This window comes from Chelon labrosus, assembly GCF_963514085.1.
Source record: "Chelon labrosus genome assembly, chromosome: 14".
Lineage (NCBI taxonomy): Eukaryota > Metazoa > Chordata > Actinopteri > Mugiliformes > Mugilidae > Chelon > Chelon labrosus.
This window is the reverse complement of record NC_140347.1, coordinates 27,855,506-28,124,751: the sequence shown is the minus strand read 5'-3', so window position 1 is coordinate 28,124,751 and position 269,246 is coordinate 27,855,506. Positions and strand designations below refer to the sequence as shown.

General features: G+C 41.7%; 11 protein-coding genes across 17 annotated transcripts; 5 read left to right on the top strand and 6 right to left on the bottom strand.

Moving 5' to 3' along the window:
• Positions 1-7,869: 7,869 nt before the first annotated feature.
• On the bottom strand, positions 7,870-12,139 carry sox7 (SRY-box transcription factor 7). Its single transcript, XM_084559762.1, has 2 exons — positions 11,133-12,139; positions 7,870-10,111 (listed from the first exon to the last, which is right to left on the bottom strand). The coding sequence occupies exons 1-2, from the start codon at positions 11,362-11,364 to the stop codon at positions 9,117-9,119; spliced, it is 1,227 nt and encodes a 408-aa protein (XP_084415888.1). The 5' UTR covers positions 11,365-12,139; the 3' UTR covers positions 7,870-9,116.
• Positions 12,140-14,636: 2,497 nt separating this feature from the next.
• Positions 14,637-34,623, bottom strand: pinx1 (PIN2 (TERF1) interacting telomerase inhibitor 1). Its single transcript, XM_084560200.1, has 7 exons — positions 34,504-34,623; positions 33,686-33,795; positions 33,500-33,592; positions 33,209-33,290; positions 32,265-32,354; positions 28,352-28,434; positions 14,637-16,836 (listed from the first exon to the last, which is right to left on the bottom strand). Exons 1-7 carry the CDS (start codon positions 34,520-34,522, stop codon positions 16,162-16,164), a joined length of 1,152 nt encoding a protein of 383 aa, XP_084416326.1. The 5' UTR covers positions 34,523-34,623; the 3' UTR covers positions 14,637-16,161.
• Positions 34,624-41,638: 7,015 nt separating this feature from the next.
• On the bottom strand, positions 41,639-47,276 carry tdh (L-threonine dehydrogenase). Of its 2 annotated transcripts, none has more exons than XM_084560043.1 (9): positions 47,120-47,276; positions 45,256-45,450; positions 44,895-44,937; positions 44,721-44,791; positions 43,922-44,071; positions 43,664-43,836; positions 43,483-43,573; positions 42,901-43,170; positions 41,639-42,635 (listed from the first exon to the last, which is right to left on the bottom strand). In XM_084560043.1, exons 2-9 carry the CDS (start codon positions 45,440-45,442, stop codon positions 42,496-42,498), a joined length of 1,125 nt encoding a protein of 374 aa, XP_084416169.1. In that variant the 5' UTR covers positions 45,443-45,450; positions 47,120-47,276; the 3' UTR covers positions 41,639-42,495. The 2 variants fall into 2 exon arrangements, with proteins under 2 accessions (XP_084416169.1, XP_084416170.1); XM_084560044.1 differs by lacking the exon at positions 47,120-47,276 and adding an exon at positions 46,179-46,524.
• A 2,848-nt stretch (positions 47,277-50,124) lies between these two features.
• On the bottom strand, positions 50,125-60,350 carry mtmr9 (myotubularin related protein 9). Its single transcript, XM_084560435.1, has 11 exons — positions 60,292-60,350; positions 59,737-59,921; positions 58,641-58,749; positions 58,358-58,483; positions 57,368-57,541; positions 57,064-57,281; positions 56,783-56,944; positions 56,561-56,702; positions 56,114-56,334; positions 55,864-56,015; positions 50,125-53,034 (listed from the first exon to the last, which is right to left on the bottom strand). The coding sequence occupies exons 2-11, from the start codon at positions 59,916-59,918 to the stop codon at positions 52,871-52,873; spliced, it is 1,650 nt and encodes a 549-aa protein (XP_084416561.1). The 5' UTR covers positions 59,919-59,921; positions 60,292-60,350; the 3' UTR covers positions 50,125-52,870.
• Positions 60,351-74,290: 13,940 nt separating this feature from the next.
• xkr6b (XK, Kell blood group complex subunit-related family, member 6b) lies at positions 74,291-134,826 on the top strand (the record flags this gene model as incomplete). The annotated part of the gene is made up of 3 exons (XM_084560199.1): positions 74,291-74,868; positions 132,928-133,124; positions 133,856-134,826. The coding sequence occupies 3 exons, from the start codon at positions 74,291-74,293 to the stop codon at positions 134,824-134,826; spliced, it is 1,746 nt and encodes a 581-aa protein (XP_084416325.1).
• A 7,733-nt stretch (positions 134,827-142,559) lies between these two features.
• Positions 142,560-155,209, top strand: ccm2 (CCM2 scaffold protein). Of its 2 annotated transcripts, none has more exons than XM_084560781.1 (10): positions 142,560-143,249; positions 147,543-147,719; positions 147,876-147,959; positions 148,115-148,298; positions 149,022-149,158; positions 149,326-149,461; positions 149,680-149,737; positions 149,852-149,987; positions 150,113-150,251; positions 152,516-155,208. In XM_084560781.1, exons 1-10 carry the CDS (start codon positions 143,220-143,222, stop codon positions 152,818-152,820), a joined length of 1,386 nt encoding a protein of 461 aa, XP_084416907.1. In that variant the 5' UTR covers positions 142,560-143,219; the 3' UTR covers positions 152,821-155,208. The 2 variants fall into 2 exon arrangements, with proteins under 2 accessions (XP_084416907.1, XP_084416908.1); XM_084560782.1 differs by lacking the exon at positions 142,560-143,249 and adding an exon at positions 145,996-146,882 and having other exon boundaries at positions 152,516-155,209.
• A 3,267-nt stretch (positions 155,210-158,476) lies between these two features.
• fam167ab (family with sequence similarity 167 member Ab) lies at positions 158,477-164,348 on the bottom strand. Its single transcript, XM_084560569.1, has 3 exons — positions 164,222-164,348; positions 160,547-161,036; positions 158,477-159,851 (listed from the first exon to the last, which is right to left on the bottom strand). The coding sequence occupies exons 2-3, from the start codon at positions 160,904-160,906 to the stop codon at positions 159,588-159,590; spliced, it is 624 nt and encodes a 207-aa protein (XP_084416695.1). The 5' UTR covers positions 160,907-161,036; positions 164,222-164,348; the 3' UTR covers positions 158,477-159,587.
• A 125-nt stretch (positions 164,349-164,473) lies between these two features.
• Positions 164,474-171,335, bottom strand: lca5 (lebercilin LCA5). Of its 5 annotated transcripts, XM_084560564.1 has the most exons (10): positions 171,100-171,335; positions 170,370-170,615; positions 168,812-169,221; positions 168,348-168,577; positions 167,865-168,170; positions 167,596-167,733; positions 167,383-167,494; positions 166,860-166,996; positions 166,559-166,772; positions 164,474-166,444 (listed from the first exon to the last, which is right to left on the bottom strand). In XM_084560564.1, the coding sequence occupies exons 3-10, from the start codon at positions 169,197-169,199 to the stop codon at positions 165,564-165,566; spliced, it is 2,406 nt and encodes an 801-aa protein (XP_084416690.1). In that variant the 5' UTR covers positions 169,200-169,221; positions 170,370-170,615; positions 171,100-171,335; the 3' UTR covers positions 164,474-165,563. The 5 variants fall into 5 exon arrangements, with proteins under 5 accessions (XP_084416690.1, XP_084416693.1, XP_084416692.1 ...); XM_084560567.1 differs by having other exon boundaries at positions 166,580-166,772; positions 170,370-171,335; XM_084560566.1 differs by having other exon boundaries at positions 166,559-166,769; positions 170,370-171,335.
• Positions 171,336-172,255: 920 nt separating this feature from the next.
• sh3bgrl2 (SH3 domain binding glutamate-rich protein like 2) lies at positions 172,256-180,273 on the top strand. Its single transcript, XM_084560570.1, has 4 exons — positions 172,256-172,505; positions 175,904-176,089; positions 176,861-176,941; positions 178,723-180,273. Exons 1-4 carry the CDS (start codon positions 172,461-172,463, stop codon positions 178,735-178,737), a joined length of 327 nt encoding a protein of 108 aa, XP_084416696.1. The 5' UTR covers positions 172,256-172,460; the 3' UTR covers positions 178,738-180,273.
• Positions 180,274-192,440: 12,167 nt separating this feature from the next.
• LOC311499876 (scavenger receptor cysteine-rich domain-containing protein DMBT1-like) lies at positions 192,441-198,486 on the top strand (the record flags this gene model as incomplete). Its single annotated transcript, XM_084561012.1, has 5 exons — positions 192,441-192,832; positions 192,988-193,028; positions 195,149-195,442; positions 195,542-195,856; positions 197,746-198,486. The coding sequence occupies 5 exons, from the start codon at positions 192,441-192,443 to the stop codon at positions 198,147-198,149; spliced, it is 1,446 nt and encodes a 481-aa protein (XP_084417138.1). The 3' UTR covers positions 198,150-198,486.
• LOC311499875 (scavenger receptor cysteine-rich domain-containing protein DMBT1-like) lies at positions 198,307-209,932 on the top strand (the record flags this gene model as incomplete). The annotated part of the gene is made up of 8 exons (XM_084561011.1): positions 198,307-198,478; positions 199,155-199,292; positions 199,634-199,822; positions 200,757-201,496; positions 201,740-201,923; positions 201,997-202,052; positions 202,138-202,338; positions 208,623-209,932. 8 exons carry the CDS (start codon positions 198,307-198,309, stop codon positions 209,049-209,051), a joined length of 2,109 nt encoding a protein of 702 aa, XP_084417137.1. The 3' UTR covers positions 209,052-209,932.
• Positions 209,933-269,246: the final 59,314 nt, after the last annotated feature.

The following is a 269,246-nucleotide window of genomic DNA, read 5'->3' as shown; positions in this document are numbered from 1 at the left end:
TTTGGAGTACTGACTCTGTAATATGATAGTATGTATGTATTAATATATACAGTGAGAGGAATGGGGCAGCAGACCTCTTTCATAAGGCTAAATTACATATAACACATTGCATTTGCAGTTATTCTGGTAATGTTTACTAATGTTTACGAATGTAATAATATCTGAAAATTAAATTGTATTCCTGATATCAAAATGTGTCCCGCGACCCTTAACAGGAATAAGCGGGTACAGAAGATGAATGAGTGAATGAATATCAAAATGTGAATGAGTGAAATTTAGAAAGAATCAAGAGCATGGTCCAGATCCTCTCCTCTCTTATGTCAATTCTAGGCTTTTCACAGTTAAAAAAAAACACTGAATTGGAGGATGGTCTGACCTTTATGTTCATGCACTTATGTTGTTTTCATGTCTTTAAATAATGTCCATGTATATATGTCTTCAAAGTTCACACAGAGAAGTAACGTCGTCAAATCTCGCAAGAGAAATGTGCATCCAGGTTGGCCGATACCATACAGTCTAAAGTCCATACCATGGTCGATACAGTCTATGGTCGAAATGTTCGAACTCTTCTGGTGGGAAATGTGTATCCTATTATGTTGAAAGGCAGTTTTATAGTCTATGCCAAATGTTGACAAAATGTGACAAACAGTCTTCAGAAAGACAACACCCCTAAAAGTTGCATTTGTCATGTGATGCTAACTTTCTCTGTTTTGAAGCCACCCAGAACTGCCTGCTGATAATCTAGATAGATAGATATTTCCTGCTTTTGTACAGTGAGAGAAATTGTCATCATAATACATGCTACTAGCATGACGTCTAACCTGCATACTGCCACTGCCAATCTTGTTCTCTTTTTAGCTTTTTATTTGTTTATTTATCTATTTATTTTTGGTTCGCAAAGTAGTTTTGAGGCACATTATCACCACAGACTGCCATTGCACACCTGTGCAGGTAACGAGAGGGTAACATGGCGTTGTCTTAAAGAGGTACAGCGATCTGCATCTCTATTGAAGGAGAAGTTAGGCCTGCAGAATTATTATTACCCTGCTAAGCAGAAATCGGCAAGTTTATAAATGGCATTAGTTAGCCAATAAGGTCATGAGCTATTGTAATTAATGAGTTTTTACTTAGCTCCAAACACCTTGGGAAATCTGCTCTTTGAAAGTGCAAATGTTGTGATATTTTACTAAAGCAGAAACTTCTAAACTAAAGGGTCAAGCCTTAAAGTGTGTACAGTCTGCACGAAAGAGATGTGACTCTGGAAAATACCCTAACGTACTGGAATAATTACTAATATTATTAATAACACATAGTTCATTTTGGAGCCGTGGGTCTGCAGCATCCTATAATATATGTTTGCACTTTAAGGGTGTGTAATATAGTTGCTTTTGCATTGGAAAAATTAATACCACACACACACTGTAAGACTTTTGGTGTTAATGGTTTGGGAGTTCCAGAGAAGCCTTTGTGGGTACGTGACTGTAAGTGCTTGAGCTGCTTATCAGACCTTTCAGCTATCACTGCTCTTTAAGTATTCTGCCATCTGTAATAAACATAGACCTATCCTGCTCATATCCTGTTTTGAACCTGTCAACATAGTACTTTAGTTGAAGTGTCTGGACTCCTGGGACAACTGTGTGAGTCATTTCCATGTGTCTCATTTTTGATGTTGAGTCTTTAAGGAAACAGGGCCGAGCATCCAGCAGGAAGGGATTCCTCCAAGCTCAGACATCAACAACATCCCGAATATTAAACCCGTAACGTAAGGCCAGAGGAATGGGAGTAAGCATGGAAATGATGCCAGGGCTACCCGTTGCCAAGGTCAGTGAGGAGCATTTTTACCAGACATTCTGAGCGTAAACAGCACACATCAAGGCAAGGGAAATGCTGTGTGTCATAAATGACGTACTTTATCTCTGAATAAGCAGCTGCAAATGAGGTTTGTTGTTCCTGTGTGTAGGAACTTGCATCACTGATCAGTCATCTCCCTTCCCATAGGTGAGATCCAGCCATGCCTTCATGTCACTTAGTATTCATAGTATAAGTGTCCAAACTGCTTCATATAAAAATGAATAAAATCCACATTTTTCAGATTTTCTTGCATATGGTTACACATTGTGTAGCTTAAAATGTAAATATATGTAGGTGATTTTTGCAGATTTCCTGAAAAATAACAGACAGAGCACATGTCAGAGACATGTTTCAGAAGAATCACCCTTCCTTACTCACCAACAGCATTGTGGATAAACAGACTGTAATCTATAGAAATCTATAGATTAGGAGAGATTTTACACTAAACAACAACACACAACAGTTTGTACTGGTGTGTTCCACCCAGTTAAGATGGACCCAAAAAAAAAAAAAACGACAGAAATCATGTTGGGCTAAACATATTATTTGCAGCCAGTTGTAGAGACGAGCCTTTTGATCCTTCCCTGAAATACTGGGTTGCATTAACAATAACGCAAACAATGTTATTATTAGTAATCAGGTTGCAAGTGGCGCTCCCAACTTCATGTTAAAGGTGGGAATAAACATGCTTGTCAAATTTTGAGGACCCATTCCCACTTTTCCAAGAGGACATTTTTGATAAGGTCAGAGTTCATGAGCTGTGACATGTTTTCTGATGTATTCAGAAATTACAAAAGTAAATAATAATTTAATACATTTAGTTGGATAAGTATTTGTAGAACATGTATGATTAAAATACTGATATCTTTTATGCTTTTACATTTTTCTACATTGAGGTACCTGATCATAGGCTTGCTAACTGTTAGCTTCAGTGGCTTCTATATCTTCTTCACAAATTGCCTTGCAGTGCCGTTGTCATGACTTACGATGTTACCATTTGAATACTATGCATTTTGTGTACATGACTTCCCCTGTCGTAACCACAAATTCACCACATCCATTTGAACACAGCATATTTGGATAAAGAACATTGATGAGGATGATATTGTCCCAGAAGAAGTAGAGGTGGACCCACTACCTGAAGCAACCAGAGATAGTTTCACACAGCAGCAGCAGCAGCAGCAACAGCAGCAGCATGCTATACAGTAGTAGCACAGAACTGCATGACTAGTAACAGAGAGGAAATTAGATTAGAGGACAGTTTGTGCAAGAGAAGTATGGTGCGTAGGGAAGAAGAGATGAATTGGAGATGGAACTGGAGTATCAAAGAAGAGGGGAAAAAGAGAAAGATGACAATGAAAAAAAAACATGCGGACGCAATCATACAGTCATTTATAACAGACATTGCAGCGAATTTTAAATGTCCTCTGTTAAGCTTGCCATAGAACAGGGTTTATGTCTGCTCTATAATAAGATCTTGATGTAAAAAGAACAGTTAGCTATGGAAAAGTTTGAACCCATGTACAAATGAAATGATAAAAATTACAGAATGAAACAAACAAGAACATAAAGAATGTAACACTAACATTCACTTCACTAGTAATTTACGATAATTATTACATTCTGAATACACACATGCACGTACAACAATTTTATGAATGATATTTGCCGAAACAATAAAAGCTTAACGGCTCACGCTGTGTCGCACAGGCTGTCATCAGGCAGCCTACTGGTTTGCTTTGTCTACCCTGCACAGTAGCCGTTAAAAGGGGCTCTCTCACACTGCTGGTTTTATAACATCACTCATCTAAATCATTACTGCGTCTGCTTTTCAGGATACACGCTGAGTCTGTGGGAGGGCAGGACAACGGGGCCAGAGCCTCGATGGCAGTACGTTGGCTCAGTAAAAGGGAAAAGATAGTGAGTAACTTAGGTTCAATGTTGTGTCGCCCTTTCCCTTTAAAGAAATCTCATCCACTGAATGTGAGGATAGTTTATATTTTTAAACCATTCTTTCAGTTTTAAACTTTCACGTCAGCAGGAAATAGGCGTCATTTTTAGAACTGATCTCAACATCCCAGCTTTATTGCCCACTCTTGATTAAACACAGTTGTCAGAAAAAGAAATGTATTACATACTGTTCAGTTAAAACACGCATCAAAATGGCTCTTCCAGTCATTCCCACAATATGAGATCACACGCGGAACAGATAAGGTTGTTCTATCTCTTAAATGGAACAACCACATTGCAATTAGGAAGCACAATAGGAACATCCTCCTCCACATTGAGGTGAAGAGTTACACCACCCAAGGGAGAATCTGCAGCAGTCAAAAACAAGCCAGAAAGCGCTGCAGCATACACACTTTAAATCAGTATAACCCATGCTATTAAAGAGAGAGAGACCAATGGAGGCCAGGCTGTAAAAATAGGGCACGCTCTGAAAATTTGCTTTGCTCATTTAAAATAATACATTTGCAACTATTTTCTTACTTCCTTGATGCTGTTTCTGTTGTTAAACGCTTTAATTTACAACTTATTAAAGTGCGCAGTTAGCTGATGTTGCACATAGTTTTGGAAGAAGGCACAGTTCTTCTTTGTATGTTCTGCAGTAGAGAACAAGCTCTACCGCCTGTGCCGATTTTGGTAATCAGGCCGTGCTTACGGGTAAATGGAAATCTAGCCTTCTCCTTCCCTGGGTTGGCAGCAATGCGCTGGCCTCCCTCTGTGCTTTTGCTGGTCGCCTGTATCTGCTTAGAACAGGTGCCGGATCCCGTTCAGCTGCAGCATTCACAGCACAGGTACGGGTGGGAGGCCCTTGGCTGCTCGCGCGGTCCCCCAAGTTTTCCAGGGGTCCCCATCTGTGTCCCCGCACATCCTCTGCCACATGGCACCTGTCCCTCGACGAGTCTGGTCCATTCTTCGTCCGGCGACGTACACGCCTGCCTGCCACCCCACATTCTGCCTGTTGTTGAGCCACAATGAGATGAAGAATAGCTGCACCCATAATCCCTTGCTGTAAGATGTGTGTGTGTTTGTGTGTGTGTGTGTTTTTGCTTCTTTTCCTCATTTGGCCAGATTTAGGGCCAAGTACAAATTGTAAACAGGTTATTATGCTGCTGTAACACACTCCAACTGGAAATGCACTCCGACAACATGTGTGTTTACTGATGTAAGTGTGTCTTTATCCATCACATAGTTTAATTTGGTGTAAAGTTCATTGCATTTAGTGTGACGATGATGTGGTAATGGGTTTGTTGTGTTCTATTTGCCAGGCTTAGCAAGAAATGATATAACTGTTCCCTCAACATTTCTTGGAACAATAACTTTTCAGCATTCAGAAGAAAAAAAATACAATTTTTTTTGCAGTTACTCCAGTGGATTTTATGAATCACAAATCTTTTAGGAAGCAGTCTCCTGTAATCACACAACAATGAGAAGAAATACAGAAGACACACCAACTAAAACACAGCACAACATATATAGAGTATAGGTTTAAAGGGCATCTCAGTGTCAGTCAGTGATATGCATTAGTCACGTAGTTCAAATCAGCCACTTCCTCTTGACCTACAGTTAATACATTAAGAACGTCATATGGCAGAAATGGTATGCTTCCAAATGTGACGTGACTGGACGCTCCCTCACTAGCTACACAATGGACACTGGAGCAACCAGACAGTCAGCCTCCTCCGTTCCTCCCGAGAACACGATATTTAAAGTGATCACTGCTCACCTCAGTCCCAGCAGATGGATAATACTTTACGCAGCTGTGGAAGCCCTGGGCTCCGTGCACACACACCGAGCCTTCACGTTGTTACCTTGACAGTTGGTGTTGCGTTAGCCCAGCGAGTTGTTTGTTTGCCCAGGGAAGTGACATGACGGCAGAGGAGGAAATAGGAAACATAACAGACTACCTGACAGACTCATTCCACGGGCTTGACCTGAGACTGGAACGGGGCCAGCCGGCAATCAGAGAGAAATAACAAGAGGAGGCTCTTTTGTTTGTTCAGCCTATATCCTTACAATCACAAATATTGTAAATCTGGTGATCCTGCAAGTGTGTGAAAGATTCAATTAGTCAAAATTAAAGGTACTATGAACACTACTGTCATGGGGGGAAAAGGGCCACAGAGACCATTCTTGATTGCGTCTTTGTGTTCAAAGTGTAACATTTATGCAGTGCACAACGGTGGCACGGTTTGTTGACACGATATTTTCTCTTTCCGTTCTTGTTGATTTATTGCAGCCGAAGAAGCAGCGAAGCCTGTCTTTGGGCTCCTGACTAAAGGTTAGGACGATGATGAGTCAACTTCTAGGGAGGAAAAAAATTAAGGCTGACAAGTTAAGTGTTTTGCCCTCACTTCCCAAAAACACACTGGATCACAAGATGTAATCCTGTAGGGATTCTGGAGCAGCGATAAAAGATAGCTATTCATAGGAAATATGAATCAGTCAGTATTCGTCAATGGAAATGATTACAAGATATTAAATGGTGTTTTGTTTTTTGTTTTTTGTTTTTTGTCAGTGCTGGCATTAGATAAAAAAACACCTCCTTCTTAGATGCATTTTAAAGGAAATGCTTACGTATTTTAGATATTTTGTGTGTGTATGAATTTGTAGCTGTCCACTAACAATTTTGAATATTTCCTGTAAGCTGAAAGCTTCCTTTATGGTTTAACAAAATTTTCCTATTTTATGAGCGAAATAAAACATCAAGATTAGATTATGCATTTTTCCAAAGCTGATAGCAGTTTTTTTTATTAACTCATGAAAACAATTAGATTCACATGTTTTCATCGGATATTAATTGCATTTTATGACTTTTGCATTTATTATTGTATTCCATGTCACCATGATATCCATTCACATTTTGTGAGCTGTGTTGTATAAAATGTACATGCATAAAATGTGCAATATTTAATTTATACTCAAGTGTAGTATCTTACGTCATTCCCGACTTTAGGTTGTACCAGTCTCAGTCCAATGTGATGATGCTTTGTTGATGGTTGAGTCTTTGTCCTTGTCCGCGTTTCAATGTCCTACCCGGAGGTAGTTGATGTGATCGTTGGAGACATTGCAGGTCGTCTTTATCAAGGGAGTCTGCACCAGGACCCTGAGCTAACCCTGACAACTCTGGGGTCTATACCCCACTAAAGACTACTTTCTCACCCCGTATGCCTGGGGCACCACCCGTCCGGCTCCCACATCCAAAATATGGCTGCGATCAAATAGACCCTCTGCAGAGTTTTAAACCCTGCAGGCACCAAGGGTAATGGTCTAACCTCGAAGAAATGAGCACAACACATGATGAATGTTGTCATTCTCGTCAATTTAAACAAAGTGTGTCAAAAGCACACACAATCATGGTTGGATGCGGATACCAATAAAAGTCATATTTATGTGTTCTCCAAAAGTGTCGTTTACAGGATGAGGAACCTGGTTTTACCAGATTGTGGTGAACATTTGTTCAGTGTCTCGGTGTGTTTGTGGTCAAGGTACAATAGGCCAGGTTGACAAAGCCTCTCCTGAAAAATGGCGGATAAGTAAAGACGGGTAAGTAAGATGCTAATCAGCACGGCAGTGTTTCCTCCCGCTCGCTGAACAGCAGGTTCCCTTCCCTCACTCTGGCTCTTTAATGCAGGGCCCAGCCAGGCCCAAACATCCTGACGGAGAGAGGCTTTTCCCTTATCAGTCAGGAAACACCGCTCCTCCGCCACATCCTCTTTACAAGAAGCACGACTCAACCATTCCCAAAAAATGCAGGAAGACCAGCCAGACTCCAGGATTTGTCAAAAGCCCCCTGAATTCCTTTTATCAAAAAAGAAAAATTCAAGAGAACAGAGAGGGCGAGAAGGGGAGGAGTGGAAAGAGGGAGGGAAAAAAAGAGAAAAAATGAGGAGGGTTGTAAAATAGTCAACGAGGCCCTGGAATTTAATTTTTTTTATTTATTTTGCACAGATTACGAAAGGTCTGCATCAGCAAGATATAACATGAGGTGAGGGGGTGGGGGTGGAAGGGGGGTCCAGCGTGCGTAAGAATGGCACCCAGAATAAGACTCCAGGAAAACAAAGGACGGTTGAGATGGAGGCGGGTGGCGACGACTGTGCCTGTTTTACACTAATCCTCTGAACCGGGATGAAATGAAAGCGAGAGGAGATGGATGGAGAAAGATGACGGAGGGTGGAAAAAGCCAGCGGGGGAGTGGGTGTCAGAATGGGCCTCTCACAGATAGATGGAGCCCGAAATAGGAGAATACACGGTGTGACACAATTCAAAGATCTTTGTGCATGGAAAAGATCAAAAACTAGAACAAGTCCTACTTTCTTCTATTGTTTTTTTTTTTTATTTATTTAGGAATCTATTTTTTAATTGGGTGTTAGGTATATGTGTAATGTTCATATGCTACAGCTCAATGCCTTTAGAAATATCTCTTGTTCAGGTGTAACAGTGAAATAACAAAAACCGATGTGGTATGTTGTCTGTGGGCGCGTTATCCAAGTAGCAACTGTATTAATTAAAAAAATTGACCTTTATTTTAAATTATTGTCTTTCACAAACCTAAATCAGCATACAGGTATATTTACCATTATTATTTTTCATTGCAGTGATTGATTATATATTATTAAGTACTTGAGAAGAAGTATAAACGCCTTTCTTTCTTCATTATACACCATTTTGTTAAATTGCATAAGAAATGTCCAACTAAAACCTCATTCAATTACAACTACTGAGGTAAGACTCCCAAACTAATGAGAGCAAAAACATATAATACAAACATTCGAATGGAAAGCGTTGATAATAGCATTACAGGTAGCATTTATGCAAAACATCAAAGGACTTAAATAAGCTTCTAAAGAGCGTCTGTACATGCCTCAGTGGCAACAGTAACTGGTGACATTTACAAGTGGACAAACAAAGTCTTTTACGATTGTTCTACTGGCTTGGAAATTTCACGACAACTGGAGGTGGCATATTATAGTATTTAGTGTCTGCATCCCTGAGGTGTCCATCTCCTTTTTCTTCATATTCCTCCATTTGCTCTTTGTTCTTTTCTCGGCTCCGGACAATCATATTGCTCAGTAATCGATTCAGTTTTTCACTAGTGGGATGAAGTTGCTCACAGATGCTTGTAAGGGTGTTGAGATTGCAAACAGGTGTCTATTTTCTTTATCAGCACCCATGTGCAGCATCATCCCAAATTTCTTCAACCATTTCTTCAAACCCTGGTCTGAGATCAGTCACAAGTACAATAGCTGCTGTAACGACGCTTATGAGATGCTGTAGTTGTTGTAGTAGGCCGCCGTTGCGTCCGCAAGCACTGAAATGAGGCTGGTTTCTGTGGTGCTACTGGGACATGCAGCGGCAGATGCGGCAGATGCGGCTGATGCCACCTGAATGTGTCCTGTAACAGTCATGCCGCTTCCCTGCTCAAGGTGGAACCCGCCTCCAGTGGAGTTCAGGTACTGGTCAAACTCATTGCGGTCCACTTCACCCAGAAGCTCTGCCTGGCTCAGCTGGTCTAGAGTCTCCAGGTGTCCCTGTGTCTCTGGTGGAGGAGACAGCTGACCCAGGTGACCCTGGTGGATCCCGTGGTGAATTTGGGAGAAAGGTGAGGAGCTGTAGTAGGACAGGGTAGGGCCAGAGATCAGTCCACCACCGCCTCCAGTTTGGGACATGTGAGAGATGTGTGCTAAGTGTGTGCCCCCACAGTGGATTTGGGTCTGAGTGTAGTCAGTGTGGTAAGGGGGCGGGCTGCCCATGTGTGTCTGGTTCTGGTGATGCTCATCTGGACAGGAGGCTGAGGAAGAGCAGGAGACGGAGGAACTACCAGACGTTGAGTAATAAGAGGGGGGTACATGCTCGTGGTCCATGGCATCTAAGGGGGACATCTCAGGAGGAGTGGGCAGGCCATAGGGGTAGGTGTCGAAGCTGCTGTTGGAACCGGCAGGGTCCCGGAAGCTTCTGACGCTGGGCAGAGCAGGGCTGGAGCTGGAAAACCCGCTGCTGACTCCATTAGGGCCGCCATCGTCTTTGTCGAGGGGGTGACAGAGGGCTCGTTGATCAGACAGGGTGCTGTGATCAGGAGCCAGGCCGCTCAGGAGGAAGCCAGGGTCCACTCTCTTGCAAATGCGTTTGAGCTGTTTCTTCCGGCGAGGCCGGTACTTATAGTTGGGGTAGTCCTGCATGTGCTGCACCCGAAGCCTCTCTGCTTCCTCTACGTAGGGCCTCTTCTGAGGGGGAGTCAGGGCCTTCCATGACTTTCCTGCACAGGAAAAAGAAGAATGCTTCATTTGAACTGAAATTCTTAGATGTGTTTCAACAAATTGTAGAATGCAATTTATTCTTGCACTTTTAATTTCTTTAGTTTATGACAGCTTATTAAAATCATCTTTTCTCAAAAAAACAAAAACAAAAAACATTTGTATAACTCGAGAAATATCAGCAAAAATATTTAGAATTTTCTTTAATGGAGCTTTGAGATATAAAACTCATTACAATATTGGTGGAATTAAAGCCTTGAAAAGTTAAATAGGCTGGTTCTTTGAAAGAGACTATATAAAAATAGAAAGATAGTGTTATTTAACTTAGATTTTTTAGAAAAGAAAAAACATAGACCAGAAGGTCTTAATTAAAACTTTAATTGTTTTTAGTTGTGAGTTGTTTTGAATAAACTTAACTAAAGGATAATGATTGTCCACTTTAAAACTAAACACCATTTGTAAATATATTTAGGCTACTAATAATATTTTAGGTGTGGGTTGATGTTCTGGAATTGGCTCACAGATGATTTCCGAGAGTGCCAGATTTAGAGCTTAACACTAGGAATTAATCAGCCTAAAACTAAGACAAAATAACAAATGTGTCCAATTCTGTGTCTGTGTTTTACCAAATGTATGATTCTGTGACACTACAAATAATAATAAATAATAAATAAATTCGTGCGGATTTGTGCGACGCATTTTAAAGGCTTCTTTAACCCGCTGAGAAGTTGTGATCCATTAACTGCACTTGATGTATCCTGAACAGCTGGGACTGAAAACTGTTTTGCTGGCTATATATTCTATAACCGAATATAATATTATGTTACTCATTAGATTTAATTGTTCTTTTTGCGTTGCCAAATTAATAGTTTCTTAAAATAACTGAGGCCTGAAACAAATTCACAACAAAGTTTTAGGAGGCTTAGAAAGTGTAATAACAATAATAATAATAATAATAATAATAATAATAATAATAATAATAATACAACTTTTAATAGCTGTTTTTTTTGTTTTTTTTCTCACCCAACATCTTGCTGAGCTCGGCGTTGTGCAGGTCTGGATTTTGAACCGCCAGCCGTTTGCGCTCATCTTTGGCCCAGACCATGAACGCGTTCATGGGCCGTCTGATCCGCGGCTCCGGCGCCTTGTCCACGGGAGTCCTGTGCGGGCCATGTCCGTCCGTCCCGTCTCCGTCTCCTGGAGGACACTCGAAGGACTCTGGCCACGACGAGTACGCGCTGATGAGAGCAGCCATCTGCGCGCTCTCTCCTCTCCAAACTTAAGATGCGCGTCTGACTCTCTCTTGATGCAAGTTGGGTTCTCTGTCTCTGTGTGTAGGCTGAGAGACTACAACAAAAATGAGTTTTTAAAAAAAAATAAAAATAAAAAGTCCAGCGGCGCTTCTCTCACTGACTGAATCACTACAAACTACAGTCAGATGTCAGTTCAGGTTTTAGGAGAACCCACATGTGATGGCGCAGCGGCTCCTCCTAGTGAGTTATGATTCAGTCTTTCCTGCTAGATGGGGGAAGCGCTTTATATTTGAGGAGCAGGTTCCAGGAGAAACCCCGGAGGACTCACGGCTCCTCCTTGATTGCAAATTGAGCCCCGTGAAAGGGAAGAGAGAGAGGGCAACATTTCAACACTACTAACTCCTTCAACTGGTCTCAGTACAAAACAACACTTTCCTCTGACAGATAATCTAATATCTGTGTAACTAATGAGACAACTCATTACATTTAACAGTAGTTCCAGGTTACTTTGAACTATTGATCTCCATTTAGTTTTTTTTAAAGATCACTTGGGGTAATCCACATGGAAGCAAACAAGTACATGACCCACATTCAGTTATTTTATTAATGCTCTTGTGATGACAATTTTGCAACTTCTGTTTGTTTTTCTCTCTCTAGTCTCAAGGAAAATCTGGCCTGACAAACTTAGCCTACCTAACCTGTTCTGCAGTCAACGACATCAACAAACTGCACTGGTTTAGTGACGTTTTTAGATTTCCACCTCACTCCCAGATACCAGATAGTTAAGCTGTTTGCGTAGCTAGAAAAACACACCACTCTTAATTTTAGAAAAACAAGCTGTTCTTCATTTTTTGCTCTCTAAAACACAGCTCCATTATCTTTTTTCAAAATGTATCTCATATTAAAATGATGCTCCGACAAATCAGTGTGTCACTTTCCCAGCCGTTTGGGTGCTTCCATTCCTGGAATCTCTGAACACACTCATCTGGTTGACCGGAGAAATAAAAGCCCTGAGCACACACTACAAACAAATCAGTTTCCTTCTGTGGCCAGAAGCGGGTGCATATCAAATCCAGGAGTTCCTGTTGACAGGATACTCTCAGGCTCCTGCCATGGAGTAGCTCACACACTCTCTCTCTCTCTCATACACACACACTGCTCAAACACAGCTACTGATCACAGGTCAGATAGTGCTTTGGTGTGTACCATGGAGGAGGGAGCAACCTGACTGCAGATAGGAAGAACATGCAGCTCCTTTCCCCAATCTTGAGGTCTAACACACATCTTTTGGTGAGTCGTGCCTCCCACCATCAAACTGAAGTGTCAGCTTTAGCCTTGTGTGAAACTTACCCCGCACAGGAACAGGATACGGCACCTGAAGCCACAGATTGTGCATAGAGAAGGCACATCAGTGATATATAGGGCCGCATTTCCTCTGGCTGCTCTGACATGGGCCGCGCTGATGTGAAGTTGCTGTGATAGTGAAAGTCAGTGGGAGCTGATGGGGGCACACGAGTGATTGAGAACTCTAGCACAGTAGACAGCAGACTGGCTACGTGTGAGAACGAAGTTTCACATCATGTTCATTTAGAATGGAGTGCATGAAATCACAGAGCTGGGGGGGAGGGGGTCTGAAATGACTAATAGCTTTATCTGTTAACTACTGCGTGTGGGTGGGCACTGCATCAGCCGGCTGTTGTTCACCCTTTCAGTCCAATAGACATTTGGATAGTGGAAACTTGAAGAGGGGGTTTGACTCTTTATGTGGCATATAAAAGGGAAAATTCACTGTAAGATTTTATTATTTTTTCAGTATTCATTAGGTGAGCATACTTCCAAAACAGATGATGAATGGATTCAGGAGTAGAGGGATATATATCAGTTTTTTATCAATATTTTCTGACCTGCTCTTATAGATCCTTAAGAGTTCAATTTTAGTATTCAAAATACATGTCTGTGCAATCATACAGTATGTGCGCACTGTGAATTAAAAAATTTAACTTTTAGTTTTTGACCAATGTAATGATGAAGAATGATCCTACAAGTCATTATTAGGATGAGATATGAGGAAATATCTTGAAATAATGAGACTTTCTCAAAATAATCAGAATTTCATAATGACTTTATTGTGTGAGTAATGCCATGACTTACAAAGTTTCTTATTATTACCACTATAAAATACTGAGTAATTTTGATATCAAGTCATTATTTTAAGATACAGTCGTTATTGTGAGATACTTAATCCTCATTTTGAGATAGTCCTTAATGTAAGATACATACACTATATTGCCAAAAGTATTCGCTCATCTGCCTTTACACACATATGAATTTAAGTGACATCCCATAGGGTTTAATATGACGTCAGCCCACCCTTTGCAGCTATAACAGCTTCAACTCTTCTGGGAAGGCTTTCCACAAGGTTTAGGAGTGTGTTTATGGGAATTTTTGACCATTCTTCCAGAAGTGCATTTGTGAGGTCAGACACTGATGTTGTACAAGAAGGCCTGGCTCACAGTCTTCGCTCTAATTCATCCCAAAGGTGTCCTATCGGACCTTATGGAGCTCGCTTTATACACTGGTGAGCAGTCATGTTGAAACTGGAAGGGGCCATCCCCAAAATCTCTTGGTATGCTGAATCACTGGCCCCTTAGTTCTTTTAACTGGAACTAAGGGGCCAAGCCCAGCTCCTGAAAAACAACCCCACACCATAATCACCCCTCCACCAAACTTCACACTTGGCACAATGCAGTCAGACAAGTACCGTTCTCCTGGCAACCACCAAACCCAGATTCGTCCATCAGATGGAGAAGCGTGATTTGTCACTGCTCTAGAGTCCAGTGGTGGTGTGCTTTACACCACTGCATCCAGCGCATTGCATTGCACTTGGTGATGGATGGCTTGGATGCAGCTGCTCTGCTATGGAAACCCATTCCATGAAGCTCTATATGGACTGTTCTTGAGCTAATCTGAAGGCCACATGAAGTTTGGAGGTCTGTAGTGATTGACTCTGCAGCAAGTTGGCGACCTCTGTGCACCATGCGCCTCAGCATCCGCTGACCCCGCTCCGTCATTTTACATGGCCTGCCACTTAATGGCTGAGCTGCTGTCGTTCCGAGTCGCTTCCGCTTTGTTATAATACCACTGACAGTTGACTGTGAAATATTTAGTAGCGACTGGACTTGTTGCACAGGTGGCACCACATCACAGTACCACACTGGAATTCACTGAGCTCCTGAGAGCGACACATTCTGTCACAAATGTTTGTAGAAGCAGTCTGCATGCCTAGGTGCTTGATTTTATTCACCTGTGGCCATGGAAGTGACTGGAACACCTGAATTCAGTTATTTGGATGGGTGAGTGAATATACTTTTGGCAATATAGTGAAGTTATAATGAAAGATTATTATTTACTATGTCATTATTCTGAGACGCTAAGCGGTTCAAAGGTTAAAACAAATCATCTTTTGCTTAAACTGTGGTGCCAATACCCATCTGTTGGGTTGACAAAATATTTTGCAATGTTAACTCTCACTTCAATCTGTGAACTAAATATAAACTGGTGGGTCTGATAATAAACTCAGTTGCTTAACCTCCAGCTGATGGTGACAAGGAAAGAAAAACATAATACGCCCAGTAATAGTCAGACTGTGAGTCAAAGGATGATGAATGAACCAGAGTTTTGACTTAGAAAATCCAAATAGTGACAAGGCATGCTGTAGCACGTCCACGCGTAAGCCTGGAGAGTTGTAGTTTCCCATTTCCTCCTTTGACTCATACCACACAACTGCTGAACAGGACCGGCTAGTTTCTCTGTCGGCTTAAAGAACTGTTTTCCTAGCATCATATGTCATCATCTGAACGTGGAAAGGGTGACTTATTTGAAAGACGTGCATTTGAATAGGTTTGTCAGTGCGACTTTTATCAGAATTTCTTAAAATATACTAGAATACTAGAATTTCCCCGCGGGGATCTCCCAAAGGGATCAATAAAGTTGTCTATCTATCTATCTATCTATCTAGAAAGCCGATCACCTTACACAGATTGCTCAACAACAGACCTTTTATTCTTCTCACCGCTCATATTTCCTTTAGGAATTCACCTACATTTTACTCCACCAATGAAGAAAAAAGAAGGGACAATCAAACATGCATGACTTATATTAAAAAAAAAAAAAAAAAAAAAAAGTTGTTTCAGGTAAAGCACACAATTAGTTTGAATTCCTAGAGCTTTTTTATTTTTATTTTTCAAATTTCTACCAAAGCATCATCAAACATCTTTCACGACTTGCCTTAGTTTTCTTTCATTTGTTTGATAAAATTGCCTCAGTTACTTAAATTGACAATATGGAGGAGACATCCAGCATTTGAAGAACTGAGTAAAAAAACAGCCATTGAATAGATAGATTTACTTTAAGGAGAAAATCAATACCACCCTCATAACTGTACAATGACTATGAAGCTAGCTTAGTTTAGCATAACAGCTAAGCTAGCCCTGCTCTTCTTATATTTACAAATTAGCTAACACACATTATGCCCTGCTTGTTTAATGTCAATACAAACAAAGTGTAAAAGTGACAGCTACATACTGTCCCCTCACTCTGTGCAGGAAAGCTAAACCATCCAATCCTACAGTGGTGCGCTCCAGCAGCCAACAGTGAATGCTGGAGGCTTTATTAGGCACCTTCAAGGTTTGGTGTAATAAAATGTATAACTTATTTTCTCCTCACTATAAAAAGTGATCAGATTGTATGTACCAGGTCATATGAAGCCTAAATGACGTAAATTTGTTCTGAACTCCACCCTATTCTTGATGTTTCTTTTTCTTCTTCTTTTTGGATTTTTTCTCCACCGGCTCCTCCTCCTCCTCCTCTATTACTATACTGTCCACCCCTTCTCTGTGTTTCTTCTTTTTTTGTACAACCTCTGACTCCCCAGGATGATTCTCAGTTGGCTCGTGTCCATTTATTTGCTCTGTCTCCTTGTGTTTTTTGAGCTTTTTCTTCTTAGAGGGAGGTGGTTCCACACAGTTTAGCTCCACACCAGAAGAGGAGCTAGAGTTCTCATTCATAGCCACTTCGTTTTCTGGCGTTTTCCGCTTTTTCTTTTTTTTCTTTGAACGCTCTTGCACCTGGTCCTCCACGTCCTCTACTACGATGGGAGCGCTACACTCTTCCACCTCATCCGCATCCTTTTTCTTCTTCTTCTTCTTCTTCTTCTTTTTGTGCTCTTCTGCATCCTCCTTGCTGCTGTGGATGAGATCGAGATCCTCAGATGGACCTGATGCGTCGTTGGGCTCAGCCTCTGCTGTACTCTGGATCCCACGAGCCTTCTTCAACTGAGCCATTCGTTGCTTGAAATACTCCTGCATAGTGAGAGTACTCGTCACAGTATTGGCGATGGACTCTGTATCCAGTGCAGAAGCAGCAGGAGTCCCACTCTGCTCCGTCTCACCCTGAGAATCACTGCTGTTGCTCTCCTAGACCACAAAGAGACAAATGAGAAGATTAATGAAGCATTTAGAGGATCTACATAGATAAAGACAGCACACAATAGTAGACCGAGAAGCTTAAGTGAATCACCGCGCAAAGATTACCCAGGCAGACTTTGGCAAGTGAGAAGTGGGCACCCAGAATAGGATGTTGATCCAACAATAGATGTTAAAGTTTGAAAATAAGCACCGTCAATGTAACATTTCTGACATTTATCATCATCACACATGCAGTTGTGTGTCTTTGCACAGTCAGCTCCTTAACCGTCTGTAATGGTTCCTCACAAAGTAAATCAAGCTACAGATGAAGCTTGATTTACACATCAGAATAAAAGGAGCTCCTCATCAGTCTGATTACACACGTCATGATTGAAACCCCGAGCAGTGCGATATTGTCATTTATGTGTAGAGTCCAAGGCTACATTTTCCAGAATGAGCTTGAGAAATATTAAATCCAGCTTGTGTATTTCTGTGACCTGTAACATCCGAGAATTATTTAAGCTTGAAAGTCTTACACTATTGTTTTAATGTACTAATCTACTTCACTTTATATTTAACATGTTTACATGTATGGTAATATTCCACTATCACTCCATATATAACAACAGTCCAAATTTTAAATGGGTCATGTAAGTAGCATATTCTGAATTAAGCTTTTTCTGAATGGAGCATTTTCCAAATGAGAAAAACTAGTAAAAACTAATAGGAGAATGTTTTGGCCTTGTGTACAGTGTATATGGAACATGTGTCTCAGCTGGTCTCTTGCCTGTTCAGCCCTCTGCGCTGTGCAATATCCCAGTTTACAGTTTACTAGGGTATGCTAGAGGTGCATTACTAAAAATAAATACCTTTAAACATTAATAAAGACTTGGATATCGATATTTTGCATATGTGCAAATATACCAATATAGAAAGAAAAATGTGGAAAACCATTTTTTTAAAAATAAAAATCCTGCAGCATGTAAACATGGAAAAATATTCTTTTTTTTTTTTTTTTTAAATTATGGGCAAACAAATTAACATTTTGTCCATTAACCACAGTAATTCAGTCATTCCCTGGGAAGCTCAGTGTCACTCAATGTTAGTATTTTGACTAGCTGAGGTTTGAAAATGGATCAACAATTTAGGCAGATGTTTTCTATGGAATGCACCTGTTGTATGTTCTGTCAGCGTCAAAGTGAAAGGGGAAAAAAATCTGTGCTTTTAGAATGAAAGTGGAAGTGGCTCAGAATAAAAAGGCAGTGAGCCTTGCACTGATGGTTAAGGTTATAGTCTACACATCGCTCGTTCACATGAGTCAGTCTCACCAACTCATCTCTCCAGCCTTCAGGCTACAAACTAAACAAGGCCAACTTTACAACTGTGAGGCATAACACGGTCCAGATTTCAACTCCACAGCATGAACAATTTGTCACTTCACCCCTGCGACCCATTTGTCTTCATTTTCCTAATGGCCTACTCAATGCATAATGATTTGTCCAGAAGAATACAGAAGCTCCTCTAGAGAATCCCACTAAACAATACTGCCGCTCTGTGTATTACCTCAGAGACGGTGAAGTGGACAGCATTTTTCAAACCCTATACAGATTAGAGATAAATTGAAAACACTGTGCTGTGTCGTGTCACCTCGATGTTTGGCCTTTTAGCTTTTACATTCAGATTATACTACTTTGACCCTCAGCGCTGATTGAGACAGACAAGCAAACTGATGGCTGGGCAAAACAATGTGGATGTAGATCCAAACATGTCTTGAGGGAGCCACAGAGGATAAAATGTATGGTGATGTTACTACATATACATGGAGCGTCCTTCTAGGGTATGTAATATTTACAGTATGTTTTTTTGGCTGTTAATTTGGTTTCTTATGATAAATCAGCCACCAGGGATTCTTCTAACCCCACAAGCTATTAGTCTTAGCCTACTAAAAGGCCTTTCATAGTCGATATAATTTCATCAAGGGAACGACCATTGTCTTTGAGGCCTAATATATTGACTCAAATGGTAAGAAAAGATTGCTCTGTAAATTTACTGTGACTGACATGTTTGAGTATGACATAACGTGATAAGAGTCTGTTTGACTACAGCCATTATCCAAAAGATACCACAAACTATTCTGGCAACATTACATAACAGTCCTATGCCTTTCTGTCAGTATGTGCTGTATATGATTTGTGTTTAAACTCCAGCTTCTTGGCCAGGTCTTACATTGTTAAATCAAGTTTAAACTAAATCAGTTGGAGATGAGGTACATGACAGTGGTTTAATTAAAAAGCAAGTGTTTAAATGGACACAAAGTTCTCTACCATCTCAGGCCAGCTGGCTAGAAAGAGCCGCAACTTCTAACAAGGGTAAGGAAAAGGCCCTTCAGGTGAGGTGCCATTAAACAAAAACTTTCCAACTTCCCAGAGAAAATCTATACTCGCTGTTACTGCACAATGGCATCCTCTCTGCTTGGGAGAGTGGAGTTGGGGCTTAGAGCTGACAGCGCCAAACAACATGTAACTGGGATTTGGGAAGATGGCTGGGGGCCACTTTAGAACTGCCTGTGAAATTACTCTCAGGAGAGGGAGAGGGTGAATGAGCGAGGGAAGAAAGAGGGGAGAGTGACAGAGAGAGAAACATCTTCTTCATCATCAGGGAAAGGTGGCTTGAGCTTGGTCTGTGGCTCTTCCTCACTGCCTGGGGATCTCCATTAGACTCTGATCCGACAGGAGGAGAAGTGCTGTGCTGAGCACACGCTGGACACACACATACACTGTGGATATAAAGCTATAGACGCAGTCAGCATTACTGGCAGCCCTGGAGATTTTTCTTGCCGTAGAGTGTTGAGGGCAACATGTTACTAAGAAACTACTCGGCAGTAATGTTTGAGATCTTGTTTCTCTACATCCAGGTGTGTCGTCTTTCTCTGGTCTATTATCATCAGTCATTATTTCTGTGCAATGGCATGCAGTATAGTAGAAGAAAGCATGCATGAAACAAGAATTTCATGATTCCCAGAACTTCACAATAAAATATTAACATGAAAATAAAATATCTTTTTAAGAATCACTTTTATTTATATGTAATAAAACTATTGTCTTTAGAAAACAGGCATGTTTTCTGTGATGTATTAACATGTTTACTCATCGTTTATGTCAGTAATCACTGCAAATCAAACTGTACAAGACCGATTCACACATCTATCCAGTACACCTCCTGCAGCATGTGACACGGTAAAATCCTTCAGATGTAAACAATATGACAATATATGAGGTGAAGTATACCTAATTTTAAAATGAACGAGGTACACAAATTATTCTTAATGAAATCAACCTGTAAAAGAAACAATACTGCAATTTGCGCTTTCAAAAAGGTACAACTTACATTTAGTGTTAGGTTATTTGCAGCCAAGGTTTGAACAGTCTTAACAACTGGGTGTTTTTATCCCATGCTTGACAGAGATTTGTTTTACTCAGTGAAAATGTCAGCCAAAGAACTGATTACCACATATAAACCTCCAATTTCCGAAGTGAAGGGAATACTTTTCATGGGCCAAAATGTAAGAATGCTTTAAGAGAACGAATTATTTTTCTCTTCGTCCAAAAACAAATGTACTTGTTATGTGCATACTACATTTTAGCTTCCACTTAAATCTCCAGAAGAGATTTAACACATTTATAAATCAGTATGCATAACTGCTGAAACTAGAGAAGAATGACTCAAAAAGCCTGGGTTGAGGAGTGAAGGGTTGGAGAACACACCTATATCAAGCTGTGTCTACTCCTCCTCCTCTCCTCCTCTCCTCCTCCTCCTCCTCCTCCCAGACGCAGAACCCCAGGAAAAGGATGCGCTCAATGCACTGTGTGCAGTTCTGAGATAAGGCTCCTTCAGCAGAGGAGCGGCCTGGCTGGCTATCGGGCCCTTCCTGCTCCACTCTCTCCCCTGGCGGGGGCTGGGGCTGGGCAGGGAACATAGGGAGGGTCCGCAGAGGGTCCCAGAGAAAAGGAGAGGGTGGGAAGACATTCAACAGGCCGCCTCCTTCAAGACACTCCAGTTCTATCTTCCCCTGCTAATGTAGCCAATGGAAAGACACGTGCCAAGGTGCCAGGATACTGAGGCCAACATATTCAGTGGGAGAGTCAATCAAGCCAGAAACCAAATGATGGAAAAGGTTCACTGGAGTGCATGTGAACCCCACCCCACCCAAAAAATATCAACCAGAAAAGCACAGAAATTTACTTTGATCACTTAATTTATTACGGATAAGCTAACGGCAGAAAAAAGGGAAAGAATTCTTTATGTTTACCTACTTAAAATTTAATTAGATATCCTATTTTTTTATTTATTTTTTTGTTGCCTGTGATCCCAATTCAAGGCCTTCTAAACCGATTACGCATGTGAAGTGAGTAACACTGATTATCTTGGCCTATGAGGGCTGTGATATTAGAAGGTGTCACATTACGGTGAGTGATCACCAATAGTCACGACCCGGTGATAGAGTCTTGGGACTTAAATTGGACTTAAAAAGTCCAGTTACTAATGTCTTGGTGCCAGACAGGAGATTTCCAAAGCTCTTTTAGAACCCATAAAGCATGAAAGTACATAAGTAGTAACATAAAGACACCAGTTAAACACAGTTGTAACTTTAGAGTGAGGATTGGTTTAGTATCTCAAATGTAATTATTAATCAGCAGGAATATGTTCTCCTGATAAATTAAGAGACTTAACTGAATAAAGGATTAAACAACAATGAAAACTACGGTTAGCTACAATCTAATTTAAGGGACTGTAAAATTGTCCAGCAGACCACTGGACATGGCAGGACGGAGGCAGTGATAGACCCAGTGATTGAGGCTGCTCACAAAATGGTTGTAAATTGGCACAGACACATTATATAATACTTATTCGGTCAATCCTTTCAGAGAACAGAAATGATAATTAATTAACCATTTCAGTCAGCCATTCAAGATGTTACTTTAGAAAATAACAGAAATCACTAATTTGTTACTACTTAATAACTACTGAATATCTAAACCTTGTGCAATAAGGTTTAGACTTGGCTCAAAGACACAAATGCAAGGTTTGGAAGTTCACTTGTATTAGTTTTTAAAATAGGTAAACATGAATAGGTATATATAACTATCAGTTTCAGAGGTACACCCTCCGGCTTGTGTTAATTAGCTTCTGACAATGCTGCAGTCGCCCATTTATTTTTCTTAAAACTGCCTGTTTGCATTACTTGCAGTTTTTTTTCCAATAATTTCCAGCCAATATTGGTTGGGTGTGCATGAGTGTGCCCTCATTGTCCTGCCACAATAATAAATTTGGTGATACTCAAGGTCTATGGATCAGGCCCTGATTAGCCAGCTGTCTCTCCCTGATGAGCACACAAGTCCAGTAGCCCATCCTTCATGAGCCTGATGTGGGCGGACAGAAAAACAGGTGCATACCTTATTCCCTGGTACATAAGTAAATGCTTCAGTTGGCCATCAATATTTTTTAAGTAACATCACAGCCTCCAAAGTGAGTCTCATATTCATCTTCCCTTTCTGCTCAAAGAAGGTTTACACATATACACATAGTTAAAAACTATAAAACTATGTGCCCTAAGCACATTAATACCACACATGGTATGAAGCTTCCACAAAGCAATACTTTTGCTAAATGTGTACCTTCCGTGTGTAATTTAAATGAAACACAAAAAAAATGGGTTTTGAAAAATTGCGCTTTGTGCCCGGAGCAAGAACGTTTATCATAAGTAACAAATGAAGACAACATTATGCATGCAGCATGACTGCCCTGTGCTTGTTCAACACTGCAAACACTTGCCGACAATGCCCCCCTCAAGAACATTGGGGTCCCCCCACCCCAACCCCAGGGAGAGAAGATACTGTGATTATTCTCCCCCTGCTGTGATTTATTAGATTAAAGAGTCAGTGATTAAACGGTAGTCTGTGGCTGTAAACAGCCGAGAGGGCTGGAAATCTTTGGGCGGTTAGCTTTACCAGGCGGTAATTACCATGGTCTCATGTATTGTAGCTTAGGCCGTAACTAAGAGACAGAAACACTCTTTTTTTCTTTTTTGTCCAGCGCTAATCTGTAAGTGTCAGCGGGCTGGCATAGCCAGGAGGGAGGAGTCCACAGAACTGCCAGGGAGGTAAGTGGCAAATATGTGTGTCTTTACAGGCGGGGGGGTCACTTGGCGGGCCTTGATATTTTCGGCGGTAGAAGTAAAAGCGCCTGTCAACAAACATGCTCAAAAAAAGGGAGCGAGGCAATTAGATGTTATCTGAGAATGAATTAGGGCTCCCCAGCTTCACAATAAGCCCAGCGCACTGCATGAGAGCACCGGCCCATTCAAATGGCCGCAAGCACACTGCGACAACGCACGTTTACACCGGCATCCCCTTTCAACAGATCAACGCTGAAAGCTGATGGACAACTGAGGCAAAAAAAAGAAGAAAATCCTGGCTTTGGTGCCATGTTTCTATTTATATGGTCAATAATAGAGGTGGAGCTCATGCTACACAAAAAGCAACACAAAGCTTCTTGACACCAATGTCTGTCTGTCTTGTAGATACAGAGTATTAGTCGCATGTAATGCTGTCTGATCCAACATTTATAATTTTACCTAATAATAGCTTTAAAATTAAGAACAAGAAAAGACAAAGATGATAAAGCTGCTGCTCTTAGTTTGCTTAAAGTAAAGCTGAATAGAAAGACTTCATTTTAAATTGTTGATGGAGCCATATCTATGCTTTATTAACTAAAAACTGCCTAGTTTATTCATCATTTTGGCAGTTTACTGCTCACAGGCCTCAATATTAAGCATGTGAAACCTAGATTAGAGTTGCAGACAATTTCTGTACTGAAAAGACATTTTCCTCCTGCGCTGTCAGCAAAGTTTCACTGCTCGACTCCGCCCATCAGCTCCCCGGCGCCAAGGTGACGCATCTGCCAAATGCTCAAAGCCCCCATCCCGCGTCGCCCCTGCCCCATATTCCTTAACTTGGTAGTATCAGGGGAGCCCCTGCTGACACGCGATCCTTCATGTGGACGACGCGTGGGCAGCAAACACTTGCAACAGGTGCCACCCGATGAGGCCTGATCCTCGGCCCTTTGTGCCTGAGCAAGAGTGGGAGTGGGAGAGGCCGCAGGGTCATGCTGACCCGAGTACAGGGCGCACCATAGCTACTGTCTGATTGGAGGGTCAGACGTCAAAACAAGGCTTGTACCAAATTATTCTCAGTCATTTTTCTTTCCCAACTCGTTTAGGGAGTACCGAACTGATGAATGGATTAATGCTGGTCCAATTCTGATGTTCTGATGTGTTTGAAGAGCACAAAACCAAAACAAGACTGGGATTATTTTCGGTTGACTAAGAGGCAAATAAACTGAAAATTGAATTTAGTCAAAACAAAATAAACATAAATTACGATTCTTAAAATATCCAAAAGACTAAATGAAAATGTGTAAATGTTAGAATTTAAGGTTTTCTTTTAAATTGCAAAACCTGATCATCATCATCTGAGGTACTGCTATTTTACTGTCACTGCATCATATAAAATAACTGGTCAAAATAAAATAGACCTTAAAATTAGAAAGAACTTAACAGATAAAAGTGAATTTTTATTTTTTTTTTTTAAACCCTCCTCCCCAAAAACATAAAGGTAGAAGGAATTGTAGGTGGAAAAATAAAACTGTGGCTTGTTTCCACCTTTCATCTGAGCTGGCGGCTTTAAAAAATGACTAACTTTTGTTGATGTATGAATCGGCGGGGAGTCTATTTATCAGCAGGCCCTCTGCGGTCGCCCGCTTGGGTCCCTCAAGTCACAAGCCGCGTCGCTCCCCTTTGACTGATTAATTAGCCAATCAGAGGACATTTTTCACTGGGCGGCAGAATGGTTTATTTCAGCTAATGCCGGGCTTTCGAGTTGAGGCCCGTTGGAGCCTCGTCGGCTCTTTCGGCCTGCCGGAGTGGCTGGGCAGAGGGGCAAGGGAGATAAATCAAGCTGGGCTGGCCCTCCATGTGGCTCCCCTAACTAAACCCCCTGAGGAGGGCATGGAGAGCAGGGGTGGTGGAGAAGGAGGAGGAAGGAGAGCAGGACGCAGGACGGCCAGGGGCACTGCTCGCCCGCCGATAAGCACAGGGAGCACAGGGCTGCCAAAGTGCCTTCATTTAGAAGTGGCCGGGGCTTTTTGATATCTCGGCAGAGGGAGCCTGTCGTTTGTCATGCGGTGAGTAATTGTGTTGAGGGGCACAAGAGGAGGCAAGAGATGGAGGGGGGCTCGCAAGCGTGGGATGGGTGATGGATAACAGAGAGCAGAGTGGATGGACAGGTGCTACACCATAACCCTCAGTGGTCAGGTAGTGTAAATAATGGTTTAAGCATACATTTTCAGGTGGCTACGCAATAATAAAAAAACAAAACCCCAAAGGTTTCAGTTAGCGATTAATCTTTTCACTAAATAATCAGATAACAGGTACAGGTGCTGAACATCCAAGGTCTTTCCTACACTGTGTGGAGAGATGGAGCTCATATGTGTTTGGTACATGTTAAATACTTAAGTATTCAATCTTCCATCTGTAAATTTCATGTGTCTTAATCTTAGACTGTGTTTAAAGACGGATTAACCTTCTGTGACGGAGCACTTCTGAAGATCAATGTGATGACGCCATCTTGGCAATGCATGAAGATAAAGACGTGGAAAGTGAATGAAATAGATGTGGTAAGGCAATGGCTAGGTAGACAGCAAGCGACCTGTGATGGCAACCACCTGTCATGTCATTATCTACAACTTCAAGATTTAACTAAATTTATAAAAAAGTGAATTACACAAACATTCACACAATGTATAAAATTTGAAATGATTAGAAAGAAATCTTATTTGTAGCAGGCTGTAAACGGAGGAAGTATAATGCTTGGGCTCAATCTAACATTAAAAACTGTTAAGTATCCAAAGATGCCATAGACATGCTGGTGTGACTGTTTCTTATTATCAGACATCTTCTGACCTACATCTGGACAACTTTTCTCAATCACACCATTTTAAGTTTTAAACCTACATGAGGTTTTTTTATGTCACACAAGCTAATGTGTTATAAAATAATCTTTGTTTCTTAATGTTTCCAAGTGTTTCTGCAGTTGTAACAATATCAAAAGTACTCCATAGGCCAATTTAGATGCAACTTGAAAACACAAAAAACTGTCATGACAAGGTTTACATTTAAACATATTTTAAAGACACAATGTTGGCGGCTACCTGTCTACAACCAATTAATATATTCTTTGTTTTTCTTTCTATGTCCTCATATATTCATTTCAACACATCCTTTGATGAACAGAGGCATGTGGGACAGTTGAGTGTGTGTGTGTGTGTGTGTGTGTGTGTGTGTGTGTGTGTGTGTGTGTCTGTGTGTGTGTGCGCGCGCTTGTCTGCAATTCAGGGAGCGTTGTGAGCAGCGATAAGAGTCGAGCAGGAAGCACATCACTGCGGAGGAAGGAAAACACCAGCAGTGGGGGACTGGTGGAAAGGGAGGCTGGAGAGACAGCAGTGGGTGGTGGGTGAAAAGCTGGAAGATTCATGACGGGGAAGGAGGGCCGTTCTAGAGAGACCGATCCAGATTTGGTCGAGCCTCTTGGCCCCACCTTGTCAGGATGCAGATAATGCGACTAGTGGCAGCCTGTGCAAACCCCTACAAATCAAGTACACAAGTAAAGTTCCCAGTGTTTATAAAGTCACTACTTAGGAACTGTTTGGAGCAGTGAGATTACTGTAGGTGTGTACACTTTAGAGCATATTTAGGGCTACAATGGCAGCGTCGCAGGACTGTAAGATCAGTGAGAGCCGAGGGTCACTGGCAGTGTTATGAACACACTCACAGGAGATACGGCAAAATGCCTAGAGCCTGATTGGTCCATCAGCCTCTTTACCTCTTCCCAGTAACCTCAGATGTAACTGGGATTCAACACAAGGCCTCATGGGAAGCCATTGTAATTGTGTTGAGTGTTTTCGATATGGTCAATGGTGTCCCTCCTGGCTGAAAAATAACAACCCATAACCAAACGATTAGGGAGAAAATTATGGTGTGCATTGCTTCCTTTTCCAATGTTAATCAGCTAGGGAGCAGCTGCCATTGTGATGTTATGGCTCAGCACCTGCATGGGAATAGAAAAGGGTTTTCTTGTACATTTTATGGATTTTTAAGATGCCAATTTCTTCAAGCCCAATGCTTGAGATAAACATAGGAAGCCAGCAAGAGGCTTTTCTGCTCAGTCCAAAAGCTAGATATGTCGCTGTCCTTCTGGCTCTGTACTGGGTCAGTCAAACTTGGGTCCCGTTTTATCAAATGTATTCATTCTAAATTAAATAGAGCATCGTCTTGTATGTGCTTGTGTCATCGCTCGTGTCTTCCTGGCGATTGTGATTTCAAATAAGAAATTTAATCAAGAAGATATTGAGTCCTAAATTGCTCTCTATAAAATTTTCAATAGGTTCAGCTGTAATTGGGAGGCAGCACTTGTGATTGGAAGATGCAGCAGATACTGATATTTAATTCCTGGCAATAGTACTTCGAGCACAAAGGAGGCCATTCATACTTAAAAATCCATGCATAATCAAAAAGACTAAATGCAGGTTCATTAAATAATAAGTATGGTATTGTTTTTGCTAAAAGCCAAAGATTCATACTGGCCTTGAAATGTATCTTGACCTACCTAAGCCTGCAAGCTATGTTTCAAAAGCATGAGACCTATCATAACGCCAGAAAGTGACGTTTTGAAGTGACCAACCACCAATGCCAAGAGCAAAAGGAGAACTTTTTTGCAGGCATCATCATTTCATATTTCTGCACACCTCACCGCAATTTTGATTTTCCTTTAATAATGCCTGCTGGCACACTTAACCACCTGATGTGACGCTCCGGGACAGAAGCACAGCAAAGGCCGAGTGTGAAGGAGAGGAGTAGGGGGTAAGAGTGCAAATCCTTTAACTGGATTTGGGTGCTCTTGCCACCTTCAGTGGCCTGTTGGCAGTGTTAAAGCTGCATGATGTGACATGGCTAATCTAAGGCCACGGGCTGCTCAGGAGCTGGGCCCTGTAGAAGTGGGAGGATCACATGACACCAGAGCAGCCGATGAGGACATCAGCACCAATGGTCATTAGTAATTATCAAGACAGAGACAGATAAGCTTGAGCCACCTGGTTCGTGGTATGCCATCCCATCCTCTAGTGCACACTTGACTTTGAATGGGTTAGTTAGATCAGAGGTCTGCCTGCTCAGTGTAGATAGCAATTACTATTTCAGTTCTCATTGGATTAGGAATATCAACTAATCTTTGTAACTGCACTAATTGCACTTAACAAGACTGACTAAAGGTGATAAATAAAATTTCCTACTCATTTATTGAAATGGAACAATAAAAAAGCTGTTAAAATTAAAGCTGCAGCCTAATCCAATTTTTAAGGAAGAAAGGTTTTTTTCTTACTATAGTTAATTTAATGAAGTTTAATTTCTTACCTGTTCTTGGTCTTTGCCAGATCTTGCTCTCTTCCCAAAGATACAGTTAAGATCAGTTTCACTGCGAGAGGATAAGTCCTTTCCTGAAAGGGGGGGGGGGGGGGGAAGACTTATTAAAAATCAAACCAGAATTTAAAACAGAGTTGTTGTCCTTTTCATCCAACAATGACAAATCAGCACAGGGATATATTGGTAGGTATTTACTTTTCCAGATGTAGAAAAAAGGAAAGCAATTAAAATTCCTAGACACACATTCAAATTAAAATGTATTAAAAAATAGCTTTATTATTTTACCCAAGCAAGCTGTAATGGATGTAGCAGAAAGAAAGAGTGCATTTGTGTGCGTGTGTGTGTGTGCGCAAAAGAGGATCTTTGCGTGGTTTGCTTCTTTCTGCAGGGATAAAACGGCAAAGAAAAATAAACCGACGACAAGGTCTGCCACGACACGCCTCCGGATTCCCATTTTCAAGCCGGGCCTCAAAGACTCCTGAAGCACACAGTCGTCTGTCTCAAGCCTGGGTCCTGTTCGTACAGCTGCATCCTCTTCCTTCAGCGGGGCTCTGATAACATTTGGTTATTTATTGCTTTTAAACCTCTATCTCCCCTTCTCTTGGCTTTGAAAGCCACTGGACATGCAGGTCTAAGAAGTAAAACCAAGAAAAGTAAAATAAATGAGGAGGGAGGCCTGTGGCGTTTGTCATCTAGTGAACTTGGGTCAGACGTAAAATTATGCCCAATCTGACCTCTCTACTGTTTGGTAGAGGAAGTACCTGTCAAAATTCTTTAGGCTTTCAGGTGAAAGTGCAAATAACAATGTTCTGATAAAAGAGGCTTTTTCCCATAGACTTTCAAAGGCGGCTTATTGCCATTAAGAGGGATGAAGCATGGGCCCTGGTAGCATACGGTGGAAGGTGGTTTCCAAGGTCATGGTTGAAATGGCAACAATTATCACAGACAACCAGTCAAACCAGCCAAATCACTGAAACTCTAACTGAAATACAAAAACATTATTAGGGATATTAAATTGTAAATTATATACTCAGTCAAGTCATGGACATATAATAGCTGCAGTGGGGGGGGGGGGGGGGAATCTGTGTTTTTCAGCCCCAAGCTGCAATGAAGCCACCACACAGAACAGTGGGCCCTGGACCTAAGCAGTGGAGATTTTGGTGCCTTTCCCCACAAACAAAGGCCATCAATCCTTAGCGCTGGCAAGGAGGGAGCCGGCATGAACAGGATATCAATAAAAAAGCAGTAAGGAGGAGGCCTGCAGAGGTACATGTTTGGACAGTGATTACTGTGGCCAGTTTGGAAGTCCCTTAGAATATTTTTTTTTTTTTATCTGACTCAATATGAAAACCAGAATTTAATGGAGGATTCAACCATTGGGTCTACCATGAAATGTTTGACCTTCTTCTGCTCACAATCTACGAGAGAACTATGTGAGTATTACCAGGACCGTTTCAACCTCCCATGTAACAAGCTTAGCAACACTAAATCTATTACCAAGCCTTAACTTGGCAACGGCTTCAAAGGGAGGGGAGCCAACTTCGAAGCAGTCAGTGGAAGCATGCAAACAGGCATGGCAGGTTACACGTTGCCAGGTGACTCTTTGGTTGCCCATTCCGATCCACACCACAAACTGGACAACCTCAGCCAAAGGAGGCAATTAAAAATGATAACTGATAAACTAATAAATAAAAAAAACGGTACAACTTCCTTTAGATGTTGGCTACCACTTAGAGAGAACCATAAATATATGCATCATTTAAACTGACAGTTTAACAGTCAAAATGCACCGAAATATGATCCTTCAACACAAGAACTCAACTCTCAAGTTTCCAATTACGAGTCGCGTAGGAACAAACGAGGAGCCAGCGTCCCTTTTGTTGTATGACAACGGTTGCGATCTCTTTGATTACAGACAGGTCAAAGTAGTGTTATATTGCCAAAGACAGTTGGATTGACAGGACTACTGCCTACAGAGCCTTGAAGTGGCTTAAGATTGAATTCCAGTGAAACGCCTTCACCTGCAAAACTGCTTTATTCTTAGCTTTCTGTGGAAATAAGGATGAGAACGAAAGTGGATGCCATATAGGAGACAGAGCGGGATGATGTGGTGGCACTTGTCCTTTGACATTTAAAACAGCTGGCAGTGATAATAGAAGGATCACGTGTGAAGGATTAGAACTTAAATGTCCAGCAGGATCACACTTTAATAGTTCACAGCACATTGGGGTGCATCCTAATGCAAAGACGATAAAATAGGCACAAGATCTGTCCAGTGGTGAATGACAGACAAATGTGGCTGTAGAAATGACTGGTCAAAACTCTTGGGGGAGGTATTGTTTGAGGACCTTTACATGCAGTCATTAAGGCCATTCTGAAGATTGGTGAACACAAACGCCCATCAGCAGGGAGAAAATTCAGCAAGGTCATTGTTGAGGTGAACACTACCATTTATGAGGATTTCACTGAGGAAGCACCAGAATGAATGTAGAGGCACTGGATGACACTTCATTAAAGCAGAAAGACAGTCAAACAAATATCCACAAATGGCCAAATATATTACGTAATCTCAGCACCGATTCATTCCACCGGATGTGCATTAAAATGGAAACATCTCCCACACAGATCTTCCCGTGTTGATGAACACCTACTCAAATTTTAGCAGCACTTGGCACCTCAATGTAGCATCTATTGTTTCAGTTGAAACAGAATATACTGCAAAACAGAGCCAGTAGGAAAACATGTAACTGTCAAAATTATTACAATCTGAACTGATACCTTATGATATGTAAAAGCCAATTGGAATAAGATTTACCAGTCATATTAGTTTGCCAAAAGTTCCAAATGGAAAATGAGGCAACGGTAAAAACAAAGCGTCATTTAACATCCCAATGTCCACACTTTGTGTCTTAAGTGTCCCTTGAATAGGTGCATCTCATCCGTCAGGAAAAGAGGTCTTTTTCTGGCTCCTGCCAAATTAAGATCACAAAAACAGGGTGAGAGGGTCCGGAGGAGAGACCGAGACAACATTTTATCTGGCGGGGTCATCTAATAGGTCGTGGGGAGGTGTTGTTTTTGGGGGGGCCAGTAAATGGACATGCCAGATGCCCCAAACAGGAAACAGGAAGCAGCTATTGAATGACGTAAAATATAAAAGGCTCTTCCAGGTGAGGCAAAAGTTGAGATATTTTGTTTTGCCATGTATGTTAACCTGATGAGGCAGATTATTATTTAAAATTATTATTTTATAAATTTAAAACTTACAAATCAAAGTCCAACAAAGCAAGGTCACAAATGAATAAAAATTGTGAACGTAATCATAAAAGTAAACTGGAAACTAAAGTAAAGCAACCCAGCAGTAAGATGTGGGTTAGTGGTTATTCATTTTGGTCTTCAGTGGTCCTTAACGCTACATTCCTCCTTGTGTCTATGAGCGCACTGGCCTTGACCAACAAATCTTAACTTCCTGACGTGTAAAAGAGTAATGAAAGCAGAGAGTTATAAATAACCTCCCCTCAAACTCACCGGGCCAACTGACCCAGCACAGGCTGACAGAGATCCGATCAGCATCTGTGGTCAGAGGCAAGTGCACAGAGCTCAACTAAGGGTCAAGGAGGCTGTCTGTCCATGTGAGTAGATCATAGGTAAATGTGTACAGGCAGAAAAATGAGAAAGCACAGGCGACAATGTTGCCTGTTTCTGGAAAAGAAGTGCTGCTCCTGATATAGTCTTGAGAGTCTGGCTGAGTTTGTTACAGATCCAGCTTTACAGATAATCAATGTTGTGACTGCTGAGAGTGAGAAAACTCTGTGTGCACATTTAGCATCTTCCTGAGCTATTTTTCATCCCTCTTGTCTACGTCGACTTCTGCAAGTATCTGTCAGCTGCCAAAAAGTAAACCCACCTTTAGTGAACTTCATGTAATGGACCCGCTTTTTGGAAGTCTTGGATTTTTCTTCCAAGCTGAAGCCTTTCTGCTCATCTGGTGGAGTTTCTACACAAGACAAACATGTAGTTACACTCTTACAAATTTAAGGGGTTACATCTATTATTGCACCAAACCCCTACCAGCTAAAATATAATAGCATTTTCTGTCTTTAGTCTGCTAAATGTGGCACTATAGTGCCCTCTACTGTTCAGTGAGGTCCACAAGCCAACTAAGCTTCATTCACTTCTGTTTAGTTTTCATGTGAAGCTAGATGAAGGTCGTAACTGGTGCTGGAAAGGTTATTATTAAATGTTAATATTCTTCAAATGTGTCAACACGACAAGGTTAAAAGTATTTAAATCCATGCAGCATAATGTAGCATTATGAGTCATATCTGACTAGCATTTCCATACGACTACTCAAATGTGCTCCACATATAGTCTACCGTCCTGAGTAGGGAAGTCTCTTTACCTATTTCGGTGTGTTTATGTGCTTTTAAGTCAAACAAGATGTTAGTTTTTATTTTCTCCTGATAATTTCAAACATATGCATGATAATCATAAAATTCGCTCTAAATTATGGTGTCGAGAGCATGTGAGAGCTAGGTGTGCAGCTTGCAGGTGACATTTGCCAAGTCTGAGTTAAGGTTACTTCCGTATATGACGTCAGTACTTATGTATCCAAACTGTGTATCTGAATTTCTGCAGATTTCTGTGTGTTTGTTCCAGTTGAATCATTCACATTAAACAAATAACCTGAATTGGCACATGAATTGTCCCAGTTGGAAACACATTTTTCCAGTTATTCCAACATCAAATTATCAGCATAAAATAAGACCTTATAACACTGTGTTGTGTTGTACCCTGACACATGAAGTTGACAACCAGACTTCATATCTTAATCACGATTAGAATACATACCACTGCCATCGTTTTGACCATGGCAGTTGTTCAGTTGAGCAAGGAGGTCGTTGAAGTCATCTTGGTGAGCAATCCAGCTATCCTGTGGAAATATTAGAAAAGAATTGATTTGACAACATTTTCAGATGAGTATGAAACTGAAATAGATTAATTAGAGATCAATTCAGAGTCAATCAATTCAGTTCAGGTCAATTCAGGTTAAAACATTGAGGTGAAAGCATCAACAACAAAACACTAAGTGCCTCACTCTGATTCACATGTGAACCCATGTCCATTTTAAATGGTGCTCACCTCATGGCTGGCATTGGCTCCCAGCCCGTAGCTGTTGTTTTTCAGCTTCACTTTGATATGGTCAGTGGAGCCTTGCTCACTCCTCCCAAGTCCCTGAAGATAAGACGGAAGATATGTGACACAATTCAAGCCTCCTTTCACTGCTTATGCCACAGAACACGAACACAGACTGGTCTAAACACTCACCTTGCCCTTGGACCAGCCCATTCGCTCCAGCATCTTCTGGCCAAATTTGGAGTCATCCTTACTCCAGGCGCTGTTCCTGGGGTCGACAGACCACTTCTGTTTCCTCCGGGCTAAATACACGGGAGCAAGGGGTTATTACATAACTGTCAGTGATCATTAATGTGGCATAAAAGACCGAGACCAGCTACCCACACTGTAGGGTGACTCTATACGCAGCCGTAAACACACAGCACGGAAGGACTGACACCGACTGATTACATAACCCAACCCAACACAGCATGAATTAGTCAATTACAAATAACAAGTCAATCTAGAAGGATTCTAGACATTTCCGTTAGCACAGACTAAAATAAAGTCGATAAACACATCATGTCCATGTAAACACACAGACTGACAGCTGTCAACAAGACGAGTCAAAGCTGCAGGAACGTTAAAAAACACATCAACTTCCAAACAGTTGTGCACAAAACACCGTGTGACAGCTCACGCGTTTATTAGAAAGGCGACAGCGAATACAATAAAATATTCGCCTATTAAGAACAAAGTGTTTAACTAGAAATAAGCGGATAACGAGTTATTTTAGTTAGGACTCGGAGATACAAGACAAAACACGTGTTTACGGATCGCTGTGGAAAATGCTACTGCTAGCTACCGGATAACTTTAACAAGTAACCCCACTAAAATGGCTTCATTTTTGGGAGGAATGTTCAGACAGTACGTGTCAGTGGGGTTTCGCAAAGATAAAACACGAAAACAAACACTGTTACAATGAAAGAAAAACGAAATACACAACAAAATCGCTGAAGAGATAAACGTACGCTCAGCAAGCATGGACATCCTGGGGTCCTTAAACAGATTGACGAAAGCCGAGCAGGCTGCCCAGAAAATGCCTGAACGCAATATGTGGCAACCATAGGGTGGCTACCACCGGTTGCTGGACAGTGTCGACTCCACGAGGAGGCAGTAGTGCTCTGGTATGTTGTAATACTGACACTTTCCTCCTCAGAACATTTTGTCTTGGAAAAAAAAAATATGAATATAAATATGACCGGTTAAACTCTGAAATTTGAAGAATCAAAAATAAATAAATAACCAGAAACTTGACTTGAGCCCTTAGATTGATTTGTTCCAGTGGACTGATGGATACACAGCTTTTCACTGTTAAAGTCCACATCTGACCACGAAGTGTAATTTTAGATGGTATAGCTGAAAAAATGCAGCATTTATGTTCAGTCAGTTTTATTAATGAATGTAATTTTCTTAGTTTCATTGACTGAATTCTTGCTGTGATACTCTTCCTATGTAATATACAGAATGGGTGTTGTGTTTTATGCATTTTTTAGTATACTTTGTTGAATTGTCCTTTTGTTTTTGGTCATATTATTATCAGGAAAGTGACAGGAATGCATTATTTTTATAACTGATTATTTACCTTGTCTCCCGTGTAGCGCACTGCTAAAGGGTTTCTCTTACACGAACAAATAAGTGCTGGTGCCCCCGTCTAACCTGCATGCACCCTTTGGATACTTGTTCAAGAACTGACACTGCTGCTGTGCATGTGCATATCCTCATAAAACTGTTTTGCGTCATATGGATAAAATGTAGATGAAAATATATGAATGTGTATCACTGCATTGCAACAGAGTACGTGGCAGTCAAAACAACCAGTCTGGCTGGGGCTGACTTAGTCAGGTTTACTGAACCACCACAGCATTGTCAGACTGTTATATCAATACAACAATATAAAGAAAAAATAAAGTGAAAAATTGTTTTATTTATTGTTTCGTTGCTACAGAGTCACTTAGATTAGATCAGACTATAATGCACTGGGTGTTTTCATACAGCCTATACATACAAATGTGTAGGCTACAGCATGTTATATTAAAAATAGCTTTGTAAAATGATAATAATGAGGATTGTGATGCACAAAAACATTTAATTATCATTGTTGCATCTTTTCCGATACATGTTGAGACCAATTTTAGTATTTGCAATGAGCCAGTTTCAGCTGATATCAGCCCACTAAGCCTGACCCAAGCTAAACTATCAAATCAAACAAAGCATTGCCCAATGTGTGCAGCCAGCACATATATTTTAGACTGATTTCAGTGATGCACTAACCCTTCACTTTATGACAACACGAACAGGGCTGCTTTTCTCACTGACAAAATTATAAAACAATAGGAGATATCTCCAATTTTAGGGTCAGGCTTAAGACTTAAGAGCACCCAGCTCTTGTCCTCTAACTTCTTAAATACCTCCTGTATTTGTATCATCATCAGATTCTACATGTACGCTTTAGTCAGATGTATGTATCTATGACAGACGTATGTCTATCTCGTTTTTCCTGCTGTTCTCTTCTCTCTCTTTTCTGTCTCTACCTGACCAGCCTTAGGCAGATGGGTCCCTCCATATGAGCTGGGTTCTGCTCAAGGTTTAAAAGGGAGTTTTTCCTTGCCACCGTTGCCTGTTGTAAAGCGTCTTGAGGCAATTTGTATTGTTATTGATGCTATATATATATATATAAAATTGAATTGAAATTGTTAGCATCTCAATCTGATGAAGGCAGCTGAGAAGTTGTTTCAAAGGAGAAGAAAGAAAAAGAAAGACTTGCTCACCAAGTATTCTATTACAAGTCCTGGCTAAAACACTTGAACTCTGAAACAGAAGCTTACAAGCATCACTCAAATGCAGCAGCTTTAACCGCCACACAGTAAACAGCTGTAGCTGAAATGTGGACCAACTAGAATTCCACGTGAATACTGTAGTCACTCTTGCATAACTTGTACCCAGCATGACTAGGCAGCATATTAACCTAAATAAACAACCAGAAACAGGACATATAATGAAGCTACAGCCACAAGATAAGACACTGGATGTTACTGGTTTCACGTATAGTTGTTGTTTGAATGTTACAGGACTGAGCCTGGTTTAAATCTTAATGCATTAGCAGTATTATCACTCTGCCGTTTCCACAATGTGGCTTTGCAGTCACAATTGGCGGCTGGTTGAGTGCCCTTGGGTTATTAATCGGTTATGCAAGCTGTGTGGGAACGGTTATCAGAAGAAAAAACTTCTTGATATCAAGCAGATGTTGACAGTTCTTCTGTACCCAAAGTAAAGACTGACACAATATTTATTCATGCTAAATATTTCCCATGACGTGTACAGCTTAGTTCTTAGAAATCAAGCTCAGGATAAAAAAATAAAATGTGACTTGGGTCACCTTCATGAACAAACGTCTGATATATATGTATCAACCCTTGCCTCACAGCAAGAAGGTTCTGGGTTTGATTCCATGGCCTTTCTGTGTGGAGTTTGCATGTTCTCCCTATGTCTGCGTCGGTTCTCTCCAGGTACTCCAGGTTCCTCCCACTGTCCAAAGACATGCTCATTAGGTTCATTGGTGATTCTAAATTGGCCATAGGTGTACATGTGAGTGTGAATGGTTGTCTGTCTCTCTGTGTTAGCTCAGGGTGTACCCCTCCTCTTGCCCAATGACAGCTGGGAACTAATGTGAACAATGATGCTAAAGCAATAGCGGTAACTGCAAGAATTTTACGTATAATAACTTGTGATGACACCAAACTAGTCCTCTGATGTACAGTTGTTAGTGTTTTTTCAGCAGCTTAAAGCGAGTCTGATTACAGGATTTCACCTGAAAATGATAAATCTATAGTTATGTACAGTTTCCTAACCTTATATATTTATATGTTCAACTTAGTGTCATCCATTGAAGTGTGGATGCACCATACACCACATACTCTTGTCCTAGTTGTGCAGCTTGACTCCAGGGATTGAAGTGAACACGATTTGCTGTTCTGGGTTCAGAGATCACTTTGGGTTTCAAATAGTCAAAGGTGGACTGTGTGAGGCTCTAATCTGACCCCAGAACTGTGGTTAAAGTTATCGCCTCAAGCACGGGATTAAGGTAAGGTTGTGTAACAGACGCCTGCAAGCGATTGGAGTGAGAGAATATTGTCATCTTCATTCACTATGTCCTACAAAGAAGGAGACTTTAGAACGCATGGGATTCTGTGTGTCACTGCAACTAATCTTTCCAGTTCTGTTTGTTTTCACTTATCCAGCTCACCTTGAAAGAGTTGCAGCCATGAAGGCGCACATATCACATATTCAGGAGTGTGAAGGCCAGATTGGGTCAAAAACGTCATCCAAGAAGTATGGCTCATTATGCTGTCATAGGGCTCATTGAATCATGGAGCTCATATATAGGACCAGAGTCCGAATAGATTTTCTGACAGCTGTAAAATCAATCTGGTTCCAGACTACTGGAGCAATGAAATCTTTTAAATGATTTGTGACGATATCTGCAAACATTAAAAAGGAGTCTGGTGAATTCATCATCTCTCAAGATGAATTTCTATCATACTTAATGATCACATCTGTCAGTGTGTAACTGAGGAACATTGACAGCTATGAGGAACTGTCCTGAGTCACCAGTCTGAAAGCCTGGGACCGTGCAAAGCAGTGATATACATTACAGGGCAGGCTTCTACAGTTTCCTCTTGGGGAAAGAGGGTGGGACATGGATGTACGGGCTGTGAAGGAGGCGGTGGGGGCTTGGCCTCCATTGCCATAGCAACAGGTCTCCATGAAGAATAACAGCATAGAGTGTTTAGGCGTCTTTGGCTCAGTGCCCAGCACCTCCCTCCCCCAGTCCTCTTCATGTCTCGTCCTTCACTTTCTGCCCCGGTTCAGCATAATCTGCCGCACACTGGGCGAATCTTATTACACGATGACGAACAAAACACTGGGGGCCAGACGGCCGAGGAAGCCCTGTGATTGGCCAGTGTGAGGCTGGGCCACAAGGTTGTGCACACCCAGTGAGGTGTCTTACATAAGAGGCAAGATTTCCCTTACGAGAAAGGGCACATGAAGTAAAAAGTGAAGGTGCCTCTTTGTTTCCTCCAACATCCCCTGGGCCTCTTCTTGGAAAGCTGACAGATGCAAAACATGCAAAACCAAATTTTAATGTGTGGCTATCTTGCCTCTGGGCCTGCGAGCATTAAAAAGTTCTATATGCGTGGAGTGCAAGCTGGGACACGTGTCTATATGTGCTGTAAATCCTGAAAGATATGTGGAAAGTTTGAAGTCATATGCTTTACACTCGGTTATATAACACCATCTGACATTCGCAGATTAATGTAGATGTAAGTGTAAATGTCTAAGATCATCAAACATTTACTTTAATTTGCAATTCATGTTAAGTTTCTGAAAGGAACTGACTTCCAATCTTTTACAAGAGGAAAGAAATTACATGAACTTCTTTTTAAAATGCTTTTTGATAACTGAATTAATTCAATTACAAACAAAAGAACCTGTCACTCATTTGAAACAATATCTATTTTGTGTATTTAGTAGTGTTCCTCTCCGTGATTGGTTCACCTTACCTTGTCTTCTCTCTGCAAAATCTTACCAAATGTAAGATCATATTTGCACAGAGTCTGCTGGATGTGGGAACAGAGCGGAACAATGCAGTGTCAAATTAGTGGGAATGTGAGAAAATGTTGTTGCTGAGATTTGTCATTACAAAACCAATATGAGATTACAGAACCTTTTCAACTGGGGAGCACAAATGCAATTTTACTGACACACATTCAGAGAGGAGGGATTCTAATTAGCGGTGAAAGCTTTCACGAACGTTACATGAAGTGAATCTCTCGGTAGGATCAGCTTGTCCGTGTCCCCACTCTGTTCTTTCTCTTTCAGCCAAAAAAAAAAAAAAAAGGAAGGAGGATAAACAAGGTTGGTTGGAAGAGATGCAATCCCTGACACAGAGAAATTGAAGGAAGGCTATCAGGCGTGCAGTCATGGACACTGCTTGGGGTTACAGTTTATGATCCTGTTTGGTGAGACCAGGTTTGGTGCTTTTATTGATGTGCTGACGAAGACGCTTTTCTCCGGGATGTTCATCTGTCCCTTCGTCTTCTGAAGGAGTTTAAGTCAAATCAAACAAACAAGAGAAAATTAAGAATCCTATTTTCAACTAAATTAATTGCTTAAGAAAAAAAATGAACCACAAACTTCAGAGAAAGCTCAGTCTAAGATACTAGTACATTTCTAACTGACTGCCAGCTCACACCTTTTACACTGAATCTCAAATGTTAAGGTAGGTTTTGATAAAATGCACAATCTTCAGGATTTATTTCTGTTTCTGATAAGCCAAAATATTAAAAACAGATTTTATTTGTGTCAATGTGGCACACGGCCCTGGTGCTCACATTTGAAGTTGGTAAGACTAGCAGGCCTATTTTTAGTTAGGTTTCTAATCTAATTTGTACACGGTTATGTCACCAAACTGGCATTTTAACTTTAGTTACAACCCACAATCTTAGCAGAAGAGATTTATTAAAATCAAGTCAGCGGTTGCAAGCGCTACATAAAACAGCTGGATGTGTTTTCTCCACGTATGCACTTTCTACCTCTGGAATTCTTCTCAAGCTTCTTCTTTTTACCGTGGCCCTATCATTACGGACTCATCAGGCTGTTTTCAGGTTTCTGCTGCCGACTGCACGGGCGCTTTACATGTTCATGCAATTGGATAGAAAGGCAATCATTCTTTTTTTCCTGACAGTTCCAATAGTCAGATCAATGAAGGTCAGATCTGGGGTGAATCTGAAAATTTTATTTTTCAAGAAGATTCTGCACGTCACAGCATTTTAAGCTTCGAAGATCATCAGGATCACTAAATGCAAACTTTGACCTCAGTTGGTGAGGGTTATGCACTGATGGTAATGATGTTAATGCGCAGTAACTTGAGTAACTCATAGCCCAACAGAAGTGGAATGTAACTCACAGTTAGGTACATAGCCTGCATGCTTATCAAAACATGTGCATGTGAAAATATACATGGGATTAAAATGCAGACTCTCAGCTTTCATTTGAGGGTATTCACATCCAAAGGTGTGGCAGTTATAACAGTTCTTATACAGAGTCCTCTATTTTCAGGTCTTTCCTGTTTTATTTGTGGGTCTTGCCCCCTTTAGTTTTCTCACAAGTAAGTTAAATGTACGCTTCATGAGGTTGAGATCAGGTGACTTACTCAGATAATGAAGAATATTTCACATCTTTACCTTTATAAACTCCTAGGTTGTTCATTGTGCATCTCAGGTCAGTCTAATTACCTTTGCTTTATTTGGCTCAGTCTGAGCCGACAGTATATCCCGAATCAGTTCAGAATTCATTTGGCAGCTTCTGTCTTTTGCCACATAATCAATAATCACTGGCAACTCATTGCAATCGGAAGCCAAGCGTTGCTCATGCATCACGCTGCCTCTGCCGTATTTTTCAAACAATGAATTGTATGCTTTGTGTCATGAACAGCTCCAAACCTCCACCGTCCTTTTGGAGGTTGATGTGAGTTTCATCTGTCCAAAGAACCAGGGCTGATGGTTTATGGTTTGCACCTACTGGTGAATCCTCTGTATTTGCTCTAGTGTTCTATTTGCTGTAGATTAAACTACCTAATTGTGTGTTTAGTAGTTAAACGCAGCAAATAAATCCAAAAACATCACATACCTGTTTAGAAAAGGCACAACACTGACAGGGACCATTGGACTTAACAAATAGTAGTTACTTTTACTATAAGTTTATGAATTCAGAGGATATGTACCCAGTGTAGTATTTAAACGTACTGTAAGGAAATAATCTAAATTTCCTCCAGCATCTGTATTCTGCTTTAAAAGGTGGGGTTCATTCACTTAAGTTTAAGTGCAACACTCCACACATCCCTTCTCAGATTTAACTGTTATAATGTACTGACACCGCTGAGTGTCAGGACATTTTGTACTTGAATGCTTGGCACAGGCTCCTCTCAGAGCGGGTGAGAACTGAGCTAACATACCATACCAGCGGTTTGTTATTTTATGAGACTTGCTCATGAAATTCAATTAACTGCTGTGACCTAAGTGAACAGAAACAGGCAGGCGGGTATACGTTGGAAAAAACTTTTATTGGCAAACACATTTCCCTTCCGTGCCGAAACGATTCGAGAAATGATGAAAAAAATGAAATTAAATAAAAATAATAACATAAAAGTGGACAGGAACTAACGACAGTCTTAAGAAATCCTTTTACTCAAAGAACCCCCCCACATCTTTAACACCGACAAAATAAATAACGTGGAATAAACAGAAGAACAATTCTTAAGAATTACTGCGCCCCACTGCTCTAAATACAGACGCACTGTATCAGATAATCACCACGTGCAGGTGACAGGGCTCACTTATTTGTCAGATATTTTCAAATATAATTCCTTCTAAAGTGCACTGAAGGATACACCTCTTGGTTGATTTCAGCCCTCGGAGCTTTTGGCATACCTGGCTGTTGAGAATCCTTGGAAATTTAACAGAAAACAAACCCCTGTCCCATTTGGATTTTCAAAGTAAAACAGGCAGAAATACCTACAAATGCACAATGCAACGTTCCCAATTTGTCACTTAATTTTTCCCCAGAAACATTTTGCACAACATGCAAGTCATCTTGTTTATCACAGGCCACATGGCCAAGTGGATATCCCTGATACTGTTGACACCGTTCCACTGACAGACTGCTCTTCACCCAGACCTCCGAGCAGAAGAGGGGGAAAGAGGGGCAGACAGGCGGGGAGGATTGTCTAGCCCGCACTGATCTTTGCATTCTGGAGACACGGTTGCCTTGTGTCAAGAAAGAGGAGCCCTTCTGATTTTACAGAGAGAAGTGAGAGAACGACTATGTACAGGCCATGTTTCTCTATTCTCTTTGGTCAGTTTTTACTTTTACTATGTACAAAGAAACGCTGCAGAGCGCCCTCAGTTAGCACGAGCCAGGAGCGTTTCTGCACCAAAGAAGTTGAGCATCGTCTGGACGAGCTCCGGAAGATCGTAATCGTGCTTCCAGCCCCAGTCTTTCCGTGCATTGGAGTCATCAAAGTTCATTGGCCAGCTGTCAGCTGAAAAAGAACAGATGAGATGAAAGTTTTAAAATAATTTTAAAAGCATGTATCAGTTTATCTAATAAACTAAGCCCTCACACAGGTAGCAAAGGCTTTAAGACTATTTTAAAACTAGTTAACGTTCCATTCTTGGTCTGGTCCTACTACTAGCCTACCGTTGCTAATGGTAGCTAGCTTCAAATAGGTTTACACTTTTGATTCCCGTATTTACCATCTGTCACCACAGTCAAAAAAAGTCAGAACAAATCAAAGAGTGGCTCACCAATGGCCTGTCGTACTGGGTCCACGTCATACGTGACCTCCAGCTCGGGCATCTGCTTCTGCAGCTCCTGGGCCAGTTCCTCCGGGGTAAAGCTCATGGCGTTGATGTTGTAAGTCCTCATGCTGAGCGTGTCAACTGGCGCCTCCATCACCTCCAGCGTCGCACGCAAACAGTCGTCGATGTACATCATGGGCAGCCGTGTGTCGGGTCTCAAGTTGCATTCAAATTTGCCGGTTTTGATGGCGTCGTGGAAAATCTGGACAGCGTAGTCTGGGTCGGAGAGAGAGAGAATAGAAATGATCATTACAACAAATCTGATGTAAAAACTCTGTGATCAAATAGAGGGCGAGAGGGGAAACATGCAAGATTGCATTAGCCACCAAAAGAACTGTAGAGTAATGGTGGGTGTTCAGACACGTGAAAATATGAAGATCAAGTTGTCCGCTGGGCTAAAAATGCAACAAGTCATAACAGCCCTCTGGAATAAGGCAGTTACATAACGAACTTGTGACATGACATGAGGGGTACAGGAATAGACCCCATTAAAACCAAAACCGTATGGAGGTATTAACTTCATCTCACCTGTTGTGCCACCTCCTGGCATGGAATCAGCAGAGATGATTCCTGGGTAGCGGAGACAACGGAAGTCCAGCCCGTAGCGGTGGTGGTAGTACTGTTGAAGAACATAATTGGTATGAATTACTGGTCATATAAAATGCTTCCTAGGAAAAGGCCTGTGTCATAGTAAACTTTGGGCTCTCACCTCTCCCATCAGCTCAGCATGGACTTTGGAAACCCCATAAATGGTGCGAGGTCTCTGCACGCACAGATCTGGTGTTGGGTTGCGGGGGGAAGTGGGACCAAAGGCGCCGATGGTGCTGGGGACAAACAGGCGCAGGCCATGCTCTGCTGCAATGTCCAGGATGTTGTGGAGTCCTAAGAGACACACAAATAGCCATTCCATGAGTGCACTGCGAGGACATTTTATGGGATCTTTTCTTTATGTCGGAAGTTTACTCACCGGTGATGTTAACAGAGCGCGCCAAGGACACGTTAGCCTCCCCAACAGCGCTGAGGAGGGCGCTGTAGTGCACCAGCCAAGTGATGCGGTTGTTCACCACAATTTCCCGCAGGTTCTTGTAGTCCAGGATGTCTGAGTAGATGAAGGGGCCTGATAGTGACAGAGAGTTTTAGTTCATCTTGAGTAAAATGACAACATTTATAATTATAAATGAAAATATTCTAAATGGATACTTCTAACTGATTGCTAATATGTCCTTCCCTACTACTTTTTCTTATTCAGTAGCAATCATATGCATTTCCTGTTGCGAATTTCACTTGTATGGCGTCAGAGCTGAGAGATTTTACGTTCCGGCCATGGTCATAAACGTATTTACTGAACACTACCAGGGTCACCGAGTGTAACATATTGATTTGGAGTGATTGACCAACATCCTTTTTCGGGAAATAGCGACGTCCTGTGCAATCTAAACAAAGGAAAATCAATATGAAAGGAAGAGGCTTCGTTTGACGACACTAGTTCTCTTATTTAGATCTGAGGCAACATGGCAACACACTTTATTGCCAAATACCTGATTTTTTCTTAAAGAGTCATAGGCATGGAGCAACGTTGTGCTCAGCCATGTGATGAAACTAAAACTGTCTGAACACAAAGCAGACATTACATTATGAGGACATAAAATCCTTTAGATAACATCAAGGCCTTTGCATAATACGCCTGACCCGTTTTGACTCGTTTTCACATCGGGAGTATTGTCATCTTGTGTGTGCCTGAACTGAATGAATACCAGCTCACTCACCACTGTGGAAAACGTTGCTTGGAGGTTTCCTGATGTCAGACAGAATGACGTTGTTCTTTCCAAACCTTTTCCTGTGAGAGAGTTAATGTTTCACAGCATGAAATGCATTGCACACCACTGAACTGCTCTGACAAGCTATGTCTCATTTGCATTCAGACAAATTACAGTTCTCACCTGAGCAATTTGGCCAGTCCGACCCCGAGCTGTCCCAGACCACCTGCAATTAAAGGAGGGAAACAGAAATGCTGGGTGTCAACAGAGTTAATAATCATGCATGGTTTCCATGGAGACCGAAGTTACTAAGAGGGAGTAGATATGAAAAAGGTCGAAGCACTTGACGCCCACATTTAGTTTTTAAGCTGACATCCCTCTCCACTTTCATTGCTGCGGTGTTAAATTCCCTGCAGGGCACATTTGATACAAGCTAAGCATTTACCTTCAGAGTTCTCCTCTCATAACTCCTGTGCATTTTAAAAAAACAAGTCTCTCCTAAAAGCACTGTGCTCCAAGTGTGGTCACAAAATTCTTCGCTTACCTGTGATGAGCACCTTGGGGTGGTCTGTTTCAGAGAAGGACACGGAGTGGAAGCTGGCATCAGAGGTCACCTGCCTAGGGGAGAAGCTGATGTTGCGCACAGCCACCGTTAGGGGCTGGCAGCCACACCCAGGGGTGCTGAGGAGGGCCTGTTTGGCCACCTTGCTGAGGATTCTGATGACAGGCATGTTGTTACCTGCAGCGGAAAAAAGAAAAAAGAAAAAGAATAATTTTTGACGTTTTCATTTCTGCGTGACAAGGCGGATAAATTCCAAAGCCATTAGTGATATTTCCCGGAGGGAAGCTGTCCACCAAGTTCCTTTAAGCGGAAGATTCTGGTAATTTATTCTTACGAAATTTACGCCAATTTAAATCTATATATCTAAAAAATTGGCTCCAAGACATTCAGTATACGTTGGCCGCCATCATCTGGAAGCCTCTTTATGTGCATTTTTTTTGGCCGAAGCATAAAGTTCTGTCTGAAGCGGTGTGGGCTCCTTTCCAGATCTCAGGCGCCTGGAGACAAACATGACTCGACGGTAAAATTGACACTGAAGGAGACGATTCAATTTACCTTTTATTTCAAATGTATCCTCAAATGAAAAGCCAGTTTATCTAAACATGTTGCGTGAAAATGTGCCAGCAGGGAAGACACGTAGGCTATCCACAGGCGCAACGGAGCGGAGCGCTAGAGCGCATAGCAATGCCAAACAGTTCATCGGTCTTCACATTAATTTAACGTTATTATAAATATATAGATATAGATGATTTAATTGTTTAAAATGTTCAGGTCTACAGAACATTTGGAACTATATTTAAGCATATTGAAAGCCAAAGCCAGTATGATTTTGACCGTCTTTTAGTTTCTTCCTTTGTTCATCACTCCTACTTTTACACAAGGCATCATTTCAGAAATGAACTTACCGAGAGTTCTGGGCGCCGCAAAAAAAAAGGAAGGAAGGGGGTAACTTGAGAGTACTTATACAGCCCTGCCTTCACCGAGAGCCAATCAGGGAGAGAGGGCGTACAGCGCCGTACAGTAGCCTACCAGACAGACAGCCAAGATCACGGTGACAGGACTCGCACACATGCACTTCTGGAACGATTTAGAAATCTCGTTTGCCTTGAACTCCCAATGTCGAAGGCTGTGCAACTATTGGAGCAGAGATCCCAGAGCAGGAACCAACAATGAAACTTCACGCTGTAGACTGATTTTGGGGCACAAAGACCTTGCGCACTTGTTCCGTCTCGCCTCCACGCCTGCATGTGTCACTGTTATGCCAACGTCGCCTTTGCATCATTATGGCAGTTGTGTAACAGAGGGGTGTCACTCATGCCACCCCCTGCTGACTCAGCGCGTCATGGCTTTATCTAAAATCTGCGATTTGCTTCCATATGGTCGCTGCTTTTGATTTTGTTATTTTATATAATTTTTTTCGCGGATAAGAACAGTTATGGATTGCACCCTAAGTAAAGCGTTTTCTAAATGAATATTAACAACCGTCATTTCAGATGTAAAAGGTTTTTAAAGTATATGGATCTGTGAGAGGCAGCGAGCCACCCAGACACATGAAACAAGGCCAGGGCACCGGAGGGGAGCTGTCCACGGACTTGGCACACTGCCTGAGCTCACAGCAAGTCACTGTTACACCATCAGTTTAAAATGATTTAGAAGGTGGGGCTTTGCCTTGCGAAAAGAAAAAAAAAAAAAAAAAAGGTCTTAACAAAGCACACTGTGATCAATGAAGGACGCACGTGGCAGAGAGGAATAAATTAAAATACAGTTATGATTAAATTATTATTTATTTATTTTATCCGAGCGCTACAATAAAGGTAATAAAGTATAAAGGGAGCAGTTTACTCACCAGTTTATGTCTAAGAAGAGCAGCAACCAAAAATCCGGTCTGACTTAACGAGAATGAGATGCGGCTTCCTGCTCTGTGCTGATCCAGTCGCCTGCTGCGTTCTGACGCGATGCCTGTGTTATCTCCTTCCAGTGTTGCATCAGCTGCGTCTTAAGGCTATATATCAGCGGCCATCTGGTCTCGGGGCAAACCGGTTTCTTCTCGGATTGGCGGAGCCCCGGAGGTGCGGTCCTCCCTCACAGACCACTCCCTCCCAGCCTCACACAGCGCCGGTCAAACCTGAGACCTCAAAGAAGGGAGTCTACATCCAAGGTACCATGTGACAAACGTGTTTGGTACGGGATGTGGTCCCTGATGCAGCCTTATTGTGTAGACAATACTACAAGATTGTGACACTGAGGCAAAGACACTTTATTATAGCACAAATAACCCATATTATATGACATTACATTGTCTTATTTCAGGTTTTTCTCCTGAATGAATTACTTTTTCTATAAAAAATAATGTAGTAACAATCTAAACACAGTTTCCCAGAGGTCATGTTTTAAATTATTTGGTCTGACCAATAGTCCACCCCATAAACAAAACATTATCACTTTCCATTGAGTATAATATATTTTTATGTTGGTAATTCCACTAAAAATCTCTTAAAAAGTGAATAAACGGAGTTGAATTTATTGAATTATTACAAATCTCTCCTGATTTTTTTTTTTAAAATATACATTTCTGAATGGTCTTGTTTAACAATATTTAAACTAGTAGTTGTGTGTCTTTATGGCTGCACATCAAATAAGAAATGAGATATCACACTTAATTTTGAACATTTCAACAACAAACATGTTAATTGGAATCTTTTGGCTTTTGAATTGAGAATAAAGTTTGGTGTGTCTGCTTCTCTGGCTGCACAGTCACCATTTAAAAGGCTTTGTTTCCTTTAAACTTGTAATATTGTGATGGATCGCATGGAATCACTCAACTATGTTACTACCCAAGTGCAAGTACAACCCCCTGATCAGAGTAAGCTCACGTGTCTATAAAAGCCGTACACTGAGACGAGTCAAAATTAAAAAGTGCAAACCCCATGGAGTCTTGTAAGCCAACACTTTTTATAATTAGATTAGTAGCTTTTGTGGCTTGGAAGTAAGCGTGAGAGGTGAAGCTCTACAGCCTCTCAGATTCATGTTTATCAGTGAATGTCATGATGTGAGTATATGTACACACCCTCTGTTTGACTTTGAGGTTTGTTTGCGGTAGATAGAGGTTGGCCAGAGACTGACGATGTCTCTGAATGGAGCAAGTGGAGGGTGGGCTTGGGAGCTGTGGTGGCCTCTGAGTGGTGAACGTGTGCACACACCCACGTCTGTCATCACTGAGAGGGAAAGGAACAGGTCGAAAACAAGTTAATCTGTAAACTGACACAGTTTTCAAAAAACAAATCCTTGACATCTCTAAGGAAATCTTAGATTAAATGAAGCGGCAAAAAGCTAAGATTTATTTTGTCTTAGGTACGTGAACTTGCATAACCTCGATCCTCCACTCTTTGCTTCCAGGAAACATGAGAGGAAAATGATACCTGATAACTGTGAAAGGGTGCAGCTCAACACAGAAATATTTGTAATATAATTCAAACTTGGCTTCAGTTAGAAAGCATATTTTTCACATAAAAAAAGTAAGGTACACACTCTTGTTCCAAGAGGCCATCAAGGGGTCTTTTGTGATTAAGCAAAGCAAGGCTTTCAGCCATAAATTCAGTGCAGTGACACAGACAAGGCCACATTAACACGGCGAGAAGAGTGATGGATGAACGGTAGCACTGTAAACACTGCGGCTGCCATTACATGCCTCCATCTAGCAGCTGATCCCTGGCTATTTATTCCCAAGTCTCTTCGTCAGATGATTTGTTTCGTCACAGCAGTGGCAACATATTTCGTGAGGTGGCCTGTGTGCTGTTTACTAATCCCTGGACAAGATGGAGACAACCATAGGGGACAGTTGAATTCAAAGCCTCTATAGTATTTGGTTGTTTGTAGAAGCAAGAATAATTGAGTTTTTTGGTCACTGGAACAATGATTCTCACATAAGTCTTACAAAGCTGTCCTGTTGAATGTTTTAGTATATCTAGCTCATTGCCTGTGAAGGTTCTCAGTCATCCAGGTCAAGGTATATCCAAACAACGTTAAAGAAAGGCAACTGGACGTAGAATTTCTTGAAGATGTTTCGTCACTCATCTGAGTAGCTTTTTCGACCCTAATGAATGGTGATGTAGGTAAGGAGGACAAGGACAAACTGTTCCTCCCTCAATGACAGGTAAGTATCTATTATCTATTGACAGAAACTAGTAGTGCCAGTTTCTGGTCTTTAAGCTTGTAACATACAGACACTGTTTAAGCCAGTTTCTGATGGGCTACACCCACAGACGTTCCTATTTAAACCCCAACTCCCCCCGAGCCCCTTAAGCTTGTTACATACTCCACGAGAAGCGAGAAATTTGCTCTCGCTCCTAGGGTTGCGAGAACAAGAAAAATGTTTGTGAGACAGCAATCATCTTTAGAACCAAAGAAGCTACTCGCATGAGTGGCGAAACATCTTCAAGAAACTCTACAAGCCCAGTTGTCTTTCTTTAACATTTCTGGGTATGTAGTCTATCAGCTATAATGTGCTCTGGACGTAGAATGGGTGCAACACATGAAACTTTGTTGATGAGATTGACGAAACTGCATCAATCAGTTTAAGTGGCTACAAAACCAAAACAAAGAGCTGAAAGAAACGGGAAATATTTCAACTGATACAGGGGAGAAAATACAATTAGATAGTCCTACAATCAATCAGAGTAACGGAGTATGTGAAATTAAACTATTAAGGCATTCTCAATAAATGCCTGCATGAAGTTTCCACTGTTATTCTTTTGTCCATGGAGTTTACCCACTACCCAACGGAGCGACTTCAGACCAACTTTCCGCAACTAGTAAAAAAAATAAAATGAATAATCACAAACCATCATTTGTGCAACAATTTTTAATTGCTTAAACTTAAAAAAAAAATGTTAATAGATATTTTTTTTTACCAGCATGATCAGCAATGATAAAAGTACATACATCTGAATCAGAAATCTGATTTTACAGTAAGGCATTGCACAATTTAATAACATAAAAAGATTTATTTATCTACAGTGCGGTAATATTTTCTAGAGCTTAGCTGAAAGAAAAGTAACAATCATTTAAAGGATATTAATGCAAGCATAATAAATTTGTACGGTTATAAATCACGATATCAATCTGGTTTGTCACTGTTCCATTCATGCGCACACAAAGCATGGTGCAGTGTGTTTTTTTGTTTTTTTTGGCTGAAAGAAGCAATGTACATAGTGCACACCTGAAATCACATGTAAACGTTCCCTTTTGTAATGCAGCTTAAAGTAGTGGCTGGAATAAGCTCGGTTTAGTGTGATCATTACGTAATTCTTGAGGCAAATCAATGTACTGAGATGGCACTGGAACAAGCAGAGAAAATAATAATTGTAATAAGATAATTGTGTTACCGGCAAACAAACAAAACCATGCTTTTTCATATTTATAGTGCTGCATAAAGCTTTCTTAGTATTACCATGGATGGCAATTAAAGAGGAGCTTCAATGCCACTATGCATAGAGAATGTCTGTTAAGCTGTTGGACGATTCACTGCTGCCTTAATGACAGGTTTTGAAAGCAAGACATTGTTTATTATGTGGCCTTACTGAACAATGACTTGTTAGGGTGAGAAAATAACTATAGTAGTTGAAGTGAACTTTTGAACGACAGACTGAGAGTCATCTGTACAGACTCAGTTAAAAGTTATAAGCGCAGGACTTTTATACATGGGTGAGCGTCTCTTATATCCAAGCCTTTACCAAATGAGTTCACACAAATTTGATTAACTAGTCTCTCAGTGTTTCACAGTATACAAGAGTTTCATATACGTTGACTATGGTAACACGGTAACTGTTGCCCTGGTAGTTCTGTTTTATGGCAACCACTAACAGCTGTCTTTACCTGGACAAAATGTCTTCGACCCAAATGAAATCATTCTTTTAAGATTGTTTACATTGATGCTAAATATTATGACACAATAAGAAATGTAAGTATGCATGCCCCATTATCAACTTGTTACACGCTTTTCAATTACAAGTAACAATTCTTCTGATTGGGTCTTTCTGATCCAACTGAGGTGCTTACATGAGGCATTTTTGTTTTGATTGGACTATTTTTCAGATTAATATCTGAGTATTGAGAATGAAGAGAGTCCATGTAAACATAGCCAGTGATTGTTGCCAGAGGAGAAGATGGGAGAAACTATAGCGAAGCAAACAGAGTAGACTACAGCAGCTAGGAGTATAGGAATAGTTACTGAAGTAACCCCGGTTCTATGAATTCACCATCTCTCCTAACAGTCAGAAAGAATGAAACAGAAGCTAGGAAGCACCCAAGAAAAGTTTCTGTCTCTTCCTCGTCTGAGAGTGCTGAAAGAAGAGATAGCATTGGGGGTTGTAGACCGTAGGCATGTATGCCCTGCGTACGCATCAACCCTGTGTGACTACTCTCACCTCCAGAGGGAGGAGACAAAAGTTCCACACTGTAGCTTCAAAAGTCTGTGTCAAAATTAGTTGAATAAATTGGCAACAGCTGGTAAATACTAACAAGAATTATAAGACTATGTTTGTGGGACTGGAATATAGTATAATGGCTTCACACATACATACTGTATATACATAAAGGAATTGAAATCATTTTCACACTGTGCACCAGTTCTGAATGTTAAACTGTAAAACGGAGATATGCATTTTGCTCTATAACTTTTGTGAACACAACTATTATTATATAACTGTCTTTAAATAAACATATCAAATGTCTGTGTGACCAACTTTGTCATGTTTCACTGACAAAAAGGCCCTCAGTAACATCATTACACCTATTGCATTCTAAAGCATTTTAATAGCTATTATTATAATGCGGATAGAAGTTGGAGGGTCTTATTGTCTAGAGGCCAAATTAAATCAATCTTCGGTGTAATTCATTTGTGTATATTTGGACTATGCTACTGCTCAATAATGATCTGATAAATATACAGGACTGTGTTGATCAGATTATACAAACTTCCCTTTCCATTGTACAGTTGATGCTGACCCTACCTACGCTTATTATGTCATCCCAATGTGCACACGCTGCCTTGGAGTAACCTATATGTTGCCATGGTTACTCTGCAGCCCATGAGTGCCGTATAAATTAAAGCAGGATGGTTGGTGAAGATGTGAACCCTATAGAAATCTATACTCTGCCCTCGTATTTATCTTCAGGATAGTATAGAATCTAATATGTCATTTCTGGGAGAGTGTCTTGCTGAATGAAAAGTCTAACAGTATTAACCTGTGAAATCAAAACATAGTTCTGCATGATTATGAGATGAAGGATGTTTGTTTTTTTGGCAGCTAGTGATGTTATTTTTGTTTTTATCTTTTAGTTTGTAATGAGACATGGTATAATGAATGTATTTGTCTAAAAGATGAAATGTTCCAGTAAAGTTTAAATCCATTTAGTCATGGTTACGATGTGCCAACAGTGATTAGTTTTGCTGAAAATGTTCAGTAGTTTGTTTTGAAATGATCGAAAACACCTAAAACACAGACTGAGACTTTTCTCTTTGTGTGTCTGTTACCTCATCTACCTCCTCCTTCCATCTTGCTTCCTTTTGCAGGTGTCTCTCTCTCTGTCTGTCTCTCTATGGCGTATGAAGCAGAGGATCCTCAGTTTCAAGCTGGGCCAGCTGCCTGCGCAGGCTGTTTACTTTGTTCTGCAGTTCCTTGTTGTATTCGATAATATGCACCATTTCCTCGTAGGCCTCATCCAAACACTTGGAAGAGCGGTTCCAGCGAAGAAACACACCTTTAATTGAAGAAGGGGGATGAGAGTACACAAAGATCAAAACATATTGTGAGGAAGTGAATCCAAAAAAATTTAACAGAGGAGTGCACATTTACAGTACAACAATGTCAAAATGTGGAGGTTACATAATCACACGCACACACGTTTAAAAGAACATGTTAGCTTGACATGAATAAGTGTTGAAAAGGAGACCATCAGTTGTGTGAAAAGACTCAGAAAACCTACTCATAAACAGTTGGACCTTGACAGAGTGTGGAGGACGTTGAAAGAGGAACAAGTGTGACCACAGAGATGTGCTGCATGACAGGTATGTACAGCACTGCGTGTGCCAGTAATCTGAGCTTTTTTTAGTTCCGTCAAAAGGGATTCACTTCATTATAGAGATCGGAAGTACTTTATCATGTTATTTACTTTGGGTACGAAACAGTTCAAATCCATGATGGAATAAATAAGTCTGTAAATAAAAAAAAAAAAAAACACAAAATACACATCCAGTGGTTTAAGGAAAGTTAAAATATGAATGGTTGAGATTGTGACTGTAAACTACTGACAACTTGTCCAGCGTTAATAGTCAGTGCTATACAGCCGCGCCTGCAATTTAATAAACATATTTTTTATGCTTCCATGTCAGAAGGAACAAAATACTTCTCAGTCTCTGTCCACATATGAAACAAATTGCTTCATTTTTATTAAATACACTAAAACTCATTAAACACCAATTTAAATTCTAAACAAATGATCAAGCTACTCATTTATCACTCATGTATAGTATGTCTATTGTAATGTAGAAATTTTGCTCTCAAACCTGTCAGGATTATTATTATTATTTTTTGCATAACCTCAGTCCATACTAGTGGCCACGCCAGACTGGAAATCTGGATTTCTATTGGGTCTCTTAAATTGGCCAGGGACGGCGTGTGCGTCATGTTCTATGAAAGAGCTGCATAGGCAAGATGTAACGTGCACTCGTCAGTTCTCAAATGTCGTGTTCCACTTCATATAGAATGAGGGCGTGGGTCTACGGCTTTGGGTAGTAAGGGAGGCCCCTCAAACAGAATGCCTGAACCCAGTGACCCATTATCTGTCTAGACCACCCTCCCCCATCTTTTCTTTATGAATGGCCTCGTACAGATTCCCCGCGGCTATTTTCAGCTACTCCGAACCCAATTGAAATGAACTGAATCTGCAAGAAAAAAGAAAAAATGAAAAAAATACGTTTTCTTTCCAACATCATTAAGTTCTGGGGAAAAAAATCTCAATAACTTTGCCCCCAAACTAATCTGGGGACTTGTTATATAAAAGTTAGGTAAACAACAAATTCAGACTTATTGATCAGATTCATTGCTTTCAATTTAACCCATTCTCAATATTTCAAAAATTGTTGTGGTGTTCCCCAAGATTCGGTTCAGGGCCCAGTGCTTTCTACATTGCACCTGTTTTACTTTGGTTAAATAATGGTGACAATATTATAACCAGAACCATATAACCAGACAATATTCAATTATACATTTTGTTTAATTCTTGAAATGTTCCAAAACTGTCAGTTCTACATAATTGCCTCAAATCTATAGATCATTTTCTACAGTTAAATATTGAGAAAACCAGTTTGTATTTCTTCGGCATAAGGCATTTGACATGTCAACATTCAGAATTCAGAAAATTAAACTTAGTCTGTTAAAAATAAGAATCAAATAAAGATTTATGCAGCTGTTGTGATGTTTTAGCATTTCCAATGAAACCACTGTTGCTACAGTCTGAAAGTGTATTACTGAGATTAGCAAAGCTACGACTGCTAACTGGGAACAGGTAGTAAACTGTAAAACATCAGGGGCTCAGGTGTGAATGAAAATACCCATACTAAGACATGTAAGGCACTCACTGACATACCGAAGGAGCAATTTGTGAAATGCTGAAAATGAAAAGGCACATATGTGTTTTTGTTCTTTTTGTAACATGGTTATAAGACACATTATCGGTGGATGTTACTGAGGTTAAAGCATAGTAGAAGGTTAGTTCACATACCAAATGTGAAATTTCAGATCTATTCTTTCATTACGTTTGAAGAGTTACAGAATTTATATTTTTACACTTTTCTTGTCTTCATGTATGTGACCTTCAACATGAGAGCCAATGGATGGAGATGCAATTTTCATGCTGCAGTATACAATTTGCTCAGTGTCACTCAAGCTTTGGATAGGATCAAATTATGCAATCAATGTCGCCCCCTTGTGGTGAGATGAGCCAACGTTGAGATGTTGAATAACTTATGTTCGCATGCTAATGGTACTTTTCTCTGCTATTAATAATGGTATACTAATAGTAGTGGTTTTTAAGCATTAATTTAGCGCAAGTCAGTGCATGCATTAATTCAAATCAACAGTCGTCATCTGTTTGTGGCAATGTAAGTACACAGCAGGTAGTCTTACTGGTTGACACACAGGGTCAGACTTCCTCTGTCAGTCACTTACACACTTCAGAAAATGTGAGCATTCTCATGGAAAGGTGTAAAAGTTGAAAATGTGTAGAATATGGAGATATTAAAATCTTCTTTGTGATCGGTTTCATCCATTCAAACTTTACTTCCCTGAAACATGATTTCAAATTCACTTACTTACTTACTGTTGCCAATTTCTACTTCTTCTATCTGTGATGTAATGGTAATTATAATCAGCGTTGTACATTTTTTTAGTCTAAAGAGCATTTGAGTTCACTTGTGTTTTAGTGCATTCTGAGCAATATACTCTGACATTATCTTTTCCCCAACAGAGACAACCTCTAACATCTACTGTATAATCTCAGTCACTGAATGCTTTTTTAATTGCACCTTACCTTCCCACAGCAGCAGACTCTGAGGGGCCACAGAGGGCCAGATCACAAGACTGTTGGCCTCGTAGAGTGGGTTGGTAAAATGCTCCAGCTCTTGGGGCCGATTCACCCATGACCAGAGGGACACGGTCTTCTCGGGCAGAGACAGCCTGGCTCTGTGAAAGAGTTAGGTGAGGCAGGGGGCACTGTTTATCAAAAAGTCAAACACAGCTAAATCGAAAGCATAGGCCAGGTAGTTCAACTTCAGACTTACCTCTCGGCTGAACTGTTGCCCAAGAAAGTGCCAAACTGAGAGGCATAAGCATGTTCGAATAGCAGCACCAAGAAGCTTTCACTGAACTCAAAAGAACACGGAAACTGGCGAAGGATCTGCCACACGCAGTCCAAGAACAGCAGAAAGACAGGAGCCTCTTGGCGAGGCTTGCTGTTGGAGTAGGCTGACTGAGCACAGCGCTGCTGGAAGGCGTGACCTGCCTGGATAAGTGATCAAAAAGGTGAGTGCTCATGGGCTACACAAAAGTGTGTTCATAAAAATAAATAAACAAAGATCTTAATAGATGTAACTCAATTTGTGGTAAACTCTGCCCTTTGTAGCAATTCTCTTAACTCCTGCCTTGCACATTCGGATTCCCTTCAATGTACAGCAACAAATCCTGTTAGGCAGGGGTTAGGCAGTGCATCAAAGCTTAGGGAAGCTTACCTGGAGCCACTCCCGCTCCACCAGTCCCTGGAAGCCTTTGACTGTCCTGCAGGTCGGATCAAGGATGATCTGAGCCAAGGAGGTTACCTGCAGGGTGGAGTCTGCCCCTTCTGTACCATGAACGAGCACCGACGCTCCCTCCCTGAGACAAACACACACGCTTGCAATTCGAGTTTCTGTTATGGTTTAGCATAACAAGCAAACCAAATGTAGTTCCCTGACCTGTCGATACACTGGGCAGCCAGGCAGGCAGTGGTAAGGATCTCCTTGACGTTAGTCTGCCAGCTGGAGGCCTCGAGCTTGCTTAACCAGCGGTCCATGCTGTGAGACTGGTCGTTACACGCCTCCACCAGTTTAATCAGGCTCTCCTGGAGGACATTTGGCCTGGAATTGACAAAAAGGTCACAATGCTAAAAGAAAAGTCAGCACTGTTGACACATTCAGCATCCATTCTTACCACTCCTCTTAATATCTAACTTTCAAGCAGGACAAAAAAAAGCAACCTTTCAATGGCCTTGTGGATCCTCCTCCACTGTGGGTAGTTAGCTTCAGACTCAAATCCTCCACCTCGAGCTTTGGCCTGCTGAGCAACATTGATAGCGCGCGTATCAATGATGTATCCGCGTTTTCCTGGCCGCAGGGTGGCGTTGATCAGCTTCTCGTCTTCCTTACACCGTCGCCCATTGGTGCCCGTCAGTGGCTGTCCCGCTCGCATCATCACCTGAACATGGAAGTCATTTGAGGACTTTTCAAGAGACAGGCCTAAAACAATCAAATGCCAAAGCAGCTAATTTCCTTGTCCCTTACCATGCCGTTCTTCTTGTGGTAGTAGCTAAGTACTGGAAAACGTCCACCATGACGGAAAGAAGCGATTTTCTTCAGTGTGTCATTGTCGATGTCTTTGGGTACTGCCACTAGAGGGGGGTATGACGGACACACGCTGAAGTCCTTGTTGACGTCGCTCAGTCTCCACTCATCTGTCTGAGAGAAGGGATAGCGCCATGTTAAGAGAGAGGGTGAAAGAGGAGTAATCACTCACAGCCCTGTGTTTGTGTTTTTCTCATATCAGTCTACTAACCAATAAAAATAGATATTAAATAGAATTATCACCATGTGGTTATATGCCAGTCAAGTTGCAGCTGACATCCATGTATGTCCATGGTTCAAATCATTCACTCACTTGACAAAACATTAAGTACGCTGATAAAAACAAAACACATCCTAATATAAAAATACTGCATTTAATCCCCTTTCATGACTGTTATAATGTTCTGTTTATGTTGAAACAGTGTAAGAAAGGTGGTGATTCTTCTGTATGATCATTTTGGAGGATGTAGTTTGTGGTGCTGTTAAATTGTAATGAATTAAACACAATACTAGAAGCATGTGTCGGTACAACACAATACACTTCAATGATAGTATAAACCACAGCCTCCAAAATGAAAACACAGCTGAATCTCTGGGTTATTTAAACAGATGCCAAATACCATAACCTTCATGAAAATAACATTTAGTGTAGGTCTGTTATATTAGAATGCATTGATTTACACTAGTGTACCTAATGAACTGGCAACTAGTTGTAAACTGCTTGTGGTTAAGACTGTTTAGCAAAAGGTCTTAAGGAAGTTGTTGCTATATTGATATTTATGATTCCACTAAGAAACGAGATGTCTGCCTTTCCTAAAGGTGTTCATGAGATACTACATTCACTACAATGGGGCAGATGTACGTACAGTACATACAGAGGGACAACTAACTCGAAAATATAATACTTGTCACAACTAATCATATCTATACCATGGACTCCAAATCTTTAAAGGCGTTCTGTGGAAGAAATGTATTCCATCCGTCCTCTATGACTTCAAACATGGGCCGGTAGAAGAAAGGGTACATCAGGGAGACCAAATCAAGAGTGGACAGAGCCTTGAGGGGAATAAAAGATATTTATACAAAATTGTTAGTACATGCAGAAAGTCTTCTGGCACTGCAAATACAAACAGTACATGAAATTAAAAATGCTTAGCAGTTCACCGTAGTTCCAATCAGTACTCTGTAATAATGGATAGGAGTTTGTTTTTACCTCAATAGAGTTGGCAATGTTGATACACTCCTCCATACCAGGAATGTCGAGCTGGATCACCCTCAAGTCTTTGCATTTGACTATGATGGTTCCCAAAGATCCTACAAATCTGGAAGACAAGTTCAAGGTTTCATTAATAAAACTACAATACACATTAGTATTGGGACTCTTTTGTAACTACAGTTTCAGACTCTTCAGCACATGGCCATTTCCTCGCACTGCTGCTGTGTTTCATTCACACCTAGAAGAGCACTGAGCCCCTCTGTAATGTAGGAAATTCACTTATTTATTTTGCCATTCTGTGCAATATGGTAAATGGCCTTGCTTTTATATAGCGCTTTTCTACCTATTGGTACTCAAAGCCCTTTACAGTCACAGACGCATCTACCCAGTTCAGTGTCTTTCTCAAGGACACTTCAGCATGTGGCACATTCCGGGGATCGAACCGCTAACCCTCTGGTTCATAGACAACCCGCTCTACCTACTGAGCCACAGCCGTTAAGAATATCTGCTTTTCTCAGGAGCAACACTCTTATTGAACTTGTCCTTAGTGTATATTCAAACTCCACCACTTCAACATGTGTGTGTGGTATTTTTCCACTTACTTAAATCTAACTTTTATATTTGCTCTGCCGTAGTAACGCCTACATTTCCACTTTGGATCAATACAGTCTTATCTTCTCACTCTGATGACTGATTGTATATTCAGTGACTGCTTATTAAGTCACTGAATACTTAAAGGCATGGTCACACACCTCCTCCAAGGACAACCAAAATAAAATCAAACTGACTTGTAAGGGAAGCAAAATGGAGACATCCTGAAGTGAGAGTCAAACTTCCTGCCACAACTTTCACTTCCTCTCAGTGATGCATGTGGGAACATGCGCAATGTAATGTTCTGTTCTGCATGTATTCACAAAAAAGAGGTGGAAAAAAGAACAAAAAGACAGGTGCAACCACATCTAAATATGACTCTATTGACTGTTACTCCAGTGTTAATAAAACTAATTTCAGCCAATGCATGCCCTGCATCTCCTCACAATAAGAAATAAAACAACATTTTGACATTTTAGAAAAGGCTGTGGGGGATTATCACCTCTTCTCTATGGAGTCAATGTTTGAATGAAGCAGCCACAGCTCCTCTGTGTTGTCCTGTCTGGAGGACAGAATCAGGTGATGACCAGTCAAACAAAGGGTCCCCTCCACGGTGGGCATGAAAGGCCGGTGCAGGACAACTCCATCTACCCTGGGCGTCTTAATCAGCTCTGCAAACTCCATGATCTGACCAGAAAACAAATGTTTAATGTAGACAACACTACTGATTAGCTCAAGTTCATATTGGTATGACAAGCGAATATAAGTCCTGCTGGGCGGCTATTAAATATGAGTATCCTGCAGGTCACTGTCATGTAACATTAAAACGATAAATGCTACAACAATCAGTCAGCTAGGCAATGTTCGCTGGATTGAGGAAATGAAGTGGCTAACGTTAGCTAGCAGGCTAATCGTGACAGAAACAGGATCGTTTGCGGTACAGAGTGTTCGTCATTTTCACATTTCAACCAAAATGGCAACACAATACATACTACAAATACACAGAACCAGAGTGGAAGTTTTTCGTCGAGACAACGAATATTTATCATACATTTACCTGATATTCAATTCTTTTATTTGGATGAGGGGCGAGACTGGTACGTTCACAAAAACACGCCGGCCGGAAACAAGCCGACTTGAAAAAATGTACCCAGGACTATTTGCGTCGCAAATTCGTCTTTATTAAAAATAAATAAAGAAATAAATAAATGTTTTCCGGTGCATTTGTTATTAAAGCCACGGCGTAAATGCTCTGCAGAGTTTATGAAATGGGACTGAAAAGGACAAAATATATGACATTAATTAATTTGTAAATAATCAGTATAATCAAACGTCTAGAACAAGTGAAATGATCAACTGGTGTGAAAGAGTACTCATCAGTCGACTCGTCTAGACATTAAGTCATGTTAGATCCATTTTCTAGGGCAAAAATAAATAAATAAATAAGAATCACTCAAACATTTGATTGAATGAATCCTTTTCCATGGAAGGCGGCATAAATAAAATAGTAGACGGTTACAGAAATTTCACAAGCATTCATTTGTTGATCTGATTAAATGAAACATTACAAGACCACATAAGGCACATCTTTTCATCTTCTTGTTTCATTTGTCAAGGTGTCCCTTTTTGAAGCCTTGTCAACACATCCACCAGCTGCTGTATGAACAGTCAGCTGATACCAATAAGGGACACCAGGTGGCGACATTGCAACATTTTTTGAGCGATTCATGCACCTAATTGAGCCTGGTACATCCTGCATGGTTTACAGAAACAAATCATTGTATTGGTTAAGAAATCGGAGATCGCGAACATAAGGGTGAACCTGGTGATGGAGGGTTGTTAATAGGAATAGGAAAACCATAAATAGACTTCTTTCAAGAAGAACCACAAGAAGATATAAAGCAGTTAGGTACACGTAAAAGGTTGTAAACAGGAACGCAAGAGGATTGAGGATACTTAGACAATCTACCAAGAGTAAAAGGTTAACAACCAGTTGCAGCAGTTGCAAGTTAAGAGGAGAAAGGTCCTTGCAAGAGGGAATTCAAATAGAGACCAAACCCTTGGGTTGATTTGGGTGAGGGAAATGTAAGTCACATGAACACATAGATTTAATGTATCTGATAAAATAAGTAAAATGGTTCTGATGCATTGAAACACTTCCAGTGTCAGGTATTGCTATGTTTCAAGTAGATGGTGCAGTGGAGGTTAATGGGTTTTCTTGGAGGAGCGTGGGCAGCTTGCTGAAAGAGAGGGTAACTTTGATAATAGAGGCCTACAGCTCTTCCATGTAGCAGAGAAAAGAGCAGGGACGACACAACTTGTCTGAAGAGGAGGAATGAGAAGGCAACGTGCAGTGGCAGACCAGACAAAACAGTACCCTGGCGCACAATGGCATCAAACAGGATGCTGATTTCTGGCTAAAAAACTGTGAAAAATATAACACAACACACGCTCACAGTACAGCGCTTTAAAGATCACACGTCGAGCATCCTTCCCTAAAAAAACAGCAGGGAGTTTATTCTAAAGAAAAGAGGGGAAGCTGTTGCCTGAGGATTTTGTCTCAGTTGTCGGGCCTGTGCGGAGGCTTGCCTGCTCAGATCTTAAAGCACATTAAGGAACCACACATCAACCTTTAATGAGGTGAACACTTCTGAAAAGAGAAGAAGAGCAGATGGTCTTGGCGGAGGGTAAGGCGCCGGGCCAGTTTGTTTTAGACACATCTTTGTCAGAGCAATGCATGTGTGTGTCGGTGACGAATGGCAAATCAGCGCAGTATTTTGCTTGGGCTGCAGCCTGTCTGAGCTTCACAATAGATGGCTTTGCTCTGGGCCTTTCCAGCCCGCATCATAGAGCACGCTGCCTAGACGCCGGCGCGCAATTGAATGTGAAAACCCAGCGTTGCTTTATGAACTAAATAACTGCCCGTCTTCTGAGCAAAGTACGCTTTGCTGCGCTTTAAAAAAAAAAAAAAGAAGAAGAAGAAGATGGGCTGATAAAAATAGCTTTAAAAGCAAATATCTTTTCACAGCCTTATGTGGGATAAGATAGAGTAACATAACCTCTATCCTAGATAAACATGCTGGTGCAGGTGAAGAGGATTTAGTTTAGCATCTGTAATAAAAGAAGTAAAAATAAGTTTATTAAAAAAGCTAAAAGAGACAAAACCTTCTGAAACGCACACTTTCCAATGACAGTAACCATCAAACTGCTTGTGAGTCCATATCCGCCATGACTGAAATAAATGCTCACCCCCCTGCGTCTCATTATAGATCAGATCTTGACATTTATTGACGAACATTCGGGAACATTGCGTGGCAAATTTTAGGGGACTGACAATTAGTGCCCACGCCTACACCATTACTCATTCAAGCCTTTTCATTCAGTTTCTGATGAAGACAATCTCGTCCATGATTCACTCCTTTCCTTTAACCCTCTGTTCTGAATGGTTGCTGCTTAATTCCTGCTTATGCAAAGTTATTTTGGGCATGTCCAGTGAATCAGAGCGGTCTGTCAAGGCGGATAATAACCGTGGGTGCACAGTCTGATACCAAAAGTCTGCTGAGTGAGAGTGTGAGAAATGTTTGGGCTATTTATACTTTATCACACTCATAATTAAATGTAGGTTTTTGGTGTTTCTGAGTTTTTCACTGAGACCTTCCCGTCTGCTCCAGCTACACACTCATCATCCCGGAGCTCAAAGAGAGTTACTGAGAAACAGTGTAAAATCTCCAGGAGCATTCATCACTAATGACATTCTTTGCATTATTTAGGCTGGATAGAACATGCTACATGTGTGCTACTGTAAACCCTGAGCCTGAGCAACATCCTCCCCTATTTGCTCTGTTTAAACTTTCATGTGGTTTGAGAACTGGTTTGTTTTTCATCCTCTCATTTTCACTTCTTCCTTTCCTTTCTAATCATTTATTTCTTCTTTTCTGTCCTACATTTTATTCACTTAATTTTCATTTTCTACCATCAGGTCTTCCTTGCCTTCCTTTATTTTATACCTTCTGTCTGTTATTTCTTTTCCCTCCTTTCCTCCTTTCCTTCCTTCTTTTCTTTCTTATTTCCTTCATTTTTCTTCCTTTCTTTCTTGTTTACTTCCTGCTTTCCTTCAGTCCCATTCCTTAATTTATTTCTTCTTTCCTTCCTTCTTTTCTGTCATTCTTTCATTCTTTCTGTGCCGTCCTTCCTTCCTTCCTTCATTTCCACTCCTTCTTTCCTCCTTTCACCCCTTCCTTCCTCCCTCTCTTCATTTCATACCTTCAGGTCCTTCACTTTGTATTTTCTTTGTTCATTTCCTTCTTCCATTCCTGCCTGCTCCTTTCCTTCCCTTCCTTCCTTCCTTCCTTCCTTCTTTCCTTCCTACTTTCTTTTCCTCATTTCCGTCCTTCCTATCTTGTTGCATCCTGTTCCTTTCCTCAGCTCATTCCTTTAAATCTTTCCTTCCTCTCTATGATATAACATTTGAATATTAGTTGGTGCAGCATCACTAACACTCACTCAAAGAAAGTACAAAATGTAAAATAGCTTAGTCTGCAATGAATTTGCTACAATTGGTCATTTTGCTGATATAGGATATAGTGCAGAACTCATATGCTCTGTGGGGTCCTCTTTCATGAGTGGGAAACACACACACAAACACTGCTGAGGGTCTTTGTTTTCCTTTCTTGACTGTTGCCTGTTTTTGCTTAAATTTTATTGGTTGTGCATGTGCTTTATAGGGGCAGCACAGTGGCGAGGTGGTGCCTCACAGCAGGAAGGTCACCGGTTCGAATCCATGGGCCGGCTGGCCTTTCTGTGTGGAGTTTGCATGTTCTCCCTGTGTCTGCATGGGTTCTCTCCGGGTACTCCAGCTTCCTCCCACCATCCAAAGACATGCTGGTTAGGTTAATTGGTGATTCTAAATTGGCCGTAGGTGTGAGTGTGAGTGTGAATGGTTGTCTGTCTCTCTGTGTTGGCCTTGCGATGGACTGGCGACCTGTCCAGGGTGTACCCTGCCTCTCACCTGATGACAGCTGGGATAGGCTCCAGCAGACCCCCGTGACCCTTAACAGGACTAAACGGGTATAGAAGATGAATGAATGAATGAATGTGCTTTATAATTTAGTGTCACCTGGCCACTTTTATTGCTGTGAGGCCTTTTCCAGCATTAACCTGTCTAAACCAGCGGAGCATCAGACCTCAGCTTACACCTGCTCAAAAGGAGCAGGACGGACAAAATCCCTGAGGAAGAAGAGAAGATGAAGAGATGAAATACAATCATGCCCTCTTCTTTATATTTGACTGCATTTAAAATCTTTTATTTTTATTTATTTTTTTTATTTTTTTTTTACCAGGTATTTGGCTCAGAGGAACGGCTTTGGTCTGATTATTTTCATTCAGCACCACTGTGACTTTTATGATGTAAAATAAAAAAGACTTTCCTCACCCACAGTTTAACATGCCTGATAGATAAACAAGTAGCAGTTCACTTTGACAAGCACAAGGTTTAAAAGCAAACTGAATACAAATCTCACGTGATGTGTGTGCATGGAGGTATACATCGATCAAGCATAATATTATGACCACCTTCCTAATATTGTGTTGGGTTAGGGTTATCCCTTGTGCCTCCAAAACTGTTCTGACTCATCAGAGAATGGACATGGGTCTTCTGAGGGCATCAGTTATAGCTTTAGGGAACCACTGACACTGTTTTGGGGTTAAGAACAGAACTAGATTTATGCTTAGGGGAAGGCTTTTCAATGATGGTCCCAAGAGAGAAGAAGAGAGAGAGATGTGTGGTGGGTTCAGCACTAGACAGCTCCCATCAAATCCAAACAGTCAGAGCAGAGCTGAGCAGGCAGCGGGGGTGAAGCGGACATGATCCAATCAATCTCACACTGGATATGTCCCTGCATGGCAGCTCTGTGGGTACAGTCCAATCACAGTTGTTGAGCCTGCAGCGGACTCGCCACCTCGGTAAGCTTTTTATTTTTCAGCAAATGCTTAACCCCTTGACTGCTGCTGAAAGAAAATGCTGCACAATGGCGGAAAAGCCCGGAGAGATCAGCCCCTCTCCTTCTCTTCAAGGAGTTGGGCAAGATGTGTAGATTGTAGCAGTTGTCTTTTGATATTCATTCAGTTTTACAAAAGCATGGGAGCTTTTCTTTACATCGGTTACATTCAGACACAAGTTATTAGAACACAGTGATCCGTGTGAGCATTTCAAAAAGCATTACAAGCATTACGAGAACAAACTTTAACCAGAAAAGTCCAGCGATGACTCAGACAATGAAGAACACATCAAAAAACAAAAATTAGGAATCAGGCAAATTGGGAATTTCTTTGTAAGGTCCAGTGGCGGTGAAGCATACAGGATTAGGTCAGACACCATCCTGCCAACTGATAGTAATCCTGATGGTCAAAACAACACTAGGTGTACTAAGGATTCACCAGCCACGGCAAAAATACAAGAAGACACACACAACAGAGACACTGCAACAAACAGTAACAAAAAACAAAAGGCTTCACCTGCATGTTTCTGGTAATCCCAGTAATCCAAAACACAGCAGCACATCAACCAAACCAAACCCTGGAGGTAATCCCAATGAGTTCAGGCATAGAGGTAATGAATCCAACTCTGGCAGGGATGGAGGAAGCCCAATGCTTGTCACAGTCAAAACTCGGAAGGCACATTTGAAGAGGATTAGGAATTTCTTCTCCAGGATAGGGAGGTGCTTGTTCGGCTGCACTGCAAAACCTGAAGTGTCACCCTATAACAATCTGCAGCAGTTTGTAGCTGTACAGAACAAAAGTCATCACCATTCACCATTTACTAACCGTAACTCTTTTACACTTAAATTTCTATTTATTTTAATCTTATTACTTACTTTTTACTTATTTTTTTGTGCCAGCCTGCGCACCTTTAACCCTCAGGCATCAGTTTAATTTACCCTCTTTTTGTTATTAAGGACGAAAATGTCCAACTGATTAACTGATTAATATTTTTTTTCTGCATAAATCTCTTAAAAGAAAGAAACAAACAAAAAAAATGTTTTTAGTAACCAAACTGGCATTTTAAGGGTTAAACGCTTCAAAATTATTGAATTGGTGGTTTAAGAGATTTATGAGGGAAAAAACAGATATAAAATATGAATCAGTTAAGCTTGGTCCTAAAATGTCCCTAATGATGCATGAGGGTTAATATAAACATAGATTTCTCATTTTTAGCAGTCACCTTATGCTCACACTTTTACTAAGATGCTCCAAAATTAATACTTTAAATATTGTCTTTTTTATTTTTTCTTCTGTGTTTGTATGTTCCTGTATCTCTGTGGGTTTTCCCTGGGTACTCCAGTTTCCTCCCACATTCTAAGGATATGCAGGATTGATTCTAAATTGAGTCTTCAATTCAGTTAATAAATTTAATGAAATTATACATTACTTTTACTCTGTTATTCCTCCATCTATATGATGACTGCTGCCTTATTTGTCCTTTCCAGGGTGAGAGGGATCAGCCACAATCTTAGCTGCATGCTTCAGAGTCCTGGAAGCATACAGCTAGTCGAGAGACTTCAGACTGCAGCTCTTGTCCTTAGCAGAGGCTGCCGCATACCAGCTGGTGATGGAGTTGGTGAGGATGGACTCAGTGATGGCAGTGTGGAAGTGCACCATCATTGTCTTTGGCAGGTTACATTTCTTCAGCTGCTGCAGGAAATACGTCCGCTGCTTTTTGATTGGGGCACTGTTCAGCTCCCATCTGAGGTCCTGGGAGATGATGGTGCCCAGGAAATGGAAGGACAGTGTTGGCTGTAGAGTCACACAGGATGATGGGGAAGAAGTGGGGCCATGTTCTTTCTGTTATCCACGATGATCTTCACAGTCTTGGCAGCGTTCAACTCCAGGTTGCTACGGCTGCACCAAGTCACCATGCGGTCAATCTTCAGTCTGTAGGCGGTCTCATCTCCATCAGAGATGAGCCCACTGAGGGTGGTGTCATCCGCAAACTCCAGGAGCTTGACAGACTCGGCTTCATTGAAAATGAGGACTACCCTCAATGAACCTCTGAGAATAAATAAAGATTGAATGAATGAATGAATGAATGACTGGAGGTGCAGCTGTTTGTATACAGGGAGAAGAGCAGAGGTAAAAGGACAAAGCCTTGACCCCTGCTGATAGTACGGGAGTCTGAGAGGTGTTTTCCCAGGCTCACATGCTGCCTCCTGTCAGACAGACAGAACAACCGTGTTGAAGGCCAAGACAGCTGATCAGCACAGTGCTTCAAGGTAGATTGGGACCCTTGTAGTTTGTGATGTTCCTGAAGAACCTCCAGACAGAGTTCGATTTGTTAGCTGCAAAGTGACTCTTTTCTGAGTACTGTCGTTTAGCTTCCCTGAACTTGTACTTTGACTCCGTCTCCACTCCTGAATGCCTTCTCCTTCTCCAACCTGAGGTGCCTGAGTTTGGCTGTGAACCAGGGTTTGTCATTATTCTAACTCACCCTGGTGCGTTTTGGAATACAGCAGTCCTCACGGAAGCTGATGTATGACATCAGTGCTTCTGTGTACTCATCCAAACTGTTTGTTGCTGCCTTGAAAGTGTCCCAGCCAGTACAGTCCAAACATGCCCTTAAGCTCTCCACAGCTTCACTGGTCCACATCTTAGATGTCCACACAGCAGCAAGTTTGTGCCTGTATACTGGAATCAGGTGGATCATGACAGGGTCTGATTTTCCCAGTGGGGTTTGCATTTTATTTAAAAGGATTCCAAGTCTGGGGAACAGTACTGCTGGATTACTGTCACGTCGGTACAGCAGTTACAGTTAAAAACATATACCTTCCACCTTTCGTCTTGCTGGAGAGCTCTGCAGCATGTCTTTATGATGCTGGATGTCAGAGCAGCTGGTCTGTAGTCATACATTTCCCTCAGGTGTAACTTCTCGGGGACAGGGATGATGCAGGATGTCTTCCACTGAGCCTACATCTCCTAAGCACTTTGAATCAAAACCTTCCGTAGATCAGTAGTGTTGTTAGTTCCTGTGGGTCCTCTTCCAAAAGTGATGATTAGTTTTTTTTCCATCTTTTGCAGAAAAATCTCTATGGACTGACAGGTTCAGGTCCAGTAAGCAGGACATGGAATCCAGGAGCATTCTGTTTTTGTTTGATTCAATCATAAACATTTTCAAAAGCAAACATTGCATTTTTGAACATAAACACTTTTATAACATCTCTACAACTGATTAAGAATAAGAATAAGAATAAGAAAAGCTTTATTTGTCCCACAATGGGGAAATTGCAGTTTGCAACAGCATACAGATAGGACAGAGATTGCACAGACTGGTGTAGCTGGGTTATAAAGTTATTACACCTTGTGGTGTAATAATATTGCACATATTAGGAGTGTTCGTTTTGAAGCCTAATAGCAGCAGGAAGGAAAGACCTTCTGTATCTTTCCTTCACACATCGAGGGTGAAGCAGTCTGTCACTGAAGCTGCTCCTCAGTTTAACCACAGTTTAATAGTTTGAATCACACATCTCTTGCTGCACAGGCAGTTACCATAGTTACTAAGTGATTGTTTATATTCGAAAAAATATGTTCCAAGCTCCACAGCCTTTGTAGCTGTCCGGTTAATAGTGGGGATGGTGATGGTTGGAGCGTTTGCTGGTGTCCAGGCCATGTTGATGATGTTGCTCTGTGAAAGAAAGAGAGAAATACTTTAATTAAGGGGCACTTTACACGGAAACGATTGGAGGTGAAAAGCGCAAAACATTTTATCGGATGTCCTATATCGTTTAGATGGTGACGGCGTTTTTGGGGGTTGAAAACGCAAAAAAGTGAAACCACCCTCCAGAGTGGAAATCTTAAAAACGCTCCACCCTCGCGTCACCGTGCAAAGGGTGAATAACGCAAAACTGCGTTTCTCGTCGAATAGAAATGACGTGACAAGCATGCGACAGGACCGGAAAAACAAGTAAACAACATGTCGAGCTCCGCGATGGAGGTTCAACAGGCCCTAGCCGCAATAATTTGTATCCAAGTGGTTGTTTTGGTTAATGTATTTCGTGCGCTAAGCGTGGAAAAGTAGAAGAAAAGTAAATGCCTCTACGCAGGCACTCTTGGGAGTGTTGCCACCTAGCCATCTGGCGGTATACTGCATCTATGTGTATGAAATTTCACACACTTTTGCGTTTCCGTTTGAACACAGATTTGTTTCAGAAACGCTCGTCTAAATGTGGAGTTAAAAGTGAAAACGAAACGCCACTTTTGCGCTTTTGGTTCAGATAGTTTCCGTGTAAAGGTAGCCTAAACCTCCTGATCTGGCTCATGTGGCGTTAGTGGCATGATAAGACTAAATGTCCTATCATGCCAAATAGTTGATGTTCTGACTGTGCTCACAAAAGATGATCCTCATTGGGGCATACTCATTCACTACACCTAAACAAATAGAACTGATTTGATTTAATTGAGTGAACCTGAATAAGTAAATGAGTATAACTAAACTTGAATCTGTGTCTAATGGTTTATTTAAACAGGGTAGAGGACACTAAATGAAATGAAGTTAAACAAACTTAATGAAAGTTAGTTGTACTATTCAAGTAGTAATTAAACTAAACAACTTAGCTTTAATTAACTATGTTAAGTTTACTTTGTTGTTTTCTTTTGAGGCAATGATTTTAAGTAAAGTCAACGTATTTGATTTTACAGTGTGTTGCAATGATGACAGGTAACCTGTTCAACAGATACAGTAACAGCTGACTAATTAAACACTGTCTCTTTGCCTGAATGGTTTGTTTCTGCTGTCCAGCTCCAATAGTAATATCACTGGTAACCACTAGATGACAACAGAACACAAAGATTTCTCCAGAAGATCCAAATTGTACTGTATTTGTGGACAAATACACAAAGTGACTGTGGGTTTTACACTTAGCAGTTAGTCTAAAGTGATCATCAGCTCCATGCAGTATGCGTCAGTGCATTCAGAAGTTCACATTGCATTTTACAGGAAAGTTTTGGTTGTTAGCCAATCGACAGTCCCAGTGATCTGGAAAAAACAGGTTGTGTATGATGAAAGCACGTTGGTGCAAAAACACGGTGTTCCAGGTTTCAGAATGTTCACAGAATGTGAAAGAGTTTCAGGACTATAACCCACTGTGAGTCAACAGTTCTCTCTGCAGCTTATTTTGTCACAAGGACACAAAGGCTTCTGCTTACGTTGATGACAATGGGTATGCTGACAATTATTACTGAATTCTTAGAGTGTAATCTGTCCAGCAGACAATGACTGTGAAGTTGCTTCCCACGTCACCCTGTCTTTGATGGATGTATAGAATAGCAGATAGCCAGAAGAACTTGCTAAGCCAATAGTACACAAAACCACGTGTGTGAGTATTTAGGCCCCTTATGTCATGATCCTTACAGAGATTTGACTCCCTGAGTGAGAACCTGCCAGAAATCAGTCCCTTGACAGATTTTCTTTTCCTTCCTGCATTAATAAGAAGGCTGATATGATAGAAAGAACTAAAATTGTCAACAAATACCTATCACTGATGGACTAATTTTGGACTTTATTATCCACAGCACCTATGAACAGTGCAGATCTATCTAAAGAAAGGATTTAAAGTAAAGAGTTTGACATCTGGTCAGAGGAATTAGTTCTCCATGTGCAAGAATATTAAAGCTTAGTGTTCCATCTTTTAATGTAGTTTTGATGTGGTGGCCTGCTTACTTATTATTCATTAATCTCATCATCTTGTGTCAGAACAGACTTTATCAGATAAAGTCACACCTATCAGTTAAAAATGAATTCCTTTGTTCCTTGATTCCTATCTGAATCCATTGATAGAATGCTGACTGTCATTCATTCAGCTATAAAGAGTAACATAGATTATTCTGTTGTTCACAGAAACAAAGATTATGTCACAAATATGCACCGATCAGGCATAACATTATGACCACTGACAGGAGAGGTGAATAACATTGACCTTTCTGTGACAATCCAGTGTTCTGCTGGGAAACTTTTGGACCTGACATTCATTGATGTGGATGTTACTTAGACATGTAGCACCCACCTAGGCCACACCAGGCACCCCCACCACCTAGCAATGACAAAAAGTGTCAAATATTTACTGTAACATATTCTCTATTTAATATATCACCCACCTGGTGTCATCTTTGTCTCACTCCATTTACCTCTCAGCTGATTCAGCAATGGTCAAAGAGGTGGAGCGTGAGTGGAGCTGAGGGTAAAGACAGCTAGCTACTTGTGAAGACTCCCACCTGTCACTCAAAGCAGCCATGCCTTTAATTCTGCAGAACTTTAATCACTGATAAAACTTACAGGTTTATAATTAACAGGTGGGTCAGGTTCATGTTGATGCAATGTTTTGCAGTTCTTTCATTTGTTTTGATGTTCTCCCTGTGTCTGCATGGGTTCCCTCCAGGTACTCCAGCTTCCTCCCACCGTCCAAAGACATGCTGGTTAGGTTCATTGGTGATTCTAAATTGGCCGTAGTAGGTGTTCATGTGAGTGTGAATGGTTGTCTGTCTCTCTGTGTTAGCCCTGTGATAGACTGGAGACCTGTCCAGGGTGTACCCCGCCTCTCGCCCGATGTCAGCTGGGATAGGCTCCAGCCTGTTGTAGTGTTTTACTGCATTCAAAGTAGCAGTATTTATGATTTTGATATAAACTATAAACTTTACATTTACACCAATTCATTTTTAAGCTTGCACATCTCATATTTGTCCTAGGGGATATATGACATAACCTTGGTGATTGAGAATATTCACAGACACAATACTTTGTATTATAAGGGAAATATTTAAGTCACCAAAAATCACCTTGAAGTTGTGTCTTTTTGATGTTAAGAAAAGGATTGTACTCCCTTAAATCATAGGTGTCCAGAAACACGAAACCCTGAGAATAAGAGACATTAACATAGAGTATATAATCATTCTGTGTGTGTGTTTAACCCGATATTATAGTAAAAAGCTGTCATGTGTTGTTAATTTACAGCATCCTGAAGTCAGTTTAAGACTGAAACGTGAGCTTCAGCATCACCTTGGTGTTGCAGTGCTGTAGGTAGTGACTGTATAAGCTCTGGCGCCTCTTGGCCTCCGCTGGGTGGAGACATCTGGAGACGTGTTCCTCCACTCTCTGTTGGAGGGGAAACCATACATGCTCAGTCCAGTGCTTGTGGAGCAGCTCCTTCCTCCTCAGCTCTGTTACCTCTCGCTGGTTCAGGAAACACTCCAACTCCTCAATGAAGACACATTTCAAAGTATTTCTTTTGACTGTTCATCATACTACTGTATAACACGGTAAGTATAACAATGTCTTACCTTCATGAAACCATTTTCCGTGTTCAGTAAAGGCTGGATTATTTCTTTTACCTGCTGATTTTCATTTTCCTCCATTTTTGCCTGAATAGTAAAACATAAGAAAATTCATCATGGGTTCGAGCAAGTTTGAGTTGGACTGAGTGCAGTACCTGCAGTTGTCTGAGGGAGGTGTGAGGGAGGCAGTTTTCTCTGGGGGCCTGTTTAGCTGCAGAGGATGAGGCCTCCTTCCTTTTCCATGGTCTTACATATCCACTCCTCGTCCTCACACTTGGCTGAGATAGGCTCACTCTGCTCCCTGGAGAATCCTTCATATCTGCCATGCACTCCTGAAAAACAACAATGGTCATTAATTCTTAGTACTTTTTGCTGTAACTCATACCAAGCATGTATGTTGTTTTTGCTGCTTAATTTTCAGAAACTGTACAATAGCCTGTCTGAAAATACACTACAGATTAAAAAAATATATGATTCTACCTAGATCTCCTTTAAAATAAAACACAAGCACATATAGGCTAACACTAACAATAAATTGAATCTTTATTCAACAAAGCGTAACACTTTTCTGAACATAACATCCAGCCTAGCTAGTATTTAGCACATTTCATTCAGCCTTTATTATTTCCCATGTTAATGAATGCATTAGTAGGTGTGTGAATGGTGAACACACCACTGGAACGGTTTCTCTTCATCCTTCCAGGTTACACCATGTGGAAAGGAAATAGTTTCTTATTAACCATAACTAGCTTGCTGACTGGATTTAGTGCAATAGGGTTAAACATTTTATCTCTTATTAGAAATACAACAATGTGGAACAGCAGTATTGTCTTCATTTAAATTATAGAAGCCTACATCAAGTCTGGTTACGACACCATAGCAATACTGTTTCTTCTTTTCGAGGAAGAAAGAATAGGAGGTGGCTGCTAACTTAGACTGACTTCAGTTTTCAGGAGCTAGAGAGGGAGAGAAAGAGAGAGAGAGAGAGAGAGAGGACTCCTCCAGGTGTTCATCGCGAGACAATGAAAATTTCTGCATTGTTTCAGTAACATGATACAAAAACTTCGAAAAATGACGAGTGACCAAATAGTAATTATTATTATTATTATTATTATTATTATTATTTCCGTTTGATTTGTCTCTATTTTAGATTAGTACCACGAGCTCCAAACGAGACATTAGATGGCAACCAAGTTGAGCGGGAGAGACCGTGAGCGTGTATGAGAGAGGAAGGAGAGTGCGTGTGTTTGTGTGTGTGTGTGTGTGTGTGTGTGAGTGAGAGAGAGAGAGAGAGAGAGAGAGAGAGAGAGGGAGGATGGGAGAGGTGGGGGGATGAATTACGTCGGCGTGGGACAGTGGAGGGACGGTCTGCTCATGGTACTCAGCTTGCAGCTGGAGGCGAACTGCAGTGAGGGGAAACAACTGAACAGCGGGGAATGAGATTAATGCGCAGGTAAAAATTGTTCGTTCGCAGTTGGATGCATGAGTTACAAATTAAATAGTTTGAACTTGCAGATTAGATTGTCGTTACCAGGCGGGAATAGGGCTGCAGCGGAGGGAAGGCAAGACAAGATGTGCTGCGTCCGTGGCGCCACCGGTGCGCCATCTGGGGACAGAGCGAGCGGCGACGAGCTGACACCCCGGTTTTAGATGGCTCCAACATTTGGGGTGCAAAACAGGTGTCAGGGAAGTGTCGTCACGAACCCCGGAAGCCGGAGGAGGTGGGAACATCAGAGGGAAAGATGGCAGCGAAATCCGATGGTCGCGGGGTCGTCACCGGTTTCGCCCAGCTGCACAACCTGGACGAGGTGGTGGGGACGGGAGAGGACGACACTCGGAACGGCAGCTCATTCCACATCTGCCACTGCTGCAACACCTCGTCGTGCTACTGGGGCTGCCGGAGCGCCTGCCTGCATTACCTCCGGGGGAAGGGAAAGGGGAAAGAGAAGGGGAACGATGCGGCGCCGCGACCAACGCAGGAGGAGCGCCTCTGGCTGGACTGCCTGTGGATCATCCTAGCACTGCTGGTGTTCTTCTGGGACGTGGGGACCGATTTGTGGCTGGCCATCCACTATTACCACAAACAGAACTTCCTGTGGTCAGGCCTGACCCTGTTCTTCGTGCTGGTGCCCTCGGTTCTGGTCCAGATCCTGAGCTTCAGGTGGTTTGTCCAGGATTACACTGGGGGAGGACTGGGCTGCGTGGAGGGGCTCAGTAGTCGCAGAGCTACAGCCAGTTTGCAAAGAGACAAGTGCTGCCGCCTCTCTCTCTGGGTCTGGCAGTCCGTCATACACATCTTTCAGATGGGACAAGTGTGGAGGTAAGACAAACTTTGCGTTTACGCTTTAAAAGAGTCAGTTAAACTCCCCAAAGCACAGCGTCTCCAGCTCCTCTCGCTCTTTCCATCCAGCCAGCCTTTTAACCTCCTCTTCACTGTCACCTGGTATAACCCGAGCTTGTGTACATGACTGGGGTAAAAATCAGCACCACGCTGATGCCATTACGCTCCCCTCCCAGTCTCCACCACTGCCGTGGCACACAAGTCTGTATTTGCGCTCCGGTCTATGTTGGCCAATTAGTCACATTTTACGCGCTTATGTCGCTCTCTCAGCCAAGCGTGTCAACACTAAACAGCCACATCTGCACAGAATTTGCACCGCTGGGATTGTTTCATCACAGTGCGCCATTGCGCTTGTGTGGGGAGGGAAGGGAGCTATTTGTTCAAAGAGAGACAGGTAGTATCCGAAAGCTTATGCGCGCGCTTGTGTGTGTGTGTGTGTGTGTGTGTGTGTGTGTGTGTGAGTCCCTGTGTGTGTTTGCGTCAGGCGCGCCGTTCACATCACAGTCGCCTCCATTCAGCCGCTCTCCCTCCCCGCATCAGATACTCCAAACAGAGGCCAGACGAGCATCTGTTTTCACAGCTCACAAAACTACATCTTCCTCTCTCCCCCCCTCCACACACACACAGACATGATGTCATCTATTCCTCTGCGACGCTCGACGTCCCCAAATCCACCCCTTTGGCCGCACAGACTAGCGCGTCGGGGAGCGAGGAGATGCTCAAGGTGCACGTCTCCGCGCGTAATCTGTGACATGAAGAGGCTACTGTAGTAAAATGTGACAAGTGGCGCGCGTAGCTCATTTGCTGTGTTGAGGCTGTTCGGTTGGAGCTCCTGAGCAGCGAGTTGTTTTGGTGCAGACAGACGCAGTGGCTGGCATTTAATGGGGGGAAAAAAAGTAACGCACGGCAGCTGCTCTGAGAGGACTGCCAGTGTGTGAAAAATGTAAAGCAGCGCACTGTGAGAGCCGGCGGAAGGGGTCAAATGATCGCATCCCCGACGCCCTGTTGTTTTAGTCGAGATCCGAGTATTTTTTTCTGCATCAGATACCGAGATGGATCCCTGATACTATTATAGTATTTGTGTCTGACAGCAGCCTTTGCTCCTCATCAGACAAATGGATTTTCTAAGCCATGATGTGTTGCAGTCTAATGCATGAGTACATGTGTGCTACAGGCTAAATTACTCACATGCTGAGGCCAGGAGCAAGATCTGAACTGAAATCCACTGACCTTTTTGCCACAGACCTCTAATGGTATATCTCTAGTTTTAACAGATTCTCCCTGTTCTACAGAATGAGCCTTATTCCCTTCCAGTGTGCTTGAAAAGATCTTCAGCCTTAACATGAAGTTAAATTTAGCTGCCGCTGGCGCATCCCCCAGTCAGGATGGGTTTTCCCAGAATGAGAATATCCACCATGCATCCTTCATCGGTCTCATTCCGAGCCGTGCCCGAAGGCTGTTGTATTGATCAGCTGCAGTGGCATTTGCTCAAGTTTATTTACCCCGGTGTGGTACAGCTGATTAATTGGCTCATATCTGTAGTGGGAAGAAGACATGGAGAGTGCTGTTTACTGGAGCCCAGTCAAAGACAAGTGGCGGTGCTGGTGGTTACGGGGTCAGGGTATCCTAAGTGAACCTTTAAATGGAGACCATGCAAGATGCCTCTGATCCACCTAGAAAACCAGAAAAATATATATATTTGCTTTTGAGTTACATGACATTAAACTACCACATTACGTATTTGGTCATGTCTCCCACTATTCATGTATCCATTATGTAATTTATGGTATATATTATATATCAATGTTTCCTAATTTTCTGTTTTACGACATAGATTCTGGCTGTATACCACCTGGATATGAGCTTTTAGGGTGCTAGTGTTATGCGTGCTCACTCACGTGCCGCACAGGCTTAGTGGGAGTCTTAAATGAGTCCTTCCCGAACAAAGTGATGGCCACTCAAATTACCACACTTTGGAATCACTGTTGCTATACTACTGTATACCTTTTAATCGTACCCTAGCTAGAAAGGGTCCCACTTAAGAGGACAACTCTTAACAACTCTTCTAACTACTGTACAGTATGATATGGTCACTGGAAGGAACCCACTTTGGAGATTTGGAGGGGTTGTTTCAAAATGAGTGTGTAACAGAGTTTTAATAAGCATGATTGTGAGTTGATATTTGCATTTATGTATTTACATGTTGCTTTTCGGTAGTTGCGCAACGACCCAGATGTGTGTGTGTGAGATATCTGATCAAGAACATCAAGATTCTGATGGAACTGAGTGCATATTTATGGAAGTGTGTGTCGGGGATTGTATCTTGCCAGTGCACATTGTATAACAGTTCAGTTCAGAACAGTTTTAGAGAGAAATTTGGTGAGAAAATGCCACACATGTATGTATCTTCAAACAGCTGCAGGTGGTTAGAAATGTTTAGCGCAAAGATTGGAAACAGGGGTGAAAAAGCCTAGCCTGACAAAATAAACAAGCACATAGAAAACTCTCTTATAGATTTCCTCCTCTTGTCCCCTCTGGTTGCCCGGTAACTGCTCCCATAACCCAGAGGGCAAAACTGTAAAAAGTTTTCAACAGCTTTAATTTTCACCAATAACTTCGGTTATACAGGAACGGAAGAAAAAATTCACCTAAAATAAACCGAAGCCAGCAAAGTTAAAGCAACTAAGGAACCCGAGGAAACATAATGTGTCAGTTTGCATGTTGTGACAGAACAAAGCCTGCGGCGAGGGATCATTGTCAGAACACTTTCTCCCTTTGGACATGATCCACCTGGCTGCTGGTTTGGAGTTGAGGGTCAAAAGCTGTTCTTGTCGGCTTAGTGAGAGTTCGCAACCTAAGACCCACGGGTCTAACATTTGATGTGAAGATTATTAGACACTGTGAGAGGCCACCATGCCAGTAGGAAGCATATGTTTGGAAGTCGTATTACAGTATATTGTGTGGCATGCACAAACAGTACTCTACATTGCTTGCTTTAGGTTTTAATTTGTGCTGTGATTCATTTACACTGATATGGCATAACATTATGACCACCTTCCTAATATTGTGTAGGTCTCCCTTGTGGTGACTTATCAGAGAATGGACATGGGCCTTCTGAGGGTGTCCTGTGGTGCCTGGCAACATGATGTTATCAGTGGGGGTCTTTGGGTCCTATGGGTTGGGGGGAGGGGCCTCTGTGGATCATCCCACAGATACTTAATCAGTTTGGGATCTAGTGAATTTGGAGGCCAGGTCAACACCTTGTACTGTTCTTCATGTGTTTTTTAGTTGTTCCTAAAGCGTTTTTTGTGTTTGTGTCTGTGTCAGGCTGCATCCTGCTGGGGATGGCTGCTGCCATCAAGGAGTGTCATTGATATGGGGTGGGGGTGCCTGGTCTGGTCTAGGTGGGTGCTACATATCTAAGTAATATCCACATGAATGCCAGGTCTAAAAGTTTCCCAGCAGAACATTGAATTGTCACAAGATGATCAATGATATTTACTTCTCCTGTCATAATGTTGTGGCTGATCGGTGTACTTATTTGGTTATATTATGGAGAATAAATGGCATTTCTCACACCTGAATTCCTATACAGAAGGGCAAGATGCTACTGTATCAGTTTGTGAAATGTTTTGCCTTCATTAATATGAGGAAACCAGGTGAAGTGCTGACAGGAGTCAAAAACGCCACCTCATCATGTCTCATTACCCGGTTCTATTTTCAAGTCTACATTTAATTAGCTGCTTTTTTTCCCTCTCCCTCCTCTGTGCACCTGAGGACCGAGCTGATGACAGAATCGCCAGGCTTGTTTTTGCAGTTATCTCCTTGTTAATTGTTGACAGAACAGGGAGGATTCCTCTCCCATCTGTAATCCCGCTATGTCACCAGCTTTCCACAGCTCTTTCATGTTCTCCTTCCCTGTGAATCACCGGCACTGCTGATGGAGTCTCCTTAAGCTTTAGAGATTCTGCTCACATACGCTCAGCCACACACACATACACACGCACACAGAGAGTGGATCACACATACACAGAGGTCTCCTGGCAGTAAGATGGACAGCTTAATCAGTGTAAGCCCAAATTAGCGTCTGACTGGGAAAGAGTTGCATCCATTGCCTCCCCCTTAAGAAACCCATGTAGAAAGTTTTAGGAACGTCTTCGTTGACGGGAATTCCCAGCTGAACTGGCCGGTGTGTTGTCTACTTCTTCTTCTCCCTTTTTAATGTCTAACAGCTGCTTGGAAATGTTGCGTAACTGTAGAAACTGAGCAAAATTTCCACTGTGGGAGTTAATAACCACTGAATAGAGCATTTAAACATCACGTCTCTTATGTGTTTCTCCACATTTGGAAAAAAAGGGAGTATCTGCTGTAGTTTCAAACCAACCTCAACACAACCAGATGTTTCAACATGACTTAAATATTACATATTGATTCTGATTCTGATTTAGAGACACATTCTACAAATAAAGTTTACATGTCACATCTGAGAAAACATCTGTAAAATGTCTCTGTAGGAAGTGGATTCACAAACCAAAGGTGTAGGGTTTAAAGGTAGGGAAATATATAATCCAGCATTCATTAAAGGTCAATATATTTCAGCCACTGTTGCCTTAATTGTGTTCATTAATTTTTTAAAGTTGTCTCTTGTGTGCGTTCCTGTAAATCCATATTTAGAAAATATGCATCAGGACACCATGTAGCTGGTCTAAGGTCTTTCATGACAACTCTGTGTCGTTCACTATGGATTTAAAGGAGGTGATGGATTTTGAAGGACCTGTTTGTGGTGGTAAGCCTTGGATTCTTATGTCACTCTGTACATTTAAGTCCTAAGTTGATCTGGGTGGGGATGATTTGTCTCAAACACAACTGTACTGTGTGGGAGCTGTCCAGTGCTGAAATTTGTATTTAAGACAAATTTCAGTGATATTTTTACAGCTCCTGTGTCAAATTATACTCACTGAATATTATAGGGAGTGTATACATGAGAGTGGCTATTGATTTTTCACTGTCCCTCGGGAATATACAACTGTGTGTGGCACAGCGTCGTAACCACAGCGAAGATGATATCTTGAAGATGTGTGTCATGTTTTGATATGCTGAATTATATTACGTTTGATATTGTATTCAAGTGCATTTGGACTCTGCTCTTTTGTAAATGGTGGAAGAGGCTTATATTACGCCTAACTTCTTGACCATGTATTTGTCAGTTTGTCAGTTTGCTATGCTAAAATGTTGTTAGGCTATATGATAACTACGTCCCTGAGAACCAGAGTGTGTGGGTTGTACTACTGCATTTTTGACGGTGTAGAAAAGCACAACATATTTTAACAAAATGCCACAGAGATCAGACCGTTATCATGTACACCGATCAGGCATAACACTAAAACCACTCTTGTGTTAATTCACTACCAGTAACAACTAACAACATTCTGTTGCCAGACACCACAGGACACCCTCAGAAGGCCCATGTCCATTCTCTGATGAGTCGCCACAAGGGAGACTTACATAACATTAGGAAGGTGGTCATAATGTTATGCCTGATCGATATATACATAGCGAGGTCCAACAACTCTAAATAGTTGAGCAAACCTACAGCGTGTTTGCTCTCAAGCTTTTAAAATCTTGAGCTACTTGATTTCTACATTGATCTTTCACAGAAGTCAAAGAAGTAGGGATTCCCCCCTCGCAGTTCTGCTAAATGTTTAAACACCACAAGTCTGGTCGGTGGGTTTACGCTTTAATCCAGGACAAGCAGGCTCACCACCAGGCACCTCGAAGAAATCGCCGCATGGCTGACATCTGCCTCTGTCTCCTAGCCTGGTAAATATTAATACAGACTGCGAAGGAGTCGACCAAAGCCTCTCTTGGCTGACTGGGCTGCTTGTAGTTGCCAAAAAAGGTTTTGTAGACGCAGTGAAGCAAGACATTTGAGATGATACAATGCAGCCAGCTGCCTCGTCAAGGAAAAAAAAAATTGCTGAGCAGCTCAGATGAATTGGTGACAATCCATATAATTATGTATTGAGTGTTTAAAATGGCGAAGAGATAGATGGGAACATGCTGTTCCCTCCATAGTGTCGGTACTGGAGTATTTTTGGAATGGAGGGGATGGCTGATAGACGCCTGAGTCTTACTGGGCCGCTCATTCTGTTTGCTGGCACAAAACATAAGTCGGGGGAATCTCCTTTAAAAATGCAACTGTTGTTCATTGTTGTAAAAGCATGTGAAAAAATACTGAGGATTGGTGTTGGCATGTTCCATTTATAAGATAAATTCAAATACTTGGAAAACCAGACCCCAGAATGCATTTCATTCTTTGGAGAGCAAAACAGATGAAAAGAGCAATCACATCTAACTGTGTCGCGCGTTATTTACAGACGGCACATTAAACTTCCATTGCTGCTCCGGAACGCATCAGTATAACGCTGCTCGTTTTCTCATTAGCAGTGATAACAGGGAACAAACCTTTAAAGCCAGCTCTCCAAGAAAACCCCCAATTACATGACAGAGAAGCCTATCAAAACGCGAGAGGAGCCGGCTTTCTTGGGAACGTGGCGCAGCTGGGGGTAAAGAGACAGAAACACATAAATGGCAGAAAAATATGTGCTTCTGTTATTGAAGTAGCGGATTGAATTGCTGTTTTGGGTTGTGTGTCACTGGGATTTGGGTTCAGACTGGGTTACTGAATTGAAGCATTTGAATTTGTTTGAATCCAAATGCTTCACCTCTGAATAAAAAGATGGATGATTAACGGCTGTATCACAGAAATCTGTGTTTTGGTGACACACAAGTGTAAAATCTAATACAGGGGTGTCATCTCAAATAAACAGCGTGCCAAAATGAAAAATTGAGACAATTTTAAATTTTAAAAAAATGAAAAATTGAGACAACTTTGAAGTTTGGGCCAGACTCGATATTTATTGAAAAATTGACCGCAAATTTGCATGGTTTCCTTTCTCTTCAGATATGTAATGATACACTTTTTCAAATGGAAACAAACTTATGTTAATGTCATCGTGGTGTTTCGTTTCAAGGTGTCTTCTTATGTTATATTCTCTCGTTACAGCCACGTTTGCTCCGCCCACAAGACAAACACGTCTGTTCTTTACATTCATGAACAGATAATCTGCCTACCAAATGTCTTGAAAGCTCCTGGTTTCCATCTTTTACTAGACCGTTTTTGGGGAGTGCTGGCTTAAATTTGCCCGAAGTGACTGGTAGCATGAGGTTGCTAATGAATGTCAACAGAGGAGGAGGGGATGCTTGCCGGTCTTGATTGACAGGGACTTATAGTATTGGCGGTGCATAAGCTATATTACAGTGGGTCAGCTCTAGCAGACATTTGATATTATCTCGCGGGCCAAATATAATTACACCGTGGGCCAGATTTGGCCCGTGGGCCAGCGTTTGACATCAATGTTCTAATGAGTATTAGCTCATTGCCATTTCTACAGGCGATCACTGTCACTGTAGAGTGCTCTTAAGAATTGGACGGAGCATGATTTATCCATCTTAGGCCTGACTTCTGAACAAAACAACATTTCGTCCTAGGAACCTGAAGGCCCTGATGTCACATTCTTGCTGCCTCACCACTCTGGTCAACAGACACAGATGAGACAGGCTCACAAAGGCATATCCAGCACAGAGGCAGATGGGTTACCAGACAGAGATCTGTAAGCCGATCACATACGTATGTGTCCGTGAACATACACAAACTCCACCTGGAGGGAGCAGAGAGTGACTCTTTTTATGTACCTCTTTATACGCAGTCTCACACCGCAGCCACGCTCTCACTCTGAAACACACAGGAACACACACCTTGGCAGAATTACACATTTCCATGTCCTGTTTCTTTAGGCACTTAGATCAGAGAGAGGTGGTGAAGGCACAATGAACTCGTCTTCCTCCCTTTGCTTTGGTCTTTTTTTAAAAATCCGCTCTTCCACTCTCCCCCTTAAAGCACAGAAAACAACTCTGCCCATTTTTGTCTGCAGGCTACAGGACCGCTTTGAAGACTCCTGAACCTTATAGACACATACACTTACTACTTCTGCTACAGTTACACAATCTCTCTTTAATCTAACGTGCAATGGGGTTACTAAACGACAATCAGAATTATGTCAAACCTCCAGCCAACTTGGAAATGCAGAAAAAAAAACCTGCAGTTCTCGAATGACCTCTTGAGACTGGCTCCAAAAGTGAGTGAATCCTGATATACCCTTATATGAAAATGTCCAACTTTACAGCAGAAAATAAACTCCAACTCTTTGGAGATTTTTGAATTAGCTGGGAGTGAGGTGGACTCAATATTGGCCAAGATGGCAACGGTGGCAGCTGATACATTGAGCTTCAAAACCGCTTTGCAGGAAAGCTATGCGTTTTGTAAATAAAAGACCAAAACCAATATGTAGTTTATTCTGTTAGCAAGACTTGGGTTCATAGGTAAAGCCTGGTATTTCACAATGAGACATAATGAACAGGGGCACTGTTGTTATTTTGTATTTTTAGTTGATCCTATAGACACTGTCCTGCCAGAAAGGGCACTAGATGTGTCTTAATATTCCAGTCTGGTCTGGTCTAGGTGGGTGCTACATGTCTAAGTAACATCCACATGAATGCCAGGTCCAAAAGTTTCCCAGCAGAACATTGAATCGTCAAGATGGTCAGTGTTTTTTACTTCTCCTGTCTGTGGTTTTAATGTTGTGGCTGATCGGTATATGTCTTAAACCAAAGGCCTTGTGAGAGTGTCTGACTGGGTAGGAAAAGCGCATTGTCTTCATTCAAATCCAACCTTTCCTTTATATTTGCTCTGACATATACCCACCAGATTGAGAGTATTTTTCAGTTTGCTTTAGTGTATGTTAACATGTTTGCAGTCTTCTGCTCGTTACAACTGTAGCATGCACGCTGGTGGAGCTTGGCTCACGACGATGTGGGATTTATTGACTTTGAAGTCTGTTGTTTGTTCAGCGTGGTGTGTGCCTAGTTCTGTTTGGCAATTATGTCGGCTGCATCAGTTCAATTCTCAGTCCTCAGTATCTGTCTGACTGTCTGCCATTTCCTTTCCTCCTCTTAACAACAACGTAAATCGGGCCCTGTTGCCACTTTTCCGTTCGAGATCCCTCGCAAAAAAAAAAAGAAAAAAAGACTTCTTGTGTGATGTGCATATTTCCACATTACTCTACTGCATATTCTGCTCAGAGAAAATCATTACGTGAGCCCAGAGGATATCCAGTGCGAGCTGAAATGCTCATACACAAAGGCTATTTTTCATCTGGAGTCCCTAGCCTCACACTCGCCCCTCTAATATATATGTATGCCTCCGTTTTCTCCTGGAATAGGTGAGGTCCACACTCCCAGATGTACTATTTGAGATCATCATATTTTCTCCCTGTATACTCTCTCTATCCATTAGTGCTCCTCATAAGCTTGAGCCACCACATTACCATCTGTCTTCCCTGCAAAGTTAACATATGTTTTTATTTTTATCCCACGGTATCACTTAAACCTATTAATGTTCTTAGTCTCCTCGTAAAGCCCGTTATTCCCCTCCATCTATCCTGGAAGGGACAGCACACTGTGTGCTCCTCTATCCTGTCTTACCCTCTGCTCATTTGCTGTCTGTGGAAAGATGCTCTCTCTGTACTGTGTGCTCAAAAGCTTTGTCCCTCACCACTAGTTAAAGTCATCATGCTTCCTCCCTCTCCTCCATCTTTCTCTTTATGTCTAGGCCTCTCTCACTGTGTTGCCTTCACATAAAGCTGCACTTGACCTCCATTTCTGTCAAGGAAACTGGAGCATCTGGCTCCTGCCCCATTACAACTCAACACCTCCCGCCCCTCGTCCTGCCATACCACCCATCTTACACTCCCTACAGAGCCCATTTTCAGATCTCCTACATTCCTTCCTTCATTCCTGCTCCCTCTTTCTGACAAAACGTCTAATTTCTGCAGGAAACTGTAACACCTTGGTTCACGAGTCAACCTGTGGCTTAATGGTTTTGCCTTTCGCACTACATGGCATTCCTTTGGATTCACAGCTTTTCACAGGTGCTTATTTATGCTCTGTTGAAAAGACTGCTCACAATAGAGCAAAATCAATACATACGCTGCAAAAAGGGAGAGAGTATAACCTTGAGTGTAACATCTAAAGAGTCTCGAAAGGGGCATTGAATAAGATGATGATATCGCAGCTGAATCAAGTTTCTGATATCGCAGATACCACTGAGAATCAGTTAAACTTCTTTCGAACTCAAGGCAAAATGATTCACATAACACTGCGAGAAGCTACTCGCTACTAGTCCAAACAGAAATAGATACTTCTCTCAGTCATTGGATCCCTCAACCAAGGATAATTACTGTAATGAAAAAATAAATAATAAACTATAATATCGCTTTTATCTAAGCTGTAGTGTGGGACATGGAAACAAATTCCTGTTACATTCAAGCCTTTGCCAAACAAGCTGACACAATGCTGATTAAACTAATCAGAGTTTTAAATCTGGTCTTTGTCCCATCACATTAGGTAGTGATACGTTTTTTTGTCAGCCAGCAGTGATTGCTGGCCAGAGCTGAAGAGGGGAGACACTGTAGAAACGGTAGTTACAAATGTAACTCAGGTTCTATGAAGTCTGCGGCAGCCAGGAAGAGTGACAAGGAAACTACATGGCATCCATGCATTAGATAAAAGAGAAACATTCAGAGGCAGGATTACAGTCTAAAAAGGAACCCAACTGACAGCAAGGACAAACACTGTCTATTTTTATGGGCATGGCCCTTCTTTGTAGGAGAGTGCTAAAAGAAGAGAAGGGACCGAAGACTGTAGGAGGAGACAAAAGTTCTGCAGTGTAACTTTGAAAAAAAAAAATCTGCATTTAAAAGTCTTTCGATGGAAAGTCAAAACACATCTTAAATCCAGATCTTACTTAAATAATACAAATAATAATAAAAATAAATCTAAAAAAATAAAAAATGACTCCAATGACATGCACAATAGATGCCAATACTGTAGGGTGTAGTGTATAAGTAGCCAGCTGAGTAGCTATAAGAACATGGTCTGATACTGTATATTGTAAACCCTTTTTCTGCATGCTCTTCTAACTCCTAGTGGACAAAACTTGGTTTAAGGCTTAAGGTAAGGTATCTCAGAAGAGTCTGACTTACAGTGTGAACAAACTGGTATGAAGAAAAGACCACACAGCCTGAGTTTTGCAGTCGGCTAGATGCACTTATTTGCAGTCACTGAGATTTAGATAAACCCTGAGCAGAAGTGATTTTTGCTTAGCAAGGTGTTCCATTGAACAGAATCTGCTGTGTTGGTGGGCTGGGAAGCCAGTGGGGGGTCAAAGACTTGTCACTGAAGTGCTGGCTGCTGTTATTTTTGTTGGGGCACCTCTGCTGAAGGATACTGAGGCTTTTGGGAGGGAGCTCCTTTCTAGTGAATCTCCTTTACCCTATCTTCAGGTAAAAAGTAGTGGCTCACCCATGTCTCTGTGTGTATCGAAAGAATTACATAGTCGACCGTTTTGCAAAGTGTCATTGAGACTTAAGTAAGACAACCACAGTGAGAAGTGTAATCAGCAGATGTATAGTGGGATCACTCTCTACCAGTACAACATCTGGTCAGTGTAACATGCAGTTCATTGTAGGTGAAGATAAACCATGTTTTTTTTCAATATATGATAAAGCGTAATATATTTGATCGGACCTGGTAACACGCTAAACAATTATTACATGGTTTACAACTCATTAAAACATAGTACAAGGCAGTCACAGGCAGATATAAAGATGCTGTGTGTTCATATGTGTATCAGCAACTAAATCGTTTCACATAAAGCTGTAATATTAGGTCTGTAATATTACATGTTCAAATCACTGTTAGTGTTAACCAAAAACCACATTGTTCTTTTTGACACTGTCTGTGCTTTTTGTCACATCCCGGCCATGTCTTGGAGGCTGCATCGGCAGCATTCAGTGAAGACCACCATTGTTTGAGTCTAATCATGGCCAACGCTCCGGGCGCCAGTTTGATAAACAGACAATCTCTGCTTATAAATAATAGAACAGCCCCGTTAGTTCTCTTGCTTTCACGCTAGCAGGGTTTAGCCGTCACCTCTTCTCATTCTCATATTTGCATGGCGATACCCTGCTTGGTGAGCTATTCTTTGGGAAAATCCATTCTTTTGTGCAGAGGGTCTCAGTTCAATATGGATAAGAAGAAATGATGACAAAAGCATGCAAACACGGCGACACTACTTTTGTAGTCTTTTATGCTAAGCTAAGCTAACTAAAGAGGGTAGACACTGTAGTAATAGGTGGAGAACCAGTAGTTACAAATGCAACTTAGGTTCTATGAAGTCTGTGAAAGCCAGGAAGAGTGAGTTTCCGATGCTCCTGACATTGCATTCTATTTGACAAGAAAATACTACAAACAACGCCCCCCTTGCATCTGCGTTCACCCAACGCTTCAAGTCCGCTAGCAGCAGGACGAATTTCCTGCTTGGAACCAAGATTGTGGATGGTGTTTCATTGTGTTCCTGCAAACATTTTTGAAACTCTACATTTGCATGGCAGTGGCTGTCATTGGTCTCAATCGCACCACCTCAAAGTTGAGATCATTACAAATTGGTACCCGTCCACTTTGCGTAAACGGTGCACCCACTTTACTTAAAAGTTTTTTTCTTATTGTTCCATGGCCTCTTGTCACCACATGGCTGCTAGTCTCTTCCTGTGTGTATGCCCGATCCTTCAGAGACAAGAGACACATTTTAGAAAATGTTTTTGCAGGATATATAAACTGCCATCGTGGATTAATTTGGGTCTTTCACATGTGACATTTTCTGTAAGGAAAATCTGATCTGGCCCACATAATCTTAGGACCTGCTCATATTTAGAACAGCCTGTATTCAGGCCTCCGGCTCTGTAGTCCATCACTGTCCTTCCTGTGTCCTTCTTTTCTTTTTTATGATCGTAGCTGGATGGCTTGTTCTTTCATTCAGGTGACCGTGGCGAGTCAGAAGAGTTAAATAGGGTTCTTGTGGTGAACCTGAGAGCTATACAGGAGAGAGGACATCAGCTCAGGAGTCTACGGTGATCGGTTGGATGTCATACATCACCAGCACTTCAGGCCTGACAGGGAAAGGGTTCACGGAAAAGTGCTTCACACGTTGAAACTATTTTTCTTTTTCTTGCCCCTCATTGTGTCTGTTTCTGTTTTATTGGTGTTTGTTTCTGTTTCTGTTGCATCCTTGCTCAGTGTCTGTTTGCTTTCAAAGTCAATTACATAGTAAAAGCCTTCCTGCTTGAGGCGCTGCAGGGCATTTAAACACATTGTGGTCAGTTTGCCTGTGGCAAAAGCAACAAGTTCCCAAGTTCCTCAGTCTTCTGTCACTATTCTTTATACACATGAAAGAAACGCTTGAAACTTAAGCCACCTGCCTCTTACTCATGCGGTAGATGTGTAGAGGTGTTAGTATGCAGGCATGCGAACGTGTGAGCGTGAACATGCATAGGAGGTGTGAATGTTCTTTTGCCTTATGCTGCGATGAGTGTTGAGCAGCACTCGACTCATCTCATATGGTATGTAAAACAAGGTTTATTCTGCAGAGTGCTATGGTGTAACATTGTTAATCAGATGATTGTAGGTCCACATGATTATTAGTGTAAGTTATTTTGAAAAACAAAATGCACAGTCTTTTCCAAAACACAAGTTACAAACTGCTGTGCAGGAATAGGAAGCGATATGAAAACAACTGTGATACAACGCAACTGAATACACAGAACTGAGTGAACAAGACAAAATATAATAACGTAAAAATTAAGAGAAAATATATGATACGTTTTCAGAGTAGCTCACTAGTTTGACTTCATTGTGGCTGTCACAGCGTAGGGGCACTACAAACGTTAAAGCACAATCACCTTTAGTTTCAGGAGTAGATTTATAAAATAATTAGTATAAGTGACAGATACCCATTAGAGAGAAGGTCAAAATGAATTAAACTGTATGTTTCTGGTTAGAAGTGTCAGTGCAAAGCTCTGGAGTAGTTGGAGTTGTGAAGATTTGCTGAGGCAGGGGAACAAAATGTCATGTAATTAAAACACGGATTACCTTCTCCAAATTATTTGGCTGAATGAGGGATCTGGCTCATTGCAGTGTTACATGGTTTGGATAAGTGGGACTGACTGATTTATCAATACATTTGATATTCGATGCAGGTACAACATGGAACCCCTGCCAATTTTTTCAAGGGGGTGATATTAAAACACTTTTATGAAGATGTGGATCAGCATATGTCCTGATGTCACTGTGATTTATTGTAGATGAAAGTGCAATACACATCTACAATCAACTAAATATGAGATTTTTTGAGACACACGCAATATTTATTTGCTTTAAATGTCATTTAGTGAAACATCCTTAATGACACTAGATTTGAATTTGAACTTGAATTTCCCTCGGGATTAATAAAGTATCTATCTATCTATCTATCTATCTAGATATAATCTGATACATTAGTATAATGCATGCAGTCGATACTGAATATGTATAATAAAACATGACGATTTCATGTATATAAGGCATGCTATATACACAACATGACCACTCAGTATGGGTCCAATATTGTTTAACATTGTTCTGCTTTGTACTTCCTCTGGAGTGGTTTAAGGATGAAATAGAGTCAGAGAGATATTTTCAGCCACCGTGTCGGAGTGGATTAGTCCAGTGTTCCTTTAAGGGACATAACAGTTTAAAAACTGCTACTACGACTCCATTGGGTCCATATGGATTACAGGTTTAGAAGAGACAACCAAAAGTATGACTTAAATATCAAATATACAATGTATTTATACACACGATATTTTAGATGTTTAGATTTTTTACCCGACATCCAATACCATCAGGGAAAAGACTGATAAGCCTCAAATTCTCGATATCTTCTGCACATACTGTATAGAGTCACTATCCTACAGAAGAAGAAGAGCAAAGAATCCTGTAACAGATGGTATGGTCCCAACAGAGCCCCGATCTCAGCATCGTGGAGTCAGCCTGGGATTACATGAAAAGAAATACTGTTTGGAACAACACACTTGCCAAGTATCTCTAAAAACTGTGTGCAAGTTTACCAAGGAGAAATTATGTTGTTTTAAAGGAAAAAAAATAAGTGTGGTCACACCAACTATTGATTTGATTCATTTTTCTTTCTGTTTAGCTGTTTAAGTTAATTAATGAATAAAAACTATGCTTGGCATTGTTTTCCTGACGTAGCTGTCGTGTTTTGGGGTGGTACGTCCTGTTTTATTTTTGTGGTCGGCATCTGTTCACAGCTCCAGCGTGATCAGCTGATAAACAAGCTGTCTGTGCTGGGCCTATAGCAGGTCCTTTTGTTTGTTCTCTCTCTTTCAGCTTTGGTTCTTGGTATTAATCTTTAAATTATCTATTCATTATCAATAATTGCATCAACTTGTATTTATGAATTAAGCAATCCTGATAATTTACAGGTTATTACCATACACTGTATAAGGATGGACGATGGAACAGCTCCTCAAAAGTGAAGCCAAAGCAAGTAGAGCTCCCCCTGGTGACTGGCTGCAGTATAGGTCATAAGCTCCACCCCCTCCATGTTAGTGGACTTGGGCCAAACTAAAACACTAAAGTACAAGTGAATTCTTTTTTTCAAGGATGGTTTCTGTCATTTTAGATAGTTAATATAATAATGATGCATGTCCGAGTGTCATTTTTCATTTCGTTTTAGTTTAGTTATTTGACGCAATAGAAACAATATGTGACCTCATGATGACTACAAGTTGCCATCCCAACTGCTCCGGGAAGTTGGAAAGTGGAAAAAATAAATAAGCACAGTGTATAATCCAACACTGGTGAAGGTAGAGCAGAGCACAGTATTAATTAAAAGAAAATGCAAATGAGTCTGGCGGAAGTGTGGGTGGGTCATTGATAATGCGGCGCCGCGTGGCTCCACCCTCAAACCGTACTGTGCTCTGCCTCCAAACTCGTCCGTATCCCAGGGAAACTACCGTTCGTTGGGCCAGTGCAAGGAAGTGGGGACGTGGTGTCCATATTTATATACAGTCTATTTCTACCCTCAGTGAACACTGACAGGCAAAAATGTTTCCTAACTCTTCTCGTGTTCATAGTTGCCACTTTCACCCTGAAAATTGACGGCAACCCCTCTTTCTGTGTTTGCCTTTCCTCATATTTTGGAATAAATGGATTTGCACTCCGTGGAGTTCTTTATGTAGAACGCGCCAAGATTAGCAGCATGTTTAATCATGGAGTCTTTTGAAATAAGCTTAACATTTATCCGAGTGGAAGGCGGGGAGAAAAAATAGCATGGGAATTCTTTTTCGTATGCACTGAGGAGAAAGGTCCCCGGGAAGTAAAGAAAAATAAATAAAAAAAATTTAAAAAAAGAAGACATTTGAGTGTCTGTTTATTGATTAATTTGGGCCTTTTTTTGATACAGGTTTTAATTGAAAGACTTTGAGGCTTTTCCCACACCTTTCCATCCACGAGAGAAAGAGATGGTGTTGTTCATATGTTTATTTATTTATTTTTTGGCATGTTTCCCTCACTGCTACAAGAGATTGCGGCCTGGGTTTTGTCTTTTTTGGCTTGGCTGCGGTCTCCTCTCTCTCACCTCGCCGCTGGGCACAAATCTCTGCCCTTTGAAGACAAGTCAATGTAACAAAACATGGAGCAATATCCAGCCCTATAGTATAGTAGAGTGGCCCAATTTTAAACACATAGTCATTGATCATGGTCTTTTCAGGCCTGATTTCCTTCAAAAATTGGCAGGATGGAATAGCACTTACCCCAACGATACTGAGTGCATGAGGTCAGTGGTTTCTGTGCACCTGTGTGTAGCCAAGGCCAAGGCATTTCAGAATCTGATCAGTGTTTGTGTCTTATTTAAAAACCTGCAAAACCGAGATGCTTTTATATGTTTCTTGCAGAGAAAAATCTTGAAATTGTCAATCATTATGATTTATTGAGAACTTCTTGTGTAAACTCTTTAGAACTGATTGCATTACATTTTCACTTATTCTCTGTGTACAAAAAGCATTTGAAGAACAAATCCTTTCTCACTGTACATTTTTTTATATGTGCAGTTCAGTTTATTAAAGCACACAAAGTAATAAAATGCTCAGGGCCATCCACTCAAATGATCATTTATACAATTAGAACCATTAATTTACCCCTAGAGTAAAGTCTGGAGTCATACTTTAAAGAGGGGGCAGTGTTTTGGCATTGGAATTACCGGTTCCATACAATCTGACATTTCAGTCATCAGTTAGAAGAAGAAAAAGTAGAAACTCATATAAACCGATCAGCCACAACATTAAAATCACTGACAGGAGAGAGACTGAATGACCAGGTTATTCCATCAATGGATTTTTTTCTTCCCTGATGGCACGGGCATATTCTAAGATGACAATGTCAGGATTTATGGGTCTCAAATTGTGAAAGAGTGGTTCAGGGAGCATGAGACATCATTTTCACACGTGGATTGGCCACCACAGAGTCCAGACCTTAACCCCATTGAGAATCTTTGGGATGTGCTGGAGAAGGCTTTGTGCAGTGGTCAGACTCTCCCATCATCAATACAAGATCTTGGTGAAAAATTAATGCAACACTGGATGGAAATAAATCTTGTGACATTGTAGAAGCTTATCTAAACAATGCCACAGCGAATGCGTGCTGTAATCAAAGCTAAAGGCGGCCCAGCAAAATATTAGACTGTGTGACCGTTTCTTTCATGGTGACTTTTTTTTGGCCAGGCAGTGTATTAAGTCTTCTGAGTTTGGACACTTTATGCCGAGACCTATCACATTAATATCCCACCTTAAATGCTGTCATTTTTACACTTCAGTTGAATGTGTGCGTATAGGTGTACATTCTGGCTTGTGTAGTTGTGTGCTTCCCGCCTGGATATGGACTGTTGATGATGATTTGATGTGTCAGGTTTCATTTACACCTGTCCTTGCCAGAGACACTGTGAAATTAATTGAGCCAAAACATGAATTTGCTTAAGGTTTCTCAAAACATCCAAACAGACATTAACATGCCTCTCATCAAAGCTTTAAGTTTTTTTTTTAACATACATCTGTGTGCAATGGAGAGGAAATACCGGAGCAAGGCAAAATATCTGTGCTGTGTGTGCATGTATGTGAGTTTGAAGGAGAGAGCGACAAAGACAGGGAGAGGACAAAGAGTTCATCGGAAACTGTCGCAATGGAAGTTGATTTTGAGGTTGTAAAAACGCTCTGTGTGCTGCTTTTTGAAGGAGACTTTCCAAATTCATTTGTTCTTTAGTGAGAAACATTAAATAGATCATCTGGCAGTGCAGTAAAAATGCAATTAATTATTTTGCTGTTGAACTTGCGGTACAGTTTTAATTAGCTCTTTGCACGGCATCTGCCCATCAGACTTACAATGAAAGATGTGACACTTCATTTTCCAAGTGTTAGGATTGCTGGGGAATGTATAGTGGTGTTGGTGCAGAACATATGACCCATTAATGAAGCTGTTGAGATATGGTCGATGGATTTTAAGCACATTTTCTTTTACTTGGGATTGGCGGTGCCCACAGAAGTTATAAGGAGATCTACATGCAACTATGGGGCAGAAAGCAGCACTCTTCCAGGTATATCTAACACAGAAAAGCTCCATATCGGAGAAGATGTTGTTGTGAAAAGAAACCTGCACTAACCACAAAAAAGATGGATGGAGAATGCTTGTGGTCTCTAATGAGCGTAGGGATCTGTTTATTGCTCACCATTGCTGAGAGATAATTAATTGATGTAATCAGCACAGTCCAAGCTACCGAAGGTTCCAGTATGATCAGTGCTAGCTGTGCTGTCACTGTCATGGCTAGCTGTCCTACGTTTGTCAAAGAAAGCAATTTTTTCATATTTAGCATTTGGTAAAGTTGACTTGACGCAGATATTTTTACATTTAGTTAGTTAGCTGAGTGACAGTCATTTTATTTAATGTTACACTCCTGATATGGTCAGATAAGTGCAGGTTGAGTAAAATTCATGTAATTCAGCTTGCTCGCCTTAGCTAAAACTGTTTCTGAATACCAAACTTAGTGGGGCAATTTCTTTCAGATATTCAGAGAGTATAATAATAGCCAGCTGTTATTAGCTTTACTAAATGTTACATGGATATAAAGATAAAAGGCAGTTCCAACTCTGAAATGGCCAAATATTATCGAGTCAACTAGAATTTACCAACAATGCAAAATCTACATTGATTACAATGGTTGACTACAACCTTTTGACCAGCTACCAAAAGTAGTTTTGCAATCTAATGCAAAAATGATTAAAAATAAACCCAGCTATGTTATTTTAAAGTGACAGATCTTCTGTGTCATTATAGGACATTTTCACTGACTCATCTTTCTTTTGAAAGTCTACATCCATGATTGTTGTCTACCGCCTTGCGCTTTCAAGTTCTGAAGATTTATGACCCATTAGAACCAGACATTGCTATACTTTACTTTGTTTCATGGTTGAAAATGCACCATCAACATAGTGGCTTTAGATTTGCCAGTTTTACAGGAAGTTGACACGTCAAGGTGAATTAATTGCTGACTGATCCAGTAAAGAAAATCTATACATTGCAGTGCTTACTGTGTTAGGCATAGTCAAATTAGTCATATTAAAAAGTCAATTTTTTAAAAACCCACTCATTCATCCGTCAGATTTCCTTCTTTCCATTTTTCTTTCGCTATCCACATGCCCTGTAGTGAGAGTTGAAATGTAGATGAGTGTATTGAGAACTGTTAATGAGGTAATGCCCTGCTGCAAAGTGTGACCTAGATTTATAGGCAAAGGCCGGCACTGACCAGTCAGATCGACCCGCTGTACTGTACAGTAGCGGTGCTCTGCTTTCCTTTGAAACAGCTCCAACCATGCGTGGAAAAATGAAGAACAAAAAGCACAGCCCCTCTCTCACTTTCTCTCCGTCTCGTATCTACATGCATATGTTTCAGCAAAATCCAGTGTGAAAAAAAAAAGGTTGCGTAACACTATTTATCGAGGAGATTAGAGTGGGAAGAAATAGCAGTAGCAAATTCAGTCATAGAGATATAAAGAAAATGTGTGAGAGGAAAGATCACAGTCTCACATGCTGCATGTAGACCGTTAGGATACAGCCTAAACATTTCATAAGGCATTTACCTTCCCATCCGCTGTCTGTGTGTTACTGTAAATCCCCTTCAGTATCGGAAACAACAATAACAACAACCTCTGAGCTAACAACTTGACTTTCAATCAAGATTTGATTAATGTAATAAAGCGATAACCTATTCGGCTAAAAAATTAAAGCAGAAGTACCAAAAACTGCAGTTCCTCAAATGGCCACTTGAGGCTTGCTCCGAATCAAAGTTAAAATGTCCGACTTTACAACAGAAACAAGCACGTTTACGGCCTGGTACAACACAACCATTTTGGTGTCTGTAGTTAATTTAACACACCCATTATGACTTCACGTGTTTAAATTATATCAAGAATAAAAATTATGCATAATACAATGGTGTGGTCATTTTGAGTGACAGATGGATGCCCTTCACTGTCTGACAAGGCATCACCTGCAAATTCATTTTTTAATTATCCAGTACTTAGGTGGAGTCATGAACTGCCAAGATGGTTGAAGCCACCATAATGAGCTCTTAAGGAATCCTATGAGTTGTCCATCTTTATATATAGTCAATATACACCAATCAGGAATAACATTATGACCACCTTCCTAATATCGTGTAGGTCTCCCTTGAGCCCCCAAAACAGTTGTGACTCATCAGAGAATGGACATGGGCCTTCTGAGGGTGTCCTGTGGTGTCTGTGTCAGGCTGCATCCTGCTGGGGATGGCTGCTGCCATCGAGGAGTGTCATTGCTATGGGGTGGGGGGGCTGGTCTGGTCTAGGTGGGTGCTACATGTCTAAGTAACATCCACATGAATGTCAGGTCCAAACTTTTCCCAGCAGAACATTGAATTGTCACAAGATGGTTGATGTTATTTACTCCTCTTGTCAGTGGTTTTAATGTGGCTGATTGGTATATAGCAGGCCTGCCTTTAATGTTCTTTCTATAAATTCCTGTAAAGATCTACAAAAGCTACGCTCACAGGATTTGCTATTTAATTGGGATGTATCCTGTTAAATGCTTGTGTAATAACAAGACGCAAGAGTTGGCTCTGCACCCCAGTTCAGAGGTTTTAGTCCAAAGTCATGAGCAAGCTATTAAATATTCTCAGCTTCAGCACCCTTTCCTCTCCATCCATTTATCTTCTGTGCGTCTCTCTCCACACTTCAGGTCAGACAGCAGTTCACACAATTCACTTTCTTGGCTCTAACAATAGCGGAGAAGACCAAAAACTTAAATAGAAAGACGGAACTCATCTATCTGTTGTCTGAAACTTTTGAAAATCTCCAGCAAGGTCAACATTAACCATTTTTAAGACTGTTTTCTTGTTGGTACTTTGTTGTAGCTTAAATTGTTTATTATATGTCATAACTATCTTTGAAATGAAAAAACCAAGAACAGCATCCAGGCCTATGTAAAAAAAAATATTCAGTGCACTGTGGTACCATGTGCCAGTGTGTCCAGTGAGGTGGAAAACACTGTCTGCACACAGCCATCCACCTGTCTGACCTGTTGACCATGATGCTACAATGTGCAGCCTTGTCACAGGATGACCTCAGTGATTCACCGTAGTCTGAGCAGTCTGCCTCTGCAGCCCACTTTCCTCCTCCTCCTCCTCCTCACCCCTTGCTGACATAAGTCTCACTCAGCTCGTCTGCCATCCTTCTGTTTACTCTCCACTCTCACATTTGAGCTGCTTTCTCTCAGGCATGGCCTTTTTTAATTATTATTTTTTTCTTACCACGTTGCAGTCGCCTCTCACGATTCTGCTGATACGCTCCTCGCTCTGTTTCTTTCCTTTCATTTTTTTCCTCCCTCGGTCTCTCATTCCTCTGCTCCTGTTCCCAGACCTACCCTGGTGGGCCTCGGCGGGCAGCAGGCGATGACAGTTGTATTAGCAGTCGATTTCGAGGTCACTTTCGCTCAACCCCACTGAGACTCAGCAACAGTGTCAGAAACAAAGAGAGAGGAAGACGGGGCAGGAGTAAACAGAAAACACTGAAAAACAGACAGAGGAAGACAAATTTATATACATATACACACTCATTGGCCAAAACATTAGGCACATTAGTGGAAACGAATGCACTCTACCTGGATTTTCCATACTATATTAATACTATGGCGGCACGCCAGGATCTAATTTACTCCACCATGGTCTCACAACGAATCGGAAATATATTTGCACGTTTCAAACAGCGTCATGCTTGCGTTGTTTTTCCTATTGCTCCTGAAAGTTTTTCTCCCTCCATCCCTCCCTCCCTCCACACACCCGGTCGCTCACCTGCTCTGTACTTAATTTAACCTCACTCAGAATACGGCACAGGCAACATATGTAGCATGTGAAGCTTTTGTTGCGTTTTACAACCCGATGTTTGTGCTTCGATTTTTTTAGACCATGGAGAACGTAACGTAACGTAAACTAGCTTAACTTTATAAGCGCTAGCTAGCGCAGTTAGATCCAATTGTTTATTATATATTACATTTATTTGCTAATACTTTATTTAATTATACATACATTTGTCCATAGAGTGCCACGTCTCAACAGCTTATGTTTAGTATTCATGTAAATGAACTGCACAGGCTGCTGCTGTTTGTTGCTAAATCCAATATGTTATTACAGTAATTTAAAGACGGACGGATTTCATATACTGTATAAATTGTTTTTAATAGTTGGGATAGTATCATTATAGCCCCCCTTCCACCTCCGTTTTGAATTAAACATTGTTTCTGTTTCTGTTATTTAACCTAGCCCAGTGACCAAATTGGGGTTGTCAAAATAAGAGAAACATGTGGCGGTACAACACAATACAATACAGTAGTACTACAAACCAAAGGCCATAGTGCAGGACTGTTATTTTAGCATGACTCACCAGTGTACCTAATGTAGTGGCAAGTGAGAGAAGGGTAAAGAAGAGGCAAATGATGAATCAGAATTATAAGTGGAATGAAATACAAGTAGATTTGAGGTAAAATGAGGCGAATCAATCTTTTTTAAGTACACTCAATGATTTATTTACCGCTGTATAGAATGAAAAAAATAATCCGACTTGGATATTTATCATGACACAATCAGTGAACTCCACCTACATATATTTATGTTTATTTGCTGTAGTCCTTCCAGCTTCAATAAGGCAAGTGTGAGACCTAGTGCCTGTGCATGTGGGTGTAAAATCCAATGTAGAGAGCCCCGCCATCTCTTGATTGACATTTAATCACCATGGCAACAAGTGGGCTGCAAGTGACTGTTCTCCTGAGAGCTTTTAGTCGGCAGGTTGCAGGAAATAAGGAGACTGAGCACTTCCTCACTGTCAAAGGCTATTCTAGAGGCTTTACTGAAGGAGACTGAACCCAAAACCCCGTAAACCCAATCCTGCGCAGATGCCCCCCCCCCAACCAGCTGCTGACCCACTATTTGAATGCAGCAGCGAGTCATGATTAAGGCGGCATATTACGCGACAATCAGCACATGCTTGTTGAATTCTGGCGGTCCCAGTTGTTCCAGCGTTTTGGGTGCTACGCGCCATTGCTAATTGTTTCCTCTCTCGGTGGGATGCCGGTTTCCAGTGGCATTGTGTTGATTACAAGGTTCTGTGGTAGATTTCAGGTTCAGAGGAGCAACACGATGACGGCGACACTCTCTGGCTTCCAGATGGTGTTTGTCTCTGCATTGTGGTCTGGCTCTGCACACTGTTGACTCATTCCACTGTCTCCCATTGCCTGTACCCCTGCCTTCCCCTCTTGTCACTGTCTCTCTGTTTTTCTTCCCCCCACTCAGGCGCTTGTCTGCTTGTAAGCTTTGCACAAGGTGTGGAGTCAGTGTGAGCTGTTGAGCAAACAGACATTTGTACATGGAATCCAGGAGAAGAGAGAAAGGCAGGTGGTGGGAGAGGGGGAATCCCTGAGAATCTGAGGTGAAATGTAGCTCAGCTTTGTTGTTTTCCTCCGCATCTCTCTATTTTGCACGAACACACACAGCTCCAGCTCCTATACCATTTCACTTCCAGGTATCATTGGATACTCGTGCTCAAAAACTCACATCTAGTTACCATAGCATCCCCTTGTAAGCACAAAGCCCCCTGCTGAGGTCCAAGTGCGGGAGTGTTTTGAGTCCCCTGCAGATAGTGTCATTCCGACGTGTCACACAGCAGGAGTCCACTCAACTTATTGAGGAGTCAGGGTTTTGCACAGAATATTTTGTCTTCTTCTGCTCATTGTGCTGGTTGATGAGAGCCAAGACTCTCCCACAGAGCTGCTCTGTCCTCTGCTTGAGGCTGCATATCTCCTCCAGACAATAGCTCAATGTAGAGTTTATGGACCCAGACAGAACCTTTTTTTGTAATATGCATTGTACTGGAGGAGGAGTTTTTCAAACCTTATAAATCCTCCCTATGCGGATGTACAGCCCCTCATATGGTTTAAGGTAGTAGTTGCCACCCAGAAAGTGAATGAGGTTAAGCGGAACTTTGTTTTTTACCCTTGTGTATAATACCTAATATCCTTTCTTGGCATATAAAAATGATCAATCATGACAAGTATCTGTCTTTCATAGAAAGCCAAACAGGTCAGGAATCGCTGGTTTAAGGGCCGTGACACAGCATGCTGAAGTTTTTGAGGCATGTCCTGTACCGTTGCTTCTCGTCGGGCCTCTGTTGGCTGGTTTTTGCAGAGCAGTTTGGTAAAAGATAGCTGGAGACATTAAGTGATGAAAGTAAACATAAGGACAAAGCCAACAAGGCACGCACAGATTGCTCTTCTAGCTTTTAAACTTCATCTGATCTCAACAGTCTTTGCACAGTGACATGATCATCTAGAATGAATGAATTGTAGACCAACTGAAAAACATGATTCAGGAAAGGCCAGCTCTATATGAGGTCAGCTAATAGTAGCTCTTTTTGAGGTGGCATTCTCCAGCTGCGGTGTGTTCAAGTACTGCTTTTTGGTCAAGGCACAGCGACATGAGGCAACGTCACGGTTGGCTTTCATTGCTCGTTGCCTAAGATATGGTTTAGGTGTGTCCATACCTTAAGGAAAAATATAATGTGATATATATTTTCCAAAAATGTCTTCGTTGAAAAGTGGTGCAGTATTGGGAAAAATGTCTGAAATCTATTAACACAGAAAACACAGATTCTGATCTAACAATAAAAACAAATAAGTCATTTGGTCTCCATGTCGTCAAAGGAAGATGTATTCAAAATCTCAGATACATCTGTCTGCTTTCATTAAACAAAATAAATTAATAAATAAATAAAACTTAAAGTGGAGTCAGAGCCCTCTTAACGATGTGCCTCCATGACAGGCTATAGTAATGAGCTAGCCTTGTTTCAGTTTTGCTATATGAATATCTTGTTTTTGGTTACATGGCCTCTTTTTTTATTTCTTTTTTAGCTGTCATGTGTTGTTCTGGTACCAGGCTGCTCCTCTGAGAATTGGGTAAAGAAGCTGTGCGTACAGCCTGAGGCTGTGCTGTTACTGAGACAGTTCTCTGCTTCATCCCTAGAAATTACACTTTCTCTCACAGTCACTCTCTCTCACGTTGCTTGCTGGGGACAGAGGAAATTGACTAGCCTTGCTTGTCTCTGGAACTAGTATATGCATTGTTTGGGATTAAAGCAGCAGCGCAGCTTGTCACTGATGCAAAAATTCATAGCAGCTGTACAGTTGTAATTGAAATCAGTCACCAAGCAAGGGTGAAAAGCATGCTGCTTTAAAAAATAAAATTGCTTATATACTGTAAATGCTGTAAATGTAGTTGTTGAATGAATTATTTAACAACTATTAGATTGTTCAGGCATTCACGGTCCCCAGAGGATGAATTATATTGACTCCAGTGAGCCTCTCACTTCTCAAGCACCACCACGAGGTTGACATTTTGGTGCAGGCCCTTCAAGATGAACTGTAATCACTGTGCTGATCCCATTAGCATCAGCTGCTGAGGTGTTAGTACTTAGAAGGTAATTTTAGCAGGCCAGCACAAAGACGTTGAACATCAGCATGTTAGCATCACCACATGTTGGCATGTTCACACTTAGCTGAAATAGCCTTACAGAGCCACTAAACCGGCTGTAGAGTAAGTGAGGAATGTAGAAAGAACAATATACACAGACATCACAGAGGGAGGATACACCTACTGTGTTTAGAATGAATCTGTGATGTAGGAATACATTTGGACAAAACCTGAAACAGCCATTTTCTAGCTTTTAAACGAACGGGCAGGAAGATTGAATAATCGTAAGTCAACCATTGGTTCCTCCTTGGCTAAACTGCACAACATACACACGGCAAACACATTGGCTGTCAACTCAATAAGACGTGACTGCCAAAGGTAAGGAGGGAAAAAAGCCAATGCATCCCATTACGGTTAATAAAAAGCTTTAGATGAGTTCCATTGTTGCTCTATTCAATTTGAATTTACTACAGGAAGGATCTGCCTTTTGAGGAGCTAATTAATACGTTGTGACTTAGCAGTGCCAGAAAGCCCTATTGTTCATTAAACTATAAAGATATGTATTCTGCACAATGAGTATTTTATATGGATTTAGAGCAGAGACCACAGCAGAAGCACAGTGGAACAAGATGCTCTACAAAACAAGACACAATACTTCTCTAATCTTTCATAAATTATACGCCCAAGAAATATTTTAATAATTAAAGAACGCTCTGTAAAATCAGTGTCATCTCCGTCATAATGAACCACGCTGTTGATGTTTATTCCTCTATACATATATATATATATATATATATATATATATTTAGAAAAAAAGATTTGCATGCTGTTACATCATTTTTCCAGCATTAAAAAAACATCATGAGCGACAAGGTTTGTCATCTGAGTTCATTTCCAATGTCTTTCACTGAGCCTTGAGAAAATTGGGCGAAAGGGCTGCGTGAGAAATGTGGGCATGTTGAAGGAAAGGTATAGACACGTAAGGGGGGGAAAAATGAGTAGGATGAGTGAGAGTGGAAAGCAACATTATAAGGAATTGAAGGTAAAAACACGTTCAGAGTGGGTCACGAGAGGAGAGCCAAGACAGAGGCTTTCTGAAGCCTCTCTGCACTGTGCATACAGAGTTTGATCTCAGTCTCCAAGCTCCATGAATACCTGATCTTGCTCTGAGTTTTTACTTTTAAATCTCGCTCCCTCATGGTTTTACAATGTCTACACAGCGTGAGTGGACCCAGTTAAAGCTACTCCGGTCTTGGTGGTACTGTGAGGTATTTATTTAGTCCTAGGTTTGGATTGCACTAGAAAGAATAGTGAGGAATAACAAGGGACATCTTTTTTGGGGGTGCTGGACCTCCCAGTCTGTCAGATAGACACAAAATACAGCCAGTTGTTTTGAGTTCATGGATGCAAATTTCCCTTTTTTGTGACACTACCTGACTTGCATGTAGATGAAGAAGGAAGAAGCCAAACCAGGACTTTCAAGTTGACAGGGTGAAACGGTAAGCGTCCCATGTGGGTCCCATGTGGGACTATATATATATATATATACACCAAAGTTCTGCTTTTACATGCTGCATTTTGTGTCACTTTGTGTTACTTTGTGTTTGCCATCTTTGTGTTGCTGCCCATCGCTGCTTGGTTAGGTTTAGGTTAAGACATCAAAAACACCAATGGTTTAAAATATGCCCTGCAAGCACATGTCCGAGGACACAAATCAAAATACAGCCAAGGAAGCTAAGCAGTGTTTACACAAGAATATTTAGTCATTTCAGTAATTAATAGCTTTAAAAATAGACACAGATATAATACAGAAACAAGTTCTTCAGCTTATATTCAAAGAAATTTCTCAGTCCTGCTTGTCTTTTGGGTCAGTAAGATGAATCTGTGCACTGGGTGGTACGGCGGTGTTCCCTGGTCTGACTCGGGGTCAGCGCACAGCCTCACAAGGAGAGCAACTGCCACAGAAGCCTCCCATAATGACTTATTGACTGGATGCCACTGAGCATGCTCTGTCCAGTGTTCTTCAAAGGTAAAGCCGGCAGGCCTGTGATGTGTTGTTCGATGGGACAAGACTGTTTGAAGTCAACTCTGCCTCGTCTTGCTCCAACATGGACAGACACCACGTAGAATATAGTAAAATAGGAAAAGCTGAGAAAGTACAAGTCGCTGGAAGAGTGGAGAAATATTTCAGCTGAATTTCTGTCACATAGCTGATGTATAGGGAGAATTCTTCTTTTATTTTGAGCTGCATATACTGTATACTTTCCCTTAGACCAAATCTGCTGTTGTGCACAGGCCCGCTTTTGTCTTGTGTATTGAAACCAGCTTGTGTGTTTCTTCTCCATCACATTTAATTCCATTTACAGCAGTGCATGTGTGTTTGTGAGTATGCCTGTGTTTGTGTGCTTTACGGCACCGTATATACCCTGGCCTGCTTTAGGAATGCAACCCGACCGTAACATATTGAGTCTTTCTGAAGAGATTTCTCTCTCTCGTGTGCTGCCTTTGATGAAAGTGTGTCACAGACTTGAGATGCAGCCGTTTGATCTGGTCTGATGTGGACTGGGGAGGTGACCTGTGTGCAAACAGACACAAGCATGCACAAATACACCCACCAGCTATCCATTCCCAGATGTGTGATTTTGGGACGCAACCACGGCGCGGAAGGAATCCATACAAGCAAAAACCAAAGGCAAAGGTAGCCTGAATAAACTTATTTCTTAATGCAGAGTAAAGCACTTCTTGAACTTCAAATTTTCATGCTTGGAGTTTTGTAGGATCTTCACCCTGTATGGCCACTTGGGCGACCACAGGCACCAACACACTGTGGCTCTTTTGGCTCAGCTGTCCACTTTAGATAGCCTGTAGATCGACATTGCCTTGTCAGACGCAAGCATCTTATCCACACAGCAAGAGAGACAAAGATGTCAATGTTTCTCCAGCTCCCTTTTTTTCTGTTTTTCCGTCTGTCGCTGTCTGTCGCTGTCTGTCGCTCTGTCTCTTTCAAGTTCCATGTGCTTCCTGGGCACTGATATTGACAGCTTGTTTTCCCCCACAAAGTGCTGAGTTTTCGAGAGACTGTCACTTCCCATTTGCTATTTAATATTTCAGTGTGAGGTGTTTCTGGATGTTGCTGCAGGGTCTGCTATAGGGATTGAGTTTTGGTGACTTGAAAAACAATGTGTGCTGTAGACTACAGAGGCTGATATGAAAAGGGTTGTATTTCTCCATGAAAGTTGGAGCACACTTGGGTGTTATTTTAATGTAAAACACTGTGAAATACAATATACATATATTACATCAACGGGACTGACAATTAACCAACCAGTTGCTAAGTCCTCCCAGCCTACTGTTACTAGACCTGTCAAGCTTTCCATTTTTAAAGGCCTAAATGGAGTTTACAGTGACAATGGCACATTTACCACCCAGATCCAATAAAGAGCAGGGCAGAGCTGCTAACATTAGCCTGTAATCTAATTGCACTGAAGTCTAGCTTCCACACAGTGGGGAAATACTACATAACAGATGTGCTCCTCTGCATAACTGTTACCATTTATGCTCTTTGGTCTTCAAGTACTAATGTCAAAAGAATCAATCCTTTGGTGCCGGCACAATGCAAAAATTACAAAAAGGAGCAGGAACTTCTTTTACCAAAAGTATCAAAGATGCTCGAGGTACTGGAGATACAGAATAATACCAACAATGGTGGCAGCTAGTTCATAAACAGGTCGGCTAAGACTTGTAAAAATCAAGGATGAGTCAGTACGATTATTAAAACAATACTTCAGTTTGTGAATCGTTACAGCTGTATCTGTTGGGGCAGTGCTTCCGATGTAATGTTCATGACAGATGTGCTATTTAGGCTAATGTAGCAAGGGCCCATAAGGCTGACGCTGAAAGGCTACATTCAGTCTGTCATCAAATTGTAACATTGTGTGTCTATGTGTTAGCATACTGGTCTGGACTGGAATCATGACATTTCTGCTGTTTACTGTAAGAAGTAAGCCAGTTAGCCTGACATGCTAAAATCGCCTCTCATATTAAAGCACTGAAACACACAGTTTAACAAATGCCATAACATTTTTCTGAGCTACACACACAAGCGACACTCTAAACTATTCAAACACAAAATATCTCTCATTCACCTTAGACTGGCATTCGGACTTAATGTGAGGTTGTAAGCTAATGGAGAGCTTTTTGGTTGAAATAGGCAGTGTCTAAATGATTGATGGTTTCTCATCAGTTGTGCCTTGATCATTTCTTTCTACAGATCAATTCTGCTAAATAATTTATAGCTATCACAATCTTGATATAGCGAGACAAGAGAAAACCCTGTGTCGGCCTCTGATTTTTTCAAAGGCTCTGCGCTGCTTCTAGCAGGATCCTGTGTGATTTAGATTTCCCTCCTTGATGTTAAAGCATGAGTAGGGTTTCGCGTGCCCTCCCTAAAGAGAGTGCTGGAGTAATAGCAGCTGCTCAGTCCTGATTAGAGCCATCGTCCTTCCAGAGCCAAGCCCACACATCTCTGTCCTACTTTCTCTTCCTCTCCTCTCCCTCCTGATCTTCCTCTCTCCCCAGCTCCACAACAGCTCCAAAAAAATCATCCTCCGACTGCTGTTGAAGACTCAAAATCACACTCCATAGCGTTTTTTTTCTTCCCTTGTTAATATCCATGTGTCTTTTTCTCACCCCCGTTGGTTGTCGACTCAAGCATAATTTCATATCCTGCGATGTGATCTGCAGAATTCTTCGCTTCTAAATGGGAAATCCACTCATACGGTCCAGAATATTTGGACAGTTCCACTTTAATTTGTTCTCCAGGCTTCGTGCTTCAGTACATTCAATTTGAACTATACATACTACATTAAAGTGTCAGAGATAATTTGAGCAGGATTATATAATATATAGAAATAACTGTGATTCAAAAGTAATTGGAAGTCAAACAAAGTGGTCTTATTTCATATTTTGTGGAGAATCCTTGAGTCCTAGAGCATTTGACTCATAGACATCACCTGAGACTGACTGTATGTTCTTTGGTGATGCCCTCCCAGGTTTTTTTACTGTAACCACTTATAACTTCAGGTATGAGATTGAGGTCAGGTGATTGTCTCGGTCAGTCAAGGGTAATCCACCTCTTCATCCCGAAAACTCTTGCTTTGCTTTGGCCACGCGTTCAGGATTGTTGCTAAATGATGAGCTGTCATCCAACAAATGTTGATGCAGTTGGCTTGATCTGAGCACACGGAATGCTACATTCATCTTGGTGCTTCTGTCAGCAAATAAATCATAGATAAATGTCACTGTCACCAGTTTCATTAGCAGCCATACTTGCCCAAGCCATCATAGAACCACAACCATGTTTGACAGATGAGGCTCTGCCTTCCGCCATGAGCTGTTCTTTGTATTCTCTACACTCTCCTCTTTCCATGATTTCGATAGAAGCTGATTTTTGTTTCATCGTTCCAAACTACTTCAAACTATCTTTCTGGTTTTAAGGCTCAGTCATGATTTGCATCTTGCTGTAAATTCTGAGGTTCTGGTCAAAAACTCTTGATAATTGGGAAAGAAAGTCCCTACATTGAGAGACTTTCTGTGCAGTCACAAAGGGATGTTTCTTGACTACGTAGACAATTTTGGGTCATCCAAAAAACCTTTGTCCAGGCCCTTTACCATGTTTTATTTTTCCTTTACTAGTTATTTTAGAGTGTACTTGACCTGTGACTGCCAACTACCTTTAATCTTTTGATATATTTCTAGCTGACAGATATTTGCTTGTTTCTTTTTCGCCAAGGTCACTTCCCATTGACAGGCAACTCTGCTTTAATCTATATGTCAACCCTTAATCAACTCGGTTCTTAAACTGATGTCAAAACAGAAACATAACAGAAATATACTGTATGTAGTGGAGTCCAGTTACTTTTGAACTTTTGCATTTTGGGTACCCTGTTTTATAAGACCTAAATCTCACACGTAGTTTTTTCTTAATATCAATGTCAACCATTATAAAACATTACCTACACACGGTATTTTAAAGTAGTATTCATCATTTTTATAACAACTGTACTATTAGTCTAAAGAACAACAAATGTGTAACTGTCCGTATACTTGTTGTTCTGGCAGTATATGCATGGAAGCACACAAGGTAATCTTAGGACAAATTTGTTTTCTGAAGCCGTACACCTACGCACACACCCACAGACTGTACATAAACACACAACAGTTGTGAGTCACAGCAGAGGCTGAAACCCTGGCGTTGTATCACAGTACTGGGGCATACTACCCAGCAATAAATGACAAATATATGAAAGTCATTTGTGTTGTATGTTTGCTTTGGCAGATCTTATTAAAAAGACAAGTTTGAGAGATTATGCTCTTCTGTGCTCTAAGTATCCTGACCTTCAATACGTTACTGGTTCACATGCAAGCTGTACATTTGCACTGTGCGCCTGTGAGTGTCTGGATGTGTGATGAGAATTTTATTTTATTTTTAATAAAAACAGAAATTATTTTTAATTGCAAAAGTTTTCATACTTCCACTTGACTTAGGGAGAAAGCTGCACAGTTTGTGAGCCTAACTGCTGTAAGTTCTAGTTTCTGATCATCTTTTCCTGGCATGTCTTTTTTTTTGTGTGTGGGCTGTTGTTTTTCTTTCTTCAAAATGATGACCAGACGAACTGAAGCAGCTCCTCTGACTCAAATTACCCGAGGGTCAGGCAGAGTTGAGCGGCTTCATGTCAGGCGGTTTGCTTTTTATGAAAAAAATGAAACCCCATTTTCCATTTACTGTAACTGTAGTAGGATGCATTATTGGCAGAGACCTCAGCTATTCGGTTCAGTTAATTAGCAGTTACATATCCCCCGTCGGGCAAGTGTGTAGCCGATGGTCAGTGTCCAGGTACGGTTAACATTGTATTTAATACCTTTTAAAAATGAAAGACAGAAAAATGCAGTATGTTCCAAGCCAAATGATTCATTTCAGACTTGGAAAACACATTAATGAACTCAGCCAGGGATTTCTAAAGTTTTGGCTGGTGGGTTTCGTCGACACATCCAAAGAAATAATATGGTAACATTTTAGGACACGGCAGAACATAAAAGGCAGAGGAAAGCCCGATGACAAAAAACACAGGAGGGAGAGAATAAGATGAAAGCAAACAGGGAGAAGGAGGAGTGAGCGCTTCCTTCCCCTCTCTCCCCTGGGCTATGTAGGTGCAGACTGTTCAGCCTAAGGTTGGACAAGCTCGGGCGTTTTGTGAATGAAATGGACGCCTTGGTGCGGTGCCAGTACATTACGCAGTTAGGTTGTCTCCTGCCTCCTTTCCATCCCTCCTCTGCTGCCCTCTCTCCTTCCTATTCATCAGGAGACTTCCCAGACTGCAACATGTTGGAATCCAGTTACCATCACTTAGCAGTTCCCAGGAGTCATCGGCTCTCTCTGATGCTCTCTGCCTCTCTCCATCCCATTTCTTCCCTTCTTATTTTTTGTTAAAATATAGTGTTGCCCTATGTACATGATACAAACCTTGTATATTACTTAACTAAAGTTTGCTGCTGATTTACAAAAACGTATAAAGAGGAAACCAATGCAACAACTATAAAAATAAGATTACAAGAAGCTTGGAAAAGCTGTAAAATAAGATAATTATTCCATTTCAATATATCATTTTTGGATGATATACATACAGTGCAATATATTATATGTATGTTTTTATGATATCTTTCTATGGGGGCAATAAAAATGAAAAATCAATTCCATCTTAGATGCATCTTCTCCACCCTGACCATTACTTACTGCCTCTGCTCATTCAGTTTCTCAGCCACCATTACAGGCAGAGCCACACATAAATACACAAACACAGACGCACTCACACAACGTCATTTCAGCTCTCATCCAAACAACCACAGTCCCTCTCCCCTTTCATCCGATCTCTCTCTCTCTCTCTCTCTGCCCACCCACTGAACTTGAAGTGCTCTGCAGTAGTAATGGCCAACCTGTGTTTCACGACATGGAACAAGCTTTAATGGAGAGAAACATTCCATTCAAGTTTACTAGTGCACTAGATCTCTGAGATGGAAGTTGTGTGTATTTGGAGTGAATAAAATCTTCCTTCTTAAGTGTTCTGACGGTATCAGTGCCACCATAACATAAAAGCTTAAAAACATATCCTCATACTTAAGTCATGTTAAATCTGTGTGTGTGTTTAGCTTTTGGGGCGAGGGGAGAAAGGTGTAAACTGTACCCCCTTAGAACTGTAAACTGTACCTTTAGAATCTTAAATCCCAGGGATTATTTTTTACTGGAACTAATTGTTTCAAATCATCATCTACATTTTTGAAAGATTCTCAAAGATGAGGCAAATTAGTTTGGCTGTTTTTATACATCATTTTTGTTTGCTACAACCTGCTCTAGTCCAGTAGACTATAAAACAACAATAATGCCAAGTCAGCGGTGCCCCTGCATCAACACCTTGCATGGAGGAGATACAGGATGTGCTGCGGTTGATTTACTGCTTTGCAAATTGAGTCACTGAGTCAACACTGGAAATGAGGACTAGCAGCAAAGCAGATTCATGATGCCCAAAATGATTATTAAACAGGCTATTGCGGAGATTATTGAATGGCCAGACGCATGGCTTCAGGCACACTATCCTGTGAGTACCAATCAGAAATATTCCGTGCTGAACCTACCCCGAGAATTCGTGTACTTCTGAAACGTATTGACCCGTGAGCAGGAGTACCTGCAAAGGTACTCATGGCAGTAGTTTGCTTAGAAAAATTCCTACAGTGAAAATGCATCTTAATCCAGCAATTAAAATTTGCCTTTTTATGCTCATTTATACTGATTATTTATACTTCAGTGTTCTGCTGGGAAACGTTTGGACCTGGCATTCATGTGTATTCATGTGTTAGTTAGACATGTAGCACCCACCTAGACCAGACCAGACACCCCCACCCCATAGCAATGACACTCCTTGATGGCAGCAGCCATCCCCAGCAGGAAGCAACCTGACAGTACACACAAAAACGATTTAGGAACAACTCAAAAAACATGAAGAACAGCACAAGGTGTTGACCTGGCCTCCAAATTCACTAGATCCTAAACTGATCAAGTATCTGTGGGATGCACTGGAACGAGCCTGAGGCCCCTCCACAGAGGCCCCTCCCCTCAAAGCCCCCCCAAACTACATTCTGTTGCCAGACACCACAGGACACCCTCAGAAGACCCATGTCCATTCACAACTGTTTTGGAGGCACAAGGGAGACCTACACAATATTAGGAAGGTGGTCATAATGTTATGCCTGATCGGTGTATATTGACAATATATCAAATAATCACTCATAATGATAACTACCACCTAATTCTTCACACCTTATTAAGTTTTACATTTCAACCTTTTTTTAGGGTTTTGTGGTCCACATGTCTCATAGCGTTGCTTTCAGTTGCAGCGGACAACTGTTGTTGCCATTATTATGAAGTAGTTAACAATATTGATGGATGTGAATGGGTTGCCTCATGTATGCTGCCATGTCAATACAAACACAAACTCTTTTAAGCACTTTTAAGCACAGCAACGCTGTTAGATATGTCAAATGCATACCTAATAAAACATAAAATATTAACATGGTCCTGCACATTTTTTAAATAAAATATCCACGTACATGATAACTGGGAATAAAAGAATATGGCAAAACCAGAACTGAAGCACTGTAAAGAGCATGTCAAACCAAAAGGCAACAATATACGTAAACATGTTCCCCAATCAGAGACCGGTTCCAAAAGGCTACCAAAAAAGTGTGTGTTAGATCACACAATGACCTGTAGCACGTTCTGAGAGAATCTGTTCCTCAGTATAGTGGAAGAGTAACTGTACATTTATGTATAGAGATTTAAAAACTTATTTTAGCAACGTTAGCGCCAACATTGCACAAAATTACCTCATATCAACGAAGGATGTAACTGCACACATTTATCACAAGCCATAAATTAAATTATCCTCTCAATATCCTGCCCCTCAGTTTTATCTGAGTTTATGTGTGGACAAAAAGCCAAAATCAATGGGTCATGCTGCTTTTTAAATAATACACTGCACATATAGACAAGGCCTTAAATAACAACTGTTTACAGCAAGAAGAACTCATTGACAGTTATGTCATGTTGCTGGCAACCTTTGACTGACGGCCTCTTCCCAGGTGGGGACTAGGTCTAAAGACGACCAGTGCTATTCTGACAGTTGAATCATGCCAGGTGAAAGTTTGCAGCTGAAACGCCATCACCGAAGAAAGGAAGTACAAGTGTCCTACATTGTGAAGAAGTCTCAGCTCGTCCTCCAGCACAGCTTGAAATTCAAGCCCAGCTCACAGTCCAGCCGTCCTGCATGTCCTGTACTCAAAATGTACAAGCTTTGTATCTGTCAGATGGTGTATTGTTCCCTCATGTCATATTGTCAACAAATCATACAAACTACACTATTTTTGTTGATTTCACCCAGTACACAGTATGTATCAAATAAGAACGTATCGTTGAGATCATACATACACTGCTTCTGTAGCTGACAAGGGATGTTTGCCTGTGCTCAAACAGCCAATCAGTTAATCCATGCACCGATTAAGGGACCCCCTGAGGAGGATATGGCCTAGATCCAGTGTCTAGAAGGAGGCTTTGCCCTGTCAGCATCCAGTCTCCCACTGCATAGATTCATAGAGGAAAGGAGGGTACCTCTATCGATCTGACCCCATCCCCCCATCTCTTTCTCCTCCTATCTTCCATGTAACCATCCCCCAGCGCAGAAAGGTAAAGCACACCCAACCTAGTCCTGCACACGTGTGTTATGTCTGCTCGTGTCTGTGTTTGTATGTTAATGTGTGTGCATTTTTAAGAGCTGGAAAAGCTGACACCACGTATCCAAGCCTAACGTCCCAGAGGATTTATATCATACTGTGTTAGCCAATGTTTGGGTGATGGGAGGAAGTTGTTTATGGGAGTGAAAATCCTGCAGTGGGCAGGAGAGATATTTTGAGTGTGTGTTCCTGAAGGAAACTATGATGAGTTTTAATTTTTTTTTCCCTCGCCGTCAGTAACTATATCTCTCAGCCTGCTGAGCTGCCTGACTGCAATAATACCTGTCTGCGACCTTAAAGCACCCCTGCATAACTACAGTATCCCTGCATTAGTTATTCAGATGGCCATGTAATGCGCTTTCTGTTGCTCTCTCTCTCTGTCTCTCTCTCTGTCTCTGTCTCTCCTTCCCTGCCAGGCTGATATTTTGATCTGTCACAACAAGTTTTGCTCAGCGGGCCTGTCAGTGACTAGCGGTTGGGGGCTCACACATACGCTTTGTGTCATTGGATTCCCTCAGGTTAGCATGGGACTCAGGGCTTCCCCATAGTGACACAGTGTGATGGTGTGAAAACTGGTGTAAAAATCTGAGCATGTGTGTGAGTGCATTAGTGTGTGAGTGTTTTTGTTTAACGTCTAAAAGGTAGACACGTGAGTAGCATGTCATGTCGCAGGGGCTGAGATGTTCATGTGTGTTAAAGCTTAATGTGTTTGCATATCTTGTCTTACGAGACTGCGACAATGTGCACAACCACACTGATGTCTATCAAGAGTGAAAATGAGATAAGCTTGTTGAAACTGATTCTGAAGTCTGTGCGTCTCTTTGCATTTCTCCAACCGTGTGTTTGTGCCTGCGTTTGTAGCTGTGTGTCTCTTCAAGCCTCAGCTGTGCGACAGCAGTGTCACTTATGATGGATGAAGTGACATGCTGCATGTCAATAATGAGCTAGCTCACTTTCACCTCGTACGTTCACACCTTTCTGTAAGAGAAGCGTTCATATTTTTTTAAGTTGGCGTGTTATGTGACTAATCTCCCCCTCCAGTCTGTGCGCCTGTGAAAATGGGGCAGCTTTGTGACTGCTGTGTGTGGGAGCTTTCTGCGTTCTCCCTGGGGTATATTCCCTAAAGAGGAAGATTAATATATGAATGGGTGACTTGATCATAGTTAAACATACACATGCGCTTGTGTGTGCGTGTGCGTGCATTTGTGAGCATGTGTGCAGTTCCGGGGAGCTGCCTCCTTTATTTGCATGTCTGGAGTGAACATCTATCATCATCATCAAGGCGCTGCAAACCTGCGAGGCAGGCAGGTGCCGCCGCCGCTTCTCTCCGGAGGGAGACTCAACACACTTTCAAACCTTTTGCTGCAGCGATATCAAACGTTTCCTAAACGCCTTCACCCGGGGGGAAGCACACACTTTGCACACGCATGCACAGATGCAAACAGACAGCTGCAGTTTTACATCATGTTTTCTTCTTCTCGCTGTGACTGTTGTGGTGTTTTCCAGTCATTCACCTTGTCGCACACAAACCCCATCTGAGAGCGATATAGGTGAAAACACCTCAAGAATCCTTGCTCAGCAATAAATAACTCAAGATTCAAAAATTATGCAAATGAACTCCTTCATTTTCTTCTTCTTTTTTTTTTTAACGCTGATGGTCTGAGTGGTTCAATCCATTTTTTTGGGAGACAGAGGGGATTACAAAGCAGGACTAAAGACAAGAGGGGAGTGCTGAAATGGTACAGCCTGATAGATAGAGGAGCAGGAGACAGTGTGTGTGAGTGGAATAGTAAAAAGAGCCCCTGAGACGAGGGGGGGTACATGGTGGGAGGGAGGGAGCGAGTGTGAAGGAGGGAGGAGTACGGTGGGGTGGAGGCACAGAGCCAGAAAATTGCATTGCGTGCTCGGTGATTAGTTTACCTCCTGGGTCTCATTCTCTCTCACTCCCCTCCTCTCACTCTCCTCTCACTCCCCAGGTTCTTTCCCACCTTTCGTAGCTTTTCCTTGTGTTTTTGTCGCGCCACTTTTCCTGCCTCTCGTCTTCTTCCACTTCCTCTGTCACTACATCACTACTGTCACTTCTCTCTATTCTCTCCTCCTCTTGCCCGCTCTCTTCCACTTTCTCGGCGGTTATCTCCCCTGCCTCTCCTCTCTATCTCTGTCTCAGCCCCTCCACTCCCTCCTCTTTTCCTCCTTGTGTGCTGACTTGGCTCTCGCCTCCATTCTTGTGTTATCTTTGGGGCTTGAAAAATGCAAAATGCCACCTAACCTGCAAGCAAACCCATCAAACCTTGAAAAAAAAAATAAAAAATACAGTGAGGTAATTATGTGCTTTTTTGTTTGTGGGGGGGAATAGCGATGGTAAAAACTCTGAAGCACAAAAGAGATTTACACAGAGAACTTTCAAATCAGTCGGTAAGTCAGGGAGGCATTTAAACACCATAAGCCGGCCCTGCTAATTATAGTTTTAAGAGCTATAAACATGAGCTTCAAGTGTCTCACGCTGTACAAGAGAAATGCTGATGCCGAATGAAAGCCACCCTCCACAAGGCCCTATTTTGGTTTGGTACTGTTTGAAAAGCAAGTGGGTCAAGCCTTTTTTTCTTAATCCATACACAATCTCGTCCTTCCTCCAGTTGAAGAGCAGCCACAAAGCAGTGCGGGAAGTATATGCAGACAAAGAGCCAGAGACACTTCAGGCTGTCAGGGTATCGCTTTCCAAAAAAACACACTTTAAGGGAGCAGAAAGCCACATTTCAGTTACTGTAAGAACCTCCTAACCTGACATTGGACTTCACGTTGTCAAGTTTCTTTTCAGTAGAAATATAACAGCATGTTTTTTTTTGTGTGTGTGCACGTCAGATAAAAACTCTTACTGTGGTTTTGATACAATGAGCTGTGAAACTGGCTGCAATGTGCCGTGTGTTTGACAAGGTAATTCAGAAAAATCACTGCAGCCACTTTAACATTTTAAAAAGAATACAATTAATTTATATTCTTTTTAATACGGTTTAATCTTTTCACCTGAAATCCAAACATCCAAGCAAGGAAGTTTCCCAGTGATGGTGCCGGTGCCCATTACGTCGATCACGATCGACCAGCAGATCGTGAAGGCAGTGCGGGTAGATCGCGTGCCATTGGAAAAAAAAAAATAGTCTAATCATTTATCTGCTGCACTTCCAAAACAAACAGCAAGACAAACGTTCATCTTTTTTTTTTTTTTTTTTTTTTTTTTTTACTTTTTATTGCGACATGCCTGTTCAGCGGTTGATAGAATGGCTTGGTTTGGACTTGTTTTTAGAATGAAAAACTCTCTCTCTAGTTCACTCGCTAGCTTATCTCAAATTGTGAGCACTGCTTTTCTTTATAATATTTTTGGATCTGATTGTCACAATGCCTTTATATAAAATGTGTGTATTGTAGTGGACACTATGGACACAATTCACCTCGTTCCGTGTTTTAGGGACGCTGTCTCTTTAAGAACACGCTGCTGGTTTGTTGTTGTTATGGGCAACGCTTTGTTGGTTTGGAATTAATATAGTTAGGATGAATAAACGACACGCCGTTGCGTTGTCAACGTGAGACTCTTTCTCCACCTCATTTATCACATCCTACATTGGTGACCCCGACGTTTATCTACTGGACGCATTCCAGTGACATAAAGACCAACTATGTCAACGAACGCTGTTACGTTAAAACTTCCAGAGTTCTGGGAGTCGTCGGCTTCAGCCTGGTTCGCTCAGACCGAGGCGCAGTTTGCTCTGCGGGACATCACCGCGGACACAACTAAATACTACTACGTCGTGTCAGCCCTCAGCAGCTCAACAGCGACAAGAGTGGTTAGCCTCCTAAAAAACCCCCCCGCAGTGGATAAGTATACAGCACTCAAGGCTCACCTGTTAAAGACATTTGAACTCTCTGATGCTGAGAGAGCTAGCCGGCTATTTTCTCTGCGAGGCTTGGGTGACAGCAAACCCTCTGAGCTTATGGACAGGATGTTGGGTCTGTTTGGAGAACACACACCGGATTTCCTCTTCGTCCAGCTTTTTTTGCGACAACTCCCTTCTCAAGTCCGTGCTGCGTTGGCCAACACCACCATCACTGACTGCCGTGCGCTGGCTGAGGAGGCTGACAGGTTTTTCTTGGCTGGTCAAAACTATGACATGACTGCTGCTGCGCTCAATGCTGCCTACGCCGCCACGACTGCACCGGCACACGCTTCGCACGCCGCCGCCCCACTCCCTGGTGATGCAGCGCTCGCTGCAGTGACGGCGGTTTCTCACCGGGAGCGTTCTGACAGCGGCCTGTGTTTTTACCACGCTAAATTTGGATCCAGAGCAAAGCAGTGCCGATCGCCGTGCAGCTTCAGGGGGACGGGAAACGCCAGGGCCGGCGCTCAGTAGTGGCCTTGAGCGTCGGCCGCACCGGCAGGCTGCTGTTCATCCAGGACTCCGCCTCCGGGCGCCGTTTTTTGTGTGACACCGGCGCGCAGAGGAGCATTCTGCCTGCATCGAGACTAGACATCCTGGCCGACGGTCTTGGCCCCCCCCTGGAAGCTGCTAATGGCAGCCCCATACGCACTTATGGCCTTCGTCATGTTGAACTGTGTTTCGGCGGCCAGCGGTTTAGCTGGGACTTTATCACAGCCAAAGTGGCCATCCCCCTTCTGGGAGCTGATTTTCTATGTGCTTACGGACTACTGGTGGATGTCAAAAACCGTCGCTTAATTGATGCCACCACCTTTTGTTCATATACCTGCACTCTTAGCGGGGTGGACCCCATTCGACTCTCCAGCGTGCGCTCGCCGGCTGACGAGTTTCATCGCCTGCTCGCAGAGTTTCCTGTGCTCACACAGCCCACCTTCTCATCACCTGCCGCCAAGCACGGGGTGGAGCACCACATCGCCACCACTGGCCCGCCTGTCTACGCCCGCGCGAGGCGACTGGATCCAGCCAAGCTCGCCATTGCCAGGGCTGAATTCGATGGCATGGAACGCCTCGGCATCATCCGCCGCTCTAGCAGCCCATGGGCTTCACCCCTCCACATGGTTCCCAAGCCCGCCGGTGGGTGGCGACCCTGCGGCGATTATCGCCGTCTCAACGACGCTACAACGCCAGATCGCTATCCAGTGCCTCACATCCAGGATTTTTCAGCGCACCTGGCGGGTAAGGTTGTCTTTTCTAAGATAGACCTCGTCCGTGGATACCACCAAGTTCCTGTCCACCCGCAGGATGTCCCGAAAACGGCGGTGATCACCCCTTTTGGCCTGTTCGAGTTCCTGAGGATGCCTTTCGGCCTTAAGAACGCCGCCCAATCCTTCCAGCGCCTCATGGACTCTACGCTGCGTGACCTGCCTTTCCTGTTTGTGTACCTGGACGACATCCTCGTGGCCAGTGCCTCCAAAGCCGAACACCTATCCCACCTGCGGCTCCTTTTCGGGCGTCTCAGCCTGCATGGCCTGATCATCAATCCAGCTAAGTGCCAGTTTGGATTGACCACCATAGACTTCCTGGGACATCGAGTCACCAAGGACGGGGCCATGCCACTCCCGTCTAAGGTTGAGGCTGTCTTGGATTTCCCACGGCCGGTCACAGTAAGGTCCCTGCAGGAGTTCCTGGGAATGGTGAACTTCTACCACCGATTCATTCCCACAGCTGCTGCTCTCATGCGCCCCCTGCACGGGGCCTTGAAGGGGAAAGCGGCTAAACACATAGTGGATTGGTCCTCGGAGAGAGAAGCGGCATTCACAGACGCTAAGTCTGCTTTGGCCAAAGCGACGATGCTGGCACACCCATCACCTGACTCGCCAATTGCCATCACCACAGACGCTTCGGACTTTGCGGTTGGCGCTGTGCACGAGCAGTGGGTGGACGGTGCCTGGCAACCGCTTGCTTTCTTTAGCCGCCAGCTACGCCCCAGTGAATGTAAATACAGCACCTTTGACCGTGAGTTGCTGGCACTTTACCTTGCCATTCGACACTTCCGTTCGCTGCTGGAGGGCCGACAGTTCACAGCTTTCGTCGATCACAAGCCTCTAACGTTTGCCATGGCTAAGGTGTCTGAGCCATGGTCTGCCCGCCAACAGCGACATCTCTCTTACATCTCTGAGTTTACCACGGACATACAGCACGTCGCAGGGAAAGCCAACCTCGTCGCGGACTGCCTCTCTCGCGCCATCGTGGGGGCCGCCCACCTTGGGCTTGACTACACCCACATGGCAGCTGATCAGTCCACTGACCCGGAGGTACAGTCACTCAGGACTGCTGCCACTGGACTGCAGTTAAGGGAGGTTGCTTTTGGTGACGGTGGCGCCATGCTGCTTTGCGACGTCTCCACCGGACAGCCGCGGCCCATCGTTCCCACGGCATGGAAACGACGGGTTTTTGAGGCTGTTCATGGTCTTTCTCACCCAGGTCGGAAGCCATCTCAAAGGTTGGTGGCAGCTAAGTTTGTCTGGCATGGGCTCAAGAAAGATGTGCGGGACTGGGCAGACTCTTGTGTGGAGTGTCAGCGTTTCAAAATTCATCGCCACACCAAAGCACCCCTGGCACATTTCCCTGTGCCAGAGCGGAGATTCGATCATGTCAACGTGGACCTGGTGGGCCCCCTTCCCTCTTCTCTCGGTTTCACTTACCTCCTCACCATGGTGGATAGGACCACTCGATGGCCGGAGGCGGTCCCACTGACAGCAACGACTACTGCTGAGGTGGCTCGGGCGTTCGTCGGGTCCTGGGTCGCCCGGTTTGGCACCCCATCTGACCTTTCTTCTGACCGAGGCTCACAGTTCACCTCGGAGCTCTGGAACGCCGTTGCGAACAACTTGGGTGTAAAGCTCCACCGCACCACCGCATATCACCCCCAGGCTAATGGACTGTGTGAGCGCTTTCATCGTGCTATGAAGGCCTCCCTTCGGGCCAGCCTCAAGGACAGTGGCTGGGTGGACAGGCTCCCTTGGGTGATGCTGGGCCTTAGGACTGCCCCTAAGGAGGACCTCCAGTCCTCATCAGCAGAGCTAGTGTACGGCCAGCCACTGCGGGTTCCAGGGGATTTCATTGCCGACACCACAGTTCCCTGGTCCGCTGCCCATCAGCGAACTGTGCTCCATGATACGGCTAGACTTTTTGCGCCTGTACCCACTTCGCGCCACGGCCTCCCGCAATCCTACACTCCCTCCCGTCTGCAGTCAGCGGACTACGTTTTCATCCGTCAGGACGCACACCGGGGACCGCTGCAGCCTCCCTACGACGGGCCGTTCCGCGTTTTGGAGACGGGGGAAAAACATTTTGCGGTGGACATGGGTGGTAAGGCGGAGCACATTTCTGTGGACCGCCTCAAGCCGGCTCATCTGGATTTGGACAGGCCGGTGAGGCTCGCCCAGCCTCCACTACGGGGGCGCCCTCCGGCTCGGCCCAAGTCCCGACCCCACCTCCCTCCCTCCAATCACAAGGCCTCCGGAACACCACGCCTGGGTGCCTCAACCCACATTCCGGTGCGAAGGAGCCGTAGCGGGCGGATCATTCGCCCACCTACTCATTGACCTTTGTTGTTTCTCTGTTCTGGTGAATTCTGGGGGGACGTATGTAGTGGACACTATGGACACAATTCACCTCGTTCCGTGTTTTAGGGACGCTGTCTCTTTAAGAACACGCTGCTGGTTTGTTGTTGTTATGGGCAACGCTTTGTTGGTTTGGAATTAATATAGTTAGGATGAATAAACGACACGCCGTTGCGTTGTCAACGTGAGACTCTTTCTCCACCTCATTTATCACATCCTACAGTATACATATATACAGTTGAAACCAGATGAGGAAAAAGGGTTTATGTGTCTTTTAACACAGTGTATGTAAACATCTGGTTTCAACTGTGTATATATACCCACCCAATCAGGCTCATCAGAGAATGGACATGGGCCTTCTGAGGGTGTCCTGTGGTGTCTGGCAACAGAATGTTGTTAGTGGGGGCCTTTGGGTCCTATGGGTTGAGGGGAGGGGCCTCTGTGGATCATCCCACAGATACTTGATCAGTTTGGGGTCTAGTGAATTTGGAGGCCAGGTCAGCACCTTGTGCTGTTCTTCATGTTTTTTGAGTTGCTCCTAAACCGTTTTTGCTGGGGATGGCTGCTGTCATCAAGGAGTGTAATTGCTATGGGGTGGGGGTTGCCTGGTCTGCTCTAAGTGGGTGCTACATGTCTAAGTAACATCCACATGAATGCCAGGTCCAAAAGTTTCCCAGCAGAACATTGTATTGTCACACGATGGTCAATGTTATTCACTTCTCCTGTCAGTGGCCATAATGTTGTGGCTGATTAGTTTATATATTTATATATATATATATATATGTATATATATATATATATATATATATATATATATGTATATATACACATACAGTTGTAAGCATTGCCGTAGGATGGCTTAGTAGAATTGTAAGGTTAGGCTGATTGCATATGTGGTGTATATAATCTCCATCTGTGTGTATCCTCTGTTTGATAATATTGGTCAGAGCTGCATTATGTAGTTTGAATTTTAGCTGTTCGATTAAATCAATTATTTAATTAAGCCTGCCTTTCATTTGATTACCTATCTGCATACAGGAAAGCACAGCCCCGATGCTGTTGGTAGTCGCTAATGCTCAGCTGAAGTGATCAATAGCTTTTCTGTATCTCAAAGGCAAAGCAACAGCCCTTCCCTTTAGCACTGATACCCAATCTGCACATCCTTATCCGTATCATGGTAGAGTCCACTATTGGAGAATGACCCCAAATTATCTCTAATCAGCCTAAATCTCTGGCTGTCATCCACTCGAAGGCAGCGAGGCCTCTATCACGTGACTTGTGTCCCTCTTTCCCTCCTCATCTCGCCTTTTGTGCTCCACTTCCTCTTGCCTTTCTATTCCCCTCTTTCCTCCCCCTCTACTGTCGAACACAGTCACCTTATATTCTTTCCTTTCATTTCCTTTCTTACCCGGGCGTTTCTCTCATCTCAGTGGTCGCACAGGGTCACATGATCACAGCTCAATGAGTTGGGGTACCTGAGGACTGTTGCTAATGGTGACAAATGACTGGCTGTGCAGAGAGGAAAAGAGAAAGTGAGTGTACAGCAGAGAGGGAGGCTAATATACGTGGCAGGAGTCGGCGTTTGCTGTCTGCACACATAAAATAGAGAAGGGAGCGCTTTTTGACGCTGCTATATGACATGTGCTACAACATCACTTCTACATTTGAATCGTAATTGTGGAAATAATATGATATTTTAAGAAAAACGCTTTGCTTAGTCATATTTGCAGCAGAGATCGTTAGCTTAGCATTAAAAGGAGAATGTTTTTTTTTTGCCAAGCACAGGATGTGTTCTTGTCATGACAGTGAGGCTGCCCAAAACATAATGTCCTCTAACACTTTTAATTTCAGAAGTGGGCCAATGGTGGTTCATTGATTGTATATATGGACAAAACCTCACAAATCCTGCATAACAACATCACGGCTACTTGAATGAATTCAGCCATGCTGTAAATTATGAATAACATAATGGCCATTTGAGAAACTGCTGTTTTTGGCATTTCCATGTTTGGAAATAATAAAAAATTTTCAACCCTGGTTGCATTTTTATCTTTGTACAAAGCCAAGCTAACCATCTCCTGGCTGTAGCTTTACATTTAAACAGATGTGGCAGAGTGATTTCTGGCAAGTAAGTAATATTCCAACAATGTCTTATGTCACCGGTAAAATTAAGTGACAATGCAGATGCTTGTAGCTAACTAACACGTTTGCTTTAGTGCTACGAGACCTAAAAAAGGCGCTTGTTCATCATAAATATGTGATCATAAAAACAATAGTTTTAGTGGTGATGGACATGCAAAACTTACACAGTTTAATGGATTTTTTTATTGATTAACTGAGTTGATATATATGGCTACATGAATGCTAACGAGCTAACATCACATTATTAAGCTAAAATAAATGTTTTACCCTGAGAGTCTTCCGTATAAGTTTCTAATCCATATAACGTGATGAAGATGGATTTTGGTACTGGAGTACATTCATTGGTCGTAGGACTATCCAATTGCAGACACAGGCATTTTTTTTCTCTGTATTGGTTGAAAGAAGCCCCATAATAAAAACAGACTCATAGGCTAGCTTTCGATATCTTTGACTCATAATGACAAATAGAAGGCTAATGCAAAAACTTTTCCCTCTCACACTTTTTATTTTTATATATATTATGGGGAGTTAACGAATGAAAAGCCTGGTACAGGAGACTGAAACACAACGCACAAGACCAACATCTGGTTAGACGCAGGAGGAGCCTGGCCTGGAGACAACCCACAGAGCCCAGAACCTCCAAGTGCTCAGGACTCTAGCTCCTAGCAGAGTAGTCCAGAATCATCGGATCAAATGGCCTCAGGCAAAGCAGCACAGGTTGTGGCAACAGTTTGAGGATACATCCAGAATCATTAATGCAATGGCAAAGGGAGATGCAGAAGGACTCAAGAACCTGACAACCATCATCACAAGCTTTGGTGCTGAGAGGTTTGGTGTTGAGAAGCCCAAGTCCAGTAAGCCCACTTACACCAACAACTGCAGGGCAGATAAGATCCATCAGCTTTGGAAAGAGCTGTGAATGCTGGTGAAGCAGTTCAAAGTAGCAGCTGAGGAGGATAAGCCACCTGTCGCTGAGGTCCGACATACCATCCAGAAGAAGCTCATGACCCTGCGTAGAGCTGAATGGCACAGGAGACGAAGGGTTGAGACAGCCAGGAAGCAAAGCTCTGACCCCTTTGGCTTCACCAAGTGGCTGCTCGGACAGAAGCGCAGTGGGTGTCTGGATTGCTCCAAGGAGGAGATAGACACCTTCCTGCACATCACCCTCAGTGATCTAGACAGGAAGCTAGAGCTAGGGACGCATAGAGCCCTCCTGGATTTACCCACCCATCTAGTGGCTGATCAGGGAGGCACAAGAGCAGCAGGTGGATCCTTCAGGGCCTGGAAAAACCCATGTGCTGGGCGAGGATGAGCTTTAAACCAACTAAATCCAGGTCCGTGGTCCTGAAGAGAGGCACTAGTCTATTGAGACTCCAGCGACACCAGAGTGGCAGCAGCAGGCATTGTGGGGAGGACAAGTAGGAAGTTTAGAGCACAAGAGGAGCTGGAGCTGTCATAGTCTCGGCTAAGACACAAGGCTCTGGTGCCGCAGCATGACAGGGCCCAGGGAAAGGACAAAACCCATCTAGTCCTGGAGGAGGTATGGGCAGTTGTTGAGGATAAGGGGTCCAACAGGAAGGTGAGCATGCGGCAGCAGGGGGCATCAACGGGGTGGGAAGGCGCACTGGAGAGGAAGCTGACCTGAAATGACATCTGGAAGGCAGAGCCTCAGTGCATTAAGTTCATGGTCCAAGCTGTCTGTGCTGTGTTACCCAGCCCAGCTAACCTGGATGTCTGGGAAAAAGTGACCTTCCAACATGTCCTCTCTGTCCAGCAAGGGGCACACTGGAACACATCACGAGCAGCTGCCCAGCAGCCCTCGGAGGAGGCTGCTACCGCTGGTGACATGACCAGGTTCTGAAGGCAGTGGCAGAGACCATTTCCAGTACAGTGGCTAACAACAAACACATCCACAGCCAGAGGACAATACCCTTCGTAAGGGCTGGAGAAAAGCCATGTTCACAGCCAACACCATCATCCAGCCTGCTCTCTTTGGCATCAGACTTTGAACTACGGGTTGACTTGAGAAGGCAGCTCAAGTTCGCAGACTATGTAACACCAACTTCCTTGAGACCAAACGTGGTGCTGACATCTGTCTCTTCTAAGCAAGGCCTCTAACAGTACCCTGGGAGGACCGCATGGAAGAGGCCAATGAGTGCAAGCAGCTCAAGTACCAGGAGCTCATCAAAGAATGCCAGAGCAGGGGCTGGAAAGCCCGCTGTGAGCCAATAGAGGTGGGATGTCGAGGTTTTGCTGCCCGCTCCCTGTGCAAGACCTACAGCCTTCTTGGCATCACAGGAGCTGTGATGAGGAGAGCCATCAAGTCTGCCACAGAGGCTGCAGAGAGATTTGGATTAAAAGGTCCAAAAAGTGGGCCAACGCTGCGGGGACACAAGTCGGGGCCTGATCAGCCCCTTCTGGGTGGCCTGATGTAGGGTGTCTGATGTTGTGAAACCTGAAACACTTGAGGATCTCAGGAAACATCACTGATAATGTGTCCCAGCGCATCCACAGATGTATCTATACACAAAAAAAAATCAATATCACTATCTACACACTGATGTCTGACCTTGCAAAAGTGAATAATTTCCACCCATATTACTGACGTAACATGACTACCTTTATTTTGAATTGTTTTATTTTGTTGTCTTCATTCTGTAGCATCTTGTGGACTGGCAAAACTGAGACGTGCCAACAGCTTAAAGGAAATTGGTACAGTCTACATCACTACAGAGAATTGGATAGTGTTTGAATGATAAAGTGAGCATTAATATCTACTGAATAAATTCAGTTAATTAGAATTCATATGAAAAACAAAACGTCCAGCATAAAACACAAAAATAACACATGAAAAGTTGTGTAGGTGTGACGCGTTATAATTACAGTGATAATATTTAGTCAAGATGCCACAGCTGCTTAACCATTACAAACTTTAAGAACTGACAAGGCGGAGCAGGGTTGACACAGCATCTCTCATCTCAGCCTGCCGCTCCCCATCGCTTTCAGCTTGCATCATGTCAACCCAGTCTCCATTCACCATTCTAGCAGCTCTCCGTGTAGGAATCGCCCAAAGGCTCTGGTCGCAGATCGTTGTGTGTTTGTATGTCAGTGTATCTGACTTGCCTGTAGTACTCAGATTTAAACTGAGCCAGCCTTTCATCCAGAGCTATTCAGTGCCATAAGGAGGATAAAGACATATCTGATGTAGGATCACTGGTATGCTATTAAAACTGAAGTCTACTGAACCACACTCAGACAGAAAGTGCTTCTGTGTAAAAAACAAAAGTGTAAAAATCCAACAAATGTTTTTAATGCCTCCATGTCATATTTTCTTATTTCCCTCTCATAGAAGCTAAAATGCTGCGGAAATGTTTGCCATAACAGTTTCTATTGCACTGTACAAATTGGCAACTGATGAATAACACAACACTGACATCACTGTTAAGCTCCTGCCAGAAGTGTGATACTTTCATTCACTGGAAAGGGCAGAAAGAGACTGATTATGGCCTCTTGAAGTGTCCTTGAGCAGGACACTGAATCCCTGCCAGGTATTCTTTATCTGAACCGTCTTGCTGACCTCATGGTGGTCAGGTGAACGAATAATGTTTTCCTTCAAAGAACAAGCACCTCTAGTCTGTTTGTTACAACTGCTGATGTCTCAATGAAGCAACAGTGCTCCAAGCGATAGTAAAATCTGTCTTATCAGCATGGCAGCGTCACATATGATTATACATGCGGCATTAAAGAAAGGCTGCACATGAACAATGATGTGTTTTCTGTACAGTCAATATGATTGTTGCTTTCTAATTCTGGTCATTTTCACCAAAAAGAAAGAAACCTACTGGGAGGTACTGGAGTATTTGAAACTAGAGAAGGCTTCCAGGCAGACATAGGAGAGGTACAAGTAAATAAGTAAATATCAGTTCTTGACATTAAGCTTTTTCAGCCAATTGGTAATAGCAGTAGATGGTTTACTTGCCAAACAGCTTGTCTGAACATAAAAACTAAAATCTGTGTTAACTAACTGCTCAGTGACAAATATTAAATGGGCTGAAAACAGCATTCAGTTGTGTAGAATTTGGAATTTGTCCACTTCATAACCAATTATAAGATTACAGATGATGAGTCTGAACACTGTCACAGATGGTGGATACAAGAAGAGGAATCTTTAATCTATGTTAGTTGTTAATTACTTAAAATATGAAGGTGGCATGTACCAGTTATAATGAAATACACTGTACACCCATAAAAATGAGATAAATCAATATTTTCCTCCACCTAACAACTCTAAGTATTTTAAAACATTGTATGGTAACGCCACCATGCTACTTAAACATTACATCAACAACCATCATTCAACTGATAAGCCCCCAAATTTGAACGGAAATTGAGTTCTGTTTCAGCATGCATGTCCTAGCACGTGAAACTAAATATGGTGCTCTTCCCCTTTTCATAGCAAAACTAAGGCAAGTTTTGTGATGAACATCTACATAGCCCTGTGGGGCTGCATTTTCACAGTTTGTCTGTTTCAGTTCGATTTTATGGCCTGTTTTGTATGGCACGTGGCCAGTTTTATGTGGTTTGAGGAACATGTTAAGCTAAAAACATGACAATCGCTTGTATTCCGTTATGTTGTGCATTTGAGATCAGAGCAGCCACACAGTCCAAGAGACAGCCTGTGATTAGTCAACAGACTCAACCCAAGGAGTCATGGGCAGCTAGTGGACGGCCAACAACAACAATAACTGTTTTCAACATGGAAAAAAATAGATTAAGACATCACATTTACTTTTTACTCACCCAATCAGACAACTGCCTGCACACTGAATTCAAATGCCCTGGGCACAAAGGCAAGTTTTGTCTAGGGTCCTTATGATATCAGTTTAACACACATAATTTACACTGGCATCCTAGCATGTTACTCTATCAAACAAAAAAAAAGTCCATTACAATCTCCTATGGCCTAAAAAACTCTCAAAACACTCATATTATTAATAAATAGTCCAAAGCCCCAACATGACATTTCCCTTACCTGTAAAACAAGGAAAATCTGCAAATCCTCACTTTTAACAAGCTAAACACCACATATTGGGCTTCAGAAATTACCATATTTTGAAACTCTGTCCTTGGGCCATGTAAAAGGGTGTTCTCTGAAGTTGGATTTGTGATCGATAATATTGCTGATACAATCTAACTGGGCGAGGTAGACTGCTATAACTGCTGGCCTCCTCCCAAACACACTTTCCACCACCACTCACAAAAATCAGCACTGAAAAAGACACAGAGAAACGGAATTCTGACTTGGGAGTTAGGGGTTGTTAAATAGAATTATGAAAAGAGAGAGAAAGACACAGAGAAGTAAAATAGACAGAAAGCAAAAGAGGGGAAAAGATGCAAATCTCCCCTGGTAAAGGAGGCTTAAACCTCATTGAGAGTCGATGCGCAGCCCCTCAGAGTGACTCAGGGTGTGACTCATTGCAGCTGGCATTGCCTCCACCTTACACACATGCATACACACTTTTCCATAAACCCCTCAAGCCTTGTGTATGTTGTATGTGCCCCATGCTCACTGTCCAGGCAGAATCCACCTGTTGGAGATGATGTGCATAAGCTCTGCTTCATTCTGCCGTAATAGTACTCGTGATCTTCTTATGAATCAGCTCATGACGAGATATGAATGCAGTCTGAGCGGCTGAGCCTTCCCACGAGCATGACTTAGAAGACAGATGCTGTTAAACTTGGCTAGGTGTGTGTGTGTGTGTGTGTGATCCTTCTAACCACCCACTCAAGGGATTAGTGTAAGGGTGGTTGGATGACTCATCGGTCAATGACTTTGGAGGAGAAGGAGAAACAACATAGCCACGTCTTCCACAGTGCCAGTGCCTGTTTGTCATTCCACCTGTCCCTCACTGGAGCTCGTGCTCTGATCTCAAGATATCTACTCACTCACGCATTGTTATTACAGTTTTTATACTGTTTTTATATCAAGATGTGGACAGAACTTTGTTTGTATATGGGTGTTGTAATGTGTTGTGGTGGTGGTGGGGAGGGGGGTGTTTAATGACTGCCTGGTTCTCAACAGCAATGGCAGACAGCTGAGCTTGGAACATGACCCCGGCACCGCGTTGAGCTGTTAGGCCATGCGTACGCTGCTTAATGAGCCATGAGTGATCGCTATGATCTTGCCACAAATAATTCATGAGGAGCACTGTAGAGGAGTTATGGAGCTAAAAGGGAAAGAAAGGGGGGAAAGAAAACCATCATGGAGTAGACCACAGCCTAAGTGGAGGGGTGGGGTGGGGGGGAGTACATCTGACAAATGTGTCTGGAATAGAAAGGAAATCCCCTATTACCTACAGTGCTGACAAGCACGTTCGTTTGTGGATATGTGTACCCGACCCGCCGGTGTGCATGTCTGTTTTTCGGAAGCCATTTGTGTTACTACATCTGAAAAAAAGTCTCAGTGGGAGTTTTAACAGTGTGCATCACAATCGCAGGATGTGTGTGAGATTCTTGTGAAGGAATGCACTGCGTGCTTGTTGGAGACGTGATTAAGTGAGCTCGCATTTTTCTGACAGCCCTGAAACCCAAAGTGTTTAACTGTACAAGATTTTTGCTGAAACTAAGAGAATATAAACTAACAGAGTGTGTCGCAGACGAGCAAAGGTGCAGATCTGAGCAAATGCCAACTCACACTTACTTGTATGTCCTTGAATATTAGTGCTGAAGTGTGAATTATTACATATTGGCAGTTTAAAATAAATGAAGGGCATTGATGCTAAACAAAACACGTGAGTAAGCAGCACTGCTGATACAGGGTATGAGGAAATATCCAACTAGGTGTCCACACCTTATATCATGACCAGCTACGTTGAGACATGTAATATTGTCAACCTGACAGTTGGTCCGTCCACCGAAACTGAAATATCTCAAACACTACTGGAAAGTTTGCCTTCATAACTTTTTCTCCAGCTCCACTATTTAGTATGGTAGCGGAACAATGTAATTTTGGTACATATAAATGTCCAAGAAGAAAAACTCAATATAAATCCAACTATTAATAACCAATCATTTTTCCATATTGTTACTTGTAACAAATTACATCTACAGTGTTAAACAACAACAAAAAACTGAACAACAGAGCTGTGAAATAAACCACTAGTTTTTAAATAAACCATTTGCCTTTCTGAAATGTTGAAACCATCAGACGAATGGCCATTAAATTTGATATCCATGATAAAAATGAGAACAAATCCCAATTATCCACCATCTAGCACTGTTAGCAGTCAAGAGTTAAGGCTCATCCACAAATTGCTTTGCTGACAGTGGACGTTCTGGGCTCTGGTTGCCTAGGTAACCCTCTTGGATATTGTGAAACCAGCAGAACATCAAAATATTGTTAGTGTGTGAACAAAGTTAGCCTGCGCGTCAACAGTAACCCTGTTTATTTTAGTTCAGAGATAGGGCTAGTACAGTTTTTATTTTTGATAAATTATGGATTACCAAGAGAAAGCTCTTTTTGCCATCACCGGTCAATACCGGTGTGTCCTCACAGTACCTTGTTTGGTGAACTGAGTTTGTGAGTTATGTCGGTCAACTGCATCAGTTGTTGCCATTGGTTGTCACTTTAAAACTGAGGTTAGTTCAACTCGATATCCGCCGATTTCACCTCTCCTCCCTGTAAAATGCCGAACTTCATTGACACTCCATGGTGTCTTGTTATCTCTACTACTCCCTTCTTGTGTACACACCTCTTTATAATCGCTTATTTCTCTAAAATACCGCAAAATACAGTATTTTACATCCTCTTCACTTTGGTTAATTAATTTTAAACCCTCCAGTTCATGGCCAGATATTTGCTCTTATATTTAGTGCAAATTAGCAAGGTTGGCATGCTCAAGGTGGTTAACTATCACCATACATGCTTAGCTTCAGCATGTTAGCACTATTATTAGGACAATGGTAGCATGCTGCCATTAGCAGTTCACTCAGCCTCTCAAGCTGCAATCATGGTTGCAGCATCTTTTTTTTTTTTTCAAAGCAAGGCAGCTATGGAGGCCATGAAGATTACTGTCACTGATGGAGGCACCATACAACCCAGTGAGACGTATCAGTGGAACACAGACTAATGGAAACTGGGGGGATGGAGACAAAGGGCTTGCGTAGGTCTCTGTGGCATGTCATTAGTGAGGGAGTGGGGTTGACTTGTTCCATCTGACATTTACCAGTCTGACTGGAAATGTCACGGAATGCCAGCCTTTACCTCTGGATATAATGGTGCCTCTTACAGCCCTGAGCTATTGATCCCCAAAAATTTTTGTCCATTTTACCCCGTCTCTTGTTCCCCTCTGTCCACTGTCCTGAAAAAGACTTCCATCTCTTTGCTCCTACATTTCATTCCACAGCCAGATCATTCTCTATTTTGGATCACTTCCTGCATTAGCAGCCTCTACTTGATGGGAAGACACTGAGGATAGAATAAATCCAGCAGAACCAATAAAAACTTACTGTATGTGTACTCTACATTGCATGCAAAAAATTATGTTTTACTGCATCTATCAACCTCATTTTCATAGATTTCTTCCAACCTCTTTGTACAAGCTGCTAACACCATAAATATACTTTATTCCATATCCTCTGTGATTACCTACAGTTGCTGCGCGCAGAAGTCTTTTCATTGTTTGATTTGTTTGTTCCCACCTTTGGGGAAACTGCCTGTTTTTTCAGGTTAACTAATTGACTGACAGACTGAACAATGCGACTTGCAACGGAAGCAATGGAAGCTTTGTTGTGGGCAGTGGAAAAAAACAAAAAACCTTGACAAATCCATAGCTTCACAGTTTGTGCTCCTGTTTGCTTATGTAGACATATGGATAATGAATTAATTAAACTGTATATACGATAATAATTCTGCAAATATTCATTCATTCATTCATCTTCTATACCCGTTTAGTCCTGTTAAGGGTCACGGGAGTCTGCTGGAGCCTATCCCAGCTGGCGAGAGGCAGGGGTCCACCCTGGACAGGTCGCCAGTCCATCGCAGGGCCACACACAGAGACAGACAACCATTCACACTCACATGCACACCTACGGCCAATTTAGAATCACCAGTCAACCTAATGAGCATGTCTTTGGATGGTGGGAGGAAGCCGGAGTACCCGGAGAGAACACACAGACACAGGGAGAACATGCAAACTCCACACAGAAAGGCCAGCTGGCCCATGGATTCGAACCGGTGACCTTCTTGCTGTGAGGCATCAGCATCAGTGCTAACCACCTCGCCACTGTGCCGCCCATTTCTGCAAATATATGAACTGTAAATCTTTAAGTCTTGAGATCAGGGGAAATAAACACATTTTCATGTTGCAGGCTAATTTGATTGTCACTCTAGGAAAACAAGACTTAGACTTTCGGTACAATGGCTCATAGTACAGCAGGAATATTTAACAGAAACGGTATGTACAACAGAAACGGTATGTACAATTTACAGGAACGTATATACAGAATATAATAAATATAAATATCTAAGAAACTTAAAATGTAGATAAATATTATTGCACGTTTTTAATTGCAGGGTAATGGGAGTGGGTGGAGGGGGGTACTGTTTATAGTGCGTTGAGCAGTCTTATGGCATATGGGATGAAACTGTTTTTGAACCTGACTGTTCTGCTCTGTAGGCTGCGAAACCTCCTTCCAGAGGCCAGCAGTAAGAACAGTCCATGTTGGGGGTGTGAGGGGGCTGAGGTGATGTTTTTGGCCCTTGTCAGACAGCGTCTCTTAGCAATGTCCTGGATGGAAGGAAGTGAAGTCCCGATGATTTTCTCCGCTGTCCTCACCACCCTCTGTAGGGACTGGAACACAAACATTATTACATATACACACATGTATTAATGTATGTTCCCATGTTTTATCATGTTTAAACGGAATGTCTGGTGTGCTAATTACAAAACAGAGACTGTCTAGTGCTTGAATTTCAGTCAAAACAATAACCAAGAGCAATATGATTCTACTTGACAATGCATTCTTTACAGTACACTGTTCTCAACCTCATTTCAAATTAAACAGTAATCTCTTACCCAATAGTGAATGCAAAAGCTAATTATGTTGACAAGCACTCATAAGCATTTTCTGTCTTTGTTTTCTATGCTGCAGTGAATTTGTGTCTCACTTTTCAGGAATGAACTGAATTTAGATCCTTGGCCTCTCAATTTGTTTTGGGGAACGCTGCTGTCTAGTCTATTTCTGTCCTTGCTACACTATTGTCCTCGGTTGACTGCCTTCACATCAAGTGCTGGATTTATTTGGCCACTCTGCCAGCTCAGGCAGATAGACCCTGCAGCTACTACCCAATATGTGATAGCTGAAGTCACTGCTGAGATATCTACTAACCACTCTTAACTGTAGTACTGGTTAGGTTAACATGTTAAAGAGCTGAGTTTTAAGTCGAAGAAGACAAAAAAAATAAAAAAAACAGCCAAACTGCTATCATTCTTTAACTTTATTTGAGTTTCTTTTTCCAGATGATTTTTAAGCATGTAGTGTGATGTTCCTGTTCAAAGTTTGGAACGTTTTCCTTGTCACTGTTAACTCGTCTTCTTCCCTGCACATTGTTTGGCAGCTCTGAGTGCAGCAATGTATTTTAAAACCAATCCATACCCGAAGAAGATAATGATCTTAATTAGCCATAGCTCAGCCCTGAATGTTTTCTAAGTCTTAGTGCCTTGTCCTTTAAAAAAAGAAAGAGGCAGTAGTACGGTTCTGATTGCAACAGGACTGAGATTCAATTAGCTGCCACTCGGTTGCATTACCTAACATCTCCCTGGCTTCACCAGAGTCACTTTACCATTATAAAGCCCCTTCAGTTATGAAACTAGCTATTACACTAGCTGACAATATGAGTCATGTGGTGCACATAGGATTATGAATATCGCCTTGGTTACTATTTGAAACCTGTAAGAAGTTCAATAACCACACCCTAAGAGTCCAGATAGATCGTTGTGCATTTAGATTTAGGCATACCTTTCTTTTAGCCATTTGATTTTAAATTGTCCTCCCTTGTATTTACATTGGTGTTGAGTTTAACCGTTATTTCAAACTTTAGTTTTTAATTTTGAATTTATCAGCAGGCAATTGCTTCCATATACAAATGTTAATGGTTTCAGAACCAAGGAATTTCTAAATGCAAGTGGTTATGTTTTTTGCATATTAAAATTAGCTAAGAATGCCATCTAGTGTTGTACTGTGTGATTTTACACTGGACATGACTTTAGGTTAAAAATAAATATTTTTTGTATTAATACAGTGACATATTTATTATTGTATGAATGATAAAAGACGCTAAAATGTTTGAACTTTCTAAATCTCCGTCACCTCTTTCTTTCTCTTTCTGCAGGTACATCCGAACCATGTACCTCGGTATACAGAGTCACCGGCAGAAGGAGAATCAGCGGCGCTTTTACTGGGCTATGATGTACGAGTATGCCGATGTCAACATGCTGCGACTGCTAGAGACCTTCTTAGAAAGTGCCCCTCAGCTGGTGCTGCAGCTCTGCATCATGATCCAGAGCAACAAGGCTGAGTGGCTGCAGTGTAAGGGCTTCACTTGAGTCCTTTTTCTTCTCTCTTTTTTCTTTTCGCATTATATATCACACTTATATGGTGGTATAACATGACGCTGGGACACTCTCATTCCTGACAGCCCATTTTTCTGTGAAGTTCAAATATCACTTTATTTACCGTTAGCAACAATCCCCTCCTTTGTATCCACTTTCCAACATTCATCACTCTTGTTATCGAAACCCCTTTTACAATTCCAGTTTCCTCATTCTATACAATTCCCAGAGGAAGGCAATTCAATCATAACAAGTGATACCCTTCTTGGTCGAGGTGTCTATAGAAATGCCATCAATACATTTGCTGAGAGCCACCATGCTGCTGCTCTGCAGATAATCCTCTATCATTTTTCATGCAGCAGGTTACTCCTCTGACATATCTGCTGTCTCCACTATTATGCGTGTCTTAAGGAAACCGAATTGGTGCACTAAATGGAGACTGTGTTGACTGGATGACATGTAATAATATGCCTTTCAAAAATGTGACAGATTGGTTTGGCTGAAATAAAACGTACCGTTCACTGTAAGTGGAACAGTAGCCAAGTCAAATCCATAATGCCTTCGGTAATGCTTTAAAGTTAAAGATGAAACTGTTTTTTTTTTTTCTTTCTTTCAGTTTGAGAACCATCTATCAGGATGTGTCACTATCTTTCATTTCTCCACTTTCATTGTCTGTCTCCTTCTCTCTCTATCTATCTATATTCCCAGGTGTTTCTGCCATGTCCTCTCTCCTGTCCCTGGCCTGGGTGCTAGCCTCTTACCACAAACTCCTGCGTGATTCACGTGACGACAAGAAGAGCATGAGTTACCGAGGTGCTCTGGTGCATCTGTTCTGGCGCCTTTTTACCATCTCTTCACGGGTGCTCTCCTTTGCCCTATTTGCCTCTGTTTTCCACATCTACTTTGGCATTTTTGTGGTGCTCCATTGGTGTGCCATGGCTTTCTGGGTCATCCATGGCGGCACCGACTTCTGCATGTCCAAATGGGAGGAGGTACTTTTCAACATGGTGGTGGGAGTGGTCTATGTCTTCTGTTGGTTCAATGTGCGGGAGGGCCGGACGCGGTATAGAATGGTGGCCTATTACACAGTAGTACTGTTAGAGAACGCCATCCTCAGCTCCCTTTGGTATGCGTACCGCGACCCAGCCACCACTGACGCCTATGCCTCTTTTGCCCTCTGTGGTGTCTTCCTGTGCTTTGCCTCAGGTGTGGCCTGTATGGTTCTCTATTATGGGGTCCTACACCCCATGGGCCCCCGACTAAGGGTCCTGGCCAGCTCCTGCTGTGCTGAGCTGCTGTGGGGCCTTCCATTACCCCCTGAAGCTGAGCCAATGGCTCCCACACCAGGGCCCCGTGGATCCCAGGCCACCCCCACACGGGGTCTGGCAGGGGAACACGTGGAGTCAGATGAAACAGCCACGGACACCTGCCTTCCGGTTTTCCAGGTGAGGTCCACAGAGCCTGTGGATGCAGCCGGTAGGCCCATCCGACCCGAGGGTCCACTCATCAAGATAGACATGCCCAGAAAACGCTACCCAGCCTGGGATGCACACTTTGTGGATCGGCGCCTGCGCAGGACCATAAATGTGCTGCAGTACATTAGCCCTAACGCGGTGGGCATCAGGTATAGGGACGGTCCACTTCTTTATGAACTCCTGCAGTATGAATCCTCCCTCTGAAGGCATTTTCTCCCACAGCTCTGCCATCCCCTCTTACACACAATGATGCACACACGTTTCCTTTCTTTGATTTCTCCCTTCCTCCTCTCCACATATTATCTCTTTCCATTTGACATTTGGCTCTTTCCTTCTTTCCTCCTTCAGTGTTCCTGCAGGAGACGTGTGTTTTGTCAACCGAAAATCTGTTAAGACAGTCTAAACACACAGTCACAATTTATTTTTGAGTGAAAAAAAAAAAACATACAATATAGAGAGAAAATTATGAACCTACAGTATCTTATGTGATATATACAGAAGTCTCATATAAATCCTTCTACACTGATAAAGGAGGGTTCTGTATGAGTGTGTAGATAACATATGAATGTTTCATTATGAAATGTGTTTAATGCATTATACTGTATTGGTGATTCAACCTGTGAATACTTGTGAAGGGCATATTGTATGTCCCTGTGATATGGGACTAGAGCAAAGCCTGATGGGAATGATGGAGGAGAGTCTCAGAGGGGGCAGGTCTTTGCACATCCCAACCTTTACTGCCATTCTTTATGTAAATCATTGAAATATATGATAATGTTTACTAAGTCCTTAGCCCGTGAATTTAGATAAAAAGCACTGATCTTTCTATCATGATACTGTAAATAACTAAATGGACACAATCAAAAATGTGTCTGAGAAGCAATTCAGAATGGGTTTTCCTTCTTTGAGCTTGCTCAAGAGTTTCCTGGCTGTACTACTTTTGTTCAGATTCCTAAATGGAAATCCCAACATGTATGGAATAAAAAGCACACTGGCCGTCAATCAGCTTTACCCACGTTTTTTTAAAGTGCAGACTGCCCTCCAGTGGAGGCAAACTGTACCAGCACACCTCATTTTTGCCCAGATAGTTTTAACAGCACAAAAATGTTATATTACTACAACCACCAGAGATGAAATAACACAACGAAAAGAATGTAGTAGAAATGAGCACAAAGTTTTCTTAATTGGTGAGTCGAAAAATCATGTAAAAAACATTCCAAAGACTTTTTAAAATATATATATATATATTATAGGTGTTTAATAAAAAAAATGTCGAAATGTGTGTCAACAAGCACTTATTAAAGTGCAAAGACAGCCTTCAAGGAATCCTCCACCATTCCCTTTTGAATCCTAGAAAGTAACTCCCTTTTCCAACTTCCTATTTTGTTTTCTTTTCAAGAAATGTTTGGGGTGATTAATATACATGCTCAGTGGTTGCAAAAACTTATAATAAGTTCTTGGGAAAAAAATATGACAAATCTGAGAAGATATTTCTATGCTATTATAATTCAGTGTGTATTTGTGTCCACATTTATAGTCATTGACATAACTATATTTTGCCAGAACACACACTTTTTTACATAGCAAAACATTGCAGTGCTAAAAAAGGTATACTCTTCAACATCAGTGTGCCCTCTTATATGGGTGTACAGGGCGACTGTTCTGGCACCTGCTAGAGCAGGTGAAACGAAGCCAAATCGTATCTTGCCGTACTGTCTTTGCCATTTATTTGCCCCCTTGAACCAGTTGAATGAATCTGTGCAAAATGTGTGCCATCTATAGGCCTGCTGTGCAGCACTCATGCGCTGATATACAGTATATCTCCCAGCTCAATCTGTGGGAGCTCTTCACCACCAAGACCCAAGGGACGACCACTGTATTCACTCAAAGAAATAAAAATATGAAAACCTGCCTTCTAAGTCAAAGGGGCTTGACTAAAAATTCCAGAGAGGGCTACTGAACAATTCATGTAAAAAATGAATGCAGTTCACACTCCAATTTTATCTATTAACTCAATGATTCATCTGAATATATAATGTGTGTTTTTTACATTGTAGTGTTTGGCATGACTTTAGTATGAGGCATTAGTACAAATGAACCCAACCAGGGATGGCCAAGAGCCCTGCACAACACCGAGATTCCTTTTCCCTAGCTCACTGGCTTTCTGCTTAGCTGTGGCCTCACGTGCCTGCTAACATCGTACTGTAAAAGGCAGATGCCAAGTAAGTCCAGGCTAAAGGTGGAAGAGGGTCTTTGCCAGGGTTGGAAAAGAACACGAGGACAGATCGTGCTAAAGGGCCTGACTGGATTTATGTTTGACTCCTTGTGTGCTTGTGTGAGAAAGGTGAGTGTCAGCATGTCTGAATTGTTATCCAAGTATGCTTGAATGCTTATGGGTGTGAATGTCCTCAGCCCTTTCCCACGGTTCTGTTCTCTCGCCGATTGTTCGGCTCCATCCTTGGTTGCTGCTCCGCCCTCTTCCCCATCTCCACGGTGCTGGGCCCTGGTACACTCCCATGAAACACTCTCACACTCTCTGGTGACTGAACAACGGGGTTGAGGCTGAACAAACGGAGATCCTGACATGAGAACATGCAATGAGGTACACTGCCATAACCAAGAGCTTCAACATCCAGGGTCTGCCACCCTTCAGCTTAAAAGCGATGTCCAGCCCTGAGTAATTGAGAACTGTTGGGTCAGCTTGGGTGGAGCAAACATCCAACACACCATATGTATAGATATACATGTGTATGCAAACAACTAACTTGTTCATTGTTTACCATAGTAGCCAGAGTATTTCCTCTATGTTGTAGTGAATGAACAGCCATGTTAATAGTTAGTCGATGAGTGAATAATAAACCAAGAAAAAACTAAGCAGCCAATACAGGGGTTCCTCAGGACCAACAAAAAAGACCACTGAACCAGCTGACTCAGGGGTGTCTCAATGCAGTTCTCATCCCCAGGCATGTCCTCAAGGGTCTCCATTTTTTTCCTTAACATACTGCATCCTGGACCACTCCTCGGCTGGGATTGTACCACCAAATTATGGTTTGCACATTTGTTTCATTTTCTTTGGGAATGATTACTCATTCTTATTAACGGGGGCTGGGGCCGATTTTTTTGTGGTAGTTGGCTGCCTGGCGTACAGTGCATCCTTTCTAAACACTGCTGACCTTTTCCAGACATGGACACATGTCCAAATCAGGTGCAAAAACACTGTGATACATTCATTTTCGAGTATGTGTGGGACAACAGTATTAGCTTCTTAAACAAGATTATGTACAACTGGGTTGTATTTCATTTAGTGGTGCTTAATGCCATACAACACAGAATATTTATGCTTGCGTAACTGTGTCATTAGCATAGTAGTAATGACAGTTAATTAAACTAATTGATTTTAAAAGTCTACAAAGAGTCTATATGTACAAGTCTGGATTTATATGGAACATGCTGTATATTTTAGGTATTTCAACAATCAACATTTTGCCACATTCTGAAACTGATGTTTAGTTAGAAGCCACAGAAGTGGGTTTTACGTTTTGTATATATGTAGTTTTCTTTAAATTATACACAGGTTTCAAGAGCTAAGCTACACAAGAGTGTACGGGGAAGCAGTTTCTATACTGCAAGCGTAGTATTCATGCTGCCACACTTTATACCATAAACAAGGTCACAAAGAATTCCCCAACAGAGAATTGTTTCTGTCAGGTTACCTGCCCAACTTGACATTCCTTGACAGCCACAACACACAGCAAGAGCGTTTGAACAGCAAGCTTGTTCTTCTCAGTCCTTGTTGTGCCTTGTTACTTCGGGTGCTTCGATCCAGCCATGGCAGCCAGGTCCGCAAACAACAATGCCAATGTCTTTCTTTACTCGTTTCATGTGCCAGCACACTCACCAAGATGACAACACCAAACAATATTGTCCCTGCCTGTGTCCCCAAAGCAGATCAAGCCACGTTCTCGGTTCCGTCAGCTTACACCTCAGTCAACAAAGCTATTAAGTCTTACAGTTTCATCCAAGATGTCACCTACAGGACTAACGTTTCCTAGTTACAGTGTTACTTCACAGTGTGACAGAACCAAGTGACGGGCACTGTGTAAAACCCAGTTACCGGTTCTGTCAAAGACACAGGAGAAAAAGTAAGGCAATACTGAACATCTTCTGTACTTGAACGTAGGGTTTTCATCTTAATTACTTTTCAGTTAGCTGAATCACTACAGCCCCAGTGGATTCAGTTGGTAACAATTAGCATTTTAGACAGAGCTCCAAAGCATCAGTTTTGGACTGTTTGATGGCGAGTCACAGCAAATGCCAGCCACGATATAGAACGATATGGTAAATGATTGTTTTGTACTTTTGTCTATGCCTTTACATTTTCTTCGGTCTTGCGATTATGAATGATTTGTAGTGCCAAGCCGTAAAACTTTCTGTGTTGTTTGTGTCTCGTGTGAACAATACATCCTCTAGCCAAAACAATAATGCCTGCAGTTTGAATACAACGTGAAAGAAGTTGATGAGAAAATACGCACAAATCTGTTGCGTTTTTTTTAGTTTGTTTCTTTGTTTTGCATTTCTTTCTTTTTTTTTTTTTTTTTTTACAATGGAGCAATGAAACAGGCCCGATGGCTGATTCACTTTTGAACAATAACCTCAGTTCCCTGGTTTTGGTACCACCTTCTAGCATGCCTTTAGAACTCATCATGAGGTTACCCTCAACATTTAGCATGGAAGTGCTCTTGACTTCACAACAAACCCTCTGATTTCTGTATTAATGTGTAGCAGCAGGCCACTGTAGTGTTTGACCTGGTTTAAGTCTATAGCTTTGTGTCACAACCATCTTTTTGAGCACAGGAGCAGTATGTTCAGATGACAAAACGGTGCATTTTCTTCTTTAAATTTTGGTTCCTTCTTTCAGTTTTGTTAACAACCTGGTGCTGAATAAACACATTCAAAAGGTGCTACCACGGTGGACAGCTGAGTTCACCTTTTGGCTTTCTGAGAGCATAGACTTCCGGTTAACTGAGTGAATCTGCACCCCGTATACTTGCAGTCTCAGATAGCTCTACAGCCAGCACCTCAAATCCACATAGTTTACAGCAGAACTCAACTCTCAATGGTGCCATTTTGATTTTCCAATCTGCACAAAAAACAACAGATACTTTACTTGTCATATGTTTATTACACTAGATTCAGCATTCCGTACGCTTTTGTTTTACTATGATTCAATCTGCACTAGGATTTTATTTTCTTTTTCTGAGAGAATGAAACTGGCAGATGACAACTTGCATCTTATGAGCAAATGCGTAGGAGCACAAATGTGCTTCTGCTAGTGGAATATGGGTAAAAAAATATATATATATATAGAACGTGATTGCTGTGTTGTAAATTCCTGTCATCTATATGTCCTTAATCTGTGTGTATCTATTTTTGTTGTTATTGTAGAATCGGCTGTAATATTTTGTTTAAAAATGGATTTGATATTCCAATGAAGCGACTATGGTTGTTATATTAATTGCTGCTGATTTTTGGAATTATTAACAAAAGGTGTTGGGAAATATTGCTTTGTTTATATTCAGTCAGTTTATAGATTGTGTTAGCTTGTTGGTGTATTTCACAAACCTATCAGGATACTCCCTAGGCTATATGATTTATCCGGGGTATTCCAAAAGTTGGCACAATGTTAGTAATCAAACTTGCTACAATATGTAGCATCTTTATGGAAGTGGACTCACACAACATACAGTATGTTGTATCTGAGAATATGTAAGGAATGATTTATTTGTTGTTGTTAAATATAAAATGTAAGTAAATTGTGTCATGGAATCCCCGTTCTTTAAAAAAGCAAAACTGATGTCCAGTATTGTACCTACGCCCTATTTTTGGGAACAATATGAATATTATTAATAACATATGGTGCTAAAGTTCTTTTTGTATGTTTTGGTTTTTAGATGAAAAGAGAAATATTATGCTGAAAATGTAATGTTAAGCCTTACTGTAGATTCATATATCAGACTGTTCATCCCAGAAGAGAAAAATAAATATAGTATTTGAAAGTGCAAATATCAGTAGTGTATTCACATGCACGTCTCACATTTCTGACAGATGGAAGTGGCTACAATATACTGCCTGCAGTGGTTTAATAAGTGAGCTATAATGTCAGACTACAAATGCTACACCATTTTCCCAGCTGGGACAATGAGGAGACAGAGATTTTTGAGTGTGACATTAAGCACAATATGTTTTTTAATTTAGCTTAATGACACTCAGAGACGTTAGGTGCAGGAAGAAATATCAAAGTCTAATTTGTCCCATGCTAACAGCTGTAAAACAAATAAAACAATTAAGGAAAGAAGATAATCAACCTGACAAATTGCTATTCACGTAAAAAAAAACACCTGGGGTAAATTAATGGAGGTGTTGATAATATCTATCCGAAAAATAAAATAGCTAAAATGGCTAAAATATAAATATTGCGACATGGACATATACTTTTAACACAGGTAGTTTGAGGACCAGTCGGTTATGCAAATACAGAATAAGTTACTTTTTTTTTTTACTTAAAATCAGACCGTTTTCAGACCATTTCTGACCATGCAAAATACCTCAAATATACAAACCCGCTGACAAAATAGCCTTTGAATGTTTTATATACACTGCCTGACCAAAACAAAAACTTGCCACCAAAAAAAAAAAGGTCACCAACTCTAATATTTCGTTGAACAGCCTTTAGCTTTGATTACAGCACTCATTCGCTGTGGCATTGTTCGATAAGCTTCTGCAATGTCACAAGATTTATTTCCATCCAGTGTTGCATTCATTTTTCACCAAGATCTTGATGATGGGACAGTCTGTCCACTGCGCAAAGCCTTCTCCAGCACATCCCAAAGATTCTCAATGGGGTTAAGGTCTGGACTCTGTGGTGGCCAATCCATGTGTGAATCCTGGCATCGTCATCTTGGAATATGCCCGTGTCATCAGGGAAGAAAACATCCACTGATGGAATAACCAGGTCATTCAGTATATTCAGGTAGTCAGCTGACCTCATTCTTTGGACACATAATGTTGCTGAACCTAGACCTGAGCAACTGCAGCAATCCAGATCATAGCACTGCCCCCACAGGCTTGTACAGTAGGCAAGTGGTAGTGGCAAGAGGTATTGCTTTTCTGCTGTTCAGTCCCAATCCCTTGAGTTCCCTTCGCATTGTGCGTGTGGAAATGCTCTTCCAGTTTTCAGTAATGCGTTGGACAGTTCTTAACCCAATTTTAGTGTCTTTCAACATGGTTGTTTAATAAATGAGAAGCTACTCATTGCATCAGTTGGGGTTAAATAACTTGTTGCCAGCTGAAAGATAATCACTCATGCAGTAATTTTCCAATAGGAGGATCGTACCTGTTTGCTTAGTTAAATCCAGGTGGCGACTTTCTTTTGGCCAGGCAGTGTACATGTTCAGTAAATAGTGCTGCAGTTACTACAGGTGCGTGGAGAACTTACCCATCTCTGATTGGCACTGGTATGCCAGATGTGTTAAATGTTCTCCGTGTACCTGCTTCTCTCTGTCCTCTTGTCCTGTAAGACAGTGACAACAAACTTTAAGAAGTATATTAAGACATGGTATTAGTAGTCATTTAGAACCATCTCCACATATAGATTAACAGTCGATATTACAGTTTAAAACTGCGGTCAAGACAGCCCCCATATTCTTTTGCGCGTTGTCCTGATTCGAAGCGTTACGGTAAACGCGTGCAAAAACTGCCCTTCAAAATAAAAGCGTAACTCAGTATATCGTGAACAAATTTAAATCTAATGAAAATATATAAATTAATAACAAATAATGACTATTTATTATTTGCAACAATGCTATATTGAATTACAATAAAAAAAAAAGGTAACGAGCGGAACCTATATATACATCACTGAATGCATGAAAGGAATATGTTGTTTTACATATTAATAAACACTGCATTATTAAGTGATGAACACAGAGCGCATATGGAGAGAACTGAGGCAGAAGTTGCCTCAGCTAAGGTATGTAGTCACCTGTGCTTTCAAGTTTCTGAAATTGAGTTTTTGTCTCTGAATAACTTATTTTCTAATATAACATTCTTAAAAAGCTTCCCCTTGTAGTGAGAGTACAGCACACAGTTTGTCGAACTGGCTCCTCTCATGACTCGGCGGTATAATAATTACTGTAATGCACAGCAGCAGCTGCCTGTTTTGGTTTGAGCGAAGCAAAGCATGCTGGACCACAGTTCAACGCCCAAAATGGCGGCACGATTGAAAAGTTTTGACTGTTTTCTCCGACTTTGTCTGCTTCACAGACTCTCTCTTTAGGCGGTTTGTCTGTACGTAAACATCATCTTTTCCCACATTGGCGCCTCATTGGCATTTTTTCAAATGGTGGAGGAGGATTAGGATGGCGTTTTGCTATCGGCTCGAAATCGGGCATCCCTTCACTAATGCTAGGCTAAGCTAGGCTAGCAAGCTAACTGCTGTCAGATGAATGCCACTTGCCTAAAAGCTTCGGTAGTCACGTCGTATTTCACCTGGTTCTCCAAGCCGAACTGAATATGAAGAAGAGAATATTTACATAGAAATGGAGGATGATGTGAAAAAAGTAAAAAAGGTAAGTCGGGAAACTTTCACTGCAACTTGACTGCATGCTAACCTACTAGCCGGACAGACTAGCTTAGCTGTTAGTTGCTAAGTTTAGTAGCCAAATATATAGGCAAGTTTAGCATTAGTTAGCTGACCAGCATACTGGGGCAGAACACTTAATATACAGCGTAGCGTTTGTCTTTTCTTTATATAAATATAAACGTAAGAAGCAACTATAAAAACTAAATACTACTGAAGAGGCGAGTCAGGTGGTGACAGTTAATTTGGGAAAGTTACCTTCTTTATTCACCATTACAGTGAGCGTAGAGATTTTTTTTTACTTGTCATTGTTTCGTTCACGCTATGGTTTATTAAAATGCGTATACTGACACTTGAAATCATCCGCCGGCGGTGGATTATAACGTTTTATACATTTTCTGACATTTAACTGAGAGGGTGATGGCTGGTTTACCTCAGTGAAAAGTTGTGATCACCTCCAAAATCTAATGAAAGTTCAACCGACTTCCCATGACAGGTGTGGGTCATGTAAGACCTGTGTGCTGTCAAAGGCAACAGCTATCACTGTCAATCACACTAAAGGGAATAAGGCCATGCTGCCCTATCTCTCTCACACACATACAGTACATGTAGACACTGATCCAGTCTGATGTGGAGACAGAGATTAATCTTAAAGCCACACAGCAGATAGTTTCTTTGGAGACATGACCTTTATCTTTTCTTCTTATTGTGTAATAGAACAGACACAAGGGTTATTGCCCCTTAGATCTTTTGGCTGGAACAGGAGGAAACTGAACAGCAGGACATGACAAGCCTCACAGCCTTGGAGAAGCGTATGGGGTGTCTGAGGTTTATATATTTATTATGATTGTGTCGTCATTTCGTCTTTTTTCCATGAGAATCGGGCAAATGTTACTTCCTATCTAATTCGGCACCTCTCAAGAGGAAGGGAGATTTGGACAGAAATACAGTGATAGCCCTAGAAGGTTTGTTGTGGCAAGGAAATGTTTTTCCCAGCCATGTTAACCAGTCCAAAATATGCATGTGGTTTGAAGAGACATAACTTCCACTCAACTTTCCAAACACAATATCTGGTCACTAATGACAGCTTGAGCAGTTGTGGACACAAAACAGACATTTGAATTTAACTTGAATGAAAGGCAAGTATCTTCAGGGTGATAATATTTTCTGCTTAACATCAGGTCTCATTCATGCTATCATTAAACATCATTACAAAACAACAGATGACCTCGTTAATTGTTGGTATCCTGTTGATACTTTTGTTGATGTGCTTTAGCACTGACCAGTCAGGTTTGATTATTGTTTTTTCTGTTGGGGACTAGTGTAAGCAGTCATGCAGTTCTTATTTGCGCCACTTGGTGCTGATAGTGGATAGCATTTGGCCCAGATTTACACTGGCTTGCCTGTTGATTAGGTTCACTAGCGAAAACTAATGTATCATAATATAACATTCCTGTACTAAAATTTAGCTTCATGAAGGTTATGGTATTCAGAACTTGTAGAGAGAGCTGTTGATCCATCTGTTTTCATTTCGGAGGCTCGGGCTTGTAGCACCATTGAACTGTCTTGTACCGACACATGTTCTATTATTTTGACAACCCAGTTTTATTCAGTGGGCTAGGCTAAATAACAGACACACTTTTGTGTTTTTAATTCAACCCAGTTTATTAGCACCACAAACTACATCCTCCAAAGTAATCAGACAGTTAAATTACCGGCCTTACTTTAGCTGTTTCAGCATCAACTGAACATTATAACAGTCGTGAAGATGGATTTAGTGCAGCATACATTCGTTTTCACAAGTGAGTGTATATTATATGTTCACAGAATGGGGCAGCTCAGGTACCTTAGTATAATTGTTGTTTTAATTTATATAAAGTTGCTTATAAATTACTGCTGCTTATCAGGGGATTTTTTGGGTATTTTGCAAAGTCTTGTCTTACAGAAATATCCAGTGAAGGCATACATTATGTTAACTTTCTATCAGCAGCACATCTTACACATGCTAGCAAATTCTGAATTGAGTGCAGCTTGGTTACCTTACCTTATTTCTCATATGGTTGTGAGGGGGATATAGGGATGATAAATACAAAATATACCATACAATGTTGTACAGTCCACTGGGAAAAGATCAGTCATGAACAAGAGAGGATGGTTATTTACTGAATATGGTTCAAGAAGTGGCTGCTTTTGTTAGTTGTACTTTTTTTGTCTGGTAAAGTTGGCTCCTTTTAAACGTCATCTAAATTTTCTTGCATTGTTCGTAAGTGTGAGAAAGTTTGAAGCTGCACCTTCAGTTGTTTTCATCCAGGCCATCACAGCACAAAGAAGTATTACAGTTCCCTCACCGACATTTGTTTTGTAAACAGACTTTCATAACAAAAAAAGGCAGTTCATCTTGTGCCCACTCACTGAGGTCAACTTTTGTGGCTCTTGTCTCACATTTCACTAGCTTGTGCACTTGTCTTCAGTTGTTACCCTGTGAGGCGGATGAATTCTTGCATGATTGCTGAGATCACAAGATCACAGTCCTGCCTCACCAGGCTGCAAGCTTTCTGCTCTTTGCTAAACCACAACTACTGGCAACTATAAGTGTGCTTTTGGAGTAAGGATTGTCACTCCTTAGAGCGCCTTTTATGCCCACATTTTCCTTACACATATGACGTACTAACTACATATTTGGTTACACTGACTGCTTGTTAGTTTTCAAAGCTCTTCAGACTGAATGGTTGTGTTTCGCCTGTTTCGCAGCTGGTTAGTCCAGTCACCCTCAGTGTATTTTTTTAAATCGCCCAGTTTCCATGGATGACGTCTAAGATAGTTCAGTGTCACAAGCCATCTGGCGTCTCACATTTCTGTTAAATAATGCACTTGGTGCACAGGTTGTTCTGTTCTATATAATCTAAAGCCATCAGGCAGGAAATTATCGGTCAAATATGAGAGTCAGATACACATTCTGATGGTTACCGTTCTTGTTATATTTCATAATTACACAGTAAAACTTTTATTTTGACCTTTGATAATGTGTCTTAAAAAATGAAATGGGTTCTAGAGAGCTACAACAGACGGTGAGCACTTTTCAGCTCTCCAAATCTGCGGTGGTAACAGCATTGCATATGTGACAGGCGTGGTTAGCAGTTGCAGACTATGTACGTGGTCTTATATTTCTGTGGTTTAGCAGTGATGGAAGGAAGCATTCGTGACAGTGGAAATGTTAAGGTGTGGAGTTATCGTGGTATGTAGCTTGTTTTCAATGTTGTCTGTTTTCAGCATCTGCCAAGTGGTTTTCAAAACAACATGAGAAATCTGCAGAGAAGCGTCTCGGTACTCAGAGCACCAGAGCGCGTGTCATCACAGGAAGCGGTGGCTGGTCCACTTCCTGTTCTCGTGCCTTAGTATAGAGTCAGAGACACTTCCCTTCCTTTGTGAGGGGTGGTGAGTCACACCCCTCACATACAGCCTGAGTTTGATCCTGTACGTCTCTAGCCAGTTGGCAGCTGTCACTGTGTGTGAGTGGAGGCAACAGGTGTCTAGTTTAGACAGTGTAGCAGCATCCGTCACCAAGCTGTGAGCTTGCCGATGAAAAGAGACTCCTCTAGCGCGGGGGTTCATGGAGAACGAGGTATGGTTCTTAAAAGGCTTTGAATCAAGATACATCTTTTGAAACATGACTTCCTATATCGTGTACCACCCTTTTAGATCTCTGAATTGATAGATTATCTAAAGAAGAAAACTAAATACAGAAGCATTTTTGAGAAAAATGATTTTCCCTCTTGTGACGTATCCATAGCAGCTGCTCTTTAAAGTTTTACAGTTTAATGTTCATGGTTAAGATATTGGATCTCATACATATTTTACAACCATTATGGCAAATCGCAGAGTTTGCATATGATGTTGTTGTCATGTATTAAGTAACAATGGAGGGTTGTACTTCTGCTCTTACTTATTCTGCAGCGGAATAAGCAACAGTATAGTGGGTGGAAGCAAGGTCAGCAGAAGTGGAAGTACCACAATTAACATATAGCTGCTGTTGCAAGTACCTAACTTTGTTGCCAGCCTGTTAAAACTATATAATATGTGTGTTGGGGATACATGTACCTCTGTGTAATGCTGCAGAGACCCAGAGATTGCTACTGGCTTATTATTTAGGCAGTATAATATGTAATGACATGTGCAGCCACTCCAACTGATGATGGAAGCTATGCAATAATAGCTAGTAAAATATAAGATGCTGTTTGGATTACCGAACGGACAACAATATTTCTTTGTTTTTACACAACAGCCTGGTATCGTGTCCCCGTTCAAGCGAGTCTTCCTGAAAGGAGAGAAGGGGAGGGACAAAAAGGCCCAGGAGAAGGCCACAGAGCGCAGGGCCCTTCACACCTTCTCCCTCTCTCAGCCTGATCACCGCATCGACCCTGACATACTGCTCAACGACTACATTGAGAAGGAAGTCAAAGTGAGTGTGATTAGTGGAGATGCAGTATGTAGTCCTTGCCCACTTACTCAAAATGTTCTAGTACTATTCACCTGGGAGAAAATACAGGAGGCTTTTTTTATGTTTTTAACAACTCACTCGAATTAAAGAAGTGTGTCAATCTTCTATGTTGTCCAGTACTTGGGGCAGCTGACATCAGTTCCAGGATACTTGAACCCATCAAGTAGGACAGAAGTCCTGCAGCTCATTGACAACGCAAGGGTAAGACGCATAGTAAGATTTAACCTGATCCTCCAGCTCGTTGCTCTCGTTCTCTCTACTTCTCTTGAGTTAAAAACTCAAATTTAAATGGAAAACATTTCTGGTAAATGATAGGCTTTACTAGCCTTATGTGTTCCTGCCTCTCTGTTTTTCAGAAATCGCATCAGTTGGCAGGCCAGCTGACGTCTGAGCAGGATGCAGTGGTAAGCTTGTCAGCGTACAACATCAAGCTTGTATGGCGCGATGGAGAGGACATCATCCTGAGAGTGCCCATCCATGACATTGCTGCTGTCTCCTACATCAGGGATGACTCGTTACACCTTGTGGTGATAAAAACAGGTAAAAAACAAAATACATCCAGGTTCCTGTAAGTGTTGAGATATAAGAATGAAGTCAAAATATTGGGAAACAGTATATCCATATGTTGCTTATCTAGATGGAAATGTCCTGCCTTCCTCATGGGACACAGTTTCTTAAATCTTTTTAGTTTGCCGGGTGTACAGCCAGAAAACTAATACTGCTGCTGTGGAAAAAGGGTTTGGTGGCTGCCAAAAAAAGATGAGGGCATAGTATGGGGAGTGCTGTGAAGGGGGAATGGGAGGCTCTACCCAGTGAACCCAAGAACCTGGGGCATAAAAAGGCAGCCAGGACAATGCCGGGGGAAGTGGAGAAGGCAATCTTGGCATTGGCTGAGAAGACAGGATGGGCTGCAGGGGGAGTCAGGTCCCTGCACGTCAAGAGGCCACCAGCTGATGCAGCCAACAAATCAGGCACCTCTGTAGGAGTGGCAATCCTAGATTTTCACTGGAAGTACATCTACCTATTCAAAATAAATATTCAGTCCATTGTTTGAACAAAGGACAGATGGATTAGCAGAATAATCAACATCTAACGATTCTCTGCCTGGGAGATTAACTACTAATAACTGAATAAATTAAATTATGTGGTAACTCAAATAACATGGCTAATAATGAAGAATAGTTTGAGAAGAATAGAGGAATAGTCAGTGTTGAGGTACCAAGTAAATAATTGACCTGGATATTTTTTTTCTGTGTTTTTCAGCCCAGGAGTCAGGGGGCTCTCCCTGTCCCAGCTCATGTCCTGATCTCAATAAGTCCCAGACTTTGAGCTCCTTGTCAGAGAGTGGAGCTGTGCTCGTGGAAGTCTGCTGTCTGCTTGTGCTGGCGGTCGATAATAAGGTAATATTAGGAAAATAGAGTAAGCATGTTTGGAGCAGCTTCAGAGCTTTACTATGGAAATTGTTGGCTCATATTTTTGTAGACAATTTCAAAATAATGCTAACATTGTAGCAAAAAAACAACAACACTGTATTTTATTTTATTTTATTTATTTTTTTGTCTTTCAGGCGGCAGCAGAGGAGTTGTGTCTTTTGCTTAGTCAAGTCTTTCAGATTGTTTACACAGAATCAACCATCGACTTCTTGGACAGAGCCATTTTTGATGGAGCAACTACACCTACCAGACACCTCTCGCTATACAGTGGTAAGGGAAAAGAAATACAGATTTTTTTTCTCTTTTGAGACAAACGAACTGAATGAGACGACAAACATTACACATCATTGGTTTTACTTATAAGCTTGATGCAAACAAATGACATTTTTGAGTTTTATGTTCTTCTGTAGCTACTGACGTTTCAGAACTTATATCATGACCCTGTGCATTTATTTTAAATTTTTTATTATTATTATTATTATTTGAAGATGACTCTTCAAGCAAAGTGGATGTTAAGGAGGCATTTGAAGCAGAAGCCAGCACATTGTAAGTACACAACAAAGGAGTCTAACCTTGACAGTAGTAGGTTTCCATTTTCAGCTCAGTGATCAGAAAGTGCTTTAGTTTTGTTTGACACTCACTAGAGCTGTGCTCTTTCAGTCCTTTCCAGGTCACTATGGAGACGGACGGAAACTCTCCATCAGCTTCCACCCCAGCATCCCCTCAGACTAAGACTGCGAGTGAAGGAGAGCTCAGTACCACTGCTGCTGAGCTGCTGCAGGACTACATGACCACAGTATGGCATTTCATCTTAGTGTCCCTCGTTCGTGAGAATAAAAATAGTGAAAGCTGTGTTAAGACCTTTTCCACCCGTATTGACTCTAGCTTTGATTTTTCAATATCTTTTTCTTCCACTTCTAGCTGCGGACAAAGCTGTCATCACAGGAGATCCAGCAGTTTGCTACTCTTCTCCATGAATACCGCAATGGTGCCTCCATTCATGAGTTCTGCATTAATCTGCGACAACTCTATGGGGACAGCAGGAAATTTCTCCTCCTCGGTACGACCACTCTATTTCACCACACATGGATATACAAGAATCACGTATAGATTAGTCTTGATTAGTCAGATGGCTGCCTAAATATTTGCAAAAGTCTTGTTTGCACTATGTGTTGATTTCCAGACCTCTTGTCTATTTAAGTGAGATGAGTTTTGTTGTGTGAATTCACCAAACACTGCTCCATCAACCTATTTAAAAGCAAAACCTTATGGAAGAATACAGTAAATTCCAGTTTTGAAATTGTACTTTAAAAAGGACATCTACACTGCCTGGCCAAAACAAAGTCGCCACCTGGATTTAACTAAGCAAATAGGTACAAGCCTCCTATTGGATAATTACTGCATGGGTGATTATCTTTCAGCTGGGAACAAGTTATTTAACCCCAACTGATGCAATGAGTAGCTTTTCTTTTCTTAAAGGTGCAGTAGGAAAGTCTTATAAAACTAACTTTCTGTCATATTTGCTGAAACTGACCCTATGTTCAAGTATAATTGCATGAAGCAGGTCATTTAAAAAAAAAAATCGGCTCCTCTGGCCCCACCTAGAGCCTGTAGCGCGATTTGCAAGACATCCACCGCTCCATATTCAGATGCACCAATCAAGCCCAGGGGTGTATCTAACAGAGTGTCAATCACTGCTCATGGACACGCATTTCATAGCCTGTGCCTCAGCTTCACTCTCAAACGTCTAACCACATCAACAGGTAGCGGTCATATATCTACCACATAGCAAATTGATAAATCTAAACTGTGGAATAAAACGCCACAATGAATGCTTCTAACTGTTATTGATAGCAAACATCACCGATGTAGGCTACTTTCAGAAACATCCTAACCTTGGTTTTGTCCTAAAGTTGACTATTGCTAAATATTTTGACCTAAATTTATTTAGCAATAACGAAGGGTATTATAAAAACTATTTTGTTGTTGTTACGTCGGTGTGTTCCATGCTAGTTTGTTTACTCGCTCTCTCTCGGTTCTCTGCTCGTGCACAGTATTCCAGGGCCAATATGCACGCGCTCTATCGTGCACAGCTCTCCCTTGTGGGGGGAGGGACTTGGGAGACCTTTTTGGGCTTTAGCGGAAAGTGGGGAGGGACTGAGAAGTTGTCGATGTTCAAATTTTTTGGCTAAGTCCTGGATCTTCGCAATCCTGCCTACTGCACCTTTAAACAACCATGTCTAAAGACAAGTCCCGTGGTCGTGGGAAAGATGTTAGTCTGTTTGAGAAGGGTCAAATCATTGGCATGCATCAAGCAGAGAAAACATCTAAGGAGATTGTAGAAACTACTAAAACTGGGTTAAGAACTGTCCAACGCATAATTAAAAACTGGAACCTTTATGCTAGGGAGCATAAAGATTGGACTCTGGAGCAATGGAAGAAGGTCATGTGGTCTGATGAGTCCAGATTTACCCTGTTCCAGAGTGATGGGGGCATCAGGGTAAGAAGAGAGGCAGATGAAGTGATGCACCCATCATGCCCAGTGTCTACTGTACAAGCCTGTGGGGGCAGTGCTATGATCTGGGGTTGCTGCAGTTGCACAGGTCTAGGTTCAGCAACATTATGTGTCCAAAGAATGAGGTCAGCTGACTACCTGAATATACTGAATGACCAGGTTATTCCATCAATGGATTTTTTCTTCCCTGATGTTCACGGGCATATTCCAAGATGACAATGTCAGGATTCATGGGCTCAGATTGTGAAAGAGTGGTTCAGGGAGCATGAGACATCATTTTCACATATGGATTGGCCACCACAGTTTATTTTATTTTTTGCCCAGGCAGTGTATATCAAGTGGGAATGCTGAATGGATATATATTGTGGAAACATGAACACAAGTATTTTAGTGGTTAGACTTCAAAGAGCGATGGTATCATGGGGATGTTTCCTGGACGATGAAGGAAGTTTAGGAACAGGACCTCCTGCAGTCCAGACGCTGGTAGTGGTTGGAGCAGCAGATGAAATAGATGGATCCTCTTAAGACGACCAGGAAGCTATGGAGATGGGGAGAGAGAGGGTTGCACGATGGACGGCCTTGAGACAAGAGTGGCAACATTGGTGTTGAGAATTAAATGACAGCATGGAAAGATAATGAAATGGAGTGGCATGCATTCACCCTGGAGGAAGTGAAACAGGATAGGTTACATAACGTGTGAAGCACATGTAAAATATGTTCTCAAAACGTGTATTAGTTCACAATCACGTAACATCTAAATGCTGTCAGCGAGTATGGAAGTTGTAAGAGCTTTTTCTGTTCCCCTGCAGGCCTGCGTCCCTTCATCCCGGAGAAGGACAGCCAGCACTTTGAAAATTTCCTCGAGACCATTGGCGTGAAGGACGGCCGGGGCATCATCACGGACAGCTTCGGCCGCTACAGGCGTACACCCAGCTCTGCCTCCGATTCCACCACCAACGGCAACGGAGCAGCGGGAGGAAGTGGAGACAGTGCAGCCTCCGATGAGGGCCAGGAGGCATCTGAGGGCGATGAGTGGGACCGTATGATCACTGACATCAGTAATGACATTGAAGCTCTCGGCTGTAGTATGGACCAGGAAGGAGTGACACCCTGACGTGGGGGGAAAAAAAGGGAGGTTGGTTTTCTAAGTACTGAAAGAGCCGCTCCTCAAATGAGCAGTAGGCATGAGGTGAGCGGATCAGATGAAGGTTGACCTTAGCACTGACCTAAGATTTTATTAATTCCTCTAATTGTCAAGAGGACGTTCCCCTTCCATAGTCCCTATACACTCAAGAAAAACCTAGACTTGTTACTATTAAGTCAACCAATGCACTTACGCAGACTCTGTACATGCAGTTCGTTTGGCTTGTTTTGCATTTCGGATGGATTCATAGCCTCTGATTTATTTTATAAAGATGTTATTTGGTTTTGTACTCATTTATTGGCAGTATCTGCCACTGCTATCAGCAATGTAGCAAAAATCTCCGGTCTTTGAGAATATTTCTCTTTTAATAGCCTCAGAGACTCTGGAAGATCCATCAGAGGAATGGATGCATGTTGCAGAACGTTTAGAGTGAAGCCTTTGTGCTTTTGTATTCAATCTGCTTCATCCACCAGGAGAACTTTAGTCTTCTCCTTTTATTTCACTTTTGTGCGTTGCTGTGAGAGTGTAACATTTTGCTATATATATATATATATATAAATATATAAAAAAATTTGGGTAAGTGTACTACTTTGTTTTACACTATTATTTGTTATCAGTGTTTATTCATTACATATACATTTTGCCTCTTATAAACTGACCAAGGAAATACTGTAAATTCTCTTTCGTTTAAAAAAAACAAAACTATTGAGTGGGGACTGTATTTGACAAAGCCACTTAGTTGATGGCTGATGTAAGTTTATGATTTTGGATATTTGTTGTTCTTATGCAGGTCATCTTGTTATGTTATCACATATATTTGTAATTGTGCCTTTACACTGCAGTACTGCTGCCAGCTGTCTGTCAAACAATGACAGGTAATTACAAACTCAGTCATTTTATTAAATAACATAATTTACACTGATTGTATGTTGGTATCATGGTGTTACATAAAGGAAAAACATGGTATTATCCCTTACACCCGTCTGCTGCATTATCAGTGGCCACAAGCATGCAGTTTGAAGGGGGATTAACCTCCTCATTTAATTTAACTTTAACACAGCAGAACTGACACAAGAAGGGAAGGCTTTGTCTTCTGATTATGATCCCTGAACTTATCATTTGCCTGGATGCACCTAAGCTGCCGTGGAACTTCATTCAGTTTCATGAAAACAATCACGCTGGATGCTGCTGAGTGCCCTGTTAGGGATTAGTTTTGTTAAGTCTTGCTGACGGAAAATTGGCAGGACATCTCAAGCTGTGCACATTCCTTTCTGTAAAGCCCCTCAGTAAGTTTCTACTCCGGATAGATCCACTTTTATGTTATTCACTACAGTTAAATATAACTCTACTAAACAAACTGGAATCAAATGCTTTTGGTCCATTGTCTACGTCGTCTTGTTTTTGTTGTGGGATTGGAGCAGGGCTACATGAGGGCATGTACTGGCTGGAACACTACACCTGAGCTCAAATAACCTCTTTGGCTTGAGACACCGTCTGCTGCAAACAAAAGAATGAGATAAACTAATCTCACATTCTTTCCCGTCACACCAATAGAGTGTTTAGTTGAGCCCATTTCTGCAGAAGTACATTAAATGACTGTTTTGACGTGCCTTCTGTGTAATTGAACTGTCTGTTTTCACACAGTCCTTGGAGGAATCCTGATTGGCCTCCTGTAAATTCCCTAAACACAGAATTACAGAGTGCAGCACCTCGTTGATGCGACTAATTATTAAATAGATCACTTGGTCTAATTAAGCCATTAAGAGATCCCATGCTGTTTTAGACAGTTTGCCAATTATCTGCACAATAACAGTAATGGAGGCCCTGCAGTGGCTCCATTACTTAATAGAGCATGAGTATGCCTCATGTAGAATAATGAGATGGGTGTTATTGCTTGTTTAGCCTGCTTGTTGCTTGTTTTACCCAAAAGAGGATTGGAGTCAGGAATGATGAAAACTTGCCATTAAAGCCAAAAGGATAAGTGGATTTAATTTAAAAGTCTTTTGACAGGACCCTTCAGCTGTACTAACCTCATATTAGTTTAATTGCCTTAAAGGGGAGCTACTGGTTTTTTTTTTTTTGTTTTTTTACAACCTGGCTCTTATTTTGGGGAAATAAGGCCCAGGTTGTAAAAACACAGTAGTTCCACCTTTAAATGACTCTGGGGAGAGTTTCACAAAGAAACATTTAAATTAGAAACTTTGTGAAATAAGCACGTTGGATTAACCATGACCTAAAACTGCATATATAAATTTGAGTGTATATTATATGAATTTAGCAGCAGTATATTTTTGCCATGACAAAAAAAGAGTAAATAAATGAATGCAGAAATAATGAATTGCATATAAATGAAAATAAAATAAATACTTGTAAGCTTTTTATGCATTTTTTCTGTATTTCTGTCTCGGTGTTAATTGGGCTGGTGGTACAGTTGGGCATCCAGACAGAAGCTAACGATTTGTTTCAAATATACATGACGCAAGCTAGCTATGCGAAAATACTATGCTACTGACTACATACATACATTACTTTTAGCCTATTGCGTAGCCTATTTTTACATTTGTTTATATTAATGTATATTTCTTAATACTTTAATGTATGTATTTCTGCATCTGTATATTAATGACAATATCAAAAGCTTTTGCGCTTAGTCAATAGCATAGCATTAGCATAGCTAGCTCATGTCATGTATAATTGATACAAATCGCTAGCTTCTGTCTGGATTTTAAACTGAGGCTAGTAGCCTACTAGTAACCCAATTAACACAAAGGCGTAAATACTGAAATAAAACATCAAATGCAGAAATAAAGACATGCAGAAATAGTAATACAGATTTTTTTATTTGTATGTAATTATTTATTTCTGCATTCATATTTTCAATGTTGTGTATTTTTTGTGCTCCATGTTGTATTCCACTAAGTGACCAGAAATATTTTAATGCTTACAATTTCAACTAATTCAAATTATATACATTAAAATGTATTTAAAGTAAATTAAGATAGCTGATAGCCAAAGAGTATTCAGACTAATCCAAAATGAAAAAGAATCTGCAAAGGAGTTTTTTTTTTTTTTTTCACCCAAATTAATTTTCCACATAGAAAACTACTGTAGAAGGTAGTGGAAAAGCTTTTTTCTTTTTTTTTTTTTTCTTGCCCCGACCATGTTTAATATGTGTCCAGGAGCAGGTCCAAGTTCCTCTGACCTATAAATCTATTTTCCAAACACCGACAGTCGGAATCCATGTATCAGCGCTCCAGGGGTTTAATTGTATGGTTAAACTTTAAGCCCCAAGAGCCTGCAGCGCGGGCTGCTTCCCCATCAAAACCGCCTGATTCAGCTCTTATTTCCACACCACTCCAAATTGAGAATGTCATTGCTTGTTAAAGATTTCCAGTAAATCACCAATAAAGTGGTTAAGCAAGGCTCTGGCTTTGCAACGTTTCACAAAAGACTGAATGGGAAACTTTGTCATGCAAGTCAGCACCCCAAAAAGAGCCAGAGCGGTGAGTAGCCCATCAAACGAGAGACTGTATTTCCCCCATCTTCGTCAGTTTATTGCATTCTTCTGTGTGATCTGTTGCTTGACTGCCTCTTCCTTACAGTCAATTTTTGAGATGAGATGTGCTGAGAGACTCCTACACAACGACTCGGCATGAGATGCAGTCTGGGATTCTCGCCAGTCTCCCCCCGTGGTTCACCTTGGTGAGGTTTCTGTCAGCTAGTCATGCTGGAGTTTGCAGCTCAGTCATGGTGAGAAGTGTCTCTCTGTGGTGTCACATCTGTTGTATTCCTGGAACAGGATGGCGGCTACATTTCCAGACGCAAAGCTCCTGGTAAATTTATTCCTCTTCCGTATACATAAAAATCTGTCTCTAACTGTCCCAGTTTCAGACAGAGCTCAGATCACCAGGACATCTTTGTGGTCTGTATAACACAAAACCAACAGATTATTTCACCTTGAATGTGACCTAATTTTCAAAACATTCCTACAGTGTCTGGTCTTCATGCTTCAGCTGCAGATGTAGTGCCCGATTTCATGCCTGTCAAGTAGATAGTGTCTGATTTTGTCATGCAAATGAGAGGGTTTAGGCGTGAAATTAATAAAAATGGATAACTCCAGAGACAGCTGCTCGGCAGAACCGGAATCCAACAAGCTGTAACAAACTATTTTTTTTATTTTTTATTTTGTCTGCAGTATTTAATTGCCCTGGCCAAAAAGAAAAAAGTCAAATGGTACTACAGAAAAAAATTAAACCCCCTTAGTCGTGATCAGCTTGTTAGGAAACGCGTCTAACAGCCTCTCTGGCAGCCTCTCACTCAAACAGACTTGTGTTTTTCAGCAGCAATAAGCCCAAATAAAGCCGGAGCTCATGCATGAAAATCTCGGGCTCAGCAGAAGTCATTCATAACATGCCACTTCTTCAGGCCCTTCCAGATGGAGGGGGACGCAGGGATCAGCGAACGGGGTACACCGACTCGCACATGCGGAAACTCATGACCCCGCGCTCCTGTCTTCACACGTACCCAAATCTGCTCAGGCGCAGTGAGCACAGATGACAGATATTTGAACAAGCCATTAGAGAAACAACAATAGAGAGGCTCATTGAAGAAAGAAGTTTGTGTAGTAGCTTAAATAATTTAATATTTTACGTGAAGTACTTGATTTTCTGGACATTTAGGAAAATGGCCTGTGGCCACTTTGAGAGCTGTCTGTTAACACAAACACCACTTTGTTTTATGGACAAAAAGACATGCATGCTAGGTTAACTGGGTGTTCTTGATTGGACGTGAGTGTGAATGGTTGTCTGTCTCTCTGTGTTGGCCCCATGATAGATGGGAGGTCTATTCAGGGTGTACGCTGCCTCTCACACAGTGACAGCTGGGATAGAATAATAGATGGATGGATTATTATATACAGTATGTTAGCTACACTGTTGAGATTTAGAGGTGCTTGTATAGACAGACAGGTCAACTGTTTCCTCATCCATCTTGAACTTAAGCTAACTAGATGCTGGCTGCATAATAGCTAATGTACTGTACTGGACACATGTCTTTCCTGATTTTGAAAATATTCTAGTTGTCTCCTGTGAAAGTCTGCTTTCATAAAACATTTGTGCACAAACACACTTACTGCAGGATATCATGTTCCGATCTTGAATGGTGTTTATACAGCCTAAAGTTTAAACAGTCGTGTAAAGATCATCTTACCTCCATTAAAATGGGAGCTCTGGGCTGTATCTAGGCATCTATTCAGGAGCGCGCTGTCAGAACAGGCTGTGAAAAAGAAAAAATGAGGAAGGGGGCTAGTTTGTGGCATATTTGGCAATGACAACCATAATCCCCCCTTAAACCTATGAAGGTCCTGCAGTGCATTAACAATACTCCTTCTGTCTACCATGTGGCAGATTGTGCTAGTTTGAATGTGGGGGATATTCTGTGTCTGTGAATTGGCTTCCCCAGAACCTGAGGTCTGTAATACTTTAACAGAACTTTAATACACGCTATACTGGTGAAAGACTCCTTCGTGTTCTGTGTTCGAGTGAGCGTTCTTACAGGAGAACATTCAAGGAGCCATTGGAAATATTTTGTTGTGGCGGCAGTGAATTATGAGGCTGAGAAGCTCCAATTTCTTTACGGATCATTTATTTCCAATACATCTGTAAAAGCACACTAGTACCAACATCCTGTTTTAACAAACACATTTGAAGGTATGTTCCAGGTGATTACAGGCTTAATACCACAACATGAAGCTGGCACGGCAGTTGTTTTTTTTTTGCCAGGTGGCATTGTGCAACTGGGACAGCACTAGATGAGACAAAGGCCCGGCATTGTGTTGGTCCAGAGGGCTAATCGTATAAAGCTGGAACAATCTGTGCAGGAGTAGACGCTAATGTTGGTTCTCATTGTGGTTTTAAGAGGTAATCTGTTCTTTCTGTACCTTTGTTGCAAACTAATTCAATTAAAGATGTGTTTGAGAGATTTAAATCTGTGATTGTGTACTGTAGTGTATCTGGACTCTCAAACTCATTCTCCTAGTGCGTAGCCTGTGCATTGGACTGTACTTGAATCATGCTTTATTTCAAAAGCAAACCCCCTAAACCCAATTTATTGTTAAGAAAAGGTTTCTTCCAACAAAATATCCACTTATAACCGCACTGCCAACATAACAAGAAGGGTCATAACAAGATCCACATAATCATGTCTGCCTGACTGTCACTAAAAGCAGAAAACAGAGGTCTGCACGGAGTAAAAATAGATTTAAATAGTCAATCCGTGCTTGATAAATAGTTGCTTGAATCCAGAGAAGCGTATAGAAATACATAATGGAGTCAGTGATGATAAAATCAGATTAAAAAAGTGGACACAAATATGTACTCTGCTTCAAGTCATGATGATCTAAAGGTCTATAATCTAATGCAGTTTTAAGACAAGAAGGTTGCTGTTTATAGCTGCCATGTGTCCTTTAAAGGCAAAAAACACTATCTATGGACTTACTAGGGTCGTCTTTGTAATTACTATGCATTACCTAAACCTCTCACTTTGATTATAGGGACTGTAAATCAGTGTGTTTATGCTCACAACAATGTGGTGCACAAAGGACTTCACCACTACATGATATATGGCTGTGGCGCTGCACTAGAGCAAGGTTAGTATTACAGAGGCAGCTCTGTATACAGTGGTTTTCTTTTGTGTGTGTGTTTTTTTTTTTTTGTTTGCTCGTATCGGCATCATTGCAACTAGCAGAGCGAGAAGCGGCGAGAGTTAATGTTCATCTTGGTGACGCCGATGAGCCTCAGCGGGGCCGAGAGGCCGAGGCCAGGGGTGACGGGGCATTCGCACAGCAGGTCAGACAGCTCGTCCCGTTCCTCGAGGCCGAAGGTGGCGTCGTTGAGCATCCGGCGGTGCAGGTGGCACGTCTGCTCGATCTTCAGCTTGTTGATGTCGCTCCGGAGCCGCATGAGCTGCCTCGCCAGCTGCTGGTCCTGCAGGCGCATGTCCGCCTGCGAAAGAGGAGACGGAAAAACGACGGAGTAGAAAGACTGGAAACTGGTAAAATAATTGACACATCCTTTCAGCCTTTATGTTAAGCTGAGCTGAGTGTCTGTGTGCTCTAGCTTTTTTAACACACACCGGACAGTGGGATTTCATGAAATATCAAACTATTCCAAAAAGCACACTTTTCTTTTATAGACAGCATCCTCTAAAGTGATATAGTTATAGTTGATAAGGTCTAAACTGACTGGAGGAGGACTAAACCCCAAAAAGTAAACTCGCAGAGGGGCATCCACAAACAATTTTCTCAGCATTCTCTCTTAGTTTTGGTCTGCTGTCTTTGTGTAAATGTTTGCGGCCACCTGCTGCGTGAGTCTGCTCCCTTCAGTGCCTCTTTGTGCGCTCGGCCCAAGCTTACGAACCGCGGCTGAATGTGCAGAGTAACTGAGCTGAGTGGAAATGATTAGACTTTCAGAAACTGTGCGCAACAAATGCCAGATTCTATTTGCCGAGTCACAATCAACGTCGCTCACTAATGCGAGCAGGGCTCTTCTGGCTGGTAAATGAACACTGTGTGCTTTGTTCAATTGTAATTAGTTAAGTAGCATGAAGTGTTTGAATCTCACACAATGTTTTCTGCAGCCAAAACTCATTTGCATGAAAATGAATGAGACATGTGTAATATAAGGAACCTAAGGCTCACCAGTTCTCTTCTGAGCCAAGTGAGAGCCTCGTCGATGTTTTTGAATCCCTTCAGTACACCTGATGACATCTTGCACTGGATCACCTCTGAGCTGGCTACAGTCTTTCTGGGCGTGACTAGCTTCCCTTCAGGCTCCGCTTGAATTGGATCTTTTCCAGATCCCGGCTCTCCGAAATGCTCTGCCTCCAGCCGGGCTTTCCACTCATGGTAAGAAGGCCTCCTGGTCTCCAGTCTTAACTTCTCCGTCAAGGCCTTCAAGGTGGTCAGATGGTCGTCTGCAGGCACTTCTACACCTTCCTCACAGTCTCCTTCACTCGCCCTGTCCACCACAATCTGTGGCGCTGAGTGTGCGTACATCATTAATCTTCTGAATAGAAAATGTAAAGGTAGATGGTCCTCATTGGCGGCCTTCCAACATGCACTTTCCTCTTAGTGCTCTGTCTGCCTTCAGAGATTTATTTTATGGATCATTGCCAGCTGATCTGTTGGCCTGTAGGGGAGAACAGACATGGGATATGAGTTTGGCAACAATCTTCAAAACTGATGTGAGTTTTGACAATATTGTGTAGGTCTCCCTTGTGGTGACTCATCAGAGAATGGACATGGGCCTTCTGAGGATGTCCTGTGGTGTCTGGCAACATTAAGGGGAGGGGCCTCTGTGGATCATCCCACAGATACTTGATTAGTTTGGGATCTAGTGAATTTGGAGGGTCAATGATATTTACTTCTTCTGTCAGTGGTCATAATGTTGTGGCTGATCGGTGTATCACATATTAAAGGATCAGTGCACCGAGGGAGGACACCTCCAGGATTTTCATGTGAGGGAAACAAATTGTTTCCATAGCAACAACACAGACACTGTAAATGAATCAGCAACTTTCCACCTCACGTCCATGGGACTCATTACCTGCAGTCTCAGACCAAAACTAGTAAGTGGGACACAGTGGCTGGTAGTCTTTTACAGAAATAATTCTATTTTCATCTAAAACAGACAGTCTGTAGTCTGTATTACTACTGTCTCGGAAGTTACTTTAATGGATCTTGAACACGAGAATATTTAACGACTACCCATTAGCCATGACGTTTACACAAAAACACTCTTTAACTGTGTGCATTTTGTTCCCAGGCAGCAATTTACAATTAAGTGCAAGAGTCTAATGTGTTGGGAATGTGCTTACAGTGACATGTTAGCATGTTTAGCAGGTATTTAGCATCTTAATTTAGCTTGTTAGCACGCTATAATTTGCTACCACATGTGTGACAGAAGGTATAGTCATTAGTTTTGCAAGTTTCTAGTCTAAAACAACAGTGCTGCCCAAATTAAAATATTTAAATGATGGAAATGAAAGTCTGTAGCAAATTTTAATGGTAATTCATTCAATAATTAGCAAGAAATTTAGCTTAAAACACAAATGTCCCTGTCGCTGATTAAGTATGCACAGGGGATCAGCAGAGTAGTTTGGATATATCCACTTTGAAACCATCACCATCTGTACCTTTTCTTCCCAATCCATCTGAGATATTTTACATGGCAAAGGGTGGCACAACAACAAAAAAACTGTCACTGAAGAGATATTTCAAACTGGAGGACAGTTGTAGACAAGCCAACATTGTTGCTCACATTACACCCAAACTAAAAGCCACCACCACTACTTGAATTTGACAAACATAAGTTTGTAGAGTTAAAAAAAAAAAAAAACTCCATTGAAAATTCTGCTTAGGAAATAATGTCACAAACTAGATGGTTAAAACACACACACTGGTAAGAAGGGCAGCAGAAGCCGACTTTCTGCTCAGTGTCTTCTTACAAGGTCTTTAAGCATTCAGTAAGTGGTTAGTGCTCAGTTATTCCATAATGGGCACAGCAGATCAGCAGTGAAGGCACTGCCCTTGTATCTAATGATAGGGCTTGGCTGTTTTGCAAAATGGACCTCTGACTGTGCAGAGTGGCTGACTTATGAATGCCTGGGAATAGATCCTGTCTTTATTCTCTGCAGGAATCAATGTGTCTCTGGAGGCCACACTGTTACAGGAGAGCCTTAAAGCAGGATGCATTTCAAAGAATTTGTAAAGAGCATGTGAGGAAGTGATTTAGACTATGAATAAGGAGTGCAAGGCTAGAGGATTTAAAGGATGCGGAAAAGTGCATGCACGCAAATGTTATTTAACGAGCTGGGATCACAATTGCGAAGGAATGAAAGGTTTTTAATCGAAGCGGCACAAACCCCAAACCATCATCTTAATGGCTGATCTGGTGAACGCAGACACTTCTGAATAGACAAACAGGAACCCTGCCTCTTAAGGAAGCCTCCTGAATATATGCAGCCTGTATATGAAACCTCTATTAAATCTTAGTACAAGAACACCATCTGTCCCCGTTAGCCAACTGACTTTACAATCACCAATCACATTCCTCTGGTTTCAAACTCCACTTGCCATGCCAGTGAAAATTTATTTTGTGGTGCTGGACTCTGAGAGGCCAAAACCTCGTCTGGCTGAACAGCTTATTGGAAGTCTGGCTCATCTGGAAGATGTGCATGTCATGTCTACATAACAAACAGGACCGCAGGCTAGCTACAGGCTTTACTGTAAGATCCTGTAATCTATAGCATAACCTGCCCCCCCTCACCCCCACCTCCTTTCAGAGGTTTTGAGTTCCAGAGCCAGTGAGAGCATTATAGAAATCATCCAGTCTCATGTGAACACAAAAGATATTGGATTCTTTGGTTGTGGCAACAGAAGCTTAATTACACAGTGTACCAGCTTTTAGTAATCATAAATATGGATACACCTATATAAAAAGTTTTTTTTTTACTCTGAAATGTGTCACATTGGGTTTTAGTGGCATTTCATAGGTTGTAATTTTCAAAATAAAGGCACAAAGGTTTTTATTTTATTTTTTATTTTTTTATATGACAAACCCCTGCTGTTCTAACCTGGTGTGTGGATGTTTTTATCCACTGTAATTACACCCTGTCTTCAATAAAACACAGATCCCAAAGTAGGTTAAAGAGGCATTGATAGGGCAATATAACCTGAAATGTTATGATCACATTGTTGTGTGGGATATGCATATGACACTTAAGAGTAAACTATCAAGTCAAAGACCAAACTAAGGAAGACAAAAGATTTTCGGTCATAGCTAAACTAAACTCAGCCAATACATTAGTGCTTTATTTTCTTTTCTAACTATTCACAACATGACCTTATTCAATTCAGTTCAAATGAGCTTATTTGCATAAAGTAGACACAATAGACACAAATAGACACAAAAATAGACACAAAAACAGCACACACAGTACAGCATTCCCAAATAATTTGTGTTTCATGCATTATTTTTAAAACGTTTTAAAATGTACAAAAAAATTATTATATTAGTATAAAGTTGTGTTCAAGTTGATAATTTCAGATACAACTTTTTAATTTTTATTTTTTGCATTTACATTTTTAAGATTTAGGCGAAGAATTATCCCACTTAGTGTTTCCACACGGAAAAATAAAAGAATAAATAAAAAAATCTTTAAAAAATAATAGCCACATTAACGCTATGTTGCTCCCGATAACGCAGGACGCGCGCGGATAAACCGAGCAATGTTGCGTACATGTGAGCACGTTCCCGCTGCGTGCTGGCAAGTGACACACTACCGGTATCACCTGAACACTAAGCTCGTTTACCTTTCAACAGTCCCCCAGCCGCGGTCCAACTCGCCATCCTGAATCCTGCCAGCCACGTCAGGTGAGGAGAGTCGCCACCAGCCGCCGCGTCCCTCTCTGACATTATCCCCCTCTCTGCTCTGCGGTCCACTTGTTTTTGAGCACAGAGCTACCGGAGACGGGGGTGGGGGGAGCGGGGAGGTTGCGTCAGGTTGTGGTTGCTTGGAGACGTCCCAGGAATCCCGAGCAGACTTCCCGCCGCACGAATATGGCAACAGCGTCACTGTGGTACAAGCGTTTATTTTCATTCGGCAAAAATACGACAAATACACTTTTCTTTTTTTCTTCCAACAACCGAACAAGTACAAAAGGTGAAAAATTCACAACACGAATACAAACTATCACAAATCTATTCAAAGATTCAAAGACATGGCTTGCTAACAATAAATACAAAAAGCATCTTCACAAAAAAATGTAGTATAAAGCATAAATATCTAATATAAATTTTACAGTTTACTGATTAAGAGTGTTGTAAAAGTGTAGTGATTTTTCAAAATGTATGTAACAAATAAATAAAATAAGTCTGTTCATTTCAATACAGCCTGCAGATTCTCCTGCAGCCTTTGTTTTGGTGCCGATTGTCTTTAAGCAGATAGTGCTACCTTCACTTGAGGCATATTAGTGCAAGAGACAAGTGAGCTGGTGTTTAGGGAGATTCGTACTATTTCACATAATTTCTATAAACTGCAGGGCATTAACATTTGTCGTCCACTGACTTTTTGTGATACATTCAATATAATAATCGTTTGACTTAAACCTGCAGGAAAAAAGGAGACTTAAGACGTTTTAATATAATCCACCGGATATTCCATGAGTACTCTATGCAAAGTGATTGTCATCTTTAGTTAGACGTGTGGCATGAACTCTAAAATACTAATAAGAGCCATACAGGATATTTTTTTTTCCAAATAAAAGAAGAATCACACAACAAGCACAAACTATGCAAAATCTGGCAAAGCGTTCAAATGTGAAATCCGGCATTACTATTGCGGAAACCGACTGTATTCCTTGTGTTTTGTATGCATTTGGTCCGTGCTTTACAAGAAAAACTGGACCGTGACCAGACAAACCTCTTCAAATGTAGTCACAGAGACCACCATATTTCTCATTCATCTGTCCACACAGGCACCTGAATGGTTGAAAATCACATTCAGTCACAAGTTTCTTATGTGATGACATAAATGATTTCACTGCTCATACAGTCTTACAGTACTTCCGATATGTTCCAGAGATTTCATATTTTTATTTGGGATTCTACAACGTTCACTCAGTTTTTGTTTCACTACCTCCAGTCTAAACTATGTTATAAAGTGAGCTCTTCTATGTCGTCATCAAATGAGGCGATGGCACGGTAGGCGGGTCGGCTGTCTGCGACATGCATGGTGTTTATGGAGGATGCTGGAGGAGTGGAAGACCCTGAGCTGAAGCTGAGCAGTCCTTCCCTTGAACGCACTCCGTTGGTGGCTGGAGGACTATTGAGGACCTCCATTTTATTTGAGGGACTCGCACTGTCACCAGCAGGCGCAGCCTGGGCACCAAACAGCTGCTGCATGAGACTAGACTTCTTGTCCTTCCCAACTTCTTTTTCCGTCTCCCTGTCCACTCCCCTGAGATTGAAAATGCCTATTGCTTCTAATGCCGAGTCCCTGTCCTCCCTGGGTGGAGGTGGAGGGAAACCAGGGGAAGCTCGGGAAGCTGAATGTCCAAACGAAGGCGCGTAGCCTCCAAATGCCAAGTCATCACTGGAGATTTGGGTGCGCAGTGCTCTCCTCCCTATTGCCCCTGTTACAGCTCCACCATCTATGCCGGCTCTCCTCCTTCCACCTTCTCTACTTCCTGCAGGCAAGCTTCTTGACTCCTCTGAGTCTGTGATAATAGAAGCGTTACGGTTCCTCTGTTCAGGAGGACGAGGAGAAGTATGGTCAGTGGTTCCCTTTCTGGCCTCAGAAGGACTCGACTGAAACACGTAGTCTTGGCTTTGGCCATCTATTTCGCGCATCTTAGCCAGCAGCAGCTCTTTTTTACGACGTGCTTCCTCTGCGTCCTGCTCAGTGACCAGTGTTTCGTGGTTCCACTTCTCAACCTCTTCCTGTACGTGACCACGCTTCCAGTAGTGGTCTCCCTCTTTCTGGTTTGACATGAAACTTGTTCTCTTTCTGTCTTCTTCTTTTTCTTTCTCCAAACCTGTGAACATAGTGTGTGCCACATTTCAGTAAGTCTTGACAGTTGTTTTCACAGGTATTGTATATATTTTTTTTTTTATATGTGAAAGAGATATTACATATAAACACTCATTACTTGTCTTTGGCTTGTCTTTACCATCTCTTAGCGTCTTTGCCTTCTCTTCGAGAACATTCAGCTCCTGACTGAGTTGCTGTTTTTCCTCTTTCTCCTGGATCTTCTCCTTCACCAACTCCTTCTCCCTGTCTTTTTCTTTCTCTCTCCTTTTCTGTTCTTCCTGGTTTTGAGGCCTGTCTTGTGTCTCTGCCTGTCTGTCAACTCTGTCCAGCTGCTGTTGACATAAGTTTATAGTCAGAAAGAAGTGTAAGAGGTGAATGACAACAAATAAGAGTGGTAGAAGAAGGTGTGGATGCTTTACCTTAAGTGTTAGGTAGTCATCAGGTGCCTGTTCACTGTACTCATTGGATTCAGTGATGGCAGGGGGCGGTGTGGGGAAATCCAGACTTAACATCCTGTCTTCAGTTTGTACTGCCTTGGTGTTGCTCCTAATGGCGACTGTACGTGAAACAAAAGAATACATTAGAGTGCTAATCCTATTCCTAACATCCCTTTACACAGAGTACTGTGTAAATGGATGTTAGGAATACAGTATTTATGGGCATCTGTGTTTGTCATTTTTTTGTTCTAGTTGTCAGACAATAGAATATATTATCACTTTTAATAGCAACGCATAAGGAAGCTTTGACTAAAAGAAATAAAATTACTACAGAAAACCAGAATGTTTAAGAACGTCCTGACGAACACCAAATTCTAATTTCTTTACTTCTACATGTCCCATAATTACAGGAACAAACATATGCTACATGGACTCGCGAGGAATATCCATAAACTCAATTATAAATGTACTAATAAGCTTTAACAACCAGCGGTTAAGATCTTACCATTTCGCTTTGTGCCTTGTCCACTTTGTGCACTGTCCGTATCTTTTCTCAGAGAGGATTTCACCATGCGGTTAGCGTAAATGTTCTTAGTATCGAGCTCTCTCTCCTTCTCCTGATAAGAAATTAGCAAAAATGGACATGGAAACAATGGCCAACATGCCGTTACAAGATTAGTTACAGTTGTTGTTCAAGTCTATTGTTGTGTGTACGGACCTTTAGTTTATTGGTCAGTCGTTCCAGCTCCTCCTGCAGAGTCCTGATTTCCTCCTGGGCAGTGACAGTCTTCTTCTTCTCTGAAACCAGCTGCCTCTGGTAACTGCTGTTGGTCAGCTCCATGCTACGCTCAAGTTCCTTCAAACACACACATACACAAGCTGTTCTCAGATGGCACTCTACTTCCTTAAGCTTTTCTGCATTTTGTAAAATGACAGAACACTCTGTGTTACCGAGCTTCATTACAACAAAAATAATGATAAATGCACCTTAATCTTACGCTCTGCCTCTTGGGCTCGTGTCTTCTCCTCCTCTAGCCTGCGGGTAAGTTCATCTCTGGCTGCTAGCTCTCGTTGGTCAACCAATTTCCTCAGCCGTGCAATGGTCCCTTGACTCCTTTGCAGCTGTTCCTCATTGTCCTTCAGACGGCGCTCAGCTGCCCGTTCCCTCTCTTGCGTCCGCCTGAGTCGCTCACGCAACACATGGATATCGTTGGAGTGACGTGACAGTAGCTGGGAAATCTCGCTCTCTGTGTCATCGTAGCGCTGCAGGGCTTTCTCTTGACGCACCTGAAGCTGCAGCAAAAATTATTTTTTAACTTGCAGTTGACGACGAGAAGGAAACTTAAGGTTGGGGCTAGGGATTCTTTACTTGGGTTGTGTTTTTTTAAACAATGAAACATCAGCAATGCACTCTGACTCTGATGTATACCTTTAATGGCCTCAAAACCCAAACTGAAGAGTCAGGAATACCTGTCTGAGAATTCGATTCTCCTTCTGCAGTTCATCAGTGCGTTGTTGCAGTTCAGCAAGAGCATTACGTAGTTCATTGATCTTTAGGAGGCGGGCTGAAAGCATCCGCTTCGTCACCATGTCCAGGTCTTTAGGTGGCGTGGACTCCTGGCTTTGTGAACGCACTCCCCTGCGATGCTGCTGGGTCAGAGGTTGGCCACCTGGTCGCACACCCCGGCGCCCCACACCACCTGCAAGGGTAATGAAATAAACATCACACAGAAACATTTAAAAGGTAATGAAAGCACTTACTTTTATAGGCCATTATTGAAGCTAAACAAAATCAATAGTATCTGTGACAGAATCTGCTCATAAAAATCTTCTTTCTACAGAAACCACTGTGATAAAATCTGCCTTACACTGCCATCACCAGGACAGTAAAGGAATTTTAACCGGTAAGGTTTAGGGTTAGTTACTTTACATACCCATCTTGTAGAGAGGGCTGCAGGAAGTCTTCTTTGCCCGTACCCCTCTTTGTGGAGAAGGGGAAGGAGTCCGGGATCGGGAGTATGGCGAAATTGAGCGCTCTGAAGGGGATTCATTGTCAAAATCTTCAGAGTAAAAGGACCTGTTACTTTTCCTTCCCTCTCCGTCTGATATCTGGTCCCGATCTGGATCCGAATGCCAGGTCCTGGTTTTTGATCTACTCTCGATGCAGCCCTCTTTTTCATCCTCACCGTGGATCTTGTCCCGGACTTTCTTTTTGTGTTTCTGCACGGATGACGTCCGAGAATCTTTCTTTGTACTCTGCAGTGACTGGCGACTTCGATCCCGGTTGTCTTCATATGGGTCAGTCATGTTTTCAGATTCCATGTTGTTATTTTAAAAGTGTGTGCTGCTGATTTGAAATGACACAAACTTTGAATTACAATTTAGCATCAACAAAGGCTTACCTGTACAGAATGCACTTCACCTGCAGACTTATAGTAAAATCAGCTGACCTCCACATTTTTAATGGGGAAACCAAGAGAACGAAATTCCCCCAAAACTATTATAAGAAGCTAGGGCAACTGGTTTCTCTCAGGTTTTCCATATTATGTGTCTCGGTCACTAAGCGACAACACACATGAGGTGGAATTTTCCATGAGACTGAATGAAGTATGATATCTCTATTACACGCCACTGCTTCTACTAAACAAATACTACACTGCCCCCGTCTGCTCTGGTGACTTACTGGAAAGACATTACTTCTAGTTGCAGTTACATCGAGTATGTCTATTCTCATGATTTAGAAAAAACAGGAGAAAATTTAAAATAACAAGAGGTAAGGTGATCCGTTTTAGGTAGATAAGTACTACATATTTAATATATAAGGCCTAAAGCCTATTCTGTATTTATCTAGTGTTTTCTTGTGTTGAATTTCTACTTGCTACAGTATTGGGGACAGAAATCCTCCGACTGAGATCAAACAACCTTCATAAGCTGGAAGAATACACATGTGATTCAAAAATAATGCTGTGAAGGCAGGAAGAACCTAAAGGTCAAGATATCATCTGGTCTCCTCATCAGCCCAGACAATAGCGCAATCACTTGATAGCCAAGTAACTACGGCAACACCAGCAGCCGGAGCAACATCACCGTCAGTGGGAAAGAGCATCATTGTAGGTCAAGCAGGGCAGAACGGTCCCATATCTGAGTGCACACGTACTTTTAACATTGTTCAACAGTGTTTTTTTTTTTTTTGTTTAATTATATAATCTTTATAGGATTGTTTTCTACTCTATAATCACCTGCAACATATACTCACCCAAATAAATATACTCTAGATAGATTCTTTATTCAAATAAAACCTTTTGATGATAAAAGAAAAACTGATCCTCCATGATAACCAAATGATAAATTGTAATCATGTGAAGTGCTATTTTGTCCTCATTGTGATATAACAAACAACGTGAAAAAATGACCTCCTCTATTGTAACTTAACACAAAATCCTGTTTGGAGAGAAAATTTCCTAAATAATATGATGTAAATGTGCGACTCACCGCATACATCATATCCAGTCGCTTCTGTCGTCTTCATCCACTTCGTGGAAAGTTGTCAATACATCTAACAGTCTCCATGATCCTGAGAAAATCTCTTCAGTCGATCTCAAGCACTGCAGTAAAAACAAATATGTACAAAAACATATGCTGTCTTGCTGCAGCGGTAGTGGCCTGCTCCGTGTCACACGAACTGATTGGATTAAGGTAGGCCGTCTGCTGTTGACATGTGCATTGTTGTCAGGCTGCCTGTAAGTGGCAACAAAATGTAGCACTTATCTGAGAGCACAACTCAGCGGGCCTTTTGCTCGTTCACGTAATATATGTACAATATTAAATTCATGAACACGAGAAAAGAAAACAATGGAAAAGGCAGTTCAGCGTATTAATATTAGCAAGTCTGCCCGAACAGCTCAGAGTTGTGAGGAGTGACAGCTAGCTACTCACTGCTAGCATAGCAACAGCAAACTACTATCAACAGGTGGGCTGTGTGTTATCGTTCGGGGTCTAATTGCACCAACTCGTCCATGTCCCCGCATCAAAGCATCCTGTTGATGTCCTTTGATTTCCGCTATAGTGTATAGCAAATACTAGGTGTTCGTTCAGTCTCGATCGGCTAATGTTAGCTCCACAGCTTCACTACCAAGCTAGCATGAACTTAAGCTAACGTTATATATAAGAAGACCCGTTTTGGTAATAAACTGTCACATCTATTGTTTTAAAACTCGCTTACCTGTAACCATCCACAACAAAAATAAAACAGCGTAAGCAGAAAGTAGAGCTGGTAGTCAGGGTTGCCCTGGTACCATTTCCTTCAGTCCACGCCTTGAGGTTTGCTTCACTGTAGCCGCTGACGCCGTACCATGGCAACCGCAGCATTCCCTGCAATACCCGTCTCTTACCAGAATGGCGCTGTTGGACGTGTTGGTGATATACATTTTCCAAATTTAAAGACAATACTGCTTACTCTTCATGTAGGAATACAAACAAAAACAAGCTAATTAAAAACTAAACACTTTACACCGCAGCATTTCAACTGTATTGACACAAAATTATTAAAAATTAAAAATAATAATAAAAAAATTCAAAAATCTATAATATGGTGCTTAAGTTTTATGGATAATATCTGTTGGGAGAAAATATATTAGAAGACAAATCAAAATATGTGGAAACAAAAAGGCACAACTAAACCACGACATTCACCAGGACAGGATATCATCTCATTCTGTATAAAAATAGAAACATTTTAAATACTTTTAATTTGTATTTGGAGGGTATAAAGATACTCTTCGCCTAGTTGCGAATTAATAAATGACAAGTTTTTGTCAGTTTCATACTAGCACTTTACAAATAACAGAATAATACACAAACAGATTGAGGCATACTTAATTAATAATTCACTGACACTGACAAACTGGGCAAAAGAAAACTACTAGAGGAGGACTTTATGTCAATTTTTCAAAGCAGCTACCAAAAATAAGCAAGGGAGGATACTGTGTCCTAAACAAATCAGAGGCCGGAAGTACAGTCCCTTTCAAAATAAACACTTGACGCTAAAATATAAGTTCTAAGTGACATCAAACGATAAAGAAAGTTCCTCATATCAGCTTAATTGTTTTAAAAATATATATTTGAAATGAAGTTCATACTTTGTTTAGCCCTACGCATATTGATTTATTTTGTTGTTCTTTAACCTGTATTAGTTTTGATATATTTTCCCCCCACTATTTTACAAAATGAAAAACAGAATTCACATGTTCTTAATTGCAGTGTGTCTGTAGCGTCGTGGCGTTTGACTGTGTGGTTATTTTATTTTCAAGTCATAGCGGAAGTTCGGTGTTTTGAGTGGCGTTTGTTGCGTCTGTGCAATCGAGTCACTGAGCGCCACAGCCGGGAGGAAGCCTCACGCTGTACTATTATCATGGCTCACTTTAAATACTGGAAACGCGTGCGTCCTCTCATTTAAAGCTCACGGTCTATTTTATCCGTTCTTGGCGTAAAAAAAACCCAACAACAAACAAAATAAATAAACGTGGCCCGCCGCCAGCAGACGGAAATTGTTTGCCGACTGCCTGTCATTAATTTGGGATTAAAATGGTCATCAAGGTTTACATCGCCTCCTCCACTGGGTCTCTCGCGGTGAGTGTTTGCAAATATGTCGTGTAACTTGTTGACAGGTACAGCTTTTTAAAAAAATGTAGACACACACACACACACAAAAAAAACCTGTGTAAATCTTAATGCTGGCTTATCAGCTGAATGCAATTATGTAATCGTATTAAACACAAGCAGTGAAATAAACAGGCATCTTTCAGACAGATGAGAAAGCTACATGCATATTTATGAAGTCTTTTCAAATAGCACTGTTTGCGTTATCACAGATGATATACACAGCCTGGCTTGTATATTTTGTACAACTTCTCCCTCTAGGAAGTGAAGGGGTGGACAAAATAACAGGAACACCTTATTGTGTATTAACAAATCCAGTAATAAGATGCACAGACAGCATTTAGATCACATGTTATGTATAGGACTTTATATTGAACACACATCAGAGTGAGGTTTCTCAACAAAATGACTGAGGTCTTTTACGTTCAATGCATCTTGTCTTTTATAACTGGAGTGACCTTTTTGTCACATATGCTAAATATTGGTGAATCCCCTGGCTGCAGGAACAATGTTCTTCTATCCAGGAGATTGTTCCTACAAGTGAACAGCAGTCTAAACTCTAATTTATGTCAGTACATTTGATTAGAAGCCAGATTTGCTGTTGGTCTTGGTTAGTGCTGAAATTAATATTTGACAACCGTGTGAAAGTTTTTCACTCGACAATAAATTAAAAAATATCAGTCAGCACTATAATGGATAATGTAAAGAGTACCATCAGGGCACAGGCACATGCCTCAGAGAAACAAACCCAGCTGATAGTATGAGTGTGAGCAGAAAAATCCTCAAACAACACTCCTCCACAAATTCTTATAGAATTAGGTAATGGCACAAATGAGTAATATATTTATTTTATCAGGGGAGCACAATCTTTGAGCGTTTACAGAGGAGTTATTTTTAACCATGACACATACATTCATAACGCACAGACACTCTCTGTCTCCCACCACACACAAGTACAGTTCATGCTCGAATTGGTCCACCATTTGGGTCAGTTAGCGTAGAGCTCATGTGAGCGTAATTCACTCTGAAGGCTTTTGAATTCAGTTACAAGTGATTGAATAAAGAAGAAAAGTGAGACTGGACGCCGCAGCTGATTTATTTTTTTCTTTTTCTGGGGCGAGATGTGTGCACGTCAAAGGGAGAGGAGTGTGCAGTTACATGTGAGCAGAAAAAGGAAAAGGAGTTATCAAAGACAATAGCGTGCCCCCATGAAAAATGAGCAGTGTAACCACAGCAGATTACTGGGGCAGAAGTTATCAGCACAGAATGGATGGGAGGTAAATTAGGTTACAACCCACTCTTGAGTAAATAGATGCTGAGTCTCATCAGATATACTGTGTATTCTGCTATTCATGCTCAAAACGTAGGTTTTAATAAATGGAAAAATGTTTTTTTTGGGGGGGGGGGGGGGGGGGGGGGGTAATGTGAAGGGGAAAACTGATGTAAGACTGTATATTCCTCTATCTCTCTCTGAGTTCGTGACTAAAGGATTAGTTCTCTCTTAACCTTGAGCTAATCCCCGACATTTCTCCTAAACAGTGCATCATATACTGTAATATTGGTGTTTGCATGCCTTAATTTCCACATGCACACACATACACAAAATCTGAACTCATCCATCCCCCTGACACACACTTTCTCTCACAGGGGGCACCTCGTTCATTATTTAGAGGCATGCTGCCTGCCTTTCACCTCAGAGGACGACCATATCATCTGTACTGTTCACCAGCGCCGTGACATCCAGTGCGAGCTGCTAAACAGTGTTTTTAAATGGAGGATTAACCTCCATCCAGAACAAAACAGCTTGTTTGTCTCTTTAAAGACAGTCATTTACCTACTTGTGCGCTTCAGGCCCCCAGATAAAGCTGTTTTTATGTACACGCAAAGAGAAGCTTACAGTCTTGTTTGGGTCTATAGCTGTCTGGAACAATTGCTTACTGTCTTTAGGCTACAACAATAGCATCATTGTGGCTCCCAGTGTCCCTTAAATAATATCCACATCCCTGTTTATTTACACATAAGCTACATTTGCACAACTTTACTGCATCAAGGATAGAATTCCTAGGAAATTTTGTTGTGTTACGGACTAGAAAATTGTTTTTATGTGTGTTCACATTGTATTGCTCCCACTAGTTTTAATTATTCACCCTTTTGTGATGTTAATGAGTGCTTAGTAGAATTTGTGTCACCGTGGTAGATTACATGGCGATAAAAATGGAGACAAAACACGACAAATGAATGAACAAAGTGAAACAGAATCCACATTCACATTTTTTAAATAATTCAGGCTAGGAAGGATGAATCAAAATGGTTTAACAATCCTTTAAAGTTGAGAAAACAACAAACACCAAGAGTTAAAGGGTTAAGTAAGACATTTTGTGTGTCTCTGTGTCTAATGTGTGTTTACGATCCAGTGTGGGAGTTTTCTAAAATTACGCCCGGATCTCTCTTTCCCACAAAAATTCACAAACACTGGCATGCAGCCTAGGTCACACACAGTGTCCCAGGGTGGATAGGTCCGTTCTGTGGGGAGCCGCTGTGCCATCCGTCCCAGACTGCAGTTGGAAAAATCTGTTCCGTGATCTCAAGACAGCTGGCTAATAAAAATGTTTTCATGAAGAATTATTGATCAACTCCTTGGAACAAATATCACAGTCACAGTGGTATGTTTAGGAAATAGGCCGAGTGCATCCCAAGAGTAGGAAGTCAAGTCTACACAGTAGATTAAATGTTCTAATTTAATCACTTGTAGAAATGGAATGATAACTAAAGTAAATGGTTGGTTAATTAATAAATAATTCTCCCTAACTGCAGCCTATATATAACCTCCTCCTGTAATTTAATGTAAAATAAGATTCAAGGCATACAGTAGAAAGGGATGTTGGCTCTCTCATTTCAAACCTAAGCCCTTCCACTAATCAATAATCCCTCTTAAATGTACTTATTACCCACAGTGTCAATGTGCATTTAGTGCATTCAGGACACTCCATGCAAGTATGTGTGTGCGAGTGGGAGAGAAAACCCTGCCAGGTTTCTCTGACGGGTGTCAGTTTACCAGTTGTCATTGCAGAAGTGTATTAGAAACCCAACTGCTGGGCCAAGTTCACAGAGACAAACACAGTACAGGGTCAGACTGCACAACGTACAACAGTTTGCATTGTTGTTTGATGCAGCATAAATAAAAATCAACTGAATGCAATATTAGATTACACCATGGTGTTATATGTGCCAAAAAGTAGTGTGTCACGGTCGCTTCTCTTTCATGAATTATTTTAAACATTTTTTTTTTCTCCCCCACTACTAATTTTCCAACCTTCCTCCACCCACTTTTTTTTTTTTTTAAATATATTTATTTTCCGACCTTCCAGATAAAGAAGCATCAGCAGGCAGTGGTGGGCTTTCTGGAGGCCAATCGGATCACCTTCCAGGAAGTAGACATTACCATGATGGAGGAACAGAGGCTCTGGATGTACCGCAACATCCCCAGGGATAAGCAGCCAGAGAAGGGCAAGCCACTGCCTCCGCAGATCTTCAACGAGGATCGCTACTGTGGTGTATGACTGATATCAATTTATAATATTCAGAATTACTGCCGTTCCATTAGGTAGCTCTGCTGTATGTGCACGGTTTAGTTCCAAAAGAGATATAGAATCAAAAGTGGGCGTGGTTTAGCAAATATGGTGCACTATAGAGCTGGAGAGAACTGTTAGTCCCCTTGTCTAGCATCTTTACCACATTATTACTGCAGATCAGAAAGGGAGAAATTAATAAATTGTACATTAGCTAGATTGAAAAGTCTCCCCCAGTTGAGATTAAAACGTATATTTGCTCCATACTATTGCTCTGCTAACTATCACAACCTCTAAGATAACATCCAGTGTTGTTTTATATGCTGGACAGAGCAAATCACAGTCACAGACCTGGAAAACGCATTTTAATGTGACTTATTTGCATATTGATAATTGTGAATACCAAAGTTTGCTACACTAATAGTTGACATGAAGTAAAATTAGTCTTTGCTTCCTGTGATGGTGAATGAATTCGATGAGCTAGAGCATCCCAGTTCATGTCCTGCACTGAGGTTGTGCGCTGCTCTGTAATCCTGTCGTAATCCAGTTTCACGGTTGGGGCAGATTATATGGTCTGCCTGCCGTCACTCTCCCTGGCCAAGGTAATCCAGCATCACACTGCAGTGTCATGGTCACAGAGTTATATTAGAAGCTGCATGGTGAAGGTCTGTTTGGCAGTGATGTTGACAACCATATTTGAAACTTGTAGAGATTATGTAACACCTCACATCCTCATTTATTTTCTTCCTCCCCCAGGACTACGAGGACTTCTTCCAGTCAAAGGAGAACAACACTGTGTTTGCATTCCTTGGGCTCAGTTCCCAGCCCTCTGTGAAAGTAAGTAAGTGAACGTATTATTTCCACAGAAACACGCTGGGGTCTGTGGTGTAGTGTAAATCAAACATCCGATGTGGTTTGTAAACTTCCTCGAACACGCGACTGTCTTCACAGTGCTTGGTCAGCAGCTCTAGTTTCTACAAGCTGTGACTTATTGCTATTTTTTATGCATGTCAGCTTTTTTGGAAGAAAGTTCATTAAAAACATCAAATCCCATTTAGCTAGATTCAGTGGCCTTTTGCCATCAGTGTACACAGCAAATACCAAGATATCAACTCTCTACTAAAGATTATCTTCCCATTTCTATGATCATAGTCCCAACCAGCTAAACAGTTTTAGAGCTTAAGCCCCATCCACACATAAAGTAATTTGCTCCTTAACGATCACTTTGAGGCCACCAGTTGTTAGTGGATGTTTCAACCTCCAGTTGCCTAGGAAACCCACTTGTAAATTTCCAAAGTGAAACAACAACATTTCTAGCATCTAGATGGAAGCAAATAAAACACTCCAAGCCTCCTATCAACATGATGAATTCCTTGCAGTAAACATTTGGGGAACTCTGTGCTGAATCAAGTTCAGTTTAACTTACTATCCACCCACTTCTTGTGGACAAAAGCTTTTTCTCACCTATCCTTCCTTCAACTTGGCAGATTCAATTTGCATTACATGATCTCCTGTCACCACATCTCTGCCTCCTGTATGTCTGCTCCTTAAGTCCCGTCCACATGTAAAACGATTCAATGTTGCCCATCACTTTGTAGCAATCACTCCAGGCTCTGGTTGCTTAGGTAGCCACATTATATATTTCCCGCCCCACATTTTTTTGAGTGAAGTAAGCAGAATATGCAACATTACTAGTGTGGGCTTCAACTTTGCTTTAGTTCAGCCGAGCACATTCAAAGCTGTAAGGTATAGTTTACATCTAGCTCTCTATGCCGGTCAGATGAAAATACTATTAACCATCCAGGTCCAATTGATCCTCTAAGCACTATTGCCATGGTGATTTTATTTGTTTGTGTACTTTCGTATATTACTATAATGTTTTGAGAATCTCGTCCCTGAGACTGAAAACTACACATTAGATCCTTCTCTGTGTCCAGAGCTAACTAACCCACGTAATGCACTTTAGCTCATATATGTATATATACACACAGAGAATGCAGATGATTTCAGAAATGTGGTGGCGCCAGGGGCTAAATGCACTTATGCAATTTGGATTGATTGGAGACTACAGTGACGAGCTGCTCTTGGATTTTGACATAGATGAAGTAGGAGGAAGGAAAGATGTACATGGTGTTTCATACTGTATGTCGGCCTCAACTCAGCTCAACTTGGTAACTGCCCACTTATCATCACCAAAACTGCTGAATTTAATGACATTACATTAAATCTGACAAACTGCTATACACAAGTTTTCATTTTGACAGAATCCAAATTTGCAGCAAGTATTTGGTGATTCAATTGTCAAATATCAAAGGGGCCTCTTTCCAAGCATTACTAAAGATTATTTATTGGATTTTCCCCTGGTCACATCCTTTTCTGTCCCTCCTCTAGACGTTCATTGGATAACTCAGTTACAAGTGATTTGATTACACCGGCAGGATAATGTAGCATCATTCAGTCTGGAAGCGCTCCAGACTCTTCATGTTTAGTCGGGGCCATCTGGCCGTCTATAATATTTGGTATACCAGATTAAGACAGGGCACATGTTTGAATTTATAAATCACAAATACAGTAAATAGACAAATACATGGCTAACATTTGTGCATTTTGTTTTCCAGGATTCAGAGTCATAGATCAGGCTTCTGATACGTGTCGGAAAACGCCAGCATTTTGCCAAACTGGTTTCTTCTGATATGACCTCTCCTGACTTTAACACCTCCTTAAACAACATTCCACCATCAGTCGGTCTCCAAGAAGCGTCTGACTCTCCAGAAGCCACAGACGAAGGGGATTAACTTTGTGTGTCCTTTTTATGCTTATAACACTGTGACAGCAAACACTGTTTCAAGACATAGTAGCATAAATTCCACACATATTTGAAAGCCGTGTAGCAGCTCTGGCTTCAGATTAGTACCCTCGGTTATATCCAAATGCAGTTGGTGGTGGAAGAATTGATCGGGTGCAGTATAAGTCACACAAATACACACTTGAATGTGTGTGCATGCCTTACTGAGCGTGTCTGTCGCAGTCAGCAGCTGTTAATGAAGGCTGTGTTGAAGTGAAGTGGACGAGGGAGGGAGCACAGCTTGAAACGACACAAGGGCTTTGCCATTTTGCCTGACTGTGAGAGTGTGTGTATGTATGTGTGGCAGATGAGACCAAATAGAAAACACCTGTAGCCACTTAGCCACCAAGAAAACACAACTTGCTCTTTTATAATTCCACTGCCAAACTATAGTTGGATTAAACAATAAATCCAATGTTATTCTGGTTTTTTTTCTTCTATTATTTTTAGCACACATATCATAAAATGACTAAAAGTGGTAGATTTGGCTGTTTATGGCCTCACTACTGTTTATATAAAAAGTCTATACATCTCTGTTAAAACAGGAGGTTTTTGTGATGTAAAAAATAGTGCCAATGTGACACCAACCCAGTTTTTACAGTAACTGCATAAGTGCACATCCCTGAACTAATACTGACTTATGATTCCACTACAGCTGTCAGTCTGTTTGGAAAACAGTCTATCTGCAAAAACTTTGAGGGCTTCACCAGTGCACAAGCCTCTTCCGGTAGACTGACTGGTACTTTAAGCTATTCATGATTCCCTTCACTTCAACTCTGCCAGTCCAACGAAAGATAAGCATCTCCAAATTAGGATGCTGTGACCACCATCTTCAACACATTTCTCCACCTAGTAATAGTAGTTTTGCAAAGTTTTAGCCAGGCATGGATATGTTTTTCATCAGCACAAACATATGTCTTTCCATTCTGCCCCATAGCCCAAACAGATGAAGATTATAGATATTGTTGTCACCAGTCTTCTCTACCCTCCCCCGATTATTCTTTCATGCTTTGTTTTCTTCCACAAAAGCTCTGATATGATCTTATTTGATATTTTTTACATCACAAAAAAACCTGCTGTTTTAACAGGTGTGTGTAGATGTTTCTATGGCATTCAGTTCCACTCAGATTTTATTACACATCATTAAAACAGAAGCAAATACTGCCTATGTATGGTCCATATTAATCAGTGGAATAATGCATGTGTATGTGAGATGGTCTCAAAATAATTTACTGGTTTCTTTATAAAGTAGTAGTAATTTGTGCAATAATTTGGCACACGGCTCATTGTTCTGAATAAAAATGGAATACCATGTTACACAGGACTAATCACACTTGTGTTTTCATGGGATTTGTTGGCATCATGATCACCAGATTTATCCTGTAATCGCAACCCGCTCTAAACAAAGCATGGTTACTGTTATCTGGGTCACATGAGCTGGATGGGTATAATTCATATAATTACTCCATGTTTCATCTGGCAGAGAATCTAAAAGATAGAGTAATACTCAGATAATCAAATAGCAAAGCTCCAAACCTCTGTGTTGGTAGCCAGTGACTGTTCTCTTCTCCAAACACAACACTAAGCACTTTCTCTATATGACTCCCCTATTAAATTAACATGGATGGGTGCTTGGCTAAACCAACCCTCAATATTTACACATGAAGCACACGCACACAAACAGATGCACACTTGCAAGCCACTTTCCCCTAAATGTTGTGCCATTGTATGAAAGTAAATTTCATTTTCACACGTATAAAGTGAAGTTGGATAATGTATTTGTGTCAGAGATAATGCTGTCAACATTCCTGTTCCTGCTGATTTGTCTCCTCAGTTTATTGTCAGATCATCAGAATGTTTGTTAACTGACAAAATGAGTAAATGTATGTGATGTTAGGCCTCTATGCCTGTGGTTAATTGTGTTTTTTTGTATTTAATGGCACATTACTGTATGGGTCATTTTGCACAACAAAGCAGATTATACTGTTTTCTCTTCCGTCTCTCTTCTGTATTTTTTTTGGATATGTGCATATTATTCTTTTTTTGAGAACAAAATGGCATCTTAATTATTTGTGTTTTAAAAGTCAAGTCAGGTCACATTTTGACAAACAGTAGGCACTGGAGTGTTGAAGAACACTACAATTGACAGCTACAGATAAATGTTGGAAATCCCATTTCCAAAGACTGTTGCTGATGTGGTGTCATGTAGGCCATTCATATCTGGGTTAACTCAGCAGAGGGACATCATGTTTGTATATCTGTTGTGCAGTCTATCCATCTGTTATCTATTACACAGAGAGGCAAACAACCACTCACACTCACATGCACATCTACAAATAATTTAGAATCCCCAGTTAACCTGACACGAATGTCTTTGTACTAACCAACACGAATGCAGTCAAATCAGGCAACACATTGGCAACACAACGGCTCTGAAAAAAAGGGTGTCTTCAAGCTCTGAAGCTAATAGGGAATGGCTAATCAGATTAATAAATTATGTGTTTATGTGGGAACAGCAGTGGCAGCTAGTGGACAAATGAGGAATGATAGAACAGTGCAAACCCTTGGATTTCTCTCATGAGCTTCATGATGTGGTCACCTGAAATGGTTTTCACTTCACAGATGTGCCTTGTCAGGGTTCATATGTGGAATTTCTTGGCTTCTTAATGGGGTTGGGACCATCAGTTGTGCTGTACAGAAGTCAGGTTGGTACACAGCTGACAGCCCTATTTGACAACTGCTAGAATTCAGTTTGGCAAGAACCAATCAAGAAATGACAGTCCATCATTACTTTAAGAACTGAAGGTCAGTCAGTCTGGAAAATTGCAAACACTTTGTGTTCCTAAGTGCAGTTGCAAAAACCATCAAGCACCATGACGAAACTGGCTCACATGAGGACCACCCCAGGAAAGGAAGACCAAGAGTCACCTCTGCTGCTGAGGATAAGTTCATCTGAGTCACCAGCCTCAGAAATCTCAAGTTAACAGCACCTCAGATTAGAGCCCAGATCAATGCCACACAGAGTTCTAGTAGCAGACACATCTCTACATCAGCTGTTAGAGGAGACTGCACCAATCAGGCCTTTATGGTCAAATAGCTGCTAGAAAACCACTACTGAGGAAAAACAAGCAGAAGAGATTTGTTTGGACCAAGAAACACAAGGAATGGACATCAGACCAGTGGAAATCTGTACTTTGGTCTGGTGAGTCCAAATTTGAGATCTTTGGTTCCAACACCGTGTCTTTGTGTGACGCAGAAAAGGTGAACGGATGGTCTCCACATGCATGGTTCCAACTGTGAAGCATGGAGGGGGAAGTGTGATGGTGTTGGGGTGCTTTGCTGGTAACACTTTGATTTATTCAAAACTGAAGGCACACTGAACCAGCATGGCTACCACACCATCCTGCAGTGACATGCTATCCCATCCGGTTTGCGTTTAGTTGGACCATCATTTATTTTTCAACAGGACAATGACCCCAAACACACCTTCAGGCTGTGTAAGGGCTATTTGACCAAGAAGGAGAGTGATGGAGTGCTGCGCCAGATGACCTGGCCTCCAATGTAAATAATCATGAAAATAAGGAAAAACCATTAACCATTAACCATGCTACATCATCTTAAACGGGTCATGTGATTTGGACAAGCCAGCGTGTCCGTCGACTCCAGAGGGTTAATTCAGCCAATTTATGTGCCATATATGATCCAGATTCAACAAGTACAGTATTATAGGCATATGTTTCTTTGTTTTTAAGTCATGTCAACACACGCAGTACACATGCACACCTGCACATTTAACATTGAGTGCTTGAACATTTAACAAATTTAAAAGCTTTCAGTCCTTTAACCAGGATTCTACACATTCCTGAACAATATGTGAGTCCATAAACCGAATAAACAGGATTCTCCCCACTCTCAGCATGAGTTTGTGTCAGATCTCCAGTGTTTCCCCTACATCTACTGCTTTGTACAAGAAATTTCCATGCATTTTTTTTTTATTTATGTACATGTAAAAAGGATTGACACTAACAGCTGTTTGTGAGTAGTCAGTATTAATAAGTAATAAATAAAAATAACTCTTTAAGATTCTTAAAAATAGAGCATAAGCGTGGTGATTCTTACTTTGCCATATTTGCAAATGGACAGATGAGTTATTCAGCCCCATGAGCTGATGTAATAAGTCAAAACCCAAACCAGTCTAACTCAAACACAAATATGTGTATTTTTTACCTGATAACCTGTTTTTTTGTTTTGTAGAGAAGCGATGAACAAGTTTCTGTCGAGTCTCCACCAGCGGAGAATGTTGCTGCGTTCAGGGTGTGCTAGCAAAATACACACATGCTTGATCACCCCTTAACTAAAAACACCAGCACAAAATAAAACATACCACTGCTGCTGGGCGCCCTGCCCCACAGGTGTCGGGTCTGTGGTGGTCATGGCCCAGAGGATCCGTGGTAGGCATCCCGTATTTTCATTTCTGAAAGGTGGCAACCCTAAGGACAGGGCAAATGGAAGTAAAGGAGGAGAATTTGCGCATGGAGCAGGGGTGCAATGTCAGGTCAGACAATCCAAGCATTTGTTTGGGGCCCTGTACAATGACAACCTCCTTAAATATATGAAGACTTCTGTGCATCTTTGCTTAGACCTCCCTAAAACCTAGGATTGGCAATGGCATGGAGAAGAGGAGTTAAAGACACTTAATCTGGGAAGTCAAAGTGGCTATTTAATACTCCATGGGAAATATTTAAAAGTACTTAATTGTGTCAGTGAATGTTTTGGTTCTAACAAGTTCATCTAACCTGACACCAGAAAACGGGTTGATATGTGAGCTATTTGCTATTTTTGGGATGAAGTGATCGAGAATATATACATTATACAGTATGATGGAGAGGATGACTTTGTTAATTAGACACATTGTCTTGCGTCTTGTCAATACATAACACAAATCAGTTTGGATGGAATAAGACTGAGTACGCAACTTGTAGAACACCCTGCTTCAATAGAGAGCCGAAGTCCCGCCCCTTCTACTTCCGGGCCATGGGACCTATCTTTCGAAAAAATATGAACGGCAGTCTATGGCGAAAGATAAATTATTTTCTGGTCCCGATCGACTTGTGCCTTGGATTATACATATGTTGTTTTTCAGAATAAAAAATGATTTTACATGTCAAGAATGTCAGTTTGTCGCAAGATAGTTCAGTAAAACGCTATGGAAAATACGTAATTAAACGAACTACAAGTCCCGCATGCTGGCGCGTACAGAACCGACCAAAACTCCCTTCGTGTAACTACAGCTCTCGACATGACCCGATTTATAATGATTTTCACCTCGTTTGATGCTTCTGCCTTCGTTCTGGAAGAAGACGGTAAAGCTCAACAAGGAGACAGCCATAGTTCTCTAGTGACGTACATTGTTCGAGACGAGAGATGTAGTTCACTAAGCGATCTCATACAAAACCTAATGTTGTTCAGCTTATTTACGTCAAATAATTTATCTCTTGACGTGAAAAATTATCTTTTAAATTCACACACATCATATGTGACATTCATGCCACAATTCGAACGGGACCAAAAAATAATTATGATCTCTCCATAGACTGCCGTTCATATTTTTTCGAAAGATAGGTCCCATGACCCGGAAGTAGAGGGGCGGGACTTCGGCTCTCTATGCCACAAAAAAGTACATTGTGCTGAGGATATACACCGATCAGCCACAACATTAAAACCACTGACAGGAGAAGTAAATAACATTGACCATCTGGTGACAATACAATGTTCTGCTGGTAAACTTTTGGACCTGGCATTCCTGTGGATGCTACTTAGACATGTAGCACTCACCTAGACCAGACCTGGCACCCCTACCCCATATCAATGACACTCACTAGATCCCAAACTGATCAAGTATCTGTGGTATGCACTGGAACAAGTCTGATCAACAAAGGCCCCTCCCCTCAACCCAAAGGCCCCCACTAACAACATTCTGTTGCAGACACCACAGGAAAAACATTGCTGTTCTTAGTCATAATGTTACGACTAGTCATAAATCTGGTGAGAGTTTTTTTGTTTAAATAAAAACAAAAAAAAGTTTAAATATTTCAGCGGACCTTAAATCTTTAATGGACTCAGTTCACTTGGTGCAAATCAAGTTTATATTTCATGTTTTATTTCTGTAGGTGGTAGCCACTTACTTGTGGCAGACTTTATCTGATGGCCAGAAATATCTGTGACAGTTTCTTCTCGTTGTTATTCCACTGATCTCACCCTTGTGTACGTAGTTTTTTTTTTTTTTTTTTTTTTTTTTTTTTAGAGCAATGCCACAACAAGTGTCACTAGATTTAGAGGCAGCATCACCATAATTCCTTACATGGCTCTGGCAACGTTCCTGATCTCATTGTAGTGTCGATAGCATTCGGCATTTCCCCATAAAACTATTCATGTGCATACTTTGTCATATGTTGGATTGTTTTGCTGTTTATAACACAATCACCCCGTTTGCCCCAGATAAGTTGCATTTCCCATCAAAGAACTGGGCATATCTCAGGGTCTGTAATCATTTACCCAGAGATCAATATGACCTTAACCCGCTGCACTTTTCCGAGCTCAGTACTCTCTACTTCAAGGGTGTCAAACTCGTTTTAGTTCAGTGGCCACATACAGTCCAGTTTGATCTGAAATGGACCGGACCATATTAATAGCATAATAACCTATAAATTACAACACATTCAAATTTCCCCTTTGTTTTAGTGCAAAGAAATACAAGTACTTTATATACATGTTTACATTTAATGAAATATCTTTTTATATTTATATGAATTTTCTTAAGAAAATGAAGTGCAATTTCAACAATTTTATGCCTCAAAGCCAAAAAAACACTTAGTAATAATAATAATAATAATAATAATAATAATAATAATACATTTTATTTTTATGGCCCTTTCAGGTCACCCAAAGTCGAGAATAAAAACATATTAAAACAACAAGCAAAAACAACAAACAGTGGACAGGGAGGTTAGTGCAGGGCAAGAAGCAGGGTCCAATTACAGTGAGTAAGCCAGTTTGAACAGATGAGTTTTGAGTTGTGATTTGAATGATGAGATGGAGTGTGACGGTCGTATGTGAGGGGGGAGGGAGTTCCAGAGTCTGGGTGCTGAGATGGTGGAGAGTACTCCTGGAGGAGGTCAGACAGGTAAGTGGGGGCCAGATTGTGGAGGGCTTTGTAGGTTAGAAGGAGGTTCTTGTATTGGATGTATTGTACAGGGAGCCAGTGGAGTGAGATGAGAACAGGGGTAACTTGGTCAGATGATTTGGTGCAGGTGATGGCAGAGTTCTGGATGATTTGTAGTCTGTTGATGAGTTTGGTGACAGTAACAGGAATCTGGAACTGAAAAATATAGTATTTCACTTTACTTTTTTACACTATTTCATCATTTTAAAACAACATGTTTGTACATGAAAGTGGCAGGTGCCAGAGGAAGTTCCACCAAACCTCTTTTTCGAAAGAGATCGGAAATCCTATCTGCCACAGTGTTCCTCATCAGGCTAATGTTGGCATGCCACTTCTCAGGGCACATGATTTCTGCAGCTTTCATCATCCAAGTTTTCACCAACTCACCCTCACATTATGGCTTTGATGCTAATGCTATTTTGCTAGCAATACGGTAGCTAGCTTTCACTGCTGCATCGCTGACTATGGGTCTCAACTATGGGTTAAAACAGACTACTGTTTCCTCAGACCTGCTAACAATTCATTTACCCTCTGTCTTCTCAGTTGTCCTTGCAGTGTGTTGTATTTTTTGCCATGACGTGTTACATAATGGCGCTGAATATTATATTCTTAAACGCTAAAACTTGCTGCATACACACCAAGCACACAGGTTTTCCATTAACCTCTATGAATAAATAGGAGCTGGTCCATTGTTCTTGGAAAACTCGACACTCAGTGTCCACTTTTCTCCTTTTTGACAAAGACAGTTTGGTAATGACGGTGCCACGGAGGATAATTTAGACAGCAAAAGAGCATGTGCTGTGAATCTGAATAATTTTGCAAATTCTTCCCGAGGGCCAGATTGGATGTATGTTTGACAACCCTGCTCTAATTCAATAGTCATTAAGAGAGAATACTGATGGATATTTTAGGAAGACTTTTCACTGGGTTTCTAACCTTTACACCCGTGACCCTTTGTTTTTAAGTTTTGGGTGTAGTCTTGTGGGACAGAGAAAAAAACTGAACTCATACAACACAACTTTACAAGAAAAACAATTATAGCAATTATGATCTCAAAACTAGATGCAGATGCAGAGTTTTCCTCTATAAACCAGCATAATGATAATCTATCAAGTATAAATGTCTAAATCAGAGTAGGACAGATAAATAAATAAATAAATAAGTAAAGCATAAATAAAGATGAACTATTTTGAAATGTGCATTAAGGAGAAGTGCGTGCGTGCATCGTTAGGAGGCTGAAGGAAATAGGGATGCACCGAATATTTATATATATATATATATATATATATATATATATATATATATATGTATATATATATATATATATATAATTTTCGGCCGAAAATGGACCAAAAGTGGATTTTCGGCTTTTATCACCGAAACAACACGGTAGAAACAGGATGTTGTGATGATGCGAGCAAAAACTGCTGCCAGCACGGGCTTGTCTGGAATGGCCAACATGTCTGCGGTGTGGAAAGTATAAATATAAATATTATCAATTTGCAAACGTGTAATGCTGAAATTTCAAGAGGGGTGCATCAGCAAGGAATTTATCCATGTCAGGTTTTAATTTATCACCTGAACTCCAAACATCCAAGCAAGGAAGTTTCAAAGTGATGGTGCCAAGGAAAAGGGCAGGGGTGCCCAATACGTCGATCGTGATCAACCGGTAGATCGCGGTAGATCGTGTGCCATTGGAAAAAAAATGTCAGTCTAATCGTTTATCTGCTGCACCTGTCAAACAAGCAAGACAAACGTTCATCTTTTTCACTTTTATTGCGACGTGCCCGTTCAGTGGCACACATCCACAGCCATGCACAAGTTCAATTAATTTTTCTAAAGGTGCAGTGCATCAATTTTTCTTAATGAAAATAAAAACAAATATACTCAGTCTAACTGCACAGTGGATCGATGCTGATTTCCATCTGCAAAAGATTCTGCTCCATTATTATTTAATGCACACAAGAGTGGGGTCAAGTTAAACATTTTATTCTGAATTTTATTTTATTTTATATTGTGCATCGCTGGAATGTGCTAAATAAATATTTTCATAATTTTGTAATTGATTTATTCTTTGAAACATTAATAATAATTTATGCAATTGCAATGCCTTGATAGCCATGAATGCAATGGTATAATAATTGTCATAATAATTTCGTTCGGTGTTTCGGTTTTCAGTTTCGGCCAAGAATTTTCATTTCAGTGCATCCCTAGAAGGAAATGTATTCAAACAGATGGCCCAATCACACAATCCAAAATGCTGACAAGTCAGTTCGGCAATATCATGTATGATACATTTTCCATGTATTTGTACAGTTTATTTTTTTCAGCTTGTCAGATGTTTAACAAAGAAAATGAAACAGATTAGACATTATCAGGTCTAACAGATGGCAGTTACAGTTTACACAGAATGAGAGCCTACATAAGTATTTATTTATTCATTCATGCATTCATCTTCGGTAACCACTCTGGACAGGGGCGCCGCTAGGGATTTTGGGCCCCATGAAAAGAATCTTTACAGGGCCCCCTACACAGCGGCGAAAAGTTTTGATGCTATTTTACATACAATTATGCATTTTAATGGTATTTTTGACTATCATTACCATTACCAATGAGGCATCATTTTGACAGAGGGGAGATCAACTATTATTGAATAAGAACAGCTTGATAAATGTTTGACTGGATTGATTATTTAACTAATATAGCAGTAAAATGTAAAAATCCAGAGTTTTCTTGAGCTAACATGGTGAGAAAAGTGAGCTAGCTTATAGACCACAGACAGGGACAAAGTTAATATTCCATAACTTTCCACCACAACTAACAAACCCACCTTTTTTTTTTTTTTAAATACTGGGTGACATATTGTCGACCCTTCAACTCCTTCTCCTCTCTTAATTTCTTTTCTTTTCTTTTTTGGCTGCCTGATTTTTGAGGCATACTGCCGTCCAGTGATGGGCTTTTGTCAGTATCTTGGCAGTAACGTCGCTATTTACAAAACCAGTTAACTTTTCAGTAGCTAAGCTCTTTTATTGATCAAGTAGCGCAGTAGCGTCCTCGAAAGCTAATTTCTCCTGGACATTTCTGACATTTCACACACAACAGCATTTCCCTGCAGCCATCAAACACATAAATTAGGAAAACAGGATGTTTCTGTGTCGACAAAAACACGCCGGGTACAAGCGCATGCGTAGGCCTACAGAATGTTCACGGTGACGACATAGACAAGCGACACACACACACTGGAGAGAAAAGAGAATGGCAGAGAGCCCAAGATCCGTGGAAGAGCATGAGCATACACCGTGGCCATACCTTCAAAAGTATGTCACTTTACAGTATTACTGTATTTTACTGTATTTTATTTACAATTTCAGAGGGCATTCTTGCTGAAATATAGCAATTCAGTTAAATTACAGTTAAATAACAGTTCTTAGGAAAATACAATTACAATGTTAATTTGTAATGAAAATACAATGTTAATTTGAAAACTAAACTCATATTTTTGTCCTATTCAGGCTCATTGCTATTATTTTTTCTTACTTTATTTACTTACTTTATTTTATTCACAATTTCAAAAGGCATTCTTGTGTAACTAGAGCTAAAAATGTGCTCTGATTTGTATTTATTTTTTTGTGTATTGGGCTATTGTTCAATGAATAAATCATATTTTAGCCTTTATCTGACTGACAGTTGTGTTGATCACTAAAATTGCATTGACTTGGCATGCAGTTTGATTAACTGAAAGTAGCTACTAATGTAGCTTATCAAGCTACTTTTGACAGATTGTAACTTAGCTTGCTACATTTTTATGGGTGGTAGCTTCTGTGTAGTGAAGCTGAATTTATTGTAGAGTAGCTGGTAGCTTAGCTCACTACACATATCAAGTAGCTTGCCCATCACTGCTGCCGTCTCCTCTTCCTTGTCCGCTGTGGCGCTGTGTGACAAACCGCTGCGCTACCTGCAGCTGATCCAGTCGGACTGAACCATTTTACATAAATAGGGAGGGGGAGGGGGGGGGGGGGGGGGGGCTGCAGGCGTTGATGTTTCCAAAACAAATAAAGTTATTGTTACCAGGACATTGAAAATAAAACATTTGTGATTATATGTTAATAAATTAGTGTCATTATTTTTTCTGTATTATAATTTCATCATCATTAGGGGCCTCTCTGGGCCCCCCTCAATCATGGGCCCCTAGAATCCGTCTCCTTTACCCCCCCTTTTCGGCACCCCAGACTCTGGAGGGTTGCAGGGGGGCTGGAGCCTATCCCAGCTGTCATTGAGTGAGAGGCGGGGTACACCCTGGACAGGACAGTGGGAGGAAGCCAGAGTACCCAGAGAGAACTCACGCAGACACAGGGAGAACATGCAAACTCCACACAGAAAGGCCCAGTCAATGGCTGATGGATTCAAACCCGGAACCTTCATGCTGTGCGGCATCTGTGCCGCCCACCAACAGAATTAAAGATTTTCAAATTTATTACAAATAAAATAACTGTAGTAAATCTGTAATTTACGAGACTTTACAAGAAAGAAAAATCCGGGAAGGTAACAACAGTCAAAAGGTACAATTATGGGTAATTATGCTGACAAAATAAATGATGATGATTTCTGAATGAATCCATCTGTCCCATATTTTTGCTAGACTACATTTAAAGCAGGTTGAACAGAAAATGATTAAAAACTTAAATGAAAGAGAGTTTCTCAAGGGGAAGTAGCCCTACATTTATGGAAAATTAGGGGAGGGCTGGTTGAAGAAGGTTGCTTTTAAGTGTCTGTGAAAGCACGCACATCAGTGGGTTGAGATCTGGTGACTTCGACCAGGATTATTCTGTTTTAAGGTAGGAAAATTCTTTATAAAATGCCAGGATGCATGCATCTTCAATGCACTATGAAAATCAAGCTTGCATTTACTGTATAATGAAGATCAATCGAGAATATTTTTAAATTGGGGAATTTTATACAAAATACCATATTTGCTGAGTGAAAGAAAAAGTCGGTCATTTGCTCAAACTGTTCTCAATATGTCATTTTTATTTGACATAAATGACAGAGTACACATTCTGTGAAGGCACATTCTGTAAAAAAACTGGACGGCTGTGCAATGTGCAAATTCAACTTTAAAACACCGCTTTGAGTCATGACTGGAGGTACAAGGGGACAGGTGGTGATGTTTAGCAATGAGTGTCAGTGGTCACGTTCACCTCTCCCAACTTGCTCACAACAACTCTCCTTTTGATCTGTAGCTGATACCTTTGTGCCCATATATCACAGTTACTGTATAACACACTGCACGGCTGATTTGAAGCATTTTGTTAAAAAAAAAAATATTATTTTCTTTCATGTTGAATATCAGATTTTTTTTCTTTTTTTGAATAGTAACATGGGTATTGTGCAAAATGAAATCCTCTCTCATTCTTTAATGATTGATCAAAATGTCAACATATGTCCAGTTTGCAGTCCAAGTCCAAGGTGTCCATTTTTTTTTCATAACAATTGGATCCATACATGGTGCTTCTATCCGTTAGGTATTTCAGATATGGTTACGTTTTTATTTTAAATCCTGCGTTCTCTGTTTTAAAAGCCGCTCACACTTTGTGGATTTAAAAGGTAAGTAGAATGGACTTTTGGTTAAAAAGACAAAAATACAGTGAGTAGGTTCCTTTTCTTGCAGATAACTCAATACAACACCATTGGCTTGATGAAAATAAAAATACATGTTTCATACGGTTTTACTAACAGAATCTGACCCACTTTGAAGAAAATATGATCTTCACTTCTGCTGAAAAACTACACTTGGTTTTTCACTTGGTAATAGGTGAGTTTGTTTTTCCTAGTTCTTGTGGGCATAATTTTTTCTCTGTTTTTGGTTTACTTTTTGGCATACTCTCAAAACCACAGAAGAGACAAGAAAGTCTTAGCTTTTTTCATTACTGAAAGTGCCAAATACCCCTCTGAGTTGAATTGAAAATTTGACAAACTATAGTACTGACTGTTGTGTATTTGTATTTATTGGAGGATGTTTTAAATATTCAAATACCTGTACTGCTATGATTAATTTGAATAATTTGCTATATAATTCTGCTGCAGGTCTGCTGAGTCTACTGCTGCCCACAGGTCAGTATGTGTCATTCATGGCTCACGACTGAAAATGTGTATATCTTCAGTTAATAAGGTTCTCACAAACTGCTCTGAATTAAAACAAGAAAAAAAAGAAAAGAAAAGAAACAAATGGGTCACTTCTGTCACTGAGATCCAGTAGATGTGCAGCAATTATGCTTTCATTTCCAGAATGTGAAAAAATCAAGCTGACGGGGCCTTCGCGCTGCTCTGGCAGACTGGAGGTGTACTACAGAGAGAGCTGGGGGACGGTGTGTGACGATCACTGGAGCGTAACCAACGCCGAAGTGGTCTGTCGAGAGCTAAACTGCGGGACGGTTATTGAGGCCAAAGAAAGTGCCTTCTTTGGAGAGGGAATGGACGAGATCTGGCTGGATGATGTGCAGTGTACTGGTCATGAGTCCTCCATCCTCGAGTGTCCACACAGGCCGTTTGGGCAAAACAACTGTGGCCATGGTGAAGATGCCGGGGTCATCTGTTCAGGTAAGCCACTGTTTACTCACTTAACTTGGGAGCAACGTGCATTTGCTTTACTTCACACACTTTAGCAAATAGCATAATTTATAGTACCTTAGTTCAAGGAATTCTCAAGTATCTAAGTTTAAGTACATTATCCCTCTTGAATCTGTATAAATGTCATCATATTATAATATTAAATATAACTATAATCTATAATAAAACCTATTTTTCCTCTCCATTAAGTAAACAAGACACAAAATACACAGTGAGTGATAGATTTACTGGTAGGTGGGTTTTGTCACACATACGGTCAGCCTAACAAATTTCCAGTAATCTCCTTTCTGCTGAGCTAAGCTAATCAGCGCAATCTCTTCAACAGAACTCAACATTACAGACCACTGACTCAAGACCCATTATGTTTCAGAGCTCTTTCCTTGGATATTGTCTAGCAGTGAACGTGCAAACACAGAATTATTTCATACATTCAGCAATGTTTTAAAACCTTGCATCATAATTCAGTTCCCCAATTTGTACCAGGAAACTGCCTTGAAATGGGAAACTGCCAAGACAAATTAGGAAACAGCACAAAGGAGAAAAGCAGCTAGTGCAGCATTTACTGTATCTTATTACTGTATGAAGAAGCTGGAGATTGACGGTTTAAAGTACACAAGTAGGGCATTTCCTCTCTGCATTACATCAAAACAAGACTGATTTTTCTTCATTAAATTTATGACTGAGAACAGACACAGGTAAAAACTACGGGTAAAAACAGACTGCCGTTTCCTCAGACCCACTAACAATTCATTTACGCTCTCCCTCTTCTCAGTTGCCTTTGCAGTATTTTTCACCATGATGTGTCTCATAATGAATATTGTATTCTTATATTCTTTATATTTCACAGTGCTGAAACTTGCTGCATACACACCAAGCACACAGGTTTCCTATTAACCTCTATGAATAAATAGGAGCTGGTCCATTGTTCTTGGAAAACTCTCTGTGTCCACTTTTCTCCCATTTGACAAAGACATTTTGGTAATGACGGTGCCACGGAGGGTAATTTTGACAGCAAAAGAGCATGGGCAATAAATATTAATCACAATAAGAAAATTGCCATTTATGACACCAGAATGTGCCATCTGCAATTTTTTCTGGGCATCAGTAAATAAAAAAAGTCAGTCTGATCCTCACAACACATGTTTGTGGAAGTCTATGATGGCATGGACGTAAGAGTTTTCTGAGAGCCTCAGAAAAGGAGATGTTGTTGCTGCTCATCAAGGGGGAAAAGGTTACAAAACCTTTTGAATCCACAAATCACCAGTCAGACAGATTGTGAATGAATAGAAGAGATTTAAAACAACTGTTACCCTCCACAGGAGTGGTCGAACAACAAAGATCACTCCAAAAGCAAGACGCAGAATAGTCTGAGAGGCCACAAAGGACCCCAGGGTAAAGTCTGAGCAACTAAAGGCCTCTTTCACATTGCTAATGTTAATGTTCATGAACCCACAGTCAGGTGAGAACACTAAATGACCATGTGTGCATGGCAGAGTGGCAAGGAAATTGCATAGACGTAGGAAACGGAGACAGCACAGACACTACACAGACCCTAGCGCTGTAGCTGACATGCACCTCCTCAGAAATGTAACTATGCACCGTGGCAACGCAGACCACAAGAGCTGTGATTGGTTCACTTGGTAGTAGCGTGTTTCTGCTTTAGTATTTCCGGCTGCTTCTCCATCTCTGCAATTTTTTAATTGATTACTTTGGATCAATAAAGATGGAACACATCGAGGAAAGGTTAACATTTGTATGACTCGTCTTTGGCGAAATTTCGGAAAAAGTTTCAGTTGCCATTGTTGAAAGTGAAGCAGGAAGTAAAAACAAAAATTAACTCGACTGGCAAAAATTACACAGCGCCGACTAGTGTTTGGGTGGCGTATTTACAGAGCAAGCCAGACTTATGACTTATGAAGTATGACTGGCGCCAGCGCAGGATGCGTGCTTAGGTTACGGCGTCTATGTTCCGCAGTACTCTAAAAGAACCTTTAGAGCAATTTTTATCCAGAAATGGAGACAAACCTAAACGGTACAAAAACTCTTTATTGTTCATGCATAAGTCCCCGACTGTAACTAAAGGTAGCTTTAAGGTTGTAAGAATCAGCTTATTCTACAATGTCTGGCAGTAATATTTTGATCTAAGCATGCTCCCAGTCATGTTTATACTGACTGACATATTTCAATTCAAAACTTGTGTTTTTGTTTTATCTGAACTGAAATAACTGACATGTCTTTATAGACATTTCCCCAAGAATTTGAACAATGAAAGTTTGAACGTTTCACCTTATTATTCATCGTGGAGCATTTTCACATTTGTTTCAAGCAATTTAATTTGTTTCTTTTGTAGATCACGTGCGAATGCTCGACGGAACCAGTCGTTGTAACGGCAGAGTGGAAGTCTACCACGAAAACCAGTGGAAAAGAGTGTGCAGCAGCAGCTGGGGAAACGAAGAAGCCCAGGTGGTGTGCCGAGAGGTCGGCTGCGGCACACCTCTTGTTCAGAATGTATCACTGGATTTTGGAGAGACACAGAACCTGGCTGGAGTCAAAACAACCTGCTTTGGAAATGAGAGTTCTATCTCAGAGTGCAAACTTCAAGATTTCAAGGAAAGCTGCACTGATGCCACCCTTTTTTGTACCAGTAAGTCATGCATGTGCTCACACTATGACATTTTTAGATTGACTCCATCTTGGTTGACTTCTGAAGTAATATTAATAATAATTTTTCATTAATTTACAGACAGTAAACCAATTCGACTGGTAAATGGGACAGATCGGTGCTCTGGTCGAGTAGAAGTCTACCATGATGGACAGTGGGGAACAGTTTGCGATGACAGATGGGGGATGCCAGAAGCGACAGTCACATGCCGAGAGATGAACTGTGGGAATGCTCTCTCAGTCAAGCACAAGGCCTTCTTCGGCCAAGGTCAAGATCAAGTTTGGCTGGACGATATTGAGTGCACTGGTCATGAGAAGTCTCTTGCCGACTGTCCGCATAGAGGTTTTGGAGAACATGACTGTGACCACAATGAAGATGCTGGGGTTGTATGCTCAGGTAACACATTCGCTTGTACAAATTCCATTGATCAAAATTCTGATGACAAACCACTTACAACAATTATTAACTGCTTGTTTTCCAGAAAGTGTCAGACTGATCAATGGGACTGACAGCTGCTCTGGTAGAGTGGAGGTCAGACATGGTGACCGATGGGCAAAACTCTGTACAAATACCTGGACTGATAGAGAGGCTAAAATAGTGTGTAATGAACTTGAGTGTGGCGCTCCAAAAAAAAACCAAGAAGTCTTCAGTTTTGGTGACAGTGGACTCAGAGGGTTTACAAGTAGATGCTCTAGTAATGTGACTTCCATCAGCCAGTGTGCAATTGAAGAATATGCAGGGAGATGTGAAGGTGTTTCACTTTCATGTGCAGGTAAGACACAAAAGATGGGAATGTCCTGAGTTTTTGTTACACTAAAACATATTATGGACTCATATGCATTAATTATTTTCGAGGGACATACTGTCCTACAAAACAGATGAGATGAGAAAAAGGCCATTGATTTTGTTTCTCGAAATGAGTCATTTGAGATTGTAGCCCAATATGTCATCATAAGGGCGTGAGCACGCCCCATCTTTTTCCAGTAAACACAAGCAAAGATGTTGTTACACATGTAGTAAAGCTCATCTAACCAAAAGAAAAGTCAACAAACCAATTTGAAACATCTTTGGTGACTTTGAAGCTCAGTGTGGTGGCTCTGGCCATTGCCATCTTGGTGGTGCTAGCGATAAGGACTCAATTCATGTTTGATTGAAACCGACACTATGAGGATGGACACTAGAGGGTGACACGGGAATCAATTGTCGCTCCCATCCCATCCCAAGCCCACAAAAATACTCCCGACATATCCCGATCACGTGACTGCCCCCCCACCCCCCCAAAAAAAATCCTTTCCCGCAAAATCCCAAGAGAAAAACTCCCAAATCCCGTCCCAAGTTATCAGACTCTGTTGCCCAACTCTCCCCCCAGTAGCATGTTTGGTTAATCGTGGTCAAATCACTGAGGTTGCCTCGGAAATTTAGGCTACACTTAGGCTATACATGCATTACCTGCAGGCCTAGGCGATTTCATTCCGTAATTCCTAACGGAGAAAGGTTTGCCCACCTTTTTTATTTAATCTCTGGCTCCGTCCCGCTCCCGCCTGTACCGTGGGTCACGGTATTCCCGCGGGAGTCCCGAAAAATTGTCACCCTCTGATGGACACCTGACTCAGTTTAATAATCATCCTCAAGTGGCCACTTGGAGAACTGCAGTTTTAGGCTCTTCTGCCCTGGCTTCATTTTTCAGACCAGAAAGTTGTTGCTTGGTACAGACATGTAGACCTGTGTTTCCATGAACAGCTACATTGGATCTACTGCTATGTTTGCAGTAGAAATCAGATACCCACGACACCTATTGTGGAAAGAAATGTGGGCAGCAGCAACCTGTTGGTATAAACTGTAGGCCACTATTACTGCTACAATATATATTCACAATAACCATGGATCAAGCAAAGGGGCATAATTTAAAAACTTGAAGTGATAAACACACCAAGCACTAAACGGTAGACAAAGTGGCAACATAGTGGATATGTAGCCACCAAAGAGCCAAATGTTTCTCTCATGCATGAGTGGAGACCAAACGTAGAAATTAAAGGAGACTGAAACGTTCATCACGTGGCTGGTCTAAACCAATGTTAAAATTTCACGTCTGCTGAATTTGAAATGCTCACGTCAAATCAGTAGAAAAGGTTATTACATGTCAGTGCTGTGTTCAAAGCTTGGACATTTTGGAAACAGGAAAACAAGACACATTATAATTCTGAATGAGTTTAGAATGACAATTATTGACCATAGTGTTTAATGGAGGTTGTAAGTACTCTTAACGTGAGTTTATCTGTCCTCAGGTATCGCACCATTAAGGCTTGTTAATGGCGCTGACCGTTGCTCTGGCAGAGTGGAGGTTCTGCATTATGGCCAGTGGGGAACAGTGTGTGATGATGATTGGGACATCAGAGATGCACAGGTGGTGTGCAGAGCTGTGGACTGTGGAGCAGCTCTGACAGCCAAGTCTGGAGCCTTCTTTGGTCAAGGCCAAGGAAGCATTTGGCTGGATGATGTCAACTGTTTCGGTAATGAGACGTCCCTCTCGCACTGTCAACATTCCTCTCTCGGAGAAAATAACTGTGGCCATACAGAAGATGCCGGTGTGATTTGTTCAGGTATCATCTCAGTTATCGCTCAGTTGCATCAAGTCACACAGTGGCTGATTATTAATCAGTTATTTCTTCCTCGTGTATCCAACAAATGATTGCTCATTCTCCCTATTTTTCTTTCTAGCCACCGTTAGACTGATCAATGGGACTACCCAGTGCTCAGGCAGGGTGGAGATCCACAATGGTGGACACTGGTCACCAGTGTATAATATTAACTGGGGAACGAATGAAGCTACCGTGGTGTGCAGACAAATGAACTGTGGAGATCCTGTCAAGACCTCAGGATCATTTGGTCAAAGTGGAGATCTGAGAGGGTATAGGATCAGTTGTAACGGTACAGAAAGCTCACTCCCACAGTGCACACTAACAGACCATGCCAGGTCCAGCCAAGACCGTACTGAGGAGGCATCTGTCGAATGTACAGGTAAGACTTAACACTCAATAGAAATTTGACTTAGTACAAGCACACTGTAGCTATCATGCATGTATTTTCCTTTTTAAAAGAAGAGAAAACCTTTAGAATCTTCTTTTAAAAATCTAAAGTGTGTAATGCAGTGAATTTCAAGCCCAGTTGTACATAGTAGGCAAAAAGAGGGCCAGTAATGGGCAACTCCATGAGCCTACTTCTCACTTGATGGATTACTGCTAACCCACTTAAGAGTAAAATATACTAAATAATAAGGCAGGTTATGATGTAGGCCGTTACTAACTTGTGAACCACAAATTGTTACTAGTGTTGTCCTACATCCACCCCTTGCGCCACTCCAGTTCAACCCACTTGTCCAAATATGGTCTCTTCTGACTCCAAAGAAAACGGAATGGTCACAACTGAAAGTACAGTGTACCAGTGTACAACCAATTGTGCAGTGTACCACAAATGGAGACATTAGCACACAACGATGCTGAGGTAGAACCACAGCAGAAATATAACAACTTTACACTTTTAGGGAATATCAGCTTTGACTAATTAAGTGCACACATCTAAACAAACACCAACAAACAGGATATAGTACAAAAAAAGTGAATTTCAATAAGACATCCCCAGTGTGGTGTGCTAAGATGAATTCCGTGTACATTAAGGTAACAACTGTCCTCTCCAGGAACTGCAAGGTTAACTGATGGGCCCAATCGTTGTGCTGGAAGAGTGGAGTTCTACGATAAAGACCAGTGGGGGAATGTGTGCGGTGAATCCTGGGACATCAATGATGCCATGGTGGTGTGCAGGCAGCTGAACTGTGGTAGAGCTCATACGATTACCACTACAGATGTGTATGGACAGGGTTCAGGGCAGACATGGATTGGTCAAATTGAATGCAATGGGATGGAATCTACACTGAATCAGTGCCCACAAAGACCATTTAGAGACAGTACTTGCAACATTCCCTCAGTTGCTGGTGTTGTCTGCACAGGTAAGAGAAAACCTATACAAAAAATGTTGAAAGATATTGTCCCATTTGTTGTTCTAGATATCAGACAAGATCTTCTTAATACAGCTCTTTTGCAGTTTTGTTAAAGGTATTGTCGTTTTTCTTTGACTGGCATATCTGTGGCTACATTTTTAGTTTGCTTGACTTCACAGGAAGCTTGGAGGTCCGTCTGGGAAATGGTAGGGATGAGTGCTCTGGAAGAGTAGAGGTCCGACATGGAGAAGTGTGGCAAACAGTGTGTGACGCAGACTGGACCCAGAGCAAAGCCGAGGCGGTGTGTCAGCTGCTGGAGTGTGGGCACGCTGTGAGCGCTCCAGGCAGGGCCCATTTCGGGCAAGGCAGTGGGTCAGTAGTGGAGGCTAGCAGCTCATGCTTTGAAAACGTGACATCTCTTAAGGAATGCTCGCTCAGGGGATTCAGAACAGCGACGTGTGGACATGAACATGATGCTAGTGCTTTGTGTTCAGGTAAAACTATTTCAATTACTGGATATGTTGAAAAATGTTCACACACAACTGGGCAAAAAAAAATGTTGTACAAGATGTTCTCTCTATTTATAATTAAATATTAGGGGAAATGTCCCACAGGTAAGGCACAGATGCACCCAGTGACGGCTCCTTTGCTGTAACGAGTTGATTTCCCCTAGTTGATTCCCCCCCCCAAAAAAAAATCCTGTCCCTCAAAATCCCAAGAGAAAGACTCCCAAATCCCGTCCCGCTCCCTGTGTTGTTGTCTAAAGTTATCAGACTCTGTTGCCCAACTCTCCCCCCAGTAGCATGTTTGGTTAATCGCGGTCAAATTACCGAGGTTGCCTCGGAAATTTAGGCTACACTTAGGCTATACATGCATTACCTGCTGGCCTGGGCGATGTCATTACGTAATTCCTAACAGTTTTAGGCAAAGGGGCACAATTTAAAAACTTGAAGTGACAAACACACCAAGCACTAAACGGTAGACAAAGTGGCAACATAGTGGATATGTAGCCACCAAAGAGCCAAAAATTTCTCTCATGCATGAGTGGAGACCAGACGTAGAAATTAAAGGAGACTGAAATGTTCATCACGTGGCTGGTCTAGACGAATGTTAAAATTTCTCATCTGCTGAATTTGAAATGCTAAGATTATTACATGTCAGTGCTGTGTTCAAAGCTTGGACATTTTGGAAACAGGAAAACAAGACACATTATAATTCTGAATGAGTTTAGAATGACAATTATTGACCATAGTGTTTAATTTAGGTTGTAAGTACTCTTAACATGAGTTTATCTGTCTTCAGGTATCACACCATTAAGGCTTGTTAATGGCGCTGACCGTTGCTCTGGCAGAGTGGAGGTTCTGCATTATGGCCAGTGGGGAACAGTGTGTGATGATGAGTGGGACATCAGAGATGCACAGGTGGTGTGCAGAGCTGTGGACTGTGGAGCAGCTCTGACAGCCAAGTCTAGAGCCTTCTTTGGTCAGGGCCAAGGAAGTATTTGGCTGGATGATGTCAACTGTTTCGGTAATGAGACGTCCCTTTTGCGCTGTCAACATTCTTCTCTTGGAGAAAATAACTGTGGCCATGCAGAAGATGCCGGTGTGATTTGTTCAGGTATCATCTCAGTTATCGCTCAGTTGCATCAAGTCACACAGTGGCTGTTATTAATCAGTTATTTCTTCCTCATGTATCCAACAAATGATTGCTCATTCTCCCCTTTTTTCTTTCTAGCTACCGTTAGACTGATCAATGGGACTACCCAGTGCTCAGGCAGGGTGGAGCTCCACAATGGTGGACACTGGTCACCAGTGTATAGTATTAACTGGGGAATGAATGAAGCTACCGTGGTGTGCAGACAAATGAACTGTGGACATCCTGTCAAGACCTCAGGATCATTTGGTCAAAGTGGAGATCTGAGAGGGTATAGGATCAGTTGTAACGGTAGAGAAAGCTCACTCACACAGTGCACACTAATTGACTACGCCAGGTCCACCCAAGACCGTATTGAGGAGGCATCTGTCGAATGTACAGGTAAGACTTAACACGCAATAGACATTTGAGTTAGTACAAGCACACTGTATCTATTATGCATGTATTTTCCTTTTTAAAAAAGACAAAACTTTCATAATCTTCTTTTAAAAATCTAGTGTGTAATGGAGTGAATTTCAAGCCCAGTCATACATAGCAGGCAAAAAGTTGGCCAGTAGTATTGATATGTGATTGTCTCCATCTTGGTTGGCTTCTGAAGTAATATTAATAATAATTTTTCCTTATTTACAGAGGGTAAACCAATTCGACTGGTGAATGGGACCAATCGGTGCTCCGGTCGAGTGGAAATCTACCATGATGGACAGTGGGGAACAGTTTGCGACGACAAATGGGGGATGCCGGAAGCGACAGTCACATGCCGAGAGATGAACTGTGGGAATGCTCTCTCAGTCAAGCACAAGGCCTTCTTTGGCAGAGGTCAAGATTAAATTTGGCTGGACGATATTGTGTGCACTGGTCACGAGAAGTCTCTTGCTGACTGTCCGCATAGAGGTTTTGGACAACATGGCTGTGACCACAATGAAGATGCTGGCGTTGTATGCTCAGGTAACACATTTGCTTATATGAATTCCGTTGATCAAAATTCTGATGACAAACCACTTACAACAATTATTAACTGCTTGTTTTCCAGAAAATGTCAGACTGGTCAATGGGACTGACAGCTGCTCTGGTAGAGTGGAGGTCAAACATGGTGACCAATGGGGAAAACTTTGTACAAACACCTGGACCGATGAAGAGGCTAAAATTGTGTGTAATGAACTTCAGTGTGGCTCTCCAGACCAAACCCAAGAAGTCTTCAGGTTTGGTGACAGTGGACTCAGAGGATTTACAAGTAGATGCTCTAGTAATGTGACTTCCATCAGCCAGTGTGCAATTGAAGAACACACAGGGAGATGTGAAGGCGTTTCACTTTCATGTGCAGGTAAGACACAAAAGATGGGAATGTCCTGAGTTTTTGTTACACTAAAACATAGTATGGACTCATATGCATTCATTCTTTTCGAGGGACATACTGTCCTACAAAACAGATGAGATGAGAAAAAGGCCATCTCCTACAATTATTCCTTTCTCCATTGATCAAAAAGAGTTTCTCGAAATGAGCCATTTGAGTTTACAGCACCATATGTCATCATAAGGGCATTGTTAGGGAGGAATTTATGGTGATGCCGATGAAGAAGAAGAAGAAGTACCAGAGTCTTGTATGTCTTATGCGGAAGGAGTTTATTTAGGCTCGATCGAGGACTAGGCTCGATCGAGGAGAACCGAAGATTCGTCATCACAACGTAAGTGCATGAGTCCACCTCAAATTCTAAGGGACAAACTGTAAGCTCAGATTCTTATACTAGAAAGGTGGGCCGAGGCAACAAAGGGGAGATGTGTCAATATCCCATTGGCTATTATACATGATGATACATGATATAAACATGAAGATAAGGACTCACACCAACTAGGAAATACAAATTGTCAGACAGTGACTAAGGACATTATCATCCAACTCCACAGCTGTGCCTGTAGACAGCCAGGCAGTGAGATTGAAGGCGCCAAAAGAGGGACCATGGCCTTGGCATGTTCCTCAGAGAGAAAATAGGGCAGATAACTGACCCCAGCAGTAATCTAACATTAACTACACAAACTATCTATAGGGAAGAGAAATTATTCTCTAACAGACATGAGCACGCCCCATCTTTTTCCAGTAAAGACAAGCAAGGAATGTTGTTATACATGTAGTAACTCTCATCTAAAGGCTCATCAGATAAACCACAAGGCACAATTCATGTTTGATTGATACTGACAACATGACGATGGACGCCTGACGCAGTTATTTATAATATTTTCCTTTTTAAAAGAAGAGAAAACTTTTATATTTTTCTTTTAAAAATCTAAAGTGTGTAATGGAGTGAATTTCAAGTCCAGTCGTACATAGTAGGCAAAAAAGGGGGCCAGTAGTGGGCGACTCCACGGACAGATTGTAAATAAGCCATTGATAGAATGAACCTTCTTCTCACTTGACGTATTACTACTAACCTACTTACAGTTAAACAGACTAAATTACAAGCCAGGTTATGATTTAGGCTGTTACTAACTTGTGAACCACAAATTGGTACTTGCGTTGTCTTAGATCCACCCCTTGCGCCACTCCAACTCCACCCACTTGTCCAGACATCATCACTTCTGACTCCAAAAGAAACCAGAATGGGCACAACTGAAATGCAGACCTCTAATCTTCAAAATGGAAATTCACAAACCAGTGCACAACCAATTGTGCAGTGAACCAAAAATTGACACAGTAGGACACTATGGTGCTGAGGTAGAACCACAGCAGAAATATAACATCTTTACACTTTTAGGGAATATCAGCTTTGACTAAATTAAGATTCCACATGTACGCTTTAGTCAGATATATGTATCTATGACAGATGTATGTTTATCTCGTGTCTCCTGCTGATCTCTTCTCTCTCTTTTCTGTCTGTACCCTGCTGGCCTTAGGCAGATGGTTCCCTCCATATGAGCTGGGTCCTTCTCAAGGTTTCTTCCTATTAAAAAGGAGGTTTTCCTTGCCACTGTTGCCTTCAGGCTTGCTCTGGGGGTTTCAGGCCGGGTTTTGTAAAGCGTCTTGAGACGATTTATATTGTTATTGACACTATACACTACCGGTCAAAAGTTTTAGAACACCCTCATTTTCCCAGTTATTTATTGCAATTCAAGTCGTGCAAGTCCAATAAATAGCTTGAAATAGTACAAAGGTAAGTACTGAACAGCCAGAGGTTAAAAAAAAAGGTTTGGTTACCGAAATCTGAAAAATAATGTACATTTCAGAATTATACAAAAAGGCCTCTTTCAGGGAACACGAAGTGGGTTAACAATTTAAAGCTGTTCTGCAGCAATGAAGGTTGAATCACCTTGAAAGTTCCAACTTTTCTTGGTTACTTACAACCCCCTCTGTCTGCATAAAAGCAGTGTTGGAACACACTGTGGTACCAAGAAGGCTACAAAGCGAAACATCTCCCATCCTTTGGAAAATTGGATCACGCCGCTGTCTTTCTCATGCATAAATATAAACAAAGGCTGAAGCAGGAACCCCCTACAGTGAGAGAAGTGACGCGTTGAACAGATCAATCGGGGGCCGCTCTGCAGGGTGCACTGGATTCAGCCGACTGGGACATGTTTTACAGCAGTGCGGGTGGAGATATCGAGGAGTTTACGGAAGCGGTTGTGGGATTTATCATAGACATATATACATAGACGCCTCATTGAGCGCTGCCGCCTACTGGAGCGGCGTGCCTACAGGGCGGCCATCTTGGAACAGGGCCACTCACTCCTACAGTGCATTACATCTATGGAGGAATGGTGTTTCTACACAATAAAAGTGATCATAAATCGCTCAGTTGAAGTCCGGCATCTTTTCTTTACAATCTTCTGACAGAGGCTAGTCTGCTGATAACATTAAGTAGAATTTGTATTTGGGTAGTAAAACCATATTTTTTATCATAGCTACATGTGTGACGTTTTTAACAAATCATACGTTTGGAAATCGGTCCAAAATTCAGCGAATAATCCTACTTTGAGATTGAGGAGTACCTCTTTCCTTCGTAGGTTCATGCACCGCTGCCTCTGCTAGCCCTGTACCAAGATGGCGGCGCTTTAGGCACGTCCCTCCACAGTCGATGCGGCGTCTATGTATATATGTCTATGGGATTTATCGGAAAAGTTGTGGATGATACCACGCCAAGGAGAACCATCAAGACTTTTCCCAACCAGAAGCCGTGGGTGGATCGATCTGTCCGCGACGCTCTGCGTTCCCGCACCGCTGCCTCACCTCTGGGAACATGGAGCAATACAAGTCGGCCTCTTACAGTATTCGCAGAGCGGTGAAAGAGGCAAAACACCGCTACGGCCAAAGACTGGAGAAACTGATGGAACAGTCTGATTCCAGGGGACTGTGGCAGGGACTATGCACCATCACGGACTAGAAAGCAGCACCCACCCCGTGAGTGCCGACGCTTCTCTGGCTGACGAACTGAACAACTTTTTTGCGCGCTTTGAGTCGGGAAACCGACTGCCCGCTGCGCTCTCAGCCAGAAGGGAGGACACACTCACTGTGACGGAGCGCCACGTGAGGAGGGTGTTTAAAAGTGTGAACACCAGGAAAGCGGCTGGACCAGACGGAATTAGTGGGCGTGTCCTCAAACCTGCGCTGATCAGCTGGCACCTGTGTTTACAATGATATTCAACCTCTCACTCAGACAGTGTGTGATCCCAACCTGCTTTAAGAAGTCCATAATAGTCCCTGTCCCAAAGAAACCACACCCCAGCAGCTCCAATGACTTCAGGCCCATAGCCCTCACCTCCACACTGCCCGCCACCCCGGATCCACTACAGTTTGCATACCGGCCGGACAGATCTACAAACAACGCCATAACCTTCCTCCTCCACATACCCTCTCCCATGTGGACACTGGTAAGGGAAACTATGTGAGAGTGCTGTTTGTTGACTACAGCTCAGCATTTAATACCATAGTCCCCTCCAGACTGGCCTCTAAGCTGCATGACCTGGACCTGGACTCCTCCCTGTGCAGGTGGATCTACAGCTTCCTGACCGGCAGACCACAGGTGGTCCGAGTGGGTCACCACACTTCAGCCCCCCTGACTCTCAAAACTGGATCCCCCCAGGGCTGTGTGCTCAGCCCTCTGCTGTACTCGCTGTACACACACAACTGCGAGGCCACTTCAGACTCCAACATCATCCTCAAGTTTGCTGACGACACCCCTGTTGTAGGACTAATCTCCCACGACGACGAGACAGCCTACAGGAGGGAGGTGTCCCAGCTGGAGGACTGGTGCCGGGAGAACCACCTCCTGCTGAACGTCAGGACTTCAGTTGTGGACTTCAGCAGGAAACAGCACCACTTATTATCTGCGGCTCTGAGGTGGAAAGAGTGGACACCTTCAGATACCTGGGAGTGACCATCTCACAGGACCTGTCATGGACTCATCACCTGAACACAATCGTGAAGAAGGCCAGACAGCGTCTCCACCTCCTCAGACACCTCAGAGACTTTAAGCTCCCTCTCAAGGTGCTCAGGAACATTTACACCTGCACCATCGAGAGCATCTTGTGAAGGGAGCATCACCACCTGGATGGGAAACTGCACCAGGCAGGACTTCCTGGCCCTCAAAAGGGTGGTCCGTTCAGCGGAGCGGACCATCAGAACCCCCCTCCCCAACCTGCAGGACATTTATACCAAACGTTGCAGGTTAAGGGCCAAGAAGATCCTGAAACAACCCAGTCACCCCGGACACTCTCTCTTCTCTCTACTGCCATTAGGCCGGCGTTTCCGATGCCTGAGGACAAAGACTGAGAGGCTGATGAAGAGTTTCTATCCATATGCCGTCCGCCTGCTCAACTCTTGAGTCTTACAGTCTATATTTTATTCTATATTACAGTCTATATTTTTATTCTATTTCTCTTGGTGTGCATTACACTTATATTGCATAACTTGTGTGTAAACTACTGTTTTACTGTAGTACTTATATTTTTTTACTACTGGCTGCAGGTACAAGAATACATTTCACTGTGCATTGTACTATGTGTAACTGTGCATGTGACAAATAAAACCTATTCATCTATCTATCTATCTATCTATCTATCTATCTATCTATCGACCGACCGACCGACCGACCGACCGACTGACCGACCGACCTACCTACCTACCGACCCTCATGAGTATCAGGTGAACAGTATTATACTGCAGAAAGTAGTGTGTTGCTACAAAAATGGCGAGAAAAAGGCAATTACCAATGGAAGAGAGACAGACCATCGTAACACTTAAAAATGTAGGTCTTTCCTACAGGGAAACTGCAAAGAAAGTCAAGGTGGCAGTGAGTACAGTTTTCTTCACCATCAAAAGGCACTCAGAAACTGGGGGAAACTCTGGCAGGAAGAGATCTGGCAGACCCAAAGCCACAACTGAATCAGAGGACAAGTTTCTGAGAGTTAACAGCTTGCGTGATAGGCGGCTCACAGGACAACAGCTTCAAGCACAGCTTAATAGTGGTCGTAGTAAGCAAGTCTCAGTTTCAACTGTGAAGAGAAGACTTAGAGCTGCAGGTTTGACAGGACGAGTTGCAGCAAGAAAGCCATTACTAAGATGTCAGAATAAGACAAAGAGGCTCGCCTGGGCCATGAAACACCGCCATTGGACTACTGAAGACTGGAAAAAGGTATTATGGACTGATGAATTAAAATTTCAAATCTTCGGTTCATCACGCAGGATCTTTGTATACCGTCGAGTAGGTGAGAGGATGGTTCCACAGTGTGTGACATCAACTGTCAAACATGGAGGAGGAAGTGTGATGGTCTGGGGCTGTTTTGCTGGATATAGGGTCAGTGACTTGTACAGGGTGAGTGACACCCTGAACCAAAACGGCTACCACAGCATTCTGCAGCGCCATGCAATACCCTCTGGTATGCGCCTAGTTGGTCAGAGGTTCATCCTACAGCAAGATAATGAACCAAAACACAAGTCCAAGCTATGCCAGAACTACCTCAGGAAAAAAGAACAAGATGGTAAGCTTGAAAACATGGAGTGACCAGCACAGTCTGCAGACTTAAACCCCATCGAGCTGGTTTGGGATGAACTGGACAGAAGAGTGAAAGCCAAGCAACCTACAAGTGCCACACATTTATGGGAACTTCTGCAACAGACTTGGGAAGAACTTTCTGAAAAATGTTTGATTTCTATTGTAGAAAGAATGCCACGAGTGTGTTCAGCAGTTATATCTGCCAAAGGTGGCTACTTTGATGAGTCAAATACATTTTGGTCTATAAATTGATTCCATGATTTCTTTTTCAACTCAAATTGCTTATTTGTTCTATGCTTTCGTTTCAGAGTGGAATGAGACACTAAACTGAATTATTTTCAGTAAAAACTGGAAAAAGTGTGGTGTTCTAAAACGTTTGACCGGTGGTGTAAATAAAATTGAATTGAATTGAATCTAACTAAATAAGTGCACACATCTAAACAAACACCAACAAACAGGATATACAGTACAAAAAAGTGAATTTCAACATCCCCAGTGTGCTGCGCTAAGTTGAATTCTGTGTACATTAAGGTAACAACTGTCCTCTCCAGGAACTGTGAGGTTAACCGATGGGCCCAATCGTTGTGCTGGAAGAGTGGAGTTCTACGATAAAGGCCAGTGGGGGAATGTGTGCGGTGAATCCTGGGACATCAATGATGCCATGGTTGTGTGCAGGCAGCTGAACTGTGGTAGAGCTCATACGATTACCACTACAGATGTGTATGGACAGGGTTCAGGGCAGACATGGATTGATCAAATTGAATGCAATGGGATGGAGTCTACACTGAATCAGTGCCCACAAAGACCATTTAGAGACAGTACTTGCAACACTTCCTCAGTTGCTGGTGTTGTCTGCACAGGTAAGAGAAAACCTATACAAAAAATGTTGAAAGATATTGTCACATTCGTTGTTCTAGATATCAGACAAAATCTTTTCAATACAGTTCTTCTGCAGTTTTGTTAAAGGTATTGTTGTTTTTCTTTGACTGGCATATCTGTTGCTACATTTTTAGTTTGCTTGACTTCACAGGAAGCTTGGAGGTCCGTCTGGCAAATGGTAGGGATGAGTGCTCTGGAAGAGTAGAGGTCCGACATGGAGAAGTGTGGCAAACAGTGTGTGACTCAGACTGGACCCAGAGCAAAGCCGAGGTGGTGTGTCAGCTGCTGGAGTGTGGGCACGCTGTGAGCGCTCCTGGCAGGGCCCATTTCGGGCAAGGCAGTGGGTCAGTAGTGGAGGCTAGCAGCTCATGCTTTGAAAACGTGACTTCTCTTAAGCAATGCTCACTCAGGGGATTCAGAACAGCGATGTGTGGACATGAACATGATGCTAGTGCTTTCTGTTCAGGTAAAACTATTTCAATTACTGGATATGTTGAAAAATGTTCACACACAACTGGGCAAAAAAAATGTTGCACAAGATGTTCTCTCTATAATTAAATATTAGGGGAAATGTCCCACAGGTAAGGCACAGATGCACCCAGTCTACAGCTCCTTTGCTGTAACTAGTTGATTTCCAACAAGGCTGTCTTTCTGTAATCGTATTGAAAGCAGGACCTACTGTATATGAGTGAATGTAACCTTACTATTATCAGTCGATTCTGTACTTGCCATAGTGCATGTTTTGACTCCTTGCTGCAAGGTAAACTTTTGAATTAGACTCCAGTGACACTGTAATTCTTGATGAAAGAACTCCCGTAATATAACATTATTTGAGAAAGTAGTGTGAGTAGTTGGGGCCAGCAACTGATTGGTCATTTCTGCTTTCATATGCAGCACCGCTTCGGTTGGTGGGTGGCTCAAGTCAATGTTCTGGAAGAGTGGAGATCTTCTATAAAGGCCAGTGGGGAACTGTGTGCGACGATGAATGGGGAATGAGCAACGCTGATGTAGTGTGCAGGCAACAAGGTTGCGGCCATGCTGTTGCAGCCCCCACTAGTGCCCATTTTGGTAGAGGCTCTGGTCCAATATGGCTGGATAATGTCGAATGTGCAGGCACAGAGTCCGCTCTCACACAGTGTACACATCCTGGCTTTGGAGAAAATAACTGTGGGCACGGTGAAGACACAGGCGTTATCTGTTCAGGTAAGAAGCATGGTTCATGATCAGATCAGAGTAACTCCAGTGGCTGCAATGACCAAGCTTACCATATTATCTTTTTCAGGTGCTCTACAGAAGCCCCAAATCACAATAAGTCCTGGTCCTGAGGTATTCTGGGGTGACAAAGTTGAAATCACTTGTACTGTAATAACAGAACACATGGGTGGGACATTCGTCCTGAAAAATACCCAAGGGTCATTTAAAAAGGAGACATTTTCCGATCATGAAAGTGCAACATTTATTTTACCTTCTGTGGAATTCAGCCAAAGGGGGTCGTACTTCTGTGAATATCAAATGAAAATTCCCAACCAAGTCATCAATTATCCTCAAGGAAATACTGCTGATCTCTCTGTCACAGGTCAGTAACTTTGTGTTCTCTTTGTGTTCTCTTGAAAAAAAGATTTCTGTCACCCATGGCAGCACCTTCACCATCTCTTGCTCTATTTATTCCAAATACAATGGAGGGGTCTTCTATCTGACAAACTCTAAAATGAAAACCAATGAATCAAAGCATGCAATTAGCCATTCTGTCTTCTACCTGGCATACTTTGAATGAGGGTATAGGATCAGTTGTAACGGTAGAGAAAGCTCACTCACACAGTGCACACTAATTGACTATGCCAGGTCCACCCAAGACCGTATTGAGGAGGCATCTGTCGAATGTACAGGTAAGACTTAACACGCAATAGACATTTGAGTTAGTACAAGCACACCGTATCTATTATGCATATATTTTCCTTTTTAAAAAAGACAAAACTTTCATAATCTTCTTTTAAAAATCTAGTGTGTAATGGAGTGAATTTCAAACCCAGTCATACATAGCAGGCAAAAAGGGGGCCAGTAGTATTGATTTGTGATTGTCTCCATCTTGATTGGCTTCTGAAGTAATATAAATAATAATTTTTCATTACTTTACAGACAGTAAACCAATTCGACTGGTAAATGGGACCAATCGGTGCTCCGGTCGAGTGGAAATCTACCATGATGGACAGTGGGGAACAGTTTGCGACGACAAATGGGGGATGCCGGAAGCGACAGTCACATGCCGAGAGATGAACTGTGGGAATGCTCTCTCAGTCAAGCACAAGGCCTTCTTTGGCAGAGGTCAAGATCAAATTTGGCTGGACGATATTGAGTGCACTGGTCATGAGAAGTCTCTTGCTGACTGTCCGCATAGAGGTTTTGGACAACATGACTGTGACCACAATGAAGATGCTGGCGTTGTATGCTCAGGTAACACATTTGCTTATATTAATTACGTTGATCAAAATTCTGATGACAAACCACTTACAACAGTTATTCACTGCTTGTTTTCCAGAAAATGTCAGACTGGTCAATGGGACTGACAGCTGCTCTGGTAGAGTGGAGGTCAAACATGGTGACCAATGGGGAAAACTCTGTACAAATACCTGGACCGATGAAGAGGCTAAAATTGTGTGTAATGAACTTCAGTGTGGCTCTCCACACAAAACCAAAGAAGTCTTCAGTTTTGGTGACAGTGGACTCAGAGGGTTTACAAGTGGATGCTCTGGTAATGTGACCTCCATCAGCCAGTGTGCAATTGAAGAACACACAGGGAGATGTGAAGGTGTTTCACTTTCATGTGCAGGTAAGACACAAAAGATGGGAATGTCCTGAGTTTTTGTTACACTAAAACATAGTATGGACTCATATGCATTAATTCTTTTCGAGGGACATACTGTCCTACAAAACAGATGAGATGAGAAAAAGGCCATCTCCTACATTCATTCCTTTCTCCATTGATCAAAAAGAGTTTCTCGAAATTAGCCATTTGAGTTTGCAGCCCCATATGTCATCGTAAGGGCATGAGCACGCCCCATCTTTTTCGTCCCTTTCGGACCGCTCTTTTGATTTCACCGTACTGTCCTCGGGAGGGGGCAGGCAGGCCGAGCGCCAGAGTTTGTGTGTCCCCTGACAATAGGGGAAGCAGCCGTACGACCCACTCCGACCCCGGCAAGCCGCATGCCGTTGCCTCGAACATCTCCAGAAATGTTTGTGGATCATTGAGTGCTGACATCTTATGGAGCGTGAGTCCGGCATGCGAGGGGGCTGGTGACGCTGCCCCTGCCCGATTCACCATCACTTCCAGTAGTTGGGTCTGTCTCTCTGCCTGGCACTGGAGTGCTGCCAGCTGTTGCCTGCTGAGCACAGCCTGGTCCCGGTTCATCGCAGCAACCTCCGCCAGCATTTGTGCAAGCGTAGTTATTGGTCGCTGTGGCTCCGTCATCTCGTCTTTTCCTCCTGCTAAAAGTACGTTGGGCGCCAATGTGGCGTAGCCTGATGCCACTGTGAGTTCTTCAGCAGAGAATCAATCAGAGAGCGATGACGTTTTAGTTGTTTTATTTCAGATCACAACACATTCACACATCATTCGGTGTCCCTCTCTGTGTTGTGTCTGGTCTTCCTCCCTCATGGCCAGCACGCCACTTTGTTAATAGGAGAGAGTGATTAGTCCAGCAGGATGCAGGTGTGCCAATCACTCTCACCTGGCGCTGCTCTCCTGAGCCCTCTCCACACCTCTCTCCTGCAGCTGATGCACCACGCCCCCTCCACACATATATTCACATAATAACCATGGATCAAGTGAAGGGGCATAGTTTAGAAACTTGAAGTGATAAATACACCAAGCACTAAACGGCAGACAAAGTGGCAACATAGTGGATATTTAGCCACCAATAAGCCAAAGGTTTTTCTCATGCATCACGTGGCTGGTCTAAACGAATGTTAAAATTTCACGTCTGCTGAATTTGAAATGCTAACGTCAAATCAGTGGAAAAGGGTTATTACATGTCAGTGCTGTGTTCAAAGCTTGGACATTTTGGAAACAGGAAAGCAAGACACATGATAATTCTGAATGAGTTTAGTATGATAATTATTGACCATAGTGTTTAATTTAGGTTGTAAGTACTCTTAACATGAGTTTATCTGTCCTCAGGTATCCCACCATTAAGGCTTGTTAATGGCGCTGACCGTTGCTCTGGCAGAGTGGAGGTTCTGCATGATGGCCAGTGGGGAACAGTGTGTGACGATGAGTGGGACATCAGAGATGCACAGGTGGTGTGCAGAGCTGTGGACTGTGGAGCAGCTCTGACAGCCAAGTCTGGAGCCTTCTTTGGTCAAGGCCAAGGAAGCATTTGGCTGGATGATGTCAACTGTTTCGGTAATGAGACGTCCCTTTTGCGCTGTCAACATTCCTCTCTTGGAAAAAATAACTGTGACCATACAGAAGATGCCGGTGTGATTTGTTCAGGTATCATCTAAGTTATTGCTCAGTTGCATCAAGTCACACAGTGGCTGATTATTAATCAGTTATTTCTTCCTCATGTATCCAACAAATGATTGCTCATTCTCCCTATTTTTCTTTCTAGCTACCATTAGACTGATCAATGGGACTACCCAGTGCTCAGGCAGGGTGGAGTTCCACAATGGTGGTCACTGGTCACCAGTGTATAGTATTAACTGGGGAATGAATGAAGCTACCGTGGTGTGCAGACAAATGAACTGTGGACATCCTGTCAAGACCTCAGGATCATTTGGTCAAAGCGGAGATCTGAGAGGGTATAGGATCAGTTGTAACGGTAGAGAAAGCTCACTCACACAGTGCACACTAATTGACTATGCCAGGTCCACCCAAGACCGTATTGAGGAGGCATCTGTCGAATGTACAGGTAAGACTTAACACGCAATAGACATTTGAGTTAGTACAAGCACACTGTATCTATTATGCATATATTTTCCTTTTTAAAAAAGACAAAACTTTCATAATCTTCTTTTAAAAATCTAGTGTGTAATGGAGTGAATTTCAAGCCCAGTCGTACATAGTAGGCAAAAAGGGGGCCAGTAGTATTGATATGTGATTGTCTCCATCTTGGTTGGCTTCTGAAGCAATATAAATAATAAGCTTTCATTATTTACAGACGGTAAACCAATGCGACTGGTAAATGGGACCAATCGGTGCTCCGGTCGAGTGGAAATCTACCATGATGGACAGTGGGGAACAGTTTGCAACGACAAATGGGGGATGCCGGAAGCGACAGTCACATGCCGAGAGATGAACTGTGGGAATGCTCTCTCAGTCAAGCACAAGGCCTTCTTTGGCAGAGGTCAAGATCAAATTTGGCTGGACGATATTGAGTGCACTGGTCATGAGAAGTCTCTTGCTGACTGTCCGCATAGAGGTTTTGGACAACATGACTGTGACCACAATGAAGATGCTGGCATTGTATGCTCAGGTATCACATTTCCTTATATGAATTCCATTGATCAAAATTCTGATGACAAACCACTTAAAACAATTATTAACTCCTTGTTTTCCAGAAAATGTCAGACTGATCAATGGGACTGACAGCTGCTCTGGTAGAGTGGAGGTCAAACATGGTGACCAATGGGCAAAACTCTGTACAAATACCTGGACCGATGAAGAGGCTAAAGTAGTGTGTAATGAACTTCAGTGTGGCTCTCCAAACAAAACCCAAGAAGTCTTCAGTTTTGGTGACAGTGGACTCAGAGGGTTTACAAGTAGATGCTCTGGTAATGTGACCTCCATCAGCCAGTGTGCAATTGAAGAACACACAGGGAGATGTGAAGGTGTTTCACTTTCATGTGCAGGTAAGACACAAAAGATGGGAATGTCCTGAGTTTTTGTTACACTAAAACATCGTATGGACTCATATCCATTAATTATTTTCGAGGGACATACTGTCCTACAAAACAGATGAGATGAGAAAAACCCCATCTCCTACATTCATTCCTTTCTCCATTGATCAAAAAGAGTTTCTCAAAATGAGACATTTGAGTTTGCAGCCCCATATGTCATCATAAGGGCATGAGCACACCCCATCTTTTTCCAGTAAAGACAAGCAAGGAATGTTGTTATACATGCAGTAACTGTCATCTAAAGGCTCATCAGATAAAGCCACAAGCCACAATTCATGTTAGATTGAAACTGACAATATGACGATGGATGCCTGACGCAGTTATTAATAATATTTTCCTTTTTAAAAGAAGAGAAAACTTTCATATTTTTCTTTAAAAATCTAAAGTGTGTAATGGAGTGAATTTCAAGTCCAGTTGTACATAGTAGGCAAAAAGGGGGCCAGTCGTGGGCGACTCCACAGACAGATTGTAAATAAGCCATTGATAGAGTGAACCTTCTTCTCACTTGACGTATTACTACTAACCTACTTACAGTTAAATAGACTAAATAACAAGGCAGGTTATGATTTAGGCTGTTACTAACTTGTGAACCACAAATTTGTACTTGCGTTGTCTTAGATCCATCCCTTGCACCACTCCAACTCCACCCACTTTTCCAAACATCATCACTTCTGACTCCAAAGAAACCAGAATGGGCACAACTGAAATGCAGACCTCTAATCTTCAAAATGGAAATTCACAAACCAGTGTACAACCAATTGTGCAGTGAACCAAAAATTGACACATTAGGACATTATGATGCTGAGGTAGAACCACAGCAGAAATATAGCAACTTTACACTTTTAGGGAATATCAGCTTTGACTAAATTAAGATTCCACATGTACGCTTTAGTCAGATATATCTATCTATGACAGATGTATGTTTATCTCGTGTCTCCTGCTGATCTCTTCTCTCTCTTTTCTGTCTGTACCCTGCTGGCCTTCGGCAGATGGTTCCCTCCATATGAGCTGGGTTCTGCTCAAGGTTTCTTCCTGTTAAAAAGGAGGTTTTCCTTGCCACCGTTGCCTTCAGGCATGCTCTGGGGGTTTCAGGCCGGGTTTTGTAAAGCGTCTTGAGACGATTTATATTGTTATTGACACTATACACTACCGGTCAAAAGTTTTAGAACACCCTAATTTTTCCAGTTATTTATTGCAATTCAAGTCGTGCAAGTCCATTAAATAGCTTGAAATGGTACAAAGGTAAGTACTAAACAGCCAGAGGTTAAAAAAACAGGTTTGGTTACCCAAATCTGAAAAATAATGTACATTTCAGAATTATACAAAAAGGCCTCTTTTAGGGAACACGAAGTGGGTTAACAATTTAAAGCTGTTCTGCAGCAATGAAGGTTGAATCAGCTTTGAAAGCTGGTGCTACTAATTCCAGTAGCACCAGCTCCAACTTTTCTTGGTTACTTACAACCCCCTCTGTCTGCATAAAAGCAGTGTTGGAACACACTGTGGTACCAGACCAGTATCAGGTGAACAGTATTATGCTGCAGAAAGAAGTGTGTTGCTACAAAAATGGCGAGAAAAAGGCAATTACCAATGGAAGAGAGACAGACCATCATAACACTTAAAAATGTAGGTCTTTCCTACAGGGATACTGCAAAGAAAGTCAAGGTGTCAGTGAGTACAGTTTTCTTCACCATCAAAAGGCACTCAGAAACTGGGGGAAACTCTGACAGGAAGAGGTCTGGCAGACCCAAAGCCACAACTGAATCAGAGGACAAGTTTCTGAGAGTTAACAGCTTGCGTGATAGGCGGCTCACAGGACAACAGCTTCAAGCACAGCTTAATAGTGGTCGTAGTAAGCAAGTCTCAGTTTCAACTGTGAAGAGAAGACTTCGAGCTTTGACAGGACGAGTTGCAGCAAGAAAGCCATTGCTAAGATTTCAGAATAAGACAAAGAGGCTCGCCTAGGCCATGAAATACCGCCATTGGACTACTGAAGACTGGAAGAAGGTATTATGGACTGATGAATTAAAATTTCAAATCTTCGGTTCATCACGCAGGATCTTTGTACGCCGTCGAGTAGGTGAGAGGATGGTTCCACAGTAGGGATGTGCGATATTTCATCGTTTACGATATATCGTCAAAAACATTCCCCACGGTAAGAATATGTCATCCCGCGATAAAAACGATAAATTCCGATGACGTATATATGTGCGCGACACACTCGCAGCCCAACACGTATGGTATGGAACATTGACTGTAGGTATGGAATCATATGGAATATTGACAAATTGACAATGGCGGAAGGCGGAGCAGATACGCCGGGCAGCGAGGAGCTTGTTCCTAAACGAGGCTCCACCTCCATTATCTGGTTTGGTTTTAACTCCTTAACGCCTGAATTGATTTTTCAATTATATAAAGAAGTTAAATATTTGTATTTTTGCTTACCACTCCGGCCGGTCCTACAAGAAACTAGTTCTTGCAAAAGGTTCCTAGGAATTTTTTGAATGTGCACAAACCGACATTGGAGTTATGCATTATTTTGGCTGCAGTCTGAACGGAAACTGTGCGTCGCAAATTCGCGACACTAGGCATGAAGGGGTTAAAAGTCTGATGCGGAGCAGCAAATTACAACATGCAACAAATAGTGCATAAAAAGGACAGTAACTCCACTAATTTGTTCCACCACCTCAAACACAAGCACAAACCAGAATATGAAGAAAGCCAGAACATGCGTAAGGATGCAGAAGCAGCGTCGACTTCATCCAAAGAGTCCAGTAAAAAAAAAAAACTCAGATAAAACTTGCCGATGCATTATAGTCAAAAAGATTAGGCTGAATTGGTGTTTATTTATCGTCATTTCTATCGTTACCGTGATAAATACCAGAAATTATCAGGATAAAATTTTTAGTCCATATCGCACATCCCTATTCGACAGTGTGTGACATCAACTGTCAAACATGGAGGAGGAAGTGTGATGGTCTGGGGCTGTTTTGCTGGATACAGGGTCGGTGACTTGTACAGAGTGAGTGGCACCCTGAACCAAAACGGCTACCACAGCATTCTGCAGCGCCATGCAATACCCTCTGGTATGTGCCTAGTTGGTCAGAGGTTCATCCTACAGCAAGATAATGAACCAAAACACAAGTCCAAGCTATGCCAGAACTACCTCAGGAAAAAAAGAACAAGATGGTAAGCTTGAAAACATGGAGTGGCCAGCACAGTCTCCAGACTTAAACCCCAGCGAGCTGGTTTGGGATGAACTGGACAGAAGAGTGAAAGCCAAGCAACCTACAAGTGCCACACATTTATGGGAACTTCTGCAACAGACTTGGGAAGAACTTTCTGAAGAATATTTGATTTCTATTGTAGAAAGAATACCACGAAATTTTCCGATCATGAAAGTGCAACATTTATTTTACCTTCTGTATAATTCAGCCAAAGTGGGTCGTACTTCTGTGAATATCAAAAGAAAATTCCCAACCAAGTCATCAATTATCCTCAAGGAAATACTGCTGATCTCTCTGTCACAGGTCAGTAACTTTGTGTTCTCTTTGTGTTCTCTTGAAACAAGATTTCCGTCACCCATGGCAGCACCTTCACCATCTCTTGCTTTATTTATTCCAAATACAATGGAGGGGTCTTCTATCTGACAGACTCTAAAATGAACACCAATGAATCAAAGCATGCAATTAGCCATTCTGTCTTCTACCTGGCATACTTTGAATTTCCTGCAATTGATTTTTAACACCAAGGAGAGTATATCTGCATCTATGGTGTGAACGTCTCCTCAATGTACTTCTGTTCTGTCCCCTCGAGGTCACTCCAAGTCACAGCCAGGGTCAAATTGCACAACATACAACAATTTGCATTGTTGTTAGATGCAGCATAAATAAAATTTAACTGAATGCAATATTAGATTACACAATGGTGTTATATGTGTCAAAAAGTAGTGTCACTTTTCTTTCTGTGAATTAATTCAAACACTGATTTATTTTTATTTTTTTTCATCTCCCCCACTAAGCATTTTCCAACCTTCCTCCAACCATTTTCTTTTCAAAAAATTCCTTTTCTGACCTTCCAGGTAAAGAAGCATCAACAAGCAGTGGTGGGCCAATCGGATCACCTTCCAGGAAATAGACATTACCATGATGGAGGAACAGAGTCTCTGGATGTACCGCAACATCCCCAGGAATAAGCAGCCAGAGAAGGGCAAGCCACTGCCTCCGCAAATCTTCAACGAGGATCGCTAGTGTGGTGTATCACTGATATCAATTTATAATATTTAGAATTACTGCCGCTCCATTAGGTAGCTCTGCTGTATGTGCACGGTTTAGTTTCAAAAGAGATATAGAATCAAAAGTGGGTGTGGTTTAGCAAATATGGTGCACTATAGAGCTGGAGATAACTGTTAGCCCCCTTGTCTACCATCTTTATCACATTATTACTGTAGATCAGAAAGGGAGAAATTAATAAATTGTACATTAGCTAGATTGCAAAGTCTCCCCCAGTTGAGATTAAAACGTATATCTGATCACAACCCCTAAATCAGTGGTTCCCAACCTTTTTTGGGTTGGGACCCCATTTTGACATCACAAATTTCTGGTGACCCAGAGACATTTTTTTTTTTTTCTAGAATTAGATTTTGATCATGTTTGTTGTACTGTGTTGTAAATACAGAGTAGCCAGATTACTGCACAAAGTGACATTTTGTTTTCCCTGATCACATGTACAGTTAGATGAGCATGTCTTTACAAGGCTGAAAATGAATACTGAACAATCTCTCAAACAATGAATTATGAGAAAACAGCTTGTCATGTCTTTTGTGTATTATTATTGTCTCTCTCAACTCACCAGTATAGTTGAAGTTTACTTTTTATATACTATATTTCATATACTTAAGAATAGTATAGTGAAGTATACTTGGCTTATAATTTATATACATATACATATACATATACTAAGACTTACACTTATACTTTAAGACTAAAGCTTATACTTGTACTTTGGTATACTTTTTACTTCTTTCTGCCACAAAGTACTAATACTTAGTATATCTTGATCCAAGTACGGAATAAGATCAAGTCATTGACTTGTGCATATATTTAATTTAGCAGAATAAAAATGTTTTTCACTACATAATTTGCTTTGAGGTATTACCCGTTAGAAACTTACATGTTCAAGATCATATAGTGCTGAACTTTAAAAGTTTACAGTAAATGGTATGTGTGCTCACTAGCATTATCTTTATGTACCTTAAAAACATACACAAAAACAGAAACATTTGACTTGACTTTATTGATCAAGTTCTAGTCCCTTTCATAAGAGTTTGGCAATGGTGTTATGTACACGGCATCATCTGTTTCAACAAGAACACATTTAGTTTTAATCATGTCAGGCCAGACAGCATTAACAGTCTCATTTTTTTTTATCCTCATATATAAAGTACTTTGTTCAGTGAATCTTTACATACAGGCCTGTCTGATTCAGTAAGTACCTCAACTAAAACACAACATAGTTTGGCACATGAACAAAAAGCAGAAATTTGATGTCAACACATTTGTTTAAAAATAACCAAGTCATTAATTAAACTAAATGTATCATCTTTCAAGCATACAGCACGGTTGTATCTCTTCTTTAGTCTGAAATGTCCACATCCAGTTTGCTTGTGGTTGGGTTCTCAGTGTTGAGTTCATCATCTTCATCTTCACTGTTGGAAGTGTTACTCCAGTGTTCTTCTGTGTTGATTTGGTTATCTTTATTATCATTCTACATGTGAACCAAGGAAAGAGAATGAAAAATGTAGTTAATAAAACGATGATTCAAATTGTGCAGGTGGTTTGCTGTCGCCTTTGCTTTGTGCTGACAATGTTGTCATTCGTCTACACTTGGCTTAGGCTCGAGGATAGGTCAAGATAAATTGTCCATTAGGTGGTATGAATAGGCCGACTCATGTCATCTTGTGTGTTGTCTTGTAGGTCTGTCCTGTCCTGGAAAGGTGGGGTGTTCAAATATGAATGTCAATTATTACTCAAGTCATTTCATTCCCCATGGGAATCCCCCATGGGAATGAAATTACCCTACATGACCCCACGTGACTTGTGGGCATTTTTAACATAAAATCATCCCAACATTTTTTGTTAAGATGCCTCCAAATGAGACTGTACATAGTGCATGGGTAGCAATTGCCTTTGAAAACAAAACCAGATTCAACATTTCGCCTTAAATTACTATAAATATTTGTACAATATATTTTTTCAAAACTAGGCTACAAATTGATGAATTAAGCCAAAGTTGCTAACTAAATGTATTACAAATTAATGCCACTAGTAATTTATAGTCCCCAAATAAACTAAAATAAAACATTACATTTTAGTCTGACCTTTTCAACGGATGATGATTTTTCTTATACATCAAACCAGTTCACAACATATGTAACTGGAAACGGCCATTTAATATAAAGCTAGACACATGATAATCCTGGAGCTAACCTCACATCACCAGCAGCCTGTGGAAAGTAATGGAATGGAATATTCCACCAGCTGTGTTGAACATAAAGCTCTGCTGCACTGTAAGCAGCAAGCTAGCTGCTGTGTTCTGATCTTAGACATCATGAAATCATAACAGTCTTAATTCATTATCTGTTACTTACTTTTACTTTCCATCTGTACTTAGTCCTTGAAATCTCTGCTGTATAATCCTTCAAATATCTTTTATCCACCTTATTCCTGGGGGCGCTGATGTAGAAACGATTATGGGTCCAATTTAAGTAGCAGTGAGGCATTGGTTGCTAGCGGTTTTCGTTTCCCGTAGCGGTTTATTTGGAAATTTACTGGTCTTTACTGTTATTTACTAAACGATTATCAGCTCCCGCAGCATTTAAAAATTTCCTTGCGCAGCTCAGGGACATGTTGCGCTGTTCGCGGTTGTACTAATAACCAGGCGAAGTTGAATCTGTGGCTACAAGAGCAGTGTTTTGAACATGCACCCCGTACGAAGAGGGAATGTTGTTGTGAGAGTCGGTAGTTTCCAACGCCTACCGAGGGATGAGGAACTCAGAAGGATGTGGCTGAAGCAACTCCACTTGAAAAAAAAAAAACACAGAAAACACTGTATGTGTGCTCGTTTCATTTTGTTGACAAAAAGCCCACGGAGAAACACCCGTACCCTACTTGTAGTTGGGAGAGACCACCGGAGAAGAGACGCCGGGTGCTAAAGAGGACTGAAAGCAGTGTCAATAACAGTGTATAATATATACAGTACCAGTCAAAGGTTTGGACACACCCTCTCATTTAATGGTTTTTCTTTATTTTCATGACAATTTACATTGTAGATTCTCACTGAAGACGTCAAAACTATGAATGAACACATATGGAATTATGTAGTAAACAAAAAAGTGTGAAACAACTCCAAATATGATTCATGTTTTAGATTCTTCAAAATAGCCACCCTTTGCTTTGATTACTGCTTTCAATTCAATTCAATTCAATTTTATTTATATAGCGTCAATAACAATACAAATCGTCTCAAGACGCTTTACAAAAACCCGGCCTGAAACCCCCAGAGCAAGCCTGAAGGCAACGGTGGCAAGGAAAAACTCCCTTTTAACAGGAAGAAACCTCGAGCAGAACCCAGCTCATATGGAGGGACCCATCTGCCTAAGGCCAGCCGGGTACAGACAGAAGAAAGAGAGAAGAGAACAGCAAAGAGAGAAGAGAAGAGAACAGCAAGATAAACATACATCTGTCATAGATACACATATCTGACTAAAGTGTACATGTGGAATCTTATGATACAAACTGATGATGTTACATGACAGTTTGAAAATGTAAGAGGAATCATAGGCAGGTTGGAGAATTGTTCATTCAGGTAGGAGTGGATAACTGCAGGATTCCATGAAGACTGGGCAGGCTGATGAGACCACGACAACAGATGTAGTATAGAGCTCCACAGGAAACACACCACTCCAGGCCAGAGATACTCACAAGAAGAGGGGGGAAGGGGGGGAAGGGGGGAAGGGGGGGAAGGGGGGTGGGACACACACAGCAGTAAACATTCTACATAGTAATAGCACAGAATTGTATGACTAGTAGTATATAGGAAATTAGAGGGCAAGAGCTCTGTGCCAGAGAAAAGAAAGTGGAGGATGCGAGAGAGGAGAGAGAAGAAAGAAGGAGGACATGTGTTTGGTGCATCGTCCCCCAGCAGCCTAGGCCTATAGCAGCATAACTAAGGGATGGTTTAGTCCAGCCCTAACTATAAGCCTGATCAAAAAGGAAAGTCTTAAGCCTGACCTTAAAAATAGAGAGAGTGTCTGCCTCCCGAACCCAAACTGGGAGCTGGTTCCATAGGAGAGGAGCCTGATAGCTGAAAGCTCTACCTCCCATTCTACTTTTTGAAATTCTAGGAACCACAAGTAGGCCTGCACTTTCAGACCGAAGTGATCTGCTGGGATGATATGGTACAATAAGGTCTTTAAGATACGATGGAGCTAGGCCTTTAAGGGCCTTGTATGTAAGGAGGAGGATTTTAAATTCTATTCTAGACTTTAAAGGGAGCCAGTGAAGAGAAGCTAAAACTGGAGTAATATGATCTCTCTTGCTAATTCCTGTCAATGCTCTTGCTGCGGCATTTTGAATCAACTGGAGGCTTTTTAAAGAGCTATTTGGACAGCCAGACAGTAATGAATTACAATAATCCAGTCTGGACGACACAAATGCATGAACTAGTTTTTCAGCATCACTCTGAGACAGGATGTTCCTAATTTTGACGATATTACGCAGGTGAAAGAAGGCAGTCCTGGTCACTTGCTTTATGTGACATTTAAAGGACATATCCTCATCAAATATAACACCAAGGTTTTTTACAGTAGTACTGGAGGCCAAGGTAATGCCATCCAAAGAAACCATGTGATTAGATAATGAATCTCTGAGATGCTTAGGACCGAATACAATAACTTCTGTTTTGTCTGAGTTTAAGAGTAGGAAATTACAGGTCATCCAAGCCTTTATGTCTTTAAGGCATGCTTGGAGTTTAACCAACTGATTAGTTTCATCTGGTTTCATAGATAAATATAGCTGGGTGTCGTCTGCATAGCAATGAAAGTTTATGCCATGTTTTCTAATAATCTTGCCTAATGGCAACATGTATAACGTGAAGAGTATTGGTCCTAGCACAGAACCCTGAGGAACTCCATAACTTACTTTTGTATAAGTAGAGGAATCATTATTGACATGAACAAACTGGAATCTGTCAGATAGATAGGATTCAAACCAGTCTAATGCAGTTCCTTTAATCTTGACCTCACTTTCAAGTCTCTGTAGTAAAATATTATGATCAATAGTGTCAAATGCAGCACTAAGATCTAGCAGAACAAGTATAGAGACAAGTCCACTGTCTGAAGCCATGAGGAGATCATTGGTAACTTTAACCAGAGCTGTTTCTGTACTATGGTGAACTCTAAAACCTGACTGAAACTCTTCAAACAGACCATTCTTGTTTAAGTGGTCACACAACTGATTGGCAACAACTTTTTCTAGAATTTTGGAAATAAAGGGAAGGTTGGAGATTGGTCTATAGTTGGCTAAAACATCTGGATCTAGAGTGGCTTTCTTGAGTAAGGGCTTAATTACAGCAATCTTAAAAGACTGAGGCACATATCCTGTTAATAAAGATAAATTTATCTGGTTCAATATGGAGATGTTAATTAATGGAAAAACTTCTTTGAGCAATTTAGTTGGGATTGGATCTAGAAGACAGGTTGATGGTTTAGATGCTGTAATTGTTGAAGAGAGCTCAAGAAGATCTACTGGGGAGAAGGATTCCAGATATTGATAAGGTCGTACAAAAGTTTCTAATGTCGCTGTACTTGCATCTTTAACAGCTGTTGGAAGGATGCCTTGAATATTTTCTCTAATGCCGACAATTTTATTAGTAAAGAAGCTCATGAAGTCATTACTACTGAGGGCTAAAGGAATAGATGGCTCAACAGAGCTGTGGCTCTTTGTCAGCCTGGCTACAGTGCTGAAAAGAAATCTGGGGTTGTTCTTGTTTTCTTCTATTAATGATGAATAATATGCTGTTCTAATACTACTGAGAGCTTTTTTATAAGTTGTTAAATTATCTTTCCAGGCTATGCGAGCTTCTTCAGAATTATTGGAATGCCAAATTCTTTCTAGCTTTCGGACTGCCTGTTTTAAACAGCGCAACTGTGAATTATACCATGGAGCTAGCCTCCTCCTATTTATGACCTTCTTTTTCAGAGGAGCAACTAAGTTTAAAGTTGAACTAAGCGATGCTGCAGTGCCATCGACAAAATAATCTATTAGTGCAGGGGTTAAATTGTGGTTGCTGTCGTCCACAACATTGGTACATGGCACTGAGGTAAATAAAGAAGGAATTAATTCTTTATATCTAGTTACAGCATTGTCAGACAAATGCTGTAACTTTGCACACTCTTGGCATTCTCTTGATGAGCTTCATGAGGTAGTCACCTGAAATGGTTTTCCAACAGTCTTGAAGGAGTTCCCAGAAATGCTAAGCACTTGTTGGCCCTTTTGCCTTCACTCTGCAGTCCATCTCATCCCAAACCATCTCCATTGGGTTTAGGTCAGGTGACTGTGGAGGCCAGGTCATCTGGTGCACTCTCCTTCTTGGTCAAATAGCCCTTACACAGCCCAGAGGTGTGTTTGGGGTCATTGTCCTGTGTCCTGGTTCAGTGTGCCTTCAGTTTTGAATAGATCCCCAACAGTGTCACCAGCAAAGCCCCCCCACACCATCCCACCTCCTCCTCCATGCTTCACGGTTGGAACCATGCATGTAGAGACCATCTGTTCACCTTCTCTGCGTTGCACAAAGACACATTGGTTGGAAGCAAAGATCTCAAATTTGGACTCATCAGATCAAACCACAGATTTCCACTGGTCTAATGTCCATTCCTTGTGCTTCTTGACCCAAACAAATCTCTTCTGCTTGTTGCTTTTCCTTAGTAGTGGTTTTCTAGCAGCTATTTGACCATAAAGTACGGTGGCCGAGAGAATTTAAGAATTTAAGAAAACACGTGCTAATAGACTCATAACACCAGCAAACACAAAACGCGCCGCAAAATCAAAAAGTCACAACACCAGCAAACACAGAAACGCCCTGCAAGTACAAAAACCCGCTGCGAATACAGAAACGCGCTGCAAACTCAAAAACGTGCTGCAAGTACAGAAACCCGCTGCAAGTACAGAAACGCGCTACAAAATCAAAAACGTGCTGCAAGTACAGAAACGCGCTGCAAATACAGAAACGCGCTGCAAGTACAGAAACGTGATCCAAGTACAGAAACATGATGCAAACTCAAAAATGTGCTGAAAGTACAAAAACATGATGCAAACTCAAAAATGTGCTGAAAGTACAAAAACGCGCCGCAAGTACAGAAACGCGCTGCAAACTCAAAAACGTGCTGCAAGTACAGAAACGCGCTACAAACTCAGAAACTAACACAACGGAAATGATTCCAGAGGACCCTAAAAAGCGATGGAAGTTGTTTGCTCAAAACCATGGATTGCTCAAAACAAACCCATCTGCTGGCAGCCGGCTAACGCGGTGGCCTCGCTACCTGCTCCTGGTATGATGCTACTAGTACCACCTCACGTTACTTGAGGTAAGTTAACCTAATCTATACCACACTCTATATGATAATTTGTTTGATTGAAATTGTACTACACAAATTTGTTTAACGTTTTTTAAAAAATGGTATTGTCGTAACTTGTGTTCAATTTAAACTGTTGCAGAGCTTTGGCTGGTTCTCCACAGCAGCAAACCATTTATTACATGTCTAAAAATAGTGAAACTGCAGTTTCACTATTCTATATATATATATATATATATATATATGCTAGTCTTTAGTTGAGCAGAGTAGTTGGATCACTTGATTATACTGTTTATTAATCCCACGTATGGGAAATTTCCTTGTCACAGTAGCATGGAATTTGGCAATATATATATATATATATATATATATATATATACAGAAAAACAGTGACAACTTCGACAGGGAAAAGTTACCAAAAAAACACAAATACAAAAATTTTGAAAAATATATACAAAAAAATATAGAGAAAAAAAACTAGAAATATAAAGACATTCTGTATATACAGTGTAGTGGTGGAATAAACTTTACAAATAAATAGTTGCTTAAACTTTTAGAAAAACAAAAAACTGAGTTGGTGAGGTAGTGGTTCATGCAAAAAAAAGTGTTTTGTTACATTTAATGATTACCATTTATTCCTACTATAAACTAGTTATTGATAATGGTTATTTACATAACTGCTCCTATTAAAGATACTAAAGCAAATACAGCACATATTTATGATTTTGACTCTAAATCTGCAGGGGGATTAAACTACTGTCAGCTACGTTAACACTTTATTTCAGATATGAGTGAAGGGTGCATTTATGTTTATTACAAGATGATTCTCTCTTTCAGTAACTGGTTCAGCTCATACCCACCTGGGATGCCTCCTCCACGTCTGCCACACTGTGTGTACCAGTACCTGCTTCAACAATAGATGGCTGGTATTATGTCATCTTAATTATATTTTAAAAATGTCACCTGTATTTTAAGGTCTTGTTTTCTTTTATCCCACAGATGTGACAGAATAGTATTGCCTTTATATATTTCATTACTGTATTTACACTTTTATTTTCCTCCATAGTTACTGTGTGGATCATTGGTGACATGTTTGTCCAGCGTGGGGCTTAGAGAGCTACAGAGAACTTCAGAAGAAGCCTCTGCAGGCTGGACATGTGTGTCTGATGTGGCTGGTGTGAACTTTGATGAAAAAGCTTTCTCCTCTTCTTTTCCTACTCCCTGTGAGGAAAGGCTGCGCTGAACATCCTCATCATCCTCTGAGGTGGCAGTGACATGAGAGAGGTCAGCCAAATCGGCTGTGGCTCAGTAGGTAGAGCGGGTTGTCTACGAACCAGAGGGTTAGCGGTTCGATCCCCGGAATGTGCCACATGCCGAAGTGTCCTTGAGCAAGACACTGAACCCCCAGTTGCTCCCAGTGCGTGGCACTGGTGTGTGAATGTGTGTGTGCTTGTGTGAACGAATGGATAGATGCGTCCATGACTGTAAAGCGCTAGAAAAGGTAGAAAAGCGCTATATAAAAAAGCAAGGCCATTTACCAAATCGAGCTGATCATCATGATGGAGGAGGACATGCACCCACTTATACCTGCTCGTGTAACCCCACCCTTAAGCCCACTGAGACTGGTACAAACCTTGTTTGACTACCTGTTTACTTTTACATTTTATAGTCTGAAATACAGTCACCATTTTGTGTATAATGTCTTGTATTTAAGTTCTGTCACAGTCAGAAGTTATAGGTCACATTTCAATAAATTCACTTTGTATTTAGACTCCTTAGGTTTTTTGTGCTGACTGTAAATGATACATTTTACAATAAAATATCACTGTCAAATGAAAGTACAAGCAAATCATAATAATTGATCATTAATCATAATAATTAATTTATGAATAACAAAAATGATTACTGCTATTCAAGCAATAGTTTAAGAATTTATGCTATAATCTTACATTTAGAAAAACATCAATACTAAAGTTAACACATCTGGGCTGTAATAAGGAATCAGTGACCATGTTTACATGGTCTTTAGTATCCCGGTTTTGATCGGGTTTTTGAAGTATCCCGTTTTTGTGTTTGTCCATGTAAACACCGTATCCTGAATTCAGAAATCGGGATATGCCCATTTCCTGATTTCAAGAAACCCGATTTTGCTACCTGGAGTACTCCGATTGAGAGTGAGGAGTCACGTGCCGATTTGGGTTGATTTGGGCGGGGTCTGAGCCGGTCGGCCATGATGGTAGGAGACTCTATCGGTTGCCAGGGGCAACGCCTTCAGAACTTAACAGAGGCGCGACTAAACATTCCAGAGCTCTTTAATTTTTGCGCGTTTATTATTTCGGCGGGACAGATCTACGAATACAAGAAAAGTAAGAAAGTAAAGCAATGGAGAAAGTTAAGGCGAAAGAAAATGGACCTTACAGGGACAAGCTTACACCTACCGCAAAACAGCGGTATTTGGAGAAGCTCTCAGACATCCAACACATAGACCCATATGAGCTCCCTGCAGCGGAATGGCACAAAGACCTGGACCATTTGCCTCCGTGCACATATGTGGATATCGTAAATTATCTTGTTTTTGGTGTGAGTTACTACACAATGCAGGAGTTTAAAAGCCACAAGTCTTTGGAAAGTTACAAGGCTTTCTGCTGTGGGTGGGGCACAGGACTTGGCCATCTACAAGCCTCCAGGTGGTGAAAACAGTGTTGCACTGGCAAAGGTAAGTTTTCTTAACATGCGTTTTAGTTAGAGATGCACCAATTACAATTTTCCTGGCCGATTCCGATTTCCGATTTTTCATTGAGTTTGACCTGCCGATACCGATTTTAGCCGATTCCGATTTCATTTTTTCTAACCACTTTACAACACACACAAAGATTTATTTTCTCTTCTTTAATAGAATATTAATATTATCTTTTCTTTAATAGAACATTTTTTGAACAGATAATCGCTATCACTATAAAAATAGAACTATATAAATTACTCCTGGTGTGGGGGAAAAAAAATAATTAAAATAGGCCTATTTGTGGAAAAAAATATGTAATATTTGAGTTACATAAAAGCTTTTTATTTGTTTTCTTCCTAATTGTCCTTGAAATAGTGGTCAAGAACCCCCCCACCCCCAACACAAAATGGTTTGGCCACTGATCAAAATTTGATGTTGCCGTTTGATTTGAAGTTCAGTAGGCTACGCTCAAAATGTCCGGTCAGCACTAGTCCGCTGCTCAGAAAAGGAAAGAAAACAGAAGAAGAGAAGAAAATAGAGACCTTAAAGATTTTCTTAACAAATATTTAAAAAAAGGTGGTGACGGTGAAACTGGGACTAGTAAAGTGAACGTAGGTTAGAAACAGCGCAGCCAACGTTTACCAGCCTTGTAACGTAACCTAACAGGCTAGCTCTGATGTTAACGTCCATTAGCTTGTATAAAAGCCCGACACAACACGTTATCTTTGACAGAAACAGTTGAGTTTGGTAGCTCCGTCAGAGAGGAGAGAGATCCAGCTGCAGTCAGGTGACAGAGAGAGTGATGCGGGAGGGGCCCGCTGTCTCGGAGCGGAGGGACAGAGTCAGGCTACCGTTGAGAGAAGAGAGAGAGAAGGCGATGTAAATCATGCGGCGCCCGAGTGCATTTGACCGGCAAAAAATCGGCATATGTCAGACTGACCGGCCGGTCTCCGGTCATGGCCGATCACGTGAAAATCGGCCGATTCCGGTCACCAGCCGATAAATCGGTGCATCTCTAGTTTTAGTGTGTCGTAATTACATTGCATTTAGCAGACACTTCTTGACCAAAATGACAAAGTAATTAACTGCGACTGCTTCGTAAACACTAGACTGTGACGAGATGTTCAATGTACACAAAGGTTTCCAACATGTTTTGATGTAGGCTAAAGCTGTGTATGTTCAGGTATTTAGTTGTAATTTGATTTTAGCCCAATGACACATACTGTACCAGGCATAGACTGTATATATAGAACCTAAAAAACTGTATTCCATTGTTCCTATGTTTTCCATATGTATCGTGTGAGGTAGCTACTGGAGCAGTTTTTAACGCAGCAGTGAGTTCCAGGCATGGTAAAACAGTGCGGAATTGCGAGAACCTCCTCTACTACCGAGTTAACAACACAATCATGTTTTGCCGCTGGAATCCTGCCAACATGGCGGAGAGGGTGAGGATCCCGCGAGATACCGCGATATCGAGGGGAGGGGTTTCTCTGTGTTCCATGTAAACACCATATGCTCAAAGCCGGGATAAGCCTCAAAATCGGGATACTAAAGACCATGTAAACGCAGTCATTGATGAAGTGAAAACTTTCAAATTGTTCTCTGCACTGAAGAGAAGTCCTGTTCGTCCAGCTCTTCATGTTGAACGTCACTGCAGCCTGTCTGGATCACTTTACACAGACATGTAAATAGTTATTCTTAATATAACTCTTATCACTGTGCAACAGGGCATCATTTATTTAAGGAAAATTTTTATATTACTATATATTAATATTTTATTGTAACAGAACACAGTTCAACACTTTATATCAAACCGAACCAATTGTCATTAACGTTGTTACCGTAACACATACCTGTCAAGTTTTGGATTTAAAAATAAGGGAAATTTTCCGGCGCCCGCCGCAAGCAGTCCCACCACCCCAACCAAGCTCCAGTATCCCTTATATCAGGGGTGCCCACATTTTTCTGGCTTGCGAGCTACTTTTACAATGACCAAGTCAAAGTGATCTACCTGTATATATATGTATATATATATATATACACATTTTTTTTTTAATTGTCATATTAATAGTTGTTACAGTGTTAAAAGCTCTATCCATCTTTGTTTTTATTTTTATCAAGAAAAATTGGTGCACTGCACCTTTACAAAAATAGCGCTGTCTCTTTAAGAAAGACGGTAGTGTGGAGTTGTTGCGTGGCTGTGGATGTGTGCCTCTGAACTGAGGGCATGTTGCAACTATAAAGTAAAAATAAAGATGAAGCTTTGTCTTGCTGTTTGTTTTGGAGTTGCAATGGATGCATGTTTTAGACTAACATCAAAAAAAATAAATAAAATTCAATGGCACGTGATCTACAGTAGGCTACCTGTAGTATGCTACTGCAGGTGGCAGTTATCGCGAGGCTAGTGACAGAGCTCAGATTGGGAATATTTTTATTTTATTTTTTTTACTCCGCCCGGGCCCGGGGTATTATTATTTTTTAATAACGCATGTTAAAATACGGGAGATTTATGGGAAAATACTAATACGGGAGGACGGCGGGAAAGAAGGGTAAAATACGGGACTTTCCCGGCCAAAACGGGATACTTGACAGGTATGCCGTAACATTGATGGTATGGAAAAAGTAATGTCAAATAAGTGTTTCGCACTTTACGTGAATGAGAATAATATTTTCCAGTTTCACACAGATGCGCCTTATTTAAAAGTATCATCCCTCTAAATTCTAAAACTTGAATATTATGTTTTAACTTCGGTGCCGGTTTGATAACCGTGACAAGCTCCCGCTAGCCTCCACTTAGCCTCTTTAACACACCGGAGCTATGCCTAAAGGCTACCCTAAGGCTAATTCGTTAGCCGGCTAGTTATCTAATTAAGTTCTGCAACCAGGCTAGCTATGTTGGGCACAAACACCAAACATATAAATAATCCTCGAAATTCACTTACTGAATAAAGTGAAGGACACATTTCTGAGATGTTCAATTCAATTCAATTCAATTTTATTTATATAGCGTCAATAACAATACAAATCGTCTCAAGACGCTTTACAAAAACCCGGCCTGAAACCCCCAGAGCAAGCCTGAAGGCAACGGTGGCAAGGAAAAACTCCCTTTTAACAGGAAGAAACCTCGAGCAGAACCCAGCTCATATGGAAGGACCCATCTGCCTAAGGCCAGCCGGGTACAAACAGAAGAAAGAGAGAAGAGAACAGCAAAGAGAGAAGAGAACAGCAAGATAAACATACATCTGTCATAGATACACATATCTGACTAAAGTGTACATGTGGAATCTTATGATACAAACTGATGATGTTACATGACAGTTTGAAAATGTAAGAGGAATCATAGGCAGGTTGGAGAATTGTTCATTCAGGTAGGAGTGGATAACTGCAGGATTCCATGAAGACTGGGCAGGCTGATGAGACCACGACAACAGATGTAGTATAGAGCTCCACAGGAAACACACCACTCCAGGCCAGAGATACTCACAAGAAGAGGGGGGAAGAGGGGGGAAGGGGGGGGGGGGGAAGGGGGGTGGGACACACACAGCAGTAAACATTCTATATAGTAATAGCACAGAATTGTATGACTAGTAGTAGATAGGAAATTAGAGGGCAAGAGCTCTGTGCCAGAGAAAAGAAAGTGGAGGATGCGAGAGAGGAGAGAGAAGAAAGAAGGAGGACATGTGTTTGGTGCATCGTCCCCCAGCAGCCTAGGCCTATAGCAGCATAACTAAGGGATGGTTTAGTCCAGCCCTAACTATAAGCCTGATCAAAAAGGAAAGTCTTAAGCCTGACCTTAAAAATAGAGAGAGTGTCTGCCTCCCGACCCAAACTGGGAGCTGGTTCCACAGGAGAGGAGCCTGATAGCTGAAAGCTCTACCTCCCATTCTACTTTTTGAAATTCTAGGAACCACAAGTAGGCCTGCACTTTCAGACCAAAGTGATCTGCTGGGATGATATGGTACAATAAGGTCTTTAAGATGTTCTGGTGGGAGTTGCAGCAAAGCAGCCAGGTATTATTTGTATTTAAAATTATGAAAATGGACCAAAACCTCAAACACGGCCGAGGAGTAGTCATTAACTCCTCGGAGGATCAGGGTTTGAGCAAACGAGGTCCATCGCTTTTTAGGGTAAATGGTAAATGGTAAATGGCTATGCTTTTATATCGCGCTTTTCTACCTCTGGAAACATTTCCGCTGTGTGAGTTTGCAGCGCTTTTCTGTATTTGCTGCGCGTTTCTGTATTTACAATGCATTTTTGAGTTTGCAGTGTGTTTCTGTACTTGCAGCGCGTTTCTGTGTTTGCAGCGCGTTTTTGAGGTTGCAGCGCGTTTCTATAGTTGCAGCGCATTTCTGTACTTGCAGCGCGTTTCTGAGTTTGAGGCGCGTTTTTGTATTTGCTGGTGTTGTAAGTCTATTTGCACGTGTTTTCTGAAGTTGCAGTGCGTTGAGCTCTCTCGGCCACCGTAATAAAGTCCTAATTGGCACAGTCTCCTCTGAACAGTTGATGTAGAGATGTGTCTGCTACTAGAGCTCTGTGTGGCATTGATCTGGGCTCTAATCTGAGGTGCTGTTAACTTGTGATTTCTGATGCTGGTGACTCAGATGAATTTATCCTGAGCAGCAGAGGTGACTCTTGGTCTTCCTTTCCTGGGGCGGTCCACATGTGAGCCAGTTTCATCATGGTGCTTGATGGTTTTTGCAACTGCACTTGGGGACACATTCAAAGTTTTTGCAATTTTCTGGACTGACTGATCTTCAGTTCTTAGAGTAATGATGGACTGTCGTTTCTCTTTACTCCGCTGATTGGTTCTTGCCATAATATGAATTCTAACAGTTGTCAAATAGGGCTGTCAGCTGTGTACCAACCTGACTTCTGTAGCCTACAACACAACTGATGGTCCCAACCCCATTAAGAAGTCAAGAAATTCCACAAATGAACCCTGACAAGGCACACCTGTGAAGTGAAAACCATTTCAGATGACTACATCATGAAGCTCATTGGGTTTGCAGCGCTGTCAACAAAGCAAAGGGTGGCTACTTTGAGGAATCAAAAATATGAATCATATTTGGAGTTATTTCACACTTTTTTGTTTACTACATAATTCCATATGTGTTCATTCATAGTTTTGATGCCTTCAGTAAGAATCTACAATGTAAACAATTGTGAAAATAAAGAAAAACCATTAAATGAGAGGGTGTGTCTGAACTTTTGACTGGTAGTGTAATATTTTGTTCAATAATATAATAATTCCACTTTCTCTGTGCATCAGTGCATGATGTCCCTGTCTTTCCCTGTCTCACAGCATTCTCAACCTGAATTGAAAATAAAGATTCATTCGTTCATTCATATCTATTTATTCTAGTCATATATTAAATACATTACATGATTGCACACATTACATGATTATATACGTAACACCATAAATGAAAAGGAGCAGGAAGAAGACCTTATTACTGTGCAGGTACTGATGCGCCTCAGAGCTTTTTAGATTATGCCTCCCCGTCCGAAGCGGCTAACTATGTCACTGTATGTTATTTTAGGCCACTTCTTTATGTCATCCTCCCACCGCTCTAAATTATTAGGCAGCGGGATTGTAATTTCATCTTGTTTGAGCTGTGACAGCTGGTGTTTCCACATTGTTTACGTGTCGAAGTAGTCGGAGAAAGAAGATTCGCGCTGACATCTAGTATGTAAAAACGCCGCTTCCGGTTCGTACCGGAAGTTTCACCCATAATTCACGCAAGGGCTCATGGGAGCTAGGAATGAGGTGGATGGGTCTCTACTTCCGGGTTATGGGACCTATCTTTCGAAAAAATATGAACGGCAGTCTATGGCGAAAGATAAATTATTTTCTGGTCCCGATCGACTTGTGCCTTGGATTATACATATGTTGTTTTTCAGAATAAAAAATGATTTTACATGTCAAGAATGTCACAGTTTGTCGCAAGATAGTTCACTAAAACGCTATGGAAAATACGTAATTAAACGAACTACAAGTCCCGCATGCTGGCGCGTACAGAACCGACCAAAACTCCCTTCGTGTAACTACAGCTCTCGACATGACCCGATTTATAATGATTTTCACCTCGTTTGATGCTTCTGCCTTCGTCCTGGAAGAAGACGGTAAAGCTCTCTCTATAGCCGAAGTCCCGCCCCTCTACTTCCGGGTTATGGGACCTATCTTTCGAAAAAATATGAACGGCAGTCTATGGCGAGATCATAATTATTTTCTGGTCCCGATCGAATTGTGGCATGAATTTCACATATGATGTGTGTGGATTTAAAAGATAATTTTTCACGTCAAGAGATAAATTATTTGACGTAAATAAGCTGAACAACATTAGGTTTTGTATGAGATCGCTTAGTGAACTACATCTCTCGTCTGAGAACTATGGCTGTCTCCTTGTTGAGCTTTACCGTCTTCTTCCAGGACGAAGGCAGAAGCATCAAACGAGGTGAAAATCATTATAAATCGGGTCATGTCGAGAGCTGTAGTTACACGAAGGGAGTTTTGGTCGGTTCTGTACGCGCCAGCATGCGGGACTTGTAGTTCGTTTAATTACGTATTTTCCATAGCGTTTTAGTGAACTATCTTGCGACAAACTGTGACATTCTTGACATGTAAAATCATTTTTTATTCTGAAAAACAACATATGTATAATCCAAGGCACAAGTCGATCGGGACCAGAAAATAATTTATCTTTCGCCATAGACTGCCGTTCATATTTTTTCGAAAGATAGGTCCCATAACCCGGAAGTAGAGGGAGCGGGACTTCGGCTCTCTATAGACATATACATATTTACGGTCTACCCTAGTATATACAGTTAATGGGTCTACCATGTCTATGGGGTCTACGATGTTTCTCAATGTTAGCTCTAATGTGCTAATTCAGAAGATTCTCCAGCTCTCGCTGTCACAGCGTCGCGCACATAAACTGTACCAGAGAATGTCTAATAAGGGGAGAAGTTCCACTCTCAGTGAACTTCCGGCTTCTGAACTGGTTGCAGTTCCACTCTGGTTCCATAGGAGGGCGCTCTCAGCACGAGTGCAGAATGAATGGCGGTCTATGGAGCAATACCCCTCAAAATCCACTTTTCTCAGGATATAATTTTTTGTGCAGTAATTTGAATATTGTATTTGAAAGGAGATGCAAAGAAATTACACATTGCTGGGTGTTAGATTTTTTAGAGTCACTTATTTGCTTTAAAAAGTATTTTAAAATGTCAATGACGTCATACACATCGTACGACCAGATACTGCTTTACGGCAACCCTTCAGTAACTGCTTTGGTGCTTTCGCGTTCTGCACTTTCTTTTCTCTCGAGGCATGGACAACACAGCTGACACGGGTAAATAATCGTGCTAGAAGAGTTTTTGTTTAGTTTTTTTAAAAGTTGTTACGTTGATAAAAAAAACTTGGGTGAAAAAGTCCGCCTTAACATTCTGGTCCCGCTTCGGATGCCACGATGCCGTCAAGCGGGATCTGGTCGTAATCAGTCCTTCACTGACCAATCAGCGTTCATTAGCACAATTCTAGCGTGTTATGGGCAACAACAACTCAACCTGTAAGAAAACGAAAGGACATAAGTTCACGTTCATTCAACTTTTGATCTATAACCCATGTTGAACTTGCAAAACATACAATCAAATCTGAGATTTCTCAACGACAATCGGGTGAAAGAGACACATTTAGCCGTTTAGCTCCATAGAGTCCCATTCATGTTGCACTCATGGCGATCGCCCCCAGTGGAAATCTGGTGGAACTGCAACCAAAATTCGTTACAATGGGACTTGATAGAGAGTGGCAAGGCTCTCTGTAGAAGGGCTCTGACATGTTCCCGCCTCCCTACCTGGCTGCCAATGGGAGCCTAATTTCAAATTGGCGTCCACCGCTGCAGTTAACTAGTCTGGCTTTCGCCAGCCTGATCTGACGGCGGATTCTTTCCGCCCTGCAGATCAGTCTGGAAACCCACACATTCATTTCTCCTGCAGCCGATCCACTTTTTCTGGAGCCAGTCACAAACGGGCTTATCCGCCTGGCGCGCTGACGTCAGAGAAGCGACGGTAAAGTCGGCAAGCAGCTTGTTGTTTACATGAAACATGGCAGCCACCAGAGCACAGCTATCCGTCGACGCCGCTGTCGCTGCTGTTTTAAAAGATTTCAAAGGCAAGTTTTCTTTGAAAACGGAACAGAAACTTGCACTGGAAGAATTCATACAAAAGAAAGACGTGTTTGCCGAGTTTCGCGTCGCTCTGCAAAGTACGTCACCCGGATCGATGGTCTGATTGTGAATGGCTATCCAATTGCGTACAGAGTCATTTGAACTATGCCCGTTGTTCACGCCTCTTGTGCAGTAGAAATTACATGGCAGACTCCCCAGACTAAGTTCAAAAACTTTACTTAGTCTGGCGAAAGCCAGACTAGCAGTTAACGATCTTGTTCTCCAAAGAAAAACCAGCGGCCCTGTTCTCAACAAGGAAAGAAGGAGAAAACGACATGGAGGTGAAGTGGGACATTAAAGGCAGAAAAAAGTCAGACGGTCCAGCCTTATATAGTGTAAAAATGCACAAATTAGTTCTTGCAATTAATGTTTGTCTGCTGTTCTGCAGCTTTCTGCCATCCTTGAGATGGATGGTGATTTGTATGTTTTATTTTCATGAGCCCTTTGCACTGAAAAAAAAAGAAAAGAAATAACAGTAAGTGGTTATTTTTTGTTTGCTTCATTGAACATATATATACATACATACACACAAACACACACACACAAATATATTTAAAATGGCAGTTTTATATCTGGTTAAGTGCGCGGTCCTATGTGGCCCTCAGGTAGTGTCGATGAAAAATTGTGGCCTCTTTGCTAAGGGATGTCCAGCATTTTTTAACCCTGCCGGTCAAAATGTCTGGTGAAAATATTCCCTCCAAGCAAATTTTTAATTTGATTAAAATAGGCAATTTCATTGGTCATTTTGGCAAAGAAATTTCAAGTGAGGACGAGTCGGCTCCTGCTACAGCCCCGCTCATCGATGCCACAAGTGCGCAAGGAGACGCCACCGCTGTAATGACAGCGCTCCGCGGTTATGGAGGCTTGAACTTCTCAACAGCCTGCGAAGTTCTCATCAGAGATTTCAATGAAATCTATCCGGAGTGGGCTAAACTGGCCAAGATAGTCTGCGTGATCCCCTTCTCCAGTGTGCCAGCAGAGAGAGGTTTCACTCTGCCGCTCATAACCGGCCATCAGACTACTCAAGAATCATGGATCCAGACGTCTATTTAACCAGCTCAATTGAGTTCTAACAGATTCGACTGATATATAATCAATAAACGGCACCATTCAAATATCTTACATCTCACTCGGCAGAGAAACAAGTACTACCAGACTTGACATCCTGCTCACTGACTTATGGACCTTAAGAGAAACTTCACCAACTGATAAATGGCAATCACAGGTAACTGTAATAATCTGTTCTTAGGTGTTTACTATGGTTTATTATGTCTTGAGGGAATGTACTGGAAACATTTCTTACCCAGTCGGGCCATTTTGGGTCAAGTGACTCGCACAACCCGCCTCATATCGGTGTGACTCAGAATGATCCGAATCCCTCGGAAGATTCTGAATCCCTCGAGGGATTCGCAGCGCTGTTTTGATTCTGCAGAACCGAATCAAAACAGCGCTGCAGCAAAAAGTCAGCTGCTGCACACTTGAATTGAATGAAACTCTGAATATATGGAATGAAACTTTGAATATATGGAATGAAACTTGAATATATTGAATGAAACTTGAATATATGGAATGAAACTTGAATATATTGAATGAAACTTTGAATATATGGAATGAAACTTGAATATATTGAATGAAACTTGAATATATTGAATGAAACTTAGAAAATATGGAATGAAACTTGAATGTATGGAATGAACCTTTGAATATATTGAATGAAAGTTTGAATATATGGAATGAACCTTTGAATATATGGAGTGAAACTTTGAATATATTGAATGAAAGTTGACTGACGTCAGACTTTACGGCAGTACCTGCGGCCATCTTGTTTAGCGTGTGGATGCTGTAGCAAAAAGTGACAGAGTGACAATGAGTCAGGCCGCTCGCAATCTCGTTGCGGCAATATTAAACAATGAGGACATGATAAACACACTGGCGAATGCGTGTACGGGCCAAAATCCTCCCGATGCCCCTGCCCAATACCCTTCCCGTTCTTCTAACGAAGAAGTTCGCTACTTTTTAACCGTGGCAGAACTATTAATGGAACACTCTGCTGTGTGTAGAGGTCTGTATGTAGGTCTGTATGGTTAGCTTGATATAGTTTTAAGGTGATTTAATGAAGGCAAAACACAGTGAATGGCCGTGCGTAACGGCACTGCGCTCTGACGCAGCTCTTCTCCGGGACTGGAGAAGCTGCTGCGGCTACAGGGATTTCGTGAACTGAAAGAGAAGCTCTTCATATATTGTTTAGATGCAAAAAGAATCACCCACATTCATAGACCAATGCAGGCTGAATATTTAGTATTGAACGTATTTGATGATCGGCGACACATTGTCAGCTTTGGGCACGTTACTCACACAGTGGACTGCAAAAAGGAGCGAACTTCTTAGAAGAACGGGCAGGGTATTGGGCAGGGGTATCGGGAGGATTTTGGCCTGTACACGCATTCGCCAGTGTGTTTATCATGTCCTCATTGTTTAATATTGCCGCAACGAGATTGCGAGCGGCCTGACTCATTGTCACTCAAGTTTCATTCAATATATTCAAAGTTTCATTCCATATATTCAAGTTTCATTCAATATATTCAAAGTTTCATTCAATATATTCAAGTTTTATTCCATATATTCAAAGTTTCATTCCATATATTCAGAGTTTCATTCAATATATTCAAAGATTAATTTCCTCTACAGCATGCCATAATATATATATATATATACATATATATACTATATACATACACACACACACACACACACATATATATATATATAGATGCGAGCCAAAGTGGTAGATTTGGCTGTTTATGGCCTCACTACTGTTTATATAAAAAGTCTATTTATCTCTGTCTCTGTTACAGTTTTTCTCCATTGGTTTGGCTAATTTCTTGAAACCGAAATTACATTCTCAAAACTCTAAGATCATTTGGCAGAACAGTCTTACAGTTCAGCACAACTCACTTACTCACTTGCAAAAGCTAGTTTCTCTCCCAAAACTGTTCACTCATGCTTCAAACTAAATTCCTTTCTCAGATAAAGAGTCAAGTGCCACAAAATTGCAAAGATCCTTCTCAATTGCTTTGGCTCATTTCTCGAATTAGACCGGACGTTCTCCACACTCTTGGTGCTTTTGACAAAATAACCTGGATGGTTCAGCACAACACCATGGTTCACCTGCAAAAGCTCATATCTCTCCCAAAACATTTCACTCATGTGTCAAAACTAAATTTCTTGCTCATATAAATAGTCAGTGCCCCCAAAATGCATTGTCCCTTTGGCATTGTGTAAGCACTGCAAGTCAAAATGTTTAAATATTTTGTCACTATGGCAGAAGGCCATTGAAATATTCTTTATGTCCACCTCTCAGTCTTAGCCCAGTCCTTCATTGACAATGGTTACTGTACTAGTTTTTTTGTGTAGCTAACAGAATATAATTGTGTGTAAAACTGAAAAATAGGCTTTTACGCCAAGAGTAGCCTCAGGTTTGACATCACACATTGCACTCAGACTGCCAAGGACATTGCAACCATTTTTATTCACAAACTGAAAGTAGCTTCCATACATCAGAGTCAAAGAAAAGGTATACAGCATAATATTCTGTAATATAAACAACACATAAACAAAAAACAAGGGAAATTACAGGCAAATGAGCACATTATTAGGCTACAGTGCTGTAAATAAAGCTGTAAATAAAAACTTCATTGGTCGCTGTCCTCATCCTCCCTCTCCTAGCCACCGTCCTCATCCTCCTGGCCGTCCTCCTCATCCTCCTGGCCATCTACACGCTGCTGTCTGTCTGGCCACAGATTCTCATCCACATCGCAACGGATATTCTCCCTTGCGATGCATCGAGGAAAGAAACGGCGTGCGTGTCTCAAACATCCCCTACACTGATCCCCTGTGATGTCTTCACACGCAGCGTCCATTGCCTGGAGCAGGGATCTTTGGTTTTGTGCGTGATGCTCATATACTCTCCACCTCCAAGCAGAGAAAAACTCTTCGATTGGATTTAGAAAAGGAGAATACGGTGCCAGGAAGACCATGAGCATCCTTGGATGGCCAGCGAACCAGGCCCTGATGAGCGGGCCACGGTGGAAGTTGACGTTGTCCCACACAATTACATAAACTTGTAGGTGAGGTCCTACGAGACCTCTCTCATTTTCAGGAACCAAATCTAAATAAAGGTGGTCCAAGAAGACAAGGAGCTTCTGTGTGTTGTATGGGCCAAGACTGGGGATGTGTGTGGCCACACCATTCTCAGAAATGGCAGCACACATAGTTATATTGCCCCCTCGCTGGCCTGGGACATCCACCGTGGCCCGGTGACCAATAATATTGCGGCCACGTCTTCGGCCCTTGGCCAAGTTGAAACCAGCCTCATCTACGAAAACAAGGATGTGAGGGGTCTCATTTCCTTCCAATGCCATTATTGTCTGCAAAAAGAAAACATCATATTAGTCATGCAGAACACTCTTACACTACAGTTATATTCAAATGATGATTGTATCATACACAAGACAAGATAACTGACTTACATGTACATACTGGTACCGCAGCTCTTTCACTCTATCAGAGTTCCTCTCAAATGGTACGCTGTAAAGTTGTTTCATGGTCATGTGATGCTTCTTCAATACCCGGTCTATTGTGGAGATTCTTATGGAGTTGATATTATGGAATATGGCATCGTCTTGTAGAATTGCATCACAGATCTCACGCAATGTGATGGCGTTATTTGCTATCACAATGTTACAGATCCCTTGTTCTTGTCGCTGACTGAGAAGTTTTCTTCTGCCACCCGTGCCAGGTTGTCGTTCAATCCTAGACATAGAATTCAAAGGACAACACTCCATTCATTATGTATGCCTCATGTATTTCTTACAGAATGAGTTACCAATGAAATTGTATTGTTGCTTTACTTACAGTAACTTCACCACTATTCTAATGCATCACTGAACAGTGACTGGAATACTACTGTATTCCAGTCCATAGTTTATTTTTTCCAATATTTTTCTTGCCATTATTAGTATCATAACATCCCATTGAGGTACATTACTGCAGGCCTATAACACACACACACACACACACACACACTCTAAATGAATAGGTAAATGAGTAAATAAACACATTTCTTGCTTTATGCACAGTGTCCTGTCCTACAGTATACAACATATACTGTAATTCAATTATTGACTGTTATGAGTACATACCTGTTTTCCCTGCGAAAGGTTTGGATGATGGAGGAGACTGTAGAGCGAGGCACATTAGGCTGCATTCTGCGACCTGCCTCCGCCATTGTGAGGCGGTGGTTGACAACATGGTCTATAAGTGTGGCCCTAATTTCATCCGGGACAACATGGTGTCTTCGTGCTCCTCGGCCTCTTCCCCCTATTCTACCACCACGCATCCTTAGTCCTCTTCCTCTTCTTCTTCCTCGAGCAGGCAGTTGCCCTTGTTCATTTGCTTGGCCAGGTGCCTCCATGTTCAGAAATGGTAATGGTCCTGGTCAACCTTTATATATATATATATATATATATATATATGTTTGGCAGCATTCACAATCATAGACAGCACCTGTCAGGTAACTAAACATACTAGTTGATTGGTCATCTGAGATGAGTGAAACACCTCCTTCGTTAGTCAAGTTCTAGTTTCACCTGACTCAATTACTGTACTCAATGTATCAAATGTTCCAAGAGATTCATATGGTATTCATGGTATTATGTTCTTGACTAATTTTGACAATTGAACAGACTATTGTGCAAGTGATGACTTACACAATGAAATGATGCTGACATGTTTTGCAGAGAACAACCATTACACTGAGAATCGACAACATACACTGATGAAAAAGATCTATTCATTTGGAAATTGTGCTAAATGAAGGCTACCTGTACTTAATCATTTGAATAGATGTAATGACATATTGAGACATGTACTAAGACAATTGCAACTTGATGAAGTGAATGAGAAATGCAATTCTGTTGTGGACAATTGCCAAGTGGTTTGGAGATTTGTCCATGTTGTTTTGAGAATGTAATTTCGGTTTCAAGAAATGAGCCAAACCAATGGAGAAAAACTGTAAAACAGGAGGTTTTTGTGATGTAAAAAATGTGACACCAACCCAGTTTTTACAGTAACTGAATAAATGTGCATCCCTGAACTAATAGAGAGCCGAAGTCCCGCCCCTCTACTTCCGGGTTATGGGACCTATCTTTCGAAAAAATATGAACGGCAGTCTATGGAGAGATAATAATTATTTTCTGGTCCCGATCGAATTGTGGCATGAATTTCACATATGATGTGCAGTGATGGGCAGTACTAGCTTAACTACTTTTGTCAGTAGCTTGGCAGTAATTTACAAAACCAAGTAACTTTTCAGTAGCTAAGCTCTTTTATTGATCAAGTAGCGCGGTAGCGTCCTCGAAAGCTAATTTCTCCTGGACATTTCTGACATTTCACACACAACAGCATTTCCCTGCAGCCATCAAACACATAAATTAGGAACACGCCGGGTACAAGCGCATGCGTAGGCCTACAGAATGTTCACGGTGACGACATAGACAAGCGACACACACACACACTGGAGAGAAAAGAGAACATAGGTTACGAATGTAACCATGGATCTGTGAGACCGAGGGATGACCGTCACTACGGTCTAAAAAGGAATGATCACCTTCGTTCTGCCTATCACCGAGACCATATGTCAAAATAGTCATGTCCATGACCTCCGGAAGCAGAACGACTTGCGCTATAAATAGCAGAGAATGCTTCCGGTTCAGTCTCCTATCCCTGAACGCCTCAGGATGGTCCGAGCGACAAGGATAGTGACGGTCATCCTCGGTCTCACAGATCCATGGTTACATTCGTAACCTACGATCTGTTTCGACCTCACTCTGACCGTCACTACGGTCTAAAAAGGGATGACACATACCAAAAGGGTCGCGAGGAACCCAGAATCAATTATAAAAACCTCGCTCGGTCACGGACATGAGGGCGGCGTCGCCGACTGGAGGTGGGCGAGTTACATCCACCCTGTAAAAACGGGTAAAAGTGCATGGCGTCGACCATGAAGCCGCTGCACAGATATCGTCTGCTGCTACACCCCTAAGGGCAGCCCAAGACGTAGCTACACTTCTGGTAGAGTGAGCCCTCGTACCTGAAGGAGCCGGTATTCCCTGCGCCCTGTAAGCATGGGAAATGACCTCCACCAGCCAATGCGAGAGTCTCTGCTTGGAGAGCGGAAGCCCCTGCTTTGCTGCCCCATAACAGATGAAAAGCTGAGAGTGTGCTTTCCTCAAAGACTGTGTACGGGCCAGATAGGCCCTTAAGGCCCTGACTGGGAACAGGGTCAGCAACTTGTCTTGCTCCACCTGTGAGGTGGAAGAAGGCTGGAATTGAGTCACCTCCAGAACCTGGTTAATGGACTGCAGATTAAGAACCTTTGGCAGGAAAGCTGGATTTGGCCAAAGTGACACGCTAGCACCTCCTGCCTGCCACCTAAGGCAGTCTTTGCTAACGGAGAGAGCACACAGCTCACTGACACGTTTCGCAGAACAGAGTGCCAAGAGAAAAGCAGTCTTAAGCGACAAGGAACGCAAATCTGCGTCTAAAATAGGCTCATACGGGCCTTCAGTGAGCGACGTTAAAACTGTGGGCAGATCCCAGCCCGGTGCCCGCAAGGTGAGACCTGGACGCAACCGGCGGGCTCCCTTCAAGAACTGGCAAACCAAGGGATGCCTACCAAGGGGACGATTGTCCACACCCTGGTGAAAAGCTGAAATGGCCGAAGCATAGACCTTCACGGTACTGGCCGCCTTGCCTTGATCCAATTCGGACTGCAAAAAACGCAACACGTGTGGCACAGGGCAAGCTGCTGGCTCGAGGCCCATGTTGGCACACCAATCTGAAAAGATCCTCCACCTGAGTGCGTAGCAAGCTCTAGTGGATGGAGCCCTGGCGTTATTCAGCGTGTCCTGAACAGACACGTCTAACTGCTCAGCGACGGGCCCTGCAGGGGCCAGACCCACAAACGGAGGGCCCCTGGGTTCGGATGCCAGATCCGCCCGTCTGCCCGTGACAGAAGATCTGCCCTGCACGGCAACTGCCATGGATGACCCTGCAGCAGCTGGAGCAGGTCCGGGAACCAAGGCCTCGCTGGCCAACGTGGAGCCACCAGCAGGACTGAGTGGTGGCCCTCCTGGATCCTCCGGAGAACCTGCGTTATGAGCGGGAGTGGAGGAAAAGCATACAACAAGCCTGTCGGCCATTCTTGTGATAGAGCATCTAGGCCCAAACTGCCCCCCTGCCCTGTGAGAGAGTACCACTCCGGGCAGTGCGTCGTCTCCGCCGATGCAAAGAGATCTACTTGTGCGACCCCGTACCGCATCCAGATCTGGCTTACGACGTCCACGCTCAATCTCCATTCTCCCGGGAGTGGCCCCGTCCTGGAGAGAATGTCGGCTGCACTGTTCTCCTCGCTCGGAATGTGCACTGCCCTCAGCGAAGACAGCCGCGGCCATGCCCAAGTCAGTAACCCCTCCGCCACCTGGAGGCACCGCTGGGACCTTGTTCCCCCTTGGTGATTGACATAGTACATCGCCACAGTACTGTCCGTCCTCACGAGAACGTGTTGGTGTTGCAACACTGGCAGGAATCGCCGCAAGGCAAGGTGGATGGCCTTCAGTTCGAGGACGTTTATGTGCTCCAACGTCCACGGGGGTTGCCACATGCCCCTCGCGGTCCGTCCTTCCCAGACAGCTCCCCAGCCTGTCAGGGACGCGTCCGTCGAAATGACCTGTCTTCTGTGGGGAAGGCCCCCCAGTGGGACACCTCGGAGCAGGAACTCCCGGTCCCTCCAAGGGCGCAGGGCTCGGATGCAAGCCCGGGACACACGCAGCCTCACCTGCCTGTCGCTCTTCGGGTGAAGACAGAAGGCGTTGAACCAGCACTGCAGGGGGCGTGCCCTCAGCAGGCCAAGAGGAACTACCGCTGCTGCTGCAGACATCAAACCCAGCAGCTTATGGACTCTGTGAGCGGTCACGAGACCGCCCATGCGGAAATGCCCCAGCATGCCGAGCAAGCTGTCCGCTCTCCGTGGAGTGAGAGACGCGGTCATGCCGACTGAGTCGAGGAGGACACTGAGGAATTCCGCCTGTTGGCGGGGTTGTAGGTTGCTCTTCTTGTGGTTGACCGTAAAGCCCAAGAATTGAATGTGAGCCAGAACTGTGTCTGTGTCGCGCATTAGTGCGGCCATTGATGGCTCGACCGGTGGCATGTCCCCGAGTCCAGTCTCCACGGGGTAAGTAGCTGTTGCTAGCTGGCGGCAGCTTGCATTGAACTGCGGGCGCTGCGTCAACTTACCCCAAGATGACCTCAGCATCGCCGTGTAGTCAGGCGGCACCGGCACAGGGGGTGGTGGGGTAGCACACGGGATGCCCTCCCAGATACCCCCCATGGGAGCTGGAGCAGGTGTAGGTGCCTCAAGGCCCAGGATGTTGGCAGCGCTCAGCACTCGTGACATCAGGGAGCTGACGGGGACCTCTTCAGCCCCCATGGAGCCGTCAGCTGGCACTGCAGAGCCTGTATGCAGATCTCCCATGAGGTCTTCCCCACCTCCTGTGTGGTCTGCCTCTGATTGGGAAGCATAGAGGGATAGCACATCCGCATCGCCCCGTTCCTCCTCCTCACCATGGCTTTCAGGCCTGGATGAGGGGGCGCCCTCCTGGCCAGGTGGCAGGGTGTCTGGAGAAGAGCCCTAGCGATCTACCAGTCTGTCCATCTTCTGTGCCAGAGCCTGGAGAGCCGAGAGGATCTGGAGCGACTCCGCGCTACCATCCTCGGTCACAGCAGGTGCCACCGGACGCTCAGCCGGACGCTCAGCCGGACTGTGTGCCGCTCTATGGGGCGGCCTGTGGGGGGACTCACGCTGCCGGCCCCGCTTGTGACTCCGCTTACGGCCATGCCCACTGGAGGGGGGTGGCCGGACAGGGGAATGTCGCCTCTCTCTTCGGCCCTCATGTACGTGTCCGCATATCAGGGTGGCCCGGCATTGTCTTTCACCCCTGGAGAGGTCACAGGCAGCGCTGCAGGGGTTGTCGACGTCCTCCAGGACGTGTGCAGCCCCAAGACACCTGGGGCACTCTCTGTGCCCGTCACTGGCACTCATGGAGGCGCTGCAGATCCTGCAGTAGTGGGAAGCCATCACAGGCCCAAGAAGCCTAGGTGGCGTTGAGGCCTGGAGCCCACCTCGACTTGTCCACCAAGGTATTACGGTGGCCCGCACCAGCGCACGAATGCACCTAGCAGGCGCACACTAGCCCCACCAGCTGCGAACAGCGGTCTAGGGTGCCACAGATCCACGGAGGTGGCCCGCACCAGCGCACGAATGCACCTAGCAAGCGCACACTAGCCCCACCAGCTGCGGACAGGGGTATAGGGCGTGGCGGGGGAGGCGACACAGAGGAGCACTGCAGCGCCTACAACAGCGCGTGAACACACCTGGGCAAAGCACAGCCCAAAAACAGGCCAAACAATAACAGAATGCACTTCAGAAATTAAACCAAGTAACACTCAAACAATAAATCTCTCACTGCCACAAGCAGGCTAGAGAAACACAAAAGATTTCAGGAATGGAATTACTTACCGTGCAATAATATAACAAACAATAACTCTCTCACTGCCACAAGCAGGCTAGATAAACACAAAAGAATTCAGTAATGGAATTACTTACCGTGCAATAATACAACAAACAACAAATATCACTGCACAAGCAGGCTAGAGAAACACAAAAAATGTCAGTAATGGAATTACTTACCGTGTAATAATATAACAAACAATAAATCACTCACTGCCACAAGCAGGTTAGAGGAACACAACAGATTTCAGCAACGGAATTACTTACCGTGCAATAACATAAACAAACAAACTACAGCGCTAGATGGCCTGCAGCAACAGACTGATTAACAAAATTTCCGGCTGCACAATGCAGTAAAACACAAAAGATAGCCGGCAGACTTACGAAAAAACTTCGGCTGCAACAGTAACACACAGAAGACAGCACGGCGGCCCACACCAGCGCGCGAACGCACCTAGTGGGCTCGCACGAAGCCCACGGCTGCGAACAGCCGTATAGGCACTGTATAATCAAACACAAAACACCCGGAATCTAGCGCAATTTAACAAGAACCAACTTAAGCTGCAACAAAAGTTAGCTTAGCTTACGACACACGCTAACCACTCCAATCCTCGGGGGCAAAAATGCACCCGTACCACGCAGGTAACGAATTACGTTAAGTGGAAGCTGGATCGAATCAACAAGCTCCTACCTTGAGCTGTCTCTTACCAACAGGTCTCTGAGGCGAGAAGGGAAAAGAGACTGAACCGGAAGCATTCTCTGCTATTTATAGCGCAAGTCGTTCTGCTTCCGGAGGTCATGGACATGACTATTTTGACATATGGTCTCGGTGATAGGCAGAACGAAGGTGATCATTCCTTTTTAGACCGTAGTGACGGTCAGAGTGAGGTCGAAACAGATCGGCAGAGAGCCCAAGATCCGTGGAAGAGCATGAGCATACACCGTGGCCATACCTTCAAAAGTATGTCACTTTAGTGGCCAATGTTCCCTCTAAGCTGCGCGCTTGCGCAATCGCGCACTGCTCGCACGTTCTCCGCGCACAAGAAAATCTATGCAGCGCATAAAAAAAATCCAACATGAACTGTAAATAAATTAAACAAGTAAATTGTTATTTGTTTATGTACCATTTTGCAATGTAACTCAGTGAGTGACAGCTGTCCAGCCAATGATATGATGCGGTTCACTTACGCTGCCAATCATGACAGTATTTGCCCTGCCCATATGCGCCGCAGCGCCGGTGTTTTGCAGGTTAGCTAGGTAACAGTGCGGCGGAGTTAAGGCAGTGGCGCATCCACTCACCAAGACAAAGTAAAAATTAAATGTGGTTCTTTTAAGATGGAATGGCTGTCGGAGTGTGTGCAAACAGAAGAACCAGTGGTGAAACTGGGTAAGATTTTTCTTTTTCGAGAGAGAAAGGTCTGCTCTGCAAAACTTTGCGTTGCAAACAGTCCCTTGAAAAACAGAATCGTTCCGTATTTAGAAACAAAAGTACGCGTATTGAGCTGAAACAGGACGCACTTTGTCCCGTATTACCGTGAGAATCAAAAGTAGCGTGTATGTCAATGTAATTAATGAGTAACAAGGCGCTTTATATGAACATTTACGGTAAACTATGACCAATAAGCTGACAGCGGGAATCCTGCTCATCTCATTGGTCGAGGTACTGTTGTTGTACTTGTGAAGAAGATACCAGAAGACAACAAAGCTACAACTTTTCCTCAAACTTTCTGTTTGAACTTTTCTTATTGCACTATTACAAGAGGAATGTTCTGCTTTCTATTGTTTTATATTAATTTATACAGTTTTAAGTTAAGCAGGACAGGTTTCTGCTTAAGAAAGATATTTATTTTAATCTGTTAATTTTAATATTTTTTTAATACAGGGTTTATTTTATCTCTGAAAGGTGTACATGTCTCAGTTCTTCCAGAGCAGGACTCTTCCTCACCCAGACAACAGCAGGACCCTCACACTGACATATAACATACTACACAGCTCATGAACAACAAGATTTTTGTCACTTTCATGTTAAGTGGGCCAAATCACTTATATTAAAAGTAACGGAAATTACTGCTATAATGGGATTCTTTTGATTAACTATGTAACTTGCTATGATCTCAGGTTTTGGACAGGTGTGATACTGGTGTGTGGCCCCAGTGTGCACGTGTGATGTTGCTCACAGTGGTCCACAGTGTACTCACAGAGTTTTTGTGTATGCCCAGACACATGAAAAATTAGATGGAACATTGGCCCCGTGGATGGGAAATTCAGTCATTATTCAATGGTATACTAAAAATCCATATGAAAAAAATTACTTCTCACTGTTCTCAGGTCAAATATTTATATGCGATTAAAATGTGATTAATTTCGATTAATTACAAAGCCTCTAATTAATTAGATTAATTTTTTTTAATCGAGTCCCGGCCCTAATTTTAGCCTTTATCTGACTGACAGTTGTGTTGATCACTAAAATTGCATTGACTTGGCATGCAGTTTGATTAACTGAAAGTAGCTACTAATGTAGCTTATCAAGCTACTTTTGACAGATTGTAACTTAGCTTGCTACATTTTTATGGGTGGTAGCTTCTGTGTAGTGAAGCTGAATTTATTGTAGAGTAGCTAGTAGCTTAGCTCACTACACATATCAAGTAGCTTGCCCATCACTGATGATTTGTGTGAATTTAAAAGATAATTTTTCACATCAAGAGATAAATTATTTGACGTAAATAAGCTGAACAACATTAGGTTTTGTATGAGATCGCTTAGTGAACTACATCTCTCGTCTCGAACAATGTACGTAACTAGTGAACTATGGCTGTCTCCTAGTTGAGCTTTACCGTCTTCTTCCAGGACGAAGGCAGAAGCATCAAACGAGGTGAAAATCATAAATCGGGTCATGTCGAGAGCTGTAGTTACACGAAGGGAGTTTTGGTCGGTTCTGTACGCGCCAGCATGCGAGACTTGTAGTTCGTTTAATTACGTATTTTCCATAGCGTTTTACTTAACTATCTTGCGACAAACTGTGACATTCTTAACATGTAAAATAATTTTTTATTCTGAAAAACAACAATTAAATTCAAATGAATTCAAGCAACTTATGATTCCACTACAGCTGTCAGTCTGTTTGGATAGTCTATCGCAAAATCTTTGAGGGCTTCACCTGTGCACAAGCCTGACTGGTACTTTAAGCTATTCATGATTCCCTTCACCTTCATTAAAGACCCAGTTCCAGCGAAAGAAAAGCATCTCCAAATTAGGATGCTGTGACCACCATCTTCAACACGTTTCTCCACCTAGTAATAGTAGTTTTGCAGAGTTTTAGCCAGGCATGGATGTATAAAAGGCTATTATTGGAAGTGTCCCCTTTCCTTCCTGCCGCCACCAGAAGTGACAACAGCACCGGAAAAAGCGAAAGAAGAAACTATAGCCGGCAGCCATGCAAAGAATTTTTCCTTCCTATTAATCACCTGTACCTGCGAGCTAGACCTGCAGTTACCTGTTTTTTTGACGTGGGTTTTTGTGTTGACACTCCGAGTTTAAGTTTCTATGACCAAACGTGAGTATCGTTCATGTCGCAATGTTTATTGCCTCGTTAAAGGGGCAGTAGGCAAGTTTTATAAAACTAATTTTCTGTCATATTTGCTGAAACTGACCCTATGTTCAAGTATAATTGCATAAAGCAGGTCATTTAAAAAAAAAATCGGCTCCTATGGCCCCACCTAGATCCTGTAGCGCGATTTGCAAGACATCCACCGCTCCACATTCAGATGCACCAATCAAGCCCAGGGGGGTATCTAACAGAGTGTCAATCACTGCTCATGGACACGCATTTCATAGCGCCCTCCCCTCCCTCCACCACCTCGACCTGTGCCTCAGCTTCACTCTCAAACGTCTAACCACATCAACAGGTAGCGGTCATATATCTACCACATAGCAAATTGATAAATCTAAACTGTGAAATAAAACGCCACAATGAATGCTTCTAACTGTTATTGATAGCAAACATCACCGATGTAGGCTACTTTCAGAAACATCCTAACCTTGGTTTTGTCCTAAAGTTGACTATTGCTAAATATTTTGACCTAAAATTATTTAGCAATAACGAAGGGTATTATAAAAACTATTTTGTTGTTCTTACGTCGGTGTGTTCCATGCTAGTTTGTTTACTCGCTCTCTCTCGGTTCTCTGCTCGTGCACAGTATTCCAGGGCCAATATGCACGCGCTCTATCGTGCACAGCTCCATAGACACATAGACGCCTCATTGAGCGGGTTGGCCCGCTGCTGCGATACGTCAACGTCGCCGCCATATTGGTAGAGGCGGCTCTGCCCCGCGAACCAATACGAGTCAATGGAGTGAACTTTATTAAGCGTCTGCTACTACGTGCTATAAGTTAATTCCTCTCATTTACACATTCACACACGGACGTATATATTCAGAAAACCGTTAGGAACCTAAAACAACGTCTGTAATGGTCTCTGATGATTATAAACGTGAACTATTCTTTATATGTTCAGTGTACAGATCGGCATCAAACCACTCGATGTATTTTATAATGTTTTCACGAGTGTTTAGCTGTTACTGTGATGATACATGACAGTCAAAATACTGAATCTGTGTCTATAATAACCACCTGACATGGAAATGAGACATCTGTATTAATAAACATCACCAGCATATATGGTACTGATTTTGATTAATCGTTTTTATATTTTAACGACTAATATTGACAATCATTGGGACAAGAAAATTAACAAAATTAACAAAGTCTGCAAATCATAATAAAGTCAAATTAAATAATAATAATGGCATAAAATACTGCGATTGCCTGGTCTAAACCATACTCTTTGATTTATTTATTTTTTTTAGAAGGAAACAGATTAAAAAACATATATACTTATATTTATACAGCAGTATGTGCAAGAAAACAGATTAAAAAACACATACTTATATCAGTACAGCTTTATTCATTCATTTGTTCATCTTCTATACCCGATTATTCCTGCTAAGGGTCGCGGGGGTCTGCTGGAGCCTATCCCAGCTGTCATCGGGCGAAAGGCAGGGGTACACCCTGGACAGGTCACCAGTCCATCGCAGGGCTAACACAGAGACAGACAACCATTCAATTCTAGCACAGCATCCGAGTATTACACACAACATAAATAGAGTAAAAATTACAACAGTGCAAATATAAGTATAAGGACAATTATTGCACATTGTCCTTGGGTGGTGTGTGTGCATGTGCATATTCTGATTCTGATTCTGATTCAGTGATTCCTTCACATTCATACAGGACTAAAACATTTTCAGTCAGTGTGGCATTGATTTATCTGATCCTTACAGCCTAGTGATACACCCACCCTTTGGAGATGAGCTGGGAAACAGAACAAAGGAACAGCTCCATCTCTGCCAGCTAAGCAACTTTGAACACTCCGAGTAGTTAATTCGGGGCAATTTAGTTAAATACGACTGACTTCTTGGTTGTTTGAAGGCTGGTTTTAACGCGGGACTTCATAGTATTATGCACGGGACTTGTAGTATCAACAAAAGTATGCATATTCTGATCTCAAAATGATGTTGTAATGATCAAATACAGTCAAAAGTAATTGTTCTGCCTTACTTGTGAAAAGTAATCCAGTGGAATCGGGTTTTGCTTGCCATTCGATTGAAACATTTCCAAGCAGCACACGAATGAGGCATCTTCCGACCAGTGATAGCTCCAGTTTGCCACTTCCAATATGGCGGCGACGTTGACGTACGGTACAGCGCTCAATGAGGCATCTATGTGTCTATGCACAGCTCTCCCTTGTGGGGGGGAGGGGCTTGCGAGACCTTTTTGGGCTTTAGCGGAAAGTGGGGAGGTACGGAAGCCGAGAACGGCCATGTTTATTTATTTTTTTGCACTGTTATGTCATGATAACGACTTATTAATTCGTTATCTCGAGATAACGATCTTTGTTATATCGTGATAACGACTTATTAATTCGTTATCTCGAGATAACGATCTTTGTTATGTTGTGATAACGACTTATTAATTCGTTATCTCGAGATAACGATCTTTGTTATATCGAGATAACGTATCACGATATAACAAAGATCGTTATCTCGAGATAACGAATTAATTCATAATGTGTTCGTCTTGACTTCAAACTTATGCGCTGCCACGAACGGCTTCCGTAGTGCCACTGGCATCTATCCGGCTGCTTCAGCTAAGGTAACGTAAATGTAGGCTAACGTAGCAATGTAATGTGAAACGTAATTAAACGTTTATTAATTCATTTAATGGTGCTTTGATATGTGACTGGGTTTGTTTAGGGGCTACCAGTTAGCAGATGTGAGGCTGAAAAACTCTTATATATCCGGCTGCTTCAGCTAAGGTATTTGTTTATTATTATGGTTTGTTGTACAGCACTACTTATTTGTCTGATTTCAGCCTTCAAGAGCTGCCAGTATCTGGTCCAGGTGTGCCCCAGGAAAGTGAAAATGGCAGATCACATTATTGATCAACGCATCAGGATGTATTTCAATCAAGGTCTAACACAGGCAGAAATTGCATTGTGCCTTTCTGTTAGAGATGCCTTTCAGATTAGTCCTCGTCATTTAAGGAGAAGACTAGCCCGGTTACAACTTCACAGGCGACGGTTAAGTGATCCTGCTGAGATTGTTAACTTCATTAGCAACCAGATAAGAGGACCGGGTTGTCTTCATGGTTACCGAATGATGCACGAGAGGTGCAGATTGGCTGGACTGCGCGTTACTCGAGACATGGTTCAGGAGGTTCAGTCACATCTTGACCCAGAGGGCGTACAGCAACGGAGAGGAACAAGACTTCGGAGAAGATGTTATAGTGTCCCAGGGCCCAATTATTTATGGCATATGGACTCGTATGACAAGCTGACCCCTTTCGGCATTGGAATAAACGGATGCATTGACGGGTTTTCGCGTCATATAATCTGGATGCAAGCAAACTTTTCTAATAGTAACCCCAAAATCATCGCAGCATACTACATGAATGCAGTCACGGGACTTGGGGGGTGTCCAAAAATAATCCGATCGGATTTGGGAACTGAAAATGTCCATGTTAACAGGCTGCAACACTTCTTCCGAGAAGATGAGACTGGCGTTGTGCATGGGCCGTGTGTGTTCCAAGGACGCAGTACAGCAAATCAACGGATCGAAAGCTGGTGGGGGATCTACAGGAGACAGAACGCAAGCTATTGGAGGGACGTCTTCCAGGAGTTCCAGGCAACTGGAGACTTTAATGGGGATTTCATAGACAAGAGTCTCATCCAGTTCTGCTTTCTAAAGATTATCCAAGTAAGTCCTCCATTGCCCATATCTTCAATATAGTAGCCCACATCTCAGGGCCGTAATTTCGTGTTGTTTTAATATCAATTTCCACTTGTCTGTATACCTGTCTGTAGGCTCCATCTCTCAATGAGACAAACATGAAATACACTTGAAGCTCGTAGCTCTTATCAAATCCAACTTTACAAGCTGTGTCACAACTAAGGATAAATCAATGAAAATGTCGATGAATCACACAAGATACATCAGCATTACGTTTATGAATTCGCCTTTGATTGACAGTTAAAAGATATATACCCTATTAAAGGAGTATCAATCCTGATATCCTGATGTGCACTTGTTATTATAGATCACACTTAAAATGCAACATAATTTTATTTTAACTATAAGGGGGTCCCTGCACTGTTTCTCTATCAACCACTGACATAAACATTATGCTTTCAATATTATTATTTTTAACATAGAACTACACTATGCTAACATAGAGCTTAATACTGGGTTCACATAGGCCTACATGGGATTTTGCATTCAGTATTTGACCCACAGATGTAACTAAATGATGAATAAAAAAAATGATGTGGAGCTGGCCAGGGTTTGATATAGACTACTGTTGGTGTGTTTGAAGAGTTTCAGTCAGGTTTTAGAGTTCATCATAGTACAGAAACAGCTTTGGTTAAAGTTACCAGTGATCTCCTCATGGCTTCAGACAGTGGACTTGTCTCTATACTTGTTCTGCTAGATCTTAGTGCTGCATTTGACACTATTGATCATAATATTTTACTACAGGGACTTGAAAGTGAGGTCAAGATTAAAGGAACTGCATTAGACTGGTTTGAATCCTATCTATCTGACAGATTCCAGTTTGTTCATGTCAATAATGATTCCTCTACTTATACAAAAGTAAGTTATGGAGTTCCTCAGGGTTCTGTGCTAGGACCAATACTCTTCACGTTATACATGTTGCCATTAGGCAAGATTATTAGAAAACATGGCATAAACTTTCATTGCTATGCAGACGACACCCAGCTATATTTATCTATGAAACCAGATGAAACTAATCAGTTGGTTAAACTCCAAGCATGCCTTAAAGACATAAAGGCTTGGATGACCTGTAATTTCCTACTCTTAAACTCAGACAAAACAGAATTTATTGTATTCGGTCCTAAGCATCTCAGAGATTCATTATCTAATCACATGGTGTCTTTGGATGGCATTACCTTGGCCTCCAGTACTACTGTAAAAAACCTTGGTGTTATATTTGATGAGGATATGTCCTTTAAATGTCACATAAAGCAAGTGACCAGGACTGCCTTCTTTCACCTGCGTAATGTCGTCAAAATTAGGAACATCCTGTCTCAGAGTGATGCTGAAAAACTAGTTCATGCATTTGTGTCGTCCAGACTGGATTATTGTAATTCATTACTGTCTGGCTGTCCAAATAGCTCTTTAAAAAGCCTCCAGTTGATTCAAAATGCCGCAGCAAGAGCATTGACAGGAATTAGCAAGAGAGATCATATTACTCCAGTTTTAGCTTCTCTTCACTGGCTCCCTTTAAAGTCTGGAATAGAATTTAAAATCCTCCTCCTTACATACAAGGCCCTTAAAGGCCTAGCTCCATCGTATCTTAAAGACCTTATTGTACCATATCATCCCAGCAGATCACTTCGGTCTGAAAGTGCAGGCCTACTTGTGGTTCCTAGAATTTCAAAAAGTAGAGTGGGAGGTAGAGCTTTCAGCTATCAGGCTCCTCTCTCCTGTGGAACCAGCTCCCAGTTTGGGTTCGGGAGGCAGACACTCTCTCTATTTTTAAGGTCAGGCTTAAGACTTTCCTTTTTGATCAGGCTTATAGTTAGGGCTGGACTAAACCATCCCTTAGTTATGCTGCTATAGGCCTAGGCTGCTGGGGGACGATGCACCAAACACATGTCCTCCTTCTTTCTTCTCTCTCCTCTCTCGCATCCTCCACTTTCTTTTCTCTGGCACAGAGCTCTTGCCCTCTAATTTCCTATCTACTACTAGTCATACAATTCTGTGCTATTACTATGTAGAATGTTTACTGCTGTGTGTGTCCCACCCCCCTCCCCCCCCCCTTCCCCCCCCTTCCCCCCTCTTCCCCCCTCTTCTTGTGAGTATCTCTGGCCTGGAGTGGTGTGTTTCCCGTGGAGCTCTATACTACATCTGTTGTCGTGGTCTCATCAGCCTGCCTAGTCTTCATGGAATCCTGCAGTTATCCACTCCTACCTGAATGAACAATTCTCCAACCTGCCTATGATTCCTCTTACATTTTCAAACTGTCATGTAACATCATCAGTTTGTATCATAAGATTCCACATGTACACTTTAGTCAGATATGTGTATCTATGACAGATGTATGTTTATCTTGCTGTTCTCTTCTCTTCTCAGGGGAAGAGGGAAGGGTGTGGGGAAGCCTGGCCAGAGCGGTAGGAATTAGTAGGAGACAGACTCAAAGCGTTGTTCCAGTCCAAAAAAAGTGTTTATTTCTCTGAGCCCAGGTGTCACCAAAACATACATATAATGGGGAAAAAAGGAATATCTACAAAATTTACAAAAATAAACAGTTAACAAAGCTTAATTGAATAAAACTAAACGTATAGCAACTTAGATTAACTTAACGTAATGTAACGTGCACCCAGCTACACAGACATGGTTGTTATCTCTCTGAGGGCTGACAAGCGACTGATTTTATAGTGCTGTTCATTAGCACTTCACCGACATCATGTTGGTGCATACCATTAAGCAGGTATATTCACCTTTTCCAGAATGGAAAAGGTAAGTGACAAGTTGTAAATATACTTTTTGCTCAAACAGACCGGCACCTTTCCATTGGCCTTTAACTTCCATTGCTCTTTATCCTCTCTACCTAATCTTAAACAAACAAATAAACTATAACCTCACTGTAAAATACCCCCATTGATGGTTCTGTCTGTGATCATCTGTGATGACTCATCACTGATGAGGTCACAGAGACCTTAAAAACAGGAAGAAATCCAAATTTCCTTCCTTTTGTCTCTGGAACACATGGTGGGTATGGTAAGTAAATCCACAATTAACTTAAATAATGCACATTTGAAATAAACTAATTTTAACTTAATAGTTGTCCGAGTCTGATTTTATATGGAAATGTTGGAGTATGATTTGTAACCAAATATAATGCAAATACAAACAAACCCGGGATAGTAAGTGTAGGCACACTACAGAAAAAGGTGGAATTTGGCAAACAAATATTAAATAAACATGATTATGCAGAAACGGTAAATGGGACAAATGGTGTGGTTCTCACCCACTTTGTCACAAAGGGAAAAAGAGGAGGAGGAAGGAAGGGAGGAAGCAGGGAGGAAAAAAGTAAGAAGGGATGAAGGAAAGAAGGAACAGTCAAAAGAGATGGGGCCAATTTGACCGTACAATGGTTAAAAACAGACTAGTACATAAAAATAGAGCTGGGATACATCTCATGCATAGTGGCACAACACTTCGCCTTCTTCAGGGTGTACAAATATTCTTTTGGATTGTTCCTAGGTTTTGGTTTTCTTTTGTTTTATGAATTTTTGTGTCACTGTGAGCACCCTCATAACATGTGTCTAAACTTCTGAGCTCTCTGGACTTTTTTTTTTTCTAGCTACATATTTTCTCTTCTCCGAGCCTATTTGGCATCAATATGTAGGCTTTTTTGTCTGGTCAATACTCTTGTCTTCATTATGAAGGCTACTATGGCTGAGTGCGGGAAGCTGGAGCACAGTATTATTCTGCTGATAACTCTACCATAGCATGAAACAATACTGCATTTCCCCATTATGGTGCTATAATGATATATAATAAATATATACAGTGTTAGGAGGCTAAGGTGGCTTCTTCCATGTAGAAGTCATCATACGTATTGAAATCCTCATGTTTTTGTGTTGCAGAACGAGCTAGACACCGTTGTGACAATGTGGGACAACCATCGCATTCGACCAGGTGGAAACGGACACCCTTATTATCATGGAAAACCATGTCTGATGTACAATGTACCTGAGCTCTATCACGCACAAGATTATTTGCATCCACTACAATATGAAAGAGTGGGGATTGTTCTCCAAGAGGACATTTGTCTGTGGAAAACAGACATTCCCTGCGACCATGACCTGCATGAGCTCTGTTTGATGGTGATGGAAGAGAACAACATAGCACAGTGTCATGACGCTACAGAGGCAATACGACTTTACAAAGACCTGAGGCCTTTAATAAGAGCACTCCTGCCAGAGCCTCATCACTGATGTTGTTGTAGCATACAGACATGCACTGTCCATGGTTCTAATAATGATGATGATGGCATCTCCAGCAATGAGGTCTCTCCAAAAGTTTACATTTCTCAAGTATCATTGGCCTTTGCATCAGTTGATGCTATGTTGAAATATTTAAGATAAGATAATGTGATTTCTGTGTAGTAGGCCAGGTTGATAATGTTGGGTCTTGGGACCAGCAAGGCCACTTTAGGGGTTTCCAGTCATGGAATTCTGGAAAAAATCATATATAAGTTTAATAAAAATATTCTCAGATTTTGGTCCAAGAGACAAATTTACATAAAATCAGGGTCTGTGCCTCTTAAATTTAACAGATTAGGTAAAGGTAAGTTTGGAGTACTCTATACGTTCTCTCATTCACCTAGTACTTTCTTGTATATACACACTAGGTTTTAGGGTTGGTGCCACTTTTGTATTTATTTTTGTTCAGCTCAATTTATAGATAAGAGAGTCAGGTTTTTCTTTGTATTTTGTTTCAGTTGTAGCCTCAGTATAGGCCTAGTTTTGTTTGTTTTTGTATTAGCAGTGTTGCTTAGTTAATAAAGCATTTTTCTTTTCTTCCCCATACAGACTTTGGCATCATTTAATTTCATTGTTGTGTTTATGTCTCCTTGCCTTGGAGTTGTAGCAGATCTCTTTAAATATCATGCTTATTAGAGATGTCCTTGTAATCTTTCAGGAAATTACTAATTCAGCATGGTAATAGAGCATTAGAACTGACTAATCACCTAACAAAACTTAGTCAACACATTAACACAGTTTAAAAAAGACAGTAAAAAATTACAAACAGTTGAAACCTTTTAATTGATAAAACATTTTCATTGCAAACATTGCAAACTCATAAGCCAGTGCTTTCATTTAAATAACATGAACTTGGACCCGGGAAAGTGCAGGGTCCTATGGGGGGCACATAAATTGGCACATAAATGAAATGCATATAGGCCAACGTACGAGGTGTGTCAGAAAAGAAACAGGACTGGGGTCACAAAAAATGTATTTCAAATCTAATCTACAGACTACAAGTTTTCCTGGTAAGATTTTGAGTTTTTGCAGTGGACAGCAGCGGTCACTAGCTTATTTGTATACCTTTACACAGAGGTAAGACTGCTGAAACTGGTTCTACTTAAGTCCAATATTTCTTTAAGTGTGGTTAGAAAAATGTATATATAGCACATTTGACACACAACATAGAACAGTACTGGCAATATAAACTCTTCCAGGTTTGAAGATCTGCATAGCATTACAAACACTGTAATTTAAATTTGAACAACAATGGAAAAACATCAACCACAACAGTTGGCCAGTTTTTACATACAACTTGTCCAAGAACGCATCGTCACATTTCTATTTTTTGTAAATAAATTTTAACTCAAGTGTAATTTTTTTTCCACAGTGCCTTCAGCTGTCATATTTGAATTTTAAAGAAAAATATACCTCCTTCTACTATGACGATGCATCTGCCCTCCACATGTAGAACTTGTGGATTATATAAAAGATGACGCTGCTAAACTTCAGAATGTGTGTGTGTGTGTGCGCGTGTGTGCAGTTTTCATTTGCTGACTGAGCAAACAAAGCCTTATTAAGCCAAATCCATTACCCACACTCCACTCTTCAACAAAGAAATGAATTCTGTTCTAAAATCTGCATAGTCTTTGTAGTTAGATGCCAGTTCCAAAGAACAACTACAGGTGTGGGCCAAAGGCGCCCTTGTGAACTGTGGCTGTTCTGCTGTGAATGTGACTTTAATGGTCTTAGATAGAAACAAGTCAGACCCTGTGCAGTACCTGAGGAATAGGCCAAGCTCCTTCTCATCTCTTTCTCTTACAAACCTCAAGAGATGATTTGAGGTAGTTTGTTCTTCCAGTGACATAGAATCTGGGAACTTGATGGTTTTGGTAATGTTTCTTGCCTTGGGTTTGAGATCATCCAGAATCTTCTTCAGTCCTTCCGCACTCATGGACTGTCCAATAGACCTGAGAATTGGCTTCCAACACTTTATGATAAATGCTGGTTCTTGTACCATCTCTTTGTGCGCTATTTCCTCCACTAGACTTAGCAGATTTTCTTCAGTTGGGAGTACACAACAGTTGTGACTGCTGAGTATGCTGAGGAGTTCATCCATATCTGCCCCTTTGAAATTGCTAATTGCCTCAGTTAGCACATCCTTCTCAGTTGCGCTGATATAGTTGAAGAAAGCCTCCAGTAGATTGTCTGAGCAGGAGAGAGATAGAGCCTCTGTAAGGAACGGAGGGGCAAGTTGGACTGGAAATAACTGAAATTTCTGCCATCCAAAGGCCAAGATGCGAGCAACAGCAGTCCACTCTTTCTCTTGGAATTTGTGGTACAAAATTGGGATCTTGTAGTTGGTTCCACAGGTCTTTGTTGCATAAAACATATCCCAGAAATCAGTGAGGCAGTCTCTGGTGACCCCACTCCCTACTCCAACCTCAACCTCGCCACGTTCAAGCACACGCCTCATTGAAATATTAGCATCCAGTATGCAGTCGTCTGTAAATGCTTCAATCATGTCCACAAGACAGTGTGTTTTGCGGATCACAATGACTTGCTTCTCCACTATATTCTCTGGATCTGCAAAGAAATCACTGGCCATCGTGCTGGTGGAACTTGAAGCCTGCTCAGAATCCACATTGTCAATAATATCTTCTTCTATCTCATCTACCACTACTGCTTCTATTTGATTTTCAGAGACTGTGTCTGTGCCACTTTCTTGTTGGCTGTTAACTGGCCAGGTATCTGGACTTGCTGTGGTCCCGACGTGTAGAGGTGAGTATATCAGAGTTTCATCAAGACCATCGACAAGTTCATAAGCCATGTTGGTGTCATATCCAAGTACAATAACTCCATCATCACTGGATAGATCTATAAGAGGCTGGCCTGATGTTTCAGAAGCAGGAGTTGCTTGGAGCGCTGAGGTAGTATTGGGAATGCTCCAAGAGAAAGGCCTGCCGCCGTACCGAGGTCTTTTGACAGGAGTGGGGGAGAGCAGTGATGAGCTGGATGAGGATGGAGATGTATGTTTAGCTGGCCCAAGTGTGTTGGATGTGTCAGGTGAAAAGGGCATGTCTGTTGTTTCATCACTAAGCTCTGAATCAGTACAATCTTTTGGCTTTGTACAGAGGTATAGTCTGAGGATCTTGTAATTAGTTTGCTCTAACAAACTTCCAACTGTGACACTACCCTCAAGGGGCTCATCAGAACCAATGACAGAAAGCATGAACTCAAAGTCCTCTAATTTGCCTTTCGTTGATGTACCGTTGGGGAAAAAAAGGGTTTTCCCTTTTTCAAGAATTGTGGCTACAGTATCATCTTTGCTTACAACTATCTCTCTTGTTCCACCCCAAGTAGGCCTTCTTACTTGTTTGTACATAGAATCTTGGTAGTTCAACCAGCCTAGTTCAAGTTTTCTTGTCTTCTTTTCAGCATTCTTATTTCCACGAAGTGTAGGCTTAGAGTTAAAGCTTCTGGTTGCTGTGGCTGAGGCGGTGGATGGAAGTTTCATCTTCTCTCTTAGTCTATTTATTAAAGTTTGTTTCCTTTGCTCTGTATCCTCTATCCTTTCACTTGAGGATAACTCCTTCCAGTTTCTGGCAAAGACACGGTCTCCATATCGAGGAATAAAAGCAGAGAGTTGGTCTTCTCCCAGGAACTTTACAATGTCTTGATCGATCTAAAACACAAAAGCAGATATAATGTCATAATCACCAACTGGTAACCATCACACTCAGAAAAAGAAGGCTCTGAAAGGGCTATTCACAGAGAGACTGAGTTCTACGTATAAGCATTTGAGTCTTTTCTCTTGGCACTTTTCTCCCCTATATCCAGAGGTGGTAGTAACGAGTGACATTTACTCAATTACATTTACTTGAGTAATTTTTTAGATGAATTCTACATTTAATGCAAATACTTTTTAACATGGTATATTTTTGTTATTCTTTTTGTAGAAAACCCACACTCCTCACTGTAAGCTGCAACTGTTATGCCTGTGTGTTGCTGATAAGGAAAGGAAAGAAAACTGAAAGAATATCAACCTCTGTGGGGTAATAAAAGGCTTACTTTTATTACCCCACATACTCTGAATTGTGGCCTCAAGTTGTGTTCTATCTAGCCTACATACAGTTTTCGTGAACCTGGTGATAAACCTTGAACTGGTGCCCAGTCTGAACATTACTAGTAGTTTCTCCACTACAACCAGAATGACATTAGCTGGATTAAGCTGGACACCAACAGAGCCACCAGTTCAACCAGCTTGATACCAACTACTATTACATATCATAAAACCTCTTATGATAAATTAAGATACATTTCTGTAACCCTTTGGTTTCAGACAAATAAAGTTTTTGTTTATCTGTTTTTAACAGCAAGGGTGTGTGTCCAACCCTTGCTGCAATTTAGTAGTTACTGTAAATGACCTTTAAAGTAATAATAGTTTATAAGTATGCTGTTTTAATTTGGTTTACTGATATTCCTTTAAGCCAGGTTATTATTTAATTATTTATACGAGACGCGAAAAAGGGGACCTTTATTTTGAAAGTGCCTCGCTCGTATAAACATCTGGTATTCTTGCGCGGTGTGTCGGCATGTAAGTATGGAGTTAGAATCATGCCAAAACCTCACACACACACAAAACATGTTTTACTCACGCCCAACGATTCACAAACAAACTCAGTGTGGTTTGCAAATACAAAACATCATTCACAAACTAATGTATTTTGTTTTGCAAATAAGAAACGTACCTATCAAATAAATAGATAATGCTTCAGAAACAAATGCAGTACGTTTTACACATACAAAGAAACATATTTCTTCAAGTACAAAAAAATATCCTTCGAGTACAACAAAAAATCCTTCAAGTACAAAAAAATATCCTTCAAGTACAACAAAAAATCCTTCAAGTACAAAAAAAACCCCAATTCTACAAATACGAAAACTGTCACGTGACTTTTGGCACAATCTTACCACTGTCACGTGACTTTTGGCACAATCTTACCACTGTCACGTGACTTTTGGCACTAATTTTCCGCCTTGCTGATCCACACACAAATGCCTTCAGATCCACACACACAAATGCCAGTAAAATGTCCTGTAATTCACACTCCATAACAGCAGGTGGCGCGGTTGAGTCAATTTAAGGCCGCCAGGACGAACTTTCCCTCCCCCCAAATCTTTATTAAGGCCACCAACAGGAGCTAGCCTACCATGTGTGGATTGGACTTGCCGCCATCGAATTTAACGCAATGAGCAGCCAACAGGTGAGTTTGCGGTCGTTGCTGGTGAAAAATCAAATGTTAAATAAACTCCAGAAATGTCTTTCGTGGGTAGGATGATATATGTAGCTTATGGTACCGCAGGAGCTAACCTAGCTTACACCGATAAGGCTAACTTAACTTTTCATTCTGTTTCTGACTTCAGTGACTTAACACCACTCCTCAGATGGTGCTCAAACAAATGTGTGTGGCCCAAGGTCGTCTTTACTTCAAAATTCCGTCTTAAGACCAAGACGTATCAAGTGTAACGCTATATGTGGCCATAGTTTAATTTAGTTAAGTCAGAAACAGAATGAAAAGTTAAGTTAGCCTTATCGGTGTAAGCTAGGTTAGCTCCTGCGGTACCATAAGCTACATATATCATCCTACCCACGAAAGACATTTCTGGAGTTTATTTAACATTTGATTTTTCACCAGCAACGACCGCAAACTCACCTGTTGGCTGCTCATTGCGTTAAATTCGATGGCGGCAAGTCCAATCCACACATGGTAGGCTAGCTCCTGTTGGTGGCCTTAATAAAGATTTGGGGGGAGGGAAAGTTCGTCCTGGCGGCCTTAAATTGACTCAACCGCGCCACCTGCTGTTATGGAGTGTGAATTACAGGACATTTTACTGGCATTTGTGTGTGTGGATCTGAAGGCATTTGTGTGTGGATCAGCAAGGCGGAAAATTAGTGCCAAAAGTCACGTGACAGTGGTAAGATTGTGCCAAAAGTCACGTGACAGTGGTAAGATTGTGCCAAAAGTCACGTGACAGTTTTCGTATTTGTAGAATTGGGGTTTTTTTTGTACTTGAAGGATTTTTTGTTGTACTTGAAGGATATTTTTTTGTACTTGAAGGATTTTTTGTTGTACTCGAAGGATATTTTTTTGTACTTGAAGAAATATGTTTCTTTGTATGTGTAAAACGTACTGCATTTGTTTCTGAAGCATTATCTATTTATTTGATAGGTACGTTTCTTATTTGCAAAACAAAATACATTAGTTTGTGAATGATGTTTTGTATTTGCAAACCACACTGAGTTTGTTTGTGAATCGTTGGGCGTGAGTAAAACATGTTTTGTGTGTGTGTGAGGTTTTGGCATGATTCTAACTCCATATTTGTAAGGAAGTGTACCTGTATGTAGAGAGAAGCGCATCCATTGAGTGAGAAGAAAGCGACATAATTGTTTAATGAGCTCCTGGCTGATATGGCCAAGCTCTTATGGTGAGTTCGTGAGTAAAAAAGGTTCAATAAAATAAAACACTGTGAACCATCAGTCAAGGCCTATGATCATCATTCAGCCGGGGATGCTATAGTTACTAGTATTAACTTAGGTCATATAAATCATTTTATGTCCATCTTGTGCAGGTAAATACAGGTGTTATATTATGCCATTATCAATGTCCAGATGGATCATATTTATGATTCTACAGACTTACTACAACCAGACTGGACAAAAATACTTCTTCATTTGTCACTTAGCATTAGCAGGCAATGCCTCTGAATATTGACTTAGATTATGTAGCTACTTCTTCACCTTATCCTCTGTCATTCTTGTCAGGTTCTCCTCAGGAACACCCCTTTCTCTCAAGGCTGAGATAAACTGGTCCATGGTGATCTGTAGCATTCAACAGTAAATGTAGTCATTGTTAGCAGCTGCAACAAAGTTGTTCAATTCTTGACTGATGGCCCTTACACAAAAGGGTTATTGTTATTCTGATTATTTAATAGCCACATTTTGGGTTTGACCACTGTAACGCTGACTGTGCAACAAACCATAATAATAAACACGACACATATCAAAGCACCATTAAATGAATTAATAAACGTTTAATTACGTTTCACATTACATTGCTACGTTAGCCTTTAGGCTACGTTACCTACGAACACATTATGAATTAATTCGTTACCTCGAGATAACGATCTTTGTTATCTCGTGATAACGACTTGTATAACATAGATTGTTATCTCGTGAAAACGAATTAATTATTTCGTTATCACGATATAACAAAGATCGTTATCTCGAGATAACGAATTAATAAGTCGTTATCACGACATAACGAATTAATAAGTCGTTATCACGATATAACAAAGATCGTTATCTCGAGATAACGAATAATAAGTCGTTATCATGACATAACAGTGCAAAAAAAAAAAAAAACATGGCCGTTCTCGGCTTCCGTAGGGAGGGACTGAGAAGTTGTCGATGTTCAAATTTTTTGGCTAAATCCTGGATCTTCGCAATCCTGCCTACTGCACCTTTAATTCGTCCAACTATGACATACCGATGTAGTGGATTAATCCCCGCAATCCGCAATACTCTCCTGTTACCGGTAGGAGCGCTATTACAAGAAACGCTCCCATGGGTCGTATTCGAGAGCATGTACACACGACCTATATGGTCGTATAAGTTGGAGGGCTTGTTGTTTTTTTACTATGTCACGTGTTGTAGCACTGCTTTTTTTTTTTTAGAACAATGTCACAACAAGTGTCACTAGATTTAGAGGCAGCATCACCATAATTCCTTACATGGCTCTGGCAACGTTCCTGATCTCATTGTAGTGTCGATAGCATTCGGCATTTACCCATAAAACTATTCATGTGCATACTTTGTCATATGTTGGATTGTTTTGCTGTTTATAACACAATCACCCCGTTTGCCCCAGATAAGTTGCATTTCCCATCAAAGAACTGGGCATATCTCAGGGTCTGTAATCATTTACCCAGAGATCAATATGACCTTAACCTGCTGTACTTTCCCGACCTCAGTACTCTCTACTTCAAGGGTGTCAAACTCGTTTTAGTTCAGTGGCCACATACAGTCCAGTTTGATCTGAAATGGACCGGACCATAATAATAGCATAATAACCTATAAATTACAACACATTCAAATTTCCCCTTTGTTTTAGTGCAAAGAAATACAAGTACTTTATGAACATGTTTACATTTAATGAAATATCTTTTTATATTTATATGAATTTTCTTAAAAAAATTAAGTGCAATTTCAACAATTTTATGCCTCAAAGCCAAAAAAACACTTAGTAATAATAATAATAATACATTTTATTTTTATGGCCCTTTCAGGTCACCCAAAGTCGAGAATAAAAACATATTAAAACAACAAGCAAAAACAACAAACAGTGGACAGGGAGGTTAGTGCAGGGCAAGAAGCAGGGTCCAATTACAGTGAGTAAGCCAGTTTGAACAGATGAGTTTTGAGTTGTGATTTGAATGATGAGATGGAGTGTGACGGTCGTATGTGAGGGGGGAGGGAGTTCCAGAGTCTGGGTGCTGAGATGGTGGAGAGTACTCCTGGAGGAGGTCAGACAGGTAAGTGGGGGCCAGATTGTGGAGGGCTTTGTAGGTTAGAAGGAGGTTCTTGTATTGGATGCAGTATTGTACAGGGAGCCAGTGGAGTGAGATCAGATGATTTGGTGTGGGTGATGATCCAGGTGGCAGAGTTCTGGATGATTTGTAGTCTATTGATGAGTTTGGTGACGGTCACAGGAATCTGGAACTGAAAAATATAGTATTTCACTTTGCTTACACTATTTCATAATTTAAAAAAAAACATGGAAGTTGTGGCAGGAGCAAGAGGAAGTTCCACAAAACCTTTTTTTTCTAAAGAGATCGGAAATCCTATCTGCCACAGTGTTCCTCATCAGGCTAATGTTGGCATGCCACTTCTCAGGGCACATGATTTCTGCAGCTTTCATCATCCAAGTTTTCACCAACTCACCCTCACATTATGGCTTTGATGCTAATGCTATTTTGCTAGCAATAAGGTAGCTAGCTTTCACTGCTGCATCGCTGACTACGGGTCTCAACTATGGGTTAAAACAGACTACTGTTTCCTCAGACCTGCTAACAATTCATTTACCCTCTGTCTTCTCAGTTGTCCTTACAGTGTGTTGTATTTTTCACCACGATGTGTTTCATAATGGCGCCGAATATTATATTCTTTCAGCGCTGAAACTTGCTCCATACACACCAAGCACACAGGTTTCCCATTAACCTCTATGAATAAATAGGAGCTTGTCCATTTTTCTTAGAAAACTCGACACTCTGTGTCCACTTTTCTCCTTTTTGACGAAGGCATTTTGGTAATGACGGTGCCACACAGGGTAATTTAGCCCGTGGGCCGTATGTTTGACACCCCTGCTCTATTTCAAAAGTCATTAAGAGAGAATAGTGATGGACATTTTAGGAAGACTTTCGTCACTTGGTTTCTAACCTTTGCAGCCATGACCCTTTATTTTTAGTTATTGGGTGTAGTCTTGTGGGACAGAGAAAAAAACTGAACTTAAAAAAA

Coding starts and splice junctions, on each gene's coding strand:
- sox7 (XM_084559762.1), bottom strand. CDS start 11,364: ATGGCTGCTCTCATCAGCGCGTACTCGTCGTGGCCAGAGTCCTTCGAG. Junction 10,112..11,132: donor CGAGCTCAGCAAGATGTTGG/GTGAGAAAAAAA, acceptor TTTCCTGTGCAG/GAAAGTCATGGAAGGCCCTG.
- pinx1 (XM_084560200.1), bottom strand. Junction 32,355..33,208: donor TGGTCAAAACGATGGCAGTG/GTATGTATTCTA, acceptor TGTCTTGTGTAG/AAACTCCACCAGATGAGCAG. Junction 16,837..28,351: donor CTGGCAAAGACCAAGAACAG/GTAAGAAATTAA, acceptor TTTGTGGTCTAG/GAGAGCAACAGCAGTGATTC.
- tdh (XM_084560043.1), bottom strand. CDS start 45,442: ATGCCTGTCATCAGAATCCTCAGCAAGGTGGCCAAACAGGCCCTCCTC. Junction 44,792..44,894: donor GGACTGGCCAAATTGCTCAG/GTGAGAACTGTA, acceptor ACTCTCTCACAG/GAAAAGGTTTGGAAAGAACA. Junction 43,574..43,663: donor ATGCTGAGCTGATGGGAGAG/GTGAGAGCCCAA, acceptor GTTCTTCAACAG/TACTACCACCACCGCTACGG.
- mtmr9 (XM_084560435.1), bottom strand. CDS start 59,918: ATGGAGTTTGCAGAGCTGATTAAGACGCCCAGGGTAGATGGAGTTGTC. Junction 57,542..58,357: donor TTAAAGATTTGGAGTCCATG/GTATAGATATGA, acceptor CCCTTCTCTCAG/ACAGATGAGTGGAGACTGAG. Junction 57,282..57,367: donor ACCACAAGAAGAACGGCATG/GTAAGGGACAAG, acceptor TTCCATGTTCAG/GTGATGATGCGAGCGGGACA.
- ccm2 (XM_084560781.1), top strand. CDS start 143,220: ATGGAGGATGATGTGAAAAAAGTAAAAAAG. Junction 143,250..147,542: donor ATGTGAAAAAAGTAAAAAAG/GTAAGTCGGGAA, acceptor TTTACACAACAG/CCTGGTATCGTGTCCCCGTT. Junction 149,988..150,112: donor TGCAGGACTACATGACCACA/GTATGGCATTTC, acceptor TTCCACTTCTAG/CTGCGGACAAAGCTGTCATC.
- fam167ab (XM_084560569.1), bottom strand. CDS start 160,906: ATGATGTACGCACACTCAGCGCCACAGATTGTGGTGGACAGGGCGAGT. Junction 159,852..160,546: donor CTTGGCTCAGAAGAGAACTG/GTGAGCCTTAGG, acceptor CCTCTTTCGCAG/GCGGACATGCGCCTGCAGGA.
- lca5 (XM_084560564.1), bottom strand. CDS start 169,199: ATGGAATCTGAAAACATGACTGACCCATATGAAGACAACCGGGATCGA. Junction 167,495..167,595: donor GACTGACCAATAAACTAAAG/GTCCGTACACAC, acceptor ATTTCTTATCAG/GAGAAGGAGAGAGAGCTCGA. Junction 166,445..166,558: donor TAAAGACAAGCCAAAGACAA/GTAATGAGTGTT, acceptor CTATGTTCACAG/GTTTGGAGAAAGAAAAAGAA.
- sh3bgrl2 (XM_084560570.1), top strand. CDS start 172,461: ATGGTCATCAAGGTTTACATCGCCTCCTCCACTGGGTCTCTCGCG. Junction 172,506..175,903: donor CCTCCACTGGGTCTCTCGCG/GTGAGTGTTTGC, acceptor CCGACCTTCCAG/ATAAAGAAGCATCAGCAGGC. Junction 176,090..176,860: donor ACGAGGATCGCTACTGTGGT/GTATGACTGATA, acceptor TTCCTCCCCCAG/GACTACGAGGACTTCTTCCA.